This window comes from Drosophila biarmipes, unplaced genomic scaffold (genome assembly GCF_025231255.1).
Source record: "Drosophila biarmipes strain raj3 unplaced genomic scaffold, RU_DBia_V1.1 ptg000013l, whole genome shotgun sequence".
NCBI lineage: Eukaryota > Metazoa > Arthropoda > Insecta > Diptera > Drosophilidae > Drosophila > Drosophila biarmipes.
Genome location: NW_026114532.1, coordinates 2,023,460 through 2,311,817, shown reverse-complemented (window position 1 = coordinate 2,311,817; position 288,358 = coordinate 2,023,460). Strand labels below are relative to the sequence as shown.

Below are 288,358 nucleotides of genomic sequence, written 5' to 3'. Positions count from 1 at the left end.
AGCTTTAAGTCCCGCAAAGGATTTGATTACCCTACCCATATGCACATCCTTCATTTTTCCTGGTTCTCTATTATTAGGCTGAACAATATTAAATTGGTTTTCCAGCCTATAATTTGAGGTATCGAAGCGTTCTGGATTGTTTTTAATTACTTGGTAAAAGTCTTCATCTGCAGATAATATAAATGAATCTGTATCCATATATATAATTTTTGAAAAGGGACTTTTAAGCAATAAAAAATTAGAATGAAATTCATTCATTAACCATTTTGATAATTCTAAAACAGCAACCCCTATGTATATTGGTTTATCATACATAATTTGTGATAGTGTTGACTCGGTTGCCGCTAGATCAAACCCAAATATTTTAACGGTATGGAAATCATGACTAGCTATGCGTTGTCTAAAACCTGGAGAATTCTGTCTTGACTTATAGTGTTTTAGTAAAACTATATTTCTACGCTTGGCTACATTTTTTAATCGTTTTTCCATATACTGCCTTATACATTAACTTAAAAAAATTTTTTTCAAAATCATTTCCCGCTAATTTTTGCGGATTAGTATTTAAGTCAATATAAGGCTTTAACCAACATGATTGGTTAAAGGATAAAACTCTATGTATTTTTTTACAACTAAACCATGTTCGATGCATAGCTGTAGCTGTTTTAAATAAATAATTTACTCGCTTTTATTTGTTGAATCCGCAATCAATTTTTCCTGTTTACCGCCAGGAGGAACTTTATTTTCCGGACAGAAAGGCAAGTATTATGAGAATCATGCCAATCAGAAGGATATTCTAAATCTACTTCAAATATGTATCCCACATTTCCATCAATAGAAATATTTTTATAATCGAATGACTATACTTGATCCCTATTTAAAAACTTAAGCCCGGAAAGGGGTAATGGTTGTCTCATAGCCCATCCATATAAATAATTTGCGTCAATATAACTAAGGCAGTTATTTGGTTAACTATGATCAAAGTTATTCAGGTATTTATTTTTAGCTGCAGAAATTCTTTGGGTACATTGAGTTAACCATCCTCGTATTGCTCTTTTCAAAAAATTGTACATGTCTCCATCGCTAATTAATTTTAAATTTACATTGGTATACTTGAGCATAGCATCCCAAGATATTGAAGGTGCTGTTACATAGTTAATAGGGCCTAACTTATAAATTCTCCTAAAATTTTCAAAGACATCAGTCAAAATTAAAAAGTCACTTTTTAAATAAAGTTTTAAATAATCTCTAATAGTGTTACAATTAAAAGTTTCCGTAACCATTTGAACAAAATTGTAATCCTCGGTACTACAATTTTCTTCTCTGAGGGAGTTATAAAACTTATCAATGTCAGGAAGCTGGGTGTCATCAAATTTTTTAAAACTATCTAAATAGTCGTATGGAAAGACACCCTTCCTACGCATTTGCAGAAAATTTTCTCTCTGAAATTTCGTGTTTAGAACTTAAAAATTTTTGTCCTCCATGTAACATGAAAGTTTTTCTAAACTTGAATTTAAAAACCTAATTGAATCGATATATCTTATTTTGAATCTATTTGAGGCATTTATTTTAATTGTCTGCGCTAGTGCTATGTAAGTGTTTTTCCAGGTCGTGATCATGTTTTTCTTTCTCACAGGCGCAGCAACTGCCCTTCTGTTCATCGTCATTGATTGGACTTGTGCTCGGACCTTTGGGGGTTGACCAATATTTGTAAAATAAACTCATAGTTTTTTCTTTGAGTGATTTACAAAATTGGGTAATGCAGTCAGCGCCTATATTTAAAAAAATGTATTAGTATTAAATATATGTAATTTTTATATATATTTTTGGAACAATTCGTTAAGAGCCAGATTATATTTATGCGCAATGTAAAATGATTATGCACATGCAGTATGCTTTTGCACTTTTGTTGTCGACGAAGTAGTTGCTGAGTATAGGCATGTACTGCAATTTTCAAGAGCAGCCTCAATGTCAGCATAAATCACCACTGGAGGGGATAAGCCCTTAAACGATGTTGTAGTATTTGGCTCTGGGTAGAAGGAGGCTACCTTTCCTCACTCAAGCTTATTATGGGTTATGTTATTTACGGTAAAAAATTATAAGCAGTTATCACAAAAATATCCACACATAATGTAGGCGTATATTGTTGATTCCAATTATATTTATATGATTAGAACGAATATATTTTGTTCTAAAGGTTGGCCCGATAATTTTTTCGCCATCCGCATCAGTTTCATAAATGTTAATGCTGAAGTCTGCATTAGTTTTTTCAAAGTGAATAATTCCTTTATTTGTGATTGGAAACTCGATTCTCGAAAAATACAATCTTATCCCATCATAATTTATATTTATTTGGCATATGGCGGGCTTTATCATTTTTTCTCTCGAATACTTTCTTTGCTGTGTTGTTGCAAAGGTAGCATTCTCATGTCCTTTATTAGCTATATATGTTAGTAAGCACCACTTGAAACAAAATACATCCGTATTTTGTACATTTATAAGTGCATTTCGTGGTCTTATTTTTTTAGGGGCCTGCCCAACCAGAATCTTTTTCTTGGAAGTCACTGCTTGATGTTAATAAACTATCTATTGCCGTATTTAACTCATTGTCAATGTTTTCAGATTGTTATTGATGTCTGTAATAGTCGTAGCCTTGCAAGCATTTTCTATCGCGGAAGACACTTCTAAGTTACTTCTAGAAGATAAAAACTGTCGGATCGCGGAAGTCACTCTCTTCTTGAAGTGTCGCCGAAGTAACTTCTGGACGTGTCGCCGAAGTGACTCCGAGAATTGCCGCCGAAGTGGCACATTTTTTCCCGACGGGAGTGACTTCCGCGATCCGAATGCGATATCGCCGAAGTCACTTCTGGAAGTTACTTAAAAGTGACTTAACAGACGCTTGTAGAATATATCAGAAGGGCCTTTCCCCATTGGGAATCTTAGAAATCTTGAATAAAAAAACTTGTTTTTACATGTTAGGCAATATTTTGCATTTATTTTTTTCGATAAGGTCTTTGAGCACTTCTAGACACGGTCCTTGGCATACCGGAAATGCTGCTTAATAATATTATTTATGCCCAGCTCCGTTCACATGAGAAATTTAATAATAATAATAACCATTTCTAAAATAAACAAAAGCAAAATTTTTTTTATATTTAAAATAAAAATAAATTTGGAGGAATTACCTTATATAATTAGGTGGAGAATCTTTGAATGCTTATTTCTCTGCAATCGAGCCAGGTAATATAAAAATATCTTGAAGTAATTGTACAGCTTCACGTAAATTCGCACTCTTCGTTGAGTTGGACATTTTAATGTGTTACACAATTTTAAAAATTCCAAAAAAAAGCAACACACAAATTTTATAAAAAAAACTGGACTGATCACAAGCAAATTGCGCAATAAGCTGACGCTCGGTCGAAAAACAACAGCGTATGTAAAAAGGAAGAGGAATTTTCAGAAATAAAGGGTAGAGGCACTTATCGTGTCTTCCTTTTTCCCAGTAACTTTGTTTTGTTTCGTCTAACTTTCGTCCAGAAGTGTCTCAGAAGTTACTTCTTCGCGACCGCGACCCTTTTTGTTTTTGTAAAATGTGCGCTATCGCCTTTCTATCGCTCAGAAGTGACCTAGAAGTTACTTCAACGCGATATATGTATATTTTGTTTTTGTAAAATGTGTACTATCGTCTTTCTATCTTCCAGATGTGGACGCTAGGCGATAGAATTATCGCCTTTTTGCTTGCAGGGAGGTAAACACTTCATAAATATCTGTACTTTTCACCATCCTAAGCAAACAAATTCGATTGAGGAGGCGCCGTCCAAGGAAGCAATTGGATTATATGAGACTTCTTCAGTTCTTAGAATAGAACTTTGTTAGGGGTGTGGTGCAAACAAATCCAATTCACTTTTCATACATTCGATATGGTTACTCATTTTGATTTAAAGAAAATATCGCTAAAATTTAAATTTCTTGTCGACTTCTTTTTTTTATGATGCGTCTTGGTATGTTTACGTTGCCGTTTAGACGTGGGTTTTTTCTAGTACCCCTCTTTTTATTTCTTTTTCCACTTCCATTTTGAAATCGTGTAATTTAATTGCTTTGTTTGATAGATTTTGTAAAGCAATTTAACTTTGTTCTTGAATTATATTTCTTAGCGGCTTTCAATTCATTTATTACTGATTTTTTATAGCAGTTATGCCCGAAAGAAAAAGTGGTTTATTGTTATTAAAAAGATCACTAAATAAGTTTCAGATTCCTCGTCCTTGTTGCATTGTTCGGGGTGATACATAAAGGCTTCCGATGTTGCTTATTCCCCCGATACCCTGATTTATATAATAACCCTGATAAGATTTCACCATGTTGACTGTTTATGTTCTAAGTAAATATTTTTTGTGTATGTTTTATTTATAGAGTTTTTAGGTATGCTTTGCATATAGAGGTAACCTTCTTCTAAAGTGAAGAGTAACGAAGATAGGAACAGCTAAAGCTTCAAATTGGATCTTGTATCCATTTGAATCTATAATTAGAATTGAGATTTCCAAAGTATCCAAAGGATAATATTCAATATTTTTAAATTGAATATATTTCTCTTTTCCTTTATAATGTATTACACGAAGGCATCTTGGTCATTTACTACCTACTGACCTTGGTTTTATTATGTCCGTGTAAATTAAAATCAATCCATTTTCAGATATGTTTGACTCATGGGATTCATTTTTATACCTAAATGTAAGTAAGTAAGCTTCACATTTGACACTGCGTTTTCCAAAACTAATTTCTTTATATATTTTACTATTCAGAAAAGAAGTATTTCTTAAGTTTCGTTTTGCTGGTAAAATATTTTTCTTTGAATTTAAATCCTCGTCATTACTTTCAGGTGGTAATGGGAGGAGCTCTAATTTTTCAGGAAATGAATGTTCATACTCTGATATTGATTTTGATGTACTGTGTTTTATATCTATCCAATCTATGGTTTGAGTTTCATTTGTTCTAGTTGAAATAAGAGGCGCTTTTTGTTCATTATGAACATTCCATGACTTGCTACGTTTTTTATTTTGGTAGAAACTCAATTCTTGACGAATTTGGATCCACTTGTTAAAATCACTTATTTTGTTATTATTTAAAATTGGTAAAAATGTTATATTTATTAGTTAATTTCCCCTATCGTTGTTTAACAATTTCTGATAGGAGTTAGGATGCATTAAAATAACTTTGGTTAAATTGTGCTTATGTGTATGTGTAAAAATCCCCCTTTTTGAATAAGGACTTTTCTCTTAGAGTTCAATGTACCTTTTGGACTCGAAAAATATTGCAAAGCATTTTTATACTTTTTTAGAGCATCTAGATGTGGTTTAGTAACTTTATGGTTTCCTTGTAAAGTGTTCAATTGTTTTTACGAGTTCACTATCACTATTGTTTATAATTGCCTTACGTTGCCTGTTATCGGCTCTTTTGAACACATACAATAAATGTTTGTTCGCTTTCAAGCGATTTAGACTCTTTTTGTAAACCATTTTCATCTGAATAGCACACTGTATCTTCCAAATTAAGAATGTCTGATCCAAATCTTAATAGATCGTTAATTTCCTAAGTGAGATCAAAAAGTAAATATCCGTGTGGTTGCTCCGTTACTTCTTTAAATATTCTAAATAACTCCGTTTTCAGGATAAATTTGTCTTGCTAAACATTGAAATTGAAGCTTATCACGAGGTTTTTTAAAAGAAACAATGTATTTGGTATTTAGTGAAATATCTCTGGTGTGCGAAGATTTTTGAAATATGTTCTGAGTCACCACTACTACTGATAAGTTCCTATGGTGTGAACCTTTAGTAAACAGCTCACACACATTTTTGTTAAACGCTCCCAGCATCAAATCGTCCAACATTATTTGTTTCATTTTCAATTCAATTTTCAATTTGGCTTGGCGCTCTCTCCTCCATAACACCAAATAATTCGATCTATTGAAATATTAAAAAGATCACTCTTCTTAGTAATTAGTTTTTCTTAAAAGGTTGTTTTTCCCGATCCTGATGGTCCGCAAATTAGCATTGTAAAAAGGTGTATAAATTGCGTAAACATTTTTTATTTATTATTAACATTTTTTTATTTTATTCAGGATTAATTTTAAGATAATTTATATAACTATTTTCTTACATAATGTTTTGTAAAGTACACTAGTTTTGTTTTATTTTTTCCTGGTCGCGTTTCTTGGCATAGTTCTTCTCGAAATGAGTATCAGATCCGCAATAATTACAATAAATAAGTTTCTTGTATCCTTTTTTGCTGGGATCATTTCCAAAAAAACTCTTAAAGGAATCCATAGTAGGAAACAACCTGATTCATCCACTAATTATTTTGACTGAATTTTAAACATATGTGTTACCATTACGGTATATTTCATAATTTGTGTTTTCTAGGAATACAAATAACTTAAACAAATTATATAAGGAACACTGAAGTGGACGTTTTTTCCTGTGTATTCTACCACAGAAGTTTTTAAAATTTTAAAAGTTAAGTCAATCTATCCGGTAATTTATGAAATATAAGATTATATGAGTAACCCTATTAATGGGTCATTTTATAAAGAGAAGCTTCAAAAAGTAAAAGATAAAAATGCTTTCCTAGTAGAGAAAATACCAAGTGCTTGTAAATTGGAGCACATATTTCTCATTACTATGTTATAATATTTTCAATATGAGCTAATGTATTACAATTATCCAATAAAATATATCTCTTATATTTAAAACTAATTTTATTCATAATTTTTGTATAAAGAATGTGGGATCTACTACGAATTACTCGATGAGCTCCATATAATATTTTTTTATATTTTATGCATTCTATATAATCTTCATGATTCAGTTTCTTAATAACTGATTTCTTAACCCCTTTTATTTTTTTATACAATCGTTTTCATTTCCTTCCATATCAACTAAACAAGAGTACGCCTTAGCTTTAAGTCCCGCAAAGGATTTGATTACCCTACCCACATGCACATCCTTCATTATGCCTGGTTCTCTATTATTAGCCTCAGCAATATTAAATTGGTTTTCCAGCCTATAATTTGAGGTATCGAAGCGTTCTGGATTGTTTTTAATTGCTTGGTAAAAGTCTTCATCTGCTGATAAAATAAATGAATCTGTATCCAAATATATAATTTTTTTGTATAATAAAATTCATACATTAACCATTTTGATAATTCTAAAACAGCAACCCCAATGTATATTGGTTTATCATACAAACCCAAATATTTTATTATACATTAACTTAAAAAAATTTTTTTCAAAATCATTTCCCGCTAATTTTTGCGGATTAGTATTTAAGTCAATATAAGGCTTTAACCAACATGATTGGTTAAAGGATAAAACTCTATGTATTTTTTTTTTTTTACAACTAAGCCATGTTCGATGCATAGCTGTAGCTGTTTTAAATGAATAATTTATTCGCTTTTATTTGTTGAATCCGCAATCAATTTTTCCTGTTTACCGCCAGGAGGAACTTTATTTTCCGGACAGAAAGGCAAGTATTATGAGAATCATGCCAATCAGAAGGATATTCTAAATCTACTTCAAATATGTATCCCACATTTCCATCAATAGAAATATTTTTATAATCGAATGACTATACTTGATCCCTATTTAAAAACTTAAACCCGGAAAGGGGTAATGGTTGTCTCATAGCCCATCCATATAAATAATTTGCGTCAATATAACTAAGGAAGTTATTTGGTTTACTATGATCAAAGTTATTCAGGTATTTATTTTTAGCTGCAGAAATTCTTTGGGTACATTGAGTTAACCCTCCTCGTATTGCTCTTTTCAAAAAATTGTACATGTCTCCATCGCTAATTAATTTTAAATTTACATTGGTATACTTGAGCATAGCATCCCAAGATATTGAAGGTAGTGTTACATAGTTAATAGGGCCTAACTTATAAATTCTCCTAAAATTTTCAAAGACATCAGTCAAAATTAAAAAGTCACTTTTTAAATAAAGTTTTAAATAATCTCTAATAGTGTTACAATTAAAAGTTTCCGTAACCATTTGAACAAAATTGTAATCCTCGGTACTACAATTTTCTTCTCTGAGGGAGTTATAAAACTTATCAATGTCAGGAAGCTGGGTGTCATCAAATTTTTTAAAACTATCTAAATAGTCGTATGGAAAGACACCCTTCCTACGCATTTGCAGAAAATTTTCTCTCTGAAATTTCGTGTTTAGAACTTAAAAATTGTTGTCCTCCATGTAACATGAAAGTTTTTCTAAACTTGAATTTAAAAACCTAATTGAATCGATATATCTTATTTTGAATCTATTTGAGGCATTTATTTTAATTGTCTGCGCTAGTGCTATGTAAGTGTTTTTCCAGGTCGTGATCATGTTTTTCTTTCTCACAGGCGCAGCAACAGCCCTTCTGTTCATCGTCATTGATTGGACTTGTGCTCGGACCTTTGGGGGTTGACCAATATTTGTAAAACAAACTCATAGTTTTTTCTTTGAGTGATTTACAAAATTGGGTAATGCAGTCAGCGCCTATGATATTTAAAAAAATGTATCAGTATTAAATATATGTAATTTTTATATATATTTTTTGGAACATACCTTCATATGTGTACAATTCGTTAAGAGCCAGATTATATTTATGCGCAATGTAAAATGATTATGCACATGCAGTATGCTTTTGCACTTTTGTTGTATAGGCATGTACTGCAATTTTCAAGAGCAGCCTCAATGTCAGCATATATCACCACTGGAGGGGATAAGCCCTTAAACGATGTTGTAGTATTTGGCTCTGGGTAGAAGGAGGCTACCTTTCCTCACTCAAGCTTATTATGGGTTATGTTATTTACGGTGAAAAATTATAAGCAGTTATCACAAAAATATCCACACGCCTTAGATTTGGAATGTTGCGAGTAACATAATCTTTTTACACTCGTAATGTAGGCGTAATGCATGCCTTCTTGGCTTATATTGTTGATTCCAAATATATTTATATGATTAGAACGAATATATTTTGTTCTAAAGGTTGGCCCGATAATTTTTTCGCCATCTGCATCAGTTTCATAAATGTTAATGCTGAAGTCTGCATTAGTTTTTTTTAAAGTGAATAATTCCTTTATTTGTGATTGGAAACTCGATTCTCGAAAAATACAATCTTATCCCATCATAATTAATATTTATTTGGCATATGGCGGGCTTAATCATTTTTTTTCTCGAATACTTTCTTGGCTGTGTTGTTGCAAAGGTAGCATTCTCATGGCTTTTATTAGCTATATATGTTAGTAAGCACCACTTGAAACAAAATACATCCGTATTTTGTACATTTATAAGTGCATTTCGTGGTCTTATTTTTTTAGGGGCCTGTCCAACCAGAATCTTTTTCTTGGAAGTCACTGCTTGATGTTAATAAACTATCTATTGCCGTATTTAACTCATTGTCAATGTTTTCAGATTGTTATTGATGTCTGTAATTTTAATTTCTTTGAGTTGATTAAGGATTACCTTACCCACATCCAATATTATTTGTTGGAGATTATTATCACTCTGCAATACCAGAATATTATTTAAATAAACCGAGGAACTTCTAAATATTGAATGTAAAATATTGTTTACTACACCGACAGCATTTCCTTCGATAACGATAGTCGTAGCCTTGCAAGCATTTTCTATCGCAGAAGACTTTTCTAAGTGACTTCTAGAAGATGAAAACTGTCGTCCGCGATATCGCATTCGGATCGCGGAAGTCACTCCCGTCGGGAAGAAATTTGCGACTTCGGCGACACTTCGGGAAGTCACTTCGGCGACTCTTCTTGAAGTGTCGCCGAAGTAACTTCTGGACGTGTCGCCGAAGTGACTCCGAGAATTGCCGCCGAAGTGGCACATTTTTTCCCGACGGGAGTGACTTCCGCGATCCGAATGCGATATCGCCGAAGTCACTTCTGGAAGTTACTTAAAAGTGACTTAACAGACGCTTGTAGAATATATCAGAAGGGCCTTTCCCCATTGGGAATCTTAGAAATCTTGAATAAAAAAACTTGTTTTTACATGTTAGGCAATATTTTGCATTTATTTTTTTCGATAAGGTCTTTGAGCACTTCTAGACACGGTCCTTGGCATACCGGAAATGCTGCTTAATAATATTATTTATGCCCAGCTCCGTTCACATAAGAAATTTAATAATAATAATAACCATTTCTAAAATAAACAAAAGCAAAATTTTTTTTATATTTAAAATAAAAATAAATTTGGAGGAATTACCTTATATAATTAGGTGGAGAATCTTTGAATGCTTATTTCTCTGCAATTGAGCCAGGTAATGTAAAAATATGTTGAAGTAATTGTAAGGCTTCACGTAAATTCGCACTCTTCGTTGAGTAGGACACTTTAATGTGTTACACAATTTTAAAAATTCCAAAAAAAAAGCAACCCAATTTTAAAAATTCCAAAAAAAAAGCAACACACAAAAAAATGGACTGATCACAAGCAAATTGCGCAATAAGCTGACGCTCGGTCGAAAAACAACAGCGTAGGTAAAAAGGGAGAGGAATTTTCAGAAATAAAGGGTAGAGGCACTTATCGTGTCTTCCTTTTTCCCAGTAACTTTGTTTTTGTATCGTCTAACTTCCGTCCAGAAGTGTCTCAGAAGTTACTTCTTCGCGACCGCGACCCTTTTTGTTTTTGTAAAATGTGCGCTATCGCCTTTCTATCGCTCAGAAGTGACCTAGAAGTTACTTCAACGCGATGTATGTATATTTTGTTTTTGTAAAATGTGTGCTATCGTCTAACTATCGTCCAGAAGTGTCTCAGAAGACACTTCTTCGCGACGAAATGTGCGCTATCGCCTTTCTATCGCTCAGAAGTGACCTAGAAGATACTTCAACGCGATATATGTATATTTTGTTTTTGTAAAATGTGTACTATCGTCTTTCTATCTTCCAGATGTGGACGCTAGGCGATGGAATTATCGCCTTTTTGCTTGCAGGGAGGTAAACACTTCATAAATATCTGTACTTTTCACCATCCTAAGCAAACAAATTCGATTGAGGAGGCGCCGTCCAAGGAAGCAATTGGATTATATGAGACTTCTTCAGTTCTTAGAATAGAACTTTGTGTGGGGTGTGGTGCAAACAAATCCAATTCACTTTTCATACATTCGATATGGTTACTCATTTTGATTTAGAGAAAATATCGCTAAAATTTAATTTTCTTGTCGACTTCTTTTTTTTATGATGCGTCTTGGTATGTTTACGTTGCCGTTTAGACGTGGTTTTTTTCTAGTACCCCTCTTTTTATTTCTTTTTCCACTTCCATTTTGAAATCGTGTAATTTAATTGCTTTGTTTGATAGATTTTGTAAAGCAATTTAACTTTGTTCTTGAATTATATTTCTTAGCGGCTTTCAATTCATTTATTACTGATTTTTTATAGCAGTTATGCCCGAAAGAAAAAGTGGTTTATTGTTATTAAAAAGACCACTAAATAAGTTTCAGATTCCTCGTCCTTGTTGCATTGTTCGGGGTGATACATAAAGGCTTCCGATGTTGCTTATTCCCCCGATACCCTGATTTATATAATAACCCTGATAAGATTTCACCATGTTGACTGTTTATGTTCTAAGTAAATATTTTTTGTGTATGTTTTATTTATAGAGTTTTTAGGTATGCTTTGCATATAGAGGTAACCTTCTTCTAAAGTGAAGAGTAACGAAGATAGGAACAGCTAAAGCTTCAAATTGGATCTTGTATCCATTTGAATCTATAATTAGAATTGAGATTTCCAAAGGATCCAAAGGATAATATTCAATATTTTTAAATTGAATATATTTCTCTTTTCCTTTATAATGTATTACACGAAGGCATCTTGGTCATTTACTACCTACTGACCTTGGTTTTATTATGTCCGTGTAAATAAAAATCAATCCATTTTCAGATATTTTTGACTCATGGGATTCATTTTTATACCTAAATGTTAAACTAACAAATTCGGTTTCTTCAACACTTTTATCTTGATTAGGTGTGTATATATATATATTCAAATATATATCTGTACCGACTTCCAATCGTCGTTCATGTCTTCAGGGATATAAACAATGTTTGTAAATGCACACTACGTTATCAGGGAAAACATTCATAGAATCGTTACTAAGCAATGTGATAAAAATCTTTTTTTAATAACCCATAGTTGGTCTCTACATTTTAGTTATTGATACGAAATCCAATTAACTTTGTTTTTACCAGTTTGTACTGGATTTTTGTTCGAACCGATCGTGTTAACTTCTCACGTCCTGTTACATATCTTAAATCTTGATATGGTATTGTTTTCGTTTTTAATTGTTCTAGTTTTGCTTTTAATTTACGTTGTCGTTCAGTAAGCTTCACATTTTACACTGCGTTTTCCAAAACTAATTTCTTTATATATTTTACTATTCAGAAAAGAAGTATTTCTTAAGTTTCGTTTTTCTGGTAAAATATTTTTCTTTGAATTTAAATCCTCGTCATTACTTTCAGGTGGTAATGGGAGGAGCTCTAATTTTTCAGGAAATGAATGTTCATACTCTGATATTGATTTTGATGTACTGTGTTTTATATCTATCCAATCTATGGTTTGAGTTTCATTTGTTCTAGTTGAAATAAGAGGCGCTTTTTGTTCATTATGAACATTCCATGACTTGCTACGTTTTTTATTTTGGTAGAAACTCAATTCTTGACGAATTTGGATCCACTTGTCAAAATCACTTATTTTGTTATTATTTAAAATTGGTAAAAATTTTATATTTATTAGTTAATTTCCCCTATCGTTGTTTAACAATTTCTGATAGGAGTTAGGATGCATTAAAATAACTTTGGTTAAATTGTGTTTATGTGTATGTGTAAAAATCCCCCTTTTTGAATAAGGACTTTTCTCTTAGAGTTCAATGTACCTTTTGGACTCGAAAAATATTGCAAAGCATTTTTATACTTTTTTAGAGCATCTAGATGTGGTTTAGTAACTTTATGGTTTCCTTGTAATGTGTTCAATTGTTTTTACGAGTTCACTATCACTATTGTTTATAATTGCCTTACGTTGCCTGTTATCGGTTCTTTTGAACACATACAATAAATGTTTGTTCGCTTTCAAGCGATTTAGACTCTTTTTGCAAACCATTTTCATCTGAATAGCACACTGTAAAGGTAAAGGTAAATATCCGTGTGGTTGCTCCGTTACTTCTTTAAATATTCTAAATAACTCCGTTTTCAGGATAAATTTGTCTTGCTAAACATTGAAATTGAAGCTTATCACGAGGTTTTTTAAAAGAAACAATGTATTTGGTATTTAGTGAAATATCTCTGGTGTGCGAAGATTTTTGAAATATGTTCTGAGTCACCACTACTACTGATAAGTTCCTATGGTGTGAACCTTTAGTAAACAGCTCACACACATTTTTGTTAAACGCTCCCAGCATCAAATCGTCCAACATTATTTGTTTCATTTTCAATTGTTTCAGGAACTCCTTTAAAGTATTCGACCTTTTAAAAATTTGGCTTGGCGCTCTCTCCTCCATAACACCAAATAATTCGATCTATTGAAATATTAAAAAGATCACTCTTCTTAGTAATTAGTTTTTCTTAAAAGGTTGTTTTTCCCGATCCTGATGGTCCGCAAATTAGCATTGTAAAAAGGTGTATAAATTGCGTAAACATTTTTTATTTATTATTAACATTTTTTTATTTTATTCAGGATTAATTTTAAGATAATTTATATAACTATTTTCTTACATAATGTTTTGTAAAGTACACTAGTTTTGTTTTATTTTCTCCTGGTCGCGTTTCTTGGCATAGTTCTTCTCGAAATGAGTATCAGATCCGCAATAATTACAATAAATAAGTTTCTTGTATCCCTTTTCGCTGGGATCATTTCCAAAAAAACTCTTAAAGGAATCCATAGTAGGAAACAACCTGATTCATCCACTAATTATTTTGACTGAATTTTAAACACATGTGTTACCATTACTGTATATTTCATAATTTGTGTTTTCTAGGAATACAAATAACTTAAACAAATTATTTAATGAACACTGAAGTGGACGTTATTTCTTGTGTATTCTACCACAGAAGTTTTTAAAATTTTAAAAGTTAAGTCAACCTATCCGGTAACTTATGAAATATAAGATTATATGAGTAACCCTATTAATGGGTCATTTTATCAAGAGAAGCTTCAAAAAGTAAAAGATAAATATGCTTTCCTAGTAGAGAAAATACCAAGTGCTTGTAAATTGGAGCACATATTTCTCATTACTATGTTATAATATTTTCAATATTATAATGTCTATGAGCTAATGTATTACAATTATCCAATAAAATATATCTCTTATATTTAAAACTAATTTTATTCATAATTTTTGTATAAACAATGTGGGGTCTACTACAAATTACTCGCTGAGCTCCATATAATGTTTTTTTATATTTTATACATTCGATATAATCTTCATGATTCAGTTTCTTAATAACTGATTTCTTAACCCCTTTTATTTTTTTATACAATCGTTTTCATTTCCTTCCATATCAACTAAACAAGAGTACGCCTTAGCTTTAAGTCCCGCAAAGGATTTGATTACCCTACCCACATGCACATCCTTCATTATGCCTGGTTCTCTATTATTAGCCTGAGCAATATTAAATTGGTTTTCCAGCCTATAATTTGAGGTATCGAAGCGTTCTGGATTGTTTTTAATTGCTTGGTAGAAGTCTTCATCTGCTGATAAAATAAATGAATCTGTATCCAAATATATAATTTTTTTTTATAATAAAATTCATACATTAACCATTTTGATAATTCTAAAACAGCAACCCCTATGTATATTGGTTTATCATACAAATTTGTGATGGTGTTGTCTCGGTTGCCGCTAGATCAGACCCAAATATTTTATTAGACATTAACTTAAAAATTTTTTTTTCAAAATCATTTCCCGCTAATTTTTGCGGATTAGTATTTAAGTCAATATAAGGCTTTAACCAACATGATTGGTTAAAGGATAAAACTCTATGTATTTTTTTACAACTAAGCCATGTTCGATGCATAGCTGTAGCTGTTTTAAATGAATAAGTTATTCGCTTTTATTTGTTGAATCCGCAATCAATTTTTCCTGTTTACCGCCAGGAGGAACTTTATTTTCCGGACAGAAAGGCAAGTATTATGAGAATCATGCCAATCAGAAGGAAATTCTAAATCTACTTCAAATATGTATCCCACATTTCCATCAATAGAAATATTTTTATAATCGAATGACTATACTTGATCCCTATTTAAAAACTTAAACCCGGAAAGGGGTAATGGTTGTCTCATAGCCCATCCATATAAATAATTTGCGTCAATATAACTAAGGCAGTTATTTGGTTAACTATGATCAAAGTTATTCAGGTATTTATTTTTAGCTGCAGAAATTCTTTGGGTACATTGAGTTAACCCTCCTCGTATTGCTCTTTTCAAAAAATTGTACATGTCTCCATCGCTAATTAATTTTAAATTTACATTGGTATACTTGAGCATAGCATCCCAAGATATTGAAGGTGCTGTTACATAGTTAATAGGGCCTAACTTATAAATTCTCCTAAAATTTTCAAAGACATCAGTCAAAATTAAAAAGTCACTATTTAAATAAAGTTTTAAATAATCTCTAATAGTGTTACAATTAAAAGTTTCCGTAACCATTTGAACAAAATTGTAATCCTCGGTACTACAATTTTCTTCTCTGAGGGAGTTATAAAACTTATCAATGTCAGGAAGCTGGGTGTCATCAAATTTTTTAAAACTATCTAAATAGTCGTATGGAAAGACACCCTTCCTACGCATTTGCAGAAAATTTTCTCTCTGAAATTTCGTGTTTAGAACTTAAAAATTTTTGTCCTCCATGTAACATGAAAGTTTTTCTAAACTTGAATTTAAAAACCTAATTGAATCGATATATCTTATTTTGAATCTATTTGAGGCATTTATTTTAATTGTCTGCGCTAGTGCTATGTAAGTGTTTTTCCAGGTCGTGATCATGTTTTTCTTTCTCACAGGCGCAGCAACTGCCCTTCTGTTCATCGTCATTGATTGGACTTGTGCTCGGACCTTTGGGGGTTGACCAATATTTGTAAAACAAACTCATAGTTTTTTTTTTGAGTGATTTACAAAATTGGGTAATGCAGTCAGCGCCTATGATATTTAAAAAAATGTATCAGTATTAAATATATGTAATTTTTATATATATTTTTTGGAACATACCTTCATATGTGTACAATTCGTTAAGAGCCAGATGATATTTATGCGCAATGTAAAATGATTATGCACATGCAGTATGCTTTTGCACTTTTGTTGTATAGGCATGTACTGCAATTTTCAAGAGCAGCCTCAATGTCAGCATATATCACCACTGGAGGGGATAAGCCCTTAAACGATGTTGTAGTATTTGGCTCTGGGTAGAAGGAGGCTACCTTTCCTCACTCAAGCTTATTATGGGTTATGTTATTTACGGTGAAAAATTATAAGCAGTTATCACAAAAATATCCACACGCCTTAGATTTGGAATGTTGCGAGTAACATAATCTTTTTACACTCGTAATGTAGGCGTAATGCATGACTTCTTGGCTTATATTGTTGATTCCAAATATATTTATATGATTAGAACGAATATATTTTGTTCTAAAGGTTGGTCCGATAATTTTTTCGCCATCTGCATCAGTTTCATAAATGTTAATGCTGAAGTCTGCATTAGTTTTTTTAAAGTGAATAATTCCTTTATTTGTGATTGGAAACTCGATTCTCGAAAAATACAATCTTATCCCATCATACACAATGATTTCATAATTAATATTTATTTGGCATATGGCGGGCTTTATCATTTTTTCTCTCGAATACTTTCTTTGCTGTGTTGTGCAAAGGTAGCATTCTCATGGCTTTTATTAGCTATATATGTTAGTAAGCACCACTTGAAACAAAATACATCCGTATTTTGTACATTTATAAGTGCATTTCGTGGTCCTATTTTTTTAGGGGCCTGTCCAACCAGAATCTTTTTCTTGGAAGTCACTGCTTGATGTTAATAAACTATCTATTGCCGTATTTAACTCATTGTCAATGTTTTCAGATTGTTATTGATGTCTGTAATTTTAATTTCTTTGAGTTGATTAAGGATTACCTTACCCACATCCAATATTATTTGTTGGAGATTATTATCACTCTGCAATACCAGAATATTATTTAAATAAACCGAGGAACTTCTAAATATTGAATGTAAAATATTGTTTACTACACCGACAGCATTTCCTTCGATAACGATAGTCGTAGCCTTGCAAGCATTTTCTATCGCAGAAGACTTTTCTAAGTGACTTCTAGAAGATGAAAACTGTCGTCCGCGATATCGCATTCGGATCGCGGAAGTCACTCCCGTCGGGAAGAAATTTGCGACTTCGGCGACACTTCGGGAAGTCACTTCGGCGACTCTTCTTGAAGTGCCGTTTAGACGTGGTTTTTTTCTAGTACCCCTCTTTTTATTTCTTTTTCCACTTCCATTTTGAAATCGTGTAATTTAATTGCTTTGTTTGATAGATTTTGTAAAGCAATTTAACTTTGTTCTTGAATTATATTTCTTAGCGGCTTTCAATTCATTTATTACTGATTTTTTATAGCAGTTATGCCCGAAAGAAAAAGTGGTTTATTGTTATTAAAAAGACCACTAAATAAGTTTCAGATTCCTCGTCCTTGTTGCATTGTTCGGGGTGATACATAAAGGCTTCCGATGTTGCTTATTCCCCCGATACCCTGATTTATATAATAACCCTGATAAGATTTCACCATGTTGACTGTTTATGTTCTAAGTAAATATTTTTTGTGTATGTTTTATTTATAGAGTTTTTAGGTATGCTTTGCATATAGAGGTAACCTTCTTCTAAAGTGAAGAGTAACGAAGATAGGAACAGCTAAAGCTTCAAATTGGATCTTGTATCCATTTGAATCTATAATTAGAATTGAGATTTCCAAAGGATCCAAAGGATAATATTCAATATTTTTAAATTGAATATATTTCTCTTTTCCTTTATAATGTATTACACGAAGGCATCTTGGTCATTTACTACCTACTGACCTTGGTTTTATTATGTCCGTGTAAATAAAAATCAATCCATTTTCAGATATTTTTGACTCATGGGATTCATTTTTATACCTAAATGTTAAACTAACAAATTCGGTTTCTTCAACACTTTTATCTTGATTAGGTGTGTATATATATATATTCAAATATATATCTGTACCGACTTCCAATCGTCGTTCATGTCTTCAGGGATATAAACAATGTTTGTAAATGCACACTACGTTATCAGGGAAAACATTCATAGAATCGTTACTAAGCAATGTGATAAAAATCTTTTTTTAATAACCCATAGTTGGTCTCTACATTTTAGTTATTGATACGAAATCCAATTAACTTTGTTTTTACCAGTTTGTACTGGATTTTTGTTCGAACCGATCGTGTTAACTTCTCACGTCCTGTTACATATCTTAAATCTTGATATGGTATTGTTTTCGTTTTTAATTGTTCTAGTTTTGCTTTTAATTTACGTTGTCGTTCAGTAAGCTTCACATTTTACACTGCGTTTTCCAAAACTAATTTCTTTATATATTTTACTATTCAGAAAAGAAGTATTTCTTAAGTTTCGTTTTTCTGGTAAAATATTTTTCTTTGAATTTAAATCCTCGTCATTACTTTCAGGTGGTAATGGGAGGAGCTCTAATTTTTCAGGAAATGAATGTTCATACTCTGATATTGATTTTGATGTACTGTGTTTTATATCTATCCAATCTATGGTTTGAGTTTCATTTGTTCTAGTTGAAATAAGAGGCGCTTTTTGTTCATTATGAACATTCCATGACTTGCTACGTTTTTTATTTTGGTAGAAACTCAATTCTTGACGAATTTGGATCCACTTGTCAAAATCACTTATTTTGTTATTATTTAAAATTGGTAAAAATTTTATATTTATTAGTTAATTTCCCCTATCGTTGTTTAACAATTTCTGATAGGAGTTAGGATGCATTAAAATAACTTTGGTTAAATTGTGCTTATGTGTATGTGTAAAAATCCCCCTTTTTGAATAAGGACTTTTCTCTTAGAGTTCAATGTACCTTTTGGACTCGAAAAATATTGCAAAGCATTTTTATACTTTTTTAGAGCATCTAGATGTGGTTTAGTAACTTTATGGTTTCCTTGTAAAGTGTTCAATTGTTTTTACGAGTTCACTATCACTATTGTTTATAATTGCCTTACGTTGCCTGTTATCGGCTCTTTTGAACACATACAATAAATGTTTGTTCGCTTTCAAGCGATTTAGACTCTTTTTGTAAACCATTTTCATCTGAATAGCACACTGTATCTTCCAAATTAAGAATGTCTGATCCAAATCTTAATAGATCGTTAATTTCCTAAGTGAGATCAAAAAGTAAATATCCGTGTGGTTGCTCCGTTACTTCTTTAAATATTCTAAAAAACTCCGTTTTCAGGATAAATTTGTCTTGCTAAACATTGAAATTGAAGCTTATCACGAGGTTTTTTAAAAGAAACAATGTATTTGGTATTTAGTGAAATATCTCTGGTGTGCGAAGATTTTTGAAATATGTTCTGAGTCACCACTACTACTGATAAGTTCCTATGGTGTGAACCTTTAGTAAACAGCTCACACACATTTTTGTTAAACGCTCCCAGCATCAAATCGTCCAACATTATTTGTTTCATTTTCAATTCAATTTTCAATTTGGCTTGGCGCTCTCTCCTCCATAACACCAAATAATTCGATCTATTGAAATATTAAAAAGATCACTCTTCTTAGTAATTAGTTTTTCTTAAAAGGTTGTTTTTCCCGATCCTGATGGTCCGCAAATTAGCATTGTAAAAAGGTGTATAAATTGCGTAAACATTTTTTATTTATTATTAACATTTTTTTATTTTATTCAGGATTAATTTTAAGATAATTTATATAACTATTTTCTTACATAATGTTTTGTAAAGTACACTAGTTTTGTTTTATTTTCTCCTGGTCGCGTTTCTTGGCATAGTTCTTCTCGAAATGAGTATCAGATCCGCAATAATTACAATAAATAAGTTTCTTGTATCCCTTTTCGCTGGGATCATTTCCAAAAAAACTCTTAAAGGAATCCATAGTAGGAAACAACCTGATTCATCCACTAATTATTTTGACTGAATTTTAAACACATGTGTTACCATTACTGTATATTTCATAATTTGTGTTTTCTAGGAATACAAATAACTTAAACAAATTATTTAATGAACACTGAAGTGGACGTTATTTCTTGTGTATTCTACCACAGAAGTTTTTAAAATTTTAAAAGTTAAGTCAACCTATCCGGTAACTTATGAAATATAAGATTATATGAGTAACCCTATTAATGGGTCATTTTATCAAGAGAAGCTTCAAAAAGTAAAAGATAAATATGCTTTCCTAGTAGAGAAAATACCAAGTGCTTGTAAATTGGAGCACATATTTCTCATTACTATGTTATAATATTTTCAATATTATAATGTCTATGAGCTAATGTATTACAATTATCCAATAAAATATATCTCTTATATTTAAAACTAATTTTATTCATAATTTTTGTATAAACAATGTGGGGTCTACTACAAATTACTCGCTGAGCTCCATATAATGTTTTTTTATATTTTATACATTCGATATAATCTTCATGATTCAGTTTCTTAATAACTGATTTCTTAACCCCTTTTATTTTTTTATACAATCGTTTTCATTTCCTTCCATATCAACTAAACAAGAGTACGCCTTAGCTTTAAGTCCCGCAAAGGATTTGATTACCCTACCCATATGCACATCCTTCATTTTTCCTGGTTCTCTATTATTAGGCTGAACAATATTAAATTGGTTTTCCAGCCTATAATTTGAGGTATCGAAGCGTTCTGGATTGTTTTTAATTGCTTGGTAGAAGTCTTCATCTGCAGATAATATAAATGAATCTGTATCCATATATATAATTTTTTGAAAAAAGACTTTTAAGCAATAAAAAATTAGAATAAAATTCATTCATTAACCATTTTGATAATTCTAAAACAGCAACCCCTATGTATATTGGTTTATCATACATAATTTGTGATGGTGTTGACTCGGTTGCCGCTAGATCAAACCCAAATATTTTAACGGTATGGAAATCATGACTAGCTATGCGTTGTCTAAAAGCTGGAGAATTCTGTCTTGACTTATAGTGTTTTAGTAAAACTATATTTCTACGCTTGGCTACATTTTCCATCGTTTTTCCATATACTGTATTATACATTAACTTAAAAAATTTTTATTAGTATTTAAGTCAATATAAGGCTTTAACCAACATGATTGGTTAAAGGATAAAACTCTATGTATTTTTTTACAACTAAGCCATGTTCGATGCATAGCTGTAGCTGTTTTAAATGAATAATTTATTCGCTTTTATTTGTTGAATCCGCAATCAATTTTTCCTGTTTACAGAAGGATATTCTAAATCTACTTCAAATATGTATCCCACATTTCCATCAATAGAAATATTTTTATAATCGAATGACTATACTTGATCCCTATTTAAAAATTTAAACCCGGAAAGGGGTAATGGTTGTCTCATAGCCCATCCATATAAATAATTTGCGTCAATATAACTAAGGAAGTTATTTGGTTTACTATGATCAAAGTTATTCAGGTATTTATTTTTAGCTGCAGAAATTCTTTGGGTACATTGAGTTAACCCTCCTCGTATTGCTCTTTTCAAAAAATTGTACATGTCTCCATCGCTAATTAATTTTAAATTTACATTGGTATACTTGAGCATAGCATCCCAAGATATTGAAGGTAGTGTTACATAGTTAATAGGGCCTAACTTATAAATTCTCCTAAAATTTTCAAAGACATCAGTCAAAATTAAAAAGTCACTTTCTAAATAAAGTTTTAAATAATCTCTAATAGTGTTACAATTAAAAGTTTCCGTAACTTTTTGAACAAAATTGTAATCCTGGGTACTACAAATTTCTTTACTGAGAGAGTTATAAAACTTATCAATGTCAGGAAGCTGGGTGTCATCAAATTTTTTAAAACTATCTAAATAGTCGTATGGAAAGACACCCTTCCTACGCATTTGCAGAAAATTTTCTCTCTGAAATTTCGTGTTTAGAACTTAAAAATTTTTGTCCTCCATGTAACATGAAAGTTTTTCTAAACTTGAATTTTAAAACCTAATTGAATCGATATATCTTATTTTGAATCTATTTGAGGCATTTATTTTAATTGTCTGCGCTAGTGCTATGTAAGTGTTTTTCCAGGTCGTGATCATGTTTTTCTTTCTCACAGGCGCAGCAACTGCCCTTCTGTTCATCGTCATTGATTGGACTTGTGCTCGGACCTTTGGGGGTTGACCAATATTTGTAAAACAAACTCATAGTTTTTTCTTTGAGTGATTTACAAAATTGGGTAATGCAGTCAGCGCCTATATTTAAAAAAATGTATTAGTATTAAATATATGTAATTTTTATATATATTTTTGGAACAATTCGTTAAGAGCCAGATTATATTTATGCGCAATGTAAAATGATTATGCACATGCAGTATGCTTTTGCACTTTTGTTGTCGACGAAGTAGTTGCTGAGTATTGGCATGTACTGCAATTTTCAAGAGCAGCCTCAATGTCAGCATATATCACCACTGGAGGGGATAAGCCCTTAAACGATGTTCTAGTATTTGGCTCTGGGTAGAAGGAGGCTACCTTTCCTCACTCAAGCTTATTATGGGTTATGTTATTTACAGTGAAAAATTATAAGCAGTTATCACAAAAATATCCACACGCCTTCGATTTGGAATGTTGCGAGTAACATAACCTTTTAACACTCGTAATGTAGGCGTAATGCATGACTTCTTGGCTTATATTGTTGATTCCAAATATATTTATATGATTAGAACGAATATATTTTGTTCTAAAGGTTGGCCCGATAATTTTTTCGCCATCTGCATCAGTTTCATAAATGTTAATGCTGAAGTCTGTATTAGTTTTTTCAAAGTGAATAATTCCTTTATTTGTGATTGGAAACTCGATTCTCGAAAAATACAATCTTATCCCATCATAATTAATATTTATTCGGCATATGGCGGGCTTTATCATTTTTTCTCTCGAATACTTTCTTGGCTGTGTTGTTGCAAAGGTAGCATTCTCATGGCTTTTATTAGCTATATATGTTAGTAAGCACCACTTGAAACAAAATACATCCGTATTTTGTACATTTATAAGTGCATTTCGTGGTCTTATTTTTTTAGGGGCCTGCCCAACCAGAATCTTTTTCTTGGAAGTCACTGCTTGATGTTAATAAACTATCTATTGCCGTATTTAACTCATTGTCAATGCTTTCAGATTGTTATTGATGTCTGTAATTTTAATTTCTTTGGGTTGATTAAGGATTACCTTACCCACCTCCAATCTTATTCGTTTGAGATTACTATCACTCTGCAATACCAGAATATTATTTAAATAAACCGAGGAACTTCTAAATATTGAATGTAAAATATTGTTTACTACACCGACAGCATTTCCTTCGATAACGATAGTCGTAGCCTTGCAAGCATTTTCTATCTCGGAAGACACTTCTAAGTGACTACCAGAAGATGAAAACTGTCGTCCGCGATATCGCATTCGGATCGCGGAAGTCACTCTCTTCTTGAAGTGTCGCCGAAGTAACTTCTGGACGTGTCGCCGAAGTGACTCCGAGAATTGCCGCCGAAGTGGCACATTTTTTTCCGACAGGAGTGACTTCCGCGATCCGAATGCTATATCGCCGAAGTCACTTCTGGAAGTTACTTAAAAGTGACTTAACAGACGCTTGTATATATCAGAAGGGCCTTTCCCCATTGGGAATCTTAGAAATCTTGAATAAAAAAACTTGTTTTTACATGTTAGGCAATATTTTGCATTTATTTTTTTCGATAAGGTCTTTGAGCACTTCTAGACACGGTCCTTGGCATACCGGAAATGCTGCTTAATAATATTATTTATGCCCAGCTCCGTTCACATGAGAAATTTAATAATAATAATAAGCATTTCTAAAATAAACAAAAGCAAAATTTTTTTTATATTTAAAATAAAAATAAATTTGGAGGAATTACCTTATATAATTAGGTGGAGAATCTTTGAATGCTTATTTCTCTGCAATCGAGCCAGGTAATGTAAAAATATCTTGAAGTAATTGTACAGCTTCACGTAAATTCGCACTCCTCGTTGAGTTGGACATTTTAATGTGTTACACAATTTTAAAAATTCCAAAAAAAGCAACACACAAATTTTATAAAAAAAACTGGACTGATCACAAGCAAATTGCGCAAAAAGCTGACGCTCGGTCGAAAAACAACAGCGTATGTAAAAAGGGAGAGGAATTTTCAGAAATAAAGGGTAAAGGCATTTATCGTGTCTTCCTTTTTCCCAGTAACTTTGTTTTTGTATCGTCTAACTTTCGTCCAGAAGTGTCTCAGAAGTTCTATCTTCCAGAAGTGACTTAGAAGATACTTCAACGCGATATATGTATATTTTGTTTTTGTAAAATGTGTGCTATCGTCTAACTATCGTCCAGAAGTGTCTCAGAAGACACTTCTTCGCGACGAAATGTGCGCTATCGCCTTTCTATCGCTCAGAAGTGACCTAGAAGATACTTCAACGCGATATATGTATATTTTGTTTTTGTAAAATGTGTACTATCGTCTTTCTATCTTCCAGATGTGGACGCTAGGCGATAGAATTATCGCCTCTTTGCTTGCAGGGAGGTAAACACTTCATAAATATCTGTACTTTTCACCATTTCCTAAGCAAACAAATTCGATTGGATTATATGAGACTTCTTCAGTTCTTAGAATAGAACTTTGTTAGGGGTGTGGTGCAAACAAATCCAATTCACTTTTCATACATTCGATATGGTTACTCATTTTGATTTAGAGAAAATATCGCTAAAATTTAATTTTCTTGTCGACTTCTTTTTTTTATGATGCGTCTTGGTATGTTTACGTTGCCGTTTAGACGTGGTTTTTTTCTAGTACCCCTCTTTTTATTTCTTTTTCCACTTCCATTTTGAAATCGTGTATTGTTATTAAAAAGACCACTAAAAAAGTTTCAGATTCCTCGTCCTTGTTGTTATTCGGGGTGATACATAAAGGCTTCCGATGTTGCTTATTTCCCCGCCACCCTGATTTATATAATAACCCTGATAAGATTTCACCATGTTGACTATTTATGTTCTAAGTAAATATTTTTTGTGTATGTTTTATTTATAGAGTTTTTAGGTATGCTTTGCATATAGAGGTAACCTTCTTCTAAAGTGAAGAGTAACGAAAATAGGAACAGCTAAAGCTTCAAATTGGATCTTGTATCCATTTGAATCTATAATTTGAATTGAGATTTCCAAAGGATCCAAAGGGTAATATTCAATATTTTTAAATTGAATATTTTTCTCTTTTCCTTTATAATGTATTACACGCAGGCAACTTGGTCATTTACTACCTACTGACCTGGGTTTTATTATGTCCGTGTAAATTAAAATCAATCCATTTTCAGATATTTTTGACTCATGGGATTCATTTTTATACCTAAATGTTAAACTAAAAAATCCATTCAAAAACACTTTTATCTTGATTAGGTATATATATATTCAAATATATATATATTCAAATATATATCTGTAATACCGACTTCCCAATCGTCGTTCATGTCTTCAGGGATATAAACAATGTTTGTAAATGCACACTACGTTATCAGGGAAAACATTCATAGAATCGTTACTAAGCATAGTGATAAAAATCTTTTTTTAATAACCCATAGTTGGTCACTTCATTTTAGTTATTGATACGAAATCCAATTAACTTTGTTTTTACCAGTTTGTACTGGATTTTTTGTTCGAACCGATCGTGTTAACTTCTTACGTCCTGTTACATATCTAAGATCTTGATATGGTATTGTTTTCGTTTTTAATTGTTCTAGTTTTGCTTTTAATTTACGTTGTCGTTCAGTAAGCTTCACATTTGACACTGCGTTTTCCAAAACTAATTTCTTTATATATTTTACTATTCAGAAAAGAAGTATTTCTTAAGTTTCGTTTTTCTGGTAAAATATTTTTCTTTGAATTTAAATCCTCGTCATTACTTTCAGGTGGTAATGGGAGGGGCTTTAATTTTTCAGGAAATGAATGTTCATACTCTGATATTGATTTTGATGTACTGTGTTTTATATCTATCCAATCTATGGTTTGAGTTTCATTTGTTCTAGTTGAAATAAGAGGCGCTTTTTGTTCATTATGAACATTCCATGACTTGCTACGTTTTTTATTTTGGTAGAAACTCAATTCTTGACGAATTTGGATCCACTTGTCAAAATCACTTATTTTGTTATTATTTAAAATTGGTAAAAATTTTATATTTATTAGTTAATTTCCCCTATCGTTGTTTAACAATTTCTGATAGGAGTTAGGATGCATTAAAATAACTTTGGTTAAATTGTGTTTATGTGTATGTGTAAAAATCCCCCTTTTTGAATAAGGACTTTTCTCTTAGAGTTCAATGTACCTTTTGGACTCGAAAAATATTGCAAAGCATTTTTATACTTTTTTAGAGCATCTAGATGTGGTTTAGTAACTTTATGGTTTCCTTGTAATGTGTTCAATTGTTTTTACGAGTTCACTATCACTATTGTTTATAATTGCCTTACGTTGCCTGTTATCGGTTCTTTTGAACACATACAATAAATGTTTGTTCGCTTTCAAGCGATTTAGACTCTTTTTGTAAACCATTTTCATCTGAATAGCACACTGTATCTTCCGAATTAAGAATGTCTGATCCAAATCTTAATAGATCGTTAATTCCCTAAGTGAGATCAAAAAGTAAATATCCGTGTGGTTGCTCCGTTACTTCTTTAAATATTCTAAATAACTCCGTTTTCAGGATAAATTTGTCTTGCTAAACATTGAAATTGAAGCTTATCACGAGACTTTTTAAAAGAAACAATGTATTTGGTATTTAGTGAAATATCTCTGGTGTGCGAAAATTTTTTAAATATGTTCTGAGTCACCACTACTACTGATAAGTTCCTATGGTGTGAACCTTTAGTAAACAGCTCACACACATTTTTGTTAAACGCTCCCAGCATCAAATCGTCCAATATTAAAAGAACAGGTTCATTTGTTTCATTTTCAATTGTTTCAGGAACTCCTTTAAAGGAATAAGGATATATTTTTAATATTATAATGACTATGAGCTAATGTATTACAGTTATCCAATAAAATATATCTTTTATCGTCCTTATATTTAAAACTAATTTTATTCATAATTTCTGTATAAAGAATGTGGGATCTACGACGAATTACTCTCTGAGCTCCATATAATGTTTTTTTATATTTTATACATTCGATATAATCTTCATGATTCAGTTTCTTAATAACTGATTTCTTAACCCCTTTTATTTTTTTATACAAACGTTTTCATTTCATCAACTAAACAAGAGTACGCCTTAGCTTTAAGTCCCGCAAAGGATTTGATTACCCTACCCACATGCACATCCTTCATTTTTCCTGGTTCTCTATTATTAGCCTGAACAATATTAAATTGTTTTCCAGCCTATAATTTGAGGTATCGAAGCGTTCTGGATTGTTTTTAATTGCTTGGTAAAAGTCTTCATCTGCAGATAATATAAATGAATCTGTATACATATATATAATTTTTTGAAAAAAGACTTTTAAGCAATAAAAAATTAGAATAAAATTCATTCATTAACCATTTTGATAATTCTAAAACAGCAACCCCTATGTATATTGGTTTATCATACATAATTTGTGATGGTGTTGACTCGGTTGCCGCTAGATCAGACCCGAATATTTTAACGGTATGGAAATCATGACTAGCTATGCGTTGTCTAATACCTGGAGAATTCTGTCTTGACTTATAGTGTTTTAGTAAAACTATATTTCGACGCTTGGCTACATTTTCCATCGTTTTTCCATATACTGCATTATACATTAACTTAAAAAATTTTTTTTCAAAATCATTTCCCGCTAATTTTTGTGGATTAGTATTTAAGTCAATATAAGGCTTTAACCAACATGATTGGTTAAAGGATAAAACTCTATGTATTTTTTTACAACTAAGCCATGTTCGATGCATAGCTGCAGCTGTTTTAAATGAATAATTTATTCGCTTTTATTTGTTGAATCCGCAATCAATTTTTCCTGTTTACCGCCAGGAGGAACTTTATTTTCCGGACAGAAAGGCAAGTATTATGAGAATCATGCCAATCAGAAGGATATTCTAAATCTACTTCAAATATGTATCCCACATTTCCATCAATAGAAATATTTTTATAATCGAATGACTATACTGGATCCCTATTTAAAAATTTAAACCCGGAAAGGGGTAATGGTTGTCTCATAGCCCATCCATATAAATAATTTGCGTCAATATAACTAAGGAAGTTATTTGGTTTACTATGATCAAAGTTATTCAGGTATTTATTTTTAGCTGCAGAAATTCTTTGGGTACATTGAGTTAACCCTCCTCGTATTGCTCTTTTCGAAAAATTGTACATGTCTCCATCGCTAATTAATTTTAAATTTACATTGCTATACTTGAGCATAGCATCCCAAGATATTGAAGGTGCTGTTACATAAAAGTGAAGTTACTTAAAAGTGGAAGTTACTTAAAAGTGACTTAACAGACGCTTGTAGAATATATCAGAAGGGCCTTTCCCCATTGGGAATCTTAGAAATCTTGAATAAAAAAACTTGTTTTTACATGTTAGGCAATATTTTGCATTTATTTTTTTCGATAAGGTCTTTGAGCACTTCTAGACACGGTCCTTGGCATACCGGAAATGCTGCTTAATAATATTATTTATGCCCAGCTCCGTTCACATGAGAAATTTAATAATAATAATAACCATTTCTAAAATAAACAAAAGCAAAATTTTTTTTATATTTAAAATAAAAATAAATTTGGAGGAATTACCTTATATAATTAGGTGGAGAATCTTTGAATGCTTATTTCTCTGCAATCGAGCCAGGTAATGTAAAAATATCTTGAAGTAATTGTACAGCTTCACGTAAATTCGCACTCTTCGTTGAGTTGGACATTTTAATGTGTTACACAATTTTAAAAATTCCAAAAAAAAGCAACACACAAATTTTATAAAAAAAACTGGACTGATCACAAGCAAATTGCGCAATAAGCTGACGCTCGGTCGAAAAACAACAGCGTATGTAAAAAGGGAGAGGAATTTTCAGAAATAAAGGGTAAAGGCATTTATCGTGTCTTCCTTTTTCCCAGTAACTTTGTTTTTGTATCGTCTAACTTTCGTCCAGAAGTGTCTCAGAAGTTCTATCTTCCAGAAGTGACTTAGAAGATACTTCAACGCGATATATGTATATTTTGTTTTTGTAAAATGTATACTATCGTCTTTCTATCTTCCAGATGTGGACGCTAGGCGATAGAATTATCGCCTTTTTGCTTGCAGGGAGGTAAACACTTCATAAATATCTGTACTTTTCACCATTTCCTAAGCAAACAAATTCGATTGAGGAGGCGCCGTCCAAGGAAGCAATTGGATTATATGAGACTTCTTCAGTTCTTAGAATAGAACTTTGTTAGGGGTGTGGTGCAAACAAATCCAATTCACTTTTCATACATTCGATATGGTTACTCATTTTGATTTAGAGAAAATATCGCTAAAATTTAATTTTCTTGTCGACTTCTTTTTTTTATGATGCGTCTTGGTATGTTTACGTTGCCGTTTAGACGTGGTTTTTTTCTAGTACCCCTCTTTTTATTTCTTTTTCCACTTCCATTTTGAAATCGTGTATTGTTATTAAAAAGACCACTAAAAAAGTTTCAGATTCCTCGTCCTTGTTGTTATTCGGGGTGATACATAAAGGCTTCCGATGTTGCTTATTCCCCCGATACCCTGATTTATATAATAACCCTGATAAGATTTCACCATGTTGACTGTTTATGTTCTAAGTAAATATTTTTTGTGTATGTTTTATTTATAGAGTTTTTAGGTATGCTTTGCATATAGAGGTAACCTTCTTCTAAAGTGAAGAGTAACGAAAATAGGAACAGCTAAAGCTTCAAATTGGATCTTGTATCCATTTGAATCTATAATTTGAATTGAGATTTCCAAAGGATCCAAAGGGTAATATTCAATATTTTTAAATTGAATATTTTTCTCTTTTCCTTTATAATGTATTACACGCAGGCAACTTGGTCATTTACTACCTACTGACCTGGGTTTTATTATGTCCGTGTAAATTAAAATCAATCCATTTTCAGATATTTTTGACTCATGGGATTCATTTTTATACCTAAATGTTAAACTAAAAAATCCATTCAAAAACACTTTTATCTTGATTAGGTATATATATATTCAAATATATATATATTCAAATATATATCTGTAATACCGACTTCCCAATCGTCGTTCATGTCTTCAGGGATATAAACAATGTTTGTAAATGCACACTACGTTATCAGGGAAAACATTCATAGAATCGTTACTAAGCATAGTGATAAAAATCTTTTTTTAATAACCCATAGTTGGTCTCTTCATTTTAGTTATTGATACGAAATCCAATTAACTTTGTTTTTACCAGTTTGTACTGGATTTTTTGTTCGAACCGATCGTGTTAACTTCTTACGTCCTGTTACATATCTAAGATCTTGATATGGTATTGTTTTCGTTTTTAATTGTTCTAGTTTTGCTTTTAATTTACGTTGTCGTTCAGTAAGCTTCACATTTGACACTGCGTTTTCCAAAACTAATTTCTTTATATATTTTACTATTCAGAAAAGAAGTATTTCTTAAGTTTCGTTTTTCTGGTAAAATATTTTTCTTTGAATTTAAATCCTCGTCATTACTTTCAGGTGGTAATGGGAGGAGCTTTAATTTTTCAGGAAATGAATGTTCATACTCTGATATTGATTTTGATGTACTGTGTTTTATATCTATCCAATCTATGGTTTGAGTTTCATTTGTTCTAGTTGAAATAAGAGGCGCTTTTTGTTCATTATGAACATTCCATGACTTGCTACGTTTTTTATTTTGGTAGAAACTCAATTCTTGACGAATTTGGATCCACTTGTCAAAATCACTTATTTTGTTATTATTTAAAATTGGTAAAAATTTTATATTTATTAGTTAATTTCCCCTATCGTTGTTTAACAATTTCTGATAGGAGTTAGGATGCATTAAAATAACTTTGGTTAAATTGTGTTTATGTGTATGTGTAAAAATCCCCCTTTTTGAATAAGGACTTTTCTCTTAGAGTTCAATGTACCTTTTGGACTCGAAAAATATTGCAAAGCATTTTTATACTTTTTTAGAGCATCTAGATGTGGTTTAGTAACTTTATGGTTTCCTTGTAATGTGTTCAATTGTTTTTACGAGTTCACTATCACTATTGTTTATAATTGCCTTACGTTGCCTGTTATCGGTTCTTTTGAACACATACAATAAATGTTTGTTCGCTTTCAAGCGATTTAGACTCTTTTTGTAAACCATTTTCATCTGAATAGCACACTGTATCTTCCGAATTAAGAATGTCTGATCCAAATCTTAATAGATCGTTAATTCCCTAAGTGAGATCAAAAAGTAAATATCCGTGTGGTTGCTCCGTTACTTCTTTAAATATTCTAAATAACTCCGTTTTCAGGATAAATTTGTCTTGCTAAACATTGAAATTGAAGCTTATCACGAGGCTTTTTAAAAGAAACAATGTATTTGGTATTTAGTGAAATATCTCTGGTGTGCGAAAATTTTTTAAATATGTTCTGAGTCACCACTACTACTGATAAGTTCCTATGGTGTGAACCTTTAGTAAACAGCTCACACACATTTTTGTTAAACGCTCCCAGCATCAAATCGTCCAATATTAAAAGAACAGGTTCATTTGTTTCATTTTCAATTGTTTCAGGAACTCCTTTAAAGGAATAAGGATATATTTTTAATATTATAATGACTATGAGCTAATGTATTACAGTTATCCAATAAAATATATCTTTTATCGTCCTTATATTTAAAACTAATTTTATTCATAATTTCTGTATAAAGAATGTGGGATCTACGACGAATTACTCTCTGAGCTCCATATAATGTTTTTTTATATTTTATACATTCGATATAATCTTCATGATTCAGTTTCTTAATAACTGATTTCTTAACCCCTTTTATTTTTTTATACAAACGTTTTCATTTCATCAACTAAACAAGAGTACGCCTTAGCTTTAAGTCCCGCAAAGGATTTGATTACCCTACCCACATGCACATCCTTCATTTTTCCTGGTTCTCTATTATTAGCCTGAACAATATTAAATTGGTTTTCCAGCCTATAATTTGAGGTATCGAAGCGTTCTGGATTGTTTTTAATTGCTTGGTAAAAGTCTTCATCTGCAGATAATATAAATGAATCTGTATCCATATATATAATTTTTTGAAAAAAGACTTTTAAGCAATAAAAAATTAGAATAAAATTCATTCATTAACCATTTTGATAATTCTAAAACAGCAACCCCTATGTATATTGGTTTATCATACATAATTTGTGATGGTGTTGACTCGGTTGCCGCTAGATCAGACCCGAATATTTTAACGGTATGGAAATCATGACTAGCTATGCGTTGTCTAATACCTGGAGAATTCTGTCTTGACTTATAGTGTTTTAGTAAAACTATATTTCGACGCTTGGCTACATTTTCCATCGTTTTTCCATATACTGCATTATACATTAACTTAAAAAATTTTTTTTCAAAATCATTTCCCGCTAATTTTTGTGGATTAGTATTTAAGTCAATATAAGGCTTTAACCAACATGATTGGTTAAAGGATAAAACTCTATGTATTTTTTTACAACTAAGCCATGTTCGATGCATAGCTGCAGCTGTTTTAAATGAATAATTTATTCGCTTTTATTTGTTGAATCCGCAATCAATTTTTCCTGTTTACCGCCAGGAGGAACTTTATTTTCCGGACAGAAAGGCAAGTATTATGAGAATCATGCCAATCAAAGGATATTCTAAATCTACTTCAAATATGTATCCCACATTTCCATCAATAGAAATATTTTTATAATCGAATGACTATACTTGATCCCTATTTAAAAATTTAAACCCGGAAAGGGGTAATGGTTGTCTCATAGCCCATCCATATAAATAATTTGCGTCAATATAACTAAGGAAGTTATTTGGTTTACTATGATCAAAGTTATTCAGGTATTTATTTTTAGCTGCAGAAATTCTTTGGGTACATTGAGTTAACCCTCCTCGTATTGCTCTTTTCGAAAAATTGTACATGTCTCCATCGCTAATTAATTTTAAATTTACATTGCTATACTTGAGCATAGCATCCCAAGATATTGAAGGTGCTGTTACATAAAAGTGAAGTTACTTAAAAGTGGAAGTTACTTAAAAGTGACTTAACAGACGCTTGTATATATCAGAAGGGCCTTTCCCCATTGGGAAATTTTAGAAATCTTGAATAAAAAAACTTGTTTTTACATGTTAGGCAATATTTTGCATTTATTTTTTTCGATAAGTTCTTTGAGCACTTCTAGACACGGTCCTTGGCATACCGGAAATGCTGCTTAATAATATTATTTATGCCCAGCTCCGTTCACATGAGAAATTTAATAATAACCATTTCTAAAATAAACAAAAGCAAATTTTTTTTATATTTTAAATAAAAATAAATTTGGAGTAGTTACCTTATATAATTAGGTGGAAAATCTTTGAATGCTTATTTCTCTGCAATCGAGCCAGGTAATGTAAAAATATCTTGAAGTAATTGTACAGCTTCACGTAAATTCGCACTCTTCGTTGAGTTGGACATTTTAATGTGTTACACAATTTTAAAAATTCCAAAAAAAAGCAACACACAAATTTTATAAAAAAAACTGGACTGATCACAAGCAAATTGCGCAATAAGCTGACGCTCGGTCGAAAAACAACAACGTATGTAAAAAGGGAGAGGAATTTTCAGAAATAAAGGGTAAAGGCATTTATCGTGTCTTCCTTTTTCCCAGTAACTTTGTTTTTGTATCGTCTAACTTTCGTCCAGAAGTGTCTCAGAAGTTCTATCTTCCAGAAGTGACTTAGAAGATACTTCAACGCGATATATGTATATTTTGTTTTTGTAAAATGTGTACTATCGTCTTTCTATCTTCCAGATGTGGACGCTAGGCGATAGAATTATCGCCTTTTTGCTTGCAGGGAGGTAAACACTTCATAAATATCTGTACTTTTCAACATTTCCTAAGCAAACAAATTCGATTGAGGAGGCGCCGTCCAAGGAAGCAATTGGATTATATGAGACTTCTTCAGTTCTTAGAATAGAACTTTGTGTGGGGTGTGGTGCAAACAAATCCAATTCACTTTTCATACATTCGATATGGTTACTCATTTTGATTTAGAGAAAATATCGCTAAAATTTAATTTTCTTGTCGACTTCTTTTTTTTATGATGAGTCTTGGTATGTTTACGTTGCCGTTTAGATGTTAAATGAAGTGGTTTTTTTTCTAGTACCCCTCTTTTTATTTCTTTTTCCACTTCCATTTTGAAATCGTGTAATTTTATTTAAAATTGCTTTGTTTGATAGATTTTGTAAAGCAATTATCTTTGTTCTTGAATTATATTTCTTAGCGGCTTTCAATTCATTTATTACGGCCTTACCAGTCTCAGCGGTCTGATTTTTTATAGCAGTTATGCTCGAAAGAAAAAGTGGTTTATTGTAATTAAAAAGACCACTAAAAAGTTTCAGATTCCCCGTCCTTGTTTCACTATTCGGGGTGATACATAAAGGCTTCCGATGTTGCTTATTCCCCGCCACCCTGATTTATATAATAACCCTGATAAGATTTCACCATGATGACTGTTTATGTTTTAAGTAAATATTTTTTGTGTATGTTTTGATTATAGAGTTTTTAGGTATGTTTTGCATATAGAGGTAACCTTCTTCAAAAGTGAAGAGTAACGACAATAGGAACAGCTAAAGCTTCAAATGGGATCTTGTATTAATTTGAATCTATAATTAGAATTGAGATTTCCAAAGGATCCAAAAGATTATATTCAATATTTTTAAATTGAATATTTTTCTCTTTTCCTTTATAATGTATTACACGCAGGCAACTTGGTCATTTACTACCTACTGACCTGGGTTTTATTATGTCCGTGTAAATTAAAATCAATCCATTTTCAGATATTTTTGACTCCTGGGATTCATTTTTATACCTAAATGTTAAACTAAAAAATCCATTCAAAAACACTTTTATCTTGATTAGGTATATATATATTCAAATATATATATATTCAAATATATATCTGTAATACCGACTTCCCAATCGTCGTTCATGTCTTCAGGGATATAAACAATGTTTGTAAATGCACACTACGTTATCAGGGAAAACATTCATAGAATCGTTACTAAGCAATGTGATAAAAATCGCTTTTTAATAACCCATAGTTGGTCTCTTCATTTTAGTTATTGATACGAAATCCAATTAACTTTGTTTTTACCAGTTTGTACTGGATTTTTTGTTCGAACCGATCGTGTTAACTTCTTACGTCCTGTTACATATCTAAGATCTTGATATGGTATTGTTTTCGTTTTTAATTGTTCTAGTTTTGCTTTTAATTTACGTTGTCGTTCAGTAAGCTTCACATTTGACACTGCGTTTTCCAAAACTAATTTCTTTATATATTTTACTATTCAGAATAGAAGTATTTCTTAAGTTTCGTTTTTCTGGTAAAATATTTTTCTTTGAATTTAAATCCTCGTCATTACTTTCAGGTGGTAATGGGAGGAGCTCTAATTTTTCAGGAAATGAATATTCATACTTTGATATTGATTTTGATGTACTGTGTTTTATATCTATCCAATCTGTGGTTTGAGTTTCATTTGTTTTTTTTGTTTGTTTGTTTGAAATAAGAGGCGCTTTTTGTTCATTATGAACATTCCATGACTTGCTACGTTTTTTATTTCTATACGTTATTTTATCTCTGGTGTGCGAAGATTTTTGGAATATGTTCTGAGTCACCACTACTACTGATAAGTTCCTATGGTGTGAACCTTTAGTAAACAGCTCACACACATTTTTGTTAAACGCTCCCAGCATCAAATCGTCCAATATTAAAAGAACTCCTTTAAAGGAATAAGGATATATTTTTAATATTATAATGACTATGAGCTAATGTATTACAGTTATCCAATAAAATATATCTTTTATCGTCCTTATATTTAAAACTAATTTTATTCATAATTTCTGTATAAAGAATGTGGGATCTACGACGAATTACTCTCTGAGCTCCATATAATGTTTTTTTATATTTTATACATTCGATATAATCTTCATGATTCAGTTTCTTAATAACTGATTTCTTAACCCCTTTAATTTTTTTATACAAACGTTTTCATTTCATCAACTAAACAAGAGTACGCCTTAGCTTTAAGTCCCGCAAAGGATTTGATTACCCTACCCACATGCACATCCTTCATTTTTCCTGGTTCTCTATTATTAGCCTGAACAATATTAAATTGGTTTTCCAGCCTATAATTTGAGGTATCGAAGCGTTCTGGATTGTTTTTAATTACTTGGTAAAAGTCTTCATCTGCAGATAATATAAATGAATCTGTATCCATATATATAATTTTTTGAAAAAAGACTTTTAAGCAATAAAAAATTAGAATAAAATTCATTCATTAACCATTTTGATAATTCTAAAACAGCAACCCCTATGTATATTGGTTTATCATACATAATTTGTGATGGTGTTGACTCGGTTGCCGCTAGATCAGACCCGAATATTTTAACGGTATGGAAATCATGACTAGCTATGCGTTGTCTAATACCTGGAGAATTCTGTCTTGACTTATAGTGTTTTAGTAAAACTATATTTCGACGCTTGGCTACATTTTCCATCGTTTTTCCATATACTGCATTATACATTAACTTAAAAAATTTTTTTTCAAAATCATTTCCCGCTAATTTTTGTGGATTAGTATTTAAGTCAATATAAGGCTTTAACCAACATGATTGGTTAAAGGATAAAACTCTATGTATTTTTTTACAACTAAGCCATGTTCGATGCATAGCTGCAGCTGTTTTAAATGAATAATTTATTCGCTTTTATTTGTTGAATCCGCAATCAATTTTTCCTGTTTACCGCCAGGAGGAACTTTATTTTCCGGACAGAAAGGCAAGTATTATGAGAATCATGCCAATCAGAAGGATATTCTAAATCTACTTCAAATATGTATCCCACATTTCCATCAATAGAAATATTTTTATAATCGAATGACTATACTGGATCCCTATTTAAAAATTTAAACCCGGAAAGGGGTAATGGTTGTCTCATAGCCCATCCATATAAATAATTTGCGTCAATATAACTAAGGAAGTTATTTGGTTTACTATGATCAAAGTTATTCAGGTATTTATTTTTAGCTGCAGAAATTCTTTGGGTACATTGAGTTAACCCTCCTCGTATTGCTCTTTTCGAAAAATTGTACATGTCTTCATCGCTAATTAATTTTAAATTTACATTGCTATACTTGAGCATAGCATCCCAAGATATTGAAGGTGCTGTTACATAAAAGTGAAGTTACTTAAAAGTGGAAGTTACTTAAAAGTGACTTAACAGACGCTTGTATATATCAGAAGGGCCTTTCCCCATTGGGAATCTTAGAAATCTTTAATAAAAAAACTTGTTTTTACATGTTAGGCAATATTTTGCATTTATTTTTTTCGATAAGTTCTTTGAGCACTTCTAGACACGGTCCTTGGCATACCGGAAATGCTGCTTAATAATATTATTTATGCCCAGCTCCGTTCACATGAGAAATTTAATAATAACCATTTCTAAAATAAACAAAAGCAAATTTTTTTTATATTTAAAATAAAAATAAATTTGGAGGAATTACCTTATATAATTAGGTGGAGAATCTTTGAATGCTTATTTCTCTGCAATCGAGCCAGGTAATGTAAAAATATCTTGAAGTAATTGTACAGCTTCACGTAAATCGCACTCTTCGTTGAGTTGGACATTTTAATGTGTTACACAATTTTAAAAATTCCAAAAAAAAGCAACACACAAATTTTATAAAAAAAACTGGACTGATCACAAGCAAATTGCGCAATAAGCTGACGCTCGGTCGAAAAACAACAGCGTATGTAAAAAGGGAGAGGAATTTTCAGAAATAAAGGGTAAAGGCATTTATCGTGTCTTCCTTTTTCCCAGTAACTTTGTTTTTGTATCGTCTAACTTTCGTCCAGAAGTGTCTCAGAAGTTCTATCTTCCAGAAGTGACTTAGAAGATACTTCAACGCGATATATGTATATTTTGTTTTTGTAAAATGTGTACTATCGTCTTTCTATCTTCCAGATGTGGACGCTAGGCGATAGAATTATCGCCTTTTTGCTTGCAGGGAGGTAAACACTTCATAAATATCTGTACTTTTCAACATTTCCTAAGCAAACAAATTCGATTGAGGAGGCGCCGTCCAAGGAAGCAATTGGATTATATGAGACTTCTTCAGTTCTTAGAATAGAACTTTGTGTGGGGTGTGGTGCAAACAAATCCAATTCACTTTTCATACATTCGATATGGTTACTCATTTTGATTTAGAGAAAATATCGCTAAAATTTAATTTTCTTGTCGACTTCTTTTTTTTATGATGAGTCTTGGTATGTTTACGTTGCCGTTTAGATGTTAAATGAAGTGGTTTTTTTTCTAGTACCCCTCTTTTTATTTCTTTTTCCACTTCCATTTTGAAATCGTGTAATTTTATTTAAAATTGCTTTGTTTGATAGATTTTGTAAAGCAATTATCTTTGTTCTTGAATTATATTTCTTAGCGGCTTTCAATTCATTTATTACGGCCTTACCAGTCTCAGCGGTCTGATTTTTTATAGCAGTTATGCCCGAAAGAAAAAGTGGTTTATTGTAATTAAAAAGACCACTAAAAAGTTTCAGATTCCCCGTCCTTGTTTCACTATTCGGGGTGATACATAAAGGCTTCCGATGTTGCTTATTCCCCGCCACCCTGATTTATATAATAACCCTGATAAGATTTCACCATGATGACTGTTTATGTTTTAAGTAAATATTTTTTGTGTATGTTTTGATTATAGAGTTTTTAGGTATGTTTTGCATATAGAGGTAACCTTCTTCAAAAGTGAAGAGTAACGACAATAGGAACAGCTAAAGCTTCAAATGGGATCTTGTATTAATTTGAATCTATAATTAGAATTGAGATTTCCAAAGGATCCAAAAGATAATATTCAATATTTTTAAATTGAATATTTTTCTCTTTTCCTTTATAATGTATTACACGCAGGCAACTTGGTCATTTACTACCTACTGACCTGGGTTTTATTATGTCCGTGTAAATTAAAATCAATCCATTTTCAGATATTTTTGACTCATGGGATTCATTTTTATACCTAAATGTTAAACTAAAAAATCCATTCAAAAACACTTTTATCTTGATTAGGTATATATATATTCAAATATATATATATTCAAATATATATCTGTAATACCGACTTCCCAATCGTCGTTCATGTCTTCAGGGATATAAACAATGTTTGTAAATGCACACTACGTTATCAGGGAAAACATTCATAGAATCGTTACTAAGCAATGTGATAAAAATCTTTTTTTAATAACCCATAGTTGGTATCTTCATTTTAGTTATTGATACGAAATCCAATTAACTTTGTTTTTACCAGTTTGTACTGGATTTTTTGTTCGAACCGATCGTGTTAACTTCTTACGTCCTGTTACATATCTAAGATCTTGATATGGTATTGTTTTCGTTTTTAATTGTTCTAGTTTTGCTTATAATTTACGTTGTCGTTCAGTAAGCTTCACATTTGACACTGCGTTTTCCAAAACTAATTTCTTTATATATTTTACTATTCAGAAAAGAAGTATTTCTTAAGTTTCGTTTTTCTGGTAAAATATTTTTCTTTGAATTTAAATCCTCGTCATTACTTTCAGGTGGTAATGGGAGGAGCTCTAATTTTTCAGGAAATGAATATTCATACTTTGATATTGATTTTGATGTACTGTGTTTTATATCTATCCAATCTGTGGTTTGAGTTTCATTTGTTTTTGTTGTTTGTTTGTTTGAAATAAGAGGCGCTTTTTGTTCATTATGAACATTCCATGACTTGCTACGTTTTTTATTTCTATACGTTATTTTATCTCTGGTGTGCGAAGATTTTTGGAATATGTTCTGAGTCACCACTACTACTGATAAGTTCATATGGTGTGAACCTTTAGTAAACAGCTCACACACATTTTTGTTAAACGCCAGCATCAAATCGTCCAATATTAAAAGAACAGGTTCATTTGTTTCATTTTCAATTGTTTCAGGAACTCCTTTAAAGGAATAAGGATATATTTTTAATATTATAATGACTATGAGCTAATGTATTACAGTTATCCAATAAAATATATCTTTTATCGTCCTTATATTTAAAACTAATTTTATTCATAATTTCTGTATAAAGAATGTGGGATCTACGACGAATTACTCTCTGAGCTCCATATAATGTTTTTTTATATTTTATACATTCGATATAATCTTCATGATTCAGTTTCTTAATAACTGATTTCTTAACCCCTTTTATTTTTTTATACAAACGTTTTCATTTCATCAACTAAACAAGAGTACGCCTTAGCTTTAAGTCCCGCAAAGGATTTGATTACCCTACCCACATGCACATCCTTCATTTTTCCTGGTTCTCTATTATTAGCCTGAACAATATTAAATTGGTTTTCCAGCCTATAATTTGAGGTATCGAAGCGTTCTGGATTGTTTTTAATTGCTTGGTAAAAGTCTTCATCTGCAGATAATATAAATGAATCTGTATCCATATATATAATTTTTTGAAAAAAGACTTTTAAGCAATAAAAAATTAGAATAAAATTCATTCATTAACCATTTTGATAATTCTAAAACAGCAACCCCTATGTATATTGGTTTATCATACATAATTTGTGATGGTGTTGACTCGGTTGCCGCTAGATCAGACCCGAATATTTTAACGGTATGGAAATCATGACTAGCTATGCGTTGTCTAATACCTGGAGAATTCTGTCTTGACTTATAGTGTTTTAGTAAAACTATATTTCGACGCTTGGCTACATTTTCCATCGTTTTTCCATATACTGCATTATACATTAACTTAAAAAATTTTTTTTCAAAATCATTTCCCGCTAATTTTTGTGGATTAGTATTTAAGTCAATATAAGGCTTTAACCAACATGATTGGTTAAAGGATAAAACTCTATGTATTTTTTTACAACTAAGCCATGTTCGATGCATAGCTGCAGCTGTTTTAAATGAATAATTTATTCGCTTTTATTTGTTGAATCCGCAATCAATTTTTCCTGTTTACCGCCAGGAGGAACTTTATTTTCCGGACAGAAAGGCAAGTATTATGAGAATCATGCCAATCAGAAGGATATTCTAAATCTACTTCAAATATGTATCCCACATTTCCATCAATAGAAATATTTTTATAATCGAATGACTATACTTGATCCCTATTTAAAAACTTAAACCCGGAAAGGGGTAATGGTTGTCTCATAGCCCATCCATATAAATAATTTGCGTCAATATAACTAAGGCAGTTATTTGGTTAACTCTGATCAAAGTTATTCAGGTATTTATTTTTAGCTGCAGAAATTCTTTGGGTACATTGAGTTAACCATCCTCGTATTGCTCTTTTCAAAAAATTGTACATGTCTCCATCGCTAATTAATTTTAAATTTACATTGGTATACTTGAGCATAGCATCCCAAGATATTGAAAGTGCTGTTACATAGTTAATAGGGCCTAACTTATAAATTCTCCTAAAATTTTCAAAGACATCAGTCAAAATTAAAAAGTCACTTTTTAAATAAAGTTTTAAATAATCTCTAATAGTGTTACAATTAAAAGTTTCCGTAACCATTTGAACAAAATTGTAATCCTCTGTACTACAATTTTCTTCTCTGAGGGAGTTATAAAACTTATCAATGTCAGGAAGCTGGGAGTCATCAAATTTTTTAAAACTATCTAAAAACTCGTATGGAAAGGCACCCTTCCTACGCAAGTAGCTATTAAAAGCGGTTGCGGAGGTTTTTAGGCGGTTTTAAATGTATTTTGTATGAGTTGTTTTTAATTGCAAGCGTATACTCATCCCACAATCAGTGTGTTTGGTATTCCACGGAACCCTCCCTTTTTATTGCATTTCAAATATTGTGACCCCTCGTTATCTTCTGAGAATGAGCAGGAGAAAGTGAATGTGCGTACCCACGAACCCGAATCTCACCCCCTACCCACGAGTCCTTGCTCATGACTGCTTGTGCGCGAAGGTGTGAAATTTTAATTTTGTGAGTTTTTTTCAAAATGTGCAGTTTTTATTTTAGAACAGAGAAAGTTATACCATTTGAAAGGGCTTGAAAAATGCTTTCCAATGACACCATTTTAGTGAGGGGGTATGTACGGTATCGGAGGTCATCGTCGTTTTTTGCCTTTTTCAGTCGAGTAGTGGGAATATACGGGAGGAGGCAGAATTTGAAATTCGGTACAATTTTCCGCTTCAGTGCACCGTTTTAAGAAATTCTTAAAACTAAACTTCTTATCCTAGCCCTTTGCAATGGTATAATTTTCTAAAATTTCACACCTTCGCGCACCAGCAGTCATGAGCAAGGACTCGAGGGTAGGGGGTGAGATTCGGGTTCGTGGGTACGCACGTTCACTTTTTCCTGCTCATTCTCAGAAGATAACGAGGGGTCACAATATTTGAAATGCAATTAAACGGGAGGGTTCCGTGGAATACCAAACACACTGATTCTGGGATGAGTATACGCTTGCAATTAAAAACAACTCATACAAAATACATTTAAAACCGCCTAAAAAACCTCCGCAACCGCTTTTAATAGCTACTCTTAGCTTAAGGCTTAGGAAATTCGAATGGTTGCATCGCGACATCTTATGCCAATGCTGGCCCGACCTTAACTGACCATTTATTCATATCTTGCTTACACAGAGATTGTCTTTTCTTAACCTATGTCGAAGTTGCACACCTTCGATATTTACCTACATCCAGACCCCTCCTACACCACGTTCACCCCCGGTAACTTGTTATCAATCCTTGTGTTCGTTTTCCTTCTAATAACCATTCTACTGGGCTATTGGGCTACTCCTTATGTTCGAGAACCAATCGGATTGGTTCTAGGAGTACAACATGCCTGTATGCACTAGCTGTAGATGTCAACCTGTTAAGTGAACATTCTGGACTATAAAAATGACACCACTCAAATTGCTTAGGATCAGTTCTTCAAATGCCTCAATACTGTATTCTAATAAAATAATTAGATCCACATCGGTCCTTGCAATCGCGCCTAACAATTCTAATCGTGCTTTTTACCTTTTAAACGAGTGGGTGAAAATTGGTAACAACATTATCGTGCTTTTTACCTTTATAACGAGTGGGTGAAAATTGTTAACAAGATTACAACATATAACAATATATTTTTTGAATAAAAATATTAAAACCAAAACCCTAAAAATGGAGTCATTCGTTGCTTGTGATTTGTGCACTAAAAATGTGGAGATGAGTGAGTTTGAAACTCATTATGCTCAGTGCTCGAAGCCTCGGAATGCCTTCGAGGTTTTAATGTGTAAATCAAAAATAAGGTGTGACTTATGCTCTACATCAAAATTTGTAATGGACCTATAAATGCATTCAATGTTTTAATGAATGTTGAGAAACGGCAACCACAAAACAGAAGGCAAAATCATTTGGACGATTATCCCACAACATCATCAAATGCTCTCAAACGGATGAGAATGGATGAGGGTAAGGAAGTACTCAAACAAGGAAAAAAAGCTAAGATTAGCGAAAATATAAATGGTTTAAAATTTGAACTCTTATGTCCTACTTGTGGTGATAAATATCTTGCATCAAGGGAACGACAACATATATTGACTGATAAGCATAAAAATGCATCAGCCAGAGAAGTAAAAAATAATGAAAACATAATTCTTCTTAACTCTCAAATTGTTTTCCTGTTAAATCATATCGAATCAATAGTACAGTCCAAAACACTATTGATTTAAAAGATTTTTATCAGCATTGCCAAAAAAAAAATATTTGAAATTATAAAGCATTGCATGATAGAAGATAGAGCCATTAAACTCAACCTAAGAGTTTATGGTACCTATATTAAACAAACAGACGAAGGAGTTACTGTTGAAACAACAAAACATTTTGGGACATCATATATATCTGTATACCAAAATGAAAGCATTATCGATGAACTTAATATGGCAGTAGATAGCTTACTAGCATCGAGCAGTGAGTTTCAAGAAAAAGACTCTGGTTGGGCAATAAAAAATTTCAATTATTTTGAAATTACTATAATAAAGCTAGAAAACATTCCCGAAATGCACTTATAAACGTACAGAATACTGACGTATTTTGTTTCAAATGGTGCATACTGGCATTCATGGCTAACAAAACTCATGAGAGTGCTACCTTTACAACAGCAAAGCAAAAAAAGTATTCACGAGAGAAAATGACAAAGCCCACAACTTACCACAATAATATTAATAATGAAATAATTGTATATGACGGAATAAGATTGGATTTTTCAGGAATCGAGTTTCCAATAACGAATAAAGGGATTATCCATTTCGAGAAAAATAATAAAGACTTTAGTATAAATGTTTATGAGATCGACGCTGATGGTGATAAAATAATCGGCCCAACGTTTAGAACCAAATGTATTCAAACTAACCACATCAATATATTGGGAATAAATAACGTAAACCAAGACAGTATGCATTACGCTTACTCACAGCATTCCAAGGCAAAATCAGGAGGATATTTTTGTGATAACTGTCTACAGTTTTTCACAGTTAATAATACTACCCACAACAAACTTGAATGCGGAAAAGTGGCTTACCCTGAACCCTGGTTTACCCTGAACCAAACACTACAACTTCATTCAAGGGCTTTCATAAAAAATTATCTCCTCCGGTGGTGATATATGCCGATATTGGGGCTGTTCTTGGAAACTATAGAACATGCCTAAATTCGTCTTCAACGTCGTCAACAACAAAAGTGCAGAAGCATACTGCATGTGCCGTATCATTTTATACCACTCGACTGAAAAAGGCAAAAAACGACGATGACCTCCGATACCGTAAATAGTATACCCCTCACTAAAAAAAAAAAAAAAAAATTGGTGTCATTGGAAAGCATTTTTCAAGCCCTTTCCAATGGTATAATTTTCTCTGTTCTAAAATAAAAACTGCACATTTTGAAAAAAACTCACAAAATTAAAATTTCACATCTTCGCGCACAAGCAGTCATGAGCAAGGACTCGAGGGTAGGGGGTGAGATTCGGGTTCGTGGGTACGCACGTTCACTTTTTCCTGCTTATTCTCAGAAGATAACGAGGGGTCACAATATTTGAAATGCAATAAAACGGGAGGGTTCCGTGGAATACCAAACACACTGATTCTGGGATGAGTATACGCTTGCAATTAAAAACAACTCATACAAAATACATTTAAAACCGCCTAAAAAACCTCCGCAACCGCTTTTAATAGCTACTCTTAGCTTAAGGCTTAGGAAATTCGAATGGTTGCATCGCGACATCTTATGCCAATGCTGGCCCGACCTTAACTGACCATTTATTCATATCTTGCTTACACAGAGATTGTCTTTACTTAACCTATGTCGAAGTTGCACACCTTCGATATTTACCTACATCCAGACCCCTCCTACACCAGGTTCACCCCCGGTAACTTGTTATCAATCCTTGTGTTCGTTTTCCTTCTAATAACCATTCTACTGGGCTATTGGGCTACTCCTTATGTTCGAGAACCAATCGGATTGGTTCTAGGAGTACAACATGCCTGTATGCCCTCCCTGTAGATGTCAACCTGTTAAGTAAACATTCTGGACTATAAAAATGACACCACTCAAATTGCTTAGGATCAGTTCTTCAAATGCCTCAATACTGTATTCTAATAAAATAATTAGATCCACATCGGTCCTTGCAATCGCGCCTAACAATTCTAATCGTGCTTTTTACCTTTTAAACGAGTGGGTGAAAATTGGTAACAACATTATCGTGCTTTTTACCTTTATAACGAGTGGGTGAAAATTGTTAACAAGATTACAACATATAACAATATATTTTTTGAATAAAAATATTAAAACCAAAACCCTAAAAATGGAGTCATTCGTTGCTTGTGATTTGTGCACTAAAAATGTGGAGATGAGTGAGTTTGAAACTCATTATGCTCAGTGCTCAAAGCCTCGGAATGCCTTCGAGGCATGCTCTACATAAGTTCATATTTATGAATTTGACGAGCACTGTCAAAATTGTAATGGACCTATAAATGCATTCAATGTTTTAATGAATGTTGAGAAACGGCAACCACAAAACAGAAGGCAAAATCATTTGGAGGATCATCCCACAACATCATCAAATGCTCTCAAACGGATGAGAATGGATGAGGGTAAGGAAGTACTCAAACAAGGAAAAAAAGCTAAGATTAGCGAAAATATAAATGATTTAAAATTTGAACTTTTATGTCCTACTTGTGGTGATAAATATCTTGCATCAAGGGAACGACAACATATATTGACTGATAAGCATAAAAATGCATCAGCCAGAGAAGTAAAAAATAATGAAAACATAATTCTTCTTAACTCTCAAATTGTTTTCCTGTTAAATCATATCGAATCAATAGTACAGTCCAAAACACTATTGATTTAAAAGATTTTTATCAGCATTGCCAAAAAAAAAATATTTGAAATTATAAAGCATTGCATGATAGAAGATAGAGCCATTAAACTCAACCTAAGAGTTTATGGTACCTATATTAAACAAACAGACGAAGGAGTTACTGTTGAAACAACAAAACATTTTGGGACATCATATATATCTGTATACCAAAATGAAAGCATTATCGATGAACTTAATATGGCAGTAGATAGCTTACTAGCATCGAGCAGTGAGTTTCAAGAAAAAGACTCTGGTTGGGCAATAAAAAATTTCAATTATTTTGAAATTACTATAATAAAGCTAGAAAACATTCCCGAAATGCACTTATAAACGTACAGACTACTGACGTATTTTGTTTCAAATGGTGCATACTGGCATTCATGGCTAACAAAACTCATGAGAGTGCTACCTTTACAACAGCAAAGCAAAAAAAGTATTCACGAGAGAAAATGACAAAGCCCACAACTTACCACAATAATATTAATAATGAAATAATTGTATATGACGGAATAAGATTGGATTTTTCAGGAATCGAGTTTCCAATAACGAATAAAGGGATTATCCATTTCGAGAAAAATAATAAAGACTTTAGTATAAATGTTTATGAGATCGACGCTGATGGTGATAAAATAATCGGCCCAACGTTTAGAACCAAATGTATTCAAACTAACCACATCAATATATTGGGAATAAATAACGTAAACCAAGACAGTATGCATTACGCTTACATTACAAGTGTAAAAAGATTATGCTACTCACAGCATTCCAAGGCAAAATCAGGAGGATATTTTTGTGATAACTGTCTACAGTTTTTCACAGTTAATAATACTACCCACAACAAACTTGAATGCGGAAAAGTGGCCTCGTTTTACCCTGAACCAAACACTACAACTTCATTCAAGGGCTTTCATAAAAAATTATCTCCTTCGGTGGTGATATATGCCGATATTGAGGCTGTTCTTGGAAACTATAGAACATGCCTAAATTCGTCTTCAACGTCGTCAACAACAAAAGTGCAGAAGCATACTGCATGTGCCGTATCACTTTATATAGCACATAAATATAATCCGGATCTTAACGAATTGTGGACATATGAAGGTATGTAAAAACAATAAATAATTAATTCAAATTTTGTATAATTTTATAGGCGCTGACTGCATACAAAAATTCTGCAAATCACTAAAGGAAAAAACTACGAGCTTGTTTTACATGTACTGGTCGACCCCCAAAAACCCGATTGCTAGCACAATCCATGAATAGGAAGGAAATTGCTGTGCCTGTGAAAAGGAAATAAACGCTGACGACCTGGACAAATATTTTGATCAATTTTCTGGAAAATACAAAAATTGTAGTATAGATGATTAAAATTTTGTAAAAAAGGTTTGGAAAACTTTCAACTGTAATACTATAAAAGATTATATAAAACTTTATTTAGAAAGTGATGTTTAAATTTTTACCGATGTCTTCGAAAATTTTAGAAAAATTTGTCAGAAAATTTATAAGCTTGACCCTATTAACTATGTTACAGCACCGTCAATATCTTGGGATGCTATGCTCAAGTATACTAATGTAAATTTAGAACTTATTAGTGACGGAGACATGTACAACTTTTTAAAAAGAGCGATAAGGGGTGGGTTAACTCAATATACCCAAAGAATTTCTATAGCTAATAATAAATATATAACTAACTTTGATTCAAGTAAACTAAATAACTACCTCAGCTATATTGATGCAAATAATTTATATGGTTGGGCAATGAGTCAACCCTTACCGCTTTCAGGATTTAAATTTTTAAGTGATGATCAATTAGAATCTTTCGATTACAAAAATATTTATGCTGACGGAAATGTAGGATATATATTAGAAGTAGATTTAGAATATTTCTGTCCAGAAAACAAAGTTCCTCCAGGAGGTAAGCAGAAAAAACTTATAGCTGATTTATCGAATAAAAGCGAATACATTATCCACTTAAAACAGCTTCAACATTGTATACAGCATGGTTTAATTGTAAAAAAAATACATAGGGTTTTGTCTTTTACATAATTATGCTGGTTAAAGCCCTATATTGATTTAAACACTGATCAAAGAAAACTAGCCGAAAATGATTTTGAAAAAAATTTGTTTAAGTTAATGAATAATGCAGTATACGGCAAAACAATGGAATGGAAACAGTATATAGTAAAACATTATAAATCAAGATAAAATTCGCCAGGCTTCAGGCAACGCATAGCTAGACATGACTTCCATAGCGTTAAGATATTTGGGACAGATCTTGCAGCGATTGAATCAACACCATCAAAAATTATTTATTAGAATTATCTAAATGGTTAATGTATGAATTTTAATATAATTTTCTATTACTTAAAAGACCTTCTTCGAAAATAATTTATATGGATACAGATTCATTTATTTTATCTTCAGAGGAAGACTTTTACGAAACTATAAAAGAAAATCCTGAACGATTCGATACCTCAAATTATAAACTAGAAAATTAATTTAATATAGTTCAAGCTAATAATAGGGAACCTGGAAAAATGAAGGATGAACATGCAGGTAGGGTTATGACTTCTTTTGCTGGACTTAAGGCTAAGGCATACTCTTGTTTAGTTGATAAGAAAGGAAACGAAAACGAATGTATAAAAAAATGAAAGGATTTAAGAAATCAGTTATTAAAAAACTGAATCATGAAGATTATATAGAATGTATAAAATATAAAAAAACATGTTATTGATCCCAGCGAGTTATTCGAAGTAGGTCGCACATCCTCTATACTGAAATTATTAATAAAATAAGTCCTAATTATAAGGATGATAAGAGATATATTTTACCAGATAATTGTGATACATTGGCTCATGGTCATTATAATATTGAACATATATTAAGTAGTAGTCAAAATTAAACTAGGAAAGCATTTTTGTCTTTCACTTTTTGAAGTTCCTCTTCATAAAATCACCCATTAATAGGGGTACCCATGTAATCTTGTATTTCATATGTTACGGGGTATGTAGACTTGACTTTTAAAACTTTAAAAACTTCTGTGGTCCAATTAGGTTCGTATCTCTTCATAAATGCTCCTTTGTATTTACTTATTCTAACAAAATCACATACTAAAAATTTATGTTTTGGAAATATTTTTGGTATAATATATACCGATTTTAAAATAAACTCTTCATTTTTCGTGCAGACATCTACAGACTTCATTTTAATTATTCCGTGATATGAATTATTGCACTGATTTACGAGATAATTGATGTTATGAATCCACTTATATTTACCCTGCATACTAAACATTTTCCACATACAATTTTTTAATGTTCTATTAAAGCGTTCACATATAGAAGCCTTGAGATGCGTATAAGTATGATAATGATTACAAGTGGAATTAAAAAATTCTTTCCCTTAGTCTGACTGAAAATTCTTGGGTCTACTTTTTAAAAACAGATTTCATTGCCTCTGCTACATCCAGGGCAGACTTTGACTCGACTGCCTCGGTGTATGCATACTTTGAGAACGTGTCAATAACGGTCAGTAAATATCTAAAACCCTTATTTTCTTTCCAAAACGGTATCATTTCAACTAAATCAATTTGCCATGTGTCACTTATCCGTTTTTGAACGAAATTTCGCCGTATAAAGTTTTTTCGCGCTATTTCGACAACTTGTTGTTTGCTCATCTTAAGGTGTTGATGTATTAGTGTAATTTTTTATTTGATGACGATGGTTGCTTAGTCAATAATGCTTGCATATACAAGAACATCCCTTTTTATTTCTGAACGCATCTTTTTTGCAATTTCAAAACATAATCGTGTTAAATCTATTGGCACATCCTTATCATAGGTACCTTCTAAATCAGATAGTTGAATATCAAATTTTTGTAAAGATACACACTTAGGAATAATATGATTTTTGTAAAGATATATTACTTGCTGTTTTAATATGGAGTTCCAACATAAAAATGTAGTAAAAAATATGCCTAATCTTAGTAATGATCTCCAGGACTCAGAATCAAACTCAATTTTGTTACCATACTGATTAATCACAAAAACGTACTGATTATCTGATTTCCTAAATCTAAAGTTACATTTTATGGAGTGCAAGCACGGATGATCAATAATTGTATCAGGCATCAAGAAGTCATACTGGTCCAGTTTCAACTGAATAAATTCCTTATACGTAAGCAGTTGCATCCATTCGTCTTTGTCAAATCCAATGAAATTATTTTTACTTTGCTGCATCCAAACCATCGGCAAAAATTTTCGAGTAGTCGACAGCCACATTTCAATTTTAAGTTATGAACAACATAATACTGGAATCCAAAAATGACTTCGTGGTCCTGTTTCTTTCGATAAGTTTTATTTCTTTCTATTAAATAAACTGTATATATGTTTTAGTCTTACCGGTATATAAAGGAGAAAGCTCAGCAAGCACACCCTCAGTTGATTAAAAAATCTCAACCAATGATGAACACAGTCGATCGTAATTCAAGCATTATAGTAGATTTTCAATATGTACTTGGTAACAACAAACAAGTTTTCGTTAAGGAGCTGGCGTTTATGCCTGCTGGAACTGTTATACCTCATTTTTTCCTTTTCAAACCGCCATATAACATAAAAGAATTGGATAATGGAGCTCTTAAGCAACAGCACCTTAACCAGCAGAACATAAACGGATTGGATTGGACAGCTGGAAATATTCCATACACAAGTCTTGAAGAAATACTCACACCACTCAATAAGTATCACACAGTTCTTGTTCGTGGTGAAATTAAAAAAAAATTTTAATCAAGTATTTATCAACAAACATTATCGATATAGATATTGGAAGAACTTTAACTCAACTACCCAATTTTTTACGAATTGTAGAATACACAAGAAAAAACTTCCACTTCGATGTTCATTAAATAATTTATTTAAACTGTTTGTATTGTTAGAAAACACCAATTATGAAATATATAGTAATGGTGACACATGTGTTTAAAATTTAGTAAAAATAAATTCATGGTCCTATCAGGTTGTCTCTTATTATGGATTCTTTTAAGAGATTTTTTGGAAATGATCCCCGTAAAAATGGATACTTATTGTTTATTATTTATTGCAATTATTGCGGAAATGATACTCATTTCGAAAAGAACTGCTCCAAGAAACGCGATCAAGAAAATATTAATAAAACCTAGTATAACTTAAAAACATTATATAAGCAATAAGTAATAATATAATACGAGGTGTGTTCAAAAAGTAATGTGACTTTGTATTTTGAAGAAAAACTATTAATTTATTTATCAATATTAATGTTGTCCCCTTCAAAGTAATACCCCTCAGATACAATACACTTATGCCAACGATTTTTCCAATCCTCAAACTTTTCATAAGCACTTTTCGGTGTAGCCTTGAGCTCTTCCAGCGATGCAGTCTTTATCTCTTCAATCGTTGCAAATCTCCGTCCTTTCATAGGTCTCTTTAGTTTTGGGAACAAGAAAAAGTCACATGGGCCAAATCCGGTGAATATGGTGGCTGAGGCATTATTGTGGTGTTGTTTTTGGCCAAAAAATCTCTCACAAGCAAAGATGAGAGAGCAGGGGCATTATCGTGATGCAGAAGCCATGAATTGTTTTTCCACAATTCTGGACGTTTCTTTCGTATTTCTTCTCGCAAACGGCGCATAACTTCCAGATAATACTGTTTATTGACCGTACGACCATATGGTAAGAACTCCTGATGCCCCACGCCATGGTAATCGAAGAATACAGTGATCAAAACTTTGACATTTGATCGAACTTGGCGTGCTTTTTTCGGTCTTGGCTCACCTGGGCTCTTCCATTGTGACGATTGGGCTTTGGTTTCGATATCATAACCATATACCCATGATTCGTCACCAGTCATGACCCTTTTGAGTAAATCTGGGTCGTCGTTGACGTCATCCAACAGCTCTTGAGCGATGCTCATGTGACGGTTCTTTTGGTCAAAATTCAGCAATTTTGGAACAAACTTCGCTGACACACGACTCATGCCCAAAACGTTTGAAAAAGTTTCATGGCACGAGCCAAGCGATATACCGATATCTTCAGCAACTTCTCTGATAGTGATTCGACGATTTTCCAAAACAATTTTCTTCACTGCTTGAACGTTTTCATCAGTTGTTGACGTGCTTGGGCGTCTAGAGCGAGGCTCCTCATTGGCATCTTCCCGGCCATCTTGGAAGAGTTTGTACCACTTGTAAAAATTTTTTTTACTCAGAACAATTTTACCGTATGCCACTGTCAACATTTCAAGTGTTTCGGAGCACTTAATTTTATTTTTTACACAAAATTTGATGCAAATCCTTTGATCCATATTTTTCGGTAGCAAAAAATCGCTGAGCACGCAAAACAACTTGTTACCTTTACGCCTCTCACAACTAAACAAAAAAGGGGATTCAATTGAAACTTGGTACAGATGTTAGGGAAGAGTGTACCAACATAACAAAACAAAAAAATCGATAATCGAAAATATGTTGCCTGCGAAATTTGAAAAGTCACCTTACTTTTTGAACACACCTCGAACCTGAAGAAAAGAAGTATATGTGCATTGAAATTATTAAAAAACAAAAAAGGAAGTTAACTTCGACAAGCCAAAGTTTGTATACCCTTGCAGTTATAAAAAATAATCCGTAATTTTATTACATTGAATTCGAAATATTATAATTCCCAATATTATAAGATAATATGTCAAAAAGCCTTAAAGCTATAATTTGTTTCACATTATTCCTCACCAATTATCCGATCGTAAGGCAATTATATTATTATTGAACACATAACATGGAAACCATAAAGTTACTAAATCCCACCTTAATGCTCTAAAAAAGTATAAAAATGCATTGCACTACCTTTCGTGCCCAAAGCGTACATTAAACTCTAAGAGAAAAGTCCTTATTCAAAAAGGGGGATTTCTACCGATTCTAATAACTTCATTGCTTTCTGGAATTTTTGGAAAAATATTAAAAAATGATTAAGAATAAACATAATTTAAGCAAAGTAATTTTAATACATCCTAACAGCTATCAGAAATTGATAAACAATGATAAGAGGAAATGAATTAATAAATATAAAATTTTTACCAATATTAAATTATAACAAAATAAGTGATTTCGATAAATGGATCAAAATTCGTCAAGAATTAAGTTACTATCAAAATAAAAAACGTAATAAGTCATGGAATTTTCAAAATGAACAAAAAGCGAATCCTATTACAACCAAAACAATTGAATCCCAAACCACTCATTGGATTGATATAAAACCCAGCACATCAAAATCAACATCAAAGTACGATCACTCACGTCCGGAAAAATTTGAGTTTCTCGATTTACCACCTGAAAGTGATAATGAGGATTTTAATTCAAATAAAAAAGAAAATGTTGTTTCAGATATACGAAAAGTGAGTGATACCTCTTTTTTAGATAGTGAAACAGATTAAAAATAATAGGATTAGAGAAACCAGTGCTCAAAGCGAAGCTTAATGAACGACAACGCAAATTCAAAGCAAAACTAAAAACATTGAAAACGGAAACTTTACCTTTCAAAATTTTAAATATGTAACAGGACGTGAAAGGTTAATGCGATCGGTTAGAACAAAAAATCCAGTACGAACTGGTAAAAATAAATTAAATTGGATTTCGTATCATTAACTTCCATAAATATCAAATATGGGTTATTTAAATGAGATTTTTATCACATTCTTAAGTAATGACTCAATGAATGTATTTCCTGAGTCGGTATTTCAGACATATATTTGAATAATTACATTAAATATACACCTAACCAAGATAAAAATGTCGTTGAAGAAACCGAGTTTGTTAGTCTTGTAAATGCTGAAACATTTAGGTATAAAAATTTATCCGTTCAAACGAATATTCCTGAAAATGGATTGATTTTTATTTACACTGACATAATAAAACCAAGGTCAGTAGGTAGTAAAAGACCGCGATGTCTTCGTGTAATGCATTATAATGGAAAGGAAAGAAATATTCAATTTAAAAATATTGAATATTACCCTTTGGACATATGGTCGCCAAATGAAATCTCAATACTCATTACTGATTCCAATGGATATAAGGTACCATTTGAAACTTCAGCTGTTCCGATTTTCGTAACTCTTCACTTTAGAAGAAAAAGAAGGTCAGGACTATAAATAATGCATACCCAAATATTATTTATTTAGAACCAAAATAGTCATCATGGTGAAATCTTATCAGGATTATTATGTAAATCAGTGTGGTGGGGGCTTAAGCAACATCGGAAGTCTTTACATATCTCCGCATATAGTGCAACAAGAACGAGGAATCGGAAATTTTTTAGCGGTCTTTTTAATTACTTTTTCTTTCGGGCATAACTACTATAAAAAATCAGGCCGCTGAGACTGGTAAGGCCGTAATAAATGAATTGAAAGCCGCTAAGAAATATAATTCAAGAACAAAGTAAAATTACTTTACAAAATCTTTCAAATAAAGCAATTGATAAAATTACCCGTTTTCAAAGTGGAAGTGGAAAAAGAAATAAAAGGCAAGGTAATAGGAAAAAACGACTTCATTATACACCTGAACGACCACGTAAACATACCCAAACGCAACATAAAAAAAAAATAAACAAGAAAATTAAATATTAAAGATATTTCTTCTAAAGCAAAATAAGTACGCATATCGAATGTATGAAAAGTGAATTAGATTTGTTTGCGGCACACCCCACGCAAAGTTCTATTCTAAGAACTGAAGAAGTCTCATACAACCCAATTGCTTCTTTGGACGGTGCCTCTTCAATCGAATTTGTTTGCTTGGGAAATGGTGAAACGTATCAAGATTTATCCAGTGTTTATTTACGACTTGTTGTGCAACTTAAAAAAAATGATAACAACAGCATTGAAGGAAATGCTGTTGGTGTCGTAAACAATATCCTACATTCAATATTTAGAAGTTCGTCAGTTTTTTTTTAAATTATACTGGTATCGCAAAGTGATAATAATTATCACTATTTGCAAGCATTTTTAAACTATGGGAGTGACGTCTCTGAAAGTCACTTGGCCTCCCAAGGTTATTTTCCCAATTTTGGAAGAATAACAGCAGGGAAATATGTTTATCCGGACTCGAATGAAACCCTTAAAAATATGTTTCAAAATAGTAACAAGGTTGAGTTATTCGGAAAAGTTCATGGAGATATTTTCAATCAAATCAAACTGCTTGTTAACAATGTTGATTTAAGAATCAATTTCAATAATGAAAAAACAGCGTTTTATTTAATGGAAACTGGTACTGAATCAAATTTAAAGATACTTGAAGCACAACTTTTCATGAACCACATAACAGTTAACCCAAGCAATTTATTGGCTCATCATCATGTTTTACAAACAAAAAATACTCTGTACCCATTCAGCAAGGTTGAAGTCAAATCATTTACAATATATCCGATCAACAATACACTGTCGATAGACAACGCAGTTATTGGTCAAATACCAAATTTTCTGGCCTTTTGTATGGTTAAGAGCCGCTCATACTCAGGAAACAGAGCCGTAGACCCATTTCAATTTAAACATTTTAAAATTCAACGCTTTAACCTATTCGTTAACGGAGTTCAAGTTACTTCCCAGGCTCTGGAGTTCGATTACTCGAACGCTGAAAAGGTTCAGAGCTCAAGAGGTTATAATATGCTTTTTAGATCATGTGGAATTAAACATTACGATCGTGGACTACAAATTACCAAGGAAATGTTTGATTCAAACAGTTTTATATTAGCCTTTGACTTAACTGCTGATCAATCAAATTCAACTATATGTTCAAATTTAATCTCTCAAGGTACTATAAGAATCGAAGGAAGATTTTCGGAACCACTTGCTGAAGCAGTTACTTGCTTGGTATACTGTGAATACGATTCAATGATTGATATTGATAACCATAGAAATATTCGTACGCTCTTTTAAAATTAATACTTTACAAATTGAACATTTTCTTTCTAAGCATTCAAAGACAAAATCTATAAAAGGAGTTTAAAGGAGTTTTTCTTTCTGATAGGTTACCAAAAACTATTTTAAAGTATCCCGCACTAATAATTGCGAATACCGATACTTCAGATCAACCTGGAACTCATTGGATTGCATTTTATTTTGATAGTCGTAGGTCAGCAGAATTTTTCGATTCATATGGTCAATATCCCCAGAAAAAAGAATTTTTAAAATTTTTAAAATCTAACGCTTATAAATTTTGTTTTAATAAGCAACAATTGCAGGGATACTTTTCTAACACTTGCGGGCATTATTGTATGCTGTTCGGTCTTTTTAAAAGTAAAAAGAAAACACTAAATTCTTTTTTAAGAAAATTCAAGAAAAACGACTATTCATTTAATGATAAATTAATAATAAAAATGTTTAAGAACCATTTAAAAAAATAAAAAACATATATATATTTAGTAAAATTAATTCGTTTTATTTATGGTTTTGGAGCAATACGTTTGTTTAACTTATAATATTTAATCATTAGACTAAGGGCTTCCTCTTTCAGTGCAGGCAGCATATGACACTGACATGTGTCTGGTCCAGATCAGGCATCATCGTCGCTCCAGGGACAAAGTTTATAATGGAATCCAAACTTCGAATGGATCAACTCTTTTTCCTCTAAATCCTCCAAAGTAGCTTTTAGGAACTCCATCCTTTGTAGGTGTTGCTCGAAAAGCATGCCTTCAAATTGCATCAAGAATAGTTCTATCTGTTGAGCGTACATTTTTAAGGAAAACTATTTCTTTTTGAGACTGATTTAAGACTGTTGTTGGATTTAAAAACTCAGCTCTTTATATTGAAGAATCTTATTTACTTTACTTATTTACTGATAAAAATTCAATTTGAGCACAACTATATCTGTTCAGATCTTTTCCTTTATATACCATATGAGTTATTCCATTCTCATTTAATTTCCTAAATGGTGTCTTTGTAGAAAATTTGTTCACATAACTTTTAGGTAGAAATATCCAAACATCTTTTTCGTCCTTATCAGTTAAATACAGAGCTATTTTAGTTCCATATGGTGTCTTATTCAGCTTACATCCAGTGATCTTATACTCAAATCCAATACATAGATTTTCACTTTTTGTGTAGCCAATCACAGGCTTCACGTCATTTAAGGTCTCTAAGAAGTCTCTCTACTTGTCAAAAACTATACACTTCTATCAATTCATGTGGAGTAAATGAGATAACAATATGTCTTCATTATATGCACCAAAATACTTATTCAAACTATGTAATACTTGAGAATAAAGTCAGAAATACATATCAGTATGTCTATCTCTTTTTATATTTATATAAATCTTTCAATAGCGTTAAAATAAAGTTAGTATATATAACGTAAGAATTGTCCCTCAAATGCTATATAAGATATATTTTTTATAGAAAAATCAGTTTATTTTTAAAAACATCGAAATGGTGAAGTACCATTGCGAGTTGTGTTTAGAAACAAAATCTTTTACTACTCGCAGCGGTCTAAAAGCGCATACATTAAAAATACACAACTTCGCCTATCAGAAATCTAAATCCTCCTTTTATTATTGTTATTTCTGTCCTAAAGTACGGAAAATTTAGTTGCGATACGACTTTAATATGCATCGTCTATTGGTTCACAACGCAGAGCTAAAAAGTATTTGTAAGGCAAAGAAAAATTGTTCAATAAATAAAAAACAACTATAAGCCCTCAATTTTAAAATAGTTTTTACTTTATTTTTCTTTATGCATGGTGTATTTATAATTAAAAAGTTAAGAATCTAGGTCAAATAAAACATCTAGTAATGCGTCGCCATCTCCATCATCCAGCAAAGTTAAATAATGGTTAGTCGGTGGCGGTTGAGGTCCCATAAGTTCTTCAAAGATGTGGTCGTCGTTAGGAAAAACCTCATCTTCTGGCCTGGATAGGTCGTCGTCCAATTGAAATTCCTGTGCACACTGAAATACATCTTCACCTTCTTCGTGTGTGATAAGGGATTCCAAGAAAGCCTGCGTAGTAGTCCCCAATGGAAACTGGCTCCACTCAAGAGACTCCTGGGTCCCTATTTTGGGTCGACGATGCAGCCGGTCGAAATACGCTTTGTAGAAGGCGATCAACCGAATCTTCTGCTTCGGAAACCTGCACAAGTTCCAGATCCGAGTTTTCGATTATTTCAAGATCAGAATTTTGCGTGGGTGGTAATTCCAGGTTGTCAATCTCAACCTCGTTTTCCGAATCGATAAATTCTACGGTTAGATCCATAGGTATGCAGTACTGAGGCATTTGAAGAACTGATCCTGAGCAATTTGAGTGGTGTTATTTTTATAGTCCAGAATGTTCACTTAACAGGTTGACATCTACAGGGAGTGCATACAGGCATGTTGTACTCCTAGAACCAATCCGATTGGTTCTCGAACATAAGGAGTAGCCCAATAGCCCAGTAGAATGGTTATTAGAACGAACACAAGGATTGATAACAAGTTACTGGGGGTGAACGTGGTGTAGGAGGGGTCTAGATATAGGTAAATATCGACGGTGTGCAACTTCGACATAGGTTAAGGAAAGGCAATCTCTGTGTAAGCAAGATATGAAGTCAGTATATCAGTATATGGTCAGTTAAAGTCGGGCCAGCATTGGCATAAGATGTCGCGATGCAACCATTCGAATTTCCTAAGCCTTAAGCTAAGAGTAGCTATTAAAAGCGGTTGCAAAGGTTTTTTAGGCGGTTTTAAATGTATTTTGTATGAGTTGTTTTTAATTGCAAGCGTATACTCATCCCAGAATCAGTGTGTTTGGTATTCCACGGAACCCTCCCTTTGTATTGCATTTCAAATATTGTGACCCCTCGTTATCTTCTGAGAATGAGCAGGAGAAAGTGAACGTGCGTACTCACGAACCCGAATCTCACCCCCTACCCTCGAGTCCTTGCTCATGACTGCTTGTGCGCGAAGGTGTGAAATTTTAATTTTGTGAGTTTTTTTCAAAATGTGCAGTTTTTATTTTAGAACAGAGAAAATTATACCATTGGAAAGGGCTTGAAAAATGCTTTCCAATGACACCAATTTTTTTTTTTTTTTTTTTAGTGATGGGTATACTATTTACTGTATCGGAGGTCATCGTCGTTTTTTGCCTTTTTCAGTCGAGTGGTATAAAATGATACGGCACATGCAGTATGCTTCTGCACTTTTGTTGTTGACGACGTTGAAGACGAATTTAGGCATGTTCTATAGTTTCCAAGAACAGCCTCAATATCGGCATATATCACCACCGGAGGAGATAATTTTTTATGAAAGGCCTTGAATGAAGTTGTAGTGTTTGGTTCATGGTAAACCAGGGTTCAGGGTAAGCCACTTTTCCGCATTCAAGTTTGTTGTGGGTAGTATTATTAACTGTGAAAAACTGTAGACAGTTATCACAAAAATATCCTCCTGATTTTGCCTTGGAATGCTGTGAGTAAGCGTAATGCATACTGTCTTGGTTTACGTTATTTATTCCCAATATATTGATGTGGTTAGTTTGAATACATTTGGTTCTAAACGTTGGGTCGATTATTTTATCACCATCAGCGTCGATCTCATAAACATTTATACTAAAGTCTTTATTATTTTTCTCGAAATGGATAATCCCTTTATTCGTTATTGGAAACTCGATTCCTGAAAAATCCAATCTTATTCCGTCATATACAATTATTTCATTATTAATATTATTGTGGTAAGTCGTGGGCTTTGTCATTTTCTCTCGTGAATACTTTTTTTGCTTTGCTGTTGTAAAGGTAGCACTCTCATGAGTTTTGTTAGCCATGAATGCCAGTATGCACCATTTGAAACAAAATACGTCAGTATTCTGTACGTTTATAAGTGCATTTCGGGCTCTTATATTCTTCGGGGCCTGAATGTATCCGCTAGCAGGAATGTTTTCTAGCTTTATTATAGTAATTTCAAAATAATTGAAATTTTTTATTGCCCAACCATAGTCTTTTTCTTGAAACTCACTGATCGATGCTAGTAAGCTCTAATGCCATATTAAGTTCATCGATAATGCTTTCATTTTGGTATACAGATTTATATGATGTCCCAAAATGTTTTGTTGTTTCAACAGTAACTCCTTCGTCTGTTTGTTTAATATAGGTACCATAAACTCTTAGGTTGAATTTAATGGCTCTATATTCTATCATGCAATGCTTTATAATTTCAATTATATTTTTTTGGCAATGTTGATAAAAATCTTTTAAATCAAAAGTGTTTTGGACTGTACTATTGATTCGATATGATTTAACAGGAAAAACAGTTTGAGAGTTAAGAAGAATTATGCTTTCATTATTTTTTACTTCTCTGGCTGATGCATTTTTATGCTTATCAGTCAATATATGTTGTCGTTCCCTTGATGCAAGATATTTATCACCACAAGTAGGACATAAAAGTTCAAATTTTAAATCATTTATATTTTCGCTAATCTTAGCTTTTTTTCCTTGTTTGAGTACTTCCTTACCCTCATCCATTCTCATCCGTTTGAGAGCATTTGATGATGTTGTGGGATGATCCTCCAAATGATTTTGCCTTCTGTTTTGTGGTTGCCGTTTCTCAACATTCATTAAAACATTGAATGCATTTATAGGTCCATTACAATTTTGACAGTGCTCGTCAAATTCATAAATATGAACTTATGTAGAGCATAAGTCACACCTTATTTTTGATTTACACATTAAAACCTCGAAGGCATTCCGAGGCTTTGAGCACTGAGCATAATGAGTTTCAAACTCACTCATCTCCACATTTTTAGTGCACAAATCACAAGCAACGAATGACTCCATTTTTAGGGTTTTGGTTTTAATATTTTTATTCAAAAAATATATTGTTATATGTTGTAATCTTCTTAACAATTTTCACCCACTCGTTATAAAGGTAAAAAGCACGATAATGTTGTTACCAATTTTCACCCACTCGTTTAAAAGGTAAAAAGCACGATTAGAATTGTTAGGCGCGATTGCAAGGACCGATGTGGATCTAATTATTTTATTAGAATACAGTATTGAGGCATTTGAAGAACTGATCCTAAGCAATTTGAGTGGTGTCATTTTTATAGTCCAGAATGTTTACTTAACAGGTTGACATCTACAGGGAGTGCATACAGGCATGTTGTACTCCTAGAACCAATCCGATTGGTTCTTGAACATAAGGAGTAGCCCAATAGCCCAGTAGAATGGTTATTAGAAGGAAAACGAACACAAGGATTGATAACAAGTTACCGGGGGTGAACGTGGTGTAGGAGGGGTCTGGATGTAGGTAAATATCGAAGGTGTGCAACTTCGACATAGGTTAAGTAAAGACAATCTCTGTGTAAGCAAGATATGAATAAATGGTCAGTTAAGGTCGGGCCAGCATTGGCATAAGATGTCGCGATGCAACCATTCGAATTTCCTAAGCCTTAAGCTAAGAGTAGCTATTAAAAGCGGTTGCGGAGGTTTTTTAGGCGGTTTTAAATGTATTTTGTATGAGTTGTTTTTAATTGCAAGCGTATACTCATCCCAGAATCAGTGTGTTTGGTATTCCACGGAACCCTCCCGTTTTATTGCATTTCAAATATTGTGACCCCTCGTTATCTTCTGAGAATGAGCAGGAAAAAGTGAACGTGCGTACCCACGAACCCGAATCTCACCCCCTACCCTCGAGTCCTTGCTCATGACTGCTGGTACGCGAAGGTGTGAAATTTTAATTTTGTGAGTTTTTCCCAAAATGTGCAATTTTTATTTTAGAACAGAGAAAATTATACCATTGCAAAGGGCTTGAAAAATGCTTTCCAATGACACCATTTTTTTTTTTTTTGTAGTGAGGGGGTATACTATTTACGGTATCGGAGGTCATCGTCGTTTTTTGCCTTTTTCAGTCGAGTGGTGTCCTTATTCAAAAAGGGGGATTTCTACCGATTCTAATAACTTCATTGCTTTCTGGAATTTTTGGAAAAATATTAAAAAATGATTAAGAATAAACATAATTTAAGCAAAGTAATTTTAATACATCCTAACAGCTATCAGAAATTGATAAACAATGATAAGAGGAAATGAATTAATAAATATAAAATTTTTACCAATATTAAATTATAACAAAATAAGTGATTTCGATAAATGGATCAAAATTCGTCAAGAATTAAGTTACTATCAAAATAAAAAACGTAATAAGTCATGGAATTTTCAAAATGAACAAAAAGCGAATCCTATTACAACCAAAACAATTGAATCCCAAACCACTCATTGGATTGATATAAAACCCAGCACATCAAAATCAACATCAAAGTACGATCACTCACGTCCGGAAAAATTTGAGTTTCTCGATTTACCACCTGAAAGTGATAATGAGGATTTTAATTCAAATAAAAAAGAAAATGTTGTTTCAGATATACGAAAAGTGAGTGATACCTCTTTTTTAGATAGTGAAACAGATTAAAAATAATAGGATTAGAGAAACCAGTGCTCAAAGCGAAGCTTAATGAACGACAACGCAAATTCAAAGCAAAACTAAAAACATTGAAAACGGAAACTTTACCTTTCAAAATTTTAAATATGTAACAGGACGTGAAAGGTTAATGCGATCGGTTAGAACAAAAAATCCAGTACGAACTGGTAAAAATAAATTAAATTGGATTTCGTATCATTAACTTCCATAAATATCAAATATGGGTTATTTAAATGAGATTTTTATCACATTCTTAAGTAATGACTCAATGAATGTATTTCCTGAGTCGGTATTTCAGACATATATTTGAATAATTACATTAAATATACACCTAACCAAGATAAAAATGTCGTTGAAGAAACCGAGTTTGTTAGTCTTGTAAATGCTGAAACATTTAGGTATAAAAATTTATCCGTTCAAACGAATATTCCTGAAAATGGATTGATTTTTATTTACACTGACATAATAAAACCAAGGTCAGTAGGTAGTAAAAGACCGCGATGTCTTCGTGTAATGCATTATAATGGAAAGGAAAGAAATATTCAATTTAAAAATATTGAATATTACCCTTTGGACATATGGTCGCCAAATGAAATCTCAATACTCATTACTGATTCCAATGGATATAAGGTACCATTTGAAACTTCAGCTGTTCCGATTTTCGTAACTCTTCACTTTAGAAGAAAAAGAAGGTCAGGACTATAAATAATGCATACCCAAATATTATTTATTTAGAACCAAAATAGTCATCATGGTGAAATCTTATCAGGATTATTATGTAAATCAGTGTGGTGGGGGCTTAAGCAACATCGGAAGTCTTTACATATCTCCGCATATAGTGCAACAAGAACGAGGAATCGGAAATTTTTTAGCGGTCTTTTTAATTACTTTTTCTTTCGGGCATAACTACTATAAAAAATCAGGCCGCTGAGACTGGTAAGGCCGTAATAAATGAATTGAAAGCCGCTAAGAAATATAATTCAAGAACAAAGTAAAATTACTTTACAAAATCTTTCAAATAAAGCAATTGATAAAATTACCCGTTTTCAAAGTGGAAGTGGAAAAAGAAATAAAAGGCAAGGTAATAGGAAAAAACGACTTCATTATACACCTGAACGACCACGTAAACATACCCAAACGCAACATAAAAAAAAAATAAACAAGAAAATTAAATATTAAAGATATTTCTTCTAAAGCAAAATAAGTACGCATATCGAATGTATGAAAAGTGAATTAGATTTGTTTGCGGCACACCCCACGCAAAGTTCTATTCTAAGAACTGAAGAAGTCTCATACAACCCAATTGCTTCTTTGGACGGTGCCTCTTCAATCGAATTTGTTTGCTTGGGAAATGGTGAAACGTATCAAGATTTATCCAGTGTTTATTTACGACTTGTTGTGCAACTTAAAAAAAATGATAACAACAGCATTGAAGGAAATGCTGTTGGTGTCGTAAACAATATCCTACATTCAATATTTAGAAGTTCGTCAGTTTTTTTTTAAATTATACTGGTATCGCAAAGTGATAATAATTATCACTATTTGCAAGCATTTTTAAACTATGGGAGTGACGTCTCTGAAAGTCACTTGGCCTCCCAAGGTTATTTTCCCAATTTTGGAAGAATAACAGCAGGGAAATATGTTTATCCGGACTCGAATGAAACCCTTAAAAATATGTTTCAAAATAGTAACAAGGTTGAGTTATTCGGAAAAGTTCATGGAGATATTTTCAATCAAATCAAACTGCTTGTTAACAATGTTGATTTAAGAATCAATTTCAATAATGAAAAAACAGCGTTTTATTTAATGGAAACTGGTACTGAATCAAATTTAAAGATACTTGAAGCACAACTTTTCATGAACCACATAACAGTTAACCCAAGCAATTTATTGGCTCATCATCATGTTTTACAAACAAAAAATACTCTGTACCCATTCAGCAAGGTTGAAGTCAAATCATTTACAATATATCCGATCAACAATACACTGTCGATAGACAACGCAGTTATTGGTCAAATACCAAATTTTCTGGCCTTTTGTATGGTTAAGAGCCGCTCATACTCAGGAAACAGAGCCGTAGACCCATTTCAATTTAAACATTTTAAAATTCAACGCTTTAACCTATTCGTTAACGGAGTTCAAGTTACTTCCCAGGCTCTAGAGTTCGATTACTCGAACGCTGAAAAGGTTCAGAGCTCAAGAGGTTATAATATGCTTTTTAGATCATGTGGAATTAAACATTACGATCGTGGACTACAAATTACCAAGGAAATGTTTGATTCAAACAGTTTTATATTAGCCTTTGACTTAACTGCTGATCAATCAAATTCAACTATATGTTCAAATTTAATCTCTCAAGGTACTATAAGAATCGAAGGAAGATTTTCGGAACCACTTGCTGAAGCAGTTACTTGCTTGGTATACTGTGAATACGATTCAATGATTGATATTGATAACCATAGAAATATTCGTACGCTCTTTTAAAATTAATACTTTACAAATTGAACATTTTCTTTCTAAGCATTCAAAGACAAAATCTATAAAAGGAGTTTAAAGGAGTTTTTCTTTCTGATAGGTTACCAAAAACTATTTTAAAGTATCCCGCACTAATAATTGCGAATACCGATACTTCAGATCAACCTGGAACTCATTGGATTGCATTTTATTTTGATAGTCGTAGGTCAGCAGAATTTTTCGATTCATATGGTCAATATCCCCAGAAAAAAGAATTTTTAAAATTTTTAAAATCTAACGCTTATAAATTTTGTTTTAATAAGCAACAATTGCAGGGATACTTTTCTAACACTTGCGGGCATTATTGTATGCTGTTCGGTCTTTTTAAAAGTAAAAAGAAAACACTAAATTCTTTTTTAAGAAAATTCAAGAAAAACGACTATTCATTTAATGATAAATTAATAATAAAAATGTTTAAGAACCATTTAAAAAAATAAAAAACATATATATATTTAGTAAAATTAATTCGTTTTATTTATGGTTTTGGAGCAATACGTTTGTTTAACTTATAATATTTAATCATTAGACTAAGGGCTTCCTCTTTCAGTGCAGGCAGCATATGACACTGACATGTGTCTGGTCCAGATCAGGCATCATCGTCGCTCCAGGGACAAAGTTTATAATGGAATCCAAACTTCGAATGGATCAACTCTTTTTCCTCTAAATCCTCCAAAGTAGCTTTTAGGAACTCCATCCTTTGTAGGTGTTGCTCGAAAAGCATGCCTTCAAATTGCATCAAGAATAGTTCTATCTGTTGAGCGTACATTTTTAAGGAAAACTATTTCTTTTTGAGACTGATTTAAGACTGTTGTTGGATTTAAAAACTCAGCTCTTTATATTGAAGAATCTTATTTACTTTACTTATTTACTGATAAAAATTCAATTTGAGCACAACTATATCTGTTCAGATCTTTTCCTTTATATACCATATGAGTTATTCCATTCTCATTTAATTTCCTAAATGGTGTCTTTGTAGAAAATTTGTTCACATAACTTTTAGGTAGAAATATCCAAACATCTTTTTCGTCCTTATCAGTTAAATACAGAGCTATTTTAGTTCCATATGGTGTCTTATTCAGCTTACATCCAGTGATCTTATACTCAAATCCAATACATAGATTTTCACTTTTTGTGTAGCCAATCACAGGCTTCACGTCATTTAAGGTCTCTAAGAAGTCTCTCTACTTGTCAAAAACTATACACTTCTATCAATTCATGTGGAGTAAATGAGATAACAATATGTCTTCATTATATGCACCAAAATACTTATTCAAACTATGTAATACTTGAGAATAAAGTTAGAAATACATATCAGTATGTCTATCTCTTTTTATATTTATATAAATCTTTCAATAGCGTTAAAATAAAGTTAGTATATATAACGTAAGAATTGTCCCTCAAATGCTATATAAGATATATTTTTTATAGAAAAATCAGTTTATTTTTAAAAACATCGAAATGGTGAAGTACCATTGCGAGTTGTGTTTAGAAACAAAATCCTTTACTACTCGCAGCGGTCTAAAAGCGCATACATTAAAAATACACAACTTCGCCTATCAGAAATCTAAATCCTCCTTTTATTATTGTTATTTCTGTCCTAAAGTACGGAAAATTTAGTTGCGATACGACTTTAATATGCATCGTCTATTGGTTCACAACGCAGAGCTAAAAAGTATTTGTAAGGCAAAGAAAAATTGTTCAATAAATAAAAAACAACTATAAGCCCTCAATTTTAAAATAGTTTTTACTTTATTTTTCTTTATGCATGGTGTATTTATAATTAAAAAGTTAAGAATCTAGGTCAAATAAAACATCTAGTAATGCGTCGCCATCTCCATCATCCAGCAAAGTTAAATAATGGTTAGTCGGTGGCGGTTGAGGTCCCATAAGTTCTTCAAAGATGTGGTCGTCGTTAGGAAAAACCTCATCTTCTGGCCTGGATAGGTCGTCGTCCAATTGAAATTCCTGTGCACACTGAAATACATCTTCACCTTCTTCGTGTGTGATAAGGGATTCCAAGAAAGCCTGCGTAGTAGTCCCCAATGGAAACTGGCTCCACTCAAGAGACTCCTGGGTCCCTATTTTGGGTCGACGATGCAGCCGGTCGAAATACGCTTTGTAGAAGGCGATCAACCGAATCTTCTGCTTCGGAAACCTGCACAAGTTCCAGATCCGAGTTTTCGATTATTTCAAGATCAGAATTTTGCGTGGGTGGTAATTCCAGGTTGTCAATCTCAACCTCGTTTTCCGAATCGATAAATTCTACGGTTAGATCCATAGGTATGCAGTACTGAGGCATTTGAAGAACTGATCCTGAGCAATTTGAGTGGTGTTATTTTTATAGTCCAGAATGTTCACTTAACAGGTTGACATCTACAGGGAGTGCATACAGGCATGTTGTACTCCTAGAACCAATCCGATTGGTTCTCGAACATAAGGAGTAGCCCAATAGCCCAGTAGAATGGTTATTAGAACGAACACAAGGATTGATAACAAGTTACTGGGGGTGAACGTGGTGTAGGAGGGGTCTAGATATAGGTAAATATCGACGGTGTGCAACTTCGACATAGGTTAAGGAAAGGCAATCTCTGTGTAAGCAAGATATGAAGTCAGTATATCAGTATATGGTCAGTTAAAGTCGGGCCAGCATTGGCATAAGATGTCGCGATGCAACCATTCGAATTTCCTAAGCCTTAAGCTAAGAGTAGCTATTAAAAGCGGTTGCAAAGGTTTTTTAGGCGGTTTTAAATGTATTTTGTATGAGTTGTTTTTAATTGCAAGCGTATACTCATCCCAGAATCAGTGTGTTTGGTATTCCACGGAACCCTCCCTTTGTATTGCATTTCAAATATTGTGACCCCTCGTTATCTTCTGAGAATGAGCAGGAGAAAGTGAACGTGCGTACTCACGAACCCGAATCTCACCCCCTACCCTCGAGTCCTTGCTCATGAGTGCTTGTGCGCGAAGGTGTGAAATTTTAATTTTGTGAGTTTTTTTCAAAATGTGCAGTTTTTATTTTAGAACAGAGAAAATTATACCATTGGAAAGGGCTTGAAAAATGCTTTCCAATGACACCAATTTTTTTTTTTTTTTAGTGATGGGTATACTATTTACGGTATCGGAGGTCATCGTCGTTTTTTGCCTTTTTCAGTCGAGTGGTATAAAATGATACGGCACATGCAGTATGCTTCTGCACTTTTGTTGTTGACGACGTTGAAGACGAATTTAGGCATGTTCTATAGTTTCCAAGAACAGCCTCAATATCGGCATATATCACCACCGGAGGAGATAATTTTTTATGAAAGGCCTTGAATGAAGTTGTAGTGTTTGGTTCATGGTAAACCAGGGTTCAGGGTAAGCCACTTTTCCGCATTCAAGTTTGTTGTGGGTAGTATTATTAACTGTGAAAAACTGTAGACAGTTATCACAAAAATATCCTCCTGATTTTGCCTTGGAATGCTGTGAGTAAGCGTAATGCATACTGTCTTGGTTTACGTTATTTATTCCCAATATATTGATGTGGTTAGTTTGAATACATTTGGTTCTAAACGTTGGGTCGATTATTTTATCACCATCAGCGTCGATCTCATAAACATTTATACTAAAGTCTTTATTATTTTTCTCGAAATGGATAATCCCTTTATTCGTTATTGGAAACTCGATTCCTGAAAAATCCAATCTTATTCCGTCATATACAATTATTTCATTATTAATATTATTGTGGTAAGTCGTGGGCTTTGTCATTTTCTCTCGTGAATACTTTTTTTGCTTTGCTGTTGTAAAGGTAGCACTCTCATGAGTTTTGTTAGCCATGAATGCCAGTATGCACCATTTGAAACAAAATACGTCAGTATTCTGTACGTTTATAAGTGCATTTCGGGCTCTTATATTCTTCGGGGCCTGAATGTATCCGCTAGCAGGAATGTTTTCTAGCTTTATTATAGTAATTTCAAAATAATTGAAATTTTTTATTGCCCAACCATAGTCTTTTTCTTGAAACTCACTGATCGATGCTAGTAAGCTCTAATGCCATATTAAGTTCATCGATAATGCTTTCATTTTGGTATACAGATTTATATGATGTCCCAAAATGTTTTGTTGTTTCAACAGTAACTCCTTCGTCTGTTTGTTTAATATAGGTACCATAAACTCTTAGGTTGAATTTAATGGCTCTATATTCTATCATGCAATGCTTTATAATTTCAATTATATTTTTTTGGCAATGTTGATAAAAATCTTTTAAATCAAAAGTGTTTTGGACTGTACTATTGATTCGATATGATTTAACAGGAAAAACAGTTTGAGAGTTAAGAAGAATTATGCTTTCATTATTTTTTACTTCTCTGGCTGATGCATTTTTATGCTTATCAGTCAATATATGTTGTCGTTCCCTTGATGCAAGATATTTATCACCACAAGTAGGACATAAAAGTTCAAATTTTAAATCATTTATATTTTCGCTAATCTTAGCTTTTTTTCCTTGTTTGAGTACTTCCTTACCCTCATCCATTCTCATCCGTTTGAGAGCATTTGATGATGTTGTGGGATGATCCTCCAAATGATTTTTCCTTCTGTTTTGTGGTTGCCGTTTCTCAACATTCATTAAAACATTGAATGCATTTATAGGTCCATTACAATTTTGACAGTGCTCGTCAAATTCATAAATATGAACTTATGTAGAGCATAAGTCACACCTTATTTTTGATTTATACATTAAAACCTCGAAGGCATTCCGAGGCTTTGAGCACTGAGCATAATGAGTTTCAAACTCACTCATCTCCACATTTTTAGTGCACAAATCACAAGCAACGAATGACTCCATTTTTAGGGTTTTGGTTTTAATATTTTTATTCAAAAAATATATTGTTATATGTTGTAATCTTCTTAACAATTTTCACCCACTCGTTATAAAGGTAAAAAGCACGATAATGTTGTTACCAATTTTCACCCACTCGTTTAAAAGGTAAAAAGCACGATTAGAATTGTTAGGCGCGATTGCAAGGACCGATGTGGATCTAATTATTTTATTAGAATACAGTATTGAGGCATTTGAAGAAGTGATCCTAAGCAATTTGAGTGGTGTCATTTTTATAGTCCAGAATGTTTACTTAACAGGTTGACATCTACAGGTTGACAGTGCATACAGGCATGTTGTACTCCTAGAACCAATCCGATTGGTTCTTGAACATAAGGAGTAGCCCAATAGCCCAGTAGAATGGTTATTAGAAGGAAAACGAACACAAGGATTGATAACAAGTTACCGGGGGTGAACGTGGTGTAGGAGGGGTCTGGATGTAGGTAAATATCGAAGGTGTGCAACTTCGACATAGGTTAAGTAAAGACAATCTCTGTGTAAGCAAGATATGAATAAATGGTCAGTTAAGGTCGGGCCAGCATTGGCATAAGATGTCGCGATGCAACCATTCGAATTTCCTAAGCCTTAAGCTAAGAGTAGCTATTAAAAGCGGTTGCGGAGGTTTTTTAGGCGGTTTTAAATGTATTTTGTATGAGTTGTTTTTAATTGCAAGCGTATACTCATCCCAGAATCAGTGTGTTTGGTATTCCACGGAACCCTCCCGTTTTATTGCATTTCAAATATTGTGACCCCTCGTTATCTTCTGAGAATGAGCAGGAAAAAGTGAACGTGCGTACCCACGAACCCGAATCTCACCCCCTACCCTCGAGTCCTTGCTCATGACTGCTGGTACGCGAAGGTGTGAAATTTTAATTTTGTGAGTTTTTCCCAAAATGTGCAATTTTTATTTTAGAACAGAGAAAATTATACCATTGCAAAGGGCTTGAAAAATGCTTTCCAATGACACCATTTTTTTTTTTTTTGTAGTGAGGGGGTATGTACGGTATCGGAGGTCATCGTCGTTTTTTGCCTTCTTCAGTCGAGTAGTGGGAATATACGGGAGCGGCGGTTTTCGCAGCGGAGGTTTAAACGCTACCGAGACTGCCGCTGCGATGACCGCCGCTGCGGTCTTATACTCTAGTTTTTCTTATATGTTATACGATTCCTTTTGAGGAGTGTGTCTAGGAAAAATGAGCTGAAGACTCACTTTAATGTTCAAGTTTTATAAGACTTATAGGATCACTTTTCAGGGCTGAGGATATCGAAATTTTTTGTGTCTACGACAAAGTTAGACGGGTGTGTATAGAAAAATTAGCTAGTGGGATCACTTTAAGGTTTATGTTTTAAATTTCTTATTGGGAACACTTTTCAGGGTTTATATCTAAAAGCCACCCAATAATATTTATGTGTAGGATAAGAAGTTTAGTTTTAAGAATTTCTTAAAACGGTGCACTGAAGCGGAAAATTGTACTGAATTTCAAATTCTGCCTCCTCCCGTATATTCCCACCACTCGACTGAAAAAGGCAAAAAACGACGATGACCTCCGATACCGTAAATAGTATACCCCCTCACAAAAAAAAAAAAAAAATTTGGTGTCATTGGAAAGCATTTTTCAAGCCCTTTGCAATGGTATAATTTTCTCTGTTCTAAAATAAAAATTGCACATTTTGGGAAAAACTCACAAAATTAAAATTTCACACCTTCGCGTACCAGCAGTCATGAGCAAGGACTCGAGGGTAGGGGGTGAGATTCGGGTTCGTGGGTACGCACGTTCACTTTTTCCTGCTTATTCTCAGAAGATAACGAGGGGTCACAATATTTGAAATGCAATAAAACGGGAGGGTTCCGTGGAATACCAAACACACTGATTCTGGGATGAGTATACGCTTGCAATTAAAAACAACTCATACAAAATACATTTAAAACCGCCTAAAAAACCTCCGCAACCGCTTTTAATAGCTACTCTTAGCTTAAGGCTTAGGAAATTCGAATGGTTGCATCGCGACATCTTATGCCAATGCTGGCCCGACCTTAACTGACCATTTATTCATATCTTGCTTACACAGAGATTGTCCTTACTTAACCTATGTCGAAGTTGCACACCTTCGATATTTACCTACATCCAGACCCCTCCTACACCACGTTCACCCCCGGTAACTTGTTATCAATCCTTGTGTTCGTTTTCCTTCTAATAACCATTCTACTGGGCTATTGGGCTACTCCTTATGTTCGAGAACCAATCGGATTGGTTCTAGGAGTACAACATGCCTGTATGCACTCCCTGTAGATGTCAACCTGTTAAGTAAACATTCTGGACTATAAAAATGACACCACTCAAATTGCTTAGGATCAGTTCTTCAAATGCCTCAATACTGTATTCTAATAAAATAATTAGATCCACATCGGTCCTTGCAATCGCGCCTAACAATTCTAATCGTGCTTTTTACCTTTTAAACGAGTGGGTGAAAATTGGTAACAACATTATCGTGCTTTTTACCTTTATAACGAGTGGGTGAAAATTGTTAAGAAGATTACAACATATAACAATATATTTTTTGAATAAAAATATTAAAACCAAAACCCTAAAAATGGAGTCATTCGTTGCTTGTGATTTGTGCACTAAAAATGTGGAGATGAGTGAGTTTGAAACTCATTATGCTCAGTGCTCAAAGCCTCGGAATGCCTTCGAGGTTTTAATGTGTAAATCAAAAATAAGGTGTGACTTATGCTCTACATAAGTTCATATTTATGAATTTGACGAGCACTGTCAAAATTGTAATGGACCTATAAATGCATTCAATGTTTTAATGAATGTTGAGAAACGGCAACCACAAAACAGAAGGCAAAATCATTTGGAGGATCATCCCACAACATCATCAAATGCTCTCAAACGGATGAGAATGGATGAGGGTAAGGAAGTACTCAAACAAGGAAAAAAAGCTAAGATTAGCGAAAATATAAATGATTTAAAATTTGAACTTTTATGTCCTACTTGTGGTGATAAATATCTTGCATCAAGGGAACGACAACATATATTGACTGATAAGCATAAAAATGCATCAGCCAGAGAAGTAAAAAATAATGAAAGCATAATTCTTCTTAACTCTCAAACTGTTTTTCCTGTTAAATCATATCGAATCAATAGTACAGTCCAAAACACTTTTGATTTAAAAGATTTTTATCAACATTGCCAAAAAAATATAATTGAAATTATAAAGCATTGCATGATAGAATATAGAGCCATTAAATTCAACCTAAGAGTTTATGGTACCTATATTAAACAAACAGACGAAGGAGTTACTGTTGAAACAACAAAACATTTTGGGACATCATATAAATCTGTATACCAAAATGAAAGCATTATCGATGAACTTAATATGGCAGTAGAGCTTACTAGCATCGAGCAGTGAGTTTCAAGAAAAAGACTCTGGTTGGGCAATAAAAAATTTCAATTATTTTGAAATTACTATAATAAAGCTAGAAAACATTCCTGCTAGCGGATACATTCAGGCCCCGAAGAATATAAGAGCCCGAAATGCACTTATAAACGTACAGAATACTGACGTATTTTGTTTCAAATGGTGCATACTGGCATTCATAGCTAACAAAACTCATGAGAGTGCTACCTTTACAACAGCAAAGCAAAAAAAGTATTCACGAGAGAAAATGACAAAGCCCACAACTTACCACAATAATATTAATAATGAAATAATTGTATATGACGGAATAAGATTGGATTTGTCAGGAATCGAGTTTCCAATAACGAATAAAGGGATTATCCATTTCGAGAAAAATAATAAAGACTTTAGTATAAATGTTTATGAGATCGACGCTGATGGTGATAAAATAATCGGCCCAACGTTTAGAACCAAATGTATTCAAACTAACCACATCAATATATTGGGAATAAATAACGTAAACCAAGACAGTATGCATTACGCTTACTCACAGCATTCCAAGGCAAAATCAGGAGGATATTTTTGTGATAACTGTCTACAGTTTTTCACAGTTAATAATACTACCCACAACAAACTTGAATGCGGAAAAGTGGCTTACCCTGAACCCTGGTTTACCCTGAACCAAACACTACAACTTCATTCAAGGGCTTTCATAAAAAATTATCTCCTCCGGTGGTGATATATGCCGATATTGGGGCTGTTCTTGGAAACTATAGAACATGCCTAAATTCGTCTTCAACGTCGTCAACAACAAAAGTGCAGAAGCATACTGCATGTGCCGTATCATTTTATACCACTCGACTGAAAAAGGCAAAAAACGACCTCCGATACCGTAAATAGTATACCCCTCACTAAAAAAAAAAAAAAAAAATTGGTGTCATTGGAAAGCATTTTTCAAGCCCTTTCCAATGGTATAATTTTCTCTGTTCTAAAATAAAAACTGCACATTTTGAAAAAAACTCACAAAATTAAAATTTCACATCTTCGCGCACAAGCAGTCATGAGCAAGGACTCGAGGGTAGGGGGTGAGATTCGGGTTCGTGAGTACGCACGTTCACTTTCTCCTGCTCATTCTCAGAAGATAACGAGGGGTCACAATATTTGAAATGCAATACAAAGGGAGGGTTCCGTGGAATACCAAACACACTGATTCTGGGATGAGTATACGCTTGCAATTAAAAACAACTCATACAAAATACATTTAAAACCGCCTAAAAAACCTCCGCAACCGCTTTTAATAGCTACTCTTAGCTTAAGGCTTAGGAAATTCGAATGGTTGCATCGCGACATCTTATGCCAATGCTGGCCCGACTTTAACTGATCATATACTGATATACTGACTTCATATCTTGCTTACACAGAGATTGCCTTTCCTTAACCTATGTCGAAGTTGCACACCGTCGATATTTACCTACATCTAGACCCCTCCTACACCACGTTCACCCCCAGTAACTTGTTATCAATCCTTGTGTTCGTTCTAATAACCATTCTACTGGGCTATTGGGCTACTCCTTATGTTCGAGAACCAATCGGATTGGTTCTAGGAGTACAACATGCCTGTATGCACTCCCTGTAGATGTCAACCTGTTAAGTGAACATTCTGGACTATAAAAATGACACCACTCAAATTGCTCAGGATCAGTTCTTCAAATGCCTCAGTACTGCATACCTATGGATCTAACCGTAGAATTTATCGATTCGGAAAACGAGGTTGAGATTGACAACCCGGAATTACCACCCACGCAAGATTCTGATCTCGAAATAATCGAAAACTCGGATCTGGAACTTGTACAGGTTTCCGAAGCAGAAGATTCGGTTGATCGCCTTCTACAAAGCGTATTTCAACCGGCTGCATCGTCGACCCAAAATAGGGACCCAGGATTGGAGTCTCTTGAGTGGAGCCAGTTTCCATTGGGGACTACTACGCAGGCTTTCTTGGAATCCCTTATCACACACGAAGAAGGTGAAGATGTATTTCAGTGCGCACAGGAATTTCAATTGGACGACGACCTATCCAGGACAGAAGATGAGGTTTTTCCTAACGACGACCACATCTTTGAAGAACTTATGGGACCTCAACCGCCACCGACTAACCATTATTTAACTTTGCTGGATGATGGAGATGACGACGCATTACTAGATGTTTTATTTGACCTAGATTCTTAACTTTTTAATTATAAATACACCATGCATAAAGAAAAATAAAGTAAAAACTATTTTAAAATTGAGGGCTTATAATTGTTTTTTATTTATTGAACAATTTTTCTTTGCCTTACAAATACTTTTTAGCTCTGCGTTGTGAACCAATAGACGATGCATATTAAAGTCGTATCGCAACCAAATTTTCCGTACTTTAGGACAGAAATAACAATAATAAAAGGAGGATTTAGATTTCTGATAGGCGAAGTTGTGTATTTTTAATGTATGCGCTTTTAGACCGCTGCGAGTAGTAAAGGATTTTGTTTCTGAACACAACTCGCAATGGTACTTCACCATTTCGATGTTTTTAAAAATAAACTGACTTTTCTATAAAAAATTTATCTTATATAGCATTTGAGGGACAATTCTTACGTTATATATACTATCTTTATTTTAACGCTATTGAAAGATTTATATAAATATAAAAAGAGATAGACATACTGATATGTATTTCTAACTTTATTCTCAAGTATTACATAGTTTGAATAAGTATTTTGGTGCATATAATGAAGACATATTGTTATCTCATTTACTCCACATGAATTGATAGAAGTGTATAGTTTTTGACAAGTATAAAAGACCATGTAATTTCTGGTTAAAGAATTAGTATACAACAGTTAGGTACTAGTGCACGACGAATCCAAACTTACGCTGATCAAAAATGGTATGCATATAAATTAAAAGTAAATACTTTATCACCTAATTTTGTTGAATTTTATAGGACTTCTTAGAGACCTTAAATGACGTGAAGCCTGTGATTGGCTACACAAAAATTGAAAATCTATGTATTGGATTTAAGTATAAGATCACTGGATGTAAGCTGAAAAAGACACCATATGGAACTAAAATAGCTCTATATTTAACTGATAAGGACGATAAAGATGTTTGGATATTTCTACCTAAAAGTTATGTGAACAAATTTTCTACAAAGACACCATTTAGGAAATTAAATGAGAATGGAATAACTCATATGGTATATAAAGGAAAAGATCTGAACAGATTTAGTTGTGCTCAAATTGAATTTTTATCAGTAAATAAGTAAAGTAAATAAGATTCTTCAATATAAAGAGCTGAGTTTTTAAATCCAACAACAGTCTTAAATCAGTCTCAAAAAGAAATAGTTGTCCTTAAAAATGTACGCTCAACAGATAGAACTATTCTTGATGCAATTTGAAGGCATGCTTTTCGAGCAACACCTACAAAGGATGGAGTTCCTAAAAGCTACTTTGGAGGATTTAGAGGAAAAAGAGTTGATCCATTCGAAGTTTGGATTCCATTATAAACTTTGTCCCTGGAGCGACGATGATGCTTCATCTGGACCAGACACATGTCAGTGTCATATGCTGCCTGCACTGAAAGAGGAAGCCCTTAGTCTAATGATTAAATATTATAAGTTAAACAAACGTATTGCTCCAAAACCATAAATAAAACGAATTAATTTTACTAAATATATATATGTTTTTTATTTTTTTAAATGGTTCTTAAACATTTTTATTATTAATTTATCATTAAATGAATAGTCGTTTTTCTTGAATTTTCTTAAAAAAGAATTTAGTGTTTTCTTTTTACTTTTAAAAAGACCGAACAGCATACAATAATGCCCGCAAGTGTTAGAAAAGTATCCCTGCAATTGTTGCTTATTAAAACAAAATTTATAAGCGTTAGATTTTAAAAATTTTAAAAATTCTTTTTTCTGGGGATATTGACCATATGAATCGAAAAATTCTGCTGACCTACGACTATCAAAATAAAATGCAATCCAATGAGTTCCAGGTTGATCTGAAGTATCGGTATTCGCAATTATTAGTGCGGGATACTTTAAAATAGTTTTTGGTAACCTATCAGAAAGAAAAACTCCTTTAAACTCCTTTTATAGATTTTGTCTTTGAATGCTTAGAAAGAAAATGTTCAATTTGTAAAGTATTAATTTTAAAAGAGCGTACGAATATTTCTATGGTTATCAATATCAATCATTGAATCGTATTCACAGTATACCAAGCAAGTAACTGCTTCAGCAAGTGGTTCCGAAAATCTTCCTTCGATTCTTATAGTACCTTGAGAGATTAAATTTGAACATATAGTTGAATTTGATTGATCAGCAGTTAAGTCAAAGGCTAATATAAAACTGTTTGAATCAAACATTTCCTTGGTAATTTGTAGTCCACGATCGTAATGTTTAATTCCACATGATCTAAAAAGCATATTATAACCTCTTGAGCTCTGAACCTTTTCAGCGTTCGAGTAATCGAACTCCAGAGCCTGGGAAGTAACTTGAACTCCGTTAACGAATAGGTTAAAGCGTTGAATTTTAAAATGTTTAAATTGAAATGGGTCTACGGCTCTGTTTCCTGAGTATGAGCGGCTCTTAACCATACAAAAGGCCAGAAAATTTGGTATTTGACCAATAACTGCGTTGTCTATCGACAGTGTATTGTTGATCGGATATATTGTAAATGATTTGACTTCAACCTTGCTGAATGGGTACAGAGTATTTTTTGTTTGTAAAACATGATGATGAGCCAATAAATTGCTTGGGTTAACTGTTATGTGGTTCATGAAAAGTTGTGCTTCAAGTATCTTTAAATTTGATTCAGTACCAGTTTCCATTAAATAAAACGCTGTTTTTTCATTATTGAAATTGATTCTTAAATCAACATTGTTAACAAGCAGTTTGGTTTGATTGAAAATATCTCCATGAACTTTTCCGAATAACTCAACCTTGTTACTATTTTGAAACATATTTTTAAGGGTTTCATTCGAGTCCGGATAAACATATTTCCCTGCTGTTATTCTTCCAAAATTGGGAAAATAACCTTGGGAGGCCAAGTGACTTTCAGAGACGTCACTCCCATAGTTTAAAAATGCTTGCAAATAGTGATAATTATTATCACTTTGCGATACCAGTATAATATTAAAAAAAACTGACGAACTTCTAAATAATGAATGTAGGATATTGTTTACGACACCAACAGCATTTCCTTCAATGCTGTTGGTATCATTTTTTTTAAGTTGCACAACAAGTCGTAAATAAACACTGGATAAATCTTGATACGTTTCACCATTTCCCAAGCAAACAAATTCGATTAAAGAGGCACCGTCCAAAGAAGCAATTGGGTTGTATGAGACTTCTTCAGTTCTTAGAATAGAACTTTGCGTGGGGTGTGCCGCAAACAAATCTAATTCACTTTTCATACATTCGATATGCGTACTTATTTTGCTTTAGAAGAAATATCTTTAATATTTAATTTTCTTGTTTATTTTTTTTTTATGTTGCGTTTGGGTATGTTTACGTGGTCGTTCAGGTGTATAATGAAGTCGTTTTTTCCTATTACCTTGCCTTTTATTTCTTTTTCCACTTCCACTTTGAAAACGGGTAATTTTATCAATTGCTTTATTTGAAAGATTTTGTAAAGTAATTTTACTTTGTTCTTGAATTATATTTCTTAGCGGCTTTCAATTCATTTATTACGGCCTTACCAGTCTCAGCGGCCTGATTTTTTATAGTAGTTATGCCCGAAAGAAAAAGTAATTAAAAAGACCGCTAAAAAATTTCCGATTCCTCGTTCTTGTTGCACTATATGCGGAGATATGTAAAGACTTCCGATGTTGCTTAAGCACCCACCACACTGATTTACATAATAATCCTGATAAGATTTCACCATGATGACTATTTTGGTTCTAAATAAATAATATTTGGGTATGCATTATTTATAGTCCTGACCTTCTTTTTCTTCTAAAGTGAAGAGTTACGAAAATCGGAACAGCTGAAGTTTCAAATGGTACCTTATATCCATTGGAATCAGTAATGAGTATTGAGATTTCATTTGGCGACCATATGTCCAAAGGGTAATATTCAATATTTTTAAATTGAATATTTCTTTCCTTTCCATTATAATGCATTACACGAAGACATCGCGGTCTTTTACTACCTACTGACCTTGGTTTTATTATGTCAGTGTAAATAAAAATCAATCCATTTTCAGGAATATTCGTTTGAACGGATAAATTTTTATACCTAAATGTTTCAGCATTTACAAGACTAACAAACTCGGTTTCTTCAACGACATTTTTATCTTGGTTAGGTGTATATTTAATGTAATTATTCAAATATATGTCTGAAATACCGACTCAGGAAATACATTCATTGAGTCATTACTTAAGAATGTGATAAAAATCTCATTTAAATAACCCATATTTGATATTTATGGAAGTTAATGATACGAAATCCAATTTAATTTATTTTTACCAGTTCGTACTGGATTTTTTGTTCTAACCGATCGCATTAACCTTTCACGTCCTGTTACATATTTAAAATTTTGAAAGGTAAAGTTTCCGTTTTCAATGTTTTTAGTTTTGCTTTGAATTTGCGTTGTCGTTCATTAAGCTTCGCTTTGAGCACTGGTTTCTCTAATCCTATTATTTTTAATCTGTTTCACTATCTAAAAAAGAGGTATCACTCACTTTTCGTATATCTCAAACAACATTTTCTTTTTTATTTGAATTAAAATCCTCATTATCACTTTCAGGTGGTAAATCGAGAAACTCAAATTTTTCCGGACGTGAGTGATCGTACTTTGATGTTGATTTTGATGTGCTGGGTTTTATATCAATCCAATGAGTGGTTTGGGATTCAATTGTTTTGGTTGTAATAGGATTCGCTTTTTGTTCATTTTGAAAATTCCATGATTTTATACGTTTTTTATTTTGATAGTAACTTAATTCTTGACGAATTTTGATTTATTTATCGAAATCACTTATTTTGTTATAATTTAATATTGGTAAAAATTTTATATTTATTAATTCATTTCCTCTTATCATTGTTTATCAATTTCTGATAGCTGTTAGGATGCATTAAAATTACATTGCTTAAATTATGTTTTTTCTTAATAATTTTTTAATAGTTTTCCAAAAATTCCAGAAAGCAATGAAGTTATTAGAATCGGTAGAAATCCGCCTTTTTGATAAGGACTTTTCTCTTAGAATTTAATGTACGCTTTGGGCACGAAAGGTAGCGCAATGCATTTTTATACTTTTTTAGCGCATTAAGATGGGATTTAGTAACTTTATGGTTTCCATGTTATGTGTTCAATAATAATATAATTGCCTTACGATCGGATAATTGGTGAGGAATAATGTGAAACAAATTATAGCTTTAAGGCTTTTTGACATATTATCTTATAATATTGGGAATTATAATATTTCGAATTCAATGTAATAAAATTACGGATTATTTTTTATAACTGCAAGGGTATACAAACTTTGGCTTGTCGAAGTTAACTTCCTTTTTTGTTTTTTAATAATTTCAATGCACATATACTTCTTTTCTTGAGGTTCGAGGTGTGTTCAAAAAGTAAGGTGACTTTTCAAATTTCGCAGGCGACATATTTTCGATTATCGATTGTTTTGTTTTGTTATGTTGGTACACTCTTCCCTAACATGTGTACCAAGTTTCAATTGAATCCCCTTTTTTGTTTAGTTGTGAGAGGCGTAAATTTACAAGTTGTTTTGCGTGCTCAGCGATTTTTTGCTACCAAAAAATATGGATCAAAGGATTTGCATCAAATTTTGTGTAAAAAATAAAATTAAGTGCTCCGAAACACTTAAAATGTTGACAGTGGCATACGGTAAAATTGTTCTGAGTAAAAAAAATGTTTACAAGTGGTACAAACTCTTCCAAGATGGCCGGGAAGATGCCAATGAGGAGCCTCGCTATAGACGCCCAAGCACGTCAACAACTGATGAAAACGTTCAAGCAGTGAAGAAAATTGTTTTGGAAAATCGTCGAATCACTATCAGAGAAGTTGCTGAAGATGTCGGTATATCGCTTAGCTCGTGCCATGAAATTTTTTCAAATTTTGGGCATGAGTCGTGTGTCAGCGAAGTTTGTTCCAAAATTGCTGAATTTTGACCAAAAGAACCGTCGCATGAGCATCGCTCAAGAGCTGTTGGATGACGTCAACGACGACCCAAATTTACTCAAAAGGGTCATGACTGGTGACGAATCATGGGTATATGGTTATGATATCGAAACCAAAGCCCAATCGTCACAATGGAAGAGCCCAGGTGAGCCAAGACCGAAAAAAGCACGCCAAGTTCGATCAAATGTCAAAGTTTTGATCACTGTATTCTTCGATTACCATGGCGTGGGGCATCAGGAGTTCTTACCATATGGTCGTACGGTCAATAAACAGTATTATCTGGAAGTAATGCGCCGTTTGCGAGAAGAAATACGAAAGAAACGTCCAGAATTGTGGAAAAACAATTCATGGCTTCTGCATCACGATAATGCCCCTGCTCTCTCATCTTTGCTTGTGAGAGATTTTTTGGCCAAAAACAACACCACAATAATGCCTCAGCCACCATATTCACCGGAGTTGGCCCCATGTGACTTTTTCTTGTTCCCAAAACTAAAGAGACCTATGAAAGGACGGAGATTTGCAACGATTGAAGAGATAAAGACTGCATCGCTGGAAGAGCTCAAGGCTACACCGAAAAGTGCTTATGAAAAGTTTGAGGATTGGAAAAATCGTTGGCATAAGTGTATTGTATCTGAGGGGTATTACTTTGAAGGGGACAACATTAATATTGATAAATAAATTAATAGTTTTTCTTCAAAATACAAAGTCACCTTACTTTTTGAACACACCTCGTATTATATTATTACTTATTGCTTATATAATGTTTTTAAGTTATACTAGGTTTTATTAATATTTTCTTGATCGCGTTTCTTGGAGCAGTTCTTCTCGAAATGAGTATCATTTCCGCAATAATTGCAATAAATAATAAACAATAAGTATCCATTTTTACGGGGATCATTTCCAAAAAATCTCTTAAAAGAATCCATAATAAGAGACAACCTGATAGGACCATGAATTTATTTTTACTAAATTTTAAACACATGTGTCACCATTACTATATATTTCATAATTGGTGTTTTCTAACAATACAAACAGCTTAAATAAATTATTTAATGAACATCGAAGTGGAAGTTTTTTCTTGTGTATTCTACAATTCGTAAAAAATTGGGTAGTTGAGTTAAAGTTCTTCCAATATCTATATCGATAATGTTTGTTGATAAATACTTGATTAAAATTTTTTTTAATTTCACCACGAACAAGAACTGTGTGATACTTATTGAGTGGTGTGAGTATTTCTTCAAGACTTGTGTATGGAATATTTCCAGCTGACCAATCCAATCCGTTTATGTTCTGCTGGTTAAGGTGCTGTTGCTTAAGAGCTCCATTATCCAATTCTTTTATGTTATATGGCGGTTTGAAATGAGGTATAACAGTTCCAGCAGGCATAAACGCCAGCTCCTTAACGAAAACTTGTTTGTTGTTACCAAGTACATATTGAAAATCTACTATAATGCTTGAATTACGATCGACTGTGTTCATCATTGGTTGAGATTTTTTAATCAACTGAGGGTGTGCTTGCTGAGCTTTCTCCTTTATATACCGGTAAGACTAAAACATATATACAGTTTATTTAATAGAAAGAAATAAAACTTATCGAAAGAAACAGGACCACGAAGTCATTTTTGGATTCCAGTATTATGTTGTTCATAACTTAAAATTGAAATGTGATCTGTCGACTACTCGAAAATTTTTGCCGATGGTTTGGATGCAGCAAAGTAAAAATAATTTCATTGGATTTGACAAAGACGAATGGATGCAACTGCTTACGTATAAGGAATTTATTCAGTTGAAACTGGACCAGTATGACTTCTTGATGCCTGATACAATTATTGATCATCCGTGCTTGCACTCCATAAAATGTAACTTTAGATTTAGGAAATCAGATAATCAGTACGTTTTTGTGATTAATCAGTATGGTAACAAAATTGAGTTTGATTCTGAGTCCTGGAGATCATTACTAAGATTAGGCATATTTTTTACTACATTTTTATGTTACAATCTTTACAATAATCATATTATTCCTAAGTGTGTATCTTTACAAAAATTTGATATTCAACTATCTGATTTAGAAGGTACCTATGATAAGGATGTGCCAATAGATTTAACACGATTATGTTTTGAAATTGCAAAAAAGATGCGTTCAGAAATAAAAAGGGATGTTCTTGTATATGCAAGCATTATTGACTAAGCAACCATCGTCATCAAATAAAAAATTACACTAATACATCAACACCTTAAGATGAGCAAACAACAAGTTGTCGAAAAAGCGCGAAAAAACTTTATACGGCGAAATTTCGTTCAAAAACGGATAAGTGACACATGGCAAATTGATTTAGTTGAAATGATACCGTTTTGGAAAGAAAATAAGGGTTTTAGATATTTACTGACCGTTATTGACACGTTCTCAAAGTATGCATACACCGAGGCAGTCGAGTCAAAGTCTGCCCTGGATGTAGCAGAGGCAATGAAATCTGTTTTTAAAAAGTAGACCCAAGAATTTTCAGTCAGACTAAGGGAAAGAATTTTTTAATTCCACTTGTAATCATTATCATACTTATACGCATCTCAAGGCTTCTATATGTGAACGCTTTAATAGAACATTAAAAAATTGTATGTGGAAAATGTTTAGTATGCAGGGTAAATATAAGTGGATTCATAACATCAATTATCTCGTAAATCAGTGCAATAATTCATATCACCGAATAATTAAAATGAAGTCTGTAGATGTCTGCACGAAAAATGAAGAGTTTATTTTAAAATCGGTATATATTATACCAAAAATATTTCCAAAACATAAATTTTTAGTAGGTGATTTTGTTAGAATAAGTAAATACAAAGGAGCATTTATGAAGAGATACGAACCTAATTGGACCACAGAAGTTTTTAAAGTTTTAAAAGTCAAGTCTACATACCCCGTAACATATGAAATACAAGATTATATGGGTACCCCTATTAATGGGTGATTTTATGAAGAGGAACTTCAAAAAGTGAAAGACAAAAATGCTTTCCTAGTTTAATTTTGACTACTACTTAATATATGTTCAATATTATAATGACCATGAGCCAATGTATCACAATTATCTGGTAAAATATATCTCTTATCATCCTTATAATTAGGACTTATTTTATTAATAATTTCAGTATAGAGGATGTGCGACCTACTTCGAATAACTCGCTGGGATCAATAACATGTTTTTTTATATTTTATACATTCTATATAATCTTCATGATTCAGTTTTTTAATAACTGATTTCTTAAATCCTTTCATTTTTTATACATTCGTTTTCGTTTCCTTTCTTATCAACTAAACAAGAGTATGCCTTAGCCTTAAGTCCAGCAAAAGAAGTCATAACCCTACCTGCATGTTCATCCTTCATTTTTCCAGGTTCCCTATTATTAGCTTGAACTATATTAAATTAATTTTCTAGTTTATAATTTGAGGTATCGAATCGTTCAGGATTTTCTTTTATAGTTTCGTAAAAGTCTTCCTCTGAAGATAAAATAAATGAATCTGTATCCATATAAATTATTTTCGAAGAAGGTCTTTTAAGTAATAGAAAATTATATTAAAATTCATACATTAACCATTTAGATAATTCTAATAAATAATTTTTGATGGTGTTGATTCAATCGCTGCAAGATCTGTCCCAAATATCTTAACGCTATGGAAGTCATGTCTAGCTATGCGTTGCCTGAAGCCTGGCGAATTTTATCTTGATTTATAATGTTTTACTATATACTGTTTCCATTCCATTGTTTTGCCGTATACTGCATTATTCATTAACTTAAACAAATTTTTTTCAAAATCATTTTCGGCTAGTTTTCTTTGATCAGTGTTTAAATCAATATAGGGCTTTAACCAGCATAATTATGTAAAAGACAAAACCCTATGTATTTTTTTTACAATTAAACCATGCTGTATACAATGTTGAAGCTGTTTTAAGTGGATAATGTATTCGCTTTTATTCGATAAATCAGCTATAAGTTTTTTCTGCTTACCTCCTGGAGGAACTTTGTTTTCTGGACAGAAATATTCTAAATCTACTTCTAATATATATCCTACATTTCCGTCAGCAGAAATATTTTTGTAATCGAAAGATTCTAATTGATCATCACTTAAAAATTTAAATCCTGAAAGCGGTAAGGGTTGACTCATTGCCCAACCATATAAATTATTTGCATCAATATAGCTGAGGTAGTTATTTAGTTTACTTGAATCAAAGTTAGTTATATATTTATTATTAGCTATAGAAATTCTTTGGGTATATTGAGTTAACCCACCCCTTATCGCTCTTTTTAAAAAGTTGTACATGTCTCCGTCACTAATAAGTTCTAAATTTACATTAGTATACTTGAGCATAGCATCCCAAGATATTGACGGTGCTGTAACATAGTTAATAGGGTCAAGCTTATAAATTTTCTGACAAATTTTTCTAAAATTTTCGAAAACATCGGTAAAAATTTAAACATCACTTTCTAAATAAAGTTTTATATAATCTTTTATAGTATTACAGTTGAAAGTTTTCCAAACCTTTTTTACAAAATTTTAATCATCTATACTACAATTTTTGTATTTTCCAGAAAATTGATCAAAATATTTGTCCAGGTCGTCAGCGTTTATTTCCTTTTCACAGGCACAGCAATTTCCTTCCTGTTCATGGATTGTGCTAGCAATCGGGTTTTTGGGGGTCGACCAGTACATGTAAAACAAGCTCGTAGTTTTTTCCTTTAGTGATTTGCAGAATTTTTGTATGCAGTCAGCGCCTATAAAATTATACAAAATTTGAATTAATTATTTATTGTTTTTACATACCTTCATATGTCCACAATTCATTAAGATCCGGATTATATTTATGTGCTATATAAAGTGATACGGCACATGCAGTATGCTTCTGCACTTTTGTTGTTGACGACGTTGAAGACGAATTTAGGCATGTTTTATAGTTTCCAAGAACAGCCTCAATATCGGCATATATCACCACCGGAGGAGATAATTTTTTATGAAAGCCCTTGAATGAAGTTGTAGTGTTTGGTTCAGGGTAAAACGAGGCCACTTTTCCGCATTCAAGTTTGTTGTGGGTAGTATTATTAACTGTGAAAAACTGTAGACAGTTATCACAAAAATATCCTCCTGATTTTGCCTTGGAATGCTGTGAGTAGCATATTTTTTTTACACTTGTAATGTAAGCGTAATGCATACTGTCTTGGCTTACGTTATTTATTCCCAATATATTCATGTGGTTAGTTTGAATACATTTGGTTCTAAACGTTGGGCCGATTATTTTATCACCGTCAGCGTCGATCTCATAAACATTTATACTAAAGTCTTTATTATTTTTCTCGAAATGGATAATCCCTTTATTCGTTATTGGAAACTCGATTCCTGAAAAATCCAATCTTATTCCGTCATATACAATTATTTCATTATTAATATTATTGTGGTAAGTTGTGGGCTTTGTCATTTTCTCTCGTGAATACTTTTTTTGCTTTGCTGTTGTAAAGGTAGCACTCTCATGAGTTTTGTTAGCTATGAATGCCAGTACAGTACGTTTATAAGTGCATTTCGGGCTCTTATATTCTTCGGGGCCTGAATGTATCCGCTAGCAGGAATGTTTTCTAGCTTTATTATAGTAATTTCAAAATAATTGAAATTTTTTATTGCCCAACCAGAGTCTTTTTCTTGAAACTCACTGCTCGATGCTAGTAAGCTATCTACTGCCATATTAAGTTCATCGATAATGCTTTCATTTTGGTATAAAGATTTATATGATGTCCCAAAATGTTTTGTTGTTTCAACAGTAACTCCTTCGTCTGTTTGTTTAATATAGGTACCATAAACTCTTAGGTTGAATTTAATGGCTCTATATTCTATCATGCAATGCTTCATAATTTCAATTATATTTTTTTGGCAATGCTGATAAAAATCTTTTAAATCAATAGTGTTTTGGACTGTACTATTGATTCGATATGATTTAACAGGAAAAACAGTTTGAGAGTTAAGAAGAGGGAAGAGTTAGATTTGGAATGTTGCGAGTAACATAATCTTTTTACACTCGTAATGTAGGCGTATATTGTTGATTCCAAATATATTTATATGATTAGAACGAATATATTTTGTTCTAAAGGTTGGCCCGATAATTTTTTCGCCATCTGCATCAGTTTCATAAATGTTAATGCTGAAGTCTGCATTAGTTTTTTCAAAGTGAATAATTCCTTTATTTGTGATTGGAAACTCGATTCTCGAAATATACAATCTTATCCCATCATACACAATGATTTCATAATTAATATTTATTTGGCATATGGCGGGCTTTATCATTTTTTCTCTCGAATACTTTCTTTGCTGTGTTGTTGCAAAGGTAGCATTCTTATGTCTTTTATTAGCTATATATGTTAGTAAGCACCACTTGAAACAAAATACATCCGTATTTTGTACATTTATAAGAGCATTTCGTGGTCTTATTTTTTTAGGGGCCTGCCCAACCAAAATCTTTTTCTTGGAAGTCACTGCTTGATGTTAATAAACTATCTATTGCCGTATTTAACTCATTGTCAATGTTTTCAGATTGTTATTGATGTCTGTAATTTTAATTTCTTTGGGTTGATTAACGATTACCTTACCCACCTCCAATCTTATTCGTTTAAAAGCATTAGCGGATGTTGTAGGATGGTCGTCTAAATTTTGTAGTCCTTGGTTTAGTTGTTGTTGTTGTTTTTGATGCTGTTGTTGTTGTTTTCCACCATTCATTAATAAAATGAATGCATTTTTGGGTCCTTCACAGTTTTGATAGTGCTCAGCAAAATCATAATTGTTGACCTCAGTAGAGCACAAGTCACATCTTATTGTTGATTTAGCCATTTGAAACTTGAAAGCATTTAGAGGCTTTGAACACTTATAATGAGCTTCAAACTCACTTATCTTCATATTTTTTGTGCACAAATCGCAAACAATTGATCACTCCATTTTTCGATTTTAGTTTTAGTTTTTTTTTTTAAAGTGAGTTGGTATAGGTATATTATATAAATATATATTATGTGGAATAAATGTTAGTAAATTTAACCGAAATAAAAGTAAACGTTTAAACACAACTTGAATTGTTACGCGCAATAACTGGCACCGGAATGGATCGATAATTTAAATAGAATGCAGTACTGAGGCATATGAAGTACTGATCCTGAGCAATTTGAGGGGTGTCATTTTTATAGTCTAGAATGTTCATCTAACAGGTTGTCATCTACAGGGAGTGCATACAGGCATGTTGTACTCCTAGAACCAATCCGATTGGGGAAAGGAAGACAAGGATTGCTAACAAGTTACCGGGGGTGAACGTGATGTAGGAGGGCTCAGTATATAGTTAAATATAGATGGCTATGCGATAGGTTAAGCTTACGAAAGGTAATTCCTGTGTAAGCAAGATACAAAATTATTGACACTTTGGTTCGGGCCAACATTTGCGCAAGATGTTGCAGTGCAACCATTACAATTTTCTCAAGCCTTAAGCTTAGAGTAGCTATAATAAGGGGGATCAGAGTTTTTTTGACGGTTTTGTTTAAAATCATAATCAGTGTGTTTGCTGTCCGAGGAAATTCTATCGTTTTATTGCATTTCAAAATATTATGACCCCTTGCAAAAGACCCACACGCACAGAAGGACTCGAGGGTAGGGGGTGATACTCGAGTTCATGGGTATGCACGTGCACTTTCATTCTCAGAAGTCACAATATTTTGAAATTCAATAAAACAATAGGATTCCCTCGAATAGCAAACACACTGATTATGATTTTAAGCAAAACCATAGAAAAAGCCTCTTATCCGGCTTATTATAGGTACTATAAAATTTTTCCAAATTTTTCACCTAATTTTCCGATTGTTCCTATGGCAGCTATATGATATAGTCGTCCGATTTTTATAAAATTTAGGTTATATATTTAACAAGAAAGGAACTTAACTTCGACAAACCGAAGTTTGTATACTCTTGCAGTTATAAAAAATAATCAATAATTTTATTAAATTTAATTCGAAATTCTTAAAAATATAAAAATTTGTATACCCAATATTATAAGACAATATGTCCAAAAGCCCCAAAGCTATAATTTGTTTCACATTATTTCCCCTTAATTATCCGATCGTTCCTATGACAGCTATATGATATAGTTGTCCGATATACTAGATCATGGCTAGATCGACTCGTCTTGTGACGCTGATCAAGAATATATATACTTTATGGGGTCGAAAACGTCTTCTTCGCTGCGTTGCAAGCTTCTGACTCAAATTATTATACACTCTGCAAGGGTATAAAAACACCGAAGATATAATTTTGTCATATTTTACCACTAATTTTCCGATCGTTCCTATATAATATAGTCCGATTTTGAAAATATTTAATTCGAAATTCAGAACTAATTAAAAAATGCTATTTCCAAGCTTAGAAGGTTATATGTTAAAAAACACCGAAGATATTATATTTTTTTAAATTGTTTCCCCGATAGTTCCTATGGGAGCTATAAGATATAGTTGTCCGATCCGGCTGGTTCCGACTTATGTACTACCTGCAATAGAAAGAAGACTTTTGGTAAAGTTTCAGCCTGATAGCTTTTTAACTGAGAGACTAGTTTGCGTAGAAACGGACAGACAGACGGACATGGCTAGATCGACTCGTCTTGTGACGCTGATCAAGAATATATATTCTTTATGGGGTCGGAAAGTATTCCTTCACTGCGTTGCAAACTTCTGACTGAAATCATTATACCGCCTGCAAGGGTATAAATATATTAGTAATAGTGCGTATTAAAATTTTTGTTCTCTTTAATTTTATTTCTGTGTAACGGCGCCTCGCTATTTCGCCTGGCATTTCAGTGATCTTTTTTATGCACAGTGCATACATTGTCACCCTGCAGACATTGTTTTTATTTTTATTGCTCCGCTTGTTGCAAGGAAATACGACCCCCAAAACATTTCGACTTTACTTTTTTTGTGTAGCGCTTTTGCTAACGCGCACGGATTTCTGGCAGTTGAATTCAGCTACTCCGTTTTTCACATATAGGAACAAGACACAATACTCGAGCGACTCCGAGTCCGAGAGTGAAGAGAAGCTTAACACCCTTACGCAGGGCCCGAGTACCTCCTACTGATATGGATCCCGATCAGCTCCGGACCATCATAAAGGTTAGTAATGCCCTTGTAGAATAGACCGGCCAAAGCCACCTCAGAGAGCAATCGCTTAGGTAGCGAATTGAGGAATTGGACGGGCTAGTAGCGGCAGTAAAAAATATGTGCCCATAGAAATTATAAAAGACATTCAATACAACGAGCCTTTAGATGCCGCCAAATGTCTGCCCGAATTCGCGGGAACGCAAAAATCATCTTGGCGACAAGCAGCTGTAGCTGCTTACCACATTTTCAGACGATATGATTTCAGCTCCCGGTACTATCAGGCGGTCATAATTATTAGCAGTAAAGTCAGTGGTCCCTCTGGTGCTGTGCTATCTTCGTTTGGGACTGCTTAAAGGTTACCTTATTAACAAACAAGGTCAATATGACGTATGAGCAGGCCTGGGCTAACGTATTATGCGATAAATTCCGTATAACGCTTTGCGGGTGTTTGTCTCCGGGCTTAAGCGCATCCTCACGGATGTGCTTTTCTCGGCGCCTTCGCGCGGGAGATCGAGTCAAATCACGCAACCACGTTTGCAAGATAAAAGGATTGATAAGAATTGTAAGGCAGCTCCAAAGACGCCAGAACGTCAACAAGACAAGATCCCCTCTCAACCAAATCAACAATTTGGTGCCAATAAAAACGCGCATTTCAGTAGGCAACAAAAAGCGCAAGACCATTCTGAACCGCAACAAGAACCTATGGATGTTGACTCATCCTTTTCCAAAATGTTACAAACACCCCCAAGCCCCAGCTTATCAGAATAGGAGGCCAGCTGCAAACTTATGCCAGCGTCGCCTCCAGTGCAGAATGTTTGTTCGGTCAGACACTACTTGGTAGAAACAGAATGCTGATGACAGATTTATAAAATTTAATGCTTGCTAAAATTAATATTTGGAGTCCGATTATTTTAGATCATGAAGACTTAAAATCAGTTTGGCTAGGGGGAACCCATAGGCGATCTTTTGTCTGTCTCGTCTGTAAAAATTCTGCAAAAATTACAGTCCACATTTTACATTTCATCATAAAATTTCCTAAAATTAAACTATCATGTAAAAAATAACAGTCCAAATAGGAGAAGTGATCGCCGAATTACAAACGACCGAGGGCGGCATTGACTTAGAAGAGGGAGTAGTTAACTGTGGTCAGCAAGACCAGAGTCGTTGACCATTGTACCGTTAACAACATCGCGCCGGCCAAACAAACTAAACTAAACTAGCAATGGGCCGAACGCTCGTGCACAGACGGTAAACACAGCATATTTGCGTGGCTGCTGTAAGCCCTAAGACCATTTCAAAAATTCAGTTCTGTTTTCAAAATACTCCAACAAAGAGCTAAAGCGTTAATATTATTTGATATAATTGGTTATTCTGCCTTAAGGGCAGATAGCAACGGAGATAGTGTCTCCCAACCTAAACCTTTCAGCTAAGGGAAGGCAATCGCAATAAAGTTTTAACTTTACTCACCTTTTATTTGTTGTCCACGCTAAAAATCGACTACATCGTATGCTAGTGCAAGCGGGACAACATGTTTGAGGTAGGCCAACTCGAATTTCGAATAGGTCTATGTCGCATCCACTCATGTAATTAACGTCGCCATATTGCTATATCCTCTCTTTTTTAATGTCAAGAAATGTTTGAGAAAAGAGAAATTGAGAAAATTACATTTTTTGGTTCCAATTTGACATTATTTCATAGTAAAAATTATATGTGTCGGAAAAACCGAAATTTACCATGCGCATATCAAATTGATCTTGACTTGTTCTTTTTTCTGTGTGTAGTAAGCTAGGAAAAGCTACAACACGTACCAACTGAAACGCAACAAGGGCCTGCAAGTGTTTCTAAGACGGGTTTTCTGCAAAGAACGATAGAAACATCATCAACAGGAAAAAAGAGCAACAACAACTCTTCAGGGTCGAGATGGATCCAGACGGCAGAGGCTTGCAATACTACTTGCACCGAAGATTTATGGTGGAAGAGCCACATAAATTGAACTGCCCAGTTCAATGCACAAATTTTTAGGAGTATAGACATCCCACAATTTGAAACAATTTACATATTGATGATCCCAGCCCCCTTACTAATTAGGATATTTATTGAAGAAACATGTCCGATTATGTTTGCGAATAATTTAGAAATCAAAAGAACCCCAATAAAATAAATCTCAGATTTCGGATAAACACATATTTTTGCTTTCACGGCAACGTTTTATTGGTAAATTGTTGAAAATTCTCTTCTCTCCACAAGAAAGTCTGTGGGCCCGCACAAGTCCAAAGGGCACGCTCAATGAGAAGATCACTGACTGCCTATCTCTAGCACGTCCCAAAAAGGGGTTGAAATCACCGCGCCACAACTCACAAGTATACATGTAATTTGAGCTCGAAATAAAAAAGCAGATTCTTATTTTGTAGCTCAATTCTGCATTTAATTATTTATTTTGGTGTTGTGAGCAAGTTTTTGTTATATATTAATATTCATTTTCTGGCTCCGCTCCAGGGAGTTGCAAGAATTAACAAAAGTAAAGTGTTCACCATAATTCGAAATTTTGAGATTATGTCCATCTTGATTTATAACTTAGTTTTTGTGTTTTTGTTGTTCACGCGAAGTTACTAGAAGTTCCTACTTCGGTTGGGCACAAACAATATTCATAGTTAAATATGTATAATTATATATAGGTATTTTCTAGCTCCAACCCTCTATAAGTAATTTACAGGTTATTATACTTGGCTCTGCCCGAAGATTTTCGCTTGATTCTTTTAGGTAGATGTAAAATATTTCATACAATTTAATATTTCTCAGATGTTGGATTATTTTTAAAAGATTTATTTTTTCCATTCCACATTACCATTAAAACATGTTTTTAATATAGGAACGTCTTTTAATTTAATTTTGCTGGTAAGCCTGGTAATAATTGTTTCCAGTGGATTAAAATTTGTATAGTTCTACTTTTCTAGCTCTATTCTATTTATACACTATTTGTGAACAAAGTGATTTTAAAGGTGTAAAACAGTGTAACATACAGGTCTGCTACACTGTTTTACACCTTTTAAATCACACAATCACAAGGAAGTTGGTTTAAAAAGTTTTAAAAGTCTTCTTTCTATTGCATGTAGTATATAAGTCGGAACCGCCGGATGGGATAACTATATCTTATAGCTTCCATAAGAACTATCGGGGAAAAAATTTTACAAAAAAATTATATCTTTCGTGTTTTTTAACATATACATTTCTAAGCTTGGATATAACATTTTTAAATTAGTTCTAAATTTCGAATTACATTTTATCAAAATCGGACGACTTTATCATATAGCTCCCATAGGAACAAACGGAAAATTAGTGGTAAAATAATATTAAAAATTAAATCTTCGGTGTTTTTTAACTTATAACCTCCTATGCTGGGAAATTACATTTTTTTTTTGGTTTTGAATTTCGAATTAAATTTTATCAAAATCCGACGACTATATCATATAGCTGTCATAAGAAAGATCGGTAAATTAATGGGAAAATAATATATTACAAACTAGCTGACCCGGCGAACTTTGTTCCGAAAGGTAGTAATGATCCAATTCGATGGTGAATATGTCCTTGTATCTATAAAATAAAAACCAGACAGTATTAACTGGGTTATAAACACTTTTTCTGTAGGAGAGTAGTATAATACATACCAATAGATAAACTAAGTTATTCTTTAACTACATTCTATGTAAGTACAAAAATAAATACCTTAAATGTCTGATTAAAACCTCCTTCTTCAATAATGTCTGCCCCAAATGACGTCATTTGGAAACAACTATTGTATTTTCGAGTATTTGCAAGAAAGTGGCGTGATTCTTGTGTTTCGCCGCAAAGCAATGAATACAATGGCTCATGTGGCGGAGTCAACACTGGCAATTTCACTTTACCATTAACGCAGCATAATCCAGGCGTTTCTCCGGAAAACTTTAATGCACCACAATACTCGCAAGCAACGTCCATTTGCCCAATGCAAACGCTAGGATGCAAGCTGTAATCATTGCTGCAATCGTATCGAAACGCAGCTCGATTCAAATCAGCTAAATATCTTGTTCTGCGTCGCAAATGATCTATTTGTTGACTTCTGTTGTTCGCTCGACGATTCTGCATTGCCAACCGAGCTGTTTCACGGGCTGCTTCACTTTGCTCTCGTGATTGAGAAGCACGAAGTCGAGCCATACTATTGCGGCGCTGTTCACGTGCAATTTCTTGTTCTTCTTCAGTCCTTTCATTTGCAGTATTTTGTATTCTTCTTGCATTACGGCTTTGTCGGGAAAGATTCGATCGTCTTGGTCGCGGCATTATTAATTAAACTTCACTTCACTTCAATCCACTTGTTAATTATTTATTTAATTTTATTTAATAGAAATAGTTTTAATATTGATTTCTTACAAATATCAAATTGTCATCCATACGTCATTACATAGCTGTCATTTTACGTCAATTACATAGCTGTCATTTGCGTTTTGTTATTCCAAGTCTGATTCTTTTTTCTTATACCACGTTTTATAGTGACTGACGTTTCATGTCAAGTCACAGAGGAACGCTGTCGAACGGAATAAAAAGTATCCTATGTCCGTCTCCTGGCTCTAAGCTACCTCCCTACCAATTTTCAGCCAAATCTGTTCTGCCGTTCTTGAGTTATAAGTGGTGTAACTAACACGACTTTCTTTTATATATATAGATTATAGCTTTGGTGCTTTTTGACATATAACCTTCTTAGCTTAAAAAAAAATACTTTTAATTTGTTCTGAATTTCGAACTAAATTTTATCAAAATCGGACGACTATATCATATAGCTGTCATAGGAACAATAGGAAAATTAGTGGGAAAATAACATGAAAAAATTATTTACTAAAGTGTTTTATTTCTTATAACAGCAAGGGTATACAAACTTCGGCTTACCGAAGTTAACTTCCTATCTTGTTTTATATCTCTTATTCCACGTCGGGGAAATAAAACTAATAATAATGGTTACAAACTCCGTCCCCGTCACAGAAAACAGAACAGATGAGTGCCATTAATTCCTAATTAAGAAATTTCCAATCTTGTTTAGCTAATATCCTTCTTCCATCATTTTAACTGGTTTAAAATTATATTGAATACTTCAACCCCACCACTGTAACAATTCGACTTTTCAAATGGCTGACAAGCTACCTAGCTGTAATGTGATGTACACAATTTGCAAACTGGGTCGCACTTCCCTATATAATGCGTTCAATCTTTATATTTCTTTGTTCATGAACTTTTCGAACGAACTGTTTCTACTTAAATCTTTAATATTTTTAAAAAATTCAATATTTTTTTGCTATATCGAATATAAAAACCATTTACATCAAACATATTTGTAGGCGGCTTTGCTGGTAGTTTTGAAGTTTTACCTGTACTTAAACCCTGAATCTGTTTCCGAGGTTAAGTTGATATGATATAAAAATTGCTAAATCAACTGAAGCTCCACCGTGGACAATACCAGCAAAAAGAGGTGGATAAACGGTTCATTCTGTTCCAGCTCCGTTTTCTACCGTTCTTCTAACTTATAATAAAGAAAGAGCAAGTGGCAATTATCAAACCCTCCAAAATTAGTTGGTAGTACTATAAAAAATATAATAAAGGCATGTGCAGTTACAATTACATTATAAATTTGATCATCCCCAATTAACGCTCCTGAATGACCTAATTCAGCTCGAACTAAAATTCTTAAAGATGTCTTTACTATTCCGGCTCATACTCCAAAAATGAAATATAATGTTCCAATATCTTTATAATAAGTGGATGAAGTTTAGGAGGTAGATTGTAAATCTATTTATAAGAATTAATCTTCTAAATCATTAAAATTGGTTTATAGTCAATAATGACATCAAACATTCGAAGGAGTCAAATTTTACTAAGGCTTAAAGGGGTTCCCTCTATTTACAGCTTTGAAGGCTATTAGTTTTATTAACTTAAAGCCTTAAAATATAAAAAAAAATAAAAAAAACTCAAAAATTGAAAAAAAGTTTTAATTAAATATAAATTAGTATTACTACTATTTATAGTCTCGATCATGCTTTCGTGGAGTGCAGACGCGTTTTTGCATTGCTGTGAGTTCTCTGTAAAGAGTCTTTGGACAAGTCCACTTTCGTGGCAAAAGTTAGTGATTTCGTGAATCCGACGTCTAAAGTCGCGGTGTCAGTGCCCTTACACGTAGTTAGTTGTGTCTTGTTGCGAAGACAAAACAGGTGAAACAGAAAAGACAAGCTAACAGATGCAACTGTGATACGTACAATCACCGATAGTTGGTTAAATTTTGAATTCGAAATAAATTTGAACTAATTATTTTTCTTCCAATTAAAAGAAAAAATAAATTTGATTTTACCCGTACCTTGGTGGGTTTGAGCCGGGACCCGCCTTACCGTGGGACTCGCGCCTTACACACTGAGCTAAGGCCACCTCAACCGAAGTCCGTCTTAAGGCTTATAACTCCAACAAGTCGATTAAGCAGTGCATAGCACTGCAATAGCAATAATGGCTGGTATTTCGGACTCCGCAGATGAGCTAAACATTAGGAAATCTGTAGCCTTACAACAAAAGAAAATGAGCGAGGCCCTTTATACCTCGTTATCTATGTAAGTTCAGTCGCCTATATGCTAGCTCCTCCGACTACAACCCACCATTACCCAGCAAAGCCGTTGATCCTGAGCTTGCAGCCATAAATGGTGACGATGAGGACTGATGGACTCCGAGTTCGACAAACAGAAACGCCGTCTTGACTCTAGATCTCCGAATTCTGTTACAAAATTTCAAAGACACTCCAATAGCCCGAAAAAGAACGTTTCTTCTAACCGTTTTCCAGAACTTTCGAACAAGGACATAGACGTGGAAGCCTCTCAGACAGTTAACCTCAACGTGTCGGAGAAAGCTTCTACCAGCAACAACAACGCTGTCAACACCAAAACTGGCCACAACGCCGCTAGCAATAGCAAGAATACCAGCCATCCGTCCATCACCCTCCCAAAAACCACCCCCAATTGTGGTTGATCACTGCGAGAATCTGAACGGACTTATTAGATCCATAGACAGAATCGTTGACCCGTCTAAATACTCCCCTGAAATGCCACCCCATAAACTCTGTTTCCATTTTGGCCGCAGATCCTGATGCATACAGAGCAATAACAAAATCGCTTACTCTTAAAAAAATGCCATTCCATTCATTGCAGCTCAAAGAAGAGAGATCTTATCGCGTTGTCATCCGTGGTGTCCATCATTCTATCCCGGATGAAAATATAAATGAAAGTCTTACCTTGACTGGCCACAAAGTTCGTTTTGTTAGTAGACATAGAAATCGCTTCGACAAAATCAAAGCTGTCAATCTAGTTTTCGTTGAACTAGAACCGGCGGCAAATAACAAGGAAATCCATGATATCAAGACACTCTGCCGGCAACGGGTTCAAGTTGAACTCCCCTACAAAAAGGATGATGTCGTTCAATGCCACCGCTGTCAAGCATTTGGACACACTAAAAACCACTGCCAAAAACTCTTCAACTGTATCAGGTGTGGCCTACAACACGGTCTGGAGGCTTGCCTTAAGGATGTAAACACAGTCAAGTGCGTTAACTGTGGCGGAAACCACACAGTTTATCAGCAGATTGCAAATCGACGAAAAAGTGTCATATTCCATCGCAGCACTTCAACAGTCAACTAGTCCAAATGTTCGTTCAAACTTTGCGGCACCAAACTCCTACGCAAATGCCGTCCGTGGTCAAGTTAGTCCTACCCAACACCATCAATCTCCTATATCTTATCCACAGAGCCAACAGTTTCCTCCACTGGGAAGCAACAATAGGAAGCAAAGTCAGCCACGCCAACAGGCAGTACCGCCTCGACAGTAGAGGTGGAGAACTATCGATGGCACTATCGACACTATCGATGGTTGGCCACTATCGAGCCGCAATCGATTGTGTCAGACACCTTCGATAGTGACCCAACCACTATCGATGGTGCCTTCGACAGCTGGCGTCTCACATCGCTAAAATAATTTCAGCATTCGCTTGTGTTTTGAATTTGAAATTTTTGTAGAAAATTGACGAAAACTAAAAAGTAACCAATAAATATGGATCGCTTTTTAAAAAAAGGTGTGTTTAGTGTATTCTACATAAGTATTTTGAGGAAAAAATTGGCGAATTTAAGGTACACGTCGGAGGTCCCCAACGCCTACTGCGCCAAGTCCAGAAAAGCAAGACTGCGATTGCACCAGCAACAACAAGCAGAGTAACTCAAAAAGGAGTACGATTTCGCATGTTTGGAAATATTTTAAAAAGTCCGACGACCAAAAACTTGCCAAATGCCTTGACTTTGGCAAGGAATATAAAACAAGCGGCAATACGTCCAACTTGCGCGACCATTTAAAAAGGTTTCATTCTAGCTTGGAAATAAACAAACCGGACTCTAGCAAACCAGTTGAAGTTACGGATAGGAACGAGACTGTGTCTACAAGCAGCAGTTGCAGATCAAGTATGAATTCTGTGGCTTCCTACTTCAAAAGAGCTGTCTTGTACGAGTCGAATTCCAAGCGAAAGACTGACATCGACAAAGCATTAACAGAAATGGTTGCTAAGGATGTACAGCCGTACAACATTGTCAAAAACGAAGGTTTCATTAAGTACACTCAGGTATTGGATCCCCGTTATAAATTGCCAAGCAAGACACACTTGCGTGATGTGCTTATGTCCAATCTCTACAAGGAAACCTCTTCCAAATTGTCATTGATATTGCAAGAAGTGTCGGATGTATCAATAACAATAAAGATGTGGACATCGAGTGCCAATGCCAGTTTCTTGACAGTGACCGGTCATTTTGTTTATGACTTTGAACTAAAAACAGCATCTTTGGCCACAAAAAAACTTTTAAACGCAACAAACCACTGTTAGCAAAACATTGCAGCACTATTTTGAATTATTGGAACATTTTAAACAAGACGGTGTGCATTGTTACCGATAATGCCAGTTCCATGCTTAAAGCATGTGAAATATTGCAAATCCGAAATCTGCCATGCTTTGCGCACACAATAAATTTAGTTGTGCAAGACGCCTTAACAGTTGATGACGCAGTCATTCAAAATTTGTTTTCTAAGTGCAAATCCATAATGCGATTTTTTAAACAAAGCACGATTGCTAATGAAAAATTTAAATTGGCACAAGAAGGAACGAATTATACTTTGCTGCAAGAAACGCCAACTAGATGGAACAGCTTCTTTTTTATGATCGAGAGAATTCTAAAAACCAACGATGCCATTGCCAAAGTCCTATTAGCAACAACTAATGCACCTCAGCCATTTACTGCTGAGGAAATACTTGTGCTAAAGGATGCAGAAAAAATGTTGTCTTTCTTCCAGCAAGCAAGCGAAAAGATTTCTGGTGGAAAATATGTGACCATATCACTTATCATACCCACAGCATATGGACTTTTCCGTAAAATTGAAAGTGTGTCACCTCTGATTCAAACTTTGGAAGGAAAAACTATTTCTATTTACAAATCAAGAAAATAATTGGTTTAAATGAAATAATTTAAAAATATTAAATATAAATGTTAAAATAAATGATATACATAAATACAATAAAACATAAATAAATTAAATAAATCAAAAATTATAAAAGATCTTAATATGCACTCTAAATGATTAGTAGATGAAAAATATATTAATTTTAGCAGAGAAGTTTGGTTTAACCCACCGAGAGCTCCGATAATTACTGATCAAATTACTCTAACTAGTAAAAAATTGTTTAATTTAAAACATAATCAAAAAGGTAAAGCTAAAAATAAAATTAAAGTTAAATGGCTTGTTCTTGTAAAAATAAGAGAAATAACTCTATAAAATTATTAAACAAAGTTAATGAAATAAAAATAAATTTAGATCCATTATGGCCTGAAGGTCCTAATAAAGTTTTGAATTTTTTTTGAAGTGTTAATAAAATAGAATTTCAAAAAATATTATATGGAGAACGCATTAATTAGTATAATGGCGGAATTTTCTTAATCAAATTAACCATAAATTAAAAATATTTGAAGGGTCAAACACAGAAAATAAATTTGATATCATTTTCAATTTATTGAATTTAAATTAATATATTATATATAAACAAACTTTCGCTGCGCAGGAAGACTAGGAAATCGCATGCCGAGCGAACAGCCATGTTTGGCTCAGCTCAGCGTTCATACGGACAGATGGCCAGACGGACATGGCTAGATCGACGCGGCTAGTGACCCTGATCAAAAATACATATATTTTTGGGGTCGGTAACGCCTCTTTCTACCTGTTACATACATTCCGACGAATATAATATACCCTTTTACTCTACGACTAACGGGTATAGAAATAATAAATAGTATTAGTCTAATTTAATCAAATTGTACTTTGACATACTAATGATATATATTTAACTAATTTTTTATTAGAAGGAAGTGATAATGCCATCTGATGAAGAATTATTTCTAAAATATTCATTAAATAAAATAATTTTCAGGAACACTTTCAATTACAATTGGTATAAAACTATGGAAACCCCCACAAATTTCTGAACACTGTCAATAAAATAATCCTGCTCTGGGGTACCGTCAACCTTAGTACCTAAAGCTGGAACTGTTCAATAATGAACTACATCAACGGCTTTTTCTTAAATTCAAAGTTGTGAACTAATAGGTAAAACTACTCGACTATCAACATCTAATCTCGAGACCGTACTGATTGACCGCTCTCCCTTCTGGCTCGTTATACTCGGGTTCGGACACGCCGGGACATCACGAGTTGGAACCGTAGGCTCTCCTGGAAAACTCCACTCGAGACCGTACTGATCGACCGCTCTCCCTTCCGGCTCATCACGCCAGGACCTGCTCAGTTCCACTTGACGTACCGTGCTCACGCCGGGGCTTGGAGCGAGGTATACTAGGTTTAGATAGGCTTAGCCCCGACCTCACGATTTCTTATCGCCGGCCTCCACTGCCTAAACTCTGACAGACTCGCTAGTCGTCACGCCAGTACTTCGTTGACAGGAATAAGCAGATCGCCTTGACTTAGCCGTGTAAAGCCTTCTGGACCTCAGCTTACTTTGGCTCAATTCGGAGATTCCTTGTGAGCCCAATCCCAAACGTCTCCTTGCAGGCTCCCACGGCGACTCTTGTTCCCTTTGATATAAGATCTTAGTGGTTTGACTCCTCGTGATCGACTTATTCGGATCGACTGGCTCAGTCCGACTGATATAGCCGCCAGCGCCCTGCAGCTTTAATTAGAGCCTCCGGGAACCATTATTTCCCTTTCCCTTAACCATTACTCAGCTTGAGGGACCAAAATTAAAATGGAGATTATAAGCAGCAAAGAAATATTTGAAAGCGTCACTCACCGTTTATTTTGGTATACGTTATTTGAGCGGCAGACAGTTTTAAGCGTTTTAGCCCTTTAGAGGCGTTAAAGTGGGCGTGGCAAACATTTTTACGTCATTCGATAGGTTTTAATGAGACAAATACATTTTAACAAAAAAAAATTTTCTAGCATAACAATTGTGACCATTACAGTTTTTGGTGGTTTGAGGGCATTAAAGTGGGCATGGTACTTTTTTTTTGTCAATCTATAGGTATTGATTAGGCAAATACATTTCAGTTAAAATTTTTTTTGTATCACAAAAATTGTAGGCGCTACTGATTTTTCGGATTGTGGGCGTGGCACCCCGCTGAAACAAAACTTGCGCTGCGTAGGAAACCTAGGAATTTGTACACCAAGAATGACTGTTCCAGTTCCAATATTTTCCAAGATCTCAGCACATGGCTATATAGACTCGGCTAGTGATACTGATCCAGAATATACGAGAAGTGTTCAAAAAGTAAGGTGACTTCAAATTTCGCGGGCAACATATTTTCGATTATCGATTTTTTTGTTTTGGTACACTCTTCCCTAACATCTGTACCAAGTTTCAATTGAATCCCCTTTTTTGTTTAGTTGTGAGAGGCGTGAAGGTAACAAGTTGTTTTGCGTGCTCAGCGATTTTTTGCTATCGAAAAATATGGATCAAATGATTGTGTAAAAAATAAAATTTGGTGCTCCGAAACACTTGAAATGTTGACAGTGGCATACGGTAATACAATTAAGTATTAACCAGACAACCACCAATAAATAAATAATAACGCCCAATTAGATTTTAGGTGTACCACACGCTCTCAATGCCAGAAAGGAAGTGAACGAGAATATCGATAGGTCAAGAGATCAACGAACAGGCGTGATAGATGTCAAGACAACAACGAACACATTTTGGTGTGCATAATTAATAATGTGACTTTTGCATATTTGAAGATGCAAATTTCAACACGCCGACTCAAAGGTTACATTGATTATCACTTCGATTCTTGACATGAGTTTGTGCTTTAATTTTTATTTATATCTTATTTTTTTTTTTTTTTTATATTCTTATTCTGGGGTTCAATTCTTTTTAGATCTAGCATTTGCTACTGGAGTTGGGAAAAACCCAGTAAAACCCAACTAGATCAAAAATCAAATTAACATTAGTAGGGTTTTTACATAAATGAAATTAAACAGTTCATAAACTTAATTCAATTAATTAAGATAAAATTAATGACAAGTACTTCATGAGATCCATTTAGGAAAAATAATCAAGTATATAGTAGGTATGAGAAATTGAAATTAATAACATAAAAAAAAGAGATCCATTTCACATATGGCTTCTAAAGGCGATGAATTTTCAGCAATCATTCCCATAGTTCGTAGTTTATTTATTCTGAAAGTCCCAGCTGGCTTCTCAGGGAAATAAACCGCGTTGGTAATGGCTTCGTCAGTATATCAGCTAGTTGCAAATCTGTGGGAATATACTTTACACAAATTAGTTTCTTTTCAATTTGCTCTCTTGTAAAATGATATTTAATGTCTATGTGCTTAGTTCTCTTATGGCAAGTAGGGTTATTTGCAATACTTATACAACCTTGATTATCTTCAAAAATCGCTATAGGACCATTTAATTTTAGGTTAATCTCATTTATTAGTGATTTAAGCAGCTTCAGTAGATGAAGCAGCAACTGACTTTTGATTCATGGTACTCCAGGAAATTAAACAACTTTCAAACATTTTAAATAAATAGCCTGTGGTACTTCTTCTATCAGTTTCATTCTCAGCCCAATCTGAATCTACATATCCTGTAAGAATATTATTAAAATTAGTTTCTTTCTTGAATCTAAGCTTGAGATTAACAGTTCCCTTCAGATATCTAAGAACTCTTTTAAGGTTTTGCCATAGTTCCTTATTGTTGTTGTTTGTATATCTGCTTAGAATACTTATTGAAGTACTTAAGTCAGGCCGTGTACATAACATTATGTTCTTCCGATTGCAGAGCCGTATAGTCCAACTTGTTTGGGAGGGGAGTACTAACTGAATTACAATCTTCCATATTAAATTTTCTCAATACATTCTGAATATATGACGACTGACTAAGACAAATTTCTCCATCGGTTCTGTCAATTTTTATGCCAATAAAGTGTCTAATTTCCCGAAAATCGGTCATTTGAAACTTATCATGAAGGTAAGATTTAAATTCTGACATTGTATCTGATTTGTTTGTTGCAATTACTATATCATCCACATATAACAGGATATATATATTTCTTGAAATATCTCCCTTATCCAGAATATAAATACACCGATCAACTCCTAAGTTTTGAAATCCAACATCCTTCAACACACTTTCAAAAACTTCGAACCAACATCTAGCAGCTTGCTTAAGGCCATATATAGCTTTATTAAGCTTACATACTTTATTCTCATAAGACTGATTTAGGCCTTTTGGAACATTCATGTAGATTTCATCTTTTAGAGTTCCATTTAAAAACGCAGTTTTTACATCCATATGATGAACAATTAAATCATGTTGATTTGAAAGGGCCAACAAAAATCTAAAACTGGATATTCGTGCAACTGGTGCAAATGTCTCATCGTAATCAGTCATATATTCTTGAGTGAAACCCCGCGCTACAAGTCTTGCTTTGTACTTTACTAAGTTCCCAAATTCACCTTGTTTAATACTAAATACCCATTTACAATCAACTATGTTCTTATTATCTGGCTTATGCACTAAAGTCCAGGTATTATTTTGAAAATGAGACTTAAGTTCATCTTGTATAGCATTCTCCCAGAAAGATCTGTCCTCACGAAACTTAATCTCATCAAAGGTATTAGGAATATCATTTAAGCATATTTGAGTATTCATTAGACATCTTTCTAAAAATCGATATGATAATTTGGGTTTACTTTTAATTCTTTCACTACGTCTGATTTCTTCGTCCTCATCATTTTCTTTTAATTTATCACCAGTTTCAACGACTGGATCGGCATTCTCAAGATATGTGGAATTTTTATTGAGCTGTTCATTTAATTCAAAATCAACAGATTCATTATTTTCCACTAAAGGAAAATCCAACTCTTCATTTTCTTTAGTTAAAGATTCATCATTTTGTTCAACAGTATTACTTTGAACATCCGAATCTCTTCCATGTAAAACTCTTGGTTTTAGCATGTTTATTTCATCCACCACAACATCTCTTGCTGTCATAAATTTCCTCGATTCCTCATTCCATAGTTTATAACCATTTGGTTCATATCGAACAAGTATAGCTTTAATTGACTTTTCGTCAAACTTTCTTTTTTGTACTTTATTCAATGCATATACCGTCGAACCAAAAATCTTCAGATATTTTAATGTTGGCTTTTTGTTATGCCACATCTCAAATGGTGTTTTATTGATCTTTTGCAATGCTCTACTTGGGGACCTGTTAATTAAATAAGTTGCTGTTAAAACAGCCTCACCCCAAAAATGTTTATTGAGTTTAGCACCATTGATCATAGATCGAGCCTTTTCGGTGATTGTTCGGATCATCCGTTCTGATACACCATTCAACTCTGGAGTATGAGGAACCGTTAAATGATAGCTGATGCCTTTTTCGATACAGAAATCACGCATTTCATTAGACAGATATTCCCTTTCATTATCGATATATAAATTCACAATTTTTAAATTAAAGTGAGCCTCGCTCTTCGCTACAAAGTTCTTAAAACAGAAATACACATCCGACTTATAAGTTATTAAATAGGTTACACAGTAATGTGTATACTGATCAATAAAAACTACTATGTAGTTACATAGTAGTTTTTATTATCAATGGTGGAGGGTGTTATTGGGCCACAAACATCGGAATGGACAACAAACAAAGGTCGTGTAATATATTCCTTATTTTTAAATTTTTGAAATTTTAATCTAGATTGCTTGCCATTTATACAAGCCTCACATAATTCATGGTTTAAATCAATATTGCATATAATATTAGTATCTTCAAAAAGACTATTTCGCTTTATTTCCAAAAATTTCCTACGCTTATGTGACCTAATCTTTCATTTGCTATTTGAAATTTTAGTCGAAAATACTTTACTGTTCAATTGAAATATTATAATAGGTACATTGTACTCACAGATTCCATTAAAGGCCAATTTACCATCCTTTGTTACTTTTACACCTCCAGGATTAAATTCAATGGTCATGCCTGCATCCTGCATTATCTTTACTGATAGTAGGTTGTGTGGAATATCCTTGTAATACAAAACGTTTTGCAAGGTGATTTGGTTTCCGCAGCTGGTAATATTCACAACTCCTTTGGCTGTAGCGTGGATAAACTCTCCGCGTTTGGCAATTTCGATGGGCACATTTGATTCCAAATGATCATATTCGGAGAACAATGCTGTGTCATTTATTAGGTGGTCTGATGCTCCTGAGTCAAGTATAAACTCAGTATACAAGTATAAACCTCGTTTGTCTTTGAGTTGGAAGTTTCACTTCTCAACATAAAGGCAAAACTATGCTCTGGTTGGGTTGTGGCTGCTGTTGCCATCTGATCCTGATTTGGCTGCCTTTTCAAAAAGAAACAATCCTTCTTTAAATGACCTAGCTTACCGCAATGAAAACATTTTGGTTTCGTTTTGAAACTTGGCTTAAACACTTTTTTCTTTAACTTCTGCATTGGATTATTTTTAAATTTAATATCTTTGAATTCCTTTTTACCTACTGCTTGCAAGACTTTAATACTAGCATCCTTACTAATATTCTTAAGCTTTATTTCTTGGTCAAGAAGTCGTGTTTTAACAAAGGCTAATGTCAAATTATCTTCAGATAGAGTCTCTATTGCCGTTATAACTCCATCATAACTAGGTGGAAAAGTTAGAAGTAAATGGGATATTTTATCCATGTCATCTCATTTTGCTCCTGATGCGATAAGTTCAGTAATGAGATCGTCGAAGAATTTAAAATGATTGAGGAGTGAAGTGTCACCTTTTAATTTCATGGCTAAAAGTTTCTTTCGCAGAGATAGTTGTGATGCCAAGCTTCTTCTCTCGTAAATTGCATCTAAGTTTGCAAAAATCTCCCACTATTAGTGAAAGATAGAAACGCATCACTTAAGTATTCTATTATTAAACCTTTTGCATTTCGTTCAGCCTTTTTTTATCTCATCAGTCATTTCTTCATGCGATTCATCTATAACCTTCAGAAGATCATACTCTTCTAACAAAGCTCTCATTCTAAACTTCCAAATTGAATATTTATCACCATCAAACGGTTTGATATTCCTTTCCCTTTATCCATTGTGATTCTAAAACCCAACAGCAAATCAAAAAAAAAAAAAAAGGCAACACTCCTCAGAAACAGTCTCCAGCAATCTTTTAAGGCAACCATTTCTAGCAACTTTTCACAGCAACAACTTACAGCAACTTTTCACAGCAACAATTTCCAGCAACTTTATCACAGCCACAATTTTTCTTAACAGAAGCACTGTCTGGTAACTCCGTCTTGCCACCACGCGGAGATTTTCGGCAAATTCGTCGAAGCGTCTCTAGAACGATCTCGGCGAATTGGTTAAATGTATGTGTGCTTTTTGCTGTGGAAATATATAAAAAAAAAAAAAAATTATTTAATTCTTTTAAAGATTCCCTTTATTATTTAGTGATCACTCCTTTTTGTTCATGTACATTCCGTATGTACATTTGCAGAATTGCATATTCGTATGCACACAAACACTTTTAAACTTTTTTCACTTTTATACACTTTTATATTGTAACAATCAAAGCGTTACCATTTATTCATTGTAACTGTGTCTGGGCCCATAACCTATTGTTATTTAATAATAAAGAAGAAATACAATTAAGTATTAACCAGACAACCACCAATGAATAAATAATAACGCCCAATTAGATTTTAGGTGTACCACACGCTCTCAATGCCAGAAAGGAAGTGAACGATAATATCGATAGGTTAAGAGATCAACGAACAGGCGTGATAGATGTCAAGACAACAACGAACACATTTTGGTGTGCATAATTAATAATGTGACTTTTGCATATTTGAAGATACAAATTTCAACAGTTATGATATCGAAACCAAAGCCCAATCGTCACAATGGAAGAGCCCAGGTGAGCCAAGACCGAAAAAAGCACGCAAAGTTTTGATCACTGTATTCTTCGATTACCATGGAGTGGTGCTTCAGGAGTTCTTACCATATGGTCGTACGGTCAATAAACAGTATTATCTGGAAGTTATGCGCCGTTTGCGAGAAGAAATACGAAAGAAGCGTCCAGAATTGTGGAAAAACAATTCATGGCTTCTGCATCACGATAATGCCCCTGCTCTCTCATCTTTGCTTGTGAGAGATTTTTTGGCCAAAAACAACACCACAATAATGCCTCAGCAATATGGTATTCACCGGATTTGGCCCCATGTGACTTTTTCTTGTTCCCAAAACTAAAGAGACCTATGAAAGGACGGAGATTTGCAACGATTGAAGAGATAAAGACTGCATCGCTGGAAGAGCTCAAGGCTATACCGAAAGGTGCTTATGGGAAGTGCTTTGAGGATTGGAAAAACCATTGGCATAGGTGTATTGTATCTGAGGGGGATTACATTGAAGGGGACAACATTAATATTGTTAAATAAATTAATAGTTTTTCTTGAAAATACAAAGTCACCTTACTTTTTGAACACACCTCGTATGCAAGTAGTCTAATTGATGAAGTTTGAGCTTTGAATCTTTTATTTCCAGAGTGGCAATATCTGACTGTCATACGGGGGCCAGAATCTTTGAAGATGCGACATCTGGATATGATGGTCTACAAGGTGGTGCAAACCAACGAACAGTACTCAAAATCCAAGTATGTGACATCATCAACGGAGAAGGCGAACTACCTCAAGTTCTTGTTAAAAATTTCACATGAGCTTTTTATTTTTGTAAGCCTATTTTGAGTAATATACGGTTTAAATGCGTTTAAGGTACTTTACAAATAGTAAATTCGTGTACTGTAGAATGTACTTTATTGTTTCCTTTAGTGCTTTCTAATAAATCCCACTTTTTGGAAGAAACCTGGAAAGAAGGTGGAACATATGGCCACTGGTACATAGCGGAACAATGGTACGGATGCGGCATTAAAGCCAAATGACGTTTATCTGTCGAGCAAAGTTCAGCGATTCCCCTAGGACTGCCATTCGGAGTAAGTGGATAGACAGCATATCAGGTTCTCCTCTCGGTATGCAAAGCGGCCTTCTCCGTGAGTAAAATACATGAGCTTTAAATACAGTCCATAGCATTATATCTTTTAAGGTATTCTTATACAGCTTGAGTAAAATACAGTTTATTTGCGTTAAAGGTACTCTTTTTACAAAAAGGAAATAAATTCGTGTATTGTATAATGTATTTAATTGTTTCTTTTAGTGGTTTCTTATAAATCCGACTTAACACACCAATTATATGCGTTGTTAAACATAATCTGCCAAGGACTCTCAACCTGTTTGGGAGAAACCTCGAAAAAAGGTGGAACATATGGCCACTGGTACATAGCGGAACAACGCTCTGGGTGCGGCATTAAAGCCAAATGACGTCCATCCGTAGAGCAAAGTCCAGCAATTCCCCTAGGACTGCCATTCGGATTAAGTGGATAGAGTTCAGTGGGCTCGCCTGTATCGTCAACATATTGTAGTGTCACCAGCTCTTCCGACTGCAGTACGGTTATGAGATTCTCCTCTCGAAATGCAAAACGTCCTTCTCCGTGAGCCACCCAACAGCCTAGAATCAGATCTTTCATGCTTCCAAGCATGAGAGAGCGGTTGGATGGAACTCTCACTGTTGCCCACCGGCACTCGAATCGCTCTGATCGGTTGTGGAGAAGGGCTACATCGGGATCTACACCAACCTCGCTGGCAGGAGATCCCACAAATCCAATAAGAGTCATCAGTTGGCAACCATTGCAAATGCCCAACGAAAAAACATCTTCACTGCGCTTAAAGGATTGAAACTGTTGTAACAGGAGGGGGTTATGGAGAATGTTGGCTGCCCAGCCCTTGGCCGATCCTAGAGTGTCTGCATAGCTGAAGCCACCCGGGAAGATCAATCCTCTGTATTGGGACACGCTCGCAGTTCCTGAAACAAATTATTGGTAATGTTAGTTAGGCCTTTAAATGCAACAGTTCACTGCGTCAATGGCAACTGCGGCAAAGCCGTCGCTATTGCTCTCTCTCTCTCGATCAAACTGTCTTAAACAGCGCTCCCCAGACGTGAAACAGAGACTGAATTTCAAAAAGAAAAATGTTTGACAGGCTTGCTTTACAACAAAATGGGAACTTCTCTCATAATCGAATTTAAAAGTTCTACGTTTTGCTATAAAAAAAAAACAATGCTGCCTTTCTCATATTTGCAATCAATGTCATAATATTTAAATGAGCTCCTTTTAAATTATTTACTTTTGTAAATGAGTTCATATATAAATAAGTTACAACTTAGGCGTTGTTGGTCAGTGAAGTTGATCAGTGAAATTATATTTTTTTTTATTATTATAATAAATAAGCTCCAAGCTAAAGGATCAATGATCAACGAACAAAATAAAACGCAATTAAGCTCCGCGACTCGAAGAGACGGTAACTTTTTGTATGTCTCAACGTGTAATAGCGAAGTGTAAAAACAACCCTACCGTCGGTATATAGCCAAAGAGCACGATCTTGCTCACTTATCAGTGGCCTCATTATCACCTCCTTCGACCCCTGACGCACGAGCAACATGCAGATGTAAAACTTCTGCACTCACAATTAATTTACCAGCAACAGCTACGGCAACATAACCCATGTACGGTTGTTATTTCGGAATCGACTGCGACCGCAGCGCTAAATACACTGGCCACGACTACAAATTAAAACCAAAACAAAATTTAACCAGCGGGCCGGCAATACAGACCGTATCAGATCGCTACATCCATAAGAAGCGTATGCTTGGCCTGCAGAACACCAAAATAGTTAACAAGTTGAAAATAAACCGCGTCCAATAATACAATAAATTAGCCGAAAGATCCAACAGTAATAGATTTGCGCTTCTAGTAGAAAGTGAACAAGAACAGGATCTAAAGAGACCGAAACCTAAGACCACACCAATTTACATAAGGGAAAAAATCTCAAATGGTAACTGAATTTTTGTTTTTGTTGTTTTTCCGGTCATACAAGGAAATTTACATCAAAACAAGTGTTAGACCAAGTTTGAAAAACATTTCCGAGCTGTATCCAAATTCCTGGAGGAAGCTAGGAAAAGCTAAAACACGTAAAAACTAAAAAGCACCAAGGGCCTGCAAGTGGTGCTGAAAGGAATCTATCGCGAAGTTCCCCCAGGAAAGTTATCGATGCTATCAAAGAAACCGGGTTCTTTACCAAAATATTGTGTGTTTCCAACTTGCTCGCTTGCACTGCACTCTGCTCTCCCTCTCCGTATCTCCCCTAAGTCTCCGCTACCTCTGGATACTGGATAATATTTCCGAGTGTACCAATAAACACACATACATAAATTTTCAGCGATCAAGCCACCACCGCCCCAACACCTACCAACATTGTTTCAAACAAAGGAGATCGCGAAAGTCATTGAAGAACTGGAAAAAAAATGTTAATTGAACTTTCAAACTCTGCTATTGATGTTATTTCTAAGCTCTTCGATAGAATTGTCAGGTCACGCATCCACAGCAGCTAATTAAAGTCTTAATTCCATCTCTTATATTAATTGCATCGCGAAAGATATCTCTATCTAGTTTTTTTATTTTTGAGTTCTTGCATTCTTGGGCCAAGCATTCGGCTGGCTGTCCCTTTTTAATCAGTACGAATTCTTATCTCGACATAAAACGGACTCTCGTGTCGCCCGCTGTACTTTCTTTCGCTGATAAATTGTTAACAAGCATAAAGCAAACGAAATTTTCCAATAACTACACAGATACGTGCCATATCAGTTTGATATGATCGAAAATGTTAAAAACGATATTGCTTGCGGTAGCATCCTAACCCTTTTATTTTTCCCTCGGAAAAAAATGAATGCGTGGCTTCGAGGGCTAGCGGTTCGTTTTTGATACACAGGCCATAGACTTAGTGGTTCGAGTGCGAGACAACATATTTGAAGTAGTTCAAGTAGAATTTCGAATAGGTATATTTCGCTTCAATCCTTTTTTGATGTCATGAATTAAACGAAAATGACATCTTCGGTGTTTTTTAACTTACAACCTCCTACGCTTGGAAATAACATTTTTTATTTGGTTTTTAATTTCGAATAAAATTTTATCAAAATCGGACGACTATATCATATAGCTGTCATAGGAACGATCGGAAAATTAGTCGGAAAACATGAAATAAAAATTATATTTTTTGTGTTTTTAAACATAAAACCTTACAAGCTTGAAAATAACCTTTTTTAATTAGCTCTGAATTTAGAATTAAATTTTATTAAAATCGGACGACTTTATCATATAGCTGTCATAAGAACGATCGGATAATTGGTGGGAAATAATGTGAAACAAATTATAGCTTTGGGGCTTTTTGACATATTATCTTATAATATTGGGAATATAAATTTTTATATTTCTAAGAATTTCCAATTCAATTTAATAAAATTATTGATTACTTTTTATAACTCCAAGGGTATACAAACTTCGGCTTGCCAAAGTTAACTTCCTTTCTTGTTTTGGTATCAATTTGATATTATTTCATTTTTTTGTGTAATAGAAAAGGTTATAAGTTCAACAGGGATCCTAAGTACTATCCGAAAAATGGAAAAATCTTTTATTATAACAATACCGAAACCCGGAAAAACAACACGATTCCGTCATCGTACTGACTAATTAGTTTATTGTCGTGTTTGTCTAAGTTGTTCGAAAAATGTCTTCTAACTCGCATAATACAGTATCTAGGAGCACACAATGTCATCCCTGCTCATCGTCAAAACCTTGGTACAACCGAACAAGTTAACAGAATAACATCAGATATACGCATAGGCTTTGAGCATCGGGAATACTGCATCGTTATATTCCTCGATGTATCTCAAGCCTTCGATCAAGTATGGCTCGATGGCCTCCTGCACAAATTCAAAACATACTTGCCCATTTACACTCACAAGCTACTTGAGTCGTATCTCAACAGAACCTTAGCGGTAAAGTGCAACACAACAACATCCGACGACAACATTATCAAAGCTGGAGTCCCGCAAGGAAGCGCGCTAGGGCCTACTCTGTTCCTCCAGCTAACAACATCTACATTTGCTGACGACACTGCAATCCCCATACGCTCCAGGTGACCAGGTCGAGCAACAAGACAGCTAGGTATTCACCTTCTCTTAGTAGAGAACAGCTATCTGACTGGCGTATTAAAATAAATGAACAAGTGTAAGTACCAAGTATAAATCAAACAAATGCAATTGCATTTGGTTTCTTTTGCGTTCACTTAAATGAAGAAATTGGATTTCAGTTTTTCAAATTAAACCAAAGAAGTGTTCATTAAAAACATAAGCATAAAATTTTCAGGAGTTATATTTATATCGAACTTAGACCTACACGATATAGTTGTCAGATCCGGCACGTTCAGACTTATATACTACCTGAAATAATAATAAGACTTTTGGGAAATGTTCGTCCCAAAGCTTAAATACAGAGAGACTAGTTTGCATAGAAACGGACAGACGGATGCTGATAATAAACTTTTAAAGAATCGTTTTAATATGATATTCAATGCATTCAAAAAATTTGAAACAAATCAGAAGAATATATCTTGAAGTTGTCATAGAAACATTAATGGTTAATTTTACTTTGTATTTTTATCATTTATATTTAAGTTATATATTGGTCAATGGTAACGCTAAGTGATTTCGGCTAACCCCAATTAACACATTAAATAAAAGTATAGTTTAAATTTTTAGCAAGGAAATGAGTTTTCGCTTAGTTTAAGGTTGCAATCAAAAAACGTTCCTTTTTTCCAAGAATCGAAAAGGGTGGTTTTTATAATTACAATAATTTCAACAAAATCTCCCTAATTCTTTAAAACCCAATAGGTAGTGCTTTAAAAAGTGTATATAAGTGGACCGCTCACTTTAACTCTCGATTACCAAAACCATACGATTAATATAGAATGTTTTAACTTACAAATACTGAGTACACACCACCATGCTAAAAATGCTTGAAAACACTCCCTTATTGCAATTTTTATCGTAATGGTTGTTAAAGGGGTCATCCCGCGATGAAGCCGTTTTTCTAACTGTTTTTTGGAAAGTTTATTGAATGATCGATTTAAAGATAACATTTTTAATTTATACCATAAATTTGGGTTATGTGTTAAAGGTCCTATCGCCTACTTTTCCCTTGACCAAACTTATTTTCATATGGGTGGCCTTGACTTGGTTTTATTTCTCAAATTCGTTCATCACCTTTTCTTTACATGTTCAGGTAAAAACATTTTGGAATTTTTCACTTTTTAATAATAGTGACTTAGTTTAGAATGTTGACAAAGTTGAGGGTGGTATGTCGATTTTTTCGAAAAAAGTTCTGTAATTTTAAAGCAAACTTTGAAAACAATTCGCACGGTGTAAATCTCAAACTAATTTTTTTTTTATTTTGATTACATTTTTTTCAGACCTCAATCTATCTTCGAATCGAGTGAATGGTCAGAAGGGAAAGCGGGTTATGTATCCGTTGAAGAAACGTGAGGGAGGCCAATAGAACCGATTGAGCAAGACTAAAGATTTACGAAGAATTTTTCTGCTGCTACACCCACCTGTTTACTGCCTGTGCGAGGACCAGCACCGGCACCAAAGGCCATGAGCAACTGCATCAGGATAAAAGTGTGGGAGGCATGGCAAATCCTCCAACACCTACAAATCCAATGAGTATCAACAACGACGTTGGCCTAGGGGAAGCTGGTCCTGTCGAGCAAAGAGACGCATCGAGCCTACAAGAAGCTTTAGAGGGATATCCAAACGATGGACCACGCCCCCTCACAATAGCTGAGTACAGGCCACGACAACAAATGAAGACCAAACCCTAAAAGAAGAGGAGCGGCAAGAGAAATAAACTCTTGCGCCAACGGAGGTTGGTTAAGTTTAGCCACGACGGCATCGACACTTGGAGAGGCAGCAAAACACAATACCGAGCTGGCGTAAATTGAAAGCGAACTTCGCACTGGTGCGAAGTAACGGAACAAACACTGCACTAATCCGATGCCTAAGTTTCATTTAATATTTATCTCTTCTACTCAAGCTGATGCGTGAAAGCGCTACTAACCCTTGTTTGGTTTTATACTAAAATCATATGGCAGATATTTTAATTATATAGAGCGACACATTGTAAATCTGAAATGTGAAAAAAATAACTAGTCCCAATAAATCCACTAATTGTTCTTTATGAATAATAGTATACATAAAGTAAAAGAAATTCAAAAAAAGAATTCGCCATATATTGTAGACACAAAAGTTTTCGATTGGACGTCGAACGTCGGTAATAAAGTAGAATCTCAAAATATTGATCTAGAAACAATAACAATACTATTGATAATAATTGTTGTTATTAATAATAATTTTAATTATAATAAATAATAATTTTAATTAAATAATTTTAAAAGCCTTTTAATTACACAAGAGGTGTTTAAAGAAAAGATTCCAGAGTCCCGGAAACAACCTGGATAAAATTAAAAAAAAAAACACAAAAAACTTGCCTTTTTAATTTTAAGCATTATTAAAAGTAAAAAAAAAAATAATAAAAAAAAATTTAAGGAATAATTTAAATATTTCGATACCAACTATACTAAACAATTGGAATCATCAGATCCAATAGAAGTTGACCCATTACAGGTAGAAGAATCTGAATTTGACAACCCAAAAATAGAAGAGAAAGTTTTGAATAATTTTACAATTCCAGCTGTACTTTTTCAATCTAAATTATCAAATCAGGAACCAGCTGATTCTGATTGCGAAATCAGACAACACCTATTGTTAACATGCCGGACGATACTGTTACTCAACGGGCATATATTAAGGATATAGCAAATGCTATTCCAGAATTCAACAGACAGAAAATCAACCTTGAAAGATTTATCACAACCTTAAAATTTGTAAACCTAACTAAAGGCACATTTGAAGGTATAGCTGTTGAAGTCATAAAATCAAAAATAGTGGCCTGAATTTTGTACACTGCAAAATGAATCTTTTATAAACGGAATTATAAAAAGAAACAAGGAAGAACGCTATAGTCGAGTGCCTCGACTGTCAGATACCCGTTACTCAGCTTAATGGAGCAAAAGGGAAATGGAGATATATAATCAGAAAAACGATATTTTAGGGCGACACCTACCGGCTATTTCTGTAGATGTTATGTGGGCGGCAAACAGATTTATTTAGGTCAGTCGATAAAAATTGATGAAACAAACACAATTCAGTTAAAATTTTGTTTCTATCATAAAAACTGTAAGCGCCACAGATTTTCGCGTATTAAAGTGAGTTAGAGTGGGCGTGGCACCCCGATGAAACTTGCGCTGCGCAGGAAGCACAGGAATCAGCATGCCAAGTCTGCCTATTCTGGCTCTTATAGTTTCCAAAATCTCAGCGTTCATACGGACAGACAGAGATACAAACATGGCTAGATCGATTCGACTATTGATCCTGGTCAAGTATATTTATACTTTATCGGGTCGGAAGCGCTTCCTTCTACCTGTTACATACTTTCCGACGAATATAGTACATCCTTTTACTCTACGAGTTAAAGTTAAAGCAAAATGGCAAAAACTAAAAAAAAAAGGAAAAACAGCAGAAAAATTCACAACTGTAGGTGACAACTTATGAAACCTACTTAATTGATGAAGGATTACCCGCTGAACACGCAGACTAATTCATCACCAAAGCGGCTATAAACACAATGGTCGAAATTGTGAGCGTGGCCTACTCAATCCTTGAGGCAGGCAACTTCTCATCAATGAATGTGTCACCCAGTAAATACAATGTAGTACTGACGACGGGTAATACCAACGCAATACTATTTTCAAGAAGAGGCCTATAGGAGTAACCACTTCAGAGGTATCTATCATGGTAGAGGTAGAGGAAATGGTCGTGGTAACTACCAAAATAATGGGCATTACCAGTATAACGGCTACAACCGAAATAGCGGTTACAACCACAATTATGGTTATAGTCAAAACTGTAATAATCCGACCAATATTTATAATAGAGGTCGTGGAAATTTTAGTGGAAACACAAATAACCAAAATGCCAGCAACTACGGCTATACACAACAAAACAATAATATCAGTTTTACCCAGCCAGTTTCGGAAAACTACCAGACCCCTTTAGATACAAAAAATTTAAAAATACCAACGGTTTATAAAATTAACTTCAATCTCCATATCTTCGTACCATTTATTAATTCAGAAACAGGGAAGGAGCTTGGATTCCTTGTGGATACGGGAACAAATTATCCGCTTGTAAAAGAAAATTCAGATATCTTTACCAATATAAAATAAAAAATACATTAAATATTCAAGGAACGGGCGAGGGAATGATAAAATCCAAAGGACTTGCTCCAATAGAACTCCAAACAGACAAATATGTAATTCCATAAAATTTTCACATTGTAAATCAGGATTTTGCGATTCCATGGAATATTAGGAATCGATTTTATAAATGAATTAAACTGCCTAATAGTTCTTAACATTATATATATAATAGTATAATAATAATATAATTATAGGTAACTACCAAAATAATCGGTATTCCCAGTATAACGGCTACAACCGAAATAGCGGTTACAACCATATAATTCCAAATAATTTTCATATTGTAAATCAAGATCTTGCAATTCCATGTGATTGAATAATAGGAATCGATTTTATAAAAGAATTAAACTGCGAAAAAGATCTTAACCCTACAGAGGATTGGTCTATAATAAGACCAAATAATATAGATATTCACATATATATTCCAATAACACATACTTCTGATAACAATACAATTCTCCTACCAACCAGATCTTAAGTAGTACGAAAAATCAAAATAATGTCCGATACTGATACTATATATATGCAAAATCAGAAGATTCAACCTAAATACCGAATACATTGCCAATACTATCACAACAAAACCGAACATATTTGTCCGATAATTCAACACAACTCGTAATGATCAATTGATTAGTGTAACAAATTTGAAATGTGAATCAATTTCCGATTATAATGTAATTCGAACAATATTTAACGAAACTCTGTGAAAAATATACTGACTTATTCGGTCTTGAATAATAATATTATAATAATTTTAGGGAAATGAATTAAAGACAATATAGTCAAACCATTTTTATCAACATACTAAAGCCCACTTCTACTTTTCCCAAAGAAAACCCTCCAGGGTTCAAACGAAAAGAAATGGCTACTAGTAGTTGACTATCGTCAGATAGTTCTGTCTGATAAATTTTCACTCCTAAGAATTGATAACATTTTGAACGAACTAGGTGGGCAAAGTATTTCCGGGAACTTTCCGGGAACTTAAGAGCTAAGAAATAAAATGTTAAAAAAATCTTAAATATTGATTTTTTTTTTGTACATATAATACCTTTTTTCAACTTTAAAACTCTTAAATTTTTAACACTTATCCTTTTCCTTTGGCTTTGACTGGACCAATTTTCTTGTGTCCTTCACCGATATTATATTCCATTCCTGGACTATCAATTTGTCTTGTGCTGTCGAATCCTGCGCCTTAGGAGGTCCCACAAATGCTCAATTGGATTGAGATCTGGGGACTGCGGTGGCGAATTTAACTGATTCTTCACATAATAAAGCAATCAAAACTTCGTATTCATGGCACAATTCTTTGGGTCGTTGACATGTTGGAAACAAAAGTCATCCTCCAGTCCCTTTCGCGGAGCTTTGTTGTAAATTTTCTTTTAGAATGTTGATATACAATGAAAGCGAGATTCCAAACTTTACTGGCCGCCTTACATCCCCAAACCATAACGCCACCGACACCGTACTTAACGGGTGGAGCAAGGTTTTGGGGCTGTACCAGTCCTTCGCCACACAAGCTTACGGCCCTTTATACCGAATATGCAAAACTGGCGTTCTTCGCTAAAAATCACTTTTTTACCAAAACTCTTAGGGCTTATTATTGAATTTTCTGGAGAATTTGTTTGATTTTGCTAACTTATGATATGAGTTGTAAGAGGGCAGTACGGTTATAGTACACATTGTTCAAAATTTTGCATTCAGTGTCGTTATGAAGAATCTTTTTATATCCAATTATTTTTAATTTGGGAGGCTGTTGTGAATTTATTTTAATTGTTTTCAAAACGATTTTCTTATCACGCTCATTTAGCTTTGGTGGTCTACCAAAGCGGAATTCTGACTCACAGGAACCAGATAAATTGAAATTTTCAAGAACTTTTTATACAGAGGATTGCATTCTGCAAACTATTTACTATTTACTAATTAACCGAATTTTTTTCCCTTTATCACGTAGTTTTACATTTCTTTTGTATGCATACTTTTTCTGATGCGAAATTGGGTCATTTTGTACATTTCAACTTATATAAGAAAAAGTAAAAGTGTTAAAAATTTTTAGGTTTTTTAACATGTTTTTTTTCCTCAAAAGTTCCCGCAAATTTGTGTACGCATACTTTAATTTTTCAGCAATAATAACTGCCTCATTACCCTCAGCACTAGCATCTAATTTAAACTAAATTGTGCACCAACTAGAGAGAAAGGCCGCCGGGGAGGAGAATCTTAAGGAGAGGAAGAAGACCGAATTCTAGGCGGTCGGGTTGGTGAGATTGAGGAGCTAAAAACATCGCAGCTAATTTGAGAGTCTACGGTGCCCCTAAAAAAAACAACCTGAGAAGGCCTAATCCAACCGTGGATCCGGTTATTTTAATTCAATTTAATTTGAGCACGTGCGCATTGCTGCATTACTGCGCCCGGCTGGTGCCGAAAACAATTTAAGCAGCCCGTAACCCTTCAGCTGTTTGGGATGAATTCGAATGAGATCTTCAGAAAGGGCATGCTGCAATGACGACGTTGTAATAACCGGCGACTTTAAAATTAGTTTGCTTAATGGAAGGCATCTAAACTTAGAGATGCAGAGCTTTGGCTGATTCTTTTAAACAGGCTTCATTATGTTTCTTAGTCAAGACTAACCAACTTTTAGTGACAGCATGATCTAACCTACCTGAGCGGTGAATTTCATTCCACTTCCATTGAATAATTAGCCAGCACTTACCTGCCATTTAAGTATCTAACTAGGTTTCTTAACAGTAATCATACATTTGATGAAAGAAAGATTTTTGCCCCTAACACAAAGAAATTACTAATGCCAAGGGAAATCCTTTGTTTAATAATAATAAAGCTGCAAAATATACCAAAGAGATTCGCTGATCGGTAATTCAAATCGTTTTTATTGCCCACAAAAACTGCAAATTGCAATGACGATGAAAAAGACATTTCTTTTTGCAGAGATCTAAATATATTTTGTATTAAAAAGTCCAAGAGCATAAGAAAGATAAGCACTAAGCCCAAATATCTAAGTATGCTATCAAACTTAACCGCATTGTGACCTAGCCCTATCTGAACATTACTGTGAAAAAAATAGCGATAGGTAGCGCGACCCACAAGCACGCACATCTCCATCCCTCTTAAACCCTATTTAGCTGAGTAAGGGCTGTTATAAAGTCGACGCCTTCGCCCAAAGTGTTTTTTTGTCCGATCAGGCTGGTTCCGACTTATATACAACCTGCAATTGAAAGAAGACTTTTGGGAAAGTTTCAGCCCGATAGCTTTAAAATGTAAAGACTAGGTTGCGTAGAAACGGACAGAATAACGGACGGACATGCCTAGATCGACTCGTTTAGTGACGCTGATCAAGAATACTTTATGGGGTCGGAAACGTCTCATTTACTGCGTTGCAAACTTCTGTCTGATGTCATTATACCCTCTGCAAGGGTATAAAAACACACACATGTATGATTTTAAAGTCAAGGTACATGGTAAAATACATATTTTATGTTCATAATTGCGTCACCATAGTTTAAATTAATGGCGTACTCAAATTATTATTTAATAACTAGTGGTTGCATATTATAACCCGGTATGTTCTAACCTATACAGTTTTTGGAAATCCAAAAATTCTGAAATTCCCTGAAATGTTGATAAATTATCCTAGGCCTGTCCTGGTACGCAAAAAAAAAGTATTTTGTTGTGATGAGATTTGAACATTTTTTATTTGGTTCGTTTTATGGGATGATAGACCCCAAGTATATAAAAAAAATGTTTTTGCTCCAAATACCACTTAATTTAATGTCGTACTTGTGCAAAAAGTTTATGGTGGGGATATTTTTTCCGACCTTGGTATATCATATTTTTCTTCAGAACTTTAAACCTAAGAGAAAACAATGAAGAACGCTATAGTTGAATACCTCGAATCGTTACTAAGAGTACTAAGGGAAATGGAGATATGTACTCGTATTAATGTATGTAGCGTTTTAACCATTTTTGGGTGCTTTTAGGTAAATCGATAAGTAATCGATGAGTAAATTGTGGGCGTTAGAGTGGCCGTGACACCCTGAGGAAACTAACTTGCGGTGCGTAGGAAGCCCAGAAATCTGCACACGAAGTACCAACCCTTTAGCTCTTATAGTTTACACTATCTTAGCGTGCATACGGGTTTCTCGACGCGTGACGGTTGTAATTATGCATTATTATGCAATTAAGTCGAAAAAATCATTTTCATTTTTTTAAAGTTTTTGTTTAATACTTTTCTTGTAGTTTCTTTTGTTTTTTTTTGTGCTTTTAGTTAATTTTATTATTTATTATTAAATCCGTTACTCGTAGAGTAAAAGGTATTCGACGGCAAGCATGTAAATAGTAGAAGGAAGAGGGTCCGACCCCATAAAGTATTTTTTTTTCTTGATCGGGATCACTAGTCGAGCCAATCTAGCCAAGTCAGTCCGTCCGTCCGACCGCCTGTGCGTATGAAAGTATAACCGCTGGGATCTCGAAACCCATAAAGGCTAGAAAAGGAATTGGCGTGCAGATTTCTGCGTCAAGGTCATTTTACGCCCACAATCCACCAAAAATTATAGCGCCTACAGTATTCATGCTAGAAAGAATTTTTTAGCTTGTCTTAAAAATACCTATCTATTAACCTAACGCCAAAAGCGCGTAAATCTTTCTGCCGCCCACATAGGTAGGTGGCGCATTACTATATAGCTTTGCTGGTCCCTTAAGCTGAGTAACAGGTATTTGATAGTCGGGGCAAACAACCGTTCTTTCTTGTTCTTTTTACATTTGTGGTTTCTTTATTTTTAAGGTTTCTAATGTGATTAAAGTGGCCATAATATTAAGCAGAATAAAAGCATTGTAATTTAAAAAAATATCAAAATTAAAATTTAATTTGAGGCTATTTTTTTTCTTTTGTTTTTATGTGTTTTTTATACGTGTTTTTCATAAACATTTTTTGCTTGACTTTATTTATTAAGAAATAATTTTTAGATGTAGACTAAAAAAATAATATTAACAAATATATTTCAATTCATATTAAAAGAAGAAAAAAAAAAAATAACGACGGCGAGATGGGGGACCCCCTCATCGAGGTCCACTAAACCCTTCTAAAAATATAGAATTATTAAAAAACCCAGCACAGAAATATGTCATTATTAGCCGATCCAAACGCTAACCTCGGAAACATCTCCCCATTCCTAATCAAAAAACAAATTGAAGTTGCCTGTGATGGTAATGCCGACGAATGCAAAAAAAACTTAGAAACGGTACACTCCTAAAAAAAAATTAAAACCAGCTTACACTCCAGTAGACTAATGCAACTTAAAGCTTTTGCAGCCAACGTTAACATTAAGGAAACTACACGAAAGGAGTGATTTACTCTAAGGACCTTAGAAAAATCAGTAAATAAGTAAGAAAGATTCTTAAGAAAGTAAACGAAAATCTTTTTAAGACAGGCCTCATTATCTTCAAATTTAATACCCACGTACTTCCGAAACATATTATGATCGGTTACCAAAGAACTGCACTTCGAGAATACATTCCCTTAACAACTGCTTCGAATATGGCCACGTTCAAAAAATCTGTAAGTCAAACAAAATTTGTTACAACTACCTAGATAGGTATCATCTCGACCAAACAAGCATGAAACAAGGCCTCCAAAGTGCGCGAACTGTAAAATTCAAATCCAAAAAATTCGACTGCAGAACAGCCCTCTCAATCCTTAAGTCACGCAACACAAAACCCACCCCGCTGTCATACTCAACAGTCACCAAAAACACATCCCACACTCAAAACAATGCTACACTTAAAGAAATTACAGGACCTCAACACCTCAAATGACCTAATTCCACGCAACAAGGCAAAACGACATCCAGAACTCTGACATCATATGCATCTTAATACAACAAATACCATGAAAACAGACACCTTAAACTTGCCACAAACTTCCAAGAAAATCCCCTTTAATCCAGTAAAAATCCTACCAATCTCTACTTCAAAGCGCATTCTCGCATCGCTCAAAGCTGCAAGCAAAAATTCGAATAAAAAAAAACCGGGAGACGCCTCAACCGACTCTTGCGATATGGAAACTATCTAACTTCCTTACTACCTAACTTCCTTACTTACTAGATTAATGCTAAAAAATATTGCAATTGCATATTAAAGGATATCGAAATATTTACCTAAAATTACAAAAGAGAACTTATTAAGAGAACTTATTAAAAAACCCACATATCAAGCACTGTATCCCTCCCCAAAACCATAAACTTTTCTATATACTGCAGCCACAATACAAACGCATTTGGTGGGACAATTATCCTAGTGCACAAATCCATAACTCATACAAAGCACCCACTGAACCCTGACCTTGAAGCAATAGGCATTACGATCACCACCTACATCTCTCCCACCAAGCAGTTTCACATAACCGACCTCCAAAACGTCCTCTTCCAAACAGATCTCCAACAAACGTCTTAGGAGACTTCAACAGTTGGCACCCCTATTGGAGATCAAATCAACTCTAGAGGAAGCATTATGTCCAAATTCATAGACCGCTCGGATTATATTCTCCTCAATGACATATCTTCTAACCACTACTCCACTCACAACACCTTCACACACATTAACCTCTCTCTCTCTCTACTGCTGACACAGCCCCAGAAATTAGTTGGAAAGTGATTGACGACCTTCATAGTAGAAATCACTTCCCCATCTTCATTTCTATGTTCCCAAACACTTCCTCCACATCTTTTCTCTTTAAACCATCCTTTAACCGGAACAAAGCAGACTGGACACTTTTTTCCAACATCATTACGCAACTCAGTTTCTGTACACAACCTTGCACAAATTAAAAAAAATTAAATTTATTATTTTTTTAACTCCTAAAACTTCTAACGAAACATAATCACAAGAAACATTTTAGCATTTAAAAAAGCAAACACTACATATAGAAGAGCTATTAAAGGAGCAAATTAAACAGCTTCATACAATTTTACTTCCGATATATGACCAAACTCCGACCCATCAATAATTTGGGCCAACATTAAACGACTATACGGCCTTTACCCAACAAAACAAATATATGCTATATACAATTCCCTTACACATACATTTGCCTTACAAAAATAGTCAATCCTTTCGGGGACCTGTGGTTAGAAGAAGCCAAGGACACAAACTTCTCTGACTCCTTTAGAACTAATAAACACTTTTTAAATACGTCAAAAAATTATATTCCAAGTTAAGCAGCCAAACAAATTACAGAAATGTTATCTGCCCTTAGCTCCCTCAAAGGCCCCGCCCCTGGTATGGAACGCATCTCCTATCCCATGATTAAAAACTTAGTATCGTCCTTCCTATCCTTAAACCCCAAAAACCCAAATTCCAAGAATGGAAGCTAGGCCCCAGAATCAGAAACTATGTCTTCAACTTCATGAAAAATATAAAAATAATTTTAAAAAAATGGAAAACAGCTTTCCTCTCGACAATGAAATTTGAAAAATATAAAAATGATTATAAACAAGAAGGGAAGTTAACTTCGGCAAGCCGAAGTTTGTATACCCTTGCAGTTATAAAAAAAATCAATAATTTTATTAAATTGAATTCGAAATTCTTAAAAATTTATATTCCCAATATTATAAGATAATATGTCAAAAAGCCCTACCAATTTTCGGATCGTTCCTATGACAGCTATATGATATAGTGGTCCGATTTTGATAAAATTTAATTCAAAATTCAAAACCAAATAAAAAATGTTATTTCCAAGCGTAGGAGGTTTTATGTTAAAAAACACCGAAGATATAATTTTTCCATATTATTTTACCACTAATTTTCCGTTTGTTGCTATGGGAGCTATATGATATAGTGGTCCGATTTTGATAAAATTTAATTCAAAATTCAAAACCAAATAAAAAATGTTATTTCCAAGCGTAGGAGGTTTTATGTTAAAAAACACCGAAGATATAATTTTTCCATATTATTTTACCACTAATTATCCGTTTGTTGCTATGGGAGCTATATGATATAGTCGTCCGATTTTGATAAAATTTAATTCGAAATTCAAAACATATTTAAAAATATTATTTCCAAGCTTAGAAGGTTATATGTTAAAAAACACCGAAAATATACTTTTTTTTAAATTTTTTTCCCCGAAAGTTCCTATGGGAGCTATAAGATATAGTTGTCCGATCCGGCTGGTTCCGACTTATATACTACCTGCAATAGAGAGAAGAAAATTGGAAAAGTTTCAGCCCGATGGCTTTAAAACTGAGAGACTAGTTTGCGTAGAAACGGACGGACAGACGGACGGACAGACGGACATGGCTAGATCGACTCGCCTTGTGACGCTGATCAAGAATATATGGGGTCGGAAACGTCTCCTTCACTGCGTTGCAAACTTCTGACTGAAATTGTTATACCCTCTGCAATGGTATAAAAACAGAAAAAATCTGTCAAACAGCTTTCCTTTCGGCAATGGCAACCCGCAAGGTTCATCATCACATTCATTCATTCTTTTCCTAATTTCCTACAATTTCCCTAACTAAAATAAAAGCCCTACCAAGGCAGATCAAATGCACTGCTTATGCTGACGACTTCCACCTTATTATCAAACACAAAAGAAGAAAAAACCGCATTGTAGACTTATACCTTTTTGTGTTGCCAAAGCCTACACATAACCGCAAATCCGTACCGGAACCGTAAATATCCCAGAAACTAATAACACAACAATCCTAGCTTTCACGTTAAACAATAGATATAACTGGTCCACCCACATTAACAAATTAAAAACCAAACTGTGCACGCCCCTAAACTTCATTAAACACCTTTCCTCTATAGTAAAATCCATCCTCATCTCGGAAATAGACTACTGTATGCCCATTTACGGAAACGCTCCAAAACACCTAATTAACCGTATATAAACTTCCATAAACTCAGCACTAAGATCAACGCTAGGTGTATATAGGACACCAACCACCAACTTACTTTTATAAGCCAATATAACCACATTAGAACCACAGACTCTTAACAGGCAAACTTGTAAAAAAAAACTTATACACTCATTTGAATACAAATATCCTAATACAATAGACAGAAAAATTCATATTTGCAAGAAACTTCACCCCCTTTGCAGCAATCAAAAACAACTCAAAAAAGCGATGCAAGCATGCGCTTAGAGATAAAACTAGAATTGGCGAAAACACCGCAAAACAACCTCATATTATATTTTAGTTCTTTTTTAAGCAATTAATATATATTTTTATATATTAATATTAATTTAGCTAAACAGATTTTTTTTTACAGGTTAAAAATGGTTTGGTGGGAAGGGATGGAGAGGAAGTGTTTGAAAACATAGAAATCAAGATGGGCCAACGCTTATTTCTGTTTACCGTTTTGGTTAAAACAAAATGCCTGCAGCTTTCAAATTGTGTATAAAAGGAAGTCCTGCTTACCTTGCAATAGGTCCGACATGGTGACATCGTGCACCTCGAAGTTTGCCTTTAGCAGGCAGGCCATCATCTCACGCTCACTGTTGACGCCCTCTTCTCGAAGCACAGCCACTCGAACTGGGGCGCAGGATCGCTTGAGAATAAGCTCGGCCTCCATGTTCAAGGGACCTTTGTACTGCGGCGCCTGGCGATATTTAAGGCTGTTATACTCAGCCTCGGCGCACTCTAAGTTGGTTTGCAGCTTCTCCAGCTCGTAACTGGTACGCTCCCAATTTTGGTATACCCGACGGAGTGGCTGATTCAGCAGCTCTGACGCATCGTGCTTAATTACTACTCGGGAATCAAGTCCAAATCCATCAGTGAGGCCCATATAGTAGTTCGGCACTCCGGCATTATTGTAGATAGATCTAACGCGCTCTAGGTCTGCATCTAATATTTCCACTACCCATCCACACTCCTCCGCGAAAAGAAGAGCTAGTTCGGGGCGATTCAGTTTCTCGACAGCTGCATCGTAGCTTTTTAGAGACTTCAAGGACTCTGATAGGTCTACTCTGAGGCCACTCAGTCCACCGATAGCCATCTCCAATAGGCAAACGATCAATCCTCCGTCACTGACATCGTGTCCTGCCATAAGAAGGCCATCTACCAACAACGATTGAGTGATCTTAAATGCCTTGCAAAGCAGATCACTCCTCGTTAAGTTGGGTGTCTCATTGCCCTGCTGAGCGTACGCCTGAGCCAGAGCTGAACCACCCAGGCGAAGTCTGCTTTCTAGATTTATCCAGAGCAGCACAGACTTAAAGTCCGAGCTGGGCCCCTTAAGATCAGGAGTAACCCTAAGCCGCACATCCGGACAGGGAGCGTATGTGGAGATCACGAGAGTTCCCGGGGACTTTATTGTGTCGCCGGCCACCTTGGCAGCCATGGACAGAGAGTCCTTTCCACCGTCGATAGCGATTTGCAGCTCCTCAAGAATGTTGCAGAGCTCCTTGCAGGCGTCAAACATCCTGGCTCCCTCTCCGGGCAGCTTTGCAGCCCACATCCAATTACCTGAGCACTTGACGTCGGCGAGTTGGCTTATTTTTACAAAGACGAGGTTACTAAGCGCTTCGGCGACACACATCCTAGCCATTGCGGCAGGGTCAAGAAGTCCCTTGAGTGGCTGGGTACCAATTGAAGTGGCGATGCCGGCATTGCTAAAATGGGAGACAGTGGTTAACGCGTAGTCCGCAAGTGGAGCCTGAAGCGGGCCCACACACTGTTGCTGCACGATCAATCCTCCGACACAGCGATCAACCTTGTTAGTGAGGAAGCGCTTACTACCCACAGCAACTAAGCTAAGAACTCTTTCCAAAGCCTCGTCCAGCCGCAAGTCAATTGGAAGACACAGTTCCCTTAGCTGCCTCAGTTCGCGTTTTAAGACGTATGTTCTGTTTGGCATATCACCCAAAACATACTTAAGATGCAAATCGAAAGGGTATTCTGTACTTTGATTTAATTCGTTCAGAGCCTGCTCACAATCCTTGGGGGCAGACCCTTCTAGCAGTGTCACTCGCCCATCCCCAGTCACCACACCCACGAAGCTTATGGGACAGCGCTCGCGCCGGCAAATCTTCTCTAACAGATCACGATGTTCTGCCTTGCAGAGAATTGCGTTGTTTTCCTGGTACTCAGCACCCCACAACTCAAGGGCGGTAATTGTGGGATCGCCTAGCTGGAATTCTTTAGAAAATATAATTGCTCCAGCAAAGCCTGGCTCAACCAGTTCTTTGAGGACGTTTCCATTGCCGCCAGCCCCCTGGTCGTGAATGGCCAGGATAGGATTTCGGTCGCCCAGTTCTAGACAGGCGCGCACTACCCGATTCAACTTGTTCTCCATTTCGGCGTCTCCCCGCTGGACGGCGTTAAAATCAAGTTCCGCATCTCCGGATCCTTGTATTTCTACGGAGCTTGCGGCGCCGCCCCCCACTCCTATCCTGTACACGGGGCCTCCAATCTTGGCTATCAACTGACCACGAGTCGGTGGAAGCTTCTCGCGCATTGTTGCCGGCATAGTGCCTAGGCCACCACTGAACATAATTGGTTTTACATATTCATTCCGCTGATTATTATCATCTGCACTATTTAATCCATAGGAAATTGCAAATCCGGAAATTACTGGTTCCCCGAACTTGTTTCCGTAGTCCGAGGCGCCATTGCTTGCCTCTATGAGCACCTGAAGGGGAGTCGCAAACGACGCAGGATATTTGTAGTCCAATGCTTCGTACGGTTGTTCGTAGCCTGAGTAAAAAACAAAATTTTAACAAAATTATTAGCGCTCTTTTGCTGTAAAAACCTATTCGATATTGATAAATAAGCTTCATCTCTTTACTCCCAAAACAATAATGTTTAATTTGTCTCCTAGCATCGTTTTAAATTTAAAAAATATTGGTTATATTTTAGAGCACAAATATTAAATAAGTTTACATCGAGACATAAGAACACAATAAATCATAATATGAGAGTCTCTGACGCCCTCAAATCGCATACAATTTTTGCTCCTAAAGTTTAAGTGCCAAACTCAGGGTATAACCCAGAAAAACTGCAATCGCTCCTGGCAAACCCTAACTTATTAAATCCCAAACGCATCGACATGCTGGTCGGCTCTGAGTTTTTTCGAATTGCTTAGGGAAGGACGAATACGTCACAAGCGTTCAGGTCCAACACTGCAAAATACTGTCGTTGGTTGGGTAGCATCGGAAAATTGCAAAGAAAATTTCGGCTGCACCGTCCACCTCATCTGCCACTTTAGTAGGAAGGAAATGCAAATCGATAGGATACGTAAATTAACGAAACCACAGTTTTGTGCCCGGATTAAATGTAGAGGAAAAATCATTTGCAGAAAAACTCAAATTACGTCCTTCTTCCGGTTCCTTATACAAAACAGCGCGAAGGCGTGCAATAAAAAGGGGCACAAAAGAAAACCTATCAAATCACTGATTGTATATCCCGTTTATAAAAAGTATTTAGCTCTGGCTCATATAATGGTTACAGAAAACTAAATACCCCACGAGCCTCGTTATTTTATCAAATACCAGTGTGTTCTCCGACCAGAGAGCTTTCGAGTAAAATAAGAGTGTTATTCGCCACGTCGGGTGGAACCAACTTCCTAATCTCGTTAAATCATGTTGAATTAATATGGCTGAAAAAAAGTTTCAGTCGACCATATGGCGTGAAAGCTCTTCCACAAATGTATCGCCTCCACCATTGCAAAGGTCTTAATTCGTCGCCTTAGTTCGGAGTCCTTTCGTTTTTGTCTATAGAAATGACCCATAAAATATTTAATCGGCTCTTGGCTGCATTGTTCCCTCAAACGCAACTCAAAATGATAGCGCCAGTAAAGGCTCAGATGGTCGTTTTGTTAAATTATACATCGAATACCATTACTACGGTTATTACTACGCAGGGCACGCGCGCTGCTCGGCCTGCTTAGACAGACAATTTGGCTGATCAATGTACGAAGCGAGTGCAGTGCTGTTGTGCGCCGATGCAGGCATTGTTTCCGTTATATGCCACGGTTAATGTCGCAAATAATGAAATGAAAGAGTCAGTCGACCCTCCAAAAAAAAAATTAATTTATCTATTCGGTCTAATTCTAGTGTCGCTAGTAGTGCGTGACAGGGCAGCAATAAAAATGTATGTCGCAGAATTTGCACATCATTCATCAAAAGCTCAACAGATTTGCTAGCCGGAGAAGCCCGCTCAAACAAGTGCGCAGCCCAATTTCGGGAAGGCAAATGCTCGCTACTTTTCCCCCAGGGTCTGTACCTCCTCATCCGGACGACGACTTTCCGCCAGTACATATCAGCTAATAAACAATGTTTTCGTAAAGACTGGTCCCGCCACCTCTACACATTTATTAAAGGCAAGCAGCACTTCAACGGTGGCGATGTTTAATCATTTCACTGTACTGTTATTGTTTTTTGTTCGTTGCTATGTCCGACTATCGAAAGCTGTTCCCTGCCCCTGAGCAAAGAGCCTGCAATTTTGAAAACAACTGAATTCCACAAAAGTAGTTTGTAATGATTATTCTCCCTCTACAGATTTTGTAAGTTCACGTTTCAAAACATAATTTTAAACCCTTAAAACATAGCGTAATATACTTTTTCAAATTTTTCTACCATTTTTCCTTAGGGAACTTAAACTAGAGGGATCAAATATGTATCTAGGACAACTATTAATAAATGGAAAGCTGTAAAATTCAATAATTTTGACAACTAGGACAACTATTAATAAATGGAAAGCTGTGAAATTCAATAAATATGTACAAGAGTTTGAGATGTACAACAAAATTTTAAATTGATAATTCGGCAAAAGTTACGTTATAGTGAACAATAGAATTAATAAAGATTTAACCAAGAAAAAAAATCATTACAAATATTACTAATTTGGGTGAGGCCTACACTAAAACAGTCATTAATGACAATTATTTCCTGTGATTGATGCACATTTCCAGGCACCATAGCAAATGCTTGTGGGTCATACGTCCAGAACACAGATCTGAGGTTAAAGTCTCCCGTCACATATAAGCCATCAAAATTCTTCAAGGTATCATGAATGTTGGAAATGTTGTCTAGGTGAGCCTGGTAAAGCCCGGAATCACTGCCAGGTGGGATATAGGAAGTTACAATCGATATCTGCCCGGATGAGCCAGACACCGTCACCGGCAACTGGTCCAAAAGCGAGTCATTATTAAGGGATCGATTTGCAGTGCAACCGAACAGCCACGATAACTACTGCATTTTCCCGAAGTCTCTATCTTTGCGAAATACTTGAAATAATTTTGGATCGAAGAATTCATGCGAATCTAAGTTTGAATTTAACTAAGTTACAACCAGTATGATAATGTCATAATAATATTCATAGAGACAGATTGCGTTTTAGTTCTCATGCCGGAAATATTTTGAAAGTACATTTTCAGGCTATTGTTTCGTGAATGATGGCTGTATGAATTTGCTGTTGACAAGTCCTAGCAGGTAGGCAGTCAGCGCATATTATTGCAGAAGAATTCTCAACATCCAGATTAGATGTCGGCCCTGCATAATCATAAGTACTATTAAATACCTTGCGTTACGTATCCGTACATATTTTTATGGGCAAGATAAGGTAATCTTTTCAAGAAATTGTAGTGTAGTCGAATTGAGAACATGTAAATGATTTTCTTAAGGACGCTTGCCTGATCTGTGAGGGCCACCCAGATAGCAGCATTCGATGTTGATTTGACTTCAGCGGCGAATATAAAGATATCATATTTTCGATGAGCGCATTCCATCCTAATGTAAGGGCATAATACGAAACGGCAAAAAGCGAAGGACCAGGCGGACGGCGAACAAAGCGGACAACAAAAGCTGCAGCTAAGGTTGATAGTGCGTCGGTAGAGCGACGGAATGAGAATGATGAGAGCGCAACTCCGAGGAGCGCGCCGATATTAGAGCCAGGCGGACGGCGAATGTAACACAAAGCGGTCAGCAAAAGCTCCAGCTGATATTGTTGAAGGTGCAACGGGAGAGATGTGCATAATGATAAGAGCGAAACTCCTAGGAGCACGCCGATATTAGAGCAAGATAGATGATGAAAGCGCAGTGAGGAAGGCAAGCAGATATCAATTGTATTTTTAAACCGAAAGGTAATCGCGTGAAGCGATATAAGCCATAATTCGTTGAAAAGGACGTTATATTTCTTGAATTTTATTCTAGTTCAATTTGATGGAAGCCTGAAATCAAATCAAGGCTTAGTGACCAACAGCATACATCGAAAAAGTGGTGGTGCTAAGTAAATGTGTCCATCGAATCAATCTAAGCTAAAGTAAACTTATGCATAACCAAAGGCAAATAGCCGCATATAATACAACCAAAACACAAGTGAAAATCAAAAATATTGGAATCATTCAAAAATGCATTGAAATACATTTAAGTCAAGTGAATCGGTAGTGCTGATCCAGATAAACAATTAGCGAAGACGAGTCTCACCACCAGCGTTACGGACGACGCGTGCCTCAGGCATATATATATATTTTTTTTGTTTAAGTGAATGGGTATTCTGCAGAGCAGCAGTCTTTTAGTGCACGTATATTTCTATATATATATATACAATATAATATTTTGCAAGTCCCAGGATCCGAAGCGTCAGGATCTCATCGCACAGGATTTAAAAGGGGGAGTAAGTTTGTCGGATCCCGGTTCCTTTCTTACAGCATAACAATTTTTTTATAGACTGTTATTAATACTTCAGCGGCGAGTATCAGCCTTGTAGTATGTACAGGGTTGGCCGTTTGAAACGTTTGAAGCGTCAGTCCAAGCAGATTTTTACCATGGAACAATACACGCCACGTGAGCGCTCTGAAATAATTGAAATTTACATTCAACAGAACAAGTCAATTGTGAAAACTCAACGTGCTTTTAAAAAATTAAGAACACCATTAAGCGTTTATACGACAAAATTTCGACTAGTGAGGCTCTTTCTAATCCGAAGAGGCCAAATAAAAGTCGACCAAGGCGATCGGACGAGAATATCGCTGCCGTACGAGCCAGTGTTGAGATGTCCCCAAGAACATCCCAAAAACGCCGTTCTCAGCAGTTGGGCATGGCTCTTTCCACTTTACAACGGATTATTCGCGTTGATTTGCATTTGTTCCCGTACAAAATTCAATTGACGCAAAGATTGTTGCTTACGGACAAGCCTCGTCGATTGGAATGGGCCCAAAGAGTCATCGAAATGGCCGAAGATGACGATCAATTTTGGAACAAAATTATCATGTCCGATGAAGCCCATTTCACATTGAATGGGACCGTAAATAAGCAAAATTGCCGTATTTACGCCACTGAAAATCCTGAAAAAATTCAAGAAGTGCCTCTTCACGACGAAAAAGTCACACTTTGGTGCGGCGTTAGTTCGAAAACGGTCATTGGGCCGTTTTCTTCCAAAATGAAAATGGCCATGCTGTTACCATCAACCAGGAGCGTTATCGCGACCTGATGACCAATTTTGTGATGCCAATTATTCGTCGAAAGCGTATGAGGCAGTTCTGGTTTCAACAAGACGGCGCTCCACCGTACACAAGTCGCATAACAATCGATTTTCTGAAGAAATTGTTTCCGGGTCGTTTGATGTCGAAAAGTGGTGATTTGGACTGGCCACCGCGTTCGCCCGATTTGACGCCGCCTGACTTCTTCTTGTGGGGATATTTGAAGTCAAAGGTTTACGTTAACAAGCCAAGGACCCTAGAAGAGCTCAAGGACAACATTCGTGAAGAAATAGTCGCTATTCCGGCCGAAATGTTGGCGAAAACGATGGAAAATGCTGCAAAAAGGGCACAATACGCCATCAACGCCAGAGGCGGCCATTTGAAAGATATCATATTCAAAAATTGATGTAAACAAATCTACTTGGAACAAATTAAATGATTAAGATTGCCAACCTCCAAATTTTTATTTTCTTTGATTTTAAAAAAAAAAACATGGGTCCGTCGAATATGGGCAACCCTGTACAATTAAAAGAGCCCTCTGAGCGACGTTTGTAGTCGTGAATGGTCAGCGTTTTGCTGATGTGCGCACCTAATCGGTGGTAAATTCGATACTCTCCGCTAATAAAAATAATTGTCAAGTAGAATTATTACTTTAGCTTTGGCTTTAGCAAACTTTATATTGCGAATCCACCGCATATGCCGACATACTTATATATTATTCAATAAATTAATAATTTTAAAAAGAATTCGAACCATGGTGTGCTAGAACTTTAACAAGGGGGGTTTGCTGATGCAAAAAGATGAGTAGGTGAAAAGCGAAGTCATAACTTTCGACGGACAACCTTGACAAGAGGGGATCGTATTGCGCGTTCCCCGACGTTCCATTGGCATTGTCGTATTCCATTGTCCCAATCGTATTGCGATAACGCGACAGTTAAGCTTGTGGCGCAGTGTGGACTGACGGAACTTTTAGCTCTAATATTCTTTTTCATGCACTTTAAATATTTATTAACGTGAAGTTGGAGAAGAGAAAGGCCCATCAATATTTTACGACGCAAATGCGACGTAGCTTTTGATTGTAAAAGTGTTCCTCTCCCTCGGATGAAGTCCTTTGGAGGGTCTCGAGCATTCTATTTCTATCGAAGTGATACAGACCACCGATGACATCGCTACAATGGACGGAACTATTGACGGCGGTACTATTGACAAAGTCTAAGTTTGTGAATTCAGTTAGCTATAACTTTTAATCCTTTACTTGGTGGTGATGCATATTTGCATCATACCGTTTAAATTCAATTATTTTTCAACTATGGAAAATCTTTTTGATGCAGTTCAGCAACTTTTGTTTTTTATACAACAAGAATTCTTTCCAATACCATCAGCTGATTACTTTTCCCGCCAATTTTGTGAATGTGGTAATCTGAATTCGTTGTGCAGTTTCTCATCCAAATATAAAAAAAGTTGTATTGTTGATTCAATTTATATTTATAAACAGGTAAATATTATTTAGTTCTATATTGTCGAGTTTTTGTGTTTGATGCATAATGTGTTTAATGCATAATTAATACGATAAATCAACAATTTCGTTTTGTTGAAGATATGCATCATAGTAGCTTTACACATAAAAAAAATACTGACAACCATGAACAACATTTATGTTTCGCTTGTTGCATGTCTAAATGATTCGTTTTGTGATTTGTGTTTCTCTATATGGTATAAGGTGTATTGAAAAAGTAAGGTGACTTTGTATTTTCAAGAAAAACTATTCATTTATTTATCAATATTAATGTTGTCCCCTTTAAAGTAATCCCCCTCAGATACAATACACTTATGCCAACGGTTTTTCCAATCCTCAAAGCACTTCCCATAAGCACTTTTCGGTATAGCCTTGAGCTCTTCCAGCGATGCAGTCTTTATCTCTTCAATCGTTGCAAATCTCCGCCTTTTCATAGGTCTCTTTAGTTTTGGGAACAAGAAAAAGTCACATGGGCCAAATCCGGTGAATATGGTGGCTGAGGCATTATTGTGGTGTTGTTTTTGGCCAAAAAATCTCTCACAAGCAAAGATGAGAGAGCAGGGGCATTATCGTGATGCAGAAGCCATGAATTGTTTTTCCACAATTCTGGACGTTTTTTTCGTATTTCTTCTCGCAAACGGCACATAACTTCCAGATAATACTGTTTATTGACCGTACGACCATATGGTAAGAACTCCTGATGCCCCACGCCATGGTAATCGAAGAATACAGTGATCAAAACTTTGACATTTGATCGAACTTGGCTTGCTTTTTTCGGTCTTGGCTCACCTGGGCTCTTCCATTGTGGCGATTGTGCTTTGGTTGCGATATCATAACCATATACCCATGATTCGTCACCAGTCATGACCCTTTTGAGTAAATCTGGGTCGTCGTTGACGTCATCCAACAGCTCTTGAGCGATGCTCATGCGACGGTTTTTTTGGTCAAAATTCAGCAATTTTGGAACAAACTTCGCTGACACACGACTCATTCCCAAAACGTTTGAAAAAATTTCATGGCACGAGCCAAGCGATATACCGACATCTTCTCTGATAGTGATTCGACGATTTTCCAAAACAATTTTCTTCACTGCTTGAACGTTTTCATCAGTTGTTGACGTGCTTGGGCGTCCAGAGCGAGGCTCGTCATTGTACCACTTGTAAAATTTTTTTTTACTCCGAAAAGTTTTAATGTATGCCACTGTCAACATTTCAAGTGTTTTGGAGCACTTAATATTTTTTTTACACAAAATTTGATGCAACTCCTTTGATCCATATTTTTCGATAGCAAAAAATCGCTGAGCACGCAAAACAACTTGTTACCTTGGTACAGATGTTAGGGAAGAGTGTACCAACATAACAAAACAAGAAAATCGATAATCGAAAAAATGTTGCCCGCGAAATTTGAAAAGTCACCTTACTTTTTGAACACACCTCGTACCTCAAGGAAAGAAGTATACGCCGAAGTTTGTATACCCTTGCAGTTATAAAAAATAATCCATAATTTTATTACATTGAATTCGAAATATTATAATTCCCAATATTATAAGATAATATGTCAAAAAGCCCCAAGGCTATAATTTGTTTCACATTATTTCCCACCAATTATGCGATCGTTCCTATGAAAGCTATATGATATAGTCGTCCGATTTAATAAAATTTAATTCGAAATTCAGAACTAATTAAAAAATGTTATTTTCAAGCCTATAAGGTTATATGTTAAAAAACACAAAAGATATAATTTATATTGCATGTTTTCCTACTAATTTTCCGATCGTTCCTATGGCAGCTATATGATATTGTCGTCCGATTTTGATAAAATTTAATTCGAAATTCAAAACCAAATAAAAACTGTTATTTCCAAGCGTAGAAGGTTGTAATGACGGACAGACGGACATGGCTAGATCGACTAGTCTTGTGACGCTGATCAAGAATATATATACTTTATGTCGGAAACGTCTCCTTCACTGCGTTGCAAACTTCTGACTGAAATCATTATACCCTCTGCAAGGGTATAAAAAACATAAAATAATTATATTAGGTTTTTGATGAAATTTTTTTTATATTGCTGGAGTACATATTAACAAAAAAAACAAGAAAGGAAGTTAACTTCGGCAAGCGGAAGTTTGTATACCCTTGCAGTTATAAAAAATAATCAATAATTTTATTAAATTGAATTCAAAATTCTTAATTATAAAAGTTTATATACCATTATTTTATTACATTGAATTCGAAATATTATAATTCCCAATATGTCAAAAAGCCAATTATGCGATCGTTCCTATGAAAGCTATATGATATAGTCGTCCGATTTAATAAAATTTAATTCGAAATTCAGAACTAATTAAAAAATGTTATTTTCAAGCCTATAAGGTTATATGTTAAAAAACACAAAAGATATAATTTATATTGCATGTTTTCCTACTAATTTTCCGATCGTTCCTATGGCAGCTATATGATATTGTCGTCCGATTTTGATAAAATTTAATTCGAAATTCAAAACCAAATAAAAACTGTTATTTCCAAGCGTAGAAGGTTATATGTTAAAAAACACAAAAGATATAATTTATATTGCATGTTTTCCTACTAATTTTCCGATCGTTCCTATGGCAGCTATATGATATTGTCGTCCGATTTTGATAAAATTTAATTCGAAATTCAAAACCAAATAAAAAATGTTATTTCCAAGCGTAGGAGGTTATAAGTTAAAAAACACCGAAGATATAATTTTTCAATATTATTTTACCACTAATTTTCCGATTGTTCCTATTGGAGGTATATGATATAGTAGTCCGATTTTGATAACATTCAATTCGAAATTCAGAACTAATTTAAAAATGTTTTATCCAAGCTTATAAAGGTATATGTTAAAAACACGAAAGATATAATTTTTTTTAAATTTTTTCCCCCGATAGTTTCTATGGGAGATATAAGATATAGCTGTCCGATCTGGCTGGTTCCGACTTATGTACTACCTGCAATAGGAAGAAGACTTTTGGGAAAGTTTCATCCCGATAGCTTTAAAACTGAGAGACTAGTTTGCGCAGAAACGGACGGACAGACGGACGGACGGACAGACGGACAAGGCTAGATCAACTCGTCTTGTGACGCTGATCAAGAATATATATACTTTATGGGGTCGGAAACGTCTCCTTCACTGCGTTGAAAACTGCTGACTGAAATTATTATACCCTCTGCAAGGGTATAATAACAATATATTTTTTTTTCGTAAACGTTAAGATTAACTTTAAATTAAATAAAGAACTTTATTTTCATATGAAATAAGTATATGTGCATACTGCAGGAAAATTCGAAATACAAGTTGAACAATTTTTTAGCAATTTTAAATATACTTCCTAATAATTTATATGTTTTCCTTTCCTAATAAAAATTCTATTAATCCGATTGGGTATTGAAGTTGCCAAGTTTTGCAGAGTTGTCGGATTTATTTGATCCCATTCCTTGATCAAAGCCTTTTAGAGGTCGTTAACTGTGTCGAACTGGCGGCCATTTTTGTAAACTTTATTAGAAAGTATTCCCCAAAGATCTTCTATTGTGTTCAGGTCCGGGCTGATCGCTGGCCATTGCAATAGCGGTGTTTTTCTAGCTGTAAGAAAGTCTTTAGTTTTACGAGCTGTGTGGATTGGCGCGTTGTCTTGCTGGAATATCCACTCATCCCTATAAAGGTCTCCAGCAAATTTGATGAGCACAGTTTCCAGTAACTCTATATAAATTTTTGCATTAGTTCTAGTCGGTATAAAACAAAGTGGAGACTTCCCAGCATACCCAAATCCGGCCCAAACCATTAATGATCCTCCACCGTGATTTCGTTTATGGCAGATCTTCGTGGTTGCCTTTTGTCGTGCCAATTTGACAGGAGTCAGGACCGTCTAAATAAAAAAAATTTCGTCTGTAAATATAACTTTTTTAAGCTCTTCCGACCAAAATATGATTTGCTCAGCAAATTGTAGACGAGCGGTTATGTGACGCTTTAATAGCCTTGATACAGCATCGCGTGAACCATATGTAACCATTTTGTTCTGGTTCAAAATTTGATTTATACGTCTTTTGGATACGTCAAGATTCAGTTGACCTTTTACCTTTTAAAGGAAGTTACTTATTGTATTCCTGTGCCTATTTAATGTGGTAGCAATATAATAAATGGTCTGGCCAGATTCAGCCAGTCCTTTGATCATGCCGCGATCTTCCTCTGACAAATGTAAACCGCGTGGCATTCTATAGTAAAATCAAACTTAACATTAATTATTTTATTCTACAAGGATAAACAATCTATTTTACTTACGTTCCGCTGATTAAAAAATATTTTTAGATCACACTTCTTAGCTTACTCGCTATCAATAACACAATAATCTTAATTTGCACATATACTTATTTCCTATTAAAAACACAAGTTTCAGCACATGTACAACGGTACAACGAATGACGCTCAAAGAGGACCATTGAATTAGGAGATGTTTATAAAAGATAAGAATACCAAACTACGTACTTACAAAAACTGTACCGTTAACTTTAGAGAAAATAAAAAAAAATTAAAAAGTGCATATATTTTGTTATTCCCAATTTGTTTGTTTGTTTTTCCCAATGTATACGTGTTCGATTCCTGTGTTTACTGTTGGTATTACTATTATTGTTGAATTATTAAGACTTTTGTCCGTAATAGTGAGGGCGACTACTGCCCAGAACCATATGAAGTTTGTAGTTCAGGTGATGGAGCTCGGAAGATCTTGGCGAACGTCCAATGGACTTGATCGATAAAGAATCGTTAAGTCAATGTGTCGAAAACCTTGATGTGGTCATGGTGTGTCACAAAACAATCCCAAGCATAAAAAAATTGAGTAGAAGACTTTTTTGGAAGCAGCGAAATTTAATTATAAATGATCGCCAACTGCAGTTCCGTGGGAATACCGCATCAGAAATAATGGAGCTTAAATTGCCGATCGAATATTTTTTCCATCTATTTCGTAAATTAAATTAGAAATTAAAATTGATATCTACGTGCATCAAAGAATCCAATCTTTGGATTTCCGTCAATTTGTTGGTGTGGTTTTATACATGTCTAATATAAAGTCTGCTGTCCTTAATGTTATGTCGCAAAAACGGTTCGAAGAAATCAGAAATAATATTCATTTTAACAATAACGACAAAATTATTCCATCTAGCGATCCTCGACATGATCGACTTTTTAAAATAAGGCCGGTAAAACACCGTTGGAGCAGTTCTTGTGCAAGTAGCAGAAGTTTTGACTAAATTGGACGCTACAAAAAGTCGAGGAAAACGTGGGTCTAGTATCCAACATGCATAGGATGGAAAAAAGCTTAAAGGACCCTCACGAACAATGCCGAACAAAATGGTTCGGCAGGATCAATTCGGTCATTGGCCTGTCTGGACTGGCAAGCGGCTGCGCTGCAAAAATCCGAACTGCACTGGGTTCTCCCAAACGGAGTACGAAAAAGGTAGGGTATTATTATGTATTAATAAAAGAAATAATTGTTTTAAAAATTTTCATTTAAATTAACACATTTAACATATAAATTACTCGATTTTTATATTGAATAATTGTAATTATCTTTCTATGGTACAGATTACAAATATTTTCCTTTTAAAACCATAAAGAAATGCATCACTCCCCTGAAATGAAAAAAACAAAAAAAAAAACAAGAAAATCGGAGTTATTGCCATGTAAAGGGTTAAGATAACCATGCGATTGGTGCGACTCTCAGAATTTTGAAAAGTATTGATCAATAAAATATATTTTAATTTACTAGTGCACTAAAATCAATTTCTTAAAACTGTGTGGCCTAGAAGAGGAAAGCAAATATGTGTTTCATTGTGCGTGACACGTTCGAGCAACTGATGGATATGGCTAAATTGGCTCGACTAGTGATCCTGATCTATTGATTCAGAATATATAGATATATATGACCCATATACATATATTGCGTTCTCGCGATATCAGCCGCCGCAGGTTTCCCTAATACTCTGAAATCTTTGCAACTCTTAGTGCACAACAGCTGGAGTATTCTTTGTCCGCTCTGAAAAAACTTTTCCGAACTCTTGTGACTGTTTCAGATTTGGGTAAGCCCTCCACATAGGATGTTTTGTACTGGTTGGCGAAAGTTTTTTAATGTAAGGCAGTTGTGCATTTTCTGCTTCTTGTTTTAGAGCTCGGTATAGCGTGCGAGCGGCTTTCCTAGACGTTGATTAAACGATGGCAATCTGTTGTTTTGCTAGGCACATCGCAGTTGCCTCTTTTCTACAACTAGCCGTTCAATTTGCAGATTAGTTTTGAAGTGATTAGTTTTCACGTGCCAGTCTGTGATATTAAAAATACGTCTTCAAGACAATTGGTAGAGATGTCCGGTTCGACGTTGAACTGAGGGGAAATTTTTAATTTGTGACCTTATATACTTTTTATATTTTAATCAGTTGGCTCTGTGCGACGTCAGCCTGTGGGAGGATCTGTAGTTTTTGCTGCTTTGAAGAGTTATTAGCACTGGCGAATAGTCTGACGTGATGTCCAAAGGAGCTTATTATTTTGCGTGGAATGTTTTTTGTCACCGCAAAGTCTATTGAGTCTGGAACTTTCCAGAGGTGTGTTGGCCAGTAAGGGGAAATGTTTCTAATATTTTGCTCGGTTTTATGATCGCTTTGTATAATGGCCTTCCTTAGGAATTTACAAGGAGTGATCCCCAGTGCGCTTGTTTTGCATTAAAGTCCCCTGCATCTATCAAACGATCTACAAGTAAGCTGTTAAAGTCTTTGAATTGTCCTTAAAAAAGCGAGGAGAGCACGACACAGCGGCGTGTCCTGCAAGTAACTAGTTGTGCCGAAACTCGATTCGCGTTCCACATTGTTAGCATAGATTTGCCATCAATTATTTGGACTGCTTAGCTGCAAGCAGCTTTAACATCATGCTCCGGTCTTGAACCAGTGTTTGCATAGTCGTTTTCATGAATGACATGAATTTCATCATACTTTGTTGCATAGTGATCATCAGCTTCTAGTGTCCTTTGTGACTGTATTTGGATTTGCTTAGATTAGGATTAGACTGGAGTGGGTTTTCCGTACCTGATCGAAGGCGTTGGCGTATGAGAAGCCCTTCTGGGTACCTAATTGACCAAAAAGGATGTTGCACCCCTGTAGCATTTTGGGTATTCTGTTGGCGCGGTGGTCACTCATCGCATGTGGTCCATCATCTCCTTGCAGATCGGACACCCCCTGTACTTTACCGTTTGGTCTCCTTTGTCCAGTAGTAGCGCGATTTATAAATGGTATGCACTTCAATTTTCTTCAAGACTTTGCTTTCAGACTCCAGCTTGACCATGAAAAGTGGTGGATATTCTTTTTCCTGTTGATGATGTTTCTGAAGTTCTTTGCAGAGAACCCGTTTTCTTTAATAGCATCGATAACTCCCTTGGAGGATACTTCGGGATCGATTCCTTTTAGAACCACTTGCAGGCCCTTTCTGCATTTTAGTTTGTTCGTGTAGTAGCTTTTCAAAGCTTCCTCCAGGTATTTGGATACAGCTCGGATATGTTCTTTAGATTCAGTGTGAAGTTTGTTTTGATGTAAATCCACTTCGTCATCACTTGTTGAGATATACGAGAAGTAACCGTCTTTCGGTCTTTCTAGAGCCGTTCCATAAAGGGCGAGGTAAATTTGATATTTCTAATTATAGGCCAATTGCTAAGAGCATCAAAAAACCTAATTTGTTGGATAGAATAATTTTCAAAAAAATTTCTTTTTTAATAAGGGTCTACATCAAACCTAATCAACATGGCTTCATGCCTGGTCGAATTTTACGAATTACTGTGTACATGCAATTGAGTATCATTCAGATGGACACGATTTACACAGATTTGGCCAAAGCTTTTTACTACTACCAAATTCAACAATTATATTTTATAGCTCCCATAGGTATAATCTGAAAAAATAATATTTTTTGTGTTTTTTTAACATATAACCTGCTACGCTTGGAAATAACATTTTTAATAAGTGAATTTCGAATTAAATTTTATCAAAATCGGACGACTATATCATATCGCTGTCTGGGAAATATCGGAAAATGGGGGGGGGGGGGGGGGGGGCAAATGATATGAAACAAATTATAGCTTCGGTTTTTTGACACATTATAATATATATAATATTGAGAATACCATTTTTTATGTTTTTAAGAATATTAATAATTAAACATTTAAGAATTAAAATTAATAAAAATCGGACGACTCTAAGATATAGCTGTCTAAGAAGCGGACAGACAAAAAATTGTTTTTTTTTAATATTAAAAAATCTCACATGGTGTTACTATCCTTGATTATTTCTGCAAGGGTATACAAATATTGGGAATATTTTTTAATAATTTAAGTTAAGGAAGGAACCTGCTTTAGAAGCTCCAATAAATTGATTTTATCGAGGATTTTTTTGGAAGAGAAGAAATTTTCGATTAAAAGGAAACTTTCAGGTTTAATTAGTATATATTTTAGTAATATTTTAAATTTTATTAATTAAATATATGTAATATTATGTCTGGTACAAGCCGAGGCTCCTCTAGTGTGCATATGTCTTGTGGCAGAAAAGATGCAGGTCGCAATTTCCATCCGAGGCAAACAAAACCAGCAATTTTTATACCCTTGCAAAGGGTAATAATTTCAGTCAGAAGTTTGCAACGCAGTGAAGGAGACGTTTCCGACCCCATAAAGTATATATATTCTTGATCAGCGTCACAAGTCACTAGTCTATCAGTTTTAAAGCTATCGGGCTGAAACTTTCCCAAAAGTCTTCTTTCTATTGCAGGTGTGTGGGGGGCAGACAGATACAAGCGTGTTGGCCATTTGTGGGCGTGGCACCTTTTTGATTCTGAAAAGAACATGTATACTTTATGGGGTCGGAAACGCTTCCTTTTACCTGTTACACACTTTCTGACGAATCTAGTAAACCCTTTTGCGAGTAAGGGGTATAAAAAGTGAAGCTCGTTCCTCATGTAAGTTAAGTGAAATTAAAGTAGTTCAGTATGAACAATAGAATAGAATACATAAGTAAGATTGACAATACGAACAGAAAATACATTTAAACATTAATTACTTTTATTATTAAATGATTGTATAATCGATATCAATATATGTTTATCTATATATAATATTCGCTTTTCTTTATATTTTTTAAGATCCGCAAGAAAGGACTGGGCACACCAAAGACTAAACTGCGTTGATGATAAAAGGACAATATGAAAATATTATAAAGAACATACATGGAAAAACGTGAACCCCAAAGCATCAAGCAAACCCCAGTAAAGGAGAGCTTAAAAATAAATAATAAAATAAAAACAGGAAAGGAAGCTAACTTCGGTAAGCCGAAGTTTATAAACCCTTTCCGTTATAAGAAATAATCAATGGTAGTAACACCACGTTAAATTTTTAAGGACTGTTGCTAGCTTCAGTAATATTAGAAAAAAAATATTTCCTTATTTCTCTGACCGTTTTCTCGACAGCTATATGGTAGATGCGTCCGAATTTTATTGAATTTAATTAAAAATTAAAATTATAGAAAAATGATATTCCCATATTATAAGATAATATGTCAAAAAACACCGAAGCTATAATTTGTTTTATATTATTTTGCCATCCATTTTCAGATCGTTTGTAAGAAAGCTATAAATTATTGTCGTCGGAATTTGATAATATTAAATTCAAAAAATTTAATAAATTTTTTATATTATTTTACCAATAACTTTCCGATTATTTCTATGGGAGCTATATGATACAGTCGTTCGATTTTGATAAAATTTAATTCGAAATTCAGAATTAATTAAAAAACGTTATTTCCAAGCGTAGGAGGTTATTTGTTGAAAAACACCAACTAATTAATTTTTATAACTTTTTTTCCGCATTATTTCTATGGGAGCTATAAGATATAGAAAGAAGACTTTTTGGAAAGCTCGATAGTTTTAAAACTGAGGGACTAGTTTCCGTAGTGATGCTCATCAAGAATATACATACTTATGGGTTCGGCAACGTTCATTGAGTAGCAAACATGTGACTGAATTCAATATAGCCTCTGCAAGGGTATACTAAATGTTATGAAATTGAAATCCACTTTTATGTATACCTTGGGAAAGCTTACAAATATTTTATTTAAACGCTTCTATGTGCATTCCTGGGTACATGTTACAGGTGCATTAATAAAGATTGCACGTTAAATGAACGCGTATTGAAATGCTGTAATGTACTACTGGATTCTCCTTTTCTTCACTAAAAGTTCCGGATCAATAGTTTTTTTTCTATCTCAATCAAACCGAAGTCCTATATGCAATAAAAATCTTAAAGGTAAAAGGATTCATTGGGTTTTCAAAAAACAAGAGAGCCCGCCTTGATTGTCTGGTATCCTTTACATAGCTAATCAACCGACACATAAACAGCGTAGATCAGCAGTCGACAAACTCAAGGATACCCGGCAAACAAAATGTAGATAATTCTATAGCCAATTGTGCTGGAGTACTCAGGAGTAACTTCTTGAAAATAAAAGAAAACATTTTATCACTTCTTGCTGACCTCTGGATATACGACACAATTTTCAAAAAGACAACAAAAAAGAAACCAACTTCGGCATGACGAAATTTCTATCCCTGCAGGTCGTTTCGTGATAGCATCTCCAGAACTTTCCGATTCTTAGAACACAAAAAAATTCACTACAATAATATTAAAGTACCGCAACACCCAATTTTCCTTTGTTTCGAAAACGACAATTTTTTATTTGCGTTATGAAAAGAAAATAAAAGGTTCTAGCTTAAATTGTTCGTTGTTGCTCAATAAAAAACTGGGGATTACTCATTAGTTCATTAACATCAATTTCCCACCATCACAGTAGACCTTCGTGATTTATTTTGTTTATATTTAAATATTTTCTGACCCTACCTCAAATTTACCCCTGCATAGGTTCGCAAGCAACAACAATTTTGGTTTTGTTAAAGTACTACTACTACTAATTATCTTTTAATTTGACGTTATAAAAAATTTGCTTATACTAAAGTTTGCAAAAACTATATTGGTTGGCAACCCTTGCGCACAGCAATTGTTGACACATACATATCAAGCAGTTCTATAAGATTTAATTTAAATTCTATAAATTAAATTTTAAATATTTAAATGAATTCGTGTAGTTATTTTCCCGATCAATACACAAAAGCAGCAATGTAACATGTATCATAAAAAGGCAGCGTACAATTTTGTACGCTTCTTTTTTTCTGATTATGATTCTTGAATTATAGCAAAATGATTAATTATCATGTGTGTGCAACAAAAGTAATGTTCTGCTGAACCTAAAGTCAAAGGGGGTAAAATAAAAATAGAGATATATAATTAGCAAAAAAATATTTTAAAGCCCCACCTACCGGCTATTTTGCTATATGTTATGTGGGCGGAAAACAGTTGTTTTAGCCGTTTGGGGGAGTTAGATTGGGCGGGGGAAATATTTTTTTGAAGTCAATCGAAAGGTTTTTGGGTCAATCGATAGGTAAAATATGATACAAATGCGTTTTAGCAAAAAAGTCTAGCATGACAATTGTGGCCACCACAGTTTTAGGCGGTTAGTGGGTGTTAGAGTGGGCGTGGCACATTTCTTTTGGGTCAATCGATAGGTATTAATGAGACACAACCAGTTCAGTTAAAATGTTTGTTCTATCATAAAAAGTGTAGGCGCTACATACTTTCTCGGATTGTGGGCGTGGCACCTCGCTGAATCAAACTTGCGCTTCGCAGGAACCCCAGGAATCTGCATGCCAAGTTTGACGGCTTTTATAGTTTCCAAAATTTCAACGTTTATACGGAAAGACGGCCAGACAGACAGACGGACAAGGTTAGATCGACTCGGCTAGTGATCCTGATCAAGAATGTATATACTTTATGGGGTGAGAAACGCTTCCTTCTACCTGTTACATACTTTCCATCGAAACTAGTATACCTTTTTTTTTATTTCATTATTTTTTCAAGACAATTTTCTTTGACATTTATATGTTAAAGTAGTCCGATTTTTATTAAATTAAATTCGAAATTCTTTAAAATAAAAAAAATGTATTCCCAATATTATAAGATAATATGTCAAGAAGCCGCAAAGCTATAATTTGTTTCATATTATTTTCCCACCAAAATTTTCCGATCGTTCCTATGACAGCTATATGATATAGTCGTCCGATTTTGATAAAATTTATTTCACAATTCAGAACTAATAAGAAATTGTTATTTCCAAGCTTAAAGGTTATATGTTAAAAAACACGAAAGATATAATTTTTTTCCCGATAGTTCCTATGGGAGCTATAACATATTGTTATACTACCTGCAATAGAAAGAAGACTTTTGGGAAAGTTTCAGCCCGATAGTTTTAAAACTGAGAGACTAGTTTGCGTAGAACCGAACAGACAGACGGAAGGACAGACTTCCTGCAATAGAAATAAGACTTTTGGGAAAGTTTCAGTCCGATAGCTTTAAAACTGACAGACTAGTTTGCGTAGAAACGGACAGACAGACGGACGGACAGACGGACATTGCTAGATCGACTCGTCTAGTGGCGCTGATCAACAATATATATACTTTATGGGGTCGGAAACGTCTCCTTCACTGCGTTGCAAACTTCTGACTGAAATCATTACACCCTCTGCAAGGGTATAAAAAGGGATAAAAAGAGACATTAATTTGTCATCATTAAATTATACAACAGTGGTATATTTTGTAAATAATTATATATTCTCCAAGTCTACTTTAATATTTAAACCTAAAATTCCTAAGCAAAAACAATTTTTGTTTTGTCAAAGGAACGCACTATGTAAAATTGACCCACTTTTTTTTGGCCAAAAACACATTTGTCAAAAGTGGTTTAAAATTGATTTTGACTATCAGAATGCGTTAAGATAACACCAATCTCCAATGTTACCAACAGAAAAATGTAATAGACTGCACCACTGTTTAGTCATCAGCTGTTAAAGTCTGTTTTTATTTCAACGAGGTGGCAGCTCTGGTAAATCAACAATTATTCTTAATAGTTAAAATGTTCAAAAAGTGTAACATTGAGGAAAGGAATGATGTTTTTGAAATACCATCCAATCAGAGGGTTAGTAACTTGTGTGTTTGACCTTGACATTGTCCTAATTGATTGTGGTGCTTGTATACTGTACCAAAAAAAAAGAAATCCTTATGTTAATTTTGCACACTTTCTCTTAAATTTGGCTTTTAAGACCTCTACCTAATACTGTATATTTCCAGGATTTTTGTCTGGTAAGTTTCACTTCCAGTGCTAGCTTAAAAAAAACAGTACACAACTTAATTATTTTAAAATTATTTTCTACCATCACTTCACTTAATGTAAATATAAAGGATTTTAGTTTTTTTTTTAGAATTATAAAAATAAAATTACGATTTCACTTTAAAAATGGGAGAAAAAATATAAATATTATTTTTTTTATTTAAGGTTCAGTTTAATTAAAGAAACAATTTCTTTTTATTTTAATTACAAAAAAACAAAAATTTCCTTTAAAAAAACGGGACTACTACCATATTTATTATTTTATTCCTTAAATTTTATATACTTTATTCAAAAAACAAAACTTTTAAATATCGCTTTGTTTTTAAGTTATTAATTAATGCCACAAAAAGTGGCCAAATTTCCCATACTGGAGCGGTGAGCAAATGAAACATTTATATGAAACATTTCTTTGTGAAAACAAGAGTATGTTTAAACGAAAACGAAAAGGTTTTTTGAGAACTCATTTTCGTTATACATAAATAAGATCTGTGGGGATAGGGAATGTCAAAAATTTTAATTATGTATATGTTTGACGGGATGGACACACACGAATAGCTTCTAAATCACAAACAAGCCAATATAAGTGATGGAAGCAGAAAGATATTTTTATGATAAGAATAATTTTTATTCCGTTACCTTTTCTGTTTTTTTTTAGAAATAATTTCTAAATATAAGCCTATTTTTTATAGCTTTTAGAGCAATTCTAGTTTATTGTATCCATTTCCCATATTTGAATACGATTTATTGATTAAAAAAAATATATCCTCGACTTTGGAAAAAAAATTCCTGGGAGTTTTCTAAAACTTAGGGTAAACATTATTTTGAGTAAAGGTTTTCCGAGAAAGAAAAATACACACGTGCTCTGATTTTTATACCCTTGCAGAGGGTATCATATAGCTACCATAGGAACAATCGAAAAATTAGTGGTAAAATAATATTGAAAAATTATATCTTCGGTGTTTTTTAACTTATAACCTTCTACGCTTGGAAATAAAATTTTTTATTTGGTTTTGAATTTCGAATTAAATTTTATCAAAATCGGATGACTATATCATAAAGCTGCCATAGGAACGATCGGATAATTGTTGGATAATAATGTGAAACAAACTATAGCTTTAAGGCTTTTCGACATATTATCTTATAATATTGGGAATATACATTTTTATATTTTTAAGAATTTCGATTTCCATTTAATAAATTAAATGATTATTTTTTATAACTGCAAGGGTATACAAACTTCGGCTTGCCAAAGTTAATAACCTTTCTTGTTTTTTTTTTTAATTTCCATTAGGCAAGCTTATTAAAAGTTGATTGGAATCTATTATACGCCAATAGTAACGCCAAATAAATTTTCATAAGCTAGAACCTTGGGCCCCTTTTAAATATTTAAGCGGCCGACAGTTGTAGCGAAGCAGAACTTGGTCGCTTAGACAAAAACTCTTCTGTCTCAATAGGGTATACGATTTTCCCATGCCTGGCACCTAAGCAAATCGAACAATATGAAAAATAGGCACCGCATGCTGCTAATTTGCGGTTTTAATACATTTACATCATTGCTATATGTTTTTCTGGCCTATTCGGAGTTCAGCCGATAAAAAACCGCTGGTTTGGGCTGATCTTTAACAGCTTGTCTTGTTTGTTTTCGACTCGCTACATAACCAGTTCTACCAAAGAAGCATGCATCCCTTTTTCAAAAGGTTCCTTCACGAAAAACTTCGATTTTGCACTCCTTTAAAGACCCACACGGTCGATTGTTGTTTGTTACCTGTTTGGGCATTTTATAATTAATTAATATTCTTGTTCGTTACGATGACTGACTGTCGGTAAGCAACGTTCATACTGAAATAAAACCGAAGTTTTGTTTTAAAAGTGCTAGTCATGCCAATTTTTATGTATTTTCTTATACTCTTGTCGTGATAATCCAGGAATATAGAATTCCTGTCAAGGTAATTGATATATTCGTAAGTAACTACGATAAAAGTCTAAAGACCAAGTTTTAAGTTTTACGATTTTCGTCCGTTGCTCTAGAGTAAAAGACTGCACTAGATTCGGTGGAAAGTACACTGGTGGAAGAAATAATAGAAAAAGCTTATTCCCTTTCCTTTCTTTTTTTTATTTCATAAAAAACAAAGTGGATATATCTCAAATATATTTAAAGGTCTAAAATAAAGAACAGCTATCAGTGCTCTACATGTTATAGCTTTGAAGTCCAGACTTTCGTACTTACTTATATAACTAATTTATAAAAAGTACAGAAGTGAAAAACGTTTCTATTATTTTTTCCACCAGTGTATGTAACAAATAGAAGGAAGCGTTTCCTACCCCATAAAAAATATATTTTTTAGATCGGGTTCACTTGCCGAGTCGATCTAGCCATGTCCATAGGTCTCTTAGTTCTTATGTTGGGATTTGGCATATAGATTCTTGAGCTTCTTGCGTAGCGCAAGTTTGTTTGGAGCTACGCTTACTTTAATGAAACGACTACAACATTAGAAATCTAGCTCAAACATTTTTTAATAATTTGCACACATAAGTAAAAAAAAAAAAAAAGAAAAAAACGATTACCTGAAAGCATATCTTCAACCCTCTCCCACCCCTTTTATCTGAATAACGTTGATACCCGTTGTCGATAAAATCGAGCTATAAGATATAGTTGTCCGGTCCGGCTGGTTCCGACTTATATACTTCGTGCAAAAGATAGATGATCAGGACTTTTGGGAATTTCAGCACAATAGCTTTAAAACTGAGGGACTAGTTTGCGTAGAAACGGACGGACAGACGGACATGACTAGATCGACTCGTCTAGTGATGCTGATCAAGAATATATATACTTTATTTCTAGGGTTCCTGCGCAGCCCAAGTTTGTTGCAGCGAGGTGCCGCGCCCACTTTAACGCCTACAATCCGCGAAAAAATTTAGCGCCTATAGCCACAGTGGCCACAATTGTCATGCTAGAAAATTTTTTTTGGCTAAACCTTCGATATCGATTGACCAAAAAAAATGCCACGCCCCCTCTAACGTCCACAAACCGCCCAAAACTGTGGTTACCACTGTTGCCATGCTACAGATTTTTTTTTGCTAAAATGTATTTGTTTCAATAAAACCTTCCGATTGACCTCAAAAAATATTTGCCACGCCCACTGTAAGGCCCTCTAACGGCTAAAACGCTTAAAACTGACTGGCGCACACATAACATATACGAAAATAGCCGGTAAATGGCGCTTTAGAATATTTCTTCGCTGCTTATATATCTCCATTTGGGCCGGTATATATACATATGTACATACGCTCTATGTGGTTTTTTTATTTACTGGCTGTGACGTCATTAACGATGTTTCCCCCAATATCAAAATTGTCGAGATATTAGCGTTCATACGGATTATTTTTCAAAAAATTTTCGGACAGACGGATATGGCTAAATCTACCCCTGATCAGGTTTACATACTTAATGGATGGAAAACGATTCCTCCAACATGTTACAAACAGGGTGGCTAATTAATATTCCCACATTAAGAAACTAGAATACCTTTTTTCTTGCTTTATTTAAAAATTAGTACTATTTTATGGCGTTTTCGTATGAGTTTTAAAAGTAAAAGATTTTAAATGGCATCTCAGCAAAAAGTTTTTATTTTTATTTTTTTCCCTCAAGCTAAGAAACGGGTATCTGATTGTCAAGGCACTCTACTATAGCGTTCTTCTTTGTTATATTTGACGATTTGACCGGCAATGTTACTAAGCAAAATTTTTGAATATGAAGTGATTTTAAATCACATATACTCCATGAGACGGAATTTTATTACGGTGCAACACCTTACATAAGCCAGCCTGTCACAAAATATGAGGCGGAAAATCCGCAATAAGCTGATTTAAAGAAATTCCACTCCCAGGCCTAACCTCACAGCATCTGATTTTTTCAAGAAGTGTACAAAACAAAACTAACAAATTTGAACGATTTAAAGCAATTCATTTGAGCAATAAGTAGGCAATTATTAATTTACAACCCTTCAGTTATTAACAACTTTTTGCTGAGATGCCATTAAAAATCTTTTACTTTTAAAACTAATAAGAAAACGCCATAAAAGAGTACTACTTTTCAAACAAAGCAAGAAAAAAAAGTTATTCTAGTTTCTTAGTGTAGCAATATTAATCAGCCACCCTGTTTGTAACATGTTGGAGGAATCGTTTCCCATCACATTAAGTATGTAAACCTGATCAGAACTACGCGCCGAGTAGATTTAGCCATTTCCGTCTGTCCGAAAATTTTTTGAAAAATAATCCGTATGAACGCTAATATCTCGACAATTTTAATATTGGGGGGAACATCGTTAATGACGTCACAGCCAGTAAATAAAAAAACCACATAGAGCATATGTACATATGTATATACATATACCGGCCGAAAGAATATATATATATATATATAGGTACACTAAAAACTATATTTATATTAAGGTTTATATTTTTTCTTTGGGGCGGTTTTTTTTTAAAAGTCTACTTAGATTACATTTTCTTAAACAGCTACAATAACCAAAGCAAGCTATGGTATTAGTTCTAACCCAGGGACATATATTTCCTTTTTGGCAAGTTTCAAAATCTTTTTTTTGGAATAACTTTTTAACGGATTATCGCATTTAAACAAATGATTATCATTATCATATCATACGACGCATATTCTCAGTATGAATCAAACTACCTAATAACCTGGGAAATTTAATCCCACCGGCACCGAAAGATTTAAATTTTTCACTTTTAACTTCACACTTCACCGGCTTCTATTTGAAAGTCAAAGCTCAAAGTTAAATGATTCTTAAATTGAAAATTGATATCCCTTTTTATATTTAACAAGATTTATTTTTGCCAATGATATTGCCTCTCAATATGTGGAATATGTTAAATATAAACTAATTAAATGTCGTTTTGAGATTTAAATTGTGTATTAAACAGACATTCAATTTTTTCTTACCTGGAATGTTAAGAGCTCCCACACAATATCCGGCGGTGCCAGCAATCGGAATGCCTCCTCTCCCCACGCCCTGGACATCTCGAAGTCGTCCGCCTGTGCCGGTAGTGGCGCCGCTGAATGGAGCCACTGCCGTGGGCATATTGTGGGTCTCCGCTGTAAAAATCAGGTCGGACTGCACGGTCTTGAGATGCACTGGTCCAGGAACCACTACAGATAATGGTACTATGGCCATGTGCTCAAATCCTACTATGGCACTGCTGTTGTCGCTGAATTTAATGGTATTGTTGGGGTTTGTGTGAGCCTGCGTGTCCATTATCATGCGGATCAAGGACTTTGGCTGTTCCACACCATCAATCACCATGCGTCCGCGGAAAAACCAGTGGCGGGAGTGTTCGCTGTTGCTCTGGGCGCAATCGAATAACTCCACTGTAGTGGGATTGCGACCCAATTCCTTGGAAAACAAATTGTGGTAGTAGTTGACATCGAAGTCGTTGAAGGCTAGGCCTAGTTCATGATTTATTCGTTCCAGCGCCGTCCGTCCCTCCTCTAATACGGGCACAAAATGCCAGTCAACCTGCTGTTTTGGGAGCTGCTCATCAAAGGTCGTTTTGGGGATGTTATCCTCAGTATACAGGCAATGGGTCATGCGGTCCCCCAGCAGTGAAACTAATCTGGTCGCCTTTGGAACTTCTGAGCCCTCGCCAAACGTCAGCAGGTAACGAGTGGAAGCTTCCATTCGTCGCACTTCGGAATACCCAAGGTTGTGGAATATGTTTACGCAGTTTGTGGAGTAGGGCGTGGAGAAGTTGAACCGCGGCCCGATTTCAAGAAGCAGCTGCATCTGGTCCTCCGCCTGCAGAGCAGACTTTTTGACCAGGTTCTGATCGCTGATTAGGGGAGGCTTCACTAACCAGAGCAACAGTTCATCTAAGGGCAGGGAGTGCTCTGCCTGGGCGCTATACTCCAGGTAGTAACAACGCTCCATACGTACGGAAACGACTCCTTCTTTTTGCAGTCGCCGCAGGACACTCTGCTTCTCGGCTGCTGAGTGTGCCTGCACATCATAGAAGCGAAGGATGGCCATGTCTCTGTGCTGAAAGAAAATAATCGCTAATTCAGTATAGACAATGCGCTAGTCTTGCTTGTCGAATAATGATTGATGTTGGGATGCTGTTGACGACTAGTGAGCCGTGCCCACGCTGGGGGTTATCAACCGGCGACACCTATAACGCAGCCTTGGATCAGGTTACAGACGATCGAATGATACACGTTCAGTAACCGCATCGATGCACTGCCGTCACAACTTGTTTTTGTTTTTGCCAGGCTAGGAGTCTGTTGATAAGCTATAGTAAACATATTTTCGGGACGGGAACTTTTATAGTTGAATGGAGAACAATTAAATGAGATCATATAAAAACAAGTACCGACAAAAAAAACTATAACGCTGATAAGAGCACACGTGGGTTGACGCTGCAGACGAGGATTGTTCTAGGCTTTTTCTACGGCTTTATTCCACCACACCGCAAATTGCCTAGAGTGCCAGTGCTAGGTAACTACGGATCCCAAGAATTCAAATAATGCCGCTGATGAGGTTATACCCGCTGCACACAGCCGCCTATTTTAACATTTTATGTACGTCATATTAGCTGAAAATCTGACAGCGATTCTCTTTGTAACGATTCTCTATGTATTACGGACATTTTTATGTGATACTTTCTTGACAATGTAAATTTAAACATTCGCTACGCAAACGTAAGCAATGATGGAAGCAACAGGATTTTTGGGAAATGCCACTGGTCTTCAAATCAGCTGTTATCAGATGGTAGATGAATAATGTGCTTTGTAGGAATCGCAGTTTCATGTTTCCACAATATGTATATCAACCTTTGAAGACAAAAATACCAATAGACAGATATTATATCAATGTGTCAGTGTTTATTGTAGTACCCATAATATGGGATAATAACTCATATAACTCTTTCATCATTTCATGATTTGGGCCGATTATTGTGTGCATAAACACAGTTTAATATTATCGACAAAACACGAAAGCGTGAGTTGGAACCGGAGTTGTCAAATCGATAGAAATACATGATAACGTCTTACTTTTAAGTTCTTTTTTCACGCAGTGGAAAGGAAATTAATTTAAATGTTATGTTTTGCCGATTAAAAATAAGTAATTTTATTTGGACACAACTTTTCTTTTATTTCATGCAAATGGATTCAATCCATCGGTCTGTCATCTGTCATTTGAGATTGAAAAAAGAAAAAATTCGGCCGTTTCACATAAATACTGGCATATTTTTTGTCACGCTCAGGACTAACAGGAATTGTGTCGAAACCCCTGACCAAGTCATTTTATTTTGCTGTAAATTTACGTTCACGCTTGCTAGAATACAAACAAAAAATGGTAAACAACATATATAATGGATATTGCACTTTTTTAAAGAATAGAAACGAATGTTGTAATAGCTACTGTTGTTTCAGTTTTTGTTACCATGGACGAAGGCAATAAGAAGTGACCTCGATCTTGTTAACTTCAAACATTAAAAGTTCTGATATCAAAATGTAATATATCTACTTAATAAATACACTTGCTATATTTTGTACATTCAAACTTTTTGCATCAAAAAATTTTAGTTTTCAAAGCGAAGAAAAAAAGTTCTCTAAGTAGATTTTCACACAACTCCCAAAAATTGTAATACGTACTGAATGGGTTAAGAAAATTACTGAATCATTCAAACGGCATATACATAAATTACCTTTCCATTGAAGATATTATGAGTATACTCAACTTTTGTTTTGCCGAATGTAGAAGAAACTCCATGGCATTTTCATTTAAAAAGGATGATTATACAGTCAAGCTAATCACTAGACTTCTAACCAATATTTTACCTACATAAATATACAGCTGTATTTGAATGCTTGAAATATACCAACCAAAGAATTTTACAATTTTTAATCGCTTTGCAAATCTAAAAGAAATATTTCTAAATAAAGAATTGGCTGTTTTCAGCATTAAGCAGATCAACCTTGAGATTTAATTCTTTGCAAGGCCCTAGAGGTTACACATGCAGTTTTCCTGACTACTCTGGTTAAATCTTCACTAGTGGGAACGCAGCTACGACATTCTACTTGATACATACATTCTACATTAATGTCTCTACGTCACGTTGTGTGACCGTGTTCACTGAACTTGGCCGCAACTACATATCGCCCATAAATATCGACATCGAGTGCAGTCGAAAAAAAGAACAATAATTTGTCAGGAAATTGTTTTGCTGCCCCGCTCATAATTTAGTTTTACACTCTGAGACATTATCGTTAAATCCCACCAAATGTCGTACTTACTCACGGAAATTGCTCTGGAGATGCTGGGCTACAAGTTCTACGACACCAACGGCACCTTCCACCTTACTAACTTTCAAAACAATTCGACGGTCAGCGAATTGCTTAACGATGAACCCTCCCTGACGGACTTTATCGAGCTGATTGAATCAGAGCTGATTAGCCAAGAAGAGCAGGAACAAGAGGCTAATTTGGCCACCGACCATGTCCCAGAGTCGGGTACTCCACGACGCACGCCCGCTAAGGCTCTGGCCAAAATAATGGACTACGAGAGCGAAAAGATTATTTACCAATTCACTACTCGCCTTGAACGGTCGGTGAGTCGTCGGGCGCCGACTGACCCTGATGTCTTGCTGGGCGAAATAATAGACGAGGAGAAGAACCTAATCAGGGCTGACGCCGGCGTAATGCACAAGTTCCGCGAATTCGTGCAGGCGCGCTTGCAACGGCTCAGCCAGCGGCCTTATGAAAAGTATGTGCGGACCTTCGGCTCGGATTAGGATGGGTACCATGCTACAAGTTAAGAACTAGACCATAAGTAGTTTATAAACATTAATAAATTGGTTGCCGAGCGCTGGATGACTGCGATATTTTTCTTGCATCACGGCACTAGAGGTGTACTAATATCGATAGTACCTACTCTCTGTGTTTTCGATAGTGATTGTCTGAATCATTGATACTATCAAGTAAAATCTATCTTTATATGTATAATTATTTTTTTAAAGTAACTTGCTAAAAAGTAACCCTTTTTTTGTAAAAATGATTTTAAACTAAAATTATAAAGATGTTAAAGGTAAACTAATTATAACCAATCGAATACGACAAATCAGTTAAACATATTTCATAGCTTTTTAAGAACAATTCCATTAATTTTGATAGTTATTTGCCTAATCGATACACGAAAGCTCATGTATCACTAAAAGGTAGCGTACTATTTTTACGCTCCTTTTTATATCATTATTAGTAATCATGTGCGTACAGAAAAACTATCGGGCTTCCTCTTAGTGTCCTGGATGATTTGGCATCTTTCCAAATCATATGTAGCGCAATTTCATTTCCAAAAATGCCAACATGGGCCTTGGTGGGAGTTGAAGCCGCGAACGGAGTTGTACCACTGTTTTGGAAATGGTGTAAACAGAGTCTTGCAACGAGCTAAATTGTTTATATAATACTGGGCATTAAGCAACGTAACACCGGTTTGATTTTATATATATATATATATTTATATATATTTCGCAGAGGCAGATTGTAATCCAAAAGCTCAAAACTTTTTGTACAGTCAGACTTATTTTTTTAATCATTTAAACTCCTTGTCAAACCACTTATTTTAAATTTAGATTGTAGAATAATAAATACTGATCCTAATTCATTATAATAAATATAAATAGTCTGTCATTTTAATGATGTGGTTCTTCAGGTATCGTATTTGCAGAGATTTTGAGACTGCAAATACTGGAGACTGGAAACAAAGTATAAATCTAGTAAACATCCTATCATATTTTGAACATGGTTTACTTGGGATAACGAGATTTCCAGCAAAGAAAATTATGCTAATAACAAAGTATTGTACGTTGTAGGTAACGCTACGTAAACGATTCCTATCTGAAAGTTATTTGAGGTTGTCTGGATAGCATACAAGTGATTCGCATATATTGGGAATTCAAATGACGGCGGAATAAAGGAACATGTTATGAAAATATAACTATCAGATGGTTATCGGAGGGATGTCGTTTCTTTCTTTGAGAATTAGTACTCCAAAAGTTAATTTTGAGTCAACTGCTTTCAAAACTGCACGTCCATGTCGGGACGGACATAAGTACCCCCCTTTCCATAGAAAACATCCGATCGCAACGATTGGGAATTACAACAGGGCACATTACCATATACAATCCGATAACAGCTGATCTGGCTAATCAACTGCGACATTTTCCGAACGGTAAAACCTTAAGAACCATACGGTCAAGGGACGGAGTGCACCGACAAGGTTTTGAAATTTAAAACATTAACTACGAAACGTTAACTAACTAAACAATGATGCCTGGCACAGAATCAAAATTTTTGGTTTGATAAACCACAGGTCTTAAGATCATCTGTTATCGGATGGTAGATGATGGATGTATTATCGATGAAGGAGGTATTAGCCTCGTATTTGCCGCACGCTCTCTTGTATATATAGCTAGGTCGCGGCTTTTGTCGATCTGAGTACTAGACTTTGGCCAGAAACTTGTCCATTTTCTCTTTTTATTTGCAGAACACCTTTGTGCGATATTTCGATGGTAGAAAAATCAATCGATGGCACCCGATAGGCACATCTCTACACTGCACGAGTAAAGGTCAGATCTTTTCTCGGAAATATATTACTCCAATTTTCTCATCAAAATTCGATCCGTAAACCCTGACAAAATCCTTTCCGTCTGACCCCGCAGGTTAGCTCAGCCCACAGATCGGTTGCCAATTTGAGATACACATCCCCATCTCAAGGTAGGGACAACGGCGCTTGCATAATGAAAATCTGGACGTCAGAGCACATATTCAATCACCCGTGGGAGACTGTCACGCAGGCGGCGTGGCGCAAGTACCCGAACCCGATGACTCCCTCCATTATTGGGACGGACGTGGTCGAGCGTCGGGTGGTGGATGGAGTGCTACATACCCACAGACTGGTGCAGTCCAAATGGTACTTTCCTAAGTGGACACACGCTCTGATCGGCACGGCAAAGACGTGCTTTGCCAGCGAACGCTCCACGGTGGACCCACAGAGTAAGCAGATGGTGCTGAAGACGAACAACCTTACATTCTGCCGCAACATCAGTGTCGACGAAGTGCTCTATTACGAACCACATCCATCGGACACCAACAAGACTTTGCTCAAGCAAGAGGCCACCGTGACCGTCTTCGGCGTCCCGCTGTCCCACTATATGGAAGATTTGCTCACTTCGACTATAAGCACTAACGCAAGCAAGGGTCGGCAGGGTCTGGAGTGGGTGATCGGGCTTATCAACACCGAGGTAAAGGGCATCGCCCGAGGAACGGACGAACTTTTACACAGCACACGGCGCTCCATCGATGAGGTCACGGAGAGCGCCCGGAAAAGCATGGATGAGATCAGCGCGCAGGCCGCCAAAGCGGCGAAGGCGATGCACATAACATAGGTGGCGAAGAGGTGACAGTGCAAGCTCGCGGCGGAGACGTTCATCAGTGATTTATTTTAGATAGCGCACGGTCGCCATTTTAGTACTACAATAACCAATTACAAGATAGACATCTAGAAACGCGAAGTGCAGCAACTATCTTTCAGTCATGTCTGTTAGTTGTCTGCTAATATGCATAGAGTACACCGTAAGCTTTGTAAACCACCGCAAAAGTGGAAGAACAAAAATAGCAAATAAACTACAAATTTGCCTAGAACAAGTCGGTTTTATAATCAATTTTATCAGGGGTGCCACCAAAATCGCTTAGCCAGCTAAATTATATACGCTCAGAGTCATATCTCTGCGTACGGTGGAAATAATTGTTATACCCTTGCAGAGGGTATTATGATTTCAGACAGAAGTTTGCAACGCAGTGAAGGAGACGAGTCCGGTACATATATTCTTCATCACTAGAAAAATATACTTTACTTATATATTTGGTATTTACATATCCTCCTTCGCTTGAAAATAAAACTTTTTAATTAATTCAGAATTTGGAATTTAAGTTTTTTTGAAGTCGGACGACTATATCATATAGCTGCCATAGGAACGATCGGAAAATTGGTGGAAAAATAATAAGAAACAAATTAATATTCGGTGTTTTTTGACATATTATCTTATAATATTGGGAATATTTTTAATTTTTTTTTTTTAATTTCGAATTAAATTTAATAAAAATCAAACGAATCTAACATATAGGTCTCAAAGAAACTGCCAGAGAAATAATGAAATAATTATTTTTAAAAAAATTTAGCTTTGTTTAATATCGCTGCAGCTATCAACAATCCTTAAAAGTGTAATATCGTGTTACTTACATTGATTATTTCTTATAACTGCAAGGGTATGGAAACTTCGGCCAAAGTTCATATAAAAAATAATAAAATCCCTTCATTGCCTCACACTTCGCTATTGGATCCTTGTATTTTCGTTTTTGTTGATATGCATTAACTTCCCTTTATTTTCACTGTATAACAAATTATTGATTTTTGAGGTCTTTAATTTGGGAAACTGAAATCCAACTTCTTCTACATACTAAGTGAACGGAAGGGAAACTAAATGCAATCGAATTTGTTTGTGTAAACATGGCGAACAAAATTGTTTATATAAGACTGGGCATTAAGCAACGTAAAATCAAACCGGGCATTGTAATCCACACAGATTGTAATCCAAGATCTCAAAACTTTTTGTACAGTCAGACTTAATTTTTTAATCATCTAAACTTCTTGTTAAACCACTTAGTTTAGTTTAAGATTATAGAATACTAAATACTTATCGTAATTCATTAAAATATATATAAATAGTCTGTCATATTAATGATGGGTTCTTCAGGTATCGTATTTGCAGGGATTTTAAGACTGCAAATACTGGAGACTGGAAACAAAGCATAAATCTAGTAAACGACATATCATATTTTGAACATGGTTTACTTGGAATAACGAGATATCCAGCAAAGAAAATCATGCTAATAACAAAGTATTGCACGTTGTAGGTATATTAAAGCTACGTAAACGATCCCTATCAAAACTGCGCCTCTATGTCGGGACGGACATAAGCGGGTAACAACAGTAGATGCTCCAAACAACGTTTAGATAAAAAAAAGGCGAAGTAAAACAATATCAAAAAGGTACTGCACAGAGACTTTACTTTAACTAATGTTGTTAACATAAATTTAAAAACAATCACTATGCGCTCGAAAACAAACAGATGTTGTCAAACGCACAAAAAATAGCTTTTTATCTTTTTTTTTTACGTTGAGTCACATTTAACAAAATCACGGGGGCTTACATTTTTTTATTAAATGCCTAAAGACAAAAATTTAAAAGACAATTAATTTAAGACAATTAAACAATGAATATGTGCAGAATAAATGTAACTCAGTGGGATAACTAATAACAACCAAAAATGTTATACCAAGATATCCGTTAGTCAATTGTCAATTGCGATTAAAGTTTAAACCGATTTATTTAATACATTTAAATATAGATGAGATTGACTAGATTAGTTGTTTAGGTAGTCAGATTTATGTAGCCTATTCAAAAGTTAGCCCTTCCGATTCTTTAAATGACCGGATCCGGTCCCACGTATGGAGAGCGCTGTGTTAGAAAGTTTGATCGAGAGAAAGTAAGAGCGAAAGCTCTTGCGATGGAGCAGTTTGCTCTACCAGCATTGACGTAGGAAACGGTTGCATTAAAAGGCTTAACTATTTGACATAATTGGTTAAATGTTTCAGAAACCATGAGCTCGACTCAATACAGAGGACGTATCTTTCCGGGTGACTTTAGCTGTGCTGACACTCTAGTATCGGCCAAGGGCTGGGCAGCCAACATTCTCCACAACCCCCACCTATTACCACAGTTTCAAGCCTTCAACGGAGAGAATATGTTGCCAACATATCACTCTTATTGGATTTGTGGGATGTGCAGGGAGCAAGGTTGGTGTAGATTCCGATGTAGCCCTTCTGAACAACCGATTAGAGCGATTCGAATGCCGCTGGGCAACAGTGAAAGCTCCACCCAATTGCTCTCTCATGCTCGGAAGCAAATCCCAAAAAGGATTTATTAGAAAGCACTAAAGGAAACAATAAATTACATTCTACAGTACACGAATTTACTATTTGTAAAGTACCTTAAACGCGTTTAAACCGTATTTTACTCAAAATAAGCTTACAAAAATAAAAAGATAATGCAATGGGCTGCAATTAAAGCTCATGTGAAATTTTTAACAAGAACTTGAGCTAGTTCGCCTTCGCCGTTGATGATGTCACATACTTAGATTTTCTGTACTGTTCGTTGGTTTGCACCACCTTGTAGACCATCATCTCTAGATGTCGCATCTTCAAAGATTCTGGCCCCCGTATGACAGTCAGATCAAGAGGAGTCGAGTTTTAGTAGTAGTATTGCCACTTCAGAAATAAAAGCTTCAAAGCTTAGACGTCATCAATTAGACTACTTGCATATTTTTGTCGACTTTGTTATAAGATGCAGCATGGTAACCTCACGGAAGGTGCGGATCGAAATGTACCAAAAAGTTTATTTCATACCCAAAAGAAGTTGTGTTATGGAAACGGAGACGGCAAACAACGAATTTGCAATATACTGTAATTCAATTTAAAATAAATTTACAAAAACAAAATTTTTACATATTTACGTTTGTTCATGTCGGCCTCGATGTAATCAGTTCTGCTGAAACCAGGGTATATTTGCTTAAGGAAAATCCAGACACACAGTTCGGTTTAAATGCATAACAAAGATAAAGACCCGTTTCAGATAACTTCCCTTTGAAAAGCAGACCTAAATTTCATTTTCTAATCGCCGAATAAACTTCACGCAAAACACTTGATTTGTCATTTGCTCACGTATTGATTTTTAGAAGCACAGGGCTAGACAAGGTGGCGGAATGGATAATCTGTAATGGTAATTTAAACTTATATATGTGATTTAGGAGATAATTATGGTCACCTTAGTAATTATGCAGAAGAATACTGTAAAAGGTGTATCCTAAATTATAAGAACAGATTAACGCTTTTTTCATCGTGTTGCGGTAATGTTCTAATCCTGATTGTACAATTTAGCAAATAATTGAGCTCGTGTAAAAATAAATGTGAAGTGTTAAAATTGTATGTCAAGTCCCGAACCACCAGTGAAATTCTGCAAAGCTTGGTGGATTACAACCGAATTTTTAAGTCCTGCAGAAGGATAAAGTAAAAAGAAAATGTAATTCTTATGTGGAATATTTAAATTAAAAATTAAATTAATATAAGCACTATAATTATGATTTCAGTTGTATTGTGAAATAAATTGGAATAAATTTATAAAACTCAGGCAAGATTCATTAATGACTAATAGAAAAAATAAAAACAAGAAAGAACAAGGATAAGAAGTGCCCCGACTATCAGATACCCGTTACTCAGTTTTAAGGAGGAAAAGGGAAATGGAAATATATAAGCAGCAAAGTGATATTGCTTATTGCTGCTTATATATCTCCATTTTTATTTTTCTCCCTCAAGCTGAGTAACGGGTATCTGATAGTCGAGGCACTCGACAATAGCGTTTTCCTTGTTTTTTCATAAATCTATTATTATTATTCTAAAAATTCCAATGAAAGGCAAATAATAAAGTTTTCGGAGTTGTCCTAATCGGATATTTGCGTCTTCTTTCTAGCATGGTTTACGTAACGGGTAAAATGGTCGAATAATGAAAAGAAAAAAGTTATTTGATTTATACTAGATTTGTCGGAAAGTATGTATCGGAAAGTATCTAGCCATGACCGTCTGTCCGTATGAACGCTGAGATCTCGGAAACTGTAAAAGCGAGAAGAGTAAGATTTGGAATGTAGGTTCCTCTTCACCGCAGCGGCGACTCTTCGCCAGCTGATGCAGCATAGAAGAAACAATATATCACATGGAGGACCTAAGTTAGAGATAATTTGAAATAAAAACAAATTATTGTAAAATTGAGCGGAACCCTTTCCGCCCAATAGCAGTATAGCCCAATAAAGCTATATGAACAAATAGGACAACAGGACAAATAGGAAAACTGTGAAAAATATACAATAATAATAACAGCATAAATAAGTTATATGAGCACAATGGGATTGATCGATACAAAAACAACGGACTCCACTGCAAATGTTATTAATAAAATAGCACCGACAAGTATCGATACTCATTTAACAAATATATTTTTATTGATAATTGTCATCATTTTGTGCGGTTACCTGTTACACAATAAGTGTCTAACAAAAGGGCCCTAAGCCCAGCAAACGATCTAGATAAGATCTCATTGCATATACGCATATATACAGAAAATCATGAAAATTATAATATAAATATATATTAAAAAATTTTAAAACAAAAATATATATACATTATATATTTTAATTATATATATTAATTAAATAAAAATGTTTCTTATTAATGGTTTAAGTAATGAGAAAGGAATCGATTTTGGTTGTTAAAATAACATCTTTTCTGAATAATGTAATTAACAGAATACAAATAATGATAATAAATCAAAACGAACAAAATATATGATCGTAAAACGTTCATAGGTGGCGACGAAATGACTGTGCAAGCTCGGGAGAGAGGTTCAACAGTGATACACGGTCGCCCTTTTAGTACTACAATAACCAATTACAAGATAGACATCTATAACCGCGTAGTGCAGCAACTATCTTTTAGTCATGTCTGTTACGTTTCTGTTAATATGCATAGAGTACACCGTAAGCTTTGTAAACCACCGCAGAAGTAGAAGAACGAAAAGAGCAATTAAACTACAAATTTGTCTTTAACAAGTCGGTTTTTTAATTACTTTTATCAGGTGTGCCACCAAAATCGCTTAGCAAGCTAATTATATACACTCAGCGTCATATCTCTGCGTACGGTGGAAATAATTGTTATACCCTTGCAGAGGGTATTATGATTTCAGACAGAAGTTTGCAACGCAGTGAAGGAGACGAGTCCGGTACATATATTCTTCATCACTAGAAAAATATACTTTACTTATATATTTGGTATTTACATATCCTCCTTCGCTTGAAAATAAAACTTTTTAATTAATTCAGAATTTGGAATTTAAGTTTTTTTGAAGTCGGACGACTATATCATATAGCTGCCATAGGAACGATCGGAAAATTGGTGGAAAAATAATAAGAAACAAATTAATATTCGGTGTTTTTTGACATATTATCTTATAATATTGGGAATATTTTTAATTTTTTTTTTTTAATTTCGAATTAAATTTAATAAAAATCAAACGAATCTAACATATAGGTCTCAAAGAAACTGCCAGAGAAATAATGAAATAATTATTTTTAAAAAAATTTAGCTTTGTTTAATATCGCTGCAGCTATCAACAATCCTTAAAAGTGTAATATCGTGTTACTTACATTGATTATTTCTTATAACTGCAAGGGTATGGAAACTTCGGCCAAAGTTCATATAAAAAATAATAAAATCCCTTCATTGCCTCACACTTCGCTATTGGATCCTTGTATTTTCGTTTTTGTTGATATGCATTAACTTCCCTTTATTTTCACTGTATAACAAATTATTGATTTTTGAGGTCTTTAATTTGGGAAACTGAAATCCAACTTCTTCTACATACTAAGTGAACGGAAGGGAAACTAAATGCAATCGAATTTGTTTGTGTAAACATGGCGAACAAAATTGTTTATATAAGACTGGGCATTAAGCAACGTAAAATCAAACCGGGCATTGTAATCCACACAGATTGTAATCCAAGATCTCAAAACTTTTTGTACAGTCAGACTTAATTTTTTAATCATCTAAACTTCTTGTTAAACCACTTAGTTTAGTTTAAGATTATAGAATACTAAATACTTATCGTAATTCATTAAAATATATATAAATAGTCTGTCATATTAATGATGGGTTCTTCAGGTATCGTATTTGCAGGGATTTTAAGACTGCAAATACTGGAGACTGGAAACAAAGCATAAATCTAGTAAACGACATATCATATTTTGAACATGGTTTACTTGGAATAACGAGATATCCAGCAAAGAAAATCATGCTAATAACAAAGTATTGCACGTTGTAGGTATATTAAAGCTACGTAAACGATCCCTATCAAAACTGCGCCTCTATGTCGGGACGGACATAAGCGGGTAACAACAGTAGATGCTCCAAACAACGTTTAGATAAAAAAAAGGCGAAGTAAAACAATATCAAAAAGGTACTGCACAGAGACTTTACTTTAACTAATGTTGTTAACATAAATTTAAAAACAATCACTATGCGCTCGAAAACAAACAGATGTTGTCAAACGCACAAAAAATAGCTTTTTATCTTTTTTTTTTACGTTGAGTCACATTTAACAAAATCACGGGGGCTTACATTTTTTTATTAAATGCCTAAAGACAAAAATTTAAAAGACAATTAATTTAAGACAATTAAACAATGAATATGTGCAGAATAAATGTAACTCAGTGGGATAACTAATAACAACCAAAAATGTTATACCAAGATATCCGTTAGTCAATTGTCAATTGCGATTAAAGTTTAAACCGATTTATTTAATACATTTAAATATAGATGAGATTGACTAGATTAGTTGTTTAGGTAGTCAGATTTATGTAGCCTATTCAAAAGTTAGCCCTTCCGATTCTTTAAATGACCGGATCCGGTCCCACGTATGGAGAGCGCTGTGTTAGAAAGTTTGATCGAGAGAAAGTAAGAGCGAAAGCTCTTGCGATGGAGCAGTTTGCTCTACCAGCATTGACGTAGGAAACGGTTGCATTAAAAGGCTTAACTATTTGACATAATTGGTTAAATGTTTCAGAAACCATGAGCTCGACTCAATACAGAGGACGTATCTTTCCGGGTGACTTTAGCTGTGCTGACACTCTAGTATCGGCCAAGGGCTGGGCAGCCAACATTCTCCACAACCCCCACCTATTACCACAGTTTCAAGCCTTCAACGGAGAGAATATGTTGCCAACATATCACTCTTATTGGATTTGTGGGATGTGCAGGGAGCAAGGTTGGTGTAGATTCCGATGTAGCCCTTCTGAACAACCGATTAGAGCGATTCGAATGCCGCTGGGCAACAGTGAAAGCTCCACCCAATTGCTCTCTCATGCTCGGAAGCAAATCCCAAAAAGGATTTATTAGAAAGCACTAAAGGAAACAATAAATTACATTCTACAGTACACGAATTTACTATTTGTAAAGTACCTTAAACGCGTTTAAACCGTATTTTACTCAAAATAAGCTTACAAAAATAAAAAGATAATGCAATGGGCTGCAATTAAAGCTCATGTGAAATTTTTAACAAGAACTTGAGCTAGTTCGCCTTCGCCGTTGATGATGTCACATACTTAGATTTTCTGTACTGTTCGTTGGTTTGCACCACCTTGTAGACCATCATCTCTAGATGTCGCATCTTCAAAGATTCTGGCCCCCGTATGACAGTCAGATCAAGAGGAGTCGAGTTTTAGTAGTAGTATTGCCACTTCAGAAATAAAAGCTTCAAAGCTTAGACGTCATCAATTAGACTACTTGCATATTTTTGTCGACTTTGTTATAAGATGCAGCATGGTAACCTCACGGAAGGTGCGGATCGAAATGTACCAAAAAGTTTATTTCATACCCAAAAGAAGTTGTGTTATGGAAACGGAGACGGCAAACAACGAATTTGCAATATACTGTAATTCAATTTAAAATAAATTTACAAAAACAAAATTTTTACATATTTACGTTTGTTCATGTCGGCCTCGATGTAATCAGTTCTGCTGAAACCAGGGTATATTTGCTTAAGGAAAATCCAGACACACAGTTCGGTTTAAATGCATAACAAAGATAAAGACCCGTTTCAGATAACTTCCCTTTGAAAAGCAGACCTAAATTTCATTTTCTAATCGCCGAATAAACTTCACGCAAAACACTTGATTTGTCATTTGCTCACGTATTGATTTTTAGAAGCACAGGGCTAGACAAGGTGGCGGAATGGATAATCTGTAATGGTAATTTAAACTTATATATGTGATTTAGGAGATAATTATGGTCACCTTAGTAATTATGCAGAAGAATACTGTAAAAGGTGTATCCTAAATTATAAGAACAGATTAACGCTTTTTTCATCGTGTTGCGGTAATGTTCTAATCCTGATTGTACAATTTAGCAAATAATTGAGCTCGTGTAAAAATAAATGTGAAGTGTTAAAATTGTATGTCAAGTCCCGAACCACCAGTGAAATTCTGCAAAGCTTGGTGGATTACAACCGAATTTTTAAGTCCTGCAGAAGGATAAAGTAAAAAGAAAATGTAATTCTTATGTGGAATATTTAAATTAAAAATTAAATTAATATAAGCACTATAATTATGATTTCAGTTGTATTGTGAAATAAATTGGAATAAATTTATAAAACTCAGGCAAGATTCATTAATGACTAATAGAAAAAATAAAAACAAGAAAGAACAAGGATAAGAAGTGCCCCGACTATCAGATACCCGTTACTCAGTTTTAAGGAGGAAAAGGGAAATGGAAATATATAAGCAGCAAAGTGATATTGCTTATTGCTGCTTATATATCTCCATTTTTATTTTTCTCCCTCAAGCTGAGTAACGGGTATCTGATAGTCGAGGCACTCGACAATAGCGTTTTCCTTGTTTTTTCATAAATCTATTATTATTATTCTAAAAATTCCAATGAAAGGCAAATAATAAAGTTTTCGGAGTTGTCCTAATCGGATATTTGCGTCTTCTTTCTAGCATGGTTTACGTAACGGGTAAAATGGTCGAATAATGAAAAGAAAAAAGTTATTTGATTTATACTAGATTTGTCGGAAAGTATGTATCGGAAAGTATCTAGCCATGACCGTCTGTCCGTATGAACGCTGAGATCTCGGAAACTGTAAAAGCGAGAAGAGTAAGATTTAGAATGTAGATTCCTATTCACCGCAACGGCGACTCTTCGCCAGCCGCTACTAATACCTAAGTATATTCATAAGCTTTGACCGCTGCCGGCGTCTCTGGCGGCGCTGCTATACTTTTATGAGCCGAACAAGAAATGTGATAGAGTTAAGATTCATTCAATAAAGAGAGCTCTAGAAGAAAACACTCTGCTGTCTGTGTTGTTATTTTAAAATGCCAGGGAGACTATTGAAAAAAAAATAACCTGGAATATTACAAGGCGCCCGTGACAGGACATCAGGAGATTGCAAGACCTAGGACAACCGAGCATTGAAAATAAAGTATTGGAAAAATCTGATTACCTGGTGAAAATCGAACTGGAGGAACAAAATAAAAATATGGAGGCCAATGGAAAAAACTGAGTGAGTAGAGATAGAACCTGAACCCATAGGCCCCGGACAGCAGCAGCAGAATCTACAAGTGTGGGGGCAAACCGTGGGTCCGGCGACGACCAGCTGATGCAGCATAGAAGAAACAATATATCACATGGAGGACCTAAGAGATAATTTAAAATACAAATATATATGTAAAAGGAAAATATTGTAAACTTGAGCGGAATTCTTTCCGCCCAATAGCAGTATAGCCCGTAAAGCTATACGAACAAATAGGACAACAGGACAAATAGGAAAACTGTGAAAAATATACAATAATAATAATAACAGAATAAAAAAGTTATATGAACACAATGGGATTGATCGATACGAAAACAATGGACTCCAAACAAATGTACAAATGTCATTGATAAAATAGCATCGACAAATATCGATCCCCATTTAACAAATATATTTTTAATGATAATTGTCATAATTTTGTGCGGACACCTATTACACAATAAGTGTCTAACAAAAAGGGCCCTAAGCCAAGAAAACGATCTAGATAAGATCTAATTGCATATACGCATATATACAGAAAATATAATAAATAAAAAAATATAAATAATATATTATATATATTAATTAAATTTTTCTTATTAATTGTTTAAGTAATGAGAAAGGAATCGATTTTGGTTGTCAAAATAACATCTTTTCTGAATAATGTAATTAACAGAATACAAATAATGATAATAAATAAAAACGAACAAAATATATGATCGTAAAACGTTCATAGGTGGCGACGAGATGACTGTGCAAGCTAGCGGGGAAGAGGTTCAACAGTGATACACCGTCGCCCTTTTAGTACTACAATAACCAATTACAAGATAGACATCTATAACCGCGTAGTGCAACAACTACCTTTCAGTCATATATGTTAGGTTTCTGTTAATATGCATAGAGTACACCGTAAGCTTTGTAAGCCACCGCAGAAGTGGAAGAACGAAAAGAGCAATTAAACTGCAAATTTGCATAGAACAAGTCGGTTTTAAAATCAATTTTATCAGGTGTGCCACCGAAATCACTTAGCCAGCTAAATTATATATCTCAGCGTCATATCTCTGCGTACGGTGGAAATAATTGTTATACCCTTGCGGAGGGTATTATGATTTCAGTCAGAAGTTTGCAACGCAGTGAAGGAGACGTTTCCGAATCAATAAGGTATTTATATTCTTCATCACTAGACGAGTCGATCGGGCGATGTACGTCCGTCTGTCCGTCCTTTTCTACGCAAACTAATATCTCACAATTTAAGCTATCGGTCTGAAACTTTCCCAAAAGTCTTCGTTCTTTTGTAGGTAGTATATAAGTCGGAACCAGCCGGATCGTACAACTATATCTTATAGCTCCCATATAGTAAACGAAAAAAAAATATATTTTAATTATATATTTGGTGCTTTTAACACATATCCTCCTTTGCTTGAAAATAAAATTTTTTAATTAATTCAGAATTTGGAATTTCAGTTTTTTTGAAGTCGGACGACTATATCATATAGCTGCCATAGGAACGATCGGAAAATTGATGGGAAAATAATAAGAAACAAATTAATATTCGGTGTTTTTTGACATATTATCTTATAATTTTGGGAATATGATTATTGAACTTTTGTAAATTTCGAATTAAATTAAATAAAAATATAGCCATGTTGGGTAACTGATAGATTTACTCTTTGTGTTAACAGTATTATAAAACTGTTTTGGAAATAGTGTAAACAGAGTCTTGCAACGAGCAAAATTGTTTATATAAGACTGGGCGTTAAGCAACGTAAAATCAAACCGGGCATATATATATTTCGCAGAGGCAGAGTGTAATCCAAAAGCTCAAAACTTTTTCTACAGTCAGACTTAATTTTTTAATCATTTAATTAAATTTAGGCCACTTAAACCACTTAGTTTAGGTTAAGATTGTAGAATACTAAATACTTATCCTTATTCATTAAAATATATATAAATAGCCTGTCATATTAATGATGTGGTTCTTCAGGTATCGTATTTGCAGAGATTCTGAGACTGCAAATACTGGAGACTGGAAACAGCGCATTAATCTAGAAAACGTCCTATCATTTTGAACACAGTTTACTTGAAATAACGAGGCGTCCAACAAAGAAAATCATGCTAATAACAAAGAATTGTACGTTGTAGGTATATTAAAGCTACGTAAACGATCCCTATCTGAAAGTTATTTGAGGTTGTCTGGATAGCATACAAGTGATTCGCATATATTGGGAATTCAAATGACCGCGGAATATAGAAACATGTTATGAAAATATTACTATCAGAAGGTAATCGGAAGGATGACGTTTCTTTCTTTGAGAATTAGTACTCCAAAAGTTAATTTTGAGTCAACTGCTTTCAAAACTGCACCTCTATGTCGCGACGGACATAAGCGGGTAACTACCGTTTAGACTGTAGGCGGTCCAAACACCGTTTAGATAAAAAAAAGGCAAAGTAAATTAATAAAAAAAATTCACTGCACAGAGGCTTTACTTTAACTAATGTTGTTAACATAAACTTAAAAACAATCACTATGCGCTTGAAAACAAACAGATAATGTCAAAACACAACAAAAAAATACTTTTATGAAAAAATATTTATTAAATCCCGATGGTTGTTAATTGAAGGAACAAAAAGTTGGTGCGCAAGAGAAAAAAAGACCGTTCACTGTGAAAAAAAGTTGTGTTCCTACCTATCTATAAAAAAATGTTGCGCCCACATTTAAACCCATAATGCTTACATCTGTCTGCTGCCCACATTATCATATTTTGAAATAGCGGATAGGGTGCGCTCTGCTGCTTGTATATCTCCATCTACCTTTTGCTCTCTTCAGCTTTGTCGAGGCACTTTACTAAAGCTTTTTATCTTATTTTACGTTGAGTCACAATTAAAAAAATCAAGGGGCTTACATTTTTTTACTGAATGCTTAAAAGTAGCTATTAAAAGCGGTTGCGGAGGTTTTTTAGGCGGTTTTAAATGTATTTTGTATGAGTTGTTTTTAATTTCAAGCGTATACTCATCCCATAATCAGTGTGTTTGGTATTCCACGGGAATATACGGGAGCGGTTTTCGCAGCGGAGGTTTGGACGCTGCCGAGACTGCCGCTAGTTTTTCTAGTTTTTCTTATATGTTATACGATTCTTTTGGGGAGTGTGTCTAGGAAAAATGAGCTGAAGAATCACTTTAATCAGGGCTGAGGATATCGAAATTGTTTGTGTCTACGATAAAGTTAGACGGGTGTGTATAGAAAAATTAGTTAGTGGGATCACTTTAAGGTTTATGTTTTAAATTTCTTATTGGGAACACTTTTTAGGGTTTATATCTAAAGGCCACCCAATAATATTTATGTGTAGGATAAGAAGTTTAGTTTTAAGAATTTCTTAAAACGGTTCACTGAAGCGGAAAATTTTACCGAATTTCAAATTCTGCCTTTTCCCGTATATTCCCACTACTCGACTGAAAAAGGCAAAAAAACGACGATGACATCCGATACCCTAAATAGTATACCCCCTCACTAAAAGTGATATTGCTTATTGCTGCTTTAATATCTCCATTTTTATTTTTCTCCCTCAAGCTGAGTAACGGGTATCTGATAGTCGAGGCACTCGACTATAGCGTTTTCCTTGTTTTTTCATAAATCTATTATTATTATTCTAAAAATTCCAATGAAAGGCAAATAATAAAGTTTTCGGAGTTGTCCTAATCGGATATTTTTTCGTCTTCTTTCTAGCATGGTTTACGTAACGGGTAAAATGGTCGAATAATGAAAAGAAAAAAGTTATTTGATTTATACTAGATTCGTCGGAAAGTATGTATCGGAAAGTATCTAGCCATGTCCGTATGAACGCTGAGATCTCGGAAACTGTAAAAGCAAGAAGAGTAAGATTTAGAATGTAGATTCCTATTCACCGCAACGGCGACTCTTCGCCAGCCGCTACTAATACCTAAGTATATTCATAAGCTTTGACCGCTGCCGGCGTCTCTGGCGGCGCTGCTATACTTTTATGAGCCGAACAAGAAATGTGATAGAGTTAAGATTCATTCAATAAAGAGAGCTCTAGAAGAAAACACTCTGCTGTCTGTGTTGTTATTTTAAAATGCCAGGGAGACTATTGAAAAAAAAATAACCTGGAATATTACAAGGCGCCCGTGACAGGACATCAGGAGATTGCAAGACCTAGGACAACCGAGCATTGAAAATAAAGTATTGGAAAAATCTGATTACCTGGTGAAAATCGAACTGGAGGAACAAAATAAAAATATGGAGGCCAATGGAAAAAACTGAGTGAGTAGAGATAGAACCTGAACCCATAGGCCCCGGACAGCAGCAGCAGAATCTACAAGTGTGGGGGCAAACCGTGGGTCCGGCGACGACCAGCTGATGCAGCATAGAAGAAACAATATATCACATGGAGGACCTAAGAGATAATTTAAAATACAAATATATATGTAAAAGGAAAATATTGTAAACTTGAGCGGAATTCTTTCCGCCCAATAGCAGTATAGCCCGTAAAGCTATACGAACAAATAGGACAACAGGACAAATAGGAAAACTGTGAAAAATATACAATAATAATAATAACAGAATAAAAAAGTTATATGAACACAATGGGATTGATCGATACGAAAACAATGGACTCCAAACAAATGTACAAATGTCATTGATAAAATAGCATCGACAAATATCGATCCCCATTTAACAAATATATTTTTAATGATAATTGTCATAATTTTGTGCGGACACCTATTACACAATAAGTGTCTAACAAAAAGGGCCCTAAGCCAAGAAAACGATCTAGATAAGATCTAATTGCATATACGCATATATACAGAAAATATAATAAATAAAAAAATATAAATAATATATTATATATATTAATTAAATTTTTCTTATTAATTGTTTAAGTAATGAGAAAGGAATCGATTTTGGTTGTCAAAATAACATCTTTTCTGAATAATGTAATTAACAGAATACAAATAATGATAATAAATAAAAACGAACAAAATATATGATCGTAAAACGTTCATAGGTGGCGACGAGATGACTGTGCAAGCTAGCGGGGAAGAGGTTCAACAGTGATACACCGTCGCCCTTTTAGTACTACAATAACCAATTACAAGATAGACATCTATAACCGCGTAGTGCAACAACTACCTTTCAGTCATATATGTTAGGTTTCTGTTAATATGCATAGAGTACACCGTAAGCTTTGTAAGCCACCGCAGAAGTGGAAGAACGAAAAGAGCAATTAAACTGCAAATTTGCATAGAACAAGTCGGTTTTAAAATCAATTTTATCAGGTGTGCCACCGAAATCACTTAGCCAGCTAAATTATATATCTCAGCGTCATATCTCTGCGTACGGTGGAAATAATTGTTATACCCTTGCGGAGGGTATTATGATTTCAGTCAGAAGTTTGCAACGCAGTGAAGGAGACGTTTCCGAATCAATAAGGTATTTATATTCTTCATCACTAGACGAGTCGATCGGGCGATGTACGTCCGTCTGTCCGTCCTTTTCTACGCAAACTAATATCTCACAATTTAAGCTATCGGTCTGAAACTTTCCCAAAAGTCTTCGTTCTTTTGTAGGTAGTATATAAGTCGGAACCAGCCGGATCGTACAACTATATCTTATAGCTCCCATATAGTAAACGAAAAAAAAATATATTTTAATTATATATTTGGTGCTTTTAACACATATCCTCCTTTGCTTGAAAATAAAATTTTTTAATTAATTCAGAATTTGGAATTTCAGTTTTTTTGAAGTCGGACGACTATATCATATAGCTGCCATAGGAACGATCGGAAAATTGATGGGAAAATAATAAGAAACAAATTAATATTCGGTGTTTTTTGACATATTATCTTATAATTTTGGGAATATGATTATTGAACTTTTGTAAATTTCGAATTAAATTAAATAAAAATATAGCCATGTTGGGTAACTGATAGATTTACTCTTTGTGTTAACAGTATTATAAAACTGTTTTGGAAATAGTGTAAACAGAGTCTTGCAACGAGCAAAATTGTTTATATAAGACTGGGCGTTAAGCAACGTAAAATCAAACCGGGCATATATATATTTCGCAGAGGCAGAGTGTAATCCAAAAGCTCAAAACTTTTTCTACAGTCAGACTTAATTTTTTAATCATTTAATTAAATTTAGGCCACTTAAACCACTTAGTTTAGGTTAAGATTGTAGAATACTAAATACTTATCCTTATTCATTAAAATATATATAAATAGCCTGTCATATTAATGATGTGGTTCTTCAGGTATCGTATTTGCAGAGATTCTGAGACTGCAAATACTGGAGACTGGAAACAGCGCATTAATCTAGAAAACGTCCTATCATTTTGAACACAGTTTACTTGAAATAACGAGGCGTCCAACAAAGAAAATCATGCTAATAACAAAGAATTGTACGTTGTAGGTATATTAAAGCTACGTAAACGATCCCTATCTGAAAGTTATTTGAGGTTGTCTGGATAGCATACAAGTGATTCGCATATATTGGGAATTCAAATGACCGCGGAATATAGAAACATGTTATGAAAATATTACTATCAGAAGGTAATCGGAAGGATGACGTTTCTTTCTTTGAGAATTAGTACTCCAAAAGTTAATTTTGAGTCAACTGCTTTCAAAACTGCACCTCTATGTCGCGACGGACATAAGCGGGTAACTACCGTTTAGACTGTAGGCGGTCCAAACACCGTTTAGATAAAAAAAAGGCAAAGTAAATTAATAAAAAAAATTCACTGCACAGAGGCTTTACTTTAACTAATGTTGTTAACATAAACTTAAAAACAATCACTATGCGCTTGAAAACAAACAGATAATGTCAAAACACAACAAAAAAATACTTTTATGAAAAAATATTTATTAAATGGTGGTTGTTAATTGAAGGAACAAAAAGTTGGTGCGCAAAAGAAAAAAAGACCGTTAAAAGAAAGTTGTGTTCCTACCTATCTGTAAAAAAATGTTGCGCCCACATTTAAACCCATAATGCTTAAATCTGTCTGCTGCCCACATTATCATATTTTGAAATAGCGGATAGGTGGCGCTCTGCTGCTTGTATATCTCCATCTACCTTTTGCTCTCTTCAGCTTTGTCGAGGCACTTTACTAAAGCTTTTTATCTTATTTTACGTTGAGTCACAATTAAAAAAATCAAGGGGCTTACATTTTTTTACTGAATGCTTAAAAGTAGCTATTAAAAGCGGTTGCGGAGGTTTTTTAGGCGGTTTTAAATGTATTTTGTATGAGTTGTTTTTAATTTCAAGCGTATACTCATCCCATAATCAGTGTGTTTGGTATTCCACGGGAATATACGGGAGCGGTTTTCGCAGCGGAGGTTTGGACGCTGCCGAGACTGCCGCTGCGATGACCGCCACTGCGATCTTATACTCTAGTTTTTCTTATATGTTATACGATTCTTTTGAGGAGTGTGTCTAGGAAAAATGAGCTGAAGAATCACTTTAATCAGGGCTGAGGATATCGAAATTGTTTGTGTCTACGATAAAGTTAGACGGGTGTGTATAGAAAAATTAGTTAGTGGGATCACTTTAAGGTTTATGTTTTAAATTTCTTATTGGGAACACTTTTCAGGGTTTATATCTAAAGGCCACCCAATAATATTTATGTGTAGGATAAGAAGTTTAGTTTTAAGAATTTCTTAAAACGGTTCACTGAAGCGGAAAATTTTACCGAATTTCAAATTCTGCCTTTTCCCGTATATTCCCACTACTCGACTGAAAAAGGCAAAAAAACGACGATGACATCCGATACCCTAAATAGTATACCCCCTCACTAAAAGTGATATTGCTTATTGCTGCTTTTATATCTCCATTTTTATTTTTCTCCCTCAAGCTGAGTAACGGGTATCCTTGTTTTTTCATAAATCTACTATTATTATTCTAATCTAATCTATCTAGCCATGTCCGTATGAACGCTGAGATCTCGGAAACTGTAAAAGCGAGAAGAGTAAGATTTAGAATGTAGATTCCTATTCACCGCAACGGCGACTCTTCGCCAGCCGCTACTAATACCTAAGTATATTCATAAGCTTTGACCGCTGCCGGCGTCTCTGGCGGCGCTGCTATACTTTTATGAGCCGAACAAGAAATGTGATAGAGTTAAGATTCATTCAATAAAGAGAGCTCTAGAAGAAAACACTCTGCTGTCTGTGTTGTTATTTTAAAATGCCAGGGAGACTATTGAAAAAAAAATAACCTGGAATATTACAAGGCGCCCGTGACAGGACATCAGGAGATTGCAAGACCTAGGACAACCGAGCATTGAAAATAAAGTATTGGAAAAATCTGATTACCTGGTGAAAATCGAACTGGAGGAACAAAATAAAAATATGGAGGCCAATGGAAAAAACTGAGTGAGTAGAGATAGAACCTGAACCCATAGGCCCCGGACAGCAGCAGCAGAATCTACAAGTGTGGGGGCAAACCGTGGGTCCGGCGACGACCAGCTGATGCAGCATAGAAGAAACAATATATCACATGGAGGACCTAAGAGATAATTTAAAATACAAATATATATGTAAAAGGAAAATATTGTAAACTTGAGCGGAATTCTTTCCGCCCAATAGCAGTATAGCCCGTAAAGCTATACGAACAAATAGGACAACAGGACAAATAGGAAAACTGTGAAAAATATACAATAATAATAATAACAGAATAAAAAAGTTATATGAACACAATGGGATTGATCGATACGAAAACAATGGACTCCAAACAAATGTACAAATGTCATTGATAAAATAGCATCGACAAATATCGATCCCCATTTAACAAATATATTTTTAATGATAATTGTCATAATTTTGTGCGGACACCTATTACACAATAAGTGTCTAACAAAAAGGGCCCTAAGCCAAGAAAACGATCTAGATAAGATCTAATTGCATATACGCATATATACAGAAAATATAATAAATAAAAAAATATAAATAATATATTATATATATTAATTAAATTTTTCTTATTAATTGTTTAAGTAATGAGAAAGGAATCGATTTTGGTTGTCAAAATAACATCTTTTCTGAATAATGTAATTAACAGAATACAAATAATGATAATAAATAAAAACGAACAAAATATATGATCGTAAAACGTTCATAGGTGGCGACGAGATGACTGTGCAAGCTAGCGGGGAAGAGGTTCAACAGTGATACACCGTCGCCCTTTTAGTACTACAATAACCAATTACAAGATAGACATCTATAACCGCGTAGTGCAACAACTACCTTTCAGTCATATATGTTAGGTTTCTGTTAATATGCATAGAGTACACCGTAAGCTTTGTAAGCCACCGCAGAAGTGGAAGAACGAAAAGAGCAATTAAACTGCAAATTTGCATAGAACAAGTCGGTTTTAAAATCAATTTTATCAGGTGTGCCACCGAAATCACTTAGCCAGCTAAATTATATATCTCAGCGTCATATCTCTGCGTACGGTGGAAATAATTGTTATACCCTTGCGGAGGGTATTATGATTTCAGTCAGAAGTTTGCAACGCAGTGAAGGAGACGTTTCCGAATCAATAAGGTATTTATATTCTTCATCACTAGACGAGTCGATCGGGCGATGTACGTCCGTCTGTCCGTCCTTTTCTACGCAAACTAATATCTCACAATTTAAGCTATCGGTCTGAAACTTTCCCAAAAGTCTTCGTTCTTTTGTAGGTAGTATATAAGTCGGAACCAGCCGGATCGTACAACTATATCTTATAGCTCCCATATAGTAAACGAAAAAAAAATATATTTTAATTATATATTTGGTGCTTTTAACACATATCCTCCTTTGCTTGAAAATAAAATTTTTTAATTAATTCAGAATTTGGAATTTCAGTTTTTTTGAAGTCGGACGACTATATCATATAGCTGCCATAGGAACGATCGGAAAATTGATGGGAAAATAATAAGAAACAAATTAATATTCGGTGTTTTTTGACATATTATCTTATAATTTTGGGAATATGATTATTGAACTTTTGTAAATTTCGAATTAAATTAAATAAAAATATAGCCATGTTGGGTAACTGATAGATTTACTCTTTGTGTTAACAGTATTATAAAACTGTTTTGGAAATAGTGTAAACAGAGTCTTGCAACGAGCAAAATTGTTTATATAAGACTGGGCGTTAAGCAACGTAAAATCAAACCGGGCATATATATATTTCGCAGAGGCAGAGTGTAATCCAAAAGCTCAAAACTTTTTCTACAGTCAGACTTAATTTTTTAATCATTTAATTAAATTTAGGCCACTTAAACCACTTAGTTTAGGTTAAGATTGTAGAATACTAAATACTTATCCTTATTCATTAAAATATATATAAATAGCCTGTCATATTAATGATGTGGTTCTTCAGGTATCGTATTTGCAGAGATTCTGAGACTGCAAATACTGGAGACTGGAAACAGCGCATTAATCTAGAAAACGTCCTATCATTTTGAACACAGTTTACTTGAAATAACGAGGCGTCCAACAAAGAAAATCATGCTAATAACAAAGAATTGTACGTTGTAGGTATATTAAAGCTACGTAAACGATCCCTATCTGAAAGTTATTTGAGGTTGTCTGGATAGCATACAAGTGATTCGCATATATTGGGAATTCAAATGACCGCGGAATATAGAAACATGTTATGAAAATATTACTATCAGAAGGTAATCGGAAGGATGACGTTTCTTTCTTTGAGAATTAGTACTCCAAAAGTTAATTTTGAGTCAACTGCTTTCAAAACTGCACCTCTATGTCGCGACGGACATAAGCGGGTAACTACCGTTTAGACTGTAGGCGGTCCAAACACCGTTTAGATAAAAAAAAGGCAAAGTAAATTAATAAAAAAAATTCACTGCACAGAGGCTTTACTTTAACTAATGTTGTTAACATAAACTTAAAAACAATCACTATGCGCTTGAAAACAAACAGATAATGTCAAAACACAACAAAAAAATACTTTTATGAAAAAATATTTATTAAATGGTGGTTGTTAATTGAAGGAACAAAAAGTTGGTGCGCAAAAGAAAAAAAGACCGTTAAAAGAAAGTTGTGTTCCTACCTATCTGTAAAAAAATGTTGCGCCCACATTTAAACCCATAATGCTTAAATCTGTCTGCTGCCCACATTATCATATTTTGAAATAGCGGATAGGTGGCGCTCTGCTGCTTGTATATCTCCATCTACCTTTTGCTCTCTTCAGCTTTGTCGAGGCACTTTACTAAAGCTTTTTATCTTATTTTACGTTGAGTCACAATTAAAAAAATCAAGGGGCTTACATTTTTTTACTGAATGCTTAAAAGTAGCTATTAAAAGCGGTTGCGGAGGTTTTTTAGGCGGTTTTAAATGTATTTTGTATGAGTTGTTTTTAATTTCAAGCGTATACTCATCCCATAATCAGTGTGTTTGGTATTCCACGGGAATATACGGGAGCGGTTTTCGCAGCGGAGGTTTGGACGCTGCCGAGACTGCCGCTGCGATGACCGCCACTGCGATCTTATACTCTAGTTTTTCTTATATGTTATACGATTCTTTTGAGGAGTGTGTCTAGGAAAAATGAGCTGAAGAATCACTTTAATCAGGGCTGAGGATATCGAAATTGTTTGTGTCTACGATAAAGTTAGACGGGTGTGTATAGAAAAATTAGTTAGTGGGATCACTTTAAGGTTTATGTTTTAAATTTCTTATTGGGAACACTTTTCAGGGTTTATATCTAAAGGCCACCCAATAATATTTATGTGTAGGATAAGAAGTTTAGTTTTAAGAATTTCTTAAAACGGTTCACTGAAGCGGAAAATTTTACCGAATTTCAAATTCTGCCTTTTCCCGTATATTCCCACTACTCGACTGAAAAAGGCAAAAAAACGACGATGACATCCGATACCCTAAATAGTATACCCCCTCACTAAAAGTGATATTGCTTATTGCTGCTTTTATATCTCCATTTTTATTTTTCTCCCTCAAGCTGAGTAACGGGTATCCTTGTTTTTTCATAAATCTACTATTATTATTCTAATCTAATCTATCTAGCCATGTCCGTATGAACGCTGAGATCTCGGAAACTCTAAAAGCGAGAAGAGTAAGATTTAGAATGTAGATTCCTATTCACCGCAACGGCGACTCTTCGCCAGCCGCTACTAATACCTAAGTATATTCATAAGCTTTGACCGCTGCCGGCGTCTCTGGCGGCGCTGCTATACTTTTATGAGCCGAACAAGAAATGTGATAGAGTTAAGATTCATTCAATAAAGAGAGCTCTAGAAGAAAACACTCTGCTGTCTGTGTTGTTATTTTAAAATGCCAGGGAGACTATTGAAAAAAAAATAACCTGGAATATTACAAGGCGCCCGTGACAGGACATCAGGAGATTGCAAGACCTAGGACAACCGAGCATTGAAAATAAAGTATTGGAAAAATCTGATTACCTGGTGAAAATCGAACTGGAGGAACAAAATAAAAATATGGAGGCCAATGGAAAAAACTGAGTGAGTAGAGATAGAACCTGAACCCATAGGCCCCGGACAGCAGCAGCAGAATCTACAAGTGTGGGGGCAAACCGTGGGTCCGGCGACGACCAGCTGATGCAGCATAGAAGAAACAATATATCACATGGAGGACCTAAGAGATAATTTAAAATACAAATATATATGTAAAAGGAAAATATTGTAAACTTGAGCGGAATTCTTTCCGCCCAATAGCAGTATAGCCCGTAAAGCTATACGAACAAATAGGACAACAGGACAAATAGGAAAACTGTGAAAAATATACAATAATAATAATAACAGAATAAAAAAGTTATATGAACACAATGGGATTGATCGATACGAAAACAATGGACTCCAAACAAATGTACAAATGTCATTGATAAAATAGCATCGACAAATATCGATCCCCATTTAACAAATATATTTTTAATGATAATTGTCATAATTTTGTGCGGACACCTATTACACAATAAGTGTCTAACAAAAAGGGCCCTAAGCCAAGAAAACGATCTAGATAAGATCTAATTGCATATACGCATATATACAGAAAATATAATAAATAAAAAAATATAAATAATATATTATATATATTAATTAAATTTTTCTTATTAATTGTTTAAGTAATGAGAAAGGAATCGATTTTGGTTGTCAAAATAACATCTTTTCTGAATAATGTAATTAACAGAATACAAATAATGATAATAAATAAAAACGAACAAAATATATGATCGTAAAACGTTCATAGGTGGCGACGAGATGACTGTGCAAGCTAGCGGGGAAGAGGTTCAACAGTGATACACCGTCGCCCTTTTAGTACTACAATAACCAATTACAAGATAGACATCTATAACCGCGTAGTGCAACAACTACCTTTCAGTCATATATGTTAGGTTTCTGTTAATATGCATAGAGTACACCGTAAGCTTTGTAAGCCACCGCAGAAGTGGAAGAACGAAAAGAGCAATTAAACTGCAAATTTGCATAGAACAAGTCGGTTTTAAAATTAATTTTATCAGGGGTGCCACCGAAATCGCTTAGCCAGCTAAATTATATATCTCAGCGTCATATCTCTGCGTACGGTGGAAATAATTGTTATACCCTTGCGGAGGGTATTATGATTTCAGTCAGAAGTTTGCAACGCAGTGAAGGAGACGTTTCCGACTCAATAAGGTATTTATATTCTTCATCACTAGACGAGTCGATCGGGCGATGTACGTCCGTCTGTCCGTCCTTTTCTACGCAAACTAATATCTCACAATTTAAGCTATCGGTCTGAAACTTTCCCAAAAGTCTTCGTTCTTTTGTAGGTAGTATATAAGTCGGAACCAGCCGGATCGTACAACTATATCTTATAGCTCCCATATAGTAAACGAAAAAAAAATATATTTTAATTATATATTTGGTGCTTTTAACACATATCCTCCTTTGCTTGAAAATAAAATTTTTTAATTAATTCAGAATTTGGAATTTCAGTTTTTTTGAAGTCGGACGACTATATCATATAGCTGCCATAGGAACGATCGGAAAATTGATGGGAAAATAATAAGAAACAAATTAATATTCGGTGTTTTTTGACATATTATCTTATAATTTTGGGAATATGATTATTGAACTTTTGTAAATTTCGAATTAAATTAAATAAAAATATAGCCATGTTGGGTAACTGATAGATTTACTCTTTGTGTTAACAGTATTATAAAACTGTTTTGGAAATAGTGTAAACAGAGTCTTGCAACGAGCAAAATTGTTTATATAAGACTGGGCGTTAAGCAACGTAAAATCAAACCGGGCATATATATATTTCGCAGAGGCAGAGTGTAATCCAAAAGCTCAAAACTTTTTCTACAGTCAGACTTAATTTTTTAATCATTTAATTAAATTTAGGCCACTTAAACCACTTAGTTTAGGTTAAGATTGTAGAATACTAAATACTTATCCTTATTCATTAAAATATATATAAATAGCCTGTCATATTAATGATGTGGTTCTTCAGGTATCGTATTTGCAGAGATTCTGAGACTGCAAATACTGGAGACTGGAAACAGCGCATTAATCTAGTAAACGTCCTATCATTTTGGACACAGTTTACTTGAGATAACAAGGCGTTCAATAAAGAAAATCATGCTAATAACAAAGAATTGTACGTTGTAGGTATATTAAAGCTACGTAAACGATCCCTATCTGAAAGTTATTTGAGGTTGTCTGGATAGCATACAAGTGATTCGCATATATTGGGAATTCAAATGACCGCGGAATATAGAAACATGTTATGAAAATATTACTATCAGAAGGTAATCGGAAGGATGACGTTTCTTTCTTTGAGAATTAGTACTCCAAAAGTTAATTTTGAGTCAACTGCTTTCAAAACTGCACCTCTATGTCGCGACGGACATAAGCGGGTAACTACCGTTTAGACTGTAGGCGGTCCAAACACCGTTTAGATAAAAAAAAGGCAAAGTAAATTAATAAAAAAAATTCACTGCACAGAGGCTTTACTTTAACTAATGTTGTTAACATAAACTTAAAAACAATCACTATGCGCTTGAAAACAAACAGATAATGTCAAAACACAACAAAAAAATACTTTTATGAAAAAATATTTATTAAATCCCGATGGTTGTTAATTGAAGGAACAAAAAGTTGGTGCGCAAGAGAAAAAAAGACCGTTCACTGTGAAAAAAAGTTGTGTTCCTACCTATCTATAAAAAAATGTTGCGCCCACATTTAAACCCATAATGCTTACATCTGTCTGCTGCCCACATTATCATATTTTGAAATAGCGGATAGGGTGCGCTCTGCTGCTTGTATATCTCCATCTACCTTTTGCTCTCTTCAGCTTTGTCGAGGCACTTTACTAAAGCTTTTTATCTTATTTTACGTTGAGTCACAATTAAAAAAATCAAGGGGCTTACATTTTTTTACTGAATGCTTAAAAGTAGCTATTAAAAGCGGTTGCGGAGGTTTTTTAGGCGGTTTTAAATGTATTTTGTATGAGTTGTTTTTAATTTCAAGCGTATACTCATCCCATAATCAGTGTGTTTGGTATTCCACGGGAATATACGGGAGCGGTTTTCGCAGCGGAGGTTTGGACGCTGCCGAGACTGCCGCTAGTTTTTCTAGTTTTTCTTATATGTTATACGATTCTTTTGGGGAGTGTGTCTAGGAAAAATGAGCTGAAGAATCACTTTAATCAGGGCTGAGGATATCGAAATTGTTTGTGTCTACGATAAAGTTAGACGGGTGTGTATAGAAAAATTAGTTAGTGGGATCACTTTAAGGTTTATGTTTTAAATTTCTTATTGGGAACACTTTTTAGGGTTTATATCTAAAGGCCACCCAATAATATTTATGTGTAGGATAAGAAGTTTAGTTTTAAGAATTTCTTAAAACGGTTCACTGAAGCGGAAAATTTTACCGAATTTCAAATTCTGCCTTTTCCCGTATATTCCCACTACTCGACTGAAAAAGGCAAAAAAACGACGATGACATCCGATACCCTAAATAGTATACCCCCTCACTAAAAGTGATATTGCTTATTGCTGCTTTAATATCTCCATTTTTATTTTTCTCCCTCAAGCTGAGTAACGGGTATCTGATAGTCGAGGCACTCGACTATAGCGTTTTCCTTGTTCTTTCATAAATCTATTATTATTATTCTAAAAATTCCAATGAAAGGCAAATAATAAAGTTTTCGGAGTTGTCCTAATCGGATATTTTTTCGTCTTCTTTCTAGCATGGTTTACGTAACGGGTAAAATGGTCGAATAATGAAAAGAAAAAAGTTATTTGATTTATACTAGATTCGTCGGAAAGTATGTATCGGAAAGTATCTAGCCATGTCCGTATGAACGCTGAGATCTCGGAAACTGTAAAAGCAAGAAGAGTAAGATTTAGAATGTAGATTCCTATTCACCGCAACGGCGACTCTTCGCCAGCCGCTACTAATACCTAAGTATATTCATAAGCTTTGACCGCTGCCGGCGTCTCTGGCGGCGCAGCTATACTTTTATGAGCCGAACAAGAAATGTAATAGAGTTAAGATTCATTCAATAAAGAGAGCTCTAAACACTCTGCTGTCTGTGTTGTTATTTTAAAATGCCAGGGAGACTATTGAAAAAAAAATAACCTGGAATATTACAAGGCGCCCGTGACAGGACATCAGGAGATTGCAAGACCTAGGACAACCGAGCATTGAAAATAAAGTATTGGAAAAATCTGATTACCTGGTGAAAATCGAACTGGAGGAACAAAATAAAAATATGGAGGCCAATGGAAAAAACTGAGTGAGTAGAGATAGAACCTGAGCCCATAGGCCCCGGACAGCAGCAGCAGAATCTACAAGTGTGGGGGCAAACCGTGGGTCCGGCGACGACCAGCTGATGCAGCATAGAAGAAACAATATATCACATGGAGGACCTAAGAGATAATTTAAAATACAAATATATATGTAAAAGGAAAATATTGTAAACTTGAGCGGAATTCTTTCCGCCCAATAGCAGTATAGCCCGTAAAGCTATACGAACAAATAGGACAACAGGACAAATAGGAAAACTGTGAAAAATATACAATAATAATAATAACAGAATAAAAAAGTTATATGAACACAATGGGATTGATCGATACGAAAACAATGGACTCCAAACAAATGTACAAATGTCATTGATAAAATAGCATCGACAAATATCGATCCCCATTTAACAAATATATTTTTAATGATAATTGTCATAATTTTGTGCGGACACCTATTACACAATAAGTGTCTAACAAAAAGGGCCCTAAGCCAAGAAAACGATCTAGATAAGATCTAATTGCATATACGCATATATACAGAAAATATAATAAATAAAAAAATATAAATAATATATTATATATATTAATTAAATTTTTCTTATTAATTGTTTAAGTAATGAGAAAGGAATCGATTTTGGTTGTCAAAATAACATCTTTTCTGAATAATGTAATTAACAGAATACAAATAATGATAATAAATAAAAACGAACAAAATATATGATCGTAAAACGTTCATAGGTGGCGACGAGATGACTGTGCAAGCTAGCGGGGAAGAGGTTCAACAGTGATACACCGTCGCCCTTTTAGTACTACAATAACCAATTACAAGATAGACATCTATAACCGCGTAGTGCAACAACTACCTTTCAGTCATATATGTTAGGTTTCTGTTAATATGCATAGAGTACACCGTAAGCTTTGTAAGCCACCGCAGAAGTGGAAGAACGAAAAGAGCAATTAAACTGCAAATTTGCATAGAACAAGTCGGTTTTAAAATCAATTTTATCAGGGGTGCCACCGAAATCGCTTAGCCAGCTAAATTATATATCTCAGCGTCATATCTCTGCGTACGGTGGAAATAATTGTTATACCCTTGCGGAGGGTATTATGATTTCAGTCAGAAGTTTGCAACGCAGTGAAGGAGACGTTTCCGACTCAATAAGGTATTTATATTCTTCATCACTAGACGAGTCGATCGGGCGATGTACGTCCGTCTGTCCGTCCTTTTCTACGCAAACTAATATCTCACAATTTAAGCTATCGGTCTGAAACTTTCCCAAAAGTCTTCGTTCTTTTACAGGTAGTATATAAGTCGGAACCAGCCAGATCGTGCAACTATATCTTATAGCTCCCATATAGTAAACGAAAAAAATATATTTTAATTATATATTTGGTGCTTTTAACACATATCCTTCTTTGCTTGAAAATAAAATTTTTTAGTTAATTCAAAATTTGGAATTTCAGTTTTTTTGAAGTCGGACGACTATATCACATAGCTGCCATAGGAACGATCGGAAAATTGATGGGAAAATAATAAGAAACAAATTAATATTCGGTGTTTTTTGACATATTATCTTATAATATTGGGAATATGATTATTGAACTTTTGTAAATTTCGAATTAAATTAAATAAAAATATAGCCATGTTGGGTAACTGATAGATTTACTCTTTGTGTTAACAGTATTATAAAACTGTTTTGGAAATAGTGTAAACAGAGTCTTGCAACGAGCAAAATTGTTTATATAAGACTGGGCGTTAAGCAACGTAAAATCAAACCGGGCATATATATATTTCGCAGAGGCAGAGTGTAATCCAAAAGCTCAAAACTTTTTCTACAGTCAGACTTAATTTTTTAATCATTTAATTAAATTTAGGCCACTTAAACCACTTAGTTTAGGTTAAGATTGTAGAATACTAAATACTTATCCTTATTCATTAAAATATATATAAATAGCCTGTCATATTAATGATGTGGTTCTTCAGGTATCGTATTTGCAGAGATTCTGAGACTGCAAATACTGGAGACTGGAAACAGCGCATTAATCTAGTAAACGTCCTATCATTTTGAACACAGTTTACTTGAGATAACAAGGCGTTCAATAAAGAAAATCATGCTAATAACAAAGAATTGTACGTTGTAGGTATATTAAAGCTACGTAAACGATCACTATCTGAAAGTTATTTGAGGTTGTCTGGATAGCATACAAGTGATTCGCATATATTGGGAATTCAAATGACCGCGGAATATAGGAACATGTTATGAAAATATTACTATCAGAAGGTAATCGGAAGGATGACGTTTCTTTCTTTGAGAATTAGTACTCCAAAAGTTAATTTTGAGTCAACTGCTTTCAAAACTGCACCTCTATGTCGCGACGGACATAAGCGGGTAACTACCGTTTAGACTGTAGGCGGTCCAAACACCGTTTAGATAAAAAAAAGGCAAAGTAAATTAATAAAAAAAATTCACTGCACAGAGGCTTTACTTTAACTAATGTTGTTAACATAAACTTAAAAACAATCACTATACGCTTGAAAACAAACCGATATTGTCAACACACAACAAAAAAATACTTTTATGAAAAAATATTTATTAAATCCCGATGGTTGTTAATTGAAGGAACAAAAAGTTGGTGCGCAAGAGAAAAAAAGACCGTTCACTGTGAAAAAAAGTTGTGTTCCTACCTATCTATAAAAAAATGTTGCGCCCACATTTAAACCCATAATGCTTAAATCTGTCTGCTGCCCACATTATCATATTTTGAAATAGCGGATAGGTGGCGCTCTGCTGCTTGTATATCTCCATCTACCTTTTGCTCTCTTCAGCTTTGTCGAGGCACTTTACTAAAGCTTTTTATCTTATTTTACGTTGAGTCACAATTAACAAAATCAAGGGGGCTTACATTTTTTTACTGAATGCTTAAAAGTAGCTATTAAAAGCGGTTGCGGAGGTTTTTTAGGCGGTTTTAAATGTATTTTGTATGAGTTGTTTTTAATTTCAAGCGTATACTCATCCCATAATCAGTGTGTTTGGTATTCCACGGGAATATACGGGAGCGGTTTTCGCAGCGGAGGTTTGGACGCTGCCGAGACTGCCGCTAGTTTTTCTAGTTTTTCTTATATGTTATACGATTCTTTTGGGGAGTGTGTCTAGGAAAAATGAGCTGAAGAATCACTTTAATCAGGGCTGAGGATATCGAAATTGTTTGTGTCTACGATAAAGTTAGACGGGTGTGTATAGAAAAATTAGTTAGTGGGATCACTTTAAGGTTTATGTTTTAAATTTCTTATTGGGAACACTTTTCAGGGTTTATATCTATCTACATACCCAATAATATTTATGTGTAGGATAAGAAGTTTAGTTTTAAGAATTTCTTAAAACGGTGCACTGAAGCGGAAAATTGTACCGAATTTCAAAATCTGCCTCCTCCCGTATATGCCCACTACTCGACTGAAAAAGGCAAAAAACGACGATGACCTCCGCTACCGTAAATAGTATACCCCCTCACTAAAAAAAAAATTAAAAATTTGGTGTCATTGGAAAGCATTTTTCAAGCCCTTTCCAATGGTATAATTTTCTCTGTTCTAAAATAAAAACTGCACATTTTGAAAAAAACTCACAAAATTAAAATTTCACACCTTCGCGCACAAGCAGTCATGAGCAAGGATTCGAGGGTAGGGGTGAGATTCAGGTTCGTGGGTACGCACGTTCACTTTCTCCTGCTCATTCTCAGAAGATAACGAGGGGTCACAATATTTGAAATGCAATACAAAGGGAGGGTTCCGTGGAATACCAAACACACTGATTCTGGGATGAGTATACGCTTGCAATTAAAAACAACTCATACAAAATACATTTAAAACCGCCTAAAAAACCTCCGCAACCGCTTTTAATAGCTACTCTTAGCTTAAGGCTTAGGAAATTCGAATGGTTGCATCGCGACATCTTATGCCAATGCTGGCCCGACTTTAACTGACCATTTCTTCATATCTTGCTTACACAGAGATTGCCTTTCCTTAACCTATGTCGAAGTTGCACACCGTCGATATTTACCTACATCTAGACCCCTCCTACACCACGTTCACCCCCAGTAACTTGTTATCAGTCCTTGTGTTCGTTTTCCTTCTAATAACCATTCTACTGGGCTATTGGGCTACTCCTTATGTTCGAGAACCAATCGGATTGGTTCTAGGAGTACAACATGCCTGTATGCACTCCCTGTAGATGTCAACCTGTTAAGTGAACATTCTGGACTATAAAAATGACACCACTCAAATTGCTCAGGATCAGTTCTTCAAATGCCTCAGTACTGCATACCTATGGATCTAACCGTAGAATTTATCGATTCGGAAAACGAGGTTGAGATTGACAACCTGGAATTACCACCCACGCAAGATTCTGATCTTGAAATAATCGAAAACTCGGATCTGGAACTTGTGCAGGTTTCCGAAGCAGAAGATTCGGTTGATCGCCTTCTACAAAGTGTATTTCAACCGGCTGCATCGTCGACCCAAAATAGGGACCCAGGAGTCTCTTGAGTGGAGCCAGTTTCCATTGGGGACTACTACGCAGGCTTTCTTGGAATCCCTTATCACACACGAAGAAGGTGAAGATGTATTTCAGTGTGCACAGGAATTTCAATTGGACGACGACCTATCCAGGCCAGAAGATGAGGTTTTTCCTAACGACGACCACATCTTTGAAGAACTTATGGGACCTCAACCGCCACCGACTAACCATTATTTAACTTTGCTGGATGATGGAGATGACGACGCATTACTAGATGTTTTATTTGACCTAGATTCTTAACTTTTTAATTATAAATACACCATGCATAAAGAAAAATAAAGTAAAAACTATTTTTAAATTAAGGGCTTATAATTGTTTTTTATTTATTGAACAATTTTTCTTTGCCTTACAAATACTTTTTAGCTCTGCGTTGTGAACCAATAGACGATGCATATTAAAGTCGTATCGCAACTAAATTTTCCGTACTTTAGGACAGAAATAACAATAATAAAAGGAGGATTTAGATTTCTGATAGGCGAAGTTGTGTATTTTTAATGTATGCGCTTTTAGACCGCTGCGAGTAGTAAAGGATTTTGTTTCTAAACACAACTCGCAATGGTACTTCACCATTTCGATGTTTTTAAAAATAAACTGATTTTTCTATAAAAAATATATCTTATATAGAATTTGAGGGACAATTCTTACGTTATATATACTAACTTTATTTTAACGCTATTGAAAGATTTATATAAATATAAAAAGAGATAGACATACTGATATGTATTTCTGACTTTATTCTCAAGTATTACATAGTTTGAATAAGTATTTTGGTGCATATAATGAAGACATATTGTTATCTCATTTACTCCACATGAATTGATAGAAGTGTATAGTTTTTGACAAGTAGAGAGACTTCTTAGAGACCTTAAATGACGTGAAGCCTGTGATTGGCTACACAAAAAGTGAAAATCTATGTATTGGATTTGAGTATAAGATCACTGGATGTAAGCTGAAAAAGACACCATATGGAACTAAAATAGCTCTGTATTTAACTGATAAGGACGATAAAGATGTTTGGATATTTCTACCTAAAAGTTATGTGAACAAATTTTCTACAAAGACACCATTTAGGAAATTAAATGAGAATGGAATAACTCATATGGTATATAAAGGAAAAGATCTGAACAGATATAGTTGTGCTCAAATTGAATTTTTATCAGTAAATAAGTAAAGTAAATAAGATTCTTCAATATAAAGAGCTGAGTTTTTAAATCCAACAACAGTCTTAAATCAGTCTCAAAAAGAAATAGTTTTCCTTAAAAATGTACGCTCAACAGATAGAACTATTCTTGATGCAATTTGAAGGCATGCTTTTCGAGCAACACCTACAAAGGATGGAGTTCCTAAAAGCTACTTTGGAGGATTTAGAGGAAAAAGAGTTGATCCATTCGAAGTTTGGATTCCATTATAAACTTTGTCCCTGGAGCGACGATGATGCCTGATCTGGACCAGACACATGTCAGTGTCATATGCTGCCTGCACTGAAAGAGGAAGCCCTTAGTCTAATGATTAAATATTATAAGTTAAACAAACGTATTGCTCCAAAACCATAAATAAAACGAATTAATTTTACTAAATATATATATGTTTTTTATTTTTTTAAATGGTTCTTAAACATTTTTATTATTAATTTATCATTAAATGAATAGTCGTTTTTCTTGAATTTTCTTAAAAAAGAATTTAGTGTTTTCTTTTTACTTTTAAAAAGACCGAACAGCATACAATAATGCCCGCAAGTGTTAGAAAAGTATCCCTGCAATTGTTGCTTATTAAAACAAAATTTATAAGCGTTAGATTTTAAAAATTTTAAAAATTCTTTTTTCTGGGGATATTGACCATATGAATCGAAAAATTCTGCTGACCTACGACTATCAAAATAAAATGCAATCCAATGAGTTCCAGGTTGATCTGAAGTATCGGTATTCGCAATTATTAGTGCGGGATACTTTAAAATAGTTTTTGGTAACCTATCAGAAAGAAAAACTCCTTTAAACTCCTTTTATAGATTTTGTCTTTGAATGCTTAGAAAGAAAATGTTCAATTTGTAAAGTATTAATTTTAAAAGAGCGTACGAATATTTCTATGGTTATCAATATCAATCATTGAATCGTATTCACAGTATACCAAGCAAGTAACTGCTTCAGCAAGTGGTTCCGAAAATCTTCCTTCGATTCTTATAGTACCTTGAGAGATTAAATTTGAACATATAGTTGAATTTGATTGATCAGCAGTTAAGTCAAAGGCTAATATAAAACTGTTTGAATCAAACATTTCCTTGGTAATTTGTAGTCCACGATCGTAATGTTTAATTCCACATGATCTAAAAAGCATATTATAACCTCTTGAGCTCTGAACCTTTTCAGCGTTCGAGTAATCGAACTCCAGAGCCTGGGAAGTAACTTGAACTCCGTTAACGAATAGGTTAAAGCGTTGAATTTTAAAATGTTTAAATTGAAATGGGTCTACGGCTCTGTTTCCTGAGTATGAGCGGCTCTTAACCATACAAAAGGCCAGAAAATTTGGTATTTGACCAATAACTGCGTTGTCTATCGACAGTGTATTGTTGATCGGATATATTGTAAATGATTTGACTTCAACCTTGCTGAATGGGTACAGAGTATTTTTTGTTTGTAAAACATGATGATGAGCCAATAAATTGCTTGGGTTAACTGTTATGTGGTTCATGAAAAGTTGTGCTTCAAGTATCTTTAAATTTGATTCAGTACCAGTTTCCATTAAATAAAACGCTGTTTTTTCATTATTGAAATTGATTCTTAAATCAACATTGTTAACAAGCAGTTTGATTTGATTGAAAATATCTCCATGAACTTTTCCGAATAACTCAACCTTGTTACTATTTTGAAACATATTTTTAAGGGTTTCATTCGAGTCCGGATAAACATATTTCCCTGCTGTTATTCTTCCAAAATTGGGAAAATAACCTTGGGAGGCCAAGTGACTTTCAGAGACGTCACTCCCATAGTTTAAAAATGCTTGCAAATAGTGATAATTATTATCACTTTGCGATACCAGTATAATTTAAAAAAAAACTGACGAACTTCTAAATATTGAATGTAGGATATTGTTTACGACACCAACAGCATTTCCTTCAATGCTGTTGTTATCATTTTTTTTAAGTTGCACAACAAGTCGTAAATAAACACTGGATAAATCTTGATACGTTTCACCATTTCCCAAGCAAACAAATTCGATTGAAGAGGCACCGTCCAAAGAAGCAATTGGGTTGTATGAGACTTCTTCAGTTCTTAGAATAGAACTTTGCGTGGGGTGTGCCGCAAACAAATCTAATTCACTTTTCATACATTCGATATGCGTACTTATTTTGCTTTAGAAGAAATATCTTTAATATTTAATTTTCTTGTTTATTTTTTTTTTATGTTGCGTTTGGGTATGTTTACGTGGTCGTTCAGGTGTATAATGAAGTCGTTTTTTCCTATTACCTTGCCTTTTATTTCTTTTTCCACTTCCACTTTGAAAACGGGTAATTTTATCAATTGCTTTATTTGAAAGATTTTGTAAAGTAATTTTACTTTGTTCTTGAATTATATTTCTTAGCGGCTTTCAATTCATTTATTACGGCCTTACCAGTCTCAGCGGCCTGATTTTTTATAGTAGTTATGCCCGAAAGAAAAAGTAATTAAAAAGACCGCTAAAAAATTTCCGATTCCTCGTTCTTGTTGCACTATATGCGGAGATATGTAAAGACTTCCGATGTTGCTTAAGCCCCCACCACACTGATTTACATAATAATCCTGATAAGATTTCACCATGATGACTATTTTGGTTCTAAATAAATAATATTTGGGTATGCATTATTTATAGTCCTGACCTTCTTTTTCTTCTAAAGTGAAGAGTTACGAAAATCGGAACAGCTGAAGTTTCAAATGGTACCTTATATCCATTGGAATCAGTAATGAGTATTGAGATTTCATTTGGCGACCATATGTCCAAAGGGTAATATTCAATATTTTTAAATTGAATATTTCTTTCCTTTCCATTAAAATGCATTACACGAAGACATCGCGGTCTTTTACTACCTACTGACCTTGGTTTTATTATGTCAGTGTAAATAAAAATCAATCCATTTTCAGGAATATTCGTTTGAACGGATAAATTTTTATACCTAAATGTTTCAGCATTTACAAGACTAACAAACTCGGTTTCTTCAACGACATTTTTATCTTGGTTAGGTGTATATTTAATGTAATTATTCAAATATATGTCTGAAATACCGACTCAGGAAATACATTCATTGAGTCATTACTTAAGAATGTGATAAAAATCTCATTTAAATAACCCATATTTGATATTTATGGAAGTTAATGATACGAAATCCAATTTAATTTATTTTTACCAGTTTGTACTGGATTTTTTGTTCTAACCGATCGCATTAACCTTTCACGTCCTGTTACATATTTAAAATTTTGATAAGGTAAAGTTTCCGTTTTCAATTAAATAGTTTTCCTTAAAAATGTACGCTCAACAGATAGAACTATTCTTGATGCAATTTGAAGGCATGCTTTTCGAGCAACACCTACAAAGGATGGAGTTCCTAAAAGCTACTTTGGAGGATTTAGAGGAAAAAGAGTTGATCCATTCGAAGTTTGGATTCCATTATAAACTTTGTCCCTGGAGCGACGATGATGCCTGATCTGGACCAGACACATGTCAGTGTCATATGCTGCCTGCACTGAAAGAGGAAGCCCTTAGTCTAATGATTAAATATTATAAGTTAAACAAACGTATTGCTCCAAAACCATAAATAAAACGAATTAATTTTACTAAATATATATATGTTTTTTATTTTTTTAAATGGTTCTTAAACATTTTTATTATTAATTTATCATTAAATGAATAGTCGTTTTTCTTGAATTTTCTTAAAAAAGAATTTAGTGTTTTCTTTTTACTTTTAAAAAGACCGAACAGCATACAATAATGCCCGCAAGTGTTAGAAAAGTATCCCTGCAATTGTTGCTTATTAAAACAAAATTTATAAGCGTTAGATTTTAAAAATTTTAAAAATTCTTTTTTCTGGGGATATTGACCATATGAATCGAAAAATTCTGCTGACCTACGACTATCAAAATAAAATGCAATCCAATGAGTTCCAGGTTGATCTGAAGTATCGGTATTCGCAATTATTAGTGCGGGATACTTTAAAATAGTTTTTGGTAACCTATCAGAAAGAAAAACTCCTTTAAACTCCTTTTATAGATTTTGTCTTTGAATGCTTAGAAAGAAAATGTTCAATTTGTAAAGTATTAATTTTAAAAGAGCGTACGAATATTTTTATGGTTATCAATATCAATCATTGAATCGTATTCACAGTATACCAAGCAAGTAACTGCTTCAGCAAGTGGTTCCGAAAATCTTCCTTCGATTCTTATAGTACCTTGAGAGATTAAATTTGAACATATAGTTGAATTTGATTGATCAGCAGTTAAGTCAAAGGCTAATATAAAACTGTTTGAATCAAACATTTCCTTGGTAATTTGTAGTCCACGATCGTAATGTTTAATTCCACATGATCTAAAAAGCATATTATAACCTCTTGAGCTCTGAACCTTTTCAGCGTTCGAGTAATCGAACTCCAGAGCCTGGGAAGTAACTTGAACTCCGTTAACGAATAGGTTAAAGCGTTGAATTTTAAAATGTTTAAATTGAAATGGGTCTACGGCTCTGTTTCCTGAGTATGAGCGGCTCTTAACCATACAAAAGGCCAGAAAATTTGGTATTTGACCAATAACTGCGTTGTCTATCGACAGTGTATTGTTGATCGGATATATTGTAAATGATTTGACTTCAACCTTGCTGAATGGGTACAGAGTATTTTTTGTTTGTAAAACATGATGATGAGCCAATAAATTGCTTGGGTTAACTGTTATGTGGTTCATGAAAAGTTGTGCTTCAAGTATCTTTAAATTTGATTCAGTACCAGTTTCCATTAAATAAAACGCTGTTTTTTCATTATTGAAATTGATTCTTAAATCAACATTGTTAACAAGCAGTTTGATTTGATTGAAAATATCTCCATGAACTTTTCCGAATAACTCAACCTTGTTACTATTTTGAAACATATTTTTAAGGGTTTCATTCGAGTCCGGATAAACATATTTCCCTGCTGTTATTCTTCCAAAATTGGGAAAATAACCTTGGGAGGCCAAGTGACTTTCAGAGACGTCACTCCCATAGTTTAAAAATGCTTGCAAATAGTGATAATTATTATCACTTTGCGATACCAGTATAATTTAAAAAAAAACTGACGAACTTCTAAATATTGAATGTAGGATATTGTTTACGACACCAACAGCATTTCCTTCAATGCTGTTGTTATCATTTTTTTTAAGTTGCACAACAAGTCGTAAATAAACACTGGATAAATCTTGATACGTTTCACCATTTCCCAAGCAAACAAATTCGATTGAAGAGGCACCGTCCAAAGAAGCAATTGGGTTGTATGAGACTTCTTCAGTTCTTAGAATAGAACTTTGCGTGGGGTGTGCCGCAAACAAATCTAATTCACTTTTCATACATTCGATATGCGTACTTATTTTGCTTTAGAAGAAATATCTTTAATATTTAATTTTCTTGTTTATTTTTTTTTTATGTTGCGTTTGGGTATGTTTACGTGGTCGTTCAGGTGTATAATGAAGTCGTTTTTTCCTATTACCTTGCCTTTTATTTCTTTTTCCACTTCCACTTTGAAAACGGGTAATTTTATCAATTGCTTTATTTGAAAGATTTTGTAAAGTAATTTTACTTTGTTCTTGAATTATATTTCTTAGCGGCTTTCAATTCATTTATTACGGCCTTACCAGTCTCAGCGGCCTGATTTTTTATAGTAGTTATGCCCGAAAGAAAAAGTAATTAAAAAGACCGCTAAAAAATTTCCGATTCCTCGTTCTTGTTGCACTATATGCGGAGATATGTAAAGACTTCCGATGTTGCTTAAGCCCCCACCACACTGATTTACATAATAATCCTGATAAGATTTCACCATGATGACTATTTTGGTTCTAAATAAATAATATTTGGGTATGCATTATTTATAGTCCTGACCTTCTTTTTCTTCTAAAGTGAAGAGTTACGAAAATCGGAACAGCTGAAGTTTCAAATGGTACCTTATATCCATTGGAATCAGTAATGAGTATTGAGATTTCATTTGGCGACCATATGTCCAAAGGGTAATATTCAATATTTTTAAATTGAATATTTCTTTCCTTTCCATTAAAATGCATTACACGAAGACATCGCGGTCTTTTACTACCTACTGACCTTGGTTTTATTATGTCAGTGTAAATAAAAATCAATCCATTTTCAGGAATATTCGTTTGAACGGATAAATTTTTATACCTAAATGTTTCAGCATTTACAAGACTAACAAACTCGGTTTCTTCAACGACATTTTTATCTTGGTTAGGTGTATATTTAATGTAATTATTCAAATATATGTCTGAAATACCGACTCAGGAAATACATTCATTGAGTCATTACTTAAGAATGTGATAAAAATCTCATTTAAATAACCCATATTTGATATTTATGGAAGTTAATGATACGAAATCCAATTTAATTTATTTTTACCAGTTTGTACTGGATTTTTTGTTCTAACCGATCGCATTAACCTTTCACGTCCTGTTACATATTTAAAATTTTGATAAGGTAAAGTTTCCGTTTTCAATTTTTGTAGTTTTGCTTTGAATTTGCGTTGTCGTTCATTAAGCTTCGCTTTGAGCACTGGTTTCTCTAATCCTATTTTCTTTTTATCTGTTTCACTATCTAAAAAAGAGGTATCACTCACTTTTCGTTTATCTGAAACAACATTTTCTTTTGTATTTGAACTAAAATCCTCATTATCACTTTCAGGTGGTAAATCGGGAAACTCAAATTTTTCCGGACGTGAGTGATCGTATTTTGATGTTGATTTTGATGTGTTGGGTTTTATATCAATCCAATCAGTGGTTTGGGATTCAATTGTTTTGGTTGTAATAGGATTCGCTTTTTGTTCATTTTGAAAATTCCATGATTTATTACGTTTTTTATTTTGATAGTAACTTAATTCTTGACGAATTTTGATCCATTTATCGAAAACACTTATTTTGTTATAATTTAATATTGGTAAAAATTTTATATTTATTAATTCATTTCCTCTTATCATTGTTTATCAATTTCTGATAGCTGTTAGGATGCATTAAAATTACTTTGCTTAAATTATGTTTATTCTTAATCATTTTTTAATAGTTTTCCAAAAATTCCAGAAAGCAATGAAGTTATTAGAATCGGTAGAAATCCCCCTTTTTGAATAAGGACTTTTCTCTTAGAGTTTAATGTACGTTTTGGGCATGAAAGGTATCCCAATGCATTTTTATACTTTTTTAGAGCATTAAGATGGGATTTAGTAACTTTATGGTTTCCCTGTAATGTGTTCAATACAATCTCTACTATTGTTTTTACCAGGTCACTATTACTATTGCTTATAATTGCCTTACGTAGTCTATTGTCGGCCTTTTTGAGCACATACAATAAATGTTTGTTCGCTTTCAAGCGATTTATGCTCTTTTTGTAAACCATTTTCATTTGAATAGCACACAGAATATTCTGAATTAAAAATGTCAGATCTAAATCTTAAGAGATCGTTAATGCCCTGAGTGAGATCAATAAGTAAATATCCGTGAGGTTGCTCCGTTACTTCTTTATATATTCTAAATAGCTCCGTGGGGTTTTCTGATGTATAATGAAGTCGTTTTTTCCTATTACCTACCTAGCCAGTTATTTCTTTTTCCACTTCCACTTTGAAAACGGGTAATTTTATCAATTGCTTTATTTGAAAGATATTTCTTAAAGGCTTTCTCCCAAATTCATTGATTACAGCCTTACCAGTCTCAGCAGCCTGATTTTTTATAGCAGTTATGCCCAAAAGAAAAAGTGTTTTTATGTAATTAAAAAGACCGCTAAAAAAATTTCCGATTCCTCGTCCTTGTTGCACTATATTGCTTAGGCCCCCACCACACTGATTTACATAATAATCCAGATAAGATTTCACCATGATGACTATTTTGGTTCTAAATAAATAATATTTGGGTATGCATTATTTATAGTCCTGACCTTCTTCTTCTTCTAAAGTGAAGAGTTACGAAAATATGAACAGCTGAAGTTTCAAATGGAACCTTATATCCATTGGAATCAGTAATTAGTATTGAGATTTCATTTGGCGACCATAAGTCCAAAGGGTAATATTCAATATTTTTAAATTGAATATTTCTTTCCTTTCCATTAAAATGCATTACACGAAGACATCGCGGTCTTTTACTACCTACTGACCTTGGTTTTATTATGTCAGTGTAAATAAAAATCAATCCATTTTCAGGAATATTCGTTTTAACGGATACATTTTTATACCTAAATGTTTCAGCATTTACAAGACTAACAAACTCGGTTTCTTCAACGACATTTTTATCTTGGTTAGGTGTATATTTAATGTAATTATTCAAATATATGTCTGAAATACCGACTTCCCAATCATCGTTCATGTCTTCTGGAATGTTAACAATGTTTGTAAATGCACACTTTACGTTGTCAGGAAATACATTCATTGAGTCGTTACTTAACAATGTGATAAAAATCTCATTTAAATAACCCATATTTGATATTTATGGAAGTTAATGATACGAAATCCAATTTAATTTATTTTTACCAGTTTGTACTGGATTTTTTGTTCTAACCGATCGCATTAACCTTTCACGTCCTGTTACATATTTAAAATTTTGATAAGGTAAAGTTTCCGTTTTCAATTTTTGTAGTTTTGCTTTGAATTTGCGTTGTCGTTCATTAAGCTTCGCTTTGAGCACTGGTTTCTCTAATCCTATTTTCTTTTTATCTGTTTCACTATCTAAAAAAGAGGTATCACTCACTTTTCGTTTATCTGAAACAACATTTTCTTTTGTATTTGAACTAAAATCCTCATTATCACTTTCAGGTGGTAAATCGGGAAACTCAAATTTTTCCGGACGTGAGTGATCGTATTTTGATGTTGATTTTGATGTGTTGGGTTTTATATCAATCCAATCAGTGGTTTGGGATTCAATTGTTTTGGTTGTAATAGGATTCGCTTTTTGTTCATTTTGAAAATTCCATGATTTATTACGTTTTTTATTTTGATAGTAACTTAATTCTTGACGAATTTTGATCCATTTATCGAAAACACTTATTTTGTTATAATTTAATATTGGTAAAAATTTTATATTTATTAATTCATTTCCTCTTATCATTGTTTATCAATTTCTGATAGCTGTTAGGATGCATTAAAATTACTTTGCTTAAATTATGTTTATTCTTAATCATTTTTTAATAGTTTTCCAAAAATTCCAGAAAGCAATGAAGTTATTAGAATCGGTAGAAATCCCCCTTTTTGAATAAGGACTTTTCTCTTAGAGTTTAATGTACGTTTTGGGCATGAAAGGTATCGCAATGCATTTTTATACTTTTTTAGAGCATTAAGATGGGATTTAGTAACTTTATGGTTTCCCTGTAATGTGTTCAATACAATCTCTACTATTGTTTTTACCAGGTCACTATTACTATTGCTTATAATTGCCTTACGTAGTCTATTGTCGGCCTTTTTGACCACATACAATAAATGTTTGTTCGCTTTTAAGCGATTTATGCTCTTTTTGTAAACCATTTTCATTTGAATAGCACACAGAATATTCTGAATTAAAAATGTCAGATCTAAATCTTAAGAGATCGTTAATGCCCTGAGTGAGATCAATAAGTAAATATCCGTGAGGTTGCTCCGTTACTTCTTTATATATTCTAAATAGCTCCGTGGGGTTTTCTGATGTATAATGAAGTCGTTTTTTTCCTATTACCTACCTAGCCAGTTATTTCTTTTTCCACTTCCACTTTGAAAACGGGTAATTTTATCAATTGCTTTATTTGAAAGATATTTCTTAAAGGCTTTCTCCCAAATTCATTGATTACAGCCTTACCAGTCTCAGCAGCCTGATTTTTTATAGCAGTTATGCCCAAAAGAAAAAGTGTTTTTATGTAATTAAAAAGACCGCTAAAAAAATTTCCGATTCCTCGTCCTTGTTGCACTATATTGCTTAGGCCCCCACCACACTGATTTACATAATAATCCAGATAAGATTTCACCATGATGACTATTTTGGTTCTAAATAAATAATATTTGGGTATGCATTATTTATAGTCCTGACCTTCTTCTTCTTCTAAAGTGAAGAGTTACGAAAATATGAACAGCTGAAGTTTCAAATGGTACCTTATATCCATTGGAATCAGTAATTAGTATTGAGATTTCATTTGGCGACCATAAGTCCAAAGGGTAATATTCAATATTTTTAAATTGAATATTTCTTTCCTTTCCATTAAAATGCATTACACGAAGACATCGCGGTCTTTTACTACCTACTGACCTTGGTTTTATTATGTCAGTGTAAATAAAAATCAATCCATTTTCAGGAATATTCGTTTTTATACCTAAATGTTTCAGCATTTACAAGACTAACAAACTCGGTTTCTTCAACGACATTTTTATCTTGGTTAGGTGTATATTTAATGTAATTATTCAAATATATGTCTGAAATACCGACTTCCCAATCATCGTTCATGTCTTCTGGAATGTTAACAATGTTTGTAAATGCACACTTTACGTTGTCAGGAAATACATTCATTGAGTCGTTACTTAACAATGTGATAAAAATCTTATTTAAATAACCCATATTTGATATTTATGGAAGTTAATGATACGAAATCCAATTTAATTTATTTTTACCAGTTTGTACTGGATTTTTTGTTCTAACCGATCGCATTAACCTTTCACGTCCTGTTACATATTTAAAATTTTGATAAGGTAAAGTTTCCGTTTTCAATTTTTGTAGTTTTGCTTTGAATTTGCGTTGTCGTTCATTAAGCTTCGCTTTGAGCACTGGTTTCTCTAATCCTATTTTCTTTTTATCTGTTTCACTATCTAAAAAAGAGGTATCACTCACTTTTCGTTTATCTGAAACAACATTTTCTTTTGTATTTGAAATCGGGAAACTCAAATTTTTCCGGACGTGAGTGATCGTATTTTGATGTTGATTTTGATGTGTTGGGTTTTATATCAATCCAATCAGTGGTTTGGGATTCAATTGTTTTGGTTGTAATAGGATTCGCTTTTTGTTCATTTTGAAAATTCCATGATTTATTACGTTTTTTATTTTGATAGTAACTTAATTCTTGACGAATTTTGATCCATTTATCGAAAACACTTATTTTGTTATAATTTAATATTGGTAAAAATTTTATATTTATTAATTCATTTCCTCTTATCATTGTTTATCAATTTCTGATAGCTGTTAGGATGCATTAAAATTCCAGAAAGCAATGAAGTTATTAGAATCGGTAGAAATCCCCCTTTTTGAATAAGGACTTTTCTCTTAGAGTTTAATGTACGTTTTGGGCACGAAAGGTAGCGCAATGCATTTTTATACTTTTTTAAAGCATTAAGATGGGATTTAGTAACTTTATGGTTTCCCTGTAATGTGTTCAATACAATCTCTACTATTGTTTTTACCAGGTCACTATTACTATTGCTTATAATTGCCTTACGTAGTCTATTGTCGGCCTTTTTGAGCACATACAATAAATGTTTGTTCGCTTTCAAGCGATTTATGCTCTTTTTGTAAACCATTTTCATTTAAATAGCACACAGAATATTCTGAATTAAAAATGTCAGATCTAAATCTTAAGAGATCGTTAATGCCCTGAGTGAGATCAATAAGTAAATATCCGTGAGGTTGCTCCGTTACTTCTTTATATATTCTAATAGCTCCGTGGGGTTTTCTGGGTAAATTTGTCTTGCTAAACATTGAAATTGAAGCTTATCACGAGGATTTTTGAAAGCAACAATGTATTTGGTGTTTAGTGAAATATCTCTGGTGTGCGAAGATTTATGAAATATGTTCTGAGTTACCACTATTACTGATAAATTCCTATGGTGTGATCCTTTTGTAAACAGCTCACACACATTTTTATTAAAGGCTCCCATCATCAAGTCATCCAATATTAAAAGAATTGGTTCATTCGTTTCAATTTCAACTGTTTCAGGGACTCCTTAAAAATATTCAATCTTTTCGAAATTGGGCTTGGCACTCTCCTCTGCATAACACCAAATAATTCGATCTATTGAAATATTAAAAAGATCATTCTTTTTGGTGATTAGATTTTCTAAAAAGGTTGTTTTTTCCGATCCTGAGGGTCCACAAATAAGCATTGTAAAAGGATGTATAAATTGTGTAAACATTTTTTATTAAAAACATTTTTTATTCGGAATGAATTTTAATATATTATATTATTACTAATTGCTCATATAATGTTTTTAAGTTATATTAGGTTTTATTAATATTCACTTGATCGCGTTTCTTGGAGCAGTTCTTCTCGAAATGACTATCAGATCAGCAATAAATACAATAAATAAGTTGCGTGTATCCATTTTTACGGGAATCATTTCCAAAAAATCTCTTAAAAGAATCCATAAAAAGATACAACCTGATAGGATCATGAATTTCTTTTTACTAAATTTTAAACACATGTGTCACCATTACTATATATTTCATAATTGGTGTTTTCTAAGAATACAAACAGCTTAAATAAATTATTTAATAAACATCGTACCTTCTTCCACGTTTTTTCTTGTGTATTCTACAATTCGTAAAAAAATTGGGTAGTTGAGTTAAAGTTCTTCCAATATCTATATCTATAATGTTTGTTGATAAATACTTGATTAAAATTTTTTTTTTAATTTCACCACGAACAAGAACTGTGTGATACTTATTGAGTGGTGTGAGTATTTCTTCAAGACTTGTGTATGGAATATTTCCAGCTGACCAATCCAATCCGTTTATGTTGTGCTGGTTAAGGTGCTGCTGCTTATGTTATTCTTTATGTTATTATCCAATTCTTTTATGTTATATGGCGATTTGAAATGGAAAAAATTAGGTATAACAGTTCCAGCAGGCATAAACGCCAGCTCCTTAACGAAAACTTGTTTGTTGTTTCCAAGTACATATTGAAAATCTACTATAATGCTTGAATTACGATCGACTGTGTTCATCATTGGTTGAGATTTTTTAATCAACTGAGGGTGTGCTTGCTGAGCTTTCTCCTTTATATACCGGTAAGACTAAAACATATTTACAGTTTATTTAAAGTAGTCTTACCTGATGGACATGTGTGTAACTAAAAGAAATAAAACTTCTCGAAAGAAACAGGACCACGAAGTCATTTTTGGATTCGAGTATTATGTTGTTCATAACTAAAAATTGAAATGTGGTCTGTCAACTACTCGAAAATTTTTGCCGATGGTTTGGATGCAGCAAAGTAAAAATAATTTCATTGGATTTGACAAAGACGAATGGATGCAACTGCTTACGTATAAGGAATTTATTCAGTTGAAACTGGACCAGTATGACTTCTTGATGCCTGATACAATTATTGATCATCCGTGCTTGCACTCCATAAAATGTAACTTTAGATTTAGGAAATCAGATAATCAGTACGTTTTTGTGATTAATCAGTATGGTAACAAAATTGAGTTTGATTCTGAGTCCTGGAGATCATTACTAAGATTAGGCATATTTTTTACTACATTTTTATGTTACAATCTTTACAATAATCATATTATTCCTAAGTGTGTATCTTTACAAAAATTTGATATTCAACTATCTGATTTAGAAGGTACCTATGATAAGGATGTGCAACTAGATTTAACACGATTATGTTTTGAAATATCAAAAAAGATGCGTTCAGAAATAAAAAGGGATGTTCTTGTATATAAGCAAGCATTATTGACTAAGCAACCATCGTCATCAAATAAAAAATAATACTAATAAATCAACACCTTAAGATGAGCAAACAACAAGTTGTCGATGAAATTCATAAGGCAGCGCGAAAAAACTTCATACGGCGAAAGTTCGTTCAAAAAGGGATAAATGACACATGGCAAATTGATTTAGTTGAAATGATACCATTTTTGAAAGAAAATAAGGGTTTTAGATATTTACTGACCGTTATTGACACGTTCTCAAAGTATGCATACGCCGAGGCAGTTAAGTCAAAGTCTGCCCTGGATGTAGCAGAGGCAATGAAATCTGTTTTTAAAAAGAGTAAAAGAACACCCAAGAATATTCAGTCAGATAAAGGGAAAGAATTTTTTAATATAGTAGTATAGTATGGTATATAATATACCAAAAATATTTCCAAAACATAAATTTTTAGTAGGTGATTTTGTTAGAATAAGTAAATACAAGGGAGCATTTATGAAGGGATACGGACCTAATTGGACCACAGAAGTTTTTAAAGTTTTAAAAGTCAAGTCTACATACCCCGTAAAATATGAAATACAAGATTATATGGGTACCCCTATTAATGGGTCATTTTATGAAGAGGAACTTCAAAAAGTGAAAGACAAAAATGCTTTCCTAGTAGAGAAAATACTAAAAAGGAAAAATAATCAAGTGCTTGTAAAATGGAGCGGTTTCGATTCCAGCCACAACTTATGGATATCTGTAAATGACCTGCTAAAGTAATAAAACGCAACAATAACAAGTTTAATTTTTTATCTATTTATTTACAAATTTTTATTCTTATAATATAAACATATAAACATTTATTTAATAACGGGTTTAATTTTGACTACTACTTAATATATGTTCAATATTATAATGACCATGAGCCAATGTATTACAATTATCTGGTAAAATATATCTTTTATCATCCTTATAATTAAGACTTATTTTATTAATAATTTCAGTATAGAGGATGTGCAACCTACTTCGAATAACTCGCTGGGATCAATAACATGTTTATTTATATTTTATACATTCTATATAATCTTCATGATTCAGGTTTTTAATAACTGATTTCTTAAATGCTTTCATTTTTTTTATACATTCGTTTTCGTTTCCTTCCTTATCAACTAAACAAGAGTATGCCTTAGCCTTAAGTCCAGCAAAAGAAGTCATAACCCTACCTGCATGTTCATCCTTCATTTTTCCAGGTTCCCTATTATTAGCTTGAACTATATTAAATTAAATTTCTAGTTTATAATTTGAGGTATCGATTCGTTCAGGATTAACCATTTAGATAATTCTAATAAATAATTTTTGATGGTGTTGATTCAATCGCTGCAAGATCTGTCCCAAATATCTCAACGCTATGGAAGTCATGTCTAGCTATGCGTTGCCTGAAGCCTGGCGAATTTTGTCTTGATTTATAATGTTTTACTATATACTGTTTCCATTCCATTGTTTTGCCGTATACTGCATTATTCATTAACTTAAACAAATTTTTTTCAAAATCATTTTCGGCTAGTTTTTTTTGATCAGTTTTTAAATCAATATAGGGCTTTAACCAGCATAATTATGTAAAAGACAAAACCCTATGTATTTTTTTTTCCAATTAAACCATGCTGTATACAATGTTGAAGCTGTTTTAAGTGGATAATGTATTCGCTTTTATTCGATAAATCAGCTATAAGTTTTTTCTGCTTACCTCCTGGAGGAACTTTGTTTTCTGGACAGAAATATTCTAAATCCACTTCTAATATATATCCTACATTTCCATCAGCAGAAATTTTTTTGAAATCGAAAGATTCTAATTGATCATCACTTAAAAATTTAAATCCTGAAAGCGGTAAGGGTTGACTCATTGCCCAACCATATAAATTATTTGCATCAATATAGCTGAGGTAGTTATTTGGTTTACTTGAATCGAAGTTAGTTATATATTTATTATTAGCTATAGAAATACTTTGGGTACATTGAGTTAACCCACCCCTTATCGCTCTTTTAAAAAGTTGTACATGTCTCCGTCACTAATAAGTTCTAAATTTACATTAGTATACTTGAGCATAGCATCCCAAGATATTGACGGTGCTGTAACATAGTTAATAGGGTCAAGCTTATAAATTTTCTGACAAATTTTTCTACAATTTTCGAAAACATCGGTCAAAATTAAAACATCACTTTCTAAATAAAGTTTTATATAATCTTTTATAGTGTTACAGTTGAAAGTTTTCCAAACCTTTTGTGCAAAATTGTAATCATCTATACAACAATTTTCTTCGCTGAGAGAATTGTAAAAACTATCAATGTCAGGAAGCTGGGTATCCTCAAATTTTTCAAAACTATCTAAATAGTCGTAAGGGAAAACACCCTTCCTACGCATTTGCTTAAATTTTTCTCCCTGAAATTTAGTACTTAGAATTTTAAAATCTTTGTCCTCCATGTAGCTTGATAGTTTTTCTAAACTAGAATTTAAAAATCTAATCGAATCGATATATCTTATTTTATATCTATTTGATGCATTTATTTTAATTGTCTGCGTTAGCGCTATATAAAGCTCTTTATTACAGGGTATGGGGCTTAAGTCTCCTTCTAATTCAGTAATGAATAAATGTATGTCATATTTAGATAAGTTATGAAATACTACAGGAAAGAAGGGATCACTTAATTTGTACTTTGGCTTACAATTTTTATGAATGAGACCTATGTATTTTCCAGAAAATTGATCAAAATATTTGTCCAGGTCGTCAGCGTTTATTTCCTTTTCACAGGCACAGCAATTTCCTTCCTGTTCATGGATTGTGCTAGCAATCGGGTTTTTGGGGGTCGACCAGTACATGTAAAACAAGCTCGTAGTTTTTTCCTTTAGTGATTTGCAGAATTTTTGTATGCAGTCAGCGCCTATAAAATTATACAAAATTTGAATTAGTTTTTAAAATACTAAGAAATTAATTATTTATTGTTTTTACATACCTTCATATGTCCACAATTCGTTAAGATCCGGATTATATTTATGTGCTATATAAAATGATACGGCACATGCAGTATGCTTCTGCACTTTTTTTGTTGATGATGTTGAAGACGAATTTAGGCATGTTCTATAGTTTTCAAGAACAGCCTCAATATCGGCATATATCACCACCGGAGGAGATAATTTTTTATGAAAGCCCTTGAATGAAGTTGTAGTGTTTGGTTCTGGGTAAAACGAGGCCACTTTTCCGCATTCAAGTTTGTTGTGGGTAGTATTATTAACTGTGAAAAACTGTAGACAGTTACCACAAAAATATCCTCCTGATTTTGCCTTGGAATGCTGTGAGTAGCATAATCTTTTTACACTTGTAATGTAAGCGTAATGCATACTGTCTTGGTTTACGTTATTTATTCCCAATATATGATGTGGTTGGTTTGAATACATTTGGTTCTATACGTTGGGCCGATAATTTTATCACCATCAGCGTCGATCTCATAAACATTTATACTGTAGTCTTTATTATTTTTCTCGAAATGGATAATCCCTTTATTCGTTGTTGGAAACTCGATTCCTGAAAAATCCAATCTTATTCCGTCATATACAATTATTTCATTATTAATATTTATGTGGTAAGTTGTGGGCTTTGTCATTTTCTCTCGTGAATACTTTTTTTGCTTTGCTGTTGTAAGGGTAGCACTCTCATTAGTTTTGTTAGCTATGAATGCCAGTATGCACCATTTGAAACAAAATACGTCAGTATTCTGTACGTTTATAAGTGCATTTCGGACTCTTATATTCTTCGGGGCCTGAATGTATCCGCTAGCAGGAATGTTTTCTAGCTTTATTATAGTAATTTTAAAATATTTGAAATTTTTTATTGCCCAACCAGAGTCTTTTTCTTGAAACTCACTGGTCGATGCTAGTAAGCTATCTACTGCCATATTAAGTTCATCGATAATGCTTTCATTTTGGTATACAGATTTATATGATGTCCCAAAATGTTTTGTTGTTTCAACAGTAACTCCTTCGTCTGTTTGTTTAATATAGGTACAATAAACTCTTAGGTTGAATTTAATGGCTCTATATTCTATCATGCAATGCTTTATAATTTCAATTATATTTTTTTGGCAAAGCTGATAAAAATCTTTTAAATCATTAGTGTTTTGGACTGTACTATTGATTCGATATGATTTAACAGGAAAAATAGTTTGAGAGTTAAGAAGAATTATGTTTTCATTATATTTTACTTCTCTGGCTGATGCATTTTTATGATTATCGGTCAATATATGTTGACGTTCCCTTGATGCATGATAATTATCACCACAAGTAGGACATAAAACTTCTAATTTGAAATCTTAGCTTTTTTTCCTTCTTTGAGTACTTCCTTACCCTCATCCATTCTCATCCGTTTGAGAGCATTTGATGACGTTGTGGGATAATCGTCCAAATGATTTTGCCTTCTGTTTCAGTCAAAATTAAAACATCACTTTCTAAATAAAGTTTTATATAATCTTCTATAGTGTTACAGTTGAAAGTTTTCCAAACCTTTTGTGCAAAATTGTAATCATCTATACAACAATTTTCTTCGCTGAGAGAATTGTAAAAACTATCAATGTCAGGAAGCTGGGTATCCTCAAATTTTTCAAAACTATCTAAATAGTCGTAAGGGAAAACACCCTTCCTACGCATTTGCTTAAATTTTTCTCCCTGAAATTTAGTACTTAGAATTTTAAAATCTTTGTCCTCCATGTAGCTTGATAGTTTTTCTAAACTAGAATTTAAAAATCTAATCGAATCGATATATCTTATTTTATATCTATTTGATGCATTTATTTTAATTGTCTGCGTTAGCGCTATATAAAGCTCTTTATTACAGGGTATGGGGCTTAAGTCTCCTTCTAATTCAGTAATGAATAAATGTATGTCATATTTAGATAAGTTATGAAATACTACAGGAAAGAAGGGATCACTTAATTTGTACTTTGGCTTACAATTTTTATGAATGAGACCTATGTATTTTCCAGAAAATTGATCAAAATATTTGTCCAGGTCGTCAGCGTTTATTTCCTTTTCACAGGCACAGCAATTTCCTTCCTGTTCATGGATTGTGCTAGCAATCGGGTTTTTGGGGGTCGACCAGTACATGTAAAACAAGCTCGTAGTTTTTTCCTTTAGTGATTTGCAGAATTTTTGTATGCAGTCAGCGCCTATAAAATTATACAAAATTTGAATTAGTTTTTAAAATACTAAGAAATTAATTATTTATTGTTTTTACATACCTTCATATGTCCTCAATTCGTTAAGATCCGGATTATATTTATGTGCTATATAAAATGATACGGCACATGCAGTATGCTTCTGCACTTTTGTTGTTGATGATGTTGAAGACGAATTTAGGCATGTTCTATAGTTTTCAAGAACAGCCTCAATATCGGCATATATCACCACCGGAGGAGATAATTTTTTATGAAAGCCCTTGAATGAAGTTGTAGTGTTTGGTTCAGGGTAAAACGAGGCCACTTTTCCGCATTCAAGTTTGTTGTGGGTAGTATTATTAACTGTGAAAAACTGTAAACAGTTACCACAAAAATATCCTCCTGATTTTGCCTTGGAATGCTGTGAGTAGCATAATCTTTTTACACTTGTAATGTAAGCGTAATGCATACTGTCTTGGTTTACGTTATTTATTCCCAATATATTGATGTGGTTGGTTTGAATACATTTGGTTCTATACGTTGGGCCGATAATTTTATCACCATCAGCGTCGATCTCATAAACATTTATACTGTAGTCTTTATTATTTTTCTCGAAATGGATAATCCCTTTATTCGTTGTTGGAAACTCGATTCCTGAAAAATCCAATCTTATTCCGTCATATACAATTATTTCATTATTAATATTTATGTGGTAAGTTGTGGGCTTTGTCATTTTCTCTCGTGAATACTTTTTTTGCTTTGCTGTTGTAAAGGTAGCACTCTCATGAGTTTTGTTAGCTATGAATGCCAGTATGCACCATTTGAAACAAAATACGTCAGTATTCTGTACGTTTATAAGTGCATTTCGGGCTCTTATATTCTTCGGGGCCTGAATGTATCCGCTAGCAGGAATGTTTTCTAGCTTTATTATAGTAATTTCAAAATATTTAAAATTTTTTATTGCCCAACCAGAGTCTTTTTCTTGAAACTCACTGCTCGATGCTAGTAAGCTATCTACTGCCATATTAAGTTCATCGATAATGCTTTCATTTTGGTATACAGATTTATATGATGTCCCAAAATGTTTTGTTGTTTCAACAGTAACTCCTTCGTCTGTTTGTTTAATATAGGTACAATAAACTCTTAGGTTGAATTTAATGGCTCTATATTCTATCATGCAATGCTTTATAATTTCAATTATATTTTTTTGGCAAAGCTGATAAAAATCTTTTAAATCATTAGTGTTTTGGACTGTACTATTGATTCGATATGATTTAACAGGAAAAATAGTTTGAGAGTTAAGAAGAATTATGTTTTCATTATATTTTACTTCTCTGGCTGATGCATTTTTATGATTATCGGTCAATATATGTTGACGTTCCCTTGATGCATGATAATTATCACCACAAGTAGGACATAAAACTTCTAATTTGAAATCTTAGCTTTTTTTCCTTCTTTGAGTACTTCCTTACCCTCATCCATTCTCATCCGTTTGAGAGCATTTGATGACGTTGTGGGATGATCGTCCAAATGATTTTGCCTTCTGTTTTGTGGTTGCCGTTTTTCAGCATTCATTAAAACATTGAAGGCATTTATCCATTACAATTTTGATAGTGCTCGTCAAATTCATAATTATGAACTAAGGTAGAGCATAAGTCACACCTTATTTTTGATTTACACATTAAAAACTCGAAGGCATTCCGAGGCTTTGAGCACTAAGCATAATGAGTTTCAAACTCACTCATCTCCACATTTTTGGTGCACAAATCACAAGCAATGAATGACTCCATGTTTAGGGTTTTGGTTTTAATATTTTTATTCAAAAAATATATTGTTATATGTTGTAATGTTGTTAACAATTTTCACCCACTCGTTATAAAGGTAAAAAGCACAATAATGTTGTTACCAATTTTCACCCACTCGTTTAAAAGGTAAAAATCACGATTAGAATTGTTAGGCGCGATTGCAAGGACCGATGTGGATCTAATTATTTTATTAGAATACAGTACTGAGGCATTTGAAGAACTGATCCTGAGCAATTTGAGTGGTGTCATTTTTATAGTCCAGAATGTTCACTTAACAGGTTGACACCTACAGGGAGTGCATACAGGTATGTTGTACTCCTAGATCCAATCCGATTGGTTCTCGAACATAAGGAGCAGCCCAATACCCCAGTAGAATGGTTATTAGAAGGAAAACGAACACAAGGATTGATAACAAGTTACCGGGGGTGAACGTGGTGTAGGACGGATGTAGGTAAATATCGAAGGTGTGCAACTTCGACATAGGTTAAGGAAAGGCAATCTCTGTGTAAGCAAGATATGAATAAATGGTCAGTTAAAGTCGGGCCACCATTGGCATAAGATGTCGCGATGCAGCCATTCGAATTTCCTAAGCCTTAAGCTAAGAGTAGCTATTAAAAGCGGTTGCGGAGGTTTTTAGGCGGTTTTAAATGTATTTTGTATGAGTTGTTTTTAATTGCAAGCGTATACTCATCCCAGAATCAGTGTGTTTGGTATTCCACGGAACCCTCCCTTTGTATTGCATTTCAAATATTGTGACCCCTCGTTATCTTCTGAGAATGAGCAGGAGAAAGTGAACGTGCGTACCCACGAACCTGAATCTCACCCCTACCCTCGAATCCTTGCTCATGACTGCTTGTGCGCGAAGGTGTGAAATTTTAATTTTGTGAGTTTTTTTCAAAATGTGCAGTTTTTATTTTAGAACAGAGAAAATTATACCATTGGAAAGGGCTTGAAAAATGCTTTCCAATGACACCAAAATTTTTTTTTTTTTGTGAGGGGGTATACTATTTACGGTATCGGAGGTCATCGTCGTTTTTTGCCTTTTTCAGTCGAGTGGTGGGAATATACGGGAGGAGGCAGAATTTGAAATTCGGTACAATTTTCCGCTTCAGTGCACCGTTTTAAGAAATTCTTAAAACTAAACTTCTTATCCTACACATAAATATTATTGGGTGGCCTTTAGATATAAACCCTGAAAAGTGTTCCCAATAAGAAATTTAAAACATAAACCTTAAAGGGATTCCACTAGCTAATTTTTCTATACACACCCGTCTAACTTTATCGTAGACAAAAACAATTTCGATATCCTCAGCCCTGAAAAGTGATCCTATAAGTCTTATAAAACTTGAACATTAAAGTGAGTCTTCAGCTCATTTTTCCTAGACACACTCCTCAAAAGGAATCGTATAACATATAAGAAAAACTAGAGTATAAGACCGCAGCGGCGGTCATCGCAGCGGCAGTCTCGGTAGCGTTTAAACCTCCGCTGCGAAAACCGCCGCTCCCGTATATTCCCACTACTCGACTGAAGAAGGCAAAAAACGACGATGACCTCCGATACCGTACATACCCCCTCACTACAAAAAAAAAAAAAATGGTGTCATTGGAAAGCATTTTTCAAGCCCTTTCAAATGGTATAACTTTCTCTGTTCTAAAATAAAAATTGCACATTTTGAAAAAAACTCACAAAATTAAAATTTCACACCTTCGCGCACAAGCCGTCATGAGCAAGGACTCGAGGGTAGGGGGTGAGATTCGGGTTCGTGGGTACGCACGTTCACTTTCTCCTGCTCATTCTCAGAAGATAACGAGGGGTCACAATATTTGAAATGCAATACAAAGGGAGGGTTCCGTGGAATACCAAACACACTGATTCTGGGATGAGTATACGCTTGCAATTAAAAACAACTCATACAAAATACATTTAAAACCGCCTAAAAAACCTCCGCAACCGCTTTTAATAGCTACTCTTAGCTTAAGGCTTAGGAAATTCGAATGGTTGCATCGCGACATCTTATGCCAATGCTGGCCCGACCTTAACTGACCATTTATTCATATCTTGCTTACACAGAGATTGTCTTTACTTAACCTATGTCGAAGTTGCACACCTTCGATATTTACCTACATCCAGACCCCTCCTACACCACGTTCACCCCCGGTAACTTGTTATCAATCCTTGTGTTCGTTTTCCTTCTAATAACCATTCTACTGGGCTATTGGGCTACTCCTTATGTTCGACAACCAATCGGATTGGTTCTAGGAGTACAACATGCCTGTATGCACTCCCTGTAGATGTCAACCTGTTAAGTAAACATTCTGGACTATAAAAATGACACCACTCAAATTGCTCAGGATCAGTTCTTCAAATGCCTCAGTACTGTATTCTAATAAAATAATTAGATCCACATCGGTCCTTGCAATCGCGCCTAACAATTCTAATCGTGCTTTTTACCTTTTAAACGAGTGGGTGAAAATTGTTAACAACATTACAACATATAACAATATATTTTTTGAATAAAAATATTAAAACCAAAACCCTAAAAATGGAGTCATTCGTTGCTTGTGATTTGTGCACTAAAAATGTGGAGATGAGTGAGTTTGAAACTCATTATGCTCAGTGCTCAAAGCCTCGGAATGCCTTCGAGGTTTTAATGTGTAAATCAAAAATAAGGTGTAACTTATGCTCTACATAAGTTCATATTTATGAATTTGACGAGCACTGTCAAAATTGTAATGGACCTATAAATGCATTCAATGTTTTAATGAATGTTGAGAAACGGCAACCACAAAACAGAAGGCAAAATCATTTGGAGGATCATCCCACAACATCATCAAATGCTCTCAAACGGATGAGAATGGATGAGGGTAAGAAAGTACTCAAACAAGGAAAAAAAGCTAGGATTAGCGAAAATATAAATGATTTAAAATTTGAACTTTTATGTCCTACTTGTGGTGATAAATATCTTGCATCAAGGGAACGACAACATATATTGACTGATAAGCATAAAAATGCATCAGCCAGAGAAGTAAAAAATAATGAAAGCATAATTCTTCTTAACTCTCAAACTGTTTTTCCTGTTAAATCATATCGAATCAATAGTACAGTCCAACACACTATTGATTTAAAAGATTTTTATCAACATTGCCAAAAAAATATAATTGAAATTATAAAGCATTGCATGATAGAATATAGAGCCATTAAATTCAACCTAAGAGTTTATGGTACCTATATTAAACAAACAGACGAAGGAGTTACTGTTGAAACAACAAAACATTTTGGGACATCATATAAATCTGTATACCAAAATGAAAGCATTATCGATGAACTTAATATGGCAGTAGAGCTTACTAGCATCGAGCAGTGAGTTTCAAGAAAAAGACTATGGTTGGGCAATAAAAAATTTCAATTATTTTGAAATTACTATAATAAAGCTAGAAAACATTCCTGCTAGCGGATACATTCAGGCCCCGAAGAATATAAGAGCCCGAAATGCACTTATAAACGTACAGAATACTGACGTATTTTGTTTCAAATGGTGCATACTGGCATTCATAGCTAACAAAACTCATGAGAGTGCTACCTTTACAACAGCAAAGCAAAAAAAGTATTCACGAGAGAAAATGACAAAGCCCACAACTTACCACAATAATATTAATAATGAAATAATTGTATATGACGGAATAAGATTGGATTTTTCAGGAATCGAGTTTCCAATAACGAATAAAGGGATTATCCATTTCGAGAAAAATAATAAAGACTTTAGTATAAATGTTTATAAGATCGACGCTGATGGTGATAAAATAATCGGCCCAACGTTTAGAACCAAATGTATTAAAACTAACCACATCAATATATTGGGAATAAATAACGTAAACCAAGACAGTATGCATTACGCTTACTCACAGCATTCCAAGGCAAAATCAGGAGGATATTTTTGTGATAACTGTCTACAGTTTTTCACAGTTAATAATACTACCCACAACAAACTTGAATGCGGAAAAGTGGCTTACCCTGAACCCTGGTTTACCCTGAACCAAACACTACAACTTCATTCAAGGGCTTTCATAAAAAATTATCTCCTCCGGTGGTTATATATGCCGATATTGAGGCTGTTCTTGGAAACTATAGAACATGCCTAAATTCGTCTTCAACGTCGTCAACAACAAAAGTGCAGAAGAATACTGCATGTGCCGTATCATTTTATACCACTCGACTGAAAAAGGCAAAAAACGACGATGACCTCCGATACCGTAAATAGTATACCCCTCACTAAAAAAAAAAAAAATTGGTGTCATTGGAAAGCATTTTTCAAGCCCTTTCCAATGGTATAATTTTCTCTGTTCTAAAATAAAAACTGCACATTTTGAAAAAAACTCACAAAATTAAAATTTCACACCTTCGCGCACAAGCAGTCATGAGCAAGGACTCGAGGGTAGGGGGTGAGATTCGGGTTCGTGAGTACGCACGTTCACTTTCTCCTGCTCATTCTCAGAAGATAACGAGGGGTCACAATATTTGAAATGCAATACAAAGGGAGGGTTCCGTGGAATACCAAACACACTGATTCTGGGATGAGTATACGCTTGCAATTAAAAACAACTCATACAAAATACATTTAAAACCGCCTAAAAACCTCCGCAACCGCTTTTAATAGCTACTCTTAGCTTAAGGCTTAGGAAATTCGAATGGCTGCATCGCGACATCTTATGCCAATGGTGGCCCGACTTTAACTGACCATTTATTCATATCTTGCTTACACAGAGATTGCCTTTCCTTAACCTATGTCGAAGTTGCACACCTTCGATATTTACCTACATCCGTCCTACACCACGTTCATCCCCGGTAACTTGTTATCAATCCTTGTGTTCGTTTTCCTTCTAATAACCATTCTACTGGGGTATTGGGCTGCTCCTTATGTTCGAGAACCAATCGGATTGGATCTAGGAGTACAACATACCTGTATGCACTCCCTGTAGGTGTCAACCTGTTAAGTGAACATTCTGGACTATAAAAATGACACCACTCAAATTGCTCAGGATCAGTTCTTCAAATGCCTCAGTACTGTATTCTAATAAAATAATTAGATCCACATCGGTCCTTGCAATCGCGCCTAACAATTCTAATCGTGCTTTTTACCTTTTAAACGAGTGGGTGAAAATTGGTAACAACATTATTGTGCTTTTTACCTTTATAACGAGTGGGTGAAAATTGTTAACAACATTACAACATATAACAACATATTTTTTGAATAAAAATATTAAAACCAAAACCCTAAAAATGGAGTCATTCATTGCTTGTGATTTGTGCACCAAAAATGTGGAGATGAGTGAGTTTGAAACTCATTATGCTCAGTGCTCAAAGCCTCGGAATGCCTTCGAGGTTTTAATGTGTAAATCAAAAATAAGGTGTAACTTATGCTCTACCTTAGTTCATAATTATGAATTTGATGAGCACTTTCAAAATTGTAATGGACCTATAAATGCCTTCAATGTTTTAATGAATGCTGAAAAACGGCAACCACAAAACAGAAGGCAAAATCATTTGGACGATCATCCCACAACGTCATCAAATGCTCTTAAACGGATGAGAATGGATGAGGGTAAGGAAGTACTGAAAGAAGAAAAAAAGCTAAGATTTAAAATTAGAAGTTTTATGTCCTACTTGTGGTGATAATTATCATGCATCAAGGGAACGTCAACATATATTGACCGATAAGCATAAAAATGCATCAGCCAGAGAAGTAAAATATAATGAAAACATAATTCTTCTTAACTCTCAAACTATTTTTCCTGTTAAATCATATCGAATCAATAGTACAGTCCAAAACACTATTGATTTAAAAGATTTTTATCAGCTTTGCCAAAAAAATATAATTGAAATTATAAAGCATTGCATGATAGAATATAGAGCCATTAAATTCAACCTAAGAGTTTATGGTACCTATATTAAACAAACAGACGAAGGAGTTACTGTTGAAACAACAAAACATTTTGGGACATCATATAAATCTGTATACCAAAATGAAAGCATTATCGATAAACTTAATATGGCAGTAGATAGCTAACTAGCATCGAGCAGTGAGTTTCAAGAAAAAGACTATGGTTGGGCAATAAAAAATTTCAATTATTTTGAAATTACTATAATAAAGCTAGAAAACATTCCTGCTAGCGGATACATTCAGGCCCCGAAGAATATAAGAGCCCGAAATGCACTTATAAACGTACAGAATACTGACGTATTTTGTTTCAAATGGTGCATACTGGCATTCATAGCTAACAAAACTCATGAGAGTGCTACCTTTACAACAGCAAAGCAAAAAAGTATTCACGAGAGAAAATGACAAAGCCCACAACTTACCACATAAATATTAATAATGAAATAATTGTATATGACGGAATAAGATTGGATTTTTCAGGAATCGAGTTTCCAACAACGAATAAAGGGATTATCCATTTCGAGAAAAATAATAAAGACTATAGTATAAATGTTTATGAGATCGACGCTGATGGTGATAAAATTATCGGCCCAACGTTTAGAACCAAATGTATTCAAACCAACCACATCAATATATTGGGAATAAATAACGTAAACCAAGACAGTATGCATTACGCTTACATTACAAGTGTAAAAAGATTATGCTACTCACAGCATTCCAAGGCAAAATCAGGAGGATATTTTTGTGATAACTGTCTACAGTTTTTCACAGTTAATAATACTACCCACAACAAACTTCAATGCGGAAAAGTGGCCCCGTTTTACCCTGAACCAAACACTACAACTTCATTCAAGGGCTTTTATAAAAAATTATCTCCTCCGGTGGTGATATATGCCGATATTGAGGCTGTTCTTGGAAACTATAGAACATGCCTAAATTCGTCTTCAACGTCGTCAACAACAAAAGTGCAGAAAAATACTGCATGTGTCGTATCATTTTATATAGCACATAATTATAATCCGGATATTAACGAATTGTGGACATATGAAGGTATGTAAAAACAATAAATAATTAATTTCTTAGTATTTTAAAAACTAATTCAAATTTTGTATAATTTTATAGGCGCTGACTGCATACAAAAATTCTGCAAATCACTAAAGGAAAAAACTACGAGCTTGTTTTACATGTACTGGTCGACCCCCAAAAACCCGATTGCTAGCACAATCCATGAACAGGAAGGAAATTGCTGTGCCTGTGAAAAGGAAATAAACGCTGACGACCTGGACAAATATTTTGATTTTTTTTCGGGAAAATTCATGGATCCCATTCATAAAAATTGTAAGCCAAAGTACAAATTAAGTGATCCCTTCTTTCCTGTAGTATTTCATAACTTATCTAAATATAATCTACATTTATTCATTACTGAATTAGAAGGAGACTTAAGCCCCATACCCTGTAATAAAGAGCTTTATATAGCGCTAACGCAGACAATTAAAATAAATGCATCAAATAGATATAAAATAAGATATATCGATTCGATTTTTAAATTCTAGTTTAGAAAAACTATCGAGCTACATGGAGGACAAAGAATTTAAAATTCTAAGTACTAAATTTCAGGGAGAAAAATTTAAGCAAATGCGTAGGAAGGGTGTTTTTCCTTACGACTATTTAGATAGTTTGACATTGCTAGTTTTTACAATTCTCTCAGCGAAGAAAATTTCAGTATAGATGATTACAATTTTGTAAAAAAGGTTTGGAAAACTTTCAACTGTAATACTATAAAAGATTATATAAAACTTTATTTAGAAAGTGATGTTTTAATTTTTACCGATGTTTTCGAAAATTTTAGAAAGTTTTGTCAGAAAATTTATAAGCTTGACCCTATTAACTATGTTACAGCACCGTCAATATCTTGGGATGCTATGCTCAAGTATACTAATGTAAATTTAGAACTTATTAGTGACGGAGACATGTACAACTTTTTAAAAAGAGCGAGAAGGGGTGGGTTAACTCAATATACCCAAAGAATTTCTATAGCTAATAATAAATATATAACTAACTTCGATTCAAGTAAACCAAATAACTACCTCAGCTATATTGATGCAAATTATTTATATGGTTGGGCAATGAGTCAACCCTTACCGCTTTCAGGATTTAAATTTTTAAGTGATGATCAATTAGAATCTTTCGATTTCAAAAAAATTTCTGCTGATGGAAATGTAGGATATATATTAGAAGTAGATTTAGAATATTTCTGTCCAGAAAACAAAGTTCCTCCAGGAGGTAAGCAGAAAAAACTTATAGCTGATTTATCGAATAAAAGCGAATACATTATCCACTTAAAACAGCTTCAACATTGTATACAGCATGGTTTAATTGTAAAAAAAATACATAGGGTTTTGTCTTTTACATAATTATGCTGGTTAAAGCCCTATATTGATTTAAAAACTGATCAAAGAAAACTAGCCGAAAATGATTTTGAAAAAAATTTGTTTAAGTTAATGAATAATGCAGTATACGGCAAAACAATGGAATGGAAACAGTATATAGTAAAACATTATAAATCAAGACAAAATTCGCCAGGCTTCAGGCAACGCATAGCTAGACATGACTTCCATAGCGTTGAGATATTTGGGACAGATCTTGCAGCGATTGAATCAACACCATCAAAAATTATTTATTAGAATTATTTAAATGGTTAATCCTGAACGAATCGATACCTCAAATTATAAACTAGAAATTTAATTTAATATAGTTCAAGCTAATAATAGGGAACCTGGAAAAATGAAGGATGAACATGCAGGTAGGGTTATGACTTCTTTTGCTGGACTTAAGGCTAAGGCATACTCTTGTTTAGTTGATAAGGAAGGAAAAGAAAACGTAAAAAAATGAAAGCATTTAAGAAATCAGTTATTAAAAACCTGAATCATGAAGATTATATAGAATGTATAAAATATAAAAAAACATGTTATTGATCCCAGCGAGTTATTCGAAGTAGGTTGCACATCCTCTATACTGAAATTATTAATAAAATAAGTCTTAATTATAAGGATGATAAAAGATATATTTTACCAGATAATTGTAATACATTGGCTCATGGTCATTATAATATTGAACATATATTAAGTAGTAGTCAAAATTAAACCCGTTATTAAATAAATGTTTATATGTTTATATTATAAGAATAAAAATTTGTAAATAAATAGATAAAAAATTAAACTTGTTATTGTTGCATTTTATTACTTTAGCAGGTCATTTACAGATATCCATGAGTTGTGGCTGGAATCGAAACCGCTCCATTTTACAAGCACTTGATTATTTTTCCTTTTTAGTATTTTCTCTACTAGGAAAGCATTTTTGTCTTTCACTTTTTGAAGTTCCTCTTCATAAAATGACCCATTAATAGGGGTACCCATATAATCTTGTATTTCATATGTTACGGGGTAAGTAGACTTGATTTTTAAAACTTTAAAAATTTCTGTGGTCCAATTAGGTTCGTATCCCTTCATAAATGCTCCTTTGTATTTACTTATTCTAACAAAATCACCTACTAAAAATTTATGTTTTGGAAATATTTTTGGAATATTATATACCGATTTTAAAATAAACTCTTCATTTTTCGTGCAGACATCTACAGACTTCATTTTAATTGTTCGGTGATATGAATTATTGCATTGATTTACGAGATAATTGATGTTATGAATCCACTTATATTTACCCTGCATACTAAACATTTTCCACCTACGATTTTTTAATGTTCTCTTAAAGCGTTCACATATAGAAGCCTTGAGATGCGTATAAGTTTGATAATGATTTATATCAAATTTATCCATTAATTTCCTACAAGTGGAATTAAAAAATTCATTCCCTTGATCTGACTGAATATTCTTGGGTCTACTTTTTAAAAACAGATTTCATTGCCTCTGCTACATCCAGGGCAGACTTTGACTTAACTGCCTCGGTGTATGCATACTTTGAGAACGTGTCAATAACGGTCAGTAAATATCTAAAACCCTTATTTTATTTCCAAAACGGTATCATTTCAACTAAATCAATTTGCCATGTGTCATTTATCCGTTTTTGAACGCACTTTCGCCGTATAAAGTTTGTTCGCGCTGCCTTATGAATTTCATCGACAACTTGTTGTTTGCTCATCTTAAGGTGTTGATGTATTAGTGTAATTTTTTATTTGATGACGATGGTTCCTTAGTCAATAATGCTTGCATATACAAGAACATCCCTTTTTATTTCTGAACGCATCTTTTTTGATATTTCAAAACATAATCGTGTTAAATCTATTGGCACATCCTTATCATAGGTACCTTCTAAATCAGATAGTTGAATATCAAATTTTTGTAAAGATACACACTTAGGAATAATATGATTATTGTAAAGATTGTAACATAAAAATGTAGTAAAAAATATGCCTAGTCTTAGTAATGATCTCCAGGACTCAGAATCAAACTCAATTTTGTTACCATACTGATTAATCACAAAAACGTACTGATTATCTGATTTCCTAAATCTAAAGTTACATTTTATGGAGTGCAAGCACGGATGATTAATAATTGTATCAGGCATCAAGAAGTCATACTGGTCCAGTTTCAACTGAATAAATTCCTTATACGTAAGCAGTTGCATCCATTCGTCTTTGTCAAATCCAATGAAATTATGTTTACTTTGCTGCATCAAAACCATCGGCAAAAATTTTCGAGTAGTCGACAGACCACATTTCAATTTTAAGTTATGAACAACATAATACTCGAATCCAAAAATGACTTTGTGGTCCTGTTTCTTTCGATAAGTTTTATTGCTTTTAGTTACACACATGTCCATCAGGTAAGACTACTTTAAATAAACTGTAAATATGTTTTAGTCTTACCGGTATATAAAGGAGAAAGCTCAGCAAGCACACCCTCAGTTGATTAAAAAATCTCAACCAATGATGAACACAGTCGATCGTAATTCAATAGTAGATTTTCAATATGTACTTGGTAACAACAAACAAGTTTTCGTTAAGGAGCTGGCGTTTATGCCTGCTGGAACTGTTATACCTCATTTTTTCCATTTCAAACCGCCATATAACATAAAAGAATTGGATAATGGAGCTCTTAAGCAGCAGCACCTTAACCAGCAGAACATAAACGGATTGGATTGGTCAGCTGGAAATATTCCATACACAAGTCTTGAAGAAATACTCACACCACTCAATAAGTATCACACAGTTCTTGTTCGTGGTGAAATTAAAAAAAAATTTTAATAAAGTATTTATCAACAAACATTATCGATATAGATATTGGAAGAACTTTAACTCAACTACCCAATTTTTTTACATATTGCAGAATACACAAGAAAAAACTTCCACTTCGATGTTCATTAAATAATTTATTTAAGCTGTTTGTATTCTTAGAAAACACCAATTATGAAATATATAGTAATGGTGACACATGTGTTTTTAATTTAGTAAAAATAAATTCATGGTCCTATCAGGTTGTCTCTTATTATGGATTCTTTTAAGATATTTTTTTGGAAATGATCCCCGTAAAAATGGATACACGCAACTTATTTATTGCAATTATTGCGGATCTGATACTCTTTTCCAGAAGAACTGCTGCAAGAAACGCGATCAAGTGAATATTAATAAAACCTAGTATAACTTTAAAACATTATATAAGCAATTAGTAATAATATAATACGAGGTGTGTTCAAAAAGTAAGATGACTTTGTATTTTGAAGAAAAACTATTAATTTATTTATTAATATTAATGTTGTCCCCTTCAAAGTAATACCCCTCAGATACAATACACTTATGCCAACGATTTTTCCAATCCTCAAACTTTTCATAAGCACTTTTCGGTGTAGCCTTGAGCTCTTCCAGCGATGCAGTCTTTATCTCTTCAATCGTTGCAAATCTCCGTCCTTTCATAGGTCTCTTTAGTTTTGGGAACAAGAAAAAGTCACATGGGGCCAAATCCGGTGAATATGGTGGCTGAGGCATTATTGTGGTGTTGTTTTTGGCCAAAAAATCTCTCACAAGCAAAGATGAGAGAGCAGGGGCATTATCGTGATGCAGAAGCCATGAATTGTTTTTCCACAATTCTGGACGTTTCTTTCGTATTTCTTCTCGCAAACGGCGCATAACTTCCAGATTATACTGTTTATTGACCGTACGACCATATGGTAAGAACTCCTCATGCACCACGCCATGGTAATCGAACTTTGACATTTGATTGAACTTGACGTGCTTTTTTCGGTCTTGGCTCACCTGGGCTCTTCCATTGTGACGATTGGGCTTTGGTTTCGATATCATAACCATATACCCATGATTCGTCACCAGTCATGACCCTTTTGAGTAAATCTGGGTCGTCGTTGACGTCATCCAACAGCTCTTGAGCGATGCTCATGTGACGGTTCTTTTGGTCAAAATTCAGCAATTTTGGAACAAACTTCGCTGACACACGACTCATGCCCAAAACGTTTGAAAAAGTTTCATGGCACGAGCCAAGCGATATACCGATATCTTCAGCAACTTCTCTGATAGTGATTCGACGATTTTCCAAAACAATTTTCTTCACTGCTTGAACGTTTTCATCAGTTGTTGACGTGCTTGGGCGTCCAGAGCGAGGCTCATCATTGGCATCTTGCCGGCCATCTTGGAAGAGTTTGTACCACATGTAAACATTTTTTTTTACTCAGAACAGTTTCACCGTATGCCACTGTCAACATTTCAAGTGTTTCGGAGCACTTAATTTTATTTTTTACACAAAATTTGATGCAAATCCTTTGATCCATATTTTTCGGTAGCAAAAAATCGCTGAGCACGCAAAACAACTTGTTACCTTTACGCCTCTCACAACTAAACAAAAAAGGGGATTCAATTGAAACTTGGTACAGTTGTTAGGGAAGAGTGTACCAACATAACAAAACAAAAAAATCGATAATCGAAAATATGTTGCCTGCGAAATTTGAAAAGTCACCTTACTTTTTGAACACACCTCGAACCTGAAGAAAAGAAGTATATGTGCATTGAAATTATTAAAAAACAAAAAAGGAAGTTAACTTCGACAAGCTAAAGTTTTTATACCCTTGCAGTTATAAAAAATAATCCATAATTTTATTACATTGAATTCGAAATATTATAATTCCCAATATTATATGATAATATGTCATAAAGCCTTAAAGCTATAATTTGTTTCACATTATTTCTCACCAATTATCCGATCGTACGGCAATTATATTATTATTGAACACATTACAGGGAAACCATAAAGTTACTAAATCCCATCTTAATGCTCTAAAAAAGTATAAAAATGCATTGCGCTACTTTTCGTGCCCAAAGCGTACATTAAACTCTAAGAGAAAAGTCCTTATTCAAAAAGGGGGATTTCTACCGATTCTAATAACTTCATTGCTTTCTGGAATTTTTGGAAAAATATTAAAAAATGATTAAGAATAAACATAATTTAAGCAAAGTAATTTTAATGCATCCTAACAGCTATCAGAAATTGATAAACAATGATAAGAGGAAACGAATTAATAAATATAAAATTTTTACCAATATTAAATTATAACAAAATAAGTGATTTCGATAAATGGATCAAAATTCGTCAAGAATTAAGTTACTATCAAAATAAAAAACGTAATAAATCATGGAATTTTCAAAATGAACAAAAAGCGAATCCTATTACAACCAAAACAATTGAATCCCAAACCACTGATTGGATTGATATAAAACCCAGCACATCAAAATCAACATCAAAGTACGATCACCCACGTCCAGAGAAATTTGAGTTTCCCGATTTACCACTTGAAAGTGATAATGAGGATTTTAGTTCAAATAAAAAAGAAAATGTTGTATCAGATAAACGAAAAGTGAGTGATACCTCTTTTTTAGATAGTGAAACAGATAAAAAGAAAATAGGATTAGAGAAACCAGTGCTCAAAGCGAAGCTTAATGAACGACAACGCAAATTCAAAGCAAAACTAAAAACATTGAAAACGGAAACTTTACCTTTTAAAATTTTAAATATGTAACAGGACGTGAAAGGTTAATGCGATCGGTTAGAACAAAAAATCCAGTACAAACTGGTAAAAATAAATTAAATTGGATTTCGTATCATTAACTTCCATAAAAATCAAATATGGGTTATTTAAATGAGATTTTTATCACATTGTTAAGTAATGACTCATTGAATGTATTTCCTGACAACGTAAAGTGTGCATTTATAAACATTGTTAACATTCCAGAAGACATGAACGATGATTGGGGAGTCGGTATTTCAGACATATATTTGAATAATTACATTAAATATACACCTAACCAAGATAAAAATGTCGTTGAAGAAACCGAGTTTGTTAGTCTTGTAAATGCTGAAACATTTAGGTATAAAAATGTATCCGTTCAAACGAATATTCCTGAAAATGGATTGATTTTTATTTACACTGACATAATAAAACCAAGGTCAGTAGGTAGTAAAAGACCGCGATGTCTTCGTGTAATGCATTTTAATGGAAAGGAAAGAAATATTCAATTTAAAAATATTGAATATTACCCTTTGGACTTATGGTCGCCAAATGAAATCTCAATACTAATTACTGATTCCAATGGATATAAGGTACCATTTGAAACTTCAGCTGTTCATATTTTCGTAACTCTTCACTTTAGAAGAAGAAGAAGGTCAGGACTATAAATAATGCATACCCAAATATTATTTATTTAGAACCAAAATAGTCATCATGGTGAAATCTTATCTGGATTATTATGTAAATCAGTGTGGTGGGGGCTTAAGCAATATAGTGCAACAAGGACGAGGAATCGGAAATTTTTTTAGCGGTCTTTTTAATTACATAAAAACACTTTTTCTTTTGGGCATAACTGCTATAAAAAATCAGGCTGCTGAGACTGGTAAGGCTGTAATCAATGAATTTGGGAGAAAGCCTTTAAGAAATATCTTTCAAATAAAGCAATTGATAAAATTACCCGTTTTCAAAGTGGAAGTGGAAAAAGAAATAAATGGCTAGGTAGGTAATAGGAAAAAACGACTTCATTATACATCTAAACGACAAAGTAAACATACCCAAACGCAACATAAAAAAAAGTCAACAAGAAAATTAAATATTAAAGATATTTCTAAAGCAAAATGAGTACGCATATCGAATGTATGAAAAGTGAATTAGATTTGTTTGCGGCACACCCCACGCAAAGTTCTATTCTAAGAACTGAAAAAGTCTCATACAACCCAATTGCTTCTTTGGACGGTGCCTCTTCAATCGAATTTGTTTGCTTGGGAAATGATGAAACGTATCGAGATTTATCAAATGTTTATTTACGACTTGTTGTGCAACTTAAAAAAAAATGATAACAACAGCATTGAAGGAAATGCTGTTGGTGTTGTAAACAATATTCTACATTCAATATTTAGAAGTTCGTCAGTTTTTTTAAATAATATACTGGTATCGCAAAGTGATAATAATTATCACTATAGAGCGTATTTGCAAACAATTTTAAACTATGGGAGGGATGCCTCTAAAAGTCACTTGGCCTCCCAAGGTTATTTTCCCAATTTTGGAAGAATAACAGCAGGGAAATATGTTTATCCGGACTCGAATGAAACCCTTAAAAATATGTCTCAAAATAGTAACAAGGTTGAGTTATTCGGAAAAGTTCATGGAGATATTTTCAATCAAACCAAACTGCTTGTTAACAATGTTGATTTAAAAATAAATTTCAATATTGAAAAAACAGCGTTTTATTTAATGGAAACTGGTACTGAATCAAATTTAAAGATACTTGAAGCACAACTTTTCATGAACCACATAACGGTTAACCCAAGCATTTTATTGGCTCATCATCATGTTTTACAAACAAAAAATGCTCTGTACCCATTCAGCAAGGTTGAAGTCAAATCATTTACAATATATCCGGGCAACAATACACTGTCGATAGACAACGCAGTTATTGGTCAAATACCAAATTTTCTGGCCTTTTGTATGGTTAAGAGCCGCTCATACTCAGGAAACAGAGGCGTAGACCCATTTCAATTTAAACATTTTAAAATTCAACGATTTAACCTATTGGTTAACGGAGTTCAAGTTACTTCCCAGGCTCTGGAGTTCGATTACTCGAACGCTGAAAAGGTTAAAAGCTCAAGAGGTTATAACATGCTTTTTAGAAAATGCGGAATTAAACATTACGATCGTGGACTACAAATTACCAAGGAAATGTTTGATTCATACAGTTTTATATTAGCCTTTGACTTAACTGCTGATTAATCAAATTCAACTATATGTTCAAATTTATTCTCTCAAGGTACTATAAGAATCGAAGGAAGATTTTCGGAACCACTTGCTGAAGCAGTTACTTGCTTGGTATACTGTGAATACGATTCAATGATTGATATTGATAAGCATAGAAATATTCGTATGCTCTTTTAAAATGAATACTTTACAAATTGAACATTTTCTTTCTAAGCATTCAAAGACAAAATCTATAAAAGGAGTTTAAAGGAGTTTTTCCTTCTGATAGGTTACCAAAAACTATTTTAAAGTATCCCGCACTAATAATTGCGAATACCGACACTTCAGATCAACCTGGAACTCATTGGATTGCATTTTATTTTGATAGTCGTAGGTCAGCAGAATTTTTTGATTCATATGGCCAATATCCCCAGAAAAAAAGAATTTTTAAAATTTTTAAAATCTAACGCTAATAAATTTTTTTTAATAAGCAACCATACTTTTCTAAAACTTGCGGACATTATTGTATGCTGTTCGGTCTTTTTAAAAGTAAAAAGAAAGCACTAAATTCTTTTTTAAGAAAAATAAAAATGTTTAAGAACCATTTTAAAAAATAACAAACATATATATTTAAGTAAAATTAATTAGTTTTATTTATGGTTTTAGAGCAATACGTTTGTTTAACTTATAATATTTAATCATTAGACTAAGGGGTTCCTCTTTCAGTTTATAATGGAATCCAAACTTCGAATGGATCAACTATTTTTCCTCTAAATCCTCCAAAGTAGCTTTTAGGAACTTCATCCTTTGTAGGTGTTGCTCGAAAAGCATGCCTTAAAATTGCATCAAGAATAGTTCTATCTGTTGAGCGTACATTTTTAAGGAAAACTATTTCTTTTTGAGACTGATTTAAGACTGTTGTTGGATTTAAAAACTCAGCTCTTTATATTGAAGAATCTTATTTACTTTACTTATTTACTGATAAAAATTCAATTTGCGCACAACTATATCTGTTCAGATCTTTTCCTTTATATACCATATGAGTTATTCCATTCTCATTTAATTTCCTAAATGGGGTCTTTGTAGAAAATTTGTTCACATAACTTTTAGGTAGAAATATCCAAACATCTTTATCGTCCTTATCAGTTAAATACAGAGCTTAGTTCCATATGGTGTCTTTTTCAGCTTACATCCACTCAAATCCAATTCATAGATTTTCAATTTTTGTGTAGCCAATCACAGGCTTCACGTCATTTAAGGTCTCTAAGAAGTCCTATCAAATTTAACAAAATTAGGTGATAAAGTATTTACTTTTAATTTATATGCAAATTAAGTTTCTCACTAGTGATTTAATTAAAAAAATTTATCTTATTTATTAATCACTTAATCACTACTACAATTTTTTAATAGGTCGAACTTAGTTAATTCACTGCTCGTTTACTTTTACTCGATTTGTACTACTGCTCGATTCGGATCTCAAAAACGGACTGCCAGATCTCTAGTTCAATGATCAATAATCAAACCTCGGCTTAAGAGATTTTATCCCCAAAAATTGATAAAGAGAATGGCTCAAGAGAGTCGGAAAATAGGATGATGCAATTTGCCAATTAAATTTGAAGTCCAATCTTGGCCGGAAATTGGTGTTTACATTAGCGGAGTTTTAGGGACCGCTTTGGGGATCTTTTTGTTTACGTTAACGGACTCGGGGCTAGCTTTGGGGATCTTTTGTTTACGTTAGCGCACTGGATGTTTACAGCATCCGTTTGATTTGGGCTGCGTGAAATTGATCTGGGTGGGAATGATTCGGAGGCCTGGTTGAAAGAAATAGCTGACCACGGGCTTATCTCGGGTCTGTCGGAGTTATTTGGAAATTGGCTCTCGGCTCAAAGTTGTTTATAAATTGGGTAAGAGCCCCTAAATAATGTGTCATATAACTCCCCCCATTCTAAATTGAATCGTCACGATTCATTGGAACTGATGGGTATATTGAATGTAATTGTTGGGTTAATTCGACAATGATATTTTCTTCTAGGGTATTTTCATTGTCGGGTATATTATTTATTTCATTATCGGAAATATTATTTTCTGGTTCAATTCCTATATGATTTTGCCATGGTTTGAATATTAAAATTTTTCTGAATTTGATAATAATCATAATAGTTAAATATATAAATGTGAATATGATTAATATTAACGTAACTGGTATTTGAGTTTGTTTAATTTGAATAAATGGATTTAGTATGTTAATATTATCGAATGTGAGTTCCGAATCCTTAGATATAATATATTCGGATACTAAAAAATCTGTATATTTTCGAGCTGTGAAATATTATTAAAGTAATATTATTAATTTCAGTGGTGCCATTAAAAGTTATTAAATATGACCCATTTAAATGAGTGTCATTAACTGTATTTTCTCCATTTACAAAAATGGCTCCATCTTGGATTACATCTACTTTTTTATTTTTTTTTCGGATTTTGATACAAAAGGATTTTTCTCCATTTAGTAATCTAGTGAAAAAACAGCCTTCTGGGTTAAGTGTGCAATAATTATTAAATATTTCTGTCTTAAAATTAGACATTACATGGTACTTATTTCTACATTTTGCGACGTGATTATCAATTAATAATTTTCCATCATTATGTGAAATGGATCTTGAATTGTAAACGTCACAACGATCGGTAATAATAGGGTATTTTATGTAAATTATAATAAGATCTTGATGCAAAGCGATATTAAATTCAGATATATCTAAAAGGTCTGTTATAATTATAGGTCTATCTTCGTGCTTATAAATTTCTGTTATATCATGATTGTTTAGAATTTTAGTATTAAATACATCAATTTTGGCAAGTGTAATTGTGTCCATTAAATTCATAAGATCGTAAGTAAGCAAGCGCAGACGATATTTTCTAAGTGGAATTTCTCGATTTTTAAAGGCTGTTTTGAATTGTTCAGACAAAGATTTTATCTCTTTAAATATTTTAGAATTAATAACGAATTAACTTGAGAGATAAGTATTTTGATAATTTCTAAATCGCGGAATATTACCCAAAGGAAATTCTTGTTGTCGTTTATTATTTCTCTATAAAAACTAATATTAGTTATATGAAATAAATCTGCGTGTGATTCATAATTAAGAACATCTTTGGTATCCTTGTAAAGAAGGAAATCATGGTTCGTGTAATTCATAATTTCGGATTTGGTTGTTGCTACCAGCAATAATAAGTACATTATTGAAATCATTATCTGTAATTTGAAATAAGTTATTTAATATTATCTTTATGAATCGTACGGTTTCTGTTACTTATAATAACTTTATTTGGGAGGTTTTCCTTAACTACTTGTTTTTTATATCTAGAATTAAGCTTGTTCCTTTCCCTATGTTTCTTTTCGTAAATTACCTCTCCTACGTGATAATTCTTATTTTGTCTATCTTAATTTTGAAAATGTAACATTTTCTCTTGGGCTTGCTGCAATAATTTAGGAATATCATCGTGTTTGATTTTATTAAATAATATATTAAAAGTTCGATAATTGGTTATTGAATGAAATGTTAAATTATATTTTTGTGCTGCTCTAATTATAATTTCGGAATAAGCGATTAAATTAAGCTCATCTTTAATGCAGCGAGCAATTTCTGTTAAGGTAGGTGTGCCCTTTCTATTTGTCCGTTAGACGTACTATGTCGAGGATCTGCAAAGAATAAAGATTTCTCATTTCTTTGTGCAAAAGATTTAAATTGGGATGAAGAAAAACTTGGTTCGTTATCTATCATCAAAGATTTGGCTAATGGTAATTGTTGTAAAATTTCTTAAACTTTATTTTCTATATATGCAGTTTATTAGGGATTTCTTTTACCACTAAGTATTTCGAATACGAATCTATACAAGTAATGAATATAAGATGTTGGGCGAAAAATATGTCAAGATGCAAATTCTCACCTCCTCTTTCTGGGATTGGTGTTTGACCGATAGGAATCTGTACTGGGTGCCTGTTGTATTTGTTTTGATCGCAGATAGTGCAATTCTTTATAAACTCCTTAAGCTTTTTGTATAAATTTGGCCAATAATAGAGTCTAGTTATTTGTTTATAATTTTCATCAAGCCCTCTATGAGCACTAAAATGAGTTTCTGTGATAACAAGAGATCTGTCTTCAGCGTTCTCGACATCCTGGACAAATGTCTTAGTGTATAAAAAAGTATTTATAAAATTGTCCTTAAGTGGTTTTTGAATTCTGTAAAAATCTTCTAGAGTACAGTGAACTCCTATTGTTATATTGGGTGGAATATATTCCCTTAAGATTGATACTAAATTTTCTGGAGTGTCATACTCTATTATATGTCTATTATTTCCGAATATATTAATCGACTCATGTATTGTATACCTCCCCGTTGCTATTAGCAATTGTTGCATAAACTGGTTTAAGGGTTTTCGGGTTTCTTGTATTACATTCTCAAAACTACTCTCTGCAGAATGCTGAGTATTTTGATCTGAGACCGATTCACTACTTTCCGTTAGGTTATTTATTTGAATCCTAGATAAAGCGTCCGCAACAACATTTGTTGCTCCTGGCTTGTAAATAATTTTTGGTGAATAGCTTTCAATAAAGGAATACCACCTTTTCAATATTTGGATTTTTTTGAGAAATGGAAAATGAAAGAGGTTGATGATCGGTATAGATCTCGATGTTGTTAACCCCATACAAGTAACTTCGAAGATTTTTGAAAGTCCATACAATGGCTAAAAGTTCCTTTTCCGTTTTGGCCTTCTAAATATTTTGTTAAAGGTTTAGCTATCTTTGCGTAATTTTTGCACAAATTTTTGGGTATCGCATATTTTACGATAGTATTCATTTTTTCGGGATCGGTTTTTATCACATTGTGAGAAACAACGTAACCGAGAAAATTGGTTTGTAATTTAAAGAACTTTGATTTTTCAATTTTTTCAACTTTGATTTTTCAGCAGAATTTTAATAATGAGAATTAAATCTTTGTAATGCTGTTCAATGTTTTTGAAAATATAATTATGTCATCCATATAAACTTGACATGTTTTACCCACTTGTTCTCTTAAAATATCATCCATCGCTCGTTGGAATATTCTTGGAGCGTTGGTCAAACCGAAAGGCATTCTTAGGAATTCGTATTTCCCGTTGTTTATTGAAAATTAGGTTTTCTGAATGTCTGGTTCATTCATGAGAATCTGATGAAATCCAGATTCCAAGTTAATTGTTGAAAAGTATTTGGCTTTCCCAAGATTTGACAAAATCACTGAAGGGTCCTGCATTGGATATCTATCTGGTATTGTGTTTTCATTAAGTTTTTTATAATCAATTACGAGTCTGAGTTTTGGAGTTCCGTCTTTATTGAAACCCTTTTTTGGTACTACTAGTACTGGTGAAGTATAAGGACTTCTACTTGTCCTTATAATTTCTTCATTTAACATTCTATTTATTTCAGAATTTACAAAATCTGAAGCTGATTGGGCATAAGGGTATTGTTTGCTGTAAATGGCCCTATGATTTACGGTGTTCATTGCACAGCGGATATCTGTCCTAAATGGGATCTGCATATTTATTTTTGAATGCTCTTCATTGATATTATTTAATATTTCGTTCTCCAGATCTTTTCTTTGATCTGCAGACGATATTTTTACGTTGTTTATTTTTTGGTTGTCGGATAGTTCAACGACGGCGTGTTCAGAATTTGTATATTCCAAACTTTTATTTTTGTCGGATTTTTCAACGACGGCGTGTTCAGGATTTGCATATCCCAAACTAGATTCGCTTTGATTACCCATTTCAGATTCGGATCTGATTTAAGCTTTTTCATCAAAGTATTTTTTTAATATAAATTCTTTTAATGGAAGAATGGTGTTTTCTTCTGTTAAAGAATGTTGGTCTAATATGTTTCCGTTATCATAATTTAATTTTTCTTCTATTCCATTATATTTAATTACTCCCTTAGCTGTATCAATTACCGCTCCTATTTTTGTTAATAGGTTATAGCCGACCAGTAAATCTGAGTCTAGCCCATCTATTTCATAAAAAGTATATCGCGTATCAAAAATAGTTATCATATGATAATATTTAATTATTGAATATCCATTCACTGTAAATACTCTTTTGTAAATTGGAAGCTCGTTCTTATTTTTATAAATTCCTGTTCTTATATAACACGAGGTTGCCCCAGTGTCAATTAATATTTTTAATTTTTTATTTATTTTTGGATCATTTCTAATTAAGTAGGGTAAGCCTACTCCTGACTTTTGTCTAAAAAAATGGTTCTCCTCAATGTTATTTAATATCATCGTCTTGTTAGCCGGTTGGTTAACAGTTCCAGTTGGTACCCTTTTATTTTGGGCTTGGCCTTGCTGAGTGTTCTGGGCCTAAAATTTTTTTGTTTGATCCCACTTGTTCTGACTATAATTATTATTTTGATATTTATTGTAGCCTTGATTATAGCCGTTGTAAGCCTTATTCTGAACCTGGATAGACTCGTCTACCTCCATTGGTTCCGGATTATTTTGTGGCTGCCTATAGGTGTTCCACTGTTTTTGTTGGTTATTATTAAATCTACCCTGGTTCCAAGAATTATTTTTATTCTGATTATAATAACCGTAAGTATTTTTGTTCTGGTAGTTGTCATGATTAAACCTTAAATTATTATTGTTTCGCTGGTTACTATAACTATTGTTTTGCTGTCTAGTCTTGTGGTTGAAATGTGTTTGCCCATTTCCACTAGAGTTTGGCTCGTTATGTTTTCTCTGAGTAGTAGAGAAGCTATTTGCGAAATGAGCCCTCATGTTGTTGCTTTCCAGTTCCTGAACTATGATTATTGCATTTGGTAGGTCAGGTGGATTCATTGAGAAAATAGTATCTGAAATTTGGCCGTTGAGGCCGGTAATGAAAACTCTAAGAGCTGTCTTCCTATGTTTCTCATTCATTTCCGCTGTTATAGGTTTGTTTCTACCGTAGGTAATAATAGTTTTATTAATTAGCAGAGTTAATTTTCTTTTAACTGTACCATAATAATCCATTATGGATAATTTTCCCTGACTCAATACACTTAATTCCTGTTCAATAATGTGAATTGGTCGTTTGTCGCTAAAGACGAAGTCAAGTCTCGCCATTATGGCATCGAAATTTAATACAGTACCGTTATGGGTTAAGGCGTCGTTTGCCATTCCTGTTATTTTGTTTCGTAATATAGATAAGGCAGAATAAAATCTTTCACTCCCTCTGGCATATTGCCCCATGGCTACTTCTGCCGATTCTCTCCAGCTTACATATTTATCCTCTTCAACTTTATATTCCTTAACAGATTTGAAAATCTTATAAGATGTGTCGCATTTTATATTCGGATCTACAATCTCTGTCTGATAATCCTCAACCGTTTTAATTTTGTGAGAAAGCTGCGATCTTAAGTTAACGATCTCCTCCTTTAATGGATTTTATTCAAGATTTACAATTTGCTTAATTAAATCTCCTACATTTAACATGGTGTTGTTTGTTATTGCCTGATGGCTTGTATTTTCTTGTGGATTCATGTGGAGTCTTTTATTGGCTCCAGTCTGGCTTGTTGAAGGTTCTGGCATTTTGAGAACTCTTTCAAAATTTGAAACTCTTCCACTTTGTATATTTATATTTCCTTTCTTACAAATTTTTTATAAAATAATAATAATAAAAAAATGTATGATAAAAATAGTATCGCTCACGAATCGTCCTTATTTTTTTCTCTTCTCGTTGTTATTTTTCCTGTTGGTGTCGTCCTTATCCTGAATGATGATCCTGATTGGGGTCGTCCTTCTTTTTTTCTGTTTTTAAATTGTCTAGGGGTCTTCCCTTTTAAATTAGGTCTTCCTGCTTTTCCAATATTTGGCGAGGGATTGCCCTTCAGCCTGTTTTCTTAGAATGTCTTTGTTGTTGATTTTGAAGATTTTTTTAAATTGTTTTTCACAATGTTTATTTTTTATTTTATTTTTTTTTGATGAAAATTTTTTGTCGCTTTTTGATTTTTATATTGTCCGAGCAGTGAATATATGTTAGGATCACTATTTTGTAGTTTGAGATTTTAAGGGGATTATTTCATTAATTAAAATCCACCTTAGTTTTTTTTTGATCAACACAAACTTTTTATTTCTTCGTCGGTTGTATCTGGTTTTATTGGCCGCGCTAAATTCCTTTTTTCACTTTAAAACTTTTTTGTTTTTATTTTAAAGCTTGTTTTTATAGAATTTTTTTTTATTTGCACGGCCCCACGTTGGGCGCCAATTAAGTTTCTCACTAGTGATTTAATTAAAAAAATTTATCTTATTTATTAATCACTTAATCACTACTACAATTTTTTAATAGGTCGAACTTAGTTAATTCACTGCTCGTTTACTTTTACTCGATTTGTACTACTGCTCGATTCGGATCTCAAAAACGGACTGCCAGATCTCTAGTTCAATGATCAATAATCAAACCTCGGCTTAAGAGATTTTATCCCCAAAAATTGATAAAGAGAATGGCTCAAGAGAGTCGGAAAATAGGATGATGCAATTTGCCAATTAAATTTGAAGTCCAATCTTGGCCGGAAATTGGTGTTTACATTAGCGGAGTTTTAGGGACCGCTTTGGGGATCTTTTTGTTTACGTTAACGGACTCGGGGCTAGCTTTGGGGATCTTTTGTTTACGTTAGCGCACTGGATGTTTACAGCATCCGTTTGATTTGGGCTGCGTGAAATTGATCTGGGTGGGAATGATTCGGAGGCCTGGTTGAAAGAAATAGCTGACCACGGGCTTATCTCGGGTCTGTCGGAGTTATTTGGAAATTGGCTCTCGGCTCAAAGTTGTTTATAAATTGGGTAAGAGCCCCTAAATAATGTGTCATATAACTCCCCCCATTCTAAATTGAATCGTCACGATTCATTGGAACTGATGGGTATATTGAATGTAATTGTTGGGTTAATTCGACAATGATATTTTCTTCTAGGGTATTTTCATTGTCGGGTATATTATTTATTTCATTATCGGAAATATTATATTCTGGTTCAATTTCTATATGATTTTGCCATGGTTTGAATATTAAAAATTTTCTGAATTTGATAATAATCATAATAGTTAAATATATAAATGTGAATATGATTAATATTAACGTAACTGGTATTTGAGTTTGTTTAATTTGAATAAATGGATTTAGTATGTTAATATTATCGAATGTGAGTTCCGAATCATTAGATATAATATATTCGGATACTAAAAAATCTGTATATTTTCAAGCTGTGAAATATTATTAAAGTAATATTATTAATTTCAGTGGTGCCATTAAAAGTTATTAAATATGACCAATTTAAATGAGTGTCATTAACTGTATTTTCTCCATTTACAAAAATGGCTCCATCTAGGATTACATCTACTTTTTTATTTTTTTTTTCGGATTTTGATACAAAAGGATTTTTCTCCATTTAGTAATCTAGTGAAAAAACAGCCTTCTGGGTTAAGTGTGCAATAATTATTAAATATTTCTGTCTTAAAATTAGACATTACATGGTACTTATTTCTACATTTTGCGACGTGATTATCAATTAATAATTTTCCATCATTATGTGAAATGGATCTTGAATTGTAAACGTCACAACGATCGGTAATAATAGGGTATTTTATGTAAATTATAATAAGATCTTGATGCAAAGCGATATTAAATTCAGATATATCTAAAAGGTCTGTTATAATTATAGGTCTATCTTCGTGCTTATAAATTTCTGGTATATCATGATTGTTTAGAATTTTAGTATTAAATACATCAATTTTGGCAAGTGTAATTGTGTCCATTAAATTCATAAGATCGTAAGTAAGCAAGCGCAGACGATATTTTCTAAGTGGAATTTCTCGATTTTTAAAGGCTGTTTTGAATTGTTCAGACAAAGATTTTATCTCTTTAAATATTTTAGAATTAATAACGAATTAACTTGAGAGATAAGTATTTTGATAATTTCTAAATCGCGGAATATTACCCAAAGGAAATTCTTGTTGTCGTTTATTATTTCTCTATAAAAACTAATATTAGTTATATGAAATAAATCTGCGTGTGATTCATAAATAAGAACATCTTTGGTATCCTTGTAAAGAAGGAAATCATGGTTCGTGTAATTCATAATTTCGGATTTGGTTGTTGCTACCAGCAATAATATTGAAACATTATTGAAATCATTATCTGTAATTTGAAATAAGTTATTTAATATTATCTTTATGAATCGTACGGTTTCTGTTACTTATAATAACTTTATTTGGGAGGTTTTCCTTAACTACTTGTTTTTTATATCTAGAATTAAGCTTGTTCCTGATAATTCTTATTTTGTCTATCTTAATTTTGAAAATGTAACATTTTCTCTTGGGCTTGCTGCAATAATTTAGGAATATCATCGTGTTTGATTTTATTAAATAATATATTAAAAGTTCGATGATTGGTTATTGAATGAAATGTTAAATTATATTTTTGTGCTGCTCTAATTATAATTTCGGAATAAGCGATTAAATTAAGCTCATCTTTAATGCAGCGAGCAATTTCTGTTAAGGTAGGTGTGCCCTTTCTATTTGTCCGTTAGACGTACTATGTCGAGGATCTGCAAAGAATAAAGATATCCCATTTCTTTGTGCAAAAGATTTAAATTGGGATGAAGAAAAACTTGGTTCGTTATCTATCATCAAAGATTTGGCTAATGGTAATTGTTGTAAAATTTCTTAAACTTTATTTTCTATATATGCAGTTTATTAGGGATTTCTTTTACCACTAAGTATTTCGAATACGAATCTATACAAGTAATGAATATAAGATGTTGGGCGAAAAATATGTCAAGATGCAAATTCTCACCTCCTCTTTCTGGGATTGGTGTTTGACCGATAGGAATCTGTACTGGGTGCCTGTTGTATTTGTTTTGATCGCAGATAGTGCAATTCTTTATAAACTCCTTAAGCTTTTTGTATAAATTTGGCCAATAATAGAGTCTAGTTATTTGTTTATAATTTTCATCAAGCCCTCTATGAGCACTAAAATGAGTTTCTGTGATAACAAGAGATCTGTCTTCAGCGTTCTCGACATCCTGGACAAATGTCTTAGTGTATAAAAAAGTATTTATAAAATTGTCCTTAAGTGGTTTTTGAATTCTGTAAAAATCTTCTAGAGTACAGTGAACTCCTATTGTTATATTGGGTGGAATATATTCCCTTAAGATTGATACTAAATTTTCTGGAGTGTCATACTCTATTATATGTCTATTATTTCCGAATATATTAATCGACTCATGTATTGTATACCTCCCCGTTGCTATTAGCAATTGTTGCATAAACTGGTTTAAGGGTTTTCGGGTTTCTTGTATTACATTCTCAAAACTACTCTCTGCAGAATGCTGAGTATTTTGATCTGAGACCGATTCACTACTTTCCGTTAGGTTATTTATTTGAATCCTAGATAAAGCGTCCGCAACAACATTTGTTGCTCCTGGCTTGTAAATAATTTTTGGTGAATAGCTTTCAATAAAGGAATACCACCTTTTCAATATTTGGATTTTTTTGAGAAATGGAAAATGAAAGAGGTTGATGATCGGTATAGATCTCGATGTTGTTAACCCCATACAAGTAACTTCGAAGATTTTTGAAAGCCCATACAATGGCTAAAAGTTCCTTTTCCGTTTTGGCCTTCTAAATATTTTGTTAAAGGTTTAGCTATCTTTGCGTAATTTTTGCACAAATTTTTGGGTATCGCATATTTTACGATAGTATTCATTTTTTCGGGATCGGTTTTTATCACATTGTGAGAAACAACGTAACCGAGAAAATTGGTTTGTAATTTAAAGAACTTTGATTTTTCAATTTTTTCAACTTTGATTTTTCAGCAGAATTTTAATAATGAGAATTAAATCTTTGTAATGCTGTTCAATGTTTTTGAAAATATAATTATGTCATCCATAACTTGACATGTTTTACCCACTTGTTCTCTTAAAATACCATCCATCGCTCGTTGGAATATTCTTGGAGCGTTGGTCAAACCGAAAGGCATTCTTAGGAATTCGTATTTCCCGTTGTTTATTGAAAATTAGGTTTTCTGAATGTCTGGTTCATTCATGAGAATCTGATGAAATCCAGATTCCAAGTTAATTGTTGAAAAGTATTTGGCTTTCCCAAGATTTGACAAAATCACTGAAGGGTCCTGCATTGGATATCTATCTGGTATTGTGTTTTCATTAAGTTTTTTATAATCAATTACGAGTCTGAGTTTTGGAGTTCCGTCTTTATTGAAACCCTTTTTTGGTACTACTAGTACTGGTGAAGTATAAGGACTTCTACTTGGCCTTATAATTTCTTCATTTAACATTCTATTTATTTCAGAATTTACAAAATCTGAAGCTGATTGGGCATAAGGGTATTGTTTGCTGTAAATGGCCCTATCATTTACTTTGTTCATTGCACAGCGGATATCTGTCCTAAATGGGATCTGCATATTTATTTTTGAATGCTCTTCATTGATATTATTTAATATTTCGTTCTCCAGATCTTTTCTTTGATCTGCAGACGATATTTTTACGTTGTTTATTTTTTGGTTGTCGGATAGTTCAACGACGGCGTGTTCAGAATTTGTATATTCCAAACTTTTATTTTTGTCGGATTTTTCAACGACGGCGTGTTCAGGATTTGCATATCCCAAACTAGATTCGCTTTGATTACCCATTTCAGATTCGGATCTGATTTAAGCTTTTTCATCAAAGTATTTTTTTAATATAAATTCTTTTAATGGAAGAATGGTGTTTTCTTCTGTTAAAGAATGTTGGTTTAATATGTTTCCGTTATCATAATTTAATTTTTCTTCTATTCCATTATATTTAATTACTCCCTTAGCTGTATCAATTACCGCTCCTATTTCTGTTAATAGGTTATAGCCGACCAGTAAATCTGAGTCTAGCCCATCTATTTCATAAAAAGTATATCGCGTATCAAAAATAGTTATCATATGATAATATTTAATTATTGAATATCCATTCACTGTAAATACTCTTTTGTAAATTGGAAGCTCGTTCTTATTTTTATAAATTCCTGTTCTTATATAACACGAGGTTGCCCCAGTGTCAATTAATATTTTTAATTTTTTATTTATTTTTGGATCATTTCTAATTAAGTAGGGTAAGCCTACTCCTGACTTTTGTCTAAAAAAATGGTTCTCCTCAATGTTATTTAATATCATCGTCTTGTTAGCCGGTTGGTTAACAGTTCCAGTTGGTACCCTTTTATTTTGGGCTTGGCCTTGCTGAGTGTTCTGGGCCTCAAATTTTTTTGTTTGATCCCACTTGTTCTGACTATAATTATTATTTTGATATTTATTGTAGCCTTGATTATAGCCGTTGTAAGCCTTATTCTGAACCTGGATAGACTCGTCTACCTCCATTGGTTCCGGATTATTTTGTGGCTGCCTATAGGTGTTCCACTGTTTTTGTTGGTTATTATTAAATCTACCCTGGTTCCAAGAATTATTTTTATTCTGATTATAATAACCGTAAGTATTTTTGTTCAGGGTAGTTGTCATGATTAAACCTTAAATTATTATTGTTTCGCTGGTTACTATAACTATTGTTTTGCTGTCTAGTCTTGTGGTTGAAATGTGTTTGTCCATTTCCACTAGAGTTTGGCTCGTTATGTTTTCTCTGAGTAGTAGAGAAGCTATTTGCGAAATGAGCCCTCATGTTGTTGCTTTCCAGTTCCTGAACTATGATTACTGCATTTGGTAGGTCAGGTGGATTCATTGAGAAAATAGTATCTGAAATTTGGCCGTTGAGGCCGGTAATGAAAACTCTAAGAGCTGTCTTCCTATGTTTCTCATTCATTTCCGCTGTTATAGGTTTGTTTCTACCGTAGGTCATAATAGTTTTATTAATTAGCAGAGTTAATTTTCTTTTAACTGTACCATAATAATCCATTATGGATAATTTTCCCTGACTCAATACACTTAATTCCTGTTCAATAATGTGAATTGGTCGTTTGTCGCTAAAGACGAAGTCAAGTCTCGCCATTATGGCATCGAAATTTAATACAGTACCGTTATGGGTTAAGGCGTCGTTTGCCATTCCTGTTATTTTGTTTCGTAATATAGATAAGGCAGAATAAAATCTTTCACTCCCTCTGGCATATTGCCCCATGGCTACTTCTGCCGATTCTCTCCAGCTTACATATTTATCCTCTTCAACTTTATATTCCTTAACAGATTTGAGAATCTTATAAGATGTGTCGCATTTTATATTCGGATCTACAATCTCTGTCTGATAATCCTCAACCGTTTTAATTTTGTGAGAAAGCTGCGATCTTAAGTTAACGATCTCCTCCTTTAATGGATTTTATTCAAGATTTACAATTTGCCTAATTAAATCTCCTACATTTAACATGGTGTTGTTTGTTATTGCCTGATGGCTTGTATTTTCTTGTGGATTCATGTGGAGTCTTTTATTGGCTCCAGTCTGGCTTGTTGAAGGTTCTGGCATTTTGAGAACTCTTTCAAAATTTGAAACTCTTCCACTTTGTATATTTATATTTCCTTTCTTACAAATTTTTTATAAAATAATAATAATAAAAAAATGTATGATAAAAATAGTATCGCTCACGAATCGTCCTTATTTTTTTCTCTTCTCGTTGTTATTTTTCCTGTTGGTGTCGTCCTTATCCTGAATGATGATCCTGATTGGGGTCGTCCTTCTTTTTTTCTGTTTTTAAATTGTCTAGGGGTCTTCCTTCTTAAATTAGGTCTTCCTGCTTTTCCAATATTTGGCGAGGGATTGCCCTTCAGCCTGTTTTCTTAGAATGTCTTTGTTGTTGATTTTGAAGATTTTTTTAAATTGTTTTTCACAATGTTTATTTTTTATTTTATTTTTTTTGATGAAAATTTTTTGTCGCTTTTTGATTTTTATATTGTCCGAGCAGTGAATTTATGTTAGGATCACTATTTTGTATTTTGAGATTTTAAGGGGATTATTTCATTAATTAAAATCCACCTTAGTTTTTTTTTGATCAACACAAACTTTTTATTTCTTCGTCGGTTGTATCTGGTTTTATTGGCCGCGCTAAATTCCTTTTTTCACTTTAAAACTTTTTTGTTTTTATTTTAAAGCTTGTTTTTTTAGAATTTTTTTTTATTTGCACGGCCCCACGTTGGGCGCCAATTAAGTTTCTCACTAGTGATTTAATTACAAAAATTTATCTTATTTATTAATCACTTAATCACTACTACAATTTTTTAATAGGTCGAACTTAGTTAATTCACTGCTCGTTTACTTTTACTCGATTTGTACTACTGCTCGATTCGGATCTCAAAAACGGACTGCCAGATCTCTAGTTCAATGATCAATAATCAAACCTCGGCTTAAGAGATTTTATCCCCAAAAATTGATAAAGAGAATGGCTCAAGAGAGTCGGAAAATAAGATGATGCAATTTGCCAATTAAATTTGAAGTCCAATCTTGGCCGGAAATTGGTGTTTACATTAGCGGAGTTTTAGGGACCGCTTTGGGGATCTTTTTGTTTACGTTAACGGACTCGGGGCTAGCTTTGGGGATCTTTTGTTTACGTTAGCGCACTGGATGTTTACAGCATCCGTTTGATTTGGGCTGCGTGAAATTGATCTGGGTGGGAATGATTCGGAGGCCTGGTTGAAAGAAATAGCTGACCACGGGTTTATCTCGGGTCTGTCGGAGTTATTTGGAAATTGGCTCTCGGCTCAAAGTTGTTTAAAAATTGGGTAAGAGCCCCTAAATAATGTGTCATATAACTTGCATACCATTTTTGATCAGAGTAAGATTGGATTCGTCGTGCACTAGTACCTAACTGTTGTATACTAATTCTTTAACCAGAAATTACATGGTGTTTTATACTTGTCAAAAACTATACATTTCTATCAATTCATATGGAGTGAATGAGATAACAATATGTCTTCATTATATGTACCAAAATACTTATTCAAACTATGTAATACTTGAGAATAAAGTCAGAAATACATATCAGTATGTCTATCTCTTTTTATATTTACATAAATTTTTCCATAGCTTTAAAATAAAGTTAGTATATATAACGTAAGAATTGTCCCTCAAATGCTATATAAGATACATTTTTTATAGAAAAGTCAGTTTATTTTTAAAAACATCGAAATGGTGAAGTACCATTGCGAGTTGTGTTCAGAAACAAAATCCTTTACTACTCGCAGCGGTCTAAAAGCGCATACATTAAAAATACACAACTTCGCCTATCAGAAATCTAAATCCTCCTTTTATTATTGTTATTTCTGTCCTAAAGTACGGACAATTTAGTTGCGATACGACTTTAATATGCATCGTCTATTGGTTCACAACGCAGAGCTAAAAAGTATTTGTAAGGCAAAGAAAAATTGTTCAATAAATAAAAAACAATTATAAGCCCTCAATTTAAAAATATTTTTTACTTTATTTTTCTTTATGCATGGTGTATTTATAATTAAAAAGTTAAGAATCTAGGTCAAATAAAACATCTAGTAATGCGTCGTCATCTCCATCATACAGCAAAGTTAAATAATGGTTAGTCGGTGGCGGTTGAGGTGCCATAAGTTCTTTAAAGATGTGGTTGTCGTTAGGAAAAACCTCATATTCTGGCCTGGATAGATCGTCGTCCAATTGAAATTCCTGTGCACACTGAAATACATCTTCACCTTCTTCGTGTGTGATAAGGGATTCCAAGAAAGCCTGCGTAGTAGTCCCCAATGGAAGCTGTCTCCACTCAAGAGACTCCAATCCTGGGTCCCTATTTTGGGTCGACGATGCAGCCGATTGAAATACGCTTTGTAGAAGGCGATCAACCGAATCTTCTGCTTCGGAAACCTGCACAAGTTCCTGACACGAGTTTTCGATTATTTCAAGATCAGTGGGTGATAATTCCAGGTTGTCAATCTCAACCTCGTTTTCCGAATCGATAAATTCTACGGTTAGATCCACAGGTATGCAGTACTGAGGCATTTTAAGAACGGATCCTGAGCAATTTGAGTGGTGTCATTTTTATAGTCCAGAATGTTCACTTAACAGGTTGAAATCTACAGGGAGTGCATACAGGCATGTTGTACTCCTAGAACCAATCCGATTGATTCCCAATACCCCAGTAGAATGGTTATTAAAAGGGAAACGAACACAAGGATTGATAACAAGTTAATGGGGGGTGGACGTGGTGTAGGAGGGGTCTGGATGTAGGTAAATATCGACGGTGTGCAACTTAGGCATAGGTTAAGGAAAGGCAATCTCTGTGTAAGCAAGATATGAATAAATGGTCAGTTAAGGTCGGGCCAGCATGTGCATAAGATGTCGCGACGCAACCATCCGAATTTCCTAAGCTTTAAGCTAAGAGTAGCTATTAAACGCGGTTGCGGAGGTTTTTTAGGCGGTTTTAAATGTATTTTGTATGAGTTGTTTTTAATTTCAAGCGTATACTCATCCCATAATCAGTGTGTTTGGTATTCCACGGAACCCTCCCGTTTTATTGCATTTCAAATATTGTGACCCCTCGTTATCTTCTGAGAATGAACAGGAGAAAGTGAACGTGCGTACCCACGAACCTGAATCTCAACCCTACCATCGAGTCCATGCTCATGACTGCTTGTGCGCGAAGGTGTGAAATTTTAATTTTGCGAGTTTTGTTCAAAATGTGCAGTTTTTATTTTAGAACAGAGAAAATTATACCATTGAAAAGGGCTTGAAAAATGCCTTCCAATGATACCAATTTTTGTTTTTGTTATAGTGACTGGGTATACTATTTAGGGTATCGGAGGTCATCGTCGTTTTTTGCCTTTTTCAGTCGAGTAGTGGGAATATACGGGAGCGGCGGTTTTCGCAGCGGAGGTTTGGACGCTGCCGAGACTGCCGCTGCGATGACCGCCGCTGCGATCTTATACTCTAGTTTTTCTTATATGTTTTACGATTCCTTTTGAGGCGTGTGTCTAGGAGTGTGTCGAGACGGACATAAGCGGACTCTAGGCGCTCCAAACAACGTTTAGATAAAAAAAGGCAAAGTAGAACAATAACAAAAAGTCACTACACAGAAGCTTTACTTTAACTAATGTTGTTAACATAAACTTAAAAACAATCAGTTTGCACTCGAAAACAAACAGATGTTGTCAAAACACAAAAAAAGAAAAAAAGACCGTTCACTGTGAAACAAAGTTGTGTTCCTACCTATCTATAAAACAATGTTGCGCCCACATTTAAACCCATAATGCTTAAATCTGTCTGCTGCCTACATTATCATATTTTGAAATAGCGGATAGGTGGCGCTTTGCTGCTTGTATATCTCCATCTATCTTTTGCTCTCTTTAGATTTATCGAGGTACTTTACCAAAGCTTATTATCTTATTCTTACGTTGAGTCACAATTAACAAAATCAGAGGGGCTTACATTTTTTTATTAAATGCTTAAAAACAAAAATTTAAAAGACAAATTAAACAATGAAAATGTGCAGAATAAATGTAACTCAGTGGGATAACTAATAACAACAAAAAATATTATACCAAGATATCCGTTAGTCAATTGTCAATTGCGATTAAAGTTTAAACCGATTTATTTAATTCATTTAAATCTAGATGAGATTGACTAGATTAGTTGTTTAGGTTGTCAGTTCTATGTAGCCTATTCAACAGTTAGCCCTTCCGAATCTTTAAATGTCCTGGTGAAAAATAAAAAAAATCGTTAGTAGGGAGGTCTTGCAGATCTTTTAACCCTTTGAAATGAAATGAAAAGAATATAATATAAGTTCTCCCTTTATTGTAAAGCAAGCACGTCAAAGAATTTTCTTTTGGAATTCGGATGCGGTCCCACGTATGGAGAGCGCTGTGTTAGAAAGTTTGATCGAGAGAAAGTAAGAGCGAAAGCTCTTGCGTTGTAGCAGTCGGCTCTACCAGCATTGACGTAGGAAACTGTTGCATTAAAAGGCTTAGCTATTTGACATAATTGGTTAAATGTTTCAGGAACCATGAGCTCGACTCAATACAGAGGACGTATCTTTCCGGGTGACTTTAGCTGTGTATCTTTAGCTCTAGTATCGGCCAAGGGCTGGGCAGCCAACATTCTCCACAACCCCCACCTATTACCACAGTTTCAAGCCTTCAACGGAGAGAATATGTTGCCAACATATCACTCTTATTGGATTTGTGGGATGTGCAGGGAGCAAGGTTGGTGTAGATTCCGATGTAGCCCTTCTGAACAACCGATTAGAGCGATTCAAATGCCGAATCAGTGTGTTTGGTATTCCACGGAACCCTCCCGTTTTATTGCATTTCAAATATTGTGACCCCTCGTTATCTTCTGAGAATGAACAGGAGAAAGTGAACGTGCGTACCCACGAACCTGAATCTCAACCCTACCATCGAGTCCATGCTCATGACTGCTTGTGTGCGAAGGTGTGAAATTTTAATTTTGCGAGTTTTGTTCAAAATGTGCAGTTTTTATTTTAGAACAGAGAAAATTATACCATTGAAAAGGGCTTGAAAAATGCCTTCCAATGATACCAATTTTTGTTTTTGTTATAGTGACTGGGTATACTATTTAGGGTATCGGAGGTCATCGTCGTTTTTTGCCTTTTTCAGTCGAGTAGTGGGAATATACGGGAGCGGCGGTTTTCGCAGCGGAGGTTTGGACGCTGCCGAGACTGCCGCTGCGATGACCGCCGCTGCGATCTTATACTCTAGTTTTTCTTATATGTTTTACGATTCCTTTTGAGGCGTGTGTCTAGGAGTGTGTCGAGACGGACATAAGCGGACTCTAGGCGTTCCAAACAACGTTTAGATAAAAAAAGGCAAAGTAGAACAATAACAAAAAGTCACTACACAGAAGCTTTACTTTAACTAATGTTGTTAACATAAACTTAAAAACAATCAGTTTGCACTCGAAAACAAACAGATGTTGTCAAAACACAAAAAAAGAAAAAAAGACCGTTCACTGTGAAACAAAGTTGTGTTCCTACCTATCTATAAAACAATGTTGCGCCCACATTTAAACCCATAATGCTTAAATCTGTATGCTGCCTACATTATCATATTTTGAAATAGCGGATAGGTGGCGCTTTGCTGCTTGTATATCTCCATCTATCTTTTGCTCTCTTTAGATTTATCGAGGCACTTTACCAAAGCTTATTATCTTATTCTTACGTTGAGTCACAATTAACAAAATCAGAGGGGCTTACATTTTTTTATTAAATGCTTAAAAACAAAAATTTAAAAGACAAATTAAACAATGAAAATGTGCAGAATAAATGTAACTCAGTGGGATAACTAATAACAACAAAAAATATTATACCAAGATATCCGTTAGTCAATTGTCAATTGCGATTAAAGTTTAAACCGATTTATTTAATTCATTTAAATCTAGATGAGATTGACTAGATTAGTTGTTTAGGTTGTCAGTTCTATGTAGCCTATTCAACAGTTAGCCCTTCCGAATCTTTAAATGTCCTGGTGAAAAATAAAAAAAATCGTTAGTAGGGAGGTCTTGCAGATCTTTTAACCCTTTGAAATGAAATGAAAAGAATATAATATAAGTTCTCCCTTTATTGTAAAGCAAGCACGTCAAAGAATTTTCTTTTGGAATTCGGATGCGGTCCCACGTATGGAGAGCGCTGTGTTAGAAAGTTTGATCGAGAGAAAGTAAGAGCGAAAGCTCTTGCGTTGTAGCAGTCGGCTCTACCAGCATTGACGTAGGAAACTGTTGCATTAAAAGGCTTAGCTATTTGACATAATTGGTTAAATGTTTCAGGAACCATGAGCTCGACTCAATACAGAGGACGTATCTTTCCGGGTGACTTTAGCTGTGTATCTTTAGCTCTAGTATCGGCCAAGGGCTGGGCAGCCAACATTCTCCACAACCCCCACCTATTACCACAGTTTCAAGCCTTCAACGGAGAGAATATGTTGCCAACATATCACTCTTATTGGATTTGTGGGATGTGCAGGGAGCAAGGTTGGTGTAGATTCCGATGTAGCCCTTCTGAACAACCGATTAGAGCGATTCAAATGCCGCTGGGCAACAGTGAAAGCTCCACCCAATTGCTCTCTCATGCTCGGAAGCATAAAAGATCTGATTCGAGGCTGTTGGGTGGCTCACGGAGAAGGCCGCTTTGCATACCGAGAGGAGAACCTCTTATCTGTACTGCAGACGGATAAGCTGTCTATCCACTTACTCCGAATGGCAGTCCTAGGGAATTGCTGAACTTTGCTCGACAGATAAACGTCATTTGGCTTTAATGCCGCATCCGGACCATTGTTCCGCTATGTACCAGTGACCATATGTTCCACCTTCTTTCCAGGTTTCTCCCAAAAAGGATTTATTAGAAAGCACTAAAGGAAACAATAAATTACATTCTACAGTACACGAATTTACTATTTGTAAAGTACCTTAAACGCGTTTAAACCGTATTTTACTCAAAATAAGCTTACAAAAATAAAAAGATAATGCAATGGGCTGCAATTAAAGCTCATGTGAAATTTTTAACAAGAACTTGAGCTAGTTCGCCTTCGCCGTTGATGATGTCACATACTTAGATTTTCTGTACTGTTCGTTGGTTTGCACCACCTTGTAGACCATCATCTCTAGATGTCGCATCTTCAAAGATTCTGGCCCCCGTATGACAGTCAGATCAAGAGGAGTCGAGTTTTAGTAGTAGTATTGCCACTTCAGAAATAAAAGCTTCAAAGCTTAGACGTCATCAATTAGACTACTTGCATATTTTTGTCGACTTTGTTATAAGATGCAGCATGGTAACCTCACGGAAGGTGCGGATCGAAATGTACCAAAAAGTTTATTTCATACCCAAAAGAAGTTGTGTTATGGAAACGGAGACGGCAAACAACGAAAAATAAAATAAATTTACAAAAACAAAATTTTTACATATTATGTTTGTTTATGTGGGCCTCGATGTAATCAATTCTGCTGAAACCAGGGTAGATTTGCTTAAGGAAAATCCAGGCACACAGTTCAGTTTAAATGCATAACAAAGATAAAGACCCGTTTCAGATAACTTCCCTTTGAAAAGCAGACCTAAATTTCATTTTCTAATCGCTGAATAAACTAAAACACTTGATTTAAAGCGTTAAAATTGTATGTCATGTCCCGAACCACCAGTGAATTGCTGCAAAGCTTGGTTGATTACAACCGAATTTTTAAGTCCTGCAGAGGGATAAAGTAAAAACAAAATGTAATTCTTATGTGGAATATTTAATTAAAGCAGGGACCGCAATTAAAATAAGCAATATAATAATAATTTCAGTTTTATTTTTTATTGTGAAATAAATTGGAATAAATTTATAAGACTCAGACAAGATTCATTAATGACTAATAGAAAAAAATAAAAAGAAATATCAACAAGGATAATAAGTGCCCCGACTATCAGATACCCTTTACTCATTTTTAAGGAACAAAAGGGGAATGGAGATATATAAGTAGCAAAGTGATATTTTCGGCGCCTCCTACCGACTATTTCAGTAGATGTTATGGGGGCGTCGGGCAGATTAAAGCGTTTAAGCCGTTTGTGGGTGTTAGAGTGGGCAGTCGATAGATCAGTCGATAGATATTTATGAGAAAAACACATTTCAGTGTTCATTTCCGCTCTAATGCCTACTAGCTGCCCAAAACTGTGGTGGCCACAATTGTCATGCTAGAAAATTTTTTTTTGTTAAATCGTATTTGTCACATTAATACCTTTTGATTGACCTAAAAAATATGCATGCATGGTTTACGTATCGGGTAAAATGGTCAAATAATGAAAAGAAAAAAATTATTTTATTTATACTAGATTTTTTTCGGAAAGTATGTATCGGAAAGTTTCTAGCCATGTCCGTCTGTCCGTGTAAACTCTGAGATCTCGGAAACTGTAAAAGCGAGAAGAGTAAGATTTAGAATGTAGATTCCTATTCACCGCAACGGCGACTCTTCGCCAGCCGCTACTAATACCTAAGTATATTCATAAGCTTTGACCGCTGCCGGCGTCTCTGGCGGCGCAGCTATACGATTATGAGCCGAACAAGAAATGTAATAGAGTTAAGATTCATTTAATAAAGAGAGCTCTAGAAGAAAACACTCTGCTGCCTGTGTTGTTATTTTAAAATGCCAGGGAGACTATTGAACTACCGTAAATCTTAAAAAAATAACCTGGAATAATAGATGGCGACCGTGACAGGACATCAGGAGATTGCAAGACCTAGGACAACCGAGCATTGAAAATAAAGTATTGGAAAAATCTGATGACCTGGTGAAAATCGAACTGGAGGAACAAAATAAAAATCTTGAGGCCAATGGAAGAAACTGAGTGAGTAGAGATGGAACCTGAGCCCATATGCCCCGGACAGCAGCAGCAGAATCTACAAGTGTGGGGGCAAACCGTGGGTCCGGCGACGACCAGCTGATGCAGCATAGAAGAAACAATATATCACATGAAGGACCTAAGAGATAATTTAAAATACAAATATATAGAAAAAAGGAAAATATTGTAAACTTGAGCGGAACCCTTTCCGCCCAATAGCAGTATAGCCCGTAATGCTATACGAACAAATAGGACAACAGGAAAAATAGGAAAACTGTGAAAAATATAGAATAATAATAATAACAGAATAAATAAGTTATATGAACACAATGGGATTGATCGATACGAAAACAATGGACTCCACTACAAATGTCATTGATAAAATAGCATCGACAAATATCGATCCCCATTTAACAAATATATTTTTAATGATAATTAATGATGATAATTAATGATAATTAATGATTATATGAACACAATGGGATTGATCGATACGAAAACAATGGACTCCACTACAAATGTCATTGATAAAATAGCATCGACAAATTTCGATCCCCATTTAACAAATATATTTTTAATGATAATTGTCATAATTTTGTGCGGATACCTATTACACAATAAGTGTCTAACAAAAAGGGCCCCAAGCCAAGCAAACGATCTAGATAAGATCTAATTGCATATACGCATATATGCAGAAAATATAATAAATAAAAAAATATAAATAATATATTGTATATATTATTTAAATTTTTCTTATTAATGGTTTATGTAATGAGAAAGGAATCGATTTTGGTTGTCAAAATAACATCTTTTCTGAATAATGTAATTAACAGAATACAAGTAGTACTACAATAACCAATTACAAGATAGACATCTATAACCGCGTAGTGCAGCAACTATCTTTCAGTCATGTCTGTTAGGTTTCTGTTAATATGCATAGAGTACACCGTAAGCTTTGTAAACCACCGCAGAAGTAGAAGAACGAAAAGAGCAATTAAACTACAATTTTGTCTTTAACAAGTCGGTTTTATAATTAATTTTATCAGGTGTGCCACCAAAATCGCTTAGCAAGCTAATTATATACACTCAGCGTCATATCTCTGCGTACGGTGGAAATAATTGTTATACCCTTGCAGAGGGTATTATGATTTCAGACAGAAGTTTGCAACGCAGTGAAGGAGACGAGTCCGAACGTACATATATTCTTCATCACTAGACGAGTCGATCTGGCCATGTTCGTCCGTCTGTCCGTCCTTTTCTACGCAAGCTAATATCTCACATTTAAAGCTATCGGTCTGAAACTTTTCCAAAAGTCTTCGTTCTTTTGTAGGTAGTAAATAAGCTCCCCTATAGTAAACGGAAAACAATATACTTTTATATATTTGGTGCTTTTAACACATATCCTCCTTCGCTTGAAAATAAAAATTTTTAATTAATTCAGAATTTGGAATTTTAGTTTTTTCGAAGTCGAACGACTATATCATATAGCTGCCATAGGAACGATCGAAAATTGGTGGAAAAATAATAAGAAACAAATTAATATTCGGTGTTTTTTGACATGTTGTCTGATAATATTGGGAATATTTTAAATTTTTTTGTTAATTTCGAATTAAATTTAATAAAAATCAAACGAATCTAACATATAGGTCTCACAGAAACGGTCAGAAAAATAATTAAATAATTATTTTTAAAAAAATTTAGCTTTGTTTAATATCGCTGAAGCTAGCAACAATCCTTAAAAGTGTAACATCGTGTTACTTACATTGATCATTTCTTATAACTGCAAGGGTATGGAAACTTCGGCCAAAGTTCATATAAAAAATAATAAAATCCCTTCATTGCCTCACACTTGGCATCCTTGTATTTTCCTTTTTGTTGATATGCATTAATTTCCTTTTATTTTCACTGTATAACAAATTATTGATTTTTGAGATCTGTAATTTGGGAAACTGAAATCGAACTTCTTGTACTAAGTGACCGGTAGTGAAACAAAAAGCAATTAAATTTGTTTGTGTAAACATAGCCTCGGCAGACACGACGGTGAAAGTATCGGTGTCGTAGCAGAGTGATGAAAGAGGACTCCCAGATTCGCTTTTCGCAGTAATGGCCATTCATTTCGCCAATTTTAAAATGTATAAAAATCCGATTGTATATTGCATAAAAGCTATTTACTGGCCGCAAGCCAAAATTTAAAATTCAAGCCATGTTGGGTAACTGTTTTACTCTTTTACTCTTTGTGTTAACAGTATTATAAAACTGTTTTGGAAATAGCGTAAAGAGAGTCTTGCAACGAACAAAATTGTTTATATAAGACTGGGCGTTAAGCAACGTAAAATCAAACCGGGCATATACGAGTATATATTTCGCAGAGGCAGAGTGTAATCCAAAAGCTCAAAACTTTTTGAACAGTCAGACTTAATTTTTTAATCATCTAATTAAAATTAGGCCACTTAAGCCACGTAGTTTAGATTAAGATTGTAGAATACTGAATACTTATCTTAATTCATTAAAATATATAAAAATAGTCTGTCATATTAATGATGTGGTTCTTCAGGTTTCGTATTTGCAGAGATTCTGAGACTGCAAATACTAGAGACTGGAAACAAAGCATTAATCTAGTAAACGTCCTTTCATATTTTGAACACAGTTTACTTGAGCTAACGAGACTTCCAACAAAGAAAATCATGCTAATAACAAAGTATTATACGTTGTAGGTATATTAAAGCTACGTAAACGATCCCTACCTGAAAATCGAGGTTGTCTGGATAGCATACAAGTGATTCGCATATATTGGGAATTCAAATGACGGCGGAATATAGGAACATGTTATGAAAATATTACTATCAGAAGGTTATCGGAGGGATGACGTTTCTTTCTTTGAGAATTAGTACACCAAAAGTTAATTTTTAGTCAACTGCTTTCAAAACTGCACCTCTATGTCGAGACGGACATAAGCGGGTAACTACCGTTTAGACTCTAGGCGCTCCAAACAACGTTTAGATACAAAAAGGCAAAGTAGAACAATAACAAAAAGTCACTGCACAGAAGCTTTACTTTAACTAATGTTGTTAACAAAAACTTAAAAACAATCAGTTTGCCCTCGAAAACAAACAGATGTTGTCAAAACACAAAAAAAGAAAAAAAGACCGTTCACTGTGAAACAAAGTTGTGTTCCTACCTATCTATAAAAAAATGTTGCGCCCACATTTAAACCTAATTATTTAAACATAATTATTTTTTGAAATAGCGGATAGGTGGCGCTTTGCTGCTTGTATATCTCCATCTACCTTTTGCTCTCTTTAGCTTTGTCAAGGCACTTTACTAAAGCTTTTTATCTTATTTTTACGTTGAGTCACAATTAACAAAATCAGAGGGGCTTACATTTTTTTTATTAAATGTTTAAAAACAAAAATTTAAAAGACATTAAATTAAACAATGAAAATGTGCAGAATAAATGTAATTCAGTGGGATAACTAATAACAACAAAAAATGTTATACCAAGATATCCGTTAGTCAATTGTCAATTGCGATTAGAGTTAAAACCGATTTATTTAATTCATTTAAATCTAGATGAGATTGACTAGATTAGTTGTTTAGGTAGTCAGTTCAATGTAGCCTATTCAACAGTTATCCCTTCCGAATCTTTAAATGTCATGGTGCAAGGCGAGGAAAAATAAAAAAAAAAATCGTTTGTAGGGAGGTCATGCAGATCTTTTAACCCTTTGAAATGAAATGAAAAGAATAAAATATAAGTTCTCCCTTTATTGAAAAGCAAGGACGTCAAAGATTTTTCTTTTGAAATTCGGATCCGGTCCCACGTATGGAGAGCGCTGTGTTGGAGAGTTTAATCGAGAGAAAGTAAGAGCGAAAGCTCTTGCGATGTAGCAGTCGGCTCTACCAGCATTGACGTAGGAAACGGTTGCATTAAAAGGCTTAACTATTTGACATAATTGGTTAAATGTTTCAGGAACCATGAGCTCGACCCAATGCAGAGGACTGATCTTTCCTGGTGACTTCAGCTAGGCTGACACTCTAGTATCGGCCAAGGGCTGGGCAGCCAACATTCTCCACAACCCCCACCTATTACCACAGTTTCAAGCCTTCAACGGAGAGAATATGTTGCCAACATATCACTCTTATTGGATTTGTGGGATGTGCAGGGAGCAAGGTTGGTGTAGATTCCGATGTAGCCCTTCTGAACAACCGATTAGAGCGATTCGAATGCCGCTGGGCAACAGTGAAAGCTCCACCCAATTGCTCTCTCATGCTCGGAAGCAAATCCCAAAAAGGATTTATTAGAAAGCACTAAAGGAAACAATAAATTACATTCTACAGTACACGAATTTACTATTTGTAAAGTACTTTAAACGCGTTTTAACCGTATTTTACTCAAAATAAGCCTACAAAAATAAAAAGATAATGCAATGGGCTGCAGTTAAAGCTCATGTGAAATTTTTAACAAGAACTTGAGCTAGTTCGCCTTCGCCGTTGATGATGTCACATACTTAGATTTTCTGTACTGTTCGTTGGTTTGCACCACCTTGTAGACCATCATCTCTAGATGTCGCATCTTCAAAGATTCTGGCCCCCGTATGACAGTCAGATCAAGAGGAGTCGAGTTTTAGTAGTAGTATTGCCACTTCAGAAATAAAAGCTTCAAAGCTTAGACGTCATCAATTAGACTACTTGCATATTTTTGTCGACTTTGTTATAAGATGCAGCATGGTAACCTCACGGACGGTGCGGATCGAAATGTACCAAAAAGTTTATTTCATACCCAAAAGAAGTTGTGTTATGGAAACGGAGACGGCAAACAACGAAAAATAAAATAAATTTACAAAAACAAAATTTTTACATATTATGTTTGTTTATGTGGGCCTCGATGTAATCAATTCTGCTGAAACCAGGGTAGATTTGCTTAAGGAAAATCCAGGCACACAGTTCAGTTTAAATGCATAACAAAGATAAAGACCCGTTTCAGATAACTTCCCTTTGAAAAGCAGACCTAAATTTCATTTTCTAATCGCTGAATAAACTAAAACACTTGATTTAAAGCGTTAAAATTGTATGTCATGTCCCGAACCACCAGTGAATTGCTGCAAAGCTTGGTTGATTACAACCGAATTTTTAAGTCCTGCAGAGGGATAAAGTAAAAACAAAATGTAATTCTTATGTGGAATATTTAATTAAAGCAGGGACCGCAATTAAAATAAGCAATATAATAATAATTTCAGTTTTATTTTTTATTGTGAAATAAATTGGAATAAATTTATAAGACTCAGACAAGATTCATTAATGACTAATAGAAAAAAATAAAAAGAAATATCAACAAGGATAATAAGTGCCCCGACTATCAGATACCCTTTACTCATTTTTAAGGAACAAAAGGGGAATGGAGATATATAAGTAGCAAAGTGATATTTTCGGCGCCTCCTACCGACTATTTCAGTAGATGTTATGGGGGCGTCAGGCAGATTAAAGCGTTTAAGCCGTTTGTGGGTGTTAGAGTGGGCAGTCGATAGATCAGTCGATAGATATTTATGAGAAAAACACATTTCAGTGTTCATTTCCGCTCTAATGCCTACTAGCTGCCCAAAACTGTGGTGGCCACAATTGTCATGCTAGAAAATTTTTTTTTGCTAAATCGTATTTGTCACATTAATACCTTTCGATTGACCTAAAAAATATGCATGCATGGTTTACGTATCGGGTAAAATGGTCAAATAATGAAAAGAAAAAAGTTATTTTATTTATACTAGATTTTTTCGGAAAGTATGTATCGGAAAGTTTCTAGCCATGTCCGTCTGTCCGTGTAAACTCTGAGATCTCGGAAACTGTAAAAGCGAGAAGAGTAAGATTTGGAATATAGATTCCTATTCACCGCAACGGCGACTCTTCGCCAGCCGCTACTAATACCTAAGTATATTCATAAGCTTTGACCGCTGCCGGCGTCTCTGGCGGCGCGGCTATACGTTTATGAGCCGAACAAGAAATGTAATAGAGTTAAGACAACCGAGCATTGAAAATAAAGTATTGGAAAAATCTGATGACCTGGTGAAAATCGAACTGAAGGAACAAAATAAAAATCTTGAGGCCAATGGAAGAAACTGAGTGAGTAGAGATGGAACCTGAGCCCATAGGCCCCGGACAGCAGCAGCAGAATCTACAAGTGTGGGGGCAAACCGTGGGTCCGGCGATGACCAGCTGATGCAGCATAGAAGAAACAATATATCACATGGAAGACCTAAGAGATAATTTAAAATACAAATATATAGAAAAAAGGAAAATATTGTAAACTTGAGCGGAACCCTTTCCGCCCAATAGCAGTATAGCCCGTAAAGCTATACGAACAAATAGGACAATAGGACAAATAGGAAAACTGTGAAAAATATACAATAATAATAATAACAGAATAAAAAAGTTATATGAACACAATGGGATTGATCGATACGAAAACAATGGACTCCACTACAAATGTCATTGATAAAATAGCATCGACAAATATCGATCCCCATTTAAGAAATATATTTTTTATGATAATTGTCATAATTTTGTGCGGATACCTATTACACAATAAGTGTCTAACAAAAAGGGCCCTAAGCCAAGAAAACGATCTAGATAAGATCTAATTGCATATACGCATATATACAGAAAATATAATAAATAAAAAAATATAAATAATATATTATATATATTAATTAAATTTTTCTTATTAATTGTTTAAGTAATGAGAAAGGAATCGATTTTGGTTGTCAAAATAACATCTTTTCTGAATAATGTAATTAACAGAATACAAATAATGATAATAAATAAAAACGAACAAAATATATGATCGTAAAACGTTCATAGGTGGCGACGAGATGACTGTGCAAGCTAGCGGGGAAGAGGTTCAACAGTGATACACCGTCGCCCTTTTAGTACTACAATAACCAATTACAAGATAGACATCTATAACCGCGTAGTGCAGCAACTACCTTTCAGTCATGTATGTTAGGTTTCTGTTAATATGCATAGAGTACACCGTAAGCTTTGTAAGCCACCGCAGAAGTGGAAGAACGAAAACAGCAATTAAACTGCAAATTTGCATAGAACAAGTCGGTTTTAAAATCAATTTTATCAGGGGTGCCACCGAAATCGCTTAGCCAGCTAAATTATATATCTCAGCGTCATATCTCTGCGTACGGTGGAAATAATTGTTATACCCTTGCGGAGGGTATTATGATTTCAGTCAGAAGTTTGCAACGCAGTGAAGGAGACGTTTCCGACTCAATAAGGTATTTATATTCTTCATCACTAGACGAGTCAATCGGGCGATGTACGTCCGTCTGTCCGTCCTTTTCTACGCAAACTAATATCTCACAATTTAAGCTATCGGTCTGAAACTTTCCCAAAAGTCTTCGTTCTTTTGTAGGTAGTATATAAGTCGGAACCAGCCAGATCGTACAACTATATCTTATAGCTCCCATATAGTAAACGAAAAAAATATATTTTAATTATATATTTGGTGCTTTTAACACATATCCTTCTTTGCTTGAAAATAAAATTTTTTAGTTAATTCAAAATTTGGAATTTCAGTTTTTTTGAAGTCGGACGACTATATCACATAGCTGCCATAGGAACGATCGGAAAATTGATGGGAAAATAATAAGAAACAAATTAATATTCGGTGTTTTTTGACATATTATCTTATAATATTGGGAATATGATTATTGAACTTTTGTAAATTTCGAATTAAATTAAATAAAAATATAGGCATGTTGGGTAACTGATAGATTTAATCTTTGTGTTAACAGTATTATAAAACTGTTTTGGAAATAGTGTAAACAGAGTCTTGCAACGAGCAAAATTGTTTATATAAGACTGTGCGTTAAGCAACGTAAAATCAATCCGGGCATATATATATTTCGCAGAGGCAGAGTGTAATCCAAAAGCTCAAAACTTTTTCTACAGTCAGACTTAATTTTTTAATCATTTAATTAAATTTAGGCCACTTAAACCACTTAGTTTAGGTTAAGATTGTAGAATACTAAATACTTATCCTTATTCATTAAATTATATATAAATAGCCTGTCATATTAATGATGTGGTTCTTCAGGTATCGTATTTGCAGAGATTCTGAGACTGCAAATACTGGAGACTGGAAACAGCGCATTAATCTAGTAAACGTCCTATCATTTTGAACACAGTTTACTTGAGATAACAAGGCGTTCAATAAAGAAAATCATGCTAATAACAAAGAATTGTACGTTGTAGGTATATTAAAGCTACGTAAACGATCCCTATCTGAAAGTTATTTGAGGTTGTCTGGATAGCATACAAGTGATTCGCATATATTGGGAATTCAAATGACCGCGGAATATAGGAACATGGTATGAAAATATTACTATCAGAAGGTTATCGCAGGGATGACGTTTCTTTCTTTGAGAATTAGTACTCCAAAAGTTAATTTTGAGTCAACTGCTTTCAAAACTGCACCTCTATGTCGAGACGGAGATAAGCATGTAACTACCGTTTAGACTCTAGGCGCTTCAAACACCGTTTAGATAAAAAAGGCAAAGTAAATTAATAACAAAAATTCACTGCACAGAGGCTTTACTTTAACTAATGTTGTTAACATAAACTTAAAAACAATCACTATGCGCTTGAAAACAAACCGATATTGTCAACACACAACAAAAAAATACTTTTATGAAAAAATATTTATTAAATCCCGATGGTTGTTAATTGAAGGAACAAAAAGTTGGTGCGCAAGAGAAAAAAAGACTTAAGCTTTTTATGTTTTTCACGTTGAGTCACAATTAACAAAATCAGGGGGGCTTACATTTTTTTACTGAATGCTTAAAAGTAGCTATTAAAAGCGGTTGCGGAGGTTTTTTAGGCGGTTTTAAATGTATTTTGTAAGATTCGTTTTTAATTTCAAGCGTATACTCATCCCATAGTCAGTGTGTTTGGTATTCCACGGGAATATACGGGAGCGGAGGTTTTCGCAGCGGAGGTTTGGACGCTGCCGAGACTGCCGCTGCGATGACCGCCACTGCGATCTTGTACTCTAGTTTTTCTTATATGTTATACGATTCCTTTTGAGGAGTGTGTCTAGGAAAAATGAGCTGAAGAATCACTTTAATCAGGGCTGAGGATATCGAAATTGTTTGTGTCTACGATAAAGTTAGATGGGTGTGTATAGAAAAATTAAAGGCCACCCAATAATATTTATGTGTAGGATAAGAAGTTTAGTTTTAAGAATTTCTTAAAACGGTGCACTGAAGCGGAAAATTGTACCGAATTTCAAATTCTGCCTCCTCCCGTATATTCCCACTACTCGACTGAAAAAGGCAAAAAAACGACGATGACCTCCGATACCCTAAATAGTATACCCCCTCACTAAAAGTGATATTGTTTATTGCTGCTTTTATATCTCCATTTTTATTTTTCTCCCTCAAGCTGAGTAACGGGTATCTGATAGTCGAGGCACTCGACTATAGCGTTTTCCTTGTTTTTTCATGAATCTATTATTATTATTCTAAAAATTCCAATGAAAGGCAAATAATAAAGTTTTCGCAGTTGTCCTAATCGGATATTTGTGCCTTCTTTCTAGCATGGTTTACGTAGCGGGTAAAATGGTCGAATAATGAAAAGAAAAAAGTTATTTGATTTATACTAGATTTGTCGGAAAGTATGTATCGGAAAGTATCTAGCCATGTCCGTCTGTCCGTATGAACGCTGAGATCTCGGAAACTGTAAAAGCGAGAAGAGTAAGATTTGGAATGTAGGTTCCTCTTCACCGCAGCGGCGACTCTTCGCCAGCTGATGCAGCATAGAAGAAACAATATATCACATGGAGGACCTAAGTTAGAGATAATTTGAAATAAAAACAAATTATTGTAAAATTGAGCGGAACCCTTTCCGCCCAATAGCAGTATAGCCCAATAAAGCTATATGAACAAATAGGACAACAGGACAAATAGGAAAACTGTGAAAAATATACAATAATAATAACAGCATAAATAAGTTATATGAGCACAATGGGATTGATCGATACAAAAACAACGGACTCCACTGCAAATGTTATTAATAAAATAGCACCGACAAGTATCGATACTCATTTAACAAATATATTTTTATTGATAATTGTCATCATTTTGTGCGGTTACCTGTTACACAATAAGTGTCTAACAAAAGGGCCCTAAGCCCAGCAAACGATCTAGATAAGATCTCATTGCATATACGCATATATACAGAAAATCATGAAAATTATAATATAAATATATATTAAAAAATTTTAAAACAAAAATATATATACATTATATATTTTAATTATATATATTAATTAAATAAAAATGTTTCTTATTAATGGTTTAAGTAATGAGAAAGGAATCGATTTTGGTTGTTAAAATAACATCTTTTCTGAATAATGTAATTAACAGAATACAAATAATGATAATAAATCAAAACGAACAAAATATATGATCGTAAAACGTTCATAGGTGGCGACGAAATGACTGTGCAAGCTCGGGAGAGAGGTTCAACAGTGATACACGGTCGCCCTTTTAGTACTACAATAACCAATTACAAGATAGACATCTATAACCGCGTAGTGCAGCAACTATCTTTTAGTCATGTCTGTTACGTTTCTGTTAATATGCATAGAGTACACCGTAAGCTTTGTAAACCACCGCAGAAGTAGAAGAACGAAAAGAGCAATTAAACTACAAATTTGTCTTTAACAAGTCGGTTTTTTAATTACTTTTATCAGGTGTGCCACCAAAATCGCTTAGCAAGCTAATTATATACACTCAGCGTCATATCTCTGCGTACGGTGGAAATAATTGTTATACCCTTGCAGAGGGTATTATGATTTCAGACAGAAGTTTGCAACGCAGTGAAGGAGACGAGTCCGAACGTACATATATTCTTCATCACTAGACGAGTCGATCTGGCCATGTTCTTCCGTCTGTCCGTCCTTTTCTACGTAAGCTAATATCTCACATTTAAAGCTATCGGTCTGAAACTTTTCCAAAAGTCTTCGTTCTTTTGTAGGTAGTAAATAAGCTCCCCTATAGTAAACGGAAAACAATATACTTTAATTATATATTTGGTGCTTTTAACACATATCCTCCTTCGCTTGAAAATAAAATTTTTTAATTAATTCAGAATTTGGAATTTTAGTTTTTTCGAAGTCGAACGACTATATCATATAGCTGCCATAGGAACGATCGAAAATTGGTGGAAAAATAATAAGAAACAAATTAATATTCGGTGTTTTTTGACATGTTGTCTGATAATATTGGGAATATTTTAAATTTTTTTGTTAATTTCGAATTAAATTTAATAAAAATCAAACGAATCTAACATATAGGTCTCACAGAAACGGTCAGAAAAATAATTAAATAATTATTTTTAAAAAAATTTAGCTTTGTTTAATTTCGCTGAAGCTAGAAAAAGTCCTTAAAAGTGTAACATCGTGTTACTTACATTCATCATTTCTTATAACTGCAAAAGTATGGAAACTTCGGCCAAAGTTCATATAAAAAATAATAAAATCCCTTCATTGCCTCACACTTGTCATCCTTGTATTTTCCTTTTTTGTTGATATGCAATAACTTCCCTTTATTTTCACTGTATAACAAATTATTGATTTTTGAGATCTGTAATTTGGGAAACTGAAATCCAACTTCTTCTACTAAGTGAACGGAAGTGAAAGAAAATGCAATTAAATTTTTTTGTAAAGAAGTCTCGTAGGCTGGGATATACTCAGTCCCGCCAGGGTCTCTTTACCGAAAATATTTGTAAGGATATGGGACAAAAAGGTCTAGGACGAAAATGGGTGACTGTTGTGAGATGTAGAGTGCCAGCCACCGGGGTACGGAGTGAAAGAAATAGTTTATTCGGTGTTTGTAGCAGAGTTAAAAGGGTCAGCGGTAACGCACATTTCGGCCTGACTCATAGCATTTGCTACGAGAGGGCCGAGAGAGAGGGGATCGATTATGGGGACAACTTTTCTCTTTTCTCTTTCCTCGAGGTCGTCTAGGTAAACTCCTTCCTGGGTCACTTGGCACCAGTCACTCGACTGCACCACTTTTCGCACTCCGAAGGCAAAAGACTCCTGTTGTCCACATGAATTTTCTCGGCTCGCACTTCTAATCCGGTGCGCCGCCTTTGCAAGAGTCCCGCTTCTCGCACTTCTGGTCCGGTGCGCCGCGTTTTCCAAAGAGACCTGCTCGCACTTCTGGTCCGGTGCGCCGCGTTGTTCCTAAAAGACCTGCTGTTTGCACTTCTGGTCCGGTGCGCTGCGTTTTCCAAAGAGACCTGTTCAAGCTTTGCCGCCGCGTTTTATTAAAGTTTTCGGCTGCTCTGGTTTTTTTCCACTTGTCGAAGCTTCGGAACTACTTTTCTCTCGCTCTTCCCTTGGCGCGTGCCAATTTTCGGGGGTTGTTTTACTCATCGATCGGTGGCTGTTGTTGATATTGGTATTGTCGCTTGCTGCTGTTGTTGTTGGCAACGCCTTTGGGCGTTGCGGCTGGCGATGTTGTAGCTGCGGGCTGCTGATGTTGTTGGCGCTGGCTGGCGATGTTGTTGGCGCTAACTGGCGTTGTTGTTGGCGCTGGCGGCTGATGTTGTTGGCGCTAACTGGCGTTGTTGTTGTTGTCGCTGGCTGCCGATGTTGTTGGCGCTATTTGTGTTGTTATGGGCGCTATTTGTGAGGGGTCAAACGACTCCTCACATCCCCCTCCTACTTCGAGGGGCGTTTAAAAAAATGGTGATCCGGTCGGTTTTTTGTGATGTGTACCCGGAATTCCTCTGCCGGATAGTCAATGACGACTCCGTTCGGGCCCGCGCCTTCTTAGGCGGTAGTGGCTTGCGTGTTGTCGGGTTGTCCGACGCCATGTCTGTAGGGGAGAACAAAAGGGTATTAGTGCTTTATTTTAACGATTACTAATTGGGTTTTAATTGTTTAGTTAGTAATCATGGAAAAAAAGGTTCGCTGCATTGGCACTGGGAACGTTGAGTTCCCACCAGGGAAGTTTAACGTTGGGAAGGCGCACCCTCCAGCAAGTGGCCCCACTGACTCAAACATTGGCTCCTGTCACAGTGTTTCTGGTTGGCTCTCTCCTCGGCCAGATCGAGCCGGCTTGTTTGTGGCAAGTTCGTTGCTATTGTGCCGTCTTCGTACGGACTTCTGGCGCTGCTGCTGCGCTACTATCTTCGTGTATGCTTCCGCCGTCTGCGGGTATCCTTGGATGCTTCTCTGCTGTTCTCGTCTTGATGTGTACATTTCTTCGTGCTGGCTTCTCCGTTGCTTCCGCCTTGATGCGGGTATCCTTGGTTTCTCTGCTGCTTATGCCTTGATGCGGGTATCCTTGGTTTCTCTGCTGCTCTGCTGTTGCTGTTGTTCTGCTACGTATTTTTAGCGTCAATCGATCGCTAAACTCGCTCCGCCATCTGAATGTCTTCGTTGTCGTCCAGTCGTCTGGGTACCAGATTCTGGGTTTCTGGCTTGTTGACTGCTTCCTTCAAATCTCTAAGGGCCGTTCTGCGTTGCCTGCTCTGGGTATGTTGCAAGCGCACTTGTACGGGCCTTCGTACTTGGGTGCTAGCTTAGCGGCAAAGTTATCCGCTGCCCTGGACAAATGATGCTGTTTTACGAAGACCAGCGATCCTATGGTCGGTCTCCACGCACGTCGCCTGAGATGGTAATGTTTCCGCTGCTCCAACGAAGCTCTCTGAGTGTTCTCCTGTACTACCGCTTTCGCTTCGGGTGAACGTGGCCCTTGGCTCGGTCCTGGAGTCACTTCATCGTACAAGACTTCTGGGAGTCGTGGCTCTCTGCCTTGGACAATGAACGCTGGACTGAATCCGGTTAAGTCTGAGATGCTGCTATTAATTGCCAGATTCAGTTCGGGCAGTAGTTCGTCCCACGTCGTCTGCTTGTCCTCGATATACTGGGCGACCATCGTTTTAATGGTGCGATTGGCCCTTTCTGTCGGGTTCTGCTGCGGAGTATAAGTTGCTATATTTTGGATCTCCATTCCCGCCGGCTTGCAGAAGGCCTTGAATGAACGACTCGTAAACTGTGTCCTATTATCGCAAACAAATGTTTGGAGGATACCAAAGTGATTCAAAATCCTCTCCCGAAAGGATATTTCAAAATGCGCTGAAGTAGCTTTTCTCAAGGGGACGAACTCAACCCATTTCAAAAGGCGTCGAAGAATACGAGCAGCATCGTATTCCCACTCTTGGATCGCGGAAAGGGTCCAATAAAATCGGCGCAGACAGTATCGAACGGCTCGTTACTCTGTCTGGTGAACATTTTACCCGCCGGTTTGGTTTTGCTGACTTTGAACCGTTGGCAAGTGTCACATACCTGGAAATATCGCGGAAAAGACCTGGCCAGTAATATCTCTGGGCGATCCGGGTGGTTGTCTTCCTGATTCCGAGATGTCCTGCCGTGGGCTGGTCATGGCATTCCGACAGTACTCGCTGTCGGTATTCGTTGGCCACGCACAGTTTCCAGGGCACGGAGTCTTCGTCGTCAGGGAGGGATGCGATATGCCGATATAGCTGTTGGTTCTCGTACGCGTAGTCCGGGTAATCTTCAGGCCTGTCCTGAACAAGTTTCAGCATCCGCTGGTACCATGTGCATCCCGGCTTATCCTCCTGGATCTTCTGAAGTACTTCCAAAGGCTGTCGAGAAAGTGCATCTGCAACAATGTTCTGGCTCCCGCGTCGATAGGTAACGTCAAACTGGTACTGCTGCAGTTCCAACGCCCAGCGCGCTATGCGGCCGGTGGGATTATCAATCGAGTTGAGCCACTTCAAGGCGAGGTGGTCCGTTATCACCTCAAATCGATAACCTTCCAAGTAGCATATGAGTTTCCTGATGGCCCATATGATAGCCAGACACTCATTTTCTGTGGCAGAGTAGTTCTCCTCGGCGGCGATGAGGCGTCTGCTGGCGTATGCCAGCTCATTCTTGACTCGTTCTTCTCCCTCGATTTTCTGCGTTAAAACTACTCCTAGGCCGATGTCGCTGGCGTCTGTTTGCAACACAAACTTCTCGTTGAAGTCGGGGCAGGCGAGAACCGGCGCCTCCCTGAGTTTTCTTTTGAGTTCCTCGAACGCATCTTGCTGCCATTGCCATTTCTTTCCTTTCTGGAGTAGCAAAGAAATGGGCTGAACTACGCTGGCAAAGTTGGGTACAAATCTCCTGTATCATGACGCGATTCCTAGACATCTCCTCAACTCCTTGCATGTGGTGGGCGGAATCAGTTGCCGTACTGCCGAAATCTTGTCGGGATCCGTGTGAATTCCCTCCTCGCTGATGACGTGTCCCAAGTTCACCAGGCTGCGCTTAAAGAAACTGCATTTCTTCGCGTTGAGACGAAGGTTCGCCTTTCGTAGCCATCGAAATACTTCTTGTAGATGTTGCACATGCTCCTCCAGAGAGCGGCCGATGATGATGATGTCATCCAAATACGCAAATGCGTTGGGCTCCATGTCCGGTCCTATGACGCTGTCGAGCGCCCGCTGGAATGTGGCTGGTGCTGAGTGGAGGCCAAACAGCATCGAGCGTCTATATGTACTTGGCAACAAGATGCGTGTTATCCTTGGCAGCGGGTATGCATCTGGAATAGAATGGGCATTTAGTTGCCGAAAATCTGCATATAGTCGCATCTCTCCAGATTTCTTGCCCACGAGTACAATAGGGGAGCTGTGGGGGCTCCGTGAAGGCTCTATACAGTCGTTGCGTAGCAGTTCGTCGATCTGCTCATCGATAATCCTCTTCATCGCGGGATTCTTAGGAAAATACATCTGTTTGATGGGCTTATCATTTCGCATCGTGATCGTAGGCTCAGCGATATTTGACACTCCCGTCAATCCTTCGAATTTGGCCAATTCCTCCTGTTGGAATTTGTTTACCCAGGGTTCAAATTCTTCTTGCTCGGTGTTTGCTGTGATTACAGCTAGTGCTCCTCCAGTGTCAGGCGTGTATCCTGGTCTGACTGGGGAAGGCGCTCGCCCTTCCTTTACTGGTTCCGCTGAAACAGTAGCAAGATTCCGTCGAAATGGATTATTTCGCACGGCGTTGTCGTCTCGAGGCCTTAAAATACTGCTGGTCGGGGTGGCTTGCACCTCGTTATCTGGATCGTTGTTTGCTGGAGTTTTTCAGGAGAGAAGGTGGGGTTGCTTATTAGGAGAGTGTTCAGCTGCAGTGCAGCGCGGCCGCATTGGAGAGTGGCAGACAGGCCACAGAGGAAGTTCATGCCCAACAGCACGTCTTCCATGATCGAGGGGCAACACTCGAGAGTGCGTACTCCTCGGCGACCACAATCCCAACATAAGAGGACTCTGGGATTGCGACATGTAGCTGACCGGTGACCCTCCTGCAAGCAAGACCGAAATTCGGCACCATTGACCTGTTCCCCACTCGAGGAACTGATTGTAAAACTGTGGCTAGGGAGGGTGGTCGTCTGGCTGGTCGTGTGAAATTTTGTTGACCGGTTGGTGATGCTCCTGCATACGCTGGGATTTCGTACTCGTTCCTTCTCGGCGCTGGCTGTGGTTCGGCCAACATTCTGGCATGGCTTCCTGTGCTCCGATGGCGGATGACCTCGTAGTTTACCGCTGGTAAGTTGCTCCAAAGTGGTGAAGTCGTGCCACCTTGCGTACATCTGATACTCCGGTTGGAGGTTTTCATAGATCCGGTCTAACTCCTGCTCCGCATTATACCCCGCTCTGTGCATCATGAGTCTGATGTTGACTAGGTATTGTTTGAAAGTCTCTCCTCGTCGTTGAAGTTGAAGTTCGTCCAAGATTTTCCTAGCAGCTGGCTTGTCCGAAATCAGTGCTCAGCTGTACGTTACGACTTAAAAATTTCGCCTCTAAGTGACTGTAAAGAAGTTTCGTAGGCTGGGCTATACTCAGTCCCGCCAGGGTCTCTTTACCGAAAATATTTGTAAAGATATGGGACAAAAAAGTCTAGGACAAAAATCGGTGACTGGTGTGAGTGGTAGAGTGCCAGCCACCGGGGTACGGAGTGAGAGAAATAGTTTATTCGGTGTCTGTAGCAGAGTGAAAAGGGTCTGCGGTAACGCGCATTTGGGCCTGACTCATAGCATTCGCTACGAGAAGGCCGAGAGAGAGGGGATCGATTATGGGGACAACTTTTCCCTAGGGCAGAACTTATGGCCTAAAATCTAGGCATTTTTCTGGAAACATTTATATTTATGCATGGCCAGATTGTATTCTTTTCCTATAAGTTATTAGAGCATTTTTATTTCTTGGTTCATGTTTTTCTCAGTGCTCGCAATTCTAGCCTACTCTGGGCGAAGCCGCATCGAGAAATTTCTCATTGCACGGGACTCTCGCTGTCCAAAATGCGGTTCACTCCACTCACTCACCCGTCTTGCTCTCACGCACACACATAAGCGTGACTCCGGGTGCTCCGCCGCTGGTCCTGTGCCGCCACACTCTCCTCGAGGTCGTCTAGGTAAACTCCGTCCTGGGTCACTTGGCACCAGTCACGCGACTGCACCACTTTTCGACGCGATCCCTAGACATCTCCTCAACTCCTTGCATGTGGTGGGCGGAATCAGTTGCCGTACTGCCGAAATCTTGTCGGGATCCGTGTGAATTCCCTCCTCGCTGATGACGTGTCCCAAGTTCACCAGGCTGCGCTTAAAGAAACTGCATTTCTTCGCGTTGAGACGAAGGTTCGCCTTTCGTAGCCATCGAAATACTTCTTGTAGATGTTGCACATGCTCCTCCAGAGAGCGGCCGATGATGATGATGTCATCCAAATACGCAAATGCGTTGGGCTCCATGTCCGGTCCTATGACGCTGTCGAGCGCCCGCTGGAATGTGGCTGGTGCTGAGCACCTACAAGCACCTCCCGGGGAGTGTAAATGCTGTGCTCTTGCGGCTGGACTCGGCTACAGGAATTTGCCAATATCCGCTCTTCAAATCGAGCGTCTATATGTACTTGGCAACAAGATGCGTGTTATCCTTGGCAGCGGGTATGCATCTGGAGTAGAATGGGCATTTAGTTGCCGAAAATCTGCATATAGTCGCATCTCTCCAGATTTCTTGCCCACGAGTACAATAGGGGAGCTGTGGGGGCTCCGTGAAGGCTCTATACAGTCGTTGCGTAGCAGTTCGTCGATCTGCTCATCGATAATCCTCTTCATCGCGGGATTCTTAGGAAAATACATCTGTTTGATGGGCTTATCATTTCGCATCGTGATCGTAGGCACAGCGATATTTGACACTCCCGTCAATCCTTCGAATTTGGCCAATTCCTCCTGTTGGAATTTGTTTACCCAGGGTTCAAATTCTTCTTGCTCGATGTTTGCTGTGTACGGCTCGTGCTCCTCCAGTGTCAGGCGTGTATCCTGGTCTGACTGGGGAAGGCGCTCGCCCTTCCTTTACTGGTTCCGCTGAAACAGTAGCAAGATTCCGTCGAAATGGATTATTTCGCACGGCGTTGTCGTCTCGAGGCCTTAAAATACTGCTGGTCGGGGTGGCTTGCACCTCGTTATCTGGATCGTTGTTTGCTGGAGTTTTTCAGGAGAGAAGGTGGGGTTGCTTATTAGGAGAGTGTTCAGCTGCAGCGCAGCGCGGCCGCATTGGAGAGTGGCAGACAGGCCACAGAGGAAGTCCATGCCCAATAGCACGTCTTCCATGATCGAGGGGCAACACTCGAGAGAGCGTACTCCTCGGCGACCACAATCCCAACAAAAGAGGACTCTGGGATTGCGACATGTAGCTGACCGGTGACCCTCCTGGGCACAATTCCTGCAAGCAAGACTGAAATTCGGCACCATTGACCTGTTCCCCACTCGAGGAACTGATTGTAAAACTGTGGCTAGGGTGGGTGGTCGTCTGGCTGGTCGTGTGAAATTTTGTTGACCGGTTGGTGATGCTCCTGCATACGCTGGGATTTCGTACTCGTTCCTTCTCGGCGCTGGCTGTGGTTCGGCCAACATTCTGGCATGGCTTCCTGTGCTCCGATGGCGGATGACCTCGTAGTTTACCGCTGGTAAGTTGCTCCAAAGTGGTGAAGTCGTGCCTCCTTGCGTACATCTGATACTCCGGTTGGAGGTTTTCATAGATCCGGTCTAACTCCTGCTCCGCATTATACCCCGCTCTGTGCATCATGAGTCTGATGTTGACTAGGTATTGTTTGAAAGTTTCTCCTCGTCGCTGATCTCTGCTGCGGATCTCATCCTCGAGTCGCTGAAAGTGCCTGGGTGGCAGAAAGAAGTCAAGAAACGCCTTCTTGAAGTTCGTCGAAGATTTTCCTAGCAGCTGGCTTGTCCGAAACCAGTGCTCAGCTGTACGTTACGACTTAAAAATTTCGCCTCTTAGTGACTGTAAAGAAGTTTCGTAGGCTGTGCTATACTCAGTCCCGCCAGGGTCTCTTTACCGAAAATATTTGTAAAGATATGGGACAAAAAAGTCTAGGACGAAAATCGGTGACTGAAATATTTTATATTTATTAGAGCATTTTTATTTCTTGGTTCATGTTTTTCTCAGTGCTCGCAATTCTAGCCTACTCTGGGCGTAGCCGTATCGAGAAATTTCTCATTGCACGGGGCTCTTGCTGGCCAAAATGCGGTTCACTCCACTCACTCACCCGTCCTGCTCTCACGCACACACATACGCGTGACTCCGGGTGCTCCGCCGCTGGTCCTGGGCCGGCACACTCTCCTCGAAGTCGTCTAGGTAAACTCCTTCCTGGGTCACTTGGCACCAGTCACTCGACTGCACCACTTTTCGCACTCCGAAGGCAAAAGACCCCTGTTGTGCATCTTATGATCCGGTGCGCCGCCTTTGCAAGAGTGCCGCTTCTCACACTTCTGGTCCGGTGCGCCGCGTTTTCCAAAGAGACCTGCTCGCACTTCTGGTCCGGTGCGCTGCATTTTAGAAAAGAGAGTTCAAGCTTTGCCGCTGCGTTTTAAAGTATTCGGCTGCTCAGGGTTTTTTTCACTTGTCGAAGTTTAGGAACTACTTTTCTCTTGCTCTTCCCTTGGCGCGTGCCAATTTTCGGGGGTTGTTTTTCTCCTCGATCGCATGTCCTCTCTCTCTTGCTCCTTTGCGGCGCTGCACTTTTCGTGGTGAATATTTCGTTGCTCTCCTGGTGTGTGTGTGTGTGTGTGGCTACTGCTGATGCGAGAGCGGAGGGGGAAAGCTTAGCTTAAGATAATTCTTGGTAACTAATATAACTACAAATCTTACAATTATTGGTTAAGCTTACATGTTAAGTGAACTGTACAAAGTTTTTACAAAGTTATGCGCGAAGGTTTTGTTTTGTTGTTAGCTGCTGTTGCTATTGCCGGTGGCTGTTGTTGCTATTACTATTGCTGCTGGCTGCTATTGTTGTTAGCAACGCCTATGGGCGTTGCGGCGGCAATGTTGTAGCTGCGGGCTGCCGATGTTGTTGGCGCTGGCTGGCGATGTTGTTGGCGCTAACTGGAGTTGTTGTTGGCGCTAACTGGCGTTGTTGTCGCCATTCATTGCACCAATTTTAAAATGTATAAAAATCCGATTGTATACTGCATAAAAGCTATTTACTGGCCGCAAACTTTAAGATTCAAGCCATGTAACTGATAAATTTACTCTTTGTGTTAACAGTATTATAAAACTGTTTTGGAAATAGTGTAAGCATAGTCTTGCAACGAGCAAAATTGTTTATATAAGACTGGGCGTTAAGCAACGTAAAATCAAACCGAGCATATACGAGTATATATTTCGCAGAGGCAGAGTGTAATCCAAAAGCTCAAAACTTTTTGTACAGTCAGACTTAATTTTTTAATCATCTAATTAAAATTAGGCCACTTAAACCACGTAGTTTAGATTAAGATTGTAGAATACTGAATACTTATCTTAATTCATTAAAATATATAAAAATAGTCTGTCATATTAATGATGTGGTTCTTCAGGTTTCGTATTTGCAGAGATTCTGAGACTGCAAATACTAGAGACTGGAAACAAAACATAAATCTAGTAAACGTCCTTTCATATTTTGAACACAGTTTACTTGAGCTAACGAGACTTCCAACAAAGAAAATCATGCTAATAACAAAGTATTATACGTTGTAGGTATATTAAAGCTACGTAAACGATCCCTACCTGAAAATTGAGGTTGTCTGGATAGCATACAAGTGATTCGCATATATTGGGAATTCAAATGACGGCGGAATATAGGAACATGTTATGAAAATATTACTATCAGAAGGTTATCGGAGGGATGACGTTTCTTTCTTTGAGAATTAGTACACCAAAAGTTAATTTTTAGTCAACTGCTTTCAAAACTGCACCTCTATGTCGAGACGGACATAAGCGGGTAACTACCGTTTAGACTCTAGGCGCTCCAAACAACGTTTAGATAAAAAAAGGCAAAGTAGAATGAGATTGACTAGATTAGTTGTTTAGGTAGTCAGTTCTATGTAGCCTATTCAACAGTTATCCCTTCCGAATCTTTAAATGTCATGGTGTAAGGCGAGGAAAAATAAAAAAAAATCGTTTGTAGGGAGGTCATGCAGATCTTTTAACCCTTTGAAATGAAATGAAAAGAATATAATATAAGTTCTCCCTTTATTGAAAAGCAAGGACGTCAAAGATTTTTCTTTTGAAATTCGGATCCGGTCCCACGTATGGAGAGCGCTGTATTGGAGAGTTTAATCGAGAGAAAGTAAGACCGAAAGCTCTTGCGATGTAGCAGTCGGCTCTACCAGCGTCGACATAGTAAACGATTGTATTAAAAGGCTTAACTAATTCACATAATTGGTTAAATGTTTCAGGAACCATGAGCTCGACCCAATGCAGAGGACTGATCTTTCCGGGTGACTTCAGCTGTGCTGACACTCTAGTATCGGCCAAGGGCTGGGCAGCCAACATTCTCCACAACCCCCACCTATTACCACAGTTTCAAGCCTTCAACGGAGAGAATATGTTGCCAACATATCACTCTTATTGGATTTGTGGGATGTGCAGGGAGCAAGGTTGGTGTAGATTCCGATGTAGCCCTTCTGAACAACCGATTGGAGCGATTCGAATGCCGCTGGGCAACAGTGAAAGCTCCACCCAATTGCTCTCTCATGCTCGGAAGCATAAAAGATCTGATTCGAGGCTGTTGGGTGGCTCACGGAGAAGGCCGCTTTGCATACCGAGAGGAGAACCTCTTATCTGTACTGCAGACGGATAAGCTGTCTATCCACTTATTCCGAATGGCAGTCCTAGGGAATTGCTGAACTTTGCTCGACAGATAAACGTCATTTGGCTTTAATGCCGCATCCGGACCATTGTTCCGCTATGTACCAGTGACCATATGTTCCACCTTCTTTCCAGGTTTCTCCCAAAAAGGATTTATTAGAAAGCACTAAAGGAAACAATAAATTACATTCTACAGTACACGAATTTACTATTTGTAAAGTACCTTAAACGCGTTTAAACCGTATTTTACTCAAAATAAGCTTACGAAAATAAAAAGATAATGCAATGGGCTGCAATTAAAGCTGATGTGAAATTTTTAACAAGAACTTGAGCTAGTTCGCCTTCGCTGTTGATGATGTCACATACTTAGATTTTCTGTACTGTTCGTTGGTTTGCACCACCTTGTAGACCATCATCTCTAGATGTCGCATCTTCAAAGATTCTGGCCCCCGTATGACAGTCAGATCAAGAGGAGTCGAGTTTTAGTAGTAGTATTGCCACTTCAGAAATAAAAGCTTCAAAGCTTAGACGTCATCAATTAGACTACTTGCATATTTTTGTCGATTTTGTTATAAGATGCAGCATGGTAACCTCACGGAAGGTGCGGATCGAAATGTACCAAAAAGTTTATTTCATACCCAAAAGAAGTTGTGTTATGGAAACGGAGACGGCAAACAACGAATTTGCAATATACTGTAATTCAATTTAAAATAAATTTACAAAAACAAAATTTTTACATAATTATGTTTGTTTATGTGGGCCTCGATGTAATCAATTCTGCTGAAACCAGGGTAGATTTGCTTAAGGAAAATCCAGGCACACAGTTCAGTTTAAATGCATAACAAAGATAAGGACCCGTTTCAGATAACTTCCCTTTGAAAAGCAGACCTAAATTTCATTTTTCCTTTCATTTTGTCATCTGCTCACGTATTGATTTTTAGAAGCACAGGGCTAGACAAGGTGGCAGAATCGATAATCTGTAAAGGTAATTTAAACTTATATATGTGATTTAGGAGATAATTATGCTCACCTTAGTAATTATGCAGAAGAATACTGTATATAATAATAATTTCAGTTTTATTTTTTATTGTGAAATAAATTGGAATAAATTTATAAAACTCATGCAAGAAAAAAAAGAAAGAACAAGGATAAGAAGTGCCCCGACTATCAGATACCGTTACTCATTTTTAAGAAGCAAAAGGGGAATGGAAATAGATAAGCAGCAAAGTGATATTTCACGCCGCCACCCACCGACTATTTCAGTAGATGTTATGGGTGCGTCAGGCAGATTTAAGCATTTAAGCCGTTTGTGGGTGTTAGAGTGGGGGTGTTACAATTTATTTAGGTCAGTCGATAGGTATTTATGAGACAAACACATTTCAGTGTTTATTTCCATTCTAATGACCACTAGCTGCCTAAAACTGTGGTGCCCACAATTGTCATGCTAGAACATTTTTTTTTGCTAAAACGTATTTGTCTTATTAATACCTTTTGATTGTCCTAAAAAATATTTGCCACGTCCACTCTAACGACCTCAAACAGCTAAAACGCTTAAAACTGTCTGCCGTCCACATAACATATACGAAAACAGCCTGTGGGTGGCGCTTTAGAATATTTCTTTGCTGCTTATATATCTCCGTTTTTATTTTTCTCCCTCAAGCTGAGTAACGGGTATCTGATAGTCGAGGCACTCGACTATAGCGTTTTCCTTGTTTTTTCATAAATCTATTATTATTATTTTAAAAATTCCAATGAAAGGCAAATAATAAAGTTTTCGGAGTTGTCCTAATCGGATATTGGCATCTTCTTTCTAGCATGGTTTACGTAACGGGTAAAATGGTCGAATAATGAAAAGAAAAAAGTTATTTGATTTATACTAGATTTGTCGGAAAGTATGTAACGGAAAGTATCTAGCCATGACCGTCTGTCCGTATGAACGCTGAGATCTCGGAAACTGTAAAAGCGAGAAGAGTAAGATTTAGAATGTAGATTCCTATTCACCGCAACGGCGACTCTTCGCCAGCCGCTACTAATACCTAAGTATATTCATAAGCTTTGAACGCTGCTTTGACCGCTGCCGGCGTCTCTGGCGGCGCAGCTATACCTTTATGAGCCGAACAAGAAATGTAATAGAGTTAAGATTCATTTAATAAGGAGACCTCTACAAGAAAACACTCTGCTGCCTGTGTTGTTATTTTAAAATGCCAGGGAGACTATTGAAAAAAAAAAAATAGCCTGGAATAATACATGGCGCCCGTGACAGGACACCAGGAGATTGCAAGACCTAGGACAACCGAGCATTGAAAATAAAGTATTGGAAAAATCTGATGACCTGGTGAAAATCGAACTGGAGGAACAAAATAAAAATCTGGAGGCCAATGGAAAAAACTGAGTGAGTAGAGGTGGAACCTGGGCCCATAGGCCCTGGACAGCAGCAGCAGAATCTACAAGTGTGGGGGCAAACCGTCGGACCGGCGACGACCAGCTGATGCAGCATAGAAGAAACAATATATCACATGGAGTACCTAAGTTAGAGATAATTTAAAATAAAAATATATATGTATAAGGAAAATATTGTAAGCTTGAGCGGAACCCTTTCCGCCCAATAGCAGTATAGCCCGTAAAGCTATACGAACAAATAGGACAACAGGACACATAGGAAAACTGTAATATATACAGTAATAATAATAACAGTAATGGGATTGATCGATACGAAAACAATGGACTCCACTGCAAATGTTATTAATTAAATAGCATCGACAAATATCAATATGTTTAATCATAATTGTCATAATTTTGTGCGGATACTTATTACACAATAAGTGTCTAACAAAAAGGGCCCTAAGCCAAGCAAACGATCTAGATAAGATCTAATTGCATGTACGCATATATACAGAACATCATGAAAATTATAGTATAAATATATATTAAAAAACTATATAGGAACGATCGGAAAATTGGTCGGAAAATAATAAGAAACAAATGTAATATTCGGTGTTTTTTGACATATTATCTTTTAATATTGGGAATATGATTTTTGAACTTGTGAGAAGTTGAATAACTCCACACAAATCCCAGCAGCAGATGGCCGGCCGCTCACCAGGTACGCTACTAGGAATCTCCGAACTGAGACACAGGTGGCTGAGGTCTAAGGAGGCACCACACGGCTAAGTCAAGGCATTTGTTCTTTCCTGCCAACGAAGTCCTGGCGTTACGCCTGGAGGGTCTACTAGACTTAGAGCAGTGAAAGCCGGCGACTTGAAATTGTGAGCTCGGGGGTAAGCCTGTCGAGCCCCAGTGAACCGCGCCCAAGCACTACTTTGGCGTGTCCTGGCGTGAGCCCAGTGCGCCAAGTGGAGTTGAGCAGGTCCTGGCACGATCAGCCAGAAGGGAGAGAAGTCCCAGAGCGGCGCGAAAGAACCCCGAGAGTAGCGAGCCAGAAGGGAGAGAAATCCCGGAGCGGCGCAACAGAACCCCGAGAGTAGCGAGCCAGAAGGGAGAGAAGTCCCGGAGCGGCGCAACAGAACCCCGAGAGTAGCGATCCAGAAGGGAGAGAAGTCCCGGAGCGGCGCGACAGAGCCCCGAGAGTCACGAGCCAGAAGAGAGAGAAGCCCCGGAACGGCGTATACACACGAACCCAGCACAGAAGTCAAGACCTACAGCCACCCTGTCAGGAGCAGCTCGCAGGACACCGCCACCAGCAAGCAGGACACCACACCGCAACAGCCACGCAAGAAGAATCGAGCCCGCAGGAACGGCACGGACGGTACGCGAAAGGGTGAGGCTAGGGTGGAACGTTCGTTTACACGAGGCACAGAAGCGAAGTGAATAGCGAGGCAGCTTCCTGGCGTTCCGCCTTAACTGTCCGCACGATCTGAGCAAAAGCCCCGTGGGACCATCCGGGACAGAGCAAGGGACAGGCGGTCGGGTATCGAGAGGAGTGATCCTGAAGAGCTCGTCAGTCTGTTCACCCTAGTCTGAGAACGGTGACGCTTCCCTAAGCACGCACGACTGAGCCCATAGCCAGTCTGAATCGTTGCCGAGCAGTCACCGAGCCAATCGCGTCAGGAGCAAGCAGCGGTCAAGGATCTTCAAGGATCGACAAAACGGGAACACCGTGTCAACGAGGCGAGGAAAAATCGGGACAACCCACACCGTCGAAGACAGCAAGACAAGCAAATTATAAAGCCGACAGCAGTTATACCCGCAATAAACCCACTCCGAACCCGAGAATTCTGTGCTTTTTCACTGAACTACTGGGCGGTCACATTTATATAAATTTGGTGGGACGAACACACACAATCTACTGAACTAGCCGCACAAATACCGTAGCGAGCAGAAAGCAAATACATCAGTTCATTACAAACTTTTGAAAATTTCGAAATAAAAATAAAAGGACTCTAACATATAGGACTCAAATAAACGGTCAAAGAAATAATGAAATAATTATTTTTAAAAAAATTTTGCTTTGTTTTGTATCGCTGAAGTTCGCAACAATCCTTAAAAGTGTAACATCGTGTTACTTACATTGGTTATTTCTTATAACTGCAAGGGTATGGAAACTTCAGCCAAAGTTCATATAAAAAGTAATAAAATCCCTTTATTGCCTCACACTTGGCTATTGGATCCTTGTGTTTTCCTTTTTGTTGATATGCATTAACTTCCCTTTATTTTCCCTGTATAACAAGTTATTGATTTTTGAGTTCTTTAATTTGGACAACTAAAATCCAACTTCTTCTACTAAGTGAACGGAAGTGAAACAAAATCTCATTGAATTTGTTTGTTTAAACATAGCTTCGGCAGACACGACGGTAAAAGTAGCGGTGTCTTAGCAGAGTGATGGCAGAGGACTCCCAGATTCGCTTTTCGCAATAATGCAAAACAAAATAATAAACAATAATGCAATAAAAATCCAATTGTATATTGCATAAAAGGTATTTAATGGTCGCAAGCCAAAATTTATAATTGAAGCCATGTTGGGTAACTGTTAGATTTACTCTTTGTGTTAACAGTATTATAAAACTGTTTTGGAAATAATGTAAAGAGAGTCTTGCAACGAACAAAATTGTTTATATAAGACTGGGCGTTAAGCAACGTAAAATCAAACCGGGCATATACGAGTATATATTTCGCAGAGGCAGAGTGTAATCCAAAAGCTCAAAACTTTTTGTACAGTCAGACTTAATTTTTTAATCATCTAATTAAAATTAGGCCACTTAAAACACGTAGTTTAGATTAAGATTGTAGAATACTGAATACTTATCTTAATTCATTAAAATATATAAAAATAGTCTGTCATATTAATGATGTGGTTCTTCAGGTTTCGTATTTGCAGAGATTCTGAGACTGCAAATACTAGAGACTGGAAACAAAACATAAATCTAGTAAACGTCCTTTCATATTTTGAACACAGTTTACTTGAGCTAACGAGACTTCCAACAAAGAAAATCATGCTAATAACAAAGTATTATACGTTGTAGGTATATTAAAGCTACGTAAACGATCCCTACCTGAAAATTGAGGTTGTCTGGATAGCATACAAGTGATTCGCATATATTGGGAATTCAAATGACGGCGGAATATAGGAACATGTTATGAAAATATTACTATCAGAAGGTTATCGGAGGGATGACGTTTCTTTCTTTCAGAATTAGTACACCAAAAGTTAATTTTTAGTCAACTGCTTTCAAAACTGCACCTCTATGTCGAGACGGACATAAGCGGGTAACTACCGTTTAGACTCTAGGCGCTCCAAACAACGTTTAGATAAAAAAAGGCAAAGTAGAATGAGATTGACTAGATTAGTTGTTTAGGTAGTCAGTTCTATGTAGCCTATTCAACAGTTATCCCTTCCGAATCTTTAAATGTCATGGTGCAGGGCGAGGAAAAATAAAAAAAAATCGTTTGTAGGGAGGTCATGCAGATCTTTTAACCCTTTGAAATGAAATGAAAAGAATATAATATAAGTTCTCCCTTTATTGAAAAGCAAGGACGTCAAAGATTTTTCTTTTGAAATTCGGATCCGGTCCCACGTATGGAGAGCGCTGTGTTGGAGAGTTTAATCGAGAGAAAGTAAGACCGAAAGCTCTTGCGATGTAGCAGTCGGCTCTACCAGCGTCGACATAGTAAACGATTGCATTAAAAGGCTTAACTAATTCACATAATTGGTTAAATGTTTCAGGAACCATGAGCTCGACCCAATGCAGAGGACTGATCTTTCCGGGTGACTTCAGCTGTGCTGACACTCTAGTATCGGCCAAGGGCTGGGCAGCCAACATTCTCCACAACCCCCACCTATTACCACAGTTTCAAGCCTTCAACGGAGAGAATATGTTGCCAACATATCACTCTTATTGGATTTGTGGGATGTGCAGGGAGCAAGGTTGGTGTAGATTCCGATGTAGCCCTTCTGAACAACCGATTAGAGCGATTCGAATGCCGCTGGGCAACAGTGAAAGCTCCACCCAATTGCTCTCTCATGCTCGGAAGCATAAAAGATCTGATTCGAGGCTGTTGGGTGGCTCACGGAGAAGGCCGCTTTGCATACCGAGAGGAGAACCTCTTATCTGTACTGCAGACGGATAAGCTGTCTATCCACTTATTCCGAATGGCAGTCCTAGGGAATTGCTGAACTTTGCTCGACAGATAAACGTCATTTGGCTTTAATGCCGCATCCGGACCATTGTTCCGCTATGTACCAGTGACCATATGTTCCACCTTCTTTCCAGGTTTCTCCCAAAAAGGATTTATTAGAAAGCACTAAAGGAAACAATAAATTACATTCTACAGTACACGAATTTACTATTTGTAAAGTACCTTAAACGCGTTTAAACCGTATTTTACTCAAAATAAGCTTACGAAAATAAAAAGATAATGCAATGGGCTGCAATTAAAGCTGATGTGAAATTTTTAACAAGAACTTGAGCTAGTTCGCCTTCGCTGTTGATGATGTCACATACTTAGATTTTCTGTACTGTTCGTTGGTTTGCACCACCTTGTAGACCATCATCTCTAGATGTCGCATCTTCAAAGATTCTGGCCCCCGTATGACAGTCAGATCAAGAGGAGTCGAGTTTTAGTAGTAGTATTGCCACTTCAGAAATAAAAGCTTCAAAGCTTAGACGTCATCAATTAGACTACTTGCATATTTTTGTCGACTTTGTTATAAGATGCAGCATGGTAACCTCACGGAAGGTGCGGATCGAAATGTACCAAAAAGTTTATTTCATACCCAAAAGAAGTTGTGTTATGGAAACGGAGACGGCAAACAACGAATTTGCAATATACTGTAATTCAATTTAAAATAAATTTACAAAAACAAAATTTTTACATAATTATGTTTGTTTATGTGGGCCTCGATGTAATCAATTCTGCTGAAACCAGGGTAGATTTGCTTAAGGAAAATCCAGGCACACAGTTCAGTTTAAATGCATAACAAAGATAAGGACCCGTTTCAGATAACTTCCCTTTGAAAAGCAGACCTAAATTTCATTTTTCCTTTCATTTTGTCATCTGCTCACGTATTGATTTTTAGAAGCACAGGGCTAGACAAGGTGGCAGAATCGATAATCTGTAAAGGTAATTTAAACTTATATATGTGATTTAGGAGATAATTATGCTCACCTTAGTAATTATGCAGAAGAATACTGTAAAAGATCTGTAGATGCAGGAGTGTATCCTAAATTATTATTATAAGAGCAGGTTAACGCTTTTTTCATCGTGTTGCGGTAATGTTATTATCCTGATTGTAGATTTTAGCAAATAATTTACTCCAAAAGCTCGTGTAAAAATAAATGTGAAGCGTTAAAATTGTATGTCATATCCCGAACCACCAGTGAATTGCTGCAAAGCTTGGTGGATTACAACCGAATTTTTAAGTCCTGCAGAGTGATAAAGTAAAAAGAAAATGTAATTCTTATGTGGAATATTTAATTAAAGCAGGGACCGCAATTAAAATAAGCACTATAATAATAATTTCAGTTTTATTTTTTATTGTGAAATAAATTGGAATAAATTTATAAAACTCATGCAAGAAAAAAAAGAAAGAACAAGAATAAGAAGTGCCCCGACTATCAGATACCGTTACTCATTTTTAAGAAGCAAAAGGGGAATGGAAATAGATAAGCAGCAAAGTGATATTTCACGCCGCCACCCACCGACTATTTCAGTAGATGTTATGGGTGCGTCAGGCAGATTTAAGCATTTAAGCCGTTTGTGGGTGTTAGAGTGGGGGTGTTACAATTTATTTAGGTCAGTCGATAGGTATTTATGAGACAAACACATTTCAGTGTTTATTTCCATTCTAATGACCACTAGCTGCCTAAAACTGTGGTGCCCACAATTGTCATGCTAGAACATTTTTTTTTGCTAAAACGTATTTGTCTTATTAATACCTTTTGATTGTCCTAAAAAATATTTGCCACGTCCACTCTAACGACCCCAAACAGCTAAAACGCTTAAAACTGTCTGCCGTCCACATAACATATACGAAAACAGCCTGTGGGTGGCGCTTTAGAATATTTCTTTGCTGCTTATATATCTCCGTTTTTATTTTTCTCCCTCAAGCTGAGTAACGGGTATCTGATAGTCGAGGCACTCGACTATAGCGTTTTCCTTGTTTTTTCATAAATCTATTATTATTATTTTAAAAATTCCAATGAAAGGCAAATAATAAAGTTTTCGGAGTTGTCCTAATCGGATATTGGCATCTTCTTTCTAGCATGGTTTACGTAACGGGTAAAATGGTCGAATAATGAAAAGAAAAAAGTTATTTGATTTATACTAGATTTGTCGGAAAGTATGTAACGGAAAGTATCTAGCCATGACCGTCTGTCCGTATGAACGCTGAGATCTCGGAAACTGTAAAAGCGAGAAGAGTAAGATTTAGAATGTAGATTCCTATTCACCGCAACGGCGACTCTTCGCCAGCCGCTACTAATACCTAAGTATATTCATAAGCTTTGAACGCTGCTTTGACCGCTGCCGGCGTCTCTGGCGGCGCAGCTACACCTTTATGAGCCGAACAAGAAATGTAATAGAGTTAAGATTCATTTAATAAGGAGACCTCTACAAGAAAACACTCTGCTGCCTGTGTTGTTATTTTAAAATGCCAGGGAGACTATTGAAAAAAAAAAAATAGCCTGGAATAATACATGGCGCCCGTGACAGGACACCAGGAGATTGCAAGACCTAGGACAACCGAGCATTGAAAATAAAGTATTGGAAAAATCTGATGACCTGGTGAAAATCGAACTGGAGGAACAAAATAAAAATCTGGAGGCCAATGGAAAAAACTGAGTGAGTAGAGGTGGAACCTGGGCCCATAGGCCCTGGACAGCAGCAGCAGAATCTACAAGTGTGGGGGCAAACCGTCGGACCGGCGACGACCAGCTGATGCAGCATAGAAGAAACAATATATCACATGGAGTACCTAAGTTAGAGATAATTTAAAATAAAAATATATATGTATAAGGAAAATATTGTAAGCTTGAGCGGAACCCTTTCCGCCCAATAGCAGTATAGCCCGTAAAGCTATACGAACAAATAGGACAACAGGACACATAGGAAAACTGTAATATATACAGTAATAATAATAACAGCAATGGGATTGATCGATACGAAAACAATGGACTCCACTGCAAATGTTATTAATTAAATAGCATCGACAAATATCAATATGTTTAATCATAATTGTCATAATTTTGTGCGGATACTTATTACACAATAAGTGTCTAACAAAAAGGGCCCTAAGCCAAGCAAACGATCTAGATAAGATCTAATTGCATGTACGCATATATACAGAACATCATGAAAATTATAGTATAAATATATATTAAAAAACTATATAGGAACGATCGGAAAATTGGTCGGAAAATAATAAGAAACAAATGTAATATTCGGTGTTTTTTGACATATTATCTTTTAATATTGGGAATATGATTTTTGAACTTGTGAGAAGTTGAATAACTCCACACAAATCCCAGCAGCAGATGGCCGGCCGCTCACCAGGTACGCTACTAGGAATCTCCGAACTGAGACACAGGTGGCTGAGGTCTAAGGAGGCACCACACGGCTAAGTCAAGGCATTTGTTCTTTCCTGCCAACGAAGTCCTGGCGTTACGCCTGGAGGGTCTACTAGACTTAGAGCAGTGAAAGCCGGCGACTTGAAATTGTGAGCTCGGGGGTAAGCCTGTCGAGCCCCAGTGAACCGCGCCCAAGCACTACTTTGGCGTGTCCTGGCGTGAGCCCAGTGCGCCAAGTGGAGTTGAGCAGGTCCTGGCACGATCAGCCAGAAGGGAGAGAAGTCCCAGAGCGGCGCGAAAGAACCCCGAGAGTAGCGAGCCAGAAGGGAGAGAAATCCCGGAGCGGCGCAACAGAACCCCGAGAGTAGCGAGCCAGAAGGGAGAGAAGTCCCGGAGCGGCGCAACAGAACCCCGAGAGTAGCGATCCAGAAGGGAGAGAAGTCCCGGAGCGGCGCGACAGAGCCCCGAGAGTCACGAGCCAGAAGAGAGAGAAGCCCCGGAACGGCGTATACACACGAACCCAGCACAGAAGTCAAGACCTACAGCCACTCTGTCAGGAGCAGCTCGCAGGACACCGCCACCAGCAAGCAGGACACCACACCGCAACAGCCACGCAAGAAGAATCGAGCCCGCAGGAACGGCACGGACGGTACGCGAAAGGGTGAGGCTAGGGTGGAACGTTCGTTTACACGAGGCACAGAAGCGAAGTGAATAGCGAGGCAGCTTCCTGGCGTTCCGCCTTAACTGTCCGCACGATCTGAGCAAAAGCCCCGTGGGACCATCCGGGACAGAGCAAGGGACAGGCGGTCGGGTATCGAGAGGAGTGATCCTGAAGAGCTCGTCAGTCTGTTCACCCTAGTCTGAGAACGGTGACGCTTCCCTAAGCACGCACGACTGAGCCCATAGCCAGTCTGAATCGTTGCCGAGCAGTCACCGAGCCAATCGCGTCAGGAGCAAGCAGCGGTCAAGGATCTTCAAGGATCGACAAAACGGGAACACCGTGTCAACGAGGCGAGGAAAAATCGGGACAACCCACACCGTCGAAGACAGCAAGACAAGCAAATTATAAAGCCGACAGCAGTTATACCCGCAATAAACCCACTCCGAACCCGAGAATTCTGTGCTTTTTCACTGAACTACTGGGCGGTCACATTTATATAAATTTGGTGGGACGAACACACACAATCTACTGAACTAGCCGCACAAATACCGTAGCGAGCAGAAAGCAAATACATCAGTTCATTACAAACTTTTGAAAATTTCGAAATAAAAATAAAAGGACTCTAACATATAGGACTCAAATAAACGGTCAAAGAAATAATGAAATAATTATTTTTAAAAAAATTTTGCTTTGTTTTGTATCGCTGAAGTTCGCAACAATCCTTAAAAGTGTAACATCGTGTTACTTACATTGGTTATTTCTTATAACTGCAAGGGTATGGAAACTTCAGCCAAAGTTCATATAAAAAGTAATAAAATCCCTTTATTGCCTCACACTTGGCTATTGGATCCTTGTGTTTTCCTTTTTGTTGATATGCATTAACTTCCCTTTATTTTCCCTGTATAACAAGTTATTGATTTTTGAGTTCTTTAATTTGGACAACTAAAATCCAACTTCTTCTACTAAGTGAACGGAAGTGAAACAAAATCTCATTGAATTTGTTTGTTTAAACATAGCTTCGGCAGACACGACGGTAAAAGTAGCGGTGTCTTAGCAGAGTGATGGCAGAGGACTCCCAGATTCGCTTTTCGCAATAATGCAAAACAAAATAATAAACAATAATGCAATAAAAATCCAATTGTATATTGCATAAAAGCTATTTAATGGTCGCAAGCCAAAATTTATAATTGAAGCCATGTTGGGTAACTGTTAGATTTACTCTTTGTGTTAACAGTATTATAAAACTGTTTTGGAAATAATGTAAAGAGAGTCTTGCAACGAACAAAATTGTTTATATAAGACTGGGCGTTAAGCAACGTAAAATCAAACCGGGCATATACGAGTATATATTTCGCAGAGGCAGAGTGTAATCCAAAAGCTCAAAACTTTTTGTACAGTCAGACTTAATTTTTTAATCATCTAATTAAAATTAGGCCACTTAAACCACGTAGTTTAGATTAAGATTGTAGAATACTGAATACTTATCTTAATTCATTAAAATATATAAAAATAGTCTGTCATATTAATGATGTGGTTCTTCAGGTTTCGTATTTGCAGAGATTCTGAGACTGCAAATACTAGAGACTGGAAACAAAACATAAATCTAGTAAACGTCCTTTCATATTTTGAACACAGTTTACTTGAGCTAACGAGACTTCCAACAAAGAAAATCATGCTAATAACAAAGTATTATACGTTGTAGGTATATTAAAGCTACTTAAACGATCCCTACCTGAAAATTGAGGTTGTCTGGATAGCATACAAGTGATTCGCATATATTGGGAATTCAAATGACGGCGGAATATAGGAACATGTTATGAAAATATTACTATCAGAAGGTTATCGGAGGGATGACGTGTCTTTCTTTGAGAATTAGTACACCAAAAGTTAATTTTTAGTCAACTGCTTTCAAAACTGCACCTCTATGTC

General features: G+C 34.9%; 4 protein-coding genes and 6 long non-coding RNA genes across 18 annotated transcripts; 9 read left to right on the top strand and 1 right to left on the bottom strand.

The window, feature by feature from the left end:
• The first annotated feature begins 76,088 nt into the window (after positions 1-76,088).
• On the top strand, positions 76,089-77,769 carry LOC127011823 (uncharacterized). Its single transcript, XR_007765214.1, has 2 exons — positions 76,089-76,983; positions 77,041-77,769. It is a non-coding gene; the product is annotated as an uncharacterized LOC127011823 (long non-coding RNA).
• Positions 77,770-97,299: 19,530 nt separating this feature from the next.
• Positions 97,300-100,742, top strand: LOC108035831 (zinc finger BED domain-containing protein 4-like). Its single transcript, XM_017111578.3, has 2 exons — positions 97,300-99,514; positions 99,570-100,742. The coding sequence occupies exons 1-2, from the start codon at positions 99,493-99,495 to the stop codon at positions 100,307-100,309; spliced, it is 762 nt and encodes a 253-aa protein (XP_016967067.2). The 5' UTR covers positions 97,300-99,492; the 3' UTR covers positions 100,310-100,742.
• Positions 100,743-108,488: 7,746 nt separating this feature from the next.
• LOC122817950 (uncharacterized) lies at positions 108,489-110,291 on the top strand. Of its 5 annotated transcripts, none has more exons than XR_007765209.1 (5): positions 108,489-108,885; positions 108,949-109,738; positions 109,796-110,013; positions 110,067-110,112; positions 110,178-110,291. It is a non-coding gene; the product is annotated as an uncharacterized LOC122817950 (long non-coding RNA). The 5 variants fall into 5 exon arrangements; XR_007765210.1 differs by having other exon boundaries at positions 108,490-108,885; positions 108,960-109,738; positions 110,081-110,112; XR_007765208.1 differs by having other exon boundaries at positions 108,490-108,885; positions 108,960-109,738.
• LOC108024072 (phosphoribosylformylglycinamidine synthase) lies at positions 110,082-158,307 on the bottom strand. Of its 3 annotated transcripts, none has more exons than XM_017093844.3 (4): positions 158,162-158,307; positions 154,509-155,601; positions 127,720-129,996; positions 110,082-110,882 (listed from the first exon to the last, which is right to left on the bottom strand). In XM_017093844.3, exons 2-4 carry the CDS (start codon positions 155,590-155,592, stop codon positions 110,185-110,187), a joined length of 4,059 nt encoding a protein of 1,352 aa, XP_016949333.1. In that variant the 5' UTR covers positions 155,593-155,601; positions 158,162-158,307; the 3' UTR covers positions 110,082-110,184. The 3 variants fall into 3 exon arrangements, with proteins under 3 accessions (XP_016949333.1, XP_050745954.1, XP_016949331.1); XM_050889997.1 differs by lacking the exon at positions 158,162-158,307 and adding an exon at positions 157,860-157,990; XM_017093842.3 differs by lacking the exon at positions 158,162-158,307 and adding an exon at positions 155,933-156,062.
• LOC127011825 (uncharacterized) lies at positions 135,251-145,711 on the top strand. Its single transcript, XR_007765216.1, has 3 exons — positions 135,251-136,214; positions 141,415-141,708; positions 145,419-145,711. It is a non-coding gene; the product is annotated as an uncharacterized LOC127011825 (long non-coding RNA).
• LOC122817952 (uncharacterized) lies at positions 156,192-157,125 on the top strand. The gene is made up of 2 exons (XR_006367495.2): positions 156,192-156,918; positions 156,996-157,125. It is a non-coding gene; the product is annotated as an uncharacterized LOC122817952 (long non-coding RNA).
• LOC108024073 (uncharacterized) lies at positions 157,692-158,435 on the top strand. The gene has a single exon (XM_017093845.3). It carries the CDS (start codon positions 157,847-157,849, stop codon positions 158,354-158,356), a length of 510 nt encoding a protein of 169 aa, XP_016949334.1. The 5' UTR covers positions 157,692-157,846; the 3' UTR covers positions 158,357-158,435.
• Positions 158,436-160,112: 1,677 nt separating this feature from the next.
• Positions 160,113-161,267, top strand: LOC108024075 (protein slowmo). Its single transcript, XM_017093846.3, has 2 exons — positions 160,113-160,189; positions 160,283-161,267. The coding sequence occupies exon 2, from the start codon at positions 160,361-160,363 to the stop codon at positions 161,006-161,008; it is 648 nt and encodes a 215-aa protein (XP_016949335.1). The 5' UTR covers positions 160,113-160,189; positions 160,283-160,360; the 3' UTR covers positions 161,009-161,267.
• A 13,644-nt stretch (positions 161,268-174,911) lies between these two features.
• Positions 174,912-187,417, top strand: LOC127011826 (uncharacterized). Of its 3 annotated transcripts, none has more exons than XR_007765219.1 (2): positions 174,912-175,129; positions 187,081-187,417. It is a non-coding gene; the product is annotated as an uncharacterized LOC127011826 (long non-coding RNA). The 3 variants fall into 3 exon arrangements; XR_007765218.1 differs by lacking the exon at positions 174,912-175,129 and adding an exon at positions 179,024-179,238; XR_007765217.1 differs by lacking the exon at positions 174,912-175,129 and adding an exon at positions 183,133-183,347.
• An 8,682-nt stretch (positions 187,418-196,099) lies between these two features.
• Positions 196,100-197,016, top strand: LOC127011822 (uncharacterized). The gene is made up of 2 exons (XR_007765213.1): positions 196,100-196,660; positions 196,715-197,016. It is a non-coding gene; the product is annotated as an uncharacterized LOC127011822 (long non-coding RNA).
• The last annotated feature ends 91,342 nt before the right edge of the window (positions 197,017-288,358 follow it).

What these genes read in the sequence shown, in the direction of transcription:
- LOC108035831 (XM_017111578.3), top strand. Translation starts at nt 99,493, where the DNA reads ATGGATCGCTTTTTAAAAAAAG. An exon ending in GGATCGCTTTTTAAAAAAAG is followed by an intron (nt 99,515 to 99,569) that starts GTGTGTTTAGTG and finishes GGCGAATTTAAG; the next exon opens with GTACACGTCGGAGGTCCCCA.
- LOC108024072 (XM_017093844.3), bottom strand. Translation starts at nt 155,592, where the DNA reads ATGGCCATCCTTCGCTTCTATGATGTGCAGGCACACTCAGCAGCCGAG. An exon ending in GGGAGCTCTTAACATTCCAG is followed by an intron (nt 129,997 to 154,508) that starts GTAAGAAAAAAT and finishes TTTTTTACTCAG; the next exon opens with GCTACGAACAACCGTACGAA. An exon ending in CATGTCGGACCTATTGCAAG is followed by an intron (nt 110,883 to 127,719) that starts GTAAGCAGGACT and finishes AATTTGTTTCAG; the next exon opens with GAACTGCGAGCGTGTCCCAA.
- LOC108024073 (XM_017093845.3), top strand. Translation starts at nt 157,847, where the DNA reads ATGTCGTACTTACTCACGGAAATTGCTCTGGAGATGCTGGGCTACAAG.
- LOC108024075 (XM_017093846.3), top strand. Translation starts at nt 160,361, where the DNA reads ATGAAAATCTGGACGTCAGAGCACATATTCAATCACCCGTGGGAGACT.